Here is a 288,358-nt window from a genome sequence, read left to right on the forward strand (position 1 = left end):
ATGCACAGTGAGTCTGATCCTTTGCTGTGAGAGTCTGACAAGCATGTTTCTGGTCAGTTTGGAACAAATAATATCACAATGTTGATCTTTTTTTCAATATTCCTTCTCTTTTACGACATAAACTGTGATCAAAGCTACTTATGTTCACAGCATGTAATAATACTGACAGTCCAGGGCATTGTGGTCTGTTGAGCTAGGGTTAGGGTTAGGGTTAGCAATTCAGACATATGTAATCAATATTAAACGTCTCTGACGTGGGCCACTGTCCGCAGTGTTGGGAAATCCATACCAGGCTGGAACGAGTCAAGGTAGGTGAGCATCCACGAGAAGACACAGCAGATGCATCCTACTGACAGGACCAGGAGACTCCAGAAGCCGAGCATCTTCTCTTCAGTGCCATCCTCTCCTGTCACCCTCTCTGCCCGCAGCTCTTTGAGTATGGGGTAGATAAGGGCGCAGAGAAACCCTTATTACTAATTTGTATTATAATTCAATTTTCATGAAATATTCATATTCAGTATCGGTCCTTTTATATTATAACCACGTATCCACCCAGGCTCATGGTGGGGCAGGGCTCTGTCCTGGGATGCTTGAGTACAAGGTAATGTACACCCTGACCAGGTATCCAGTCTGTCAGAATTGTTTTCAATATTTGGTTCAAAAACACGAGTGACAACAAAAATCCAACTAGGATTCTTGCATATGATGAATGAAGTCTGTCTTTGACTGTATTGTCCAGCTGATCCATCAAACCCCCAGCAGGTAAACCTTATTCATGACATAACACGGCAACAATGTAAAAAATGAAACAGCAACAGTCTAAATGTAAAGTGCATTCTAAACTGCTCTTCAATAAATCATATGCAAAGAGTCATTCAGGTCTGTAAAACGTGAACTACAGAACCCAGAGTCTTCATCATTAAATCTCTGGTTGCTTCATTTTTCTATCCTATATCAGATACTTTAAGGTTAGGTTAGGTAAACTTGCATTCTCATGGTGAGGCAAAGTGCTTTATGTGTGTGTGTGCGTGTCATGAACGGCTATAAAAGGCCTATAATTAAAGAACAAAGCGGGGTTTGAGTTCGAGTTGCGGCAGACTGTCACTACTTGTAAATGGAACGCAGCCTCCCTACGGCGGACAGCTAATAACAGGAATCGGACGCGGTCCACCCAAGTCCACAGCAACCACCATAGCAACCGCCTAGCATGACCTTAAAAACATGTTCTGTCTTCATAACTATCAAAAACGTGAAATGATTTGCAAAGTGTTTAAGTGTTACAGCTGCAGAGAGCTATGGCGGTATCTTTGGAAGCTGTTAACATAGCTAATAATATACGATGTAACCATGGAGACAGTCAGTCACGTGAGCTAGCGGTGCACGTTTACTACAGTGAATAAGGTGATTGCGTCCACACGCTGCAGAGGGTAAAGACATTACTTCAATATTGTTTTATATTGATATATATTTGCCTTCTGTTGACCATCACCTCAGGTTCACCATCACAGTTTCAGCAGACAGATGCACACTGTCTAAATATGAACACATTCAAAAACTCATGTCTCAGAAATAAGCACAGCTGTTCATGTTTGTCATTAGAGTTTTATTTGTAAGAAAATTATGAGCTTCATATTGTGTATCAAATAAAAGAACATTTCACAACTCTGAGTCAACAGAAACAGGTAACAGAAATGTCTCTAATGTAGACGTGTACAGTGTAGTGTAAGCATTAAAAGATCATAAAGGAAACACTAACATTTATGTGAAACTAATTGTAATAAAAAAATGAACAGGTGCTTTATAGATGTAAAAGAAAGAATCTGAAAACAACACTTTTTTGGTCTAAGTGATCAAAGTAGAAAACAGAACTGATGTTCAAGAACAAACCGTAGCTGCACTAATATTACACATCTCCATTGTTGTGGTGAACAGACATGTTGCTTTTAAAACCACATGCAGTGTGTGACCGTGACTGTTCACTGAGACCATGAACGCCACTTTGCTGAAGCCTTCGCCTTCTTCTTCTTCTTCTTCTAAATTGGAAGCAGAAGGAGCATGAGCTGCTTTGATCTACTGAAATGAAAAAGCAGAACATCTGAGCTGAAACCAGTCAGCTGAAATCATTAAGACAGGAACAAATTCAATGCAGTGTCTCAGGTGGCTTAGCCTGTTACAACTGTTGATACAAGCTAAATACGGTTAACACACAGTGTCAGGGAGCTCCAGTGTGGGAACTAGTGGCTTTAGGGCTTTAGGTTTGTAGTCATTTAACTTTCATCCATTCATTCATTTAATTCAGGAGGAAGAAATGTCAGGTTGATGCAGGCTGGTTACATGCATTTGGTCCCATGCTGTCTTTAACTAAATGACTTGGTTCACTTTATGGCTGGACTGTATGTGGGGTTATATCATGTTATTTGGGCAGGAGTACCTGTCCCCTGTTAGACTTAGAAAGCTTCTCCATAAGTAGAGTTTCTAACTCTTCTAGCACATCTGTGGCTGACAGCTTTTTGGTGGCTCTTTTTACCCCACACTGGTTGTGAGTGTGTAAATAGCCCCACTAGTTCTTTTGGGTTGCAGTTAACTTGGGAGGAAGGGGTGGGTCTGCCATGACTAGATGAATAACAATTATCTGGGATACATAAATTTCATAATGCATGCATATATCTCTATAAACCTGCCTGAGGGCTGCCATTTTTACATTCAGTTATTTCTCTGCTGGATCTAAATAATGAATGTGTTACAGTTAAACTGACACTGGTCAGTGTAAATGGCTCATTGGGACACAGAAACCTTTAAATTAAACCTGATATTGAGTGTCAAACAATATCAAAGCTGTAAAAGCTGTTTACAGTCAGAATTTATAAAAACTATGATTGTAAATAAATTCAAACAAGTGAGCTTTTCTCTTTGTGCTGAACATCAACACTGTGACTTCTTAGACTGTAAGCTTTACTTTAGCACAACCAGTTGTAGAAGCCGTCACTCCAAATGTCTTTGATAACAAGAAAAAAATACCTTTTCAGTCCACGGCCTGAAGTTCTTCTCCGACATCTTCTGCCATCGGCTTTGTCTGCTGGTTTGAAGACAATAAACCACAACAAGATGATTTAGTCACTTTGTCTGCATCATGCAGCTCGAATGTGTCGTGTAACGATGTTGAATAGCCGTCGTTATCCCTCTGCTGCGTCAGTAGGATTGTACTGTACAGCATCTCATTGATATGTGAGGAATGCTAATGTAACACGATAACAGACTTACATCATTAAAACATAAAGGGCAGGAGATATTTAGATATTTTTATATTTATATTACATTTTATAGCTGACGGATATTACTAAATAGATAGAATTTACTAAATAGCTGGATGAACATGAAAAATATGTCTATAATAACAAATGACCATGAGAGCCAGTAGAATTAATTCAACTGGACACTCGAAAGACGTCCTTAAATGCTCTTTAAGTGGCAGAACAGATGAACAAACAGTTAATTGCTTACTTGAGATGAAATCTGCTCAGCTACTTTGAAAACAGCTTCTAACTGGTTCATCCTTTAACAGGATGACTGCTCAGGGGTAAGGCCATCATGCAGTCCAGCAACCTTTATGGTTCTGCTTTGATTCACCAGGAACTATTAGGGAAACCTTCCAGCGCCACCTGTGAAAGACACAGGCATAAACATACAAACATTTATTAACATGTTCCACAGTCTTCCAGTTTGATTTTCTCATCCTGTGGACAACAACGTACATGGATGCAGGTTTATTGTTAACTTTTGTAAGGTTTATTTAGTGAACATATCCAGCTGCAGCTCCACTGTGATCCTGAGCTGGATAAGCACTTAAGAAAATGTGTCAATAAATGGACATACATCAACTTACTATATTTATCCAAACAGACGGGACCAATAATGCTTCACTGAGTCAGAGACTTTAATGTCTCTTCTATGTAAGAATGTCTCGTGCTGATATACCAGCAAACTTGACAACAAAGGTTTTTCAGACTGCATGTAGCTGTCCTCTATGTCAGCTAACACATTTACATTTATGTCACACTTATTTCTGCTTTCCCATTTTATAATTATTACTTACATTTTGATTAGATACCTTGAGTTTGTAAATGATCAGATTACATAATTGGAATACAATGTATCCAATTCAGGGTTGCGGGAGGATGAAGCCTATCCCAGCTGATACAGGACAAAGACAGGCTGCCAGTTTATCGCAGGGCTAACACAATATGTGTAACAGAAAATCCACTTAAATGTTTGATATTTCTTATAATAATCATAATTATGACCATTATTTAAAGGTTTCTTTAAATAATACATTTTGATTTTTTATAACCTCTAAAATATAAACCTGAGCTGTTTCAGATTCTGACCTCTGACCTCACTGCAGCTCCCTCTTGGAAGTATGTCTGCTTCTTGTCTACCCCCAGTGTTGACCGCCTGCCCTTGATATCACGTACTGTACCTGAGGAACAAAAAAGGACAAACACTTGCCTTCATTTAAGAAGTACATTCATACAGAGGTAATCTATGGAAACACACTAGTTCACCCTTTGGGAGAAATCAGTTCCTGTGAAACATTTCTGTAAATGAACATCATGTGGAGAATGAATGAAATGAGTTCTTCAGGTGACTCAGCAGTCCCACACTGACAAATGAAATCTAGTTAAACTATTAAGCATATTTGCTCTTCTGAAATCTGTGTTAAACAACAACAAACATAAATTAGTAACAAAAATACAGCTGAGTAGAGGCTTTACAAACCACCAGCAGCCATAATGCTAAATTTTAATCTTCAAATGTTTCTGAGCCGTCTTCAACCTGCTTTTAACACATTAAAGTCCCACAGTCAATGCAGCCTGACTCAATCCTAAATGTTCAGCACACAGAGACACAGAGGTGCCGTTTAAAGTTTAGTGTTAACCTGAGTCACTGATCATTTGCAGTATTACAGAGTCTGGCAGTCTTTGCATGATGTCCACGTCACTGTAAGTTTCTAGCTGACTCTCAGGTGTGACAGGTGTGCCAGCAGGAAAGAGTAATAATAACCTGCATCCTGAGGTTTGTCATGCAGGATTAAAGGAGCCAGGCTTTGTTCACACAGCTAGGATTGTATTTTACACTGACCCTGGGTCAGTATAAGTATCATACAGTTTAAACGAAGCACTGAAACTTGCACATATTTATTATAGATGCACTGAAGCTAATCGAGATATTTGCTGTCAGTCTGTGGCTGCGATTAATCACTTTACTGAAAACTTTATTAACTAGTAACTTCATCAGTCATGACAGAAGCTAATATTTCTGTGCTAACATCGTTTAAACAGGAACAGCTTTACTCCAATATAGGCTAACGTTTACACCGTAACTTTAAGCTAGCACCATAAAGACGGTAAAACACGTAATAACATCTACAAATGCATATTAAAGCTGTTATATTAGCACTCGGTGTATTACTAACATAACCACATTAACATTACTGACACTCGCTGACTTTTAATAGTCATTCTATAAATGCTGTCCGTTTAAATGGTCTTACCTGTAAACACTGCATATCCACCGGATAGTAGCCAGAGTGGATTCTGGAGTCTTCCACGCTCCTGTTAGTGATCCTCCATCTGGATGGATGAGAACAACCTTCTGAACAATCTAGCAGGAGATGGCCCATATCTATGGGACTGGTTTGTGCTAATAACGCCCATTGTATGGACTGATAACAGCCGAAGCGGGTGAATAAAGTCACCCAGTAGCTAGCTGTGCCATTACCCAGCATACATCACTCCCTCCGTAAATGCAATAAACCATACAAAAGTATTGTTCTACCTGTTTTTCAGGTAGTTGTTTACATTATATAATTTATTGTGTTCTGTATACGTCACTACAATGTGATTTGGAAAATGTCTAAATATACCGACAAAAGGCACTTCCGCGGACCCTTCACGTCAATTCCCGACGCGAGAGGGGTACCCTGTGCGTCCATAAGTGCAGCAGAGGGAGCCTGACCATGCGTCACACGTTTGACGAGTTGGGAGTGAGAACGTGTTCGGAAAATAAGTATTTGGTCACCTCAAACAAGGAAAATCTCTGGCTCTCACAGACCTGTAACGTCTTCCGTAAGAAGCTTTTCTGTCCCCCACTCGTTACCTGTATGAATGGCACCTGTTTGAACTCATCATCTGTATAAAAGACACCTGTCCACAGCCGCAAACAGTCAGACTCCAAACTCCGCCATGGCCAAGACCAAAGAGCTTTCGAAGGACACCAGGAAAAGTATTGTAGACCTGCACCAGACTGGGAAGAGTGAATCTACAATAGGCAAGCAGCTTGGTGTGAAAAAAATCAACTGTGGGAGCAATCATCAGAAAATGGAAGACATACAAGACCACTGATAGTCTCCCTCGATCTGGGGCTCCACGCAAGATCTCATCCCGTGGGGTCAAAATGATCATGAGAACGGTGAGCAAAGGTCCCAGAACCACACGGGGGGACCTGGTGAATGACCTGCAGAGAGCTGGGACCAAAGTAACAAAGGTCACCATCAGTAACACACTACAACGGCAGGGAATCAAATCCCGCAGTGCCAGACGTGTTCCGCTGCTGAAGCCAGCGCATGTCCAGGCCCGTCTGAAGTTTGCCAGAGAGCACATGGATGATACAGCAGAGGATTGGGAGAATGTCATGTGGTCAGATGAAACCAAAGTAGAACTTTTTGGTATAAACTCAACTCGTCGTGTTTGGAGGAAGAAGAATACTGAGTTGCATCCCAACAACACCATACCTACTGTGAAGCATGGGGGTGGAAACATCATGCTATGGGGCTGTTTTTCTGCCAAGGGGACAGGACGACTGATCCGTGTTAAGGACAGAATGAATGGGGCCATGTATCGTGAGATTTTGAGCCAAAACCTCCTTCCATCAGTGAGAACTTTGAAGATGAAACGAGGCTGGGTCTTCCAACATGACAATGATCCAAAACACACCGCTCGGGCAACAAAGGAGTGGCTCCGTAAGAAGCATTTGAAAGTCCTGGAGTGGCCTAGCCAGTCTCCAGACCTCAACCCCATAGAAAATCTGTGGCGGGAGTTGAAAGTCCGTGTTGCTCGGCGACAGCCCCAAAACATCACTGCTCTCGAGAAGATCTGCATGGAGGAATGGGCCAAAATACCAGCTACTGTGTGTGCAAACCTGGTAAAGACCTATAGTAAACGTTTGACCTCTGTTATTGCCAACAAAGGTTATGTTACAAAGTATTGAGTTGTATTTTTGTTATTGACCAAATACTTATTTTCCACCCTGATTTACGAATAAATTCTTTACAAATCCTACCATGTGGATTCATGGATTTTTCTTTTTCACATTCTGTCTCTCACAGTTGAAGTGTACCTCTGGTGCAAATTACTGACCTCTGTCATCATTTTAGGTGGGGGAACTTGCACAATCGGTGGCTGACTAAATACTTTTTTGCCCCACTGTATAAAGTCAAGCACCTATGTGTGCAGACTGCTTCTACAAACATTTATTAAAGATGGGTTGCTCTCAGGAGATCGATGAGCTTCAGCTCAGCGTGGTACTGTCACAGGTCCAGCCATTAAATTTCTTCACTGCTAAATATTCCATGGTCAGCTATTAGTGGTATTACAACAAAGTGGAAGCAATTGGCGATGACAGTAACTCAGCCACAAAGTGGTAGGTCACATAAAAAGGTCAGCATACACTGAAGCACAGAACGCACAGAGGCCAGAGGCTTTCTGAGTCAAGTGTGACATACTGACAAACTTCATGTGGCCTTCAGATTAGCTGAAGACCAGTGTGTAGAGAGCTTCATGGAATGGGTTTCTATGGCCGAGCAGATGCATCCAAGCACAATTCAAAGCATCGGATGCAGTTTTGTAAAGCACGCCACCACTGGACTCTAGAGACGTGTTCTCTGGAGCTACAAATAATGCTTCATTGTCTGCCAATCTGATGGACAAGTCTGGATTTGGTTATTGCCAGGGGAATGGCACTTGTGTAACTGCATTGTGCCAAGTATAAAGTTTGGTGGAGTGGGGATTATGGTGTGGGGCTGTCTGTCAAGGCTGGGCTCCTTAGTTCCAGTGAAACTTTATGTAAACACCAGTGCACAAAGCAAGTTCCATAAGAACATGGATGAGTGGGTTTGCTGTGGAAGAACTTGACTGGCCTGCCCAGACTCTTGATCTCAGCCTGATATAACACACAGTCTGCGATGAGTTAGCGCGTTGACTGCGAACCACTCCTTCTCATCCAACATCAGCGTCTGATCTCACAAATATGCTTCTGGAAAAACACTCAGAAATTTCCATAATCACAAGGGAGGGCCGACATCATATTAACCCTATGGGTTGAGAACGGGATGTGACTCAAGTTCGTATGCGTGTGAAGGCTGATGAGCGAATGCTTTTTGGCAATACAATGAATGTCACATTGGAGACAGAGACGCACATGATTCACTGAGCATTTCTTCTTCACTCATCTCTTTTCACTCTGTTTATACACCTGTTACTGAGTAGAAGCAGTTTTAATGTTTTATTCTGTCTTTTATTGGTTTGGTTTTATAAACATGGTTTATCCATGTTTGTATGTATTTTAATTTAATTGATTTTATTTAAAGTTTTTATTTTACTTCCTACCCACATCATAATCAAAGCACACTGCATAAAAAGAGGTAAGTCAACAGAAGTCACAGAGCCCAGGCAGTCAGCAGAGGAGTCGCAGAGCATGCACAGAAGTGGCACAAGCATGAAGACCGCAGAGCTTCAGCAGAGCAGCAGGCTGGAGAAGCCAGACAGATGCCAAGGAGATTGGCCCTGGAAGTGTCTGCAGAACTGGTGTTGGATATGGTGGAGGAGTTGTATGGAGTAAGGCCTTTCTCAGTGAGATGCAACCAATGAAAATGAGGGATTTCTGTGATAGTTGGTGCTAGAACATCTATTTCAAGACTGTTGCACGTGTCATACATTTTATATACGTGTGGGACTTTTAGCTTGGTTTTGGTTTTAGTTTTTTTATTGTAAATAAATGTTATCTGCTACTCTTGACTTTTGTACTCCTTGGCCATGACCGCTATTTATTTTATTTATTTGTTTTTAGCTGCTCTCCACCTGATCAAAAAGGACCTCCCTCTTCCTTCTCCTTTTCCCCCATTGCCCACCACTATTGTATTTAATCATTAGCAATTAAATCAGTTAGACTCCAGCTCTATTGTGTGTCCTTTGTCCCTTCGTTCTGATTGCCGGGGCTTCTTTCTATTATTGGAGGGTATTTCTTTACCCTAAAATGTAAAGTGCCTTAAGATGACTATTGTTGTGAATTGGCGCTATATAGATAAAACTGAATTGAGCACAACAATAGTCTCAATTGAACATTTCTATAAGACCCTTGTGCTTTTAATTAGAAGGCATGATAATCATCGAATAAATAACCTTAATCAGCAAATCACTGTGCGGGTCTGAGGAAGATCATTTCTAGTCCAACAAGTCTTTGCTGATACTTCAAATCAGACATTTTAGACCTCTCTATTGTTACGAACTGAAAATATAAGTTCATTTGACCATTTATCAAAATATATTTAATTTATAGTTGAATGATGAATATTATTGAAGGTCTAGCCTCTCAGCTTTGATGTGAAGAGAAACAGCAGGGAAATTTCAAGCCTCAGTGTTTGAAGGAAACTGGATATATAAACATGAATAAGATATCAATTTGTCAAGAATACTTTGCAGGCAGTGGCCATCCTGAGTCCTGACTTAACATCCAATCCCAAAAGACTGTGCTTCCCACCTGGCTACTCTTTTCCAGGGCTTTTCCTGAAGATGTGTTTCAGTCTTCAGCCCCATTGGGTTTGAGATCTGGTGAGTTGCTCACCCAGGTAAAAATAATAAACCTGCTTTCCAATTTGGGTCATTGTCCTTCTGTGCTGTGCCATCCAGAGAACTTTTCAGAATCTGAGCAAACAGTAAAATTTTTTCAGAGTTCATGTGGCTGTTTCTGTCTTTTGTCCCATTCTCCGAAACACTGGTGACTCAGCCCATGCATCAAGCATCACACCAATGCACTGGGTTTTACAGGCTCTGTCCTGGGCTTTTCATCATTTATCACATTATTTTAAAATACATGACTGTGTACAAAAATAGTTTTAATTCTTCAAGGGCTAATGTAATATATTTTGTTCAGTGCCTTAAATGAAAAAGTGAAAGTCTTCCCTCTAATCCCATATAAAACAACTGTGACTTGAATACACTTTGGTACAAAACTTAAAATGAAAGTTGCATCCAAGAATATATGGAGCTGTCTATATTTAATCTCAGCTCGCTGCCAAGATTCAGATATAGTGAATTCCCTCAGACCCACATGATCAATTTCAGAGTAACATTAAACATTAAAAGACAGAGAAGCAAGAAGCCACTTACCAGAAGAACACTTGGCTTAATGCTCCTCTGGGAAATCAGGGTTATGGTCACTGCAATTGTTTCATCATGATCGTGATTGAATGATTATGTCTTTTTTTTCATCTGCGTGGGTCCAGTATTTTATAAATGTTAAAACACCTCGTTGATTACACTCACAGTTTGCCTAGAGGTGAGTAATATTTTCCTCATTCTCTGTGGTCTGGTTCTTGTTCATCATTACACGGCCAGCATTTATGTATTTCATTCATTATTATCAGTATACTGAATATATAAGACTTGACCTCATTGTACTAGGAAAATGGGAAGAAGTGCATATTGAAACATGTGCAAACATAGATGGAAATAAGGCATAATATACAGTAAGGCCGTATATGAGGCAAAACAGAGTTTGTACAGTTCTAATAAGCTCAAACATTAATGTTTCATATGACAACATTTTTTTTCTTCAGCACAGCCTGAACTGTATTAGGTGAGCTTTCATTAAATAGTCTTCAGGAAAAGTTAAAAACAAAACATGAACCTACTTTTCTGTGTGCATAATTTTAAATTGGACAGCACCACTGACTGAAATGCAGACCCAAACCGTGACAGAGCCCCACCGTGTTTTACAGATGGCTGCAGACGCTCGCTGTTGTACCGCTCTTCTGATGTCTGCCTTGCATAATTAAAAAGACTTAAACTAAAATTTTCAACTTTGGGTTTGTCTCCTTATCAGACCCGTTGCTACAGATTTACAGTGCTGTTGTTGAAAAATCTGGCATAATTCAAACTCTGCTCCTTATTTCCCTTCCCTTAAAAAAGCTTCTAGGTCAATGTGAGGCTGTGTCAGGCAGGAGGTGGACTCAAATGCAGGACTCAGACACAAAAGGTGAACTCAAGGCAGCAGCTTTATTGCTGGGAAAAATAACTAAAACATAAGCACAAAAACAAACTAAAATCCTCAACGTGAAAAACAGGAAAAGAACATTGTGAAAGTAGAAACATGGAACGCAAAGAGACTTCTACACATAAGGAAGCACAACGCAACACAGAGCAAGGAAAACACAGGGCTTAAATACACACTGGAGCAATCAGGGAATGGGAGACAGGAGGGAAACACAGCTGGGAGAAATCAGAGCTAACAAGACAAGGGGAAGCAAAACCAGATACACTGCACACAGGAGTGGGATTACCAACATAAAACAGGAAGCACACAACAGGCACAGAGACAGACTAGACACTGAACATAGAGACCTGACTGACTGGGGAGACAGAGGGAACAAGGAGACGAGACATGACACAACAAAGAACATGAGAAAGGCAAAAATAAGAGAAACCAAAATCCTAGCACTAAATATATAAACTAAACCATTACAAAACACTGGGTCACACATCCAGTACCATGACATTCTTGACAGCCACAGATGCTTTTTTATGACTCCCACTTCTTCTTTTGTCCCCCATGTGTCCAGTATCCTCAAATTTATTAAGCACATGTAACCACTGACTCATTTTAAATAGTTTAGGACAGCCAAACTACGGACCAGTTGCTAGGTTCGGCAGGGCTACAATAGAAAGCGAGGCGAATGCAGAATGAAATGGCTGGAGACAGGAATTTGAGCAGCAACAGTTATTATTTTGCACAAAAATGAAATAAACAAGACACAAATTCCACATTGACAGTAGTAGTGATAATAACCATAACAATAATAAGAAGAAGCCGGCAAAACAAAAATAACCCCAAAAATAGTCGTTTGAGCTCAATATTCAATTGTCTTTTTGTCTTTGGTCATTTGTCAAGTCAAAAATTCTTAGTCTAGTTCTTGTTCTCTTTCGTTTGTGGTTTGTGTGTTACCACTTGGGAGTCTCCGTCGAGGAAGAAGAGTAAGTTCCTCTGCAAAGTTCAGTCTGGGCTCAGGCTCGCCATCTCCATCCGGAGAGAATCCATTGGAATCCAAAATCTTAGTTCCTTCCACACGGACAAGGGAAAAAAACCTAGCCTGCACAACAATATTAACATTATTGTACACAGCCAGCTCCGTTTCTTCTCTTGTATCACAGCTATAGCTTTAGTTCTTTATCTCTTTTCACATTTCTTTCACATTACCACAGTAATACATTACATGCATGCTTTGAATATATCTCTCGTTATACATGAAATTATTTTAACCATGTAAAACAACAAATGAATTTCTTGTTCTCTTTTTAACCATGAAATTATGATTAATAGGTATTACCAGCAAGATAATACATTTTTCCAATCATCCTTCGAGTATGCTAAACAAATCCTACCACAACAGCATTTCAACCGTTTTTAAACAGCAAATTACCACTCGCGAATCGGTATGAACAGAAGAAACAACTTTTAGCAACAGACTAACACATTATTAACTTTTCAAACCCATGGGCTAAACTCACCAAAATGTTAGAAAATTCCGCACGAGCTATCCGTGACCTGTCTCATCTATTTCCACGTGCGAAAAGATCTAGCTCATGTGAAATGATGGTCTGGTGTTTCGGAAGACGGGGCTAAAACCACCTTCAACCAATGAAAAAGGCATTTATCCCTTGTGATCCAGCAACAGAAAAATAAAGTTTGCTAGAGGATCACACTTCCTTTTTTCAAAATAAATGTTTCTTTTCAAAATAAAATAATGGTAAATGGTAAATGGCCTGTATTTATATAGCGCTTTACTAGTCCCTAAGGACCCCAAAGCGCTTTACATATCCAGTCATCCACCCATTCACGCACACATTCACACACAAAATAATGAAAATACATTTATACAATCAAAACGAAAACAAGAAAAAAAATAACAAAAGGTAGTTTTCTCTACTGGGTTACACTCTCCCCAGCTAAATGTCATGCACGTCTCGTTGCATGTGTAGCCAGTACTGTCCCTCTGTACTGTTTAGGGACTCAGAAAAGGCTATGCTCAAACCCTGGAAAAGTGATTTCACAACAGTAACTAGAGGGTTTCCTAAATCAGGATAATCAAGTCTGATTCTTGTTGACTGTCTTACTGGTTGAGTTGTAATGGGATCACAACTGTCCATCTCATCAGGTGAGTTAACAGGCTGGTTTCCTGGTTCTTTAACCAAATCCTCAGGTGATTCATCCAATACGGTTCCCGTTCCATTGTCCACAGGATCGTCAATTCCAATCTCATCTCCATCTGGTAAGTTTTCAACAAGCACATGATTGGTAAGTTCGTCTTTGCTTGCATCTTTATCCATATTCAGCTCCTTGTTGCTAGCAATTTCAGAAAGGTCACAATCAGGTAAGTTTGTAATGTCTGGTTCATGAGAAGGTTTTGGATATTCATGTACAGTAGTAAATCTGGTTATTTCTTCACATGGGGAATCATCAACCCATTGAATGAAAAGTTCATTGTCAAGTTCCATTGATTCTTCATCCTCATTGCTTTCTGTGACAACAGTTTGACGCGTTTTAGGACGGTGAACCTGCTGTGGCTCAGATGTGTCTGCGGTGGCAACCAGGAGGAAACTGCAGGGAAGCAACAGGTCTCTGTGTAAAGTTCGGGAGGGACCTTGCTTGGACTCGGGTTTAACAGTATAAACGGGTAGGTCGCCTGCACGTTTGACTACCACATGGATGTCTGCCTCCCATTTATCAGCAAGTTTATGCTTGCCACGCAGCCGCACGTTTCTAACTAAAACCCGGTCCCCAGGTTCAAGTTCTGAAACAGTTATTTTGCGATCAAATCTGGCCTAATTCTTGTCTGCCACTTTTTGTGCGGTTTGAGAAGCTAACCTATAGCTTTCCTCTAGCCGTTTCTTGAGACTTTCAGCATATTGCTGAGAGGAAGTCCATATGCAAGATCAACAGCTAATCTGGGTTTTCTGCCAAACATCAACTCGTAGGGTGTAAACCCTGTTGCATCACTACGGGTGCAATTGTACGCATGTACTAATGGCATAACATAGTCTTTCCAGTGAGACTTTTGTTTGGATTCCAGTGTTCCTAACATACTAAGTAGTGTTCTATTAAATCGTTCAGTAGGGTTACCACGTGGGTGGTACGGGGTAGTTCTTATTTTCTTTATCCCAGAGATCTCACACAGATCTTTTATCAGTTTTGCCTCGAAATCAGGACCCTGATCGCTGTGCAGGCGCTCAGGTATGCCGTAGTGGACAATGAACTGGTCCCACAGGCACCTGGCGACCGTTCGTGACTTTTGATTAGAGGTGGGCAACGCGAGGGCAAACTTAGTGAAATGATCGGTTATCACAAGGATATCCCGTGTGTTGCTACTGTCTGGTTCTAGACTGAGAAAATCCATACAGACGAGTTCTAAAGGTCTGGTTGTTGTTATGTTGACCAGTCTAGCTGCTTTTTCAGGGGGACTCTTTCTCCGTATACAACGATCACATGTTTTCACTTTCTGCTCAACCTGTGTCGCCATGCGTGGCCAATAGAATCGGGTTCTGACCAGATCAAGGGTTCTGTCGATACCTAAGTGGCCCATGTCATCATGCAAACTTTGGAGCACTGAAGCTCTGAGCTCCTCAGGAAGAACAAGCTGGTGGGTCACCTGGTCTCCATCTTGTCTTTTTCTGTATAACACCTCATTGTGCATTTCCAACCAATTGAGTTCCCTAAGCGAAAGAGGGAGATCTGGGAGTTCTTTTCTAACAGTCGGTGGAGGTGTCTGACCATGTTCGATTTGTTTGATAACTTGGCTGATTGTCGAGTCTGCTCTCTGCTTATCCTTAATTTCTGATTGGGACAAGGCAGGGATGGTTGGTAAGCCATGATGTTCTTCTGAAACATAGATGTCTGGAATCGCGTCAGCTGAGAGGGTAAGCGATTCTACAAGTGTAACACCACTATCCTGACAATCATCACTGACTTTTACAAGGTGATTTTGACAGATTGCTTGGACAACATCACTATCTACAAGCTTTATGGTGTCAGTGGTGTCAGTGTCAGCTAGGTGACGCTCTACAAATTGGCTTACACGCTCCTGCTCTTTCCTGGACTGGACATCATTTACGAGTTCTCCATGAGGACGTCTAGACAACCCATCTGCGTCTAGGTTGTGCTTGCCCGCTCTATACTGTAACTTAAAGTTGTAGTTAGATAAAGCGGCAAGCCACCTATAGCCAGTGGCATCTAACTTAGCAGAGGTCAATATGTATGTGAGTGGGTTACTATCTGTAACCACAGTGAACTGACCACCATACAAATAATCGTGAAACTTTTCAGTCACTGCCCATTTGAGTGCTAAAAATTCCAACTTGTGGGCTGGATATCGTGCTTCACTTCTTGATAACCCACGACTGGCAAAAGCTATGGCTCTGAGCTGACCCTCCTGCTCCTGGTAGAGTGCTGCACCTAAGCCAGTAGTACTGGTATCGGTATGGAGCACATAAGGCAGCTTCGAGTCTGCAAAGCCTAAGACGGGGGCTGATGTTAGCTTTTCAATGATGGAGTCAAAAGCTTTTTGACACTCTGCGGTCCATCGGTCCTCAAATGGCAGTTTGGGATCAAAGTAGGTCTGGTTGGGTTCTTTGGACTTTGATTTCTTACGTAGTGGTGGGTAACCACGAGTGAGGTCATTGAGTGGGCGTACTATGGACGAGTACCCTTTTACAAAACGTCTGTAGTACCCCGAGAACCCCAGGAAAGATCTTAGTTCTTTGAGATTCTTGGGCCGTGGCCAGGTCTTTAGGGCCTGAATCTTTTCGGGATCCGTCTCAACTCCGCTTTCAGAGATTACATGCCCAAGATACCGAACTGTGGTTTGGAAAAATTTACATTTTTCCTGCGATAACTTCAGGCCATACTCTTTAAGGCGATGGAGTACCCGCATAAATCGGCGTTCGTGTTCTTCCAAACTATCTGAGAAGATGATGAGATCATCTAAAAAGACGAGCACTTCATGTAAGTTCATATCACCAACACAGCGCTCCATCAGCCGCTGGAAGGTGCTTGGGGCGTTGGTTATGCCCTGCGGCATGCGGTTAAACTCCCAGAACCCAAGCGGTGTCACAAACGCGGTCTTTTCTTTGTCTGCCTACTCAACTTCTATCTGGTAATACCCAGATTTCAGATCGAGGACCGTGAACCACCTGGATCCTGAAAGGGCAGAGAATGTCTCTTCCAGATTTGGAAGTGCGTAAGAGTCTTTTATTGTTTGCAAGTTCAGCTTGCGAAAGTCTATACATAGACGCACATCATTGTTCCGCTTTCTCACCACAACAATGGGAGACGAGAAAGGTGATTGAGACTCTCTTATCACACCTGCAGCAAGCAGCTCCTGCAGGTGTTTCCGGACAGCCTCAAGATCTTGAGGGTGTATAGGGCGTGCACGGTGCTTGAAGGGAGTCGGATCATTAAGCTTGATGGAATGTTTCACCTTGTTCGTACACCCAAAGTCAAGATCATGAAAAGCGAATACTTCCGGAATGTCATTGAGTTGCTTGGTTATCCTCTCTTTCCATTCATGTGGAATCGGAGAGTCACCAAAATTGAAATTCAGCGGTGTCTTACTTGTGGCTGACTCATTAACACTGGTGACATTATGCTGGGACATGATACAATGGAAAGCTCCCAGCTCTGCAATGACACAAGTAGACGGGATAGTAACATCTTGTTCTGTTTCATTTGTAATCATAACAGGCACTTTGTGTGGAGCTCGGGAAGGAAGTGTTATCAAGCAAGTTTTAACACAAAGGCCACCAGGCAAGGAAGACTGAGAGGGGTGTTCAACTATGGCACACGTGTCTGCTGCAGTACAATGAACGTTAGCAGATCCCTCTAAAACTACTGTTTGGCCTGCTGGAACTACAACTGTAGCCTTGCCTGACAGGGTAACTAACCCAATGCTCCCATCTTTGTTCTGTGTATGTCTTAGTTCTAGAGTTTTCAACAGGGCTCTAAACCCGCAAGGACTAGGTAAGTAGTCAGAAGTCTTAAGGTCCAAAAATTTTTCATAAAGGACATCAAGCGTGTTTGTTCCCACCAACACTGGGGTCTGACTGTTTGGATGAGTGTCTGGAACAACAAGAGCTAAGGTTGGTATGTCCATCTCTGCATCTAAGAAGTCGTTTGGAAAAGTAATGCATGTCTCTATATAACCCAAATAGGGGATGGGCTGACCTGCAGCACCCTCCACTTCCAAAAGATCATAGAGTGGGTTAAGGTTTTGATCTGGAAAGTTCTGTTTGTAGAACGACTCAGCGACTGTGGTCACTTGTGACCCTGAGTCCAGGAGACAATTTACATTAACGCCAGAAATGCTAACTACTGCTGTGCATTTAGAGCCAACCAACCCTTTTGGCAGACTATACTTCTGTGGCTTAGTGACAGATTGCTTACAGTTAGCATGTTGCATGTACTTAGTGGGACATGATCGCCTGGCTGCAGTCTCCATTTGCCCCGCAATAGAGACTGTTTTCAGTTTAACTGTTCCTTAGTGGCTGGAGGGTTCTCAACCTCCCATTTCTTCTGTTTCTCTTTAAACAGTTTGCGCTTTTCAGCAACTAGGGCTGGGTTTGGTTCATTTTCGCAGTTTGGCTTGATGTGGCCATCTTCTCCACATTGGAAACAGTACCACGGTTTGGGTGGGGTACTTTGAGTTTTAACTGTTCGTTCTGAGGGCTCCTTGCTCACTTTGTCTGGCTTTCGGTTTTCTTTAGACTTGGTATGGGAGGCATATCTGGAATTCTGCGCTTTTGATTTCGCGGTCAGCTGCACCAGTTGGGCCTGGAACTCTGCAACTTGCTTTGAGAGTTCTTTAATTGAGCTTAAGGTGGTTGTGTCTTCATTTTCGTCTAAGCAGCCTTTGACTGTTTGGAGGTGGTATGTCGCTTTTTGTTTCGTGATGTTCAAATGTTGCTTCATTCGCATTGTTTTGGTAGCATTTTGGTCTTCTTCTGTGCGTAATAAGAGAAGCAACTCAGGAAAAGATGGGGGGTTTATCCGTTTTTGTTTTAGTTGAAGTGCGTTTAAAAGGGAATCATCCCAGCAACCACGACAGAACTGCGTGACAAGGAGTCTGTCAACATCATTGCTTAAAGCACCACCCCGTTTTACAGTGTGAGTTAAAGCTACCTGAAGGCGTTGTACGTATGACGACGGTTTCTCACCTGGATTTTGGAAGGTGTCAAGAAATTTGGCGTAAAGCTCTCCACCATCTTGAACTGTCCCATAGGCAGAATCCAACATTTGAAGGTAGTCTGCAGGTGAGCTGTCTGGGTTCAAGTGCTTAACTACGTCAGCTGCCGGGGGTAAGAGAGACTCAAGAATCTTTCGCGATTGTTGCAGTTGCGACATGGAAGTGTCACTCAAGATTAGTTCAGCACTGGAACGCCAAGTATCATAATCTGGCTCATAGGTTGGCCGGGGGTCCTTGCCAGAAAAAGCTCTGAGTTTTTGTGAAAAATGTTGCACTGAATGATCATCTCTTCTCACAATGTGCTCAACTACTACACGCTGCACCTCAGGAGGGTTTAAATCAGGTGCAGGTATGGTGGGTACACTATGAGCTGGGTTTCTTGCAGTATGATTTGACTGGTTCGATTGCTGTGCACCATCAACACTGGGTTCAACAGCTGAAGGCTGAAACTCAGCCAAGGGAGATTCAGGTAAGTCAATTTGCTCTGATTGATCATGTTCAGGCTCTTTGATTGATTCAGCTATCTGTGACATCATGTCTTTCAGAACATCTGCAAACCCTCGGCCGCTCATTTTGGCTAGGTTTTTTAACTCAGTGAGATATGACTTGGTTGTATCATTCCCCACACATCGCGTGTATACGCTTGCAAGAGACTGTATTCCAGAGGTGGGACCAAGTCATTGTTTTGCAAGTCTCAAGTAAGTCTCAAGTCTTTATCCTCAAGTCTCAAGTCAAGTCTCAAGTAATGTCAGGCAAGTCAGAGTCGAGTCTCAAGTCACTGGTGTAAAAGTCCGAGTCAAGTCACAAGTCTGAAACTTTGAATTTCAAGTCCTTTCGAGTCTTTAAAAAAAAAAAAAACGAAAAAATAATGTTGCAGTTATGCTAAATGTAAATATTAGACCATGTAATTTTAAAATCTGTGTTTTTCTCAACACATGACAAAATAGTGAACTTAGAAAATATACACAAATTGTGAAATTGCACCTCTTTAAAATGCAGCTCAATTAAACCTAGCTCCAAGAATAATTTTCACCGACAGTTCTGAGATAAGCTGCATGTTATTCTTGGATGCGGTTGTAGGACCAGCTTTAAAATCGCATGACAAAAATATCATACACATTAAAAAAAAACTGTATCACCAACGTAGCCTGGACAACATTTGCTAGTTAGATGAAGTCAGCTATCTCATCGTAGCATATTTATATGCATATTTATAATCATACGGTTCTTGGAGTGAGTGCATACACTCATGAAGTTTAGTAACTTCAGGTCACTGCAACAAGCCCAGGTACAGTTTACCGACGGATGGGTGCAGGACCTTGAAATGCACCGTGTAGAAAGTAAAGACCATCGTACGTATCATAAGTTTACCAGTCTCACAAATCGTCGTCATAAATACACATTCCTTAACCGTTTATTAATAGGACCTTTGAGCTCAACGGTAATTAATTAGTAGTGGAAATAATTTCTGGTAGCATCACAGAAATGTAGCAGTGACAATAATACTGTATGCTGTAATCGTACTGGGCAATTAGTGATACAAAAAACCTGTTTTATCCTGTGAATAAAAGCATATGTTTTTGTCAATGTACCATAATAACAGAAGCGAAACGCAATATTGTGTCAGGACAATTTACTATTTATGCACAATAAATAAAGGAGCATAGCACGACAATTTCTGTTCAGCGCCAGACTTGCTTGTAACCTATATCACCAATTATGTTATGAAAGTGACGTATTAACTACTAAAAAACACTGACCTTCGTGTAAATGCTTGGAGCAGACTAACCTGTGAGCTGGAGGGTTCTGGGACGTTATATTTGATCTTTGAATGGCTGCAATCCAGGCCATCCGTCGCGTCTTTGTTACTTCGGAAACATGGCTCGAACAATTTCTCTTCAACGACGTAATCCGATAACAACCGATCTCTTTACCCGTCGGCTTCCCGTGGCTGTCATGCGACCGGCTATTGCAATTAATAATACAACGGCTTCTTGACATTTTTGTGTTTCTTTTTATCGCTGTGTGACTGATTTTAATTGAAAGCCTGTGTGCGCTAGTACCGCTTGCCACGAGTTCCCAGAATCCTTTGCGGTTCTACCCGTGAATGACGTCACATTTTAAATCCCCATATAATATGCATGTAAAATTTTATATTTGGGGTAAAATATCAAGTCTTTTCAAGTAAACCGGTTCAAGTCCAATTCAAGTCCCAAGTCATTGGTGTAAAAGTCCAAGTCAAGTCACAAGTCTTAGAACATTTTTTCAAGTCAAGTCTAAAGTCATAAAATTAATGACTCGAGTCTGACTCGAGTCCAAGTCATGTGACTCGAGTCCACACCTCTGCTGTATTCTATACTTAACCCCGCTATCGGATATGTGGTTGTAAGGTAACGGCTAGGGCTGGGCGATATATCGAGTTTTTAAAAAATATCGATATATTTTCATACGAGATATAAGATGTGACAATATCGTTTATATCGATATAGTCTATGTTACGTTATAATTATACTTGTGGAGCCGCAGGTTTGCCTCTCTTTCGTCCACTTTTGTCTCTACGCAACGTTACTCGGCCTCGCCTCTCCTGCACTGAACACAACTCCCCCATAGCTTCACCTGCAGGCAATGACAAGATGAAAGCGGAAAATCTCCGTTAGCGAGTTACCGTGCGTGGGGCTGGATGGCGTCAACGTGTTAGCGAGCTAACCGCGCTAACGACATGCAGCCCAGAGGGGCTGCACGGCCTAAAATCCTTTCCTTTTCTCAAAAATCGACAGTGCGCCTTATGTATGAATTCTGGTTGTGCTTACTGACCGCGAACCGATTTTATGTGGTACACAGCGCTCAGCAATCTGTCAAAAAATGTTTTAATATGACTTTGCTAAGCTACGGAGCTGCACCGCTTGATGGATTGTCGGAGAATTACGGCTACAGAGGAGGAGCCTCGCGGAGTGATACGTACTGTGTGTGTATAAGGACCACAAATGGCACCTGTTCAGAGACGTGGTGCAGCTGTGAAATCTGTCTCTTTGTTATTATGCTCAGCGTCTATTAGTTTACATTTTGACTGCACAATTGTGAGCTTTTTGTTATGCACAAAAACAACATTGTTTTCTTTTATTTATGGACCATGATTATTTAATATATGCTGATAATTTATTTTTGAGTAATATCTACGCTGTATGTAAATAAAAGTGCCCGTGTGACATCTGGGACACAGTGTGACTAAGAACTCTCTTTTTGTTCTTAACTTATGGCTTAAAAAAAAAAATAAAAAAAAAATAATCGAGATATATATCTTATATCGCCATCCAGCTAAAAAATATCGAGATATGAATTTTGGGTCATATCGCCCAGCCCTAGTAACGGCTCAAGAGCATCAACAGCAGTACCTGAATTGTACTCAACAACAACACGAGATAAACTCAGATTTACCATCATCTACCTTTAAGACTCTTGAGATTGACCCATACTGTTTTAGGAATTCAGTCACCTCATCAATTTGCTCATCTCCAGCTATTTCGCTCACGATCACCGAATTTGGGACTTTAACAGATTCACGTTCAACAAGACGGTCCATTTGGGGTGCGTTATATACTTGTAATCACATGAGAAAAAGCCTCCTGGCTGGCTCGCCAAGACTTACTGTAACCACTGACTCATTTTAAATAGTTTAGGACAGCCAAACTACGGACCAGTTGCTAGGTTCGGCAGGGCTACAATAGAAAGCGAGGCGAATGCAGAATGAAATGGCTGGAGACAGGAATTTGAGCAGCAACAGTTATTATTTTGCACAAAAATGAAATAAACAAGACACAAATTCCACATTGACAGTAGTAGTGATAATAACCATAACAATAAGAAGAAGAAGCCGGCAAAACAAAAATAACCCCAAAAATAGTCGTTTGAGCTCAATATTCAATTGTCTTTTTGTCTTTGGTCATTTGTCAAGTCAAAAATTCTTAGTCTAGTTCTTGTTCTCTTTCGTTTGTGGTTTGTGTGTTACCACTTGGGAGTCTCCGTCGAGGAAGAAGAGTAAGTTCCTCTGCAAAGTTCAGTCTGGGCTCAGGCTCGCCATCTCCATCCGGAGAGAATCCATTGGAATCCAAAATCTTAGTTCCTTCCACACGGAAAAGGGAAAAAAACCTAGCCTGCACAACAATATTAACATTATTGTACACAGCCAGCTCCGTTTCTTCTCTTGTATCACAGCTATAGCTTTAGTTCTTTATCTCTTTTCACATTTCTTTCACATTACCACAGTAATACATTACATGCATGCTTTGAATATATCTCTCGTTATACATGAAATTATTTTAACCATGTAAAACAACAAATGAATTTCTTGTTCTCTTTTTAACCATGAAATTATGATTAATAGGTATAACCAGCAAGATAATACATTTTTCCAATCATCCTTCGAGTATGCTAAACAAATCCTACCACAACAGCATTTCAACCGTTTTTAAACAGCAAATTACCACTCGCGAATCGGTATGAACAGAAGAAACAACTTTTAGCAACAGACTAACACATTATTAACTTTTCAAACCCATGGGCTAAACTCACCAAAATGTTAGAAAATTCCGCACGAGCTATCCGTGACCTGTCTCATCTATTTCCACGTGCGAAAAGATCTAGCTCATGTGAAATGATGGTCTGGTGTTTCGGAAGACGGGGCTAAAACCACCTTCAACCAATGAAAAAGGCATTTATCCCTTGTGATCCAGCAACAGAAAATAAAGTTTGCTAGAGGATCACACTTCCTTTTTTCAAAATGAATGTTTCTTTTCAAAATAAACTAATGAAAATACATTTATACAATCAAAACGAAAACAAGAAAAAAATAACAAAAGGTAGTTTTCTCTACTGGGTTACACACACACTGCACATCATGCTAAGATTTGTCACATTTTCAGCTAACAGCTCTTTGGGAATTCCCCTGTCAATGAAAAAAAATCCTATTTTTGTCTGTCAAACTGTTTTAATCTATAGATTCAACTAAAGAAATTAAAAGAAATAAGGTGTTCTTGTGAGAGGCTGCTAGTAACAAAGTGCCTAGAGATGCAATTTAAAATAGCTTCTTTGCTAAGATGTCTGTTATATGTAGATGCAACACTAGTTCATCCCTTGAGTTAGGTGCTTTTTTATGCTTCAATGATTCATAGGTCACTGTTAAGCCCTAAAAGTGCTTACATGTACTTCTACAACTTTGCCTCATTTAGTTTATGCAGCTCTATGAATATGCAAATCCCTGCCTCGCCTGACTCTCCCCCTGTATCTGTGAGTCCCACTCATTTGGTTGTCTTGCTTCACAGAGGGAGACAACAACTCCAAAGTTTGTGTTTTCTTAAGGAGAGGAAGACCTCTCTTTACTCCCAGGACTGCTTCGAAACACAAAAAAGCCGTTGTCGCTTGTTCATCATTACATATAACAAAAAGTCCTTAGTGCCTAGAGCATAGCAGTGAAAAACTTGAAAACTAAAACTGTCATTACAAATAAAGCAATTGGGCATCAACACTTGTGAAGCGTCTGTCTACTGAAGCAAACATGGTGAAACAGAGAGCAGAGCACAGCAGCGGATTAACTTTCTTTTTACCTCTCATACTGAACTGAAATGAAACTGGCCCCACTCTTCCAGATGATCAGATTAGTATCTCAGGTTTATTTGAAATCTTGATGATTAGTTGATGGTTGATTAGTATGATTAGTCTGGTAAGACTTTAAGAGTGCGGATTTCTAAATTTGATTATACATAGAGCCCCTCCTGTATAAAGTGATAAGACAGCTTTGGCCTGATGATATCATTTTGTCTGTAAGACATCTAGAGGTTGGTGAGAGTAAAAGACCCTTTATCTGAAAGGAACATCAAATGTTATAACAGTTATATAGGATATGTACGCCATCTGAAAAGATAAGCTTAATGCATGGCTCTCCATGTTGTAAGCATTGTGCTTATCTCTTTTTTTTAATTATATAAATGTATCTGTTTTTAAATTTTCATCTGCATATCCTGCATAAATATTATTTTTGCATGAGGAAAACCTGGCCTCTCCTGCATTTCCATAAAGGCTGTTAATATTAGAATCTTTTCTTAATAAGGCTGAGAGCTACACATAAACTAAACCTACAGTAGTTCATATTATGCGTGATGCTTTAATGGTCCAATGGCAAGAAATTCCATTGCAATGAGGTAAAAACACAACAAAACTTTGGCCTTGGTGCCAAAGAGAGGCTCTATGAGCTCCACATGTTCAGAGATCACCGAATAGTGGGGCGAAAGAAAAGAGGCAAGATGTGTGGTATTTCACAATGCAACCAGTGGAAAGGTAACAATTAAGGATGAAGTCATGCTGCTCAGGAAAGTGGAATAATTTCTGATCTCATCACCTTATCCCATTGGTAGCTAATGAGGCTTAAAGATACTTTGTCAGGAAATGCTGAGGAAATGGTGTAGGCTGATGCCGCTGAATACCTGATGCCTCGTATTACCGAATGCCACACAAAATAAGAATAACAGAAGTTTCACTCCAGTAAGTGCGTGACAATGAGATTTCAAATGAACTCCAAGTGGCTGCAAATTATAGTTTTCAAACTCAATTTTTAGAAGTTCATTTCTAAAGTCTGGATATCATTCCAGGAGGACATTAGGTTAATTTAACGTTTCACAATGTGAAAGTCGTGTCGACCATCTGCATTGTTTTGATTTCTTTTATTTTAATGTGGTGCTATCATTTATTTATAAGACGAGTTTTTGTTTCTTTATGAGTGGAATAGGTTTTTCCAAAGAGAATCAAATGAATGGAAAAGGAGAATAATGAACATCTGTTGTTAGATTAAAAAAAAAGAAGAGAAAAAACTCTTTGCTTCAATCAAAAGGTAAAGTTTTCTGTTTCTGTCTTTCTTACATTGTAATAATTGTTTCGCAAAAGGTTTTCCCCCCCTTTATTCTATCATTTCCCTGTCTTCTTATGAATTCTGGTCATTTGTGTTGCTCACTATTATTCTGTGTTGTGCATGCTCCTTTTTTCCTCTGTGTTTTCTGTGCCTGCTCCCGTTTCCTCCCACAGTTTAATTGGTCATTCTAAATTGGTCCTGTGACTGACTGGCAACCTGTCCGGCACGTACCCCGCCTCTTGCATAGTGACAGCTAGGATGGGCACCCGCCCCCTTGTGACCCTGCTGGATAAGTGATTAAGAAACTGGATGGATGGACGAATGGATGGATTTGTCCAAGGCAGGAACAATATTTCTTGCAACACTGACAGGTTGTATATGTGATACATTTAAAAGTGCCACTTTCTGAGTTTAACAGGATTTAAGAGCAGATTGACATAATCGGGGATTTTCTAAACAAATTGCATGAAGTATAAAGACTTCATAAACACTGTGGTAAAGATATCATATCGTCATAATGTACCCCAGTAGCCCCAAGTCTTTTTGGTCTCTTCCCAAATACTAAACTAGTATACAGTGCTTTTCCTCTGTTGCTCTCTCTCTCTCTCTCTCTCTCTCTCTCTCTCACACACACACACACACACATGGATTTGTCTTCAGCACCTGTGTTACTTTGAAACTGTATTGCATATTTAACTTCTGGGATGTATGGATTTATGCTTTAGGAGGAAATATATGCCATAGCTATGTTGTAACATAACTATGGCATACATAGTTACTTTACAATGACGATGAAAAAGAGCGCTTTGTCTCGGTAGGAGCAGCCAAATGAAGGAGTAAATCCCTCGGACAGCCCCTGATGCCCACTGTCACAGACCATTCAAAGAAGCAAAGGATATCCTGGTAGCTCATAAAGTGGTGAAATTAATGTTTCCATCATTGTGTTGGTTCTTCAGCATTACACTCAGGTGTTATTGGTCATTACAGCTGTTACTGATAACGGATAAACTATATTCAGACATTTAAATAATATATTCAGTGGATGAGTGATCTTTTTTTCGATTTTTGGAAATGAAACAACACATACCTCAAACATAAATTATGAAAAAATGTCTAGATGTAACACACTAACCTTTTTGTGTGGACTGTCAAGTCTTAATACAGCCCATTAAAACAGCAGAATTTGACCCAAAGTGCTTTAGTACGGAGCCCCGCAGGGGACATGGGAGAAAAAAAAATTAAGATGGACTTTTGCGAGATCTTGCAAAACTTTTGCGAGATCCCGAAAGTAAGGACACGCAAAAGTTTTGCATCTCCGTACTTTAGAGACGCGAAACTTTTGCGAGATCTCGCAAAACAAACTCGGGATCTCGCAAAAGTCGAATTCCAACAATGGTGGCAGCTACTTAGTTGTAATATTACTCTTTCTGGGTCACAAAATACACTTTTAAGATATTTTGAGTCGTGAATGTAGTTGTGTAAATGTCAGATATCTGCTCGGTTTACAAGACATCACATATTTGCAAAAGTGCTCCGACATTTTTGGAGATCTGACACCCACCATCTCGAAGCTAACGGGAGGTCAAGACCTACTACAGCCGGGAGGAACACCGCTTTCCCGGCACATCGTGCCTCGACCTCCCGGTCGGCTTCGAGCTGGCGGCCTCCGAAGAATGCGGCTAAAACTTTTGCGAGATCTTGCAAAAGTTTTGCGAGATCCCGAGTTAGTTTTGCGAGATCTCGCAAAAGTCTGTCTTAATTTTTTTTCCCTCCCATGTCCTCTGCAGGGCTCCGTATTTTAGAGACACATTTATATTCCAGAGCTTCAAAAAAACTCTAAATGCAAGGCAGTTGGAAAGTTTGTTTTGTTGTCTTAACTCAGTGATTCCCAAACTTTTTTTGCTGGGCCCCCCTTTGTTTTACAAGAAAAATGTTCACGCCCCCCCCCCCCCCCCCCCCCACCTAAACACTTTTTAAAACTCCTTTTTTGCGTTTACGTGTGGACGAGTTATACAGAGTTCGTCACGCAACGTCAAAGGTATGTGCCTTTTTTCACGTCACGCTGTGCGCCACGTTATTGTTTACATGCGATGAATTGCAGAATGGCAGATAGAGACGAAATACGGTTAATCTGACTATCTGCAGATAGCTTACATACACATGCAGCTACTGTCCCTCCATTTAGAAAGGCAGAGGCGTCATGGTGTGATTATTTTACGTGTCGTTGTTTTTTTTTTCCTGTGTAATAATATTCAACATTGCTATCAATACATTTTTCAAAAAATGTCTCTCTGTGCAAAATGGTTTTAAAAACATAAACAACTGTAGGATCCTGTTTGTCCGTGATTTGAACAAATTACAGCAGGATCAGCCTGATGTTATTTGTATCCCACTGTAACTTTACTGTATAAAGAGCTAGCATCTCCAAAATGTCAGGAGTAGTTAGTCATTACAAGAAGTGTTTGTGAACTAAAAATCAAGAATGTGGGATACTGTTTGTCCGTGATTTGGAGAGCCCAACGCAAGGGAAAGCCAAAGCTTCTTCATATTTTCTAGTCTTTGGCTTGGAAGGAAGTTGGTTTGGAAACATATTTGGCGATGCTTCATCTCCTGCTTTGCCAAATATGTGTGGGAACCCCATCCAAAACCTGTCAATTATGCTAGCAGTGTCCAAGCTTTCTTTTTTTTTTTTCATACCTTGTCCCCCCTGCAATGACTCTGGGGGGCGGGCCCCACACTTTGGGAACCTCTGTCATAACTGATTATTCTGGAAAGCAAAACTCATGGTGATTTAGTGGTCATCAAACTGTGTTCAGATTTGGCAAATTGATGGTGTTTACAGTTTTTTTCAATCGCTAACAAGCGCCTACCCATACTTCAGATACTTTTTCTAAACTCTTAACACAGACTCACACCTACAAAACACAATTGGCCAAATGGATAATTTTCTTCTCAAAAATACATTTTGTTAAATATATATTAACTCTTCATTTCAAAATAGAACACATCTTTCTCTGCACACACTAACTGTACAAAAACACTATAAATCTGACTCAAAATGAAATTAGTCTGTCAAAGAATAACACTTGTTTTCACCTCACAAGGTACATGCAGTCAATCAAAGTACACCTTGTTTCAAAATACTGGCTATTATTGACATTACAAAAACTGCATAGACTTTTATGTTTCAGTTTTACAGGTATTTGCATGCGAAACATGCAATCCACCATTTTGACACCAGAAATGTCTTGGTTGGTAACTGTATGTCCACATGTACAGTAATGTTCACATTCAAAAGCATTCCAGTAAAAAGCAAACAAGTTTTTGTTTCTTTACTGTTTACTACAGGAGGTACAGTAGAAACACGGTATGATAGGACAGAGAAAGTTTTACAGTATTGCTTACAGTGAACAAAATATCCATGAAACACACAAGAGCATTCTGAACAAAAAAACAACAGCAAAAAGCCAAGATAAAAAGGGGGGAGGGGGAGGGGGGCTAAAAAAAGGCAAAAAATTTGCATCTAATCTCTGCGATCTTCAGGGTTAGGCCACATGTTTTCATCAACATCACATCTGATGTTATCCAAGTCGATGCACCTGGGATAAAACCGCCCGGTATGTTGGATCCACCCTTGGCAATCGTCAATTGTGATGTCCCTGGAGCCAGCATCCATGGCTTCAAGGAGGGACATCTGGTCATGTGGCTGATGGTCATAAACCTTCCACCGCCATGCAGAAAAAAACTCCTCTATGGGGTTGAGGAAAGGTGAATAGGGTGGACGGAAGAGACTTACCAGTCTTGGGTGGACTTCAAACCATGTTGTTATTGCTTGCGAGTGATGGAAAGCCACATTGTCCCAGGTAATTACAAAGGTCCTCATGTTTTCACCCTCCTGACCCTGCTCTGGAACCAGGCGCTGGTGGAGATCATTGAGAAAGGCAAGCAAGCGCTCTGTATTATAGGGTCCAACCTGACATCTGTGAAGGAGTAATCCTGCATTTGCAATTGCTGCACACATGGTAATGTTTGCCCCTCTCTGTCCTGGCACATCAACTGTGGCCCTTTTTCCAATTACATTTCGTCCACGTCGACGCCTTTTGGCCAGATTGAATCCTGCCTCATCGATGTCTATGAATTCATGAGGGGCCTGGTTGGCCTCCAATTCCATAACTCTCTGAAACAAAGTTTATGTAAGTCATGTTATTACTGTATACCATACTGTACTGTAACCTAGTATTGTGTAGGTTACCTACTTGCAAAGTGCAAAGCTTATAGAACTGGACATTGGATTGAATATACACTGTACCTGGACATATTGTCGTCGTAGCTCCTTGACCCTCTCACTGTTCCTCTCAAAGGGAACAGTGTAGAGCTGCTTCATCCGCACTCTATGTTTGGACAATGTCCGCGTAATGGTTGTGAGGCTGATTCTATCGATATTGTCAAATATCTCATGGTCCGCCACAATTCTAGTTTGAATTTCACGCAGTTTTATTGCATTATTTGCAGTAACCATTTCTACAATGGCAAGCTCCTGATCATTACTGAGGAGCTTTCATCTTCCCCCAGAGGGTGGAAGACGTTGCATTCTTTAGAAAGACAAAAAATTCAACATATGCATTACTGTATGACCATATTGACATGTCAAGTGAGAATAGAAACAATCCATGTAAAATGCAATACTTACCTGTTGGTTTGTTGAAAGATGCGTATAATGGAGGCAACCGTTGACCGCCTCAAATTGGGCTGCACTCTTTCACCAGCCTCTCTTAGTGAAAGACCATGGTTGATTACATGGTCAATGATAGTGGCATGAATTTCATCACTGACTACTGTTCTTGCAGCCCTTGGAATGCCACCACCACGCATTCTTACACCTCTACCTTGCCCTCTCCTTGGGCCTGCTCTTCTCCCTGGGCCCCTTGCTCTTACTCTTCCTCGACCAGAAATTACAGTATTTGTCTTTTTTTTGTTTCCAAAAACATCACTCCTCAAGGTCTTGCCTTATAAACCCCACTGAGTCTAAGCCAGAATGGAAGAAGCTGTGGTTGGCCCAATTTACCCAACATAAATCAGCTGTGTGTCAATTATTCAATTGTTTGTTTGTTTACAGCTGAGATATATTTTTGATATTGATATTGTTTTTGTACTGATATCATTGCAGAAGCAGAGGTTTTTATACTGTATCTAAGGTTTGGAATATTGTTTTTGCTATTGTGGGATGTTGTTTGTTAACATTCGTAGATACTACAAAAACAGTCCATAATTTTGTTGGGAGGTATAGCTTGACTGTTAAGAAAATGTAAGCATCGTGGAAATGTGTTCACTGACTGCATATTGGGTGAACACGACATGAAATGTGTGAATGGTATGGCCACAACAGACCGATGCTGTGCTAATTGTGTTTAGAGTTTTGCAAATGTGACAACTGTTTGGACAAACGCTTGTTAGCGACTGCAAAAAACTGTAATCTCTTAACTCGTGACCCATCCAAGTGCCTTTATTAGTTGAAAGCACTGGTGTTGGACTGGTTCTGATTATGACCTGGGTATCTGCAATACTGGCTCTGTATTTATCAGATCGATACCAAAAGTTGCAGTATTGCAGTGCTAGTGGAAGGAACAGGTGAAGTCGATCGAGTAAACAAAAACACGACAGGTGAGGAAAGTACAGCAGCGACAATCATTTCATTTAGGACAAACACATGTGCACCTTGGGTGTTCACATTTGTGTGTCTGTGCATTCGTGTAATATATGTGTGCTATAATTGAATAGATGTGTGTGTGTGTGTGTGTGTGTGTGTGTGTGTGTCTGTGTGAGAGAGAGAGACAGCGAGAGAGAGAGAAAACGGGAGATACAGAGAAATGAGAAATTGATTTTTATTATCGGGCCGCTGCATCTAGAAAACCAGTGGAAACACTGAATTATATTCTCAATAAAAAGATCAAGAACCATAAGGGAAACTAACTGATCTCCATACAGTATGTTATGTTGCAGTGGCGTGTGTATTTGTGTGTATGGGGAGAGCGAGATCCTGTAATGTCTGTTTTCCAGTATGTCTGTCTCATATTTGTGGTTGCGTTACCGTCCGTGTGTGTGCGCGCATGCACGTGTGTGTTGTACACCCCTTGAGGCCATTCTGTCTCCCAGACAGCTTTTTGGTGACCTGGTAACACCCCTCCTCTCCCTCCCTCAGCATGTCACACAGACACCCTTCCACACACACACACACACACAGACACCCTCCCACCCACACGGCAGCGCAGCATGTCTGCCACCACTGGTATCCCCGAGCCATCGCACACATAGACACTCAAACGCAGTCACAGTCAGACACCTTCAGTCCCACACACAGTACACTTCCAGATCATCCAGCATTCTTCATTTGCCTCTAAAAGTAGACGCTAAACCTTCTCAGTTGATGATTTTTGATCATTAGCACTAAAAAGTAAAGGATAGTTTAAAAATCAAACATTATGTTAATGGCATCTAGCATCCAGGCGTGAATGTGGTGGTCAATGCCAGACTGCTGCTTTCTGCATGTCACAGAAATTATTAAACAGCTTCTAAAATTCCCAGTCCGACATCAGAAAGGTGTGAGGATAAAGAAGCTTTTTAAACAGCCACTAAGCGCTCACAACAGAATATGTGTATATGCAACACTTTCTGCCACCAAAGGTACAGGGACCTTTACAAAAAAAACAATCTTTTGAGCTATCCTAAGATAGAGCGTCATTTTGATAAATAATGGATGCATGGAGATTTGTCAGTCTTGTGTTTTGTGAATATTCTCCAAAAGCTTGTTACAATATTGCGCGTGCAGTCCAGAGGGCTCTGCTGCGGAAATAATGAAAGCTAAATTAGCATTTTTGGCAATTAGCTAACCTTACTTCTGGACTCCAATCAGGATGTTCCTGCCTCTGATTCCTGACTGTTATATTCAAGTACAAGAAGGTGCAGCCAGACTTTCTGGATGTGATCCAAAGTGAAGGCATCGGGGTGCCATCTGACATTGTGCTTCTGGCTTCAGTGGACCATGGTTACTGACTGGCACTGGAGCAGCTTGCAGTAGAGTGTTACACAGTCAAACTGGTAAAGCAGCGTCACGTAAGGCATAAAACATCAGCATGTCCGGTTCCACCTATGAAGGGCTTAACTGAGTTTTTAGGGCTTCTTTTGTTATAGCCGTGCACTTCAGGTTTTTTTGTAATGTTCCTGCTCTTTTATTTGTAGATCAAAATCTAACTTGTGATTTTATAACTTTATTTTGAAGCTAATCTTTTTCTGAAGATCCGATTGAAAACTTTTTTTCCCCCAACTTCTGCTAACCAGAAGAAGCAGCAGTTTTTTGTTTCTTTTAACACAGCTTAGCCAAACATCCTGGTTTTATTTTAGACGATTACATTATTTTACTTTGCACACGTAAATAAGATTATTTCATAACCCCCAGAATCAAAATTGTTATTTTATGTGAATAGTCAGTTGTGTTGTTTTTTTTTGTACTGGATAATAGCCTGCAGACACATCTCGTGAATGATCCCAGCTCCTTCTTCTTTGCTGGTTCTCTCAAGCGCCTCCAGATTTGATGCTCGTCTGGCACAGACCTTCAGTTCAGCCCACAGATTTTAATAGGATTCCATCAGTCAACAACAGCTTCTGGAAGTAGAAGTGTGTTTTGGGTCATCATCGTGTTGATCATGATTCCTGACGAAATTCCCAGTTCCAGATGCACTGAAGCACCCCCACAGCATAATATGCCAGCCACCGTGTTTCATTGTGGGGACAGTGTTTTTTGAGTTGTACGTCTCTCCCTTCTTTCTCCAAACATAAGCAGCATCTCTGTGGACAAAAAGTTCTAGTTTTGTCTCGTCTGACCAAAACATGTGCTTCCAGCATGCATAATCTTTCTCCAGTATGTTCCTAGAATACTTCAGTTTGGCTTTAAGGCGTCTCTTTTGCAGAAGTAGAGTTTTTCTTGGTCCACAACCCTACAGTCCATTCCTGTGAATGGTTCTACTGACTTCTTTAAGACCAAAATTCCTGACTTGGCTAAGTCATTCATTAATGTCTCAGCAGTTGTTCTTTGCAGAGTCTTTGAAATTTTTTGCTTCTTACCTCTGCCAGGCATGTTCGGTGTTGCATGGCTCTCTTTGAATTTCTTGATAATCCTTCTCACTCTAGTTTTCGGCACTGTGATAGCTTTGTATATCCATCTACTGCTCTGTGAGCATCAACAGGTCTAAACTGGTTCTTTTGTTTTTGGCACGATGCTTTCTCGAGCGACAGCTCAAACCCTTGCTGAAGATTTTATATTGTGTGTAAATTGAAACATAACCCACAGTTTTAACTTGATTTTACAAGCACTGAGCATTACAAAGGCAAAGCCCATCATTTCACAGCAGTGGTTTGTGCTATGGCTCAATATAAAGGTCAATTTTTCAGGGGGGTAATAATATTGACCCCGGTCAAAATACACTGAACAAAAATATAAACGCAACACTTTTGTTTTTGCTCCCATTCCCCATGGGATGGACGTAGAGACCTAAAATTCATTCCAGATACACAATATAACCATGCCTCCCAAACAGTGGTCACAAATCAGTCCAAATGTGTGGTAGTGGGCACATCTGCTATATTGAGATAATCCATCCCACCTCACAGGTGTGCCACATCAGGATGCTGATCTGACATCATGAGTAGTGCACAGGTGTACCTCAGACTGCCCACAACAAAAGGCCACCCTGGAATGTGCAGTTTTGTCTCACAGCAAAATGCCACAGATGCCACAAGCAATGAGGGAGCGTGCAATTGGCATGCTGACAGCAGGAATGTCAACCAGATCTGTCGCCCGTGCATTGAATGTTCATTTCTCAACCATAAGCCGTCTCCACAGGCGTTTCAGAGAATATGGCAGCACATCCAACCGGCCTCACAACCGCAGACCTCGTGTAACCACACCAGCCCAGGACCTCCACATCCAGCAGGTTCACCTCCAAGATCGTCTGAGACCAGCCACCCAGACAGCTGCTGGAACAATTGGTTTGCACAACCAAACAATTTCTGCACAAACTGTCAGAAACCGTCTGAGGGACGCTCAACTGCATGCCCGTCGTCCTCATCGGGGTCTTGACCTGACTCCAGCTCGTCGCCGTAACAGACTTGTGTGGGCAAATGCTCACATTCGATGGCGTCTGGCACGTTGGAGAGGTGTGCGCTTCACGGATGAATCATGGTTCACATTGTTCAGGGCAGATGGCAGCTGAGAATGTCCCAGTTCTTGCATGGCCAGCATACTCACCGGACATGTCACCCATTGAGCATGTTCGGGATGTGCTTGACCGGCGTATACGACAGCGTGTACCAGTTCCCACGAATATCCAACAACCTCGCACAGCCATTGAAGTGGAGTGGACCAACATTCCACAGGCCACAATTGACAATCTGATAGACTCCATGCGACGATGTGTTGCACTGCATGAGGCAAATGGTGGTCACACCAGATACTGACCGGTTCTGGGTCCCCAGACCCCCAATAGCGCAAAAAACTGCACATTCCAGGGTGGCCTTTTGTTGTGGGCAGTCTGAGGTACATCTGTGCACTACTCATGATGTCAGATCAGCATCCTGATGTGGCACACCTGTGAGGTGGGATGGATTATCTCAATATAGCAGATGTGCCCACTACCACACATTTGGACTGATTTGTGACCACTGTTTGGGAGGGATGGTTATATTGTGTATCTGGAAAGAATTTTAGGTCTCTACGTCCATCCCATGGGGAATGGGAGCAGTAACAAAGGTGTTGCGTTTATATTTTTGTTCAGTGTAATTCCTTCAAATAATTCCTTTCTAAAGATAACTAGTATTTTTTTTTTTAGAAATGCAATGTTGAACATCCCTTACTGTGTTAAAAAAAGAAAATATTGAAAGTGAATTAAATTTAAAATTTAATTAAACTAAACAGAAACCCTGGTTATCCATGTGTTCTTATATATTCTACTGTCCATTGGACTGACAAAGTCTACATTGTGTATCGCCCTCAGCAAATAACTGTAAATTACGAACAGGTCACTTGTCAGATGTAGGCTATTGGATCTCCATTTATGTGTCAAATCAATTCTGAAAGAGGATAAAGTTGATTATCTGATGAGGCAGTCACGAGTGTATAAACTAGTACACTTCAAAGATCTGGTATCGTCGATAATAAATAGGAGGTCATGCTACAAAAATTGGTTTTATTTTTATTCCTGCGGCGAGGGAATGTACAGATGGGTGGAAAAACTGTAACGTGCTGCCAACAGCTTAAATGTACCTTAGCACTGATTCTCCAAGTCTCTGGGACTCAACTGGAGGGAAGAAAACTGCTTTAATAATGTATGCTCAACAGGGGTTTTATCCTGAACCAACCTGTGTTTTTATCCGAGCTTTGAGCATGTTTTCCACTCACTGTGAAGTTGTTTGCTTTAGACTCCTCCCACTTGCTTCTCTTTTTACCAATGTGAGATACATCATTGCTTCAGTATTTTGAGCTTAGAAGATTTTTATTTTATTTTATTTTTTACCAAAGTATAATCACAAGGTCCATTTGAAAGACTGAGGAAATCCAAATTATGCTCGAGGACTTGTGTTTGTTGCTGATATCATTGACTTTGTATATTTTAATAAGCGGTCATCACTGGTTGTTCCTGCATATTTTTATCTGTTGCCCCTAAGTACTCCCAATTGCTTTCATTTATTGGTATCTTACTGGTACTATAAACCTAGTTGTAATATAATTATAGCTATAATTAAGTGCTGATAATCTCACTACACTCTTCAAAGACTTTATTAAGCACACCTTGCAAGTACCACATTGGACCACCCTTTGCCTTCAGAACTGCATTAATTCTTCGTGGCACATATTCAACAAGGTGCTGGAAACATTTCTCAGGGAATTTGGTCGATATTTGGCATGACAGCATCACACAGTTGCTGCAGATTTGTCGGCTGCTCATCCATGGGGAAAATCTTCTGTTCCGCCACATCCAAAAAGGTGCTCTACTGGATTGAAATCTGGTGACTGTAAACCAGTTTGAAAAGGTTTGAGCTCTGTGACATGGTGTTTTATTCTGCTGCAAGGAAGTATCAGAAGATAGGTGCACCGTTTCCACCGAAGGACTGACATGGTCAACAACAATACGCAGCTAGACTGTGGTATTTTAACAATGCTCAGTTTGGTTTAAAGTTTGAAATGAGAGAACTGATGAAGACTTACACCAAAGGTTTGTGACCCTTGTTTCCAAGTCAGAAACAGTCCTAGTTAAGCTACTACACAACATCAGTGACTTTGTTAAACGCAGATCAGTCCAAATATTGATAGTATCACTACGAACGCTGGTATTAGTATTGGATCGCGTGATAGGGTCGATATCTTGTTTCTATCCTTGTTTCTAAGTTCAATATGTAGATCTTAGAGGATAACCCGTTTGTGTTGACTGTCACATTTATTTTATTTATTAATTTATTTATAGTGCATTTAAACAACAGAAGCTGACCCACAGTGCTTTCAAGACAGGCACATTTACATTGTATGTCTCCAAAACACCCAGTTTCAAAATATATGAAAAGCTGAAAGTTGTATTTTATTGTATTAACTAAGTATTACGGAAACTAAAAATCACAGTGATTTAGTGGTCATTAAAATGTGTTCAGAATTTTCAAACGGTGATGATTTAGCTCATAAATCATAACACACTGCTCTTCCCTAGTAAGTTGCCTTTACAGGTTAAAAGTATCAATAGTGGTATATATAACACTGGGACTCTATTTAGTTGGTATTGGATGGATGCTAAAATTTGTAGTATGGCACAGCACTACAAGAAACCAGCAGGTGGGCTCTAATCTGAGCAATGAGCCAATGAGAACATCAGCAAGAACCAAGGCATCATACCTAGGTAGGTTAATTAGTGCAAAAATAATTCATGTTCAGTAAAAGATCACCAGCGAAGATTTCAGGCCAAGCCTTTTGTTTTTGTCTGCATTAAAAAGCAAGAAAAGCGAAAAAATCCACTCCATGTAGTTTATTGTACAATAATAACATTATATTAACATTATATTTTTCTTTTTCACTGTAGGACCTATGGTGTGCTCTACTGTAGTTTTCCGGAAGGATTGATTGTGTTGGGGGAAAAAATGAATGGAGGGGGCCGCTGCTGTCAAAAAGAAGATTAGTCTTGACAAAAATAAGAATTGAAATGGTGTAACGTTTCGGGAGTGGAGGGTAAAATGTGCTCTCTCGCTCATTTGTGATATAGCCCAACTGTGTGGGGTTTTTTTTTTTTTTTTGACTGAGCCGCTGCCTGATGGAGCTTTAGCGCAGAGAGCAGGGGAGAGAGAGGGAGAGCGACAGACCGACGGACCGCCAGTCCGTCCATCTATCCAGCTGCCCCTGCCTCTGCAGAAGCGCGCAGGCACACACGCTGACTAAACGCCAGCACGCTCTCTCTCTCCCCCCCCCCTCTCTCTCTCTCTCTCACACACACATGCTCGCGCGCGCGTACGCGTGAACGACAAGAATCGTTGGGAGAGGGTCCCATGCACGGCTCGCAGGCTGCCGGAGCCTCTGCTGTACTGGTCAATGTGCGTGTGCGTCTATGTGCGCGTCCGGCGTCTGCATCTTCCCCCTATGCGCTCCTCTCCTCCCGGGACAGGAATAACGGGATACGGGGAGCTCCAATCGCACCGAGGCAGGTTGAACCCCCCCACCCCCCACCCCCCCACAATGCGCGGGGCCAGTGGAGATTGCAGTGGAGAATCAGCAGCACAGGCGCACACACAATGAAGATTGGATTACAATGTTTTTTATTCGGAGCGGCGCGCTTGTGAAGTGCTAAAACGGGGGATTTCATTCATTCTTTTATTTTTCTTTCTTTCTTTTTCTTTTCTTTTCTTTTTTGTTGGACACGCTGGAATAATTCATTGCGAGAGAGTCGTTGAATTTTTGTTCACCCCCCCTCGCTCTCCTGTTGTGCAGTGTTTGTGAGACCATCAGTGGCTACATGGTTTCTCGGAGGATAGAGGGGACTGTTGCAATGCCATCTCGCACCACTGTTTTGGAGCTCTGTGGAAGGGAGATGCTGTAAGTACTTTGCCGTATCTCTTATTGCTCTCCGAAAATGGGTTTTGATGATCATAACCCCCCACCCACCCCATCTCCCTTGATCGGCGCGTGCCACTGGCGCCTTTTTGTTTTACCCACAAGCGTCCCTCATCCAAAAAGTGCGGCACCACACCGCAGGGACACGGCGCTCTAAATAATAATTAGAATAATAATAAAACAAGATCAACGTGGATGAAGACGATTAAAGGGAGTCGGTACGCAAACAAAAAAGCAAACTCTGCAGTCCAGCCTCTCGCGTCAAGCGCTATAATTTCCTATTAATTTACACTGGCGCAGTGAGCGGAGCGCAGGCGGCTTCACGCAACACACACACACACACACACACACACACACACACACACACACACACACACACACACACACACACACACACACACACCAGTTTATTCCCTTAACTTAAATTCATTGGCACACCTAGAGCTATAATCTGTCAGCTCGGCTATGAGGAAAAAAAGAGAGAAAAAAAAAACAGCTTCTTCGGCTGATCTTTGGGGGCTCGTGCACTCCTCTTCTCCAGTTTCTCAAAGTATAACCACCGACACAAGAAACCGAGCGTGTTTTAGCCGATAAAAACAAAGATGGATGATTGAGCGATGAGTATTATTTTATTCAGAGGTTGGACAACACGTTTTTTTTTTTCTTTTAGTCATCCCAATTGTTGGCACAACTTCTAGCTCCTCTCATCCCGCATCAGGATGAACAGTCATCATACATCAAGGAGGCCTGTAGTTAATTTCTTTTTAAAGTTGTAATTTAAAGAAGGGAGATGCACATCGTGCCTGTTCCAACCTTAAACTGTGACACGAAGTGAGAACGAGCTCAAAAAAAGAGAGAAAAGAAAGCTCTTTCACTGTGCGAGGAGCGTCTCAGCCAAGAGTGGGGGATTCAGGCCCACTTTCGCTTTCACCAGTAGGGGTCGCACTTGTATTGTATTGGCTTCACTGAACCAAACGGGGAGATCCAAATGAATTTACATCTACCCCTTCCCAGCACCAACGCACACACATTCTCTCTCTTCCTCCTGCTCCCCCAGTCACGTTGTTAAAGCGCAGTTCTATCACGGAAAAGCTCTCTCTCTCTTTCCCTCTCTCTCCCTGCATCCAGAGGCTGCTGCCCATGGAAGGACAAGCCAGTTTTTTTTTCATGACATCAAAAGGATCAAATGTATTAAAACCCACTACTTCCATCCAGGTAGAGTCAGGCCTTACAGTGCACGGTTGAAGGGTTTTCCCCTCTCGTGCAGGAGTGAAAAACGTGAACGTTTGCTTGCATGTGTGTGCCCAAACAGCTTCAAAGTATTGTTGCATGCCAAACAGGAGCAACAGCAGACACAGGGGAGAAGGGAGTCAAGAGAAAATGGGGAGTCTGAGAAGATAAAAGAGCGGGAGAGCGAGATCTTCTCTATGTGTTTGAGGGAGAGAGACAGGGAGATAGCGGTGATTGATTTTTAATGGCCCTTTATTTACATATAGATGAAGACAGAATTAGCAGAAGACAGCAAGAGAGTGATTCAGTTAGAGGATACCCTCTGACAACTTTAAAGTCGAGCACAGAGCAGATTTCTCCTGCACAGCAGTGTCCGTGTGCTTCGGATTCATCAGTGCTTTTCACGGGTGAATAACACCTGAAATCACCTCTGACTCTGGCCTTCGGGGATGGTTTAGGAGAAAAGATTGCTTACTTATTGGGCGAAACCAGAAACACCACGAGATCTGGATCTCTTTGTGATGCCACAAGGCAAGATCAAGTAGCACGTGAACCTACTCATGGATCTAAATAGCATTCTTCTGCAGATGTTTTACCCATCGTGCCGATCACAGCACGTTGAAATTGCAAGTGAGAAAGAGAGACGCTGCACTAACATGGGATTACTACAGGCTCCAGAGCAGGAAGCAGAAAGTGACTGATGCAATTAGCACTAAAAGAGCCAAAAGTAAATGAGTGAGGTGTCAAACTATAATGTGAATTCTGGTATAATGAGGGGGACAGGGGGGCGGCTAGGTGTATATTGGGGCATCAGGTGCATGGATGGAGAACAAAGAAGCAGAGAGAGCGCACAATTGTGTTCACATCCATTATAAGAGAGAACACAAGCAATCTCATGTCTTCCTTTGTCTCTCTCTCTCTACCTCTCTTGTGCCCATACACTCAGTGGGTTTGCAGGGAGCTAAAGAGGTATGCGCAGTGGGCACACAACACGGTGAAGCCTGAGTGGTAACAGACGATTACTTCCACTGGGCTTCTCACGGGCGCTCATGCACATGTCAGGGCACACAGAGCAGATGGCTGGGGCCTGAGAGAGACTGGATGAGAGAATGACTGGAAAAAAAATGGACAGAGGAATGAGGTGACAAAGGAGAGGAATATGAGGGGAATATGGGGAATTGTGTAGCAAAGTTTGAGGAACTGTGTCTAACAAAAGGCACATTATGTCAGCAAGCTTGTCAGCTAATTTGCCGCGCCTCAGCTCAAACAAAAAATTGGCCCTGATTACATTGTTATGGTTATTTGGCAGGTATTAGAGCAGCCCCCAGAATCATTAAAGATATTATACAACTGTTAGTCTCCATCGAGAGAGAACTGATTTGGCAGTGTAAACTGAAATCTTGTCAGCTAATTTGCAAACACTATACTTCCACAGGTTTTGGTGAACTGGGTTTAGCAGCATTTTAATGAGCATTTTTAAAAAACAATGTAGACCTTATATGTAACCACCGTGACTTTTTCAGCTTCTGCAATTTAAAGGAGCCGCTTGTTTTGTTGGAGCCTGAAGTGACTATATGTAGATAAGAGGGTGGGGTGCTAAGCTATCAGATAATGCTAATGCTAATGTAGCACAGATATTTCCACGAAAAACAGTCAAAAGGGAATCAACAGCAGAGACACAGCGGAGAGGTCCTGTTCAGTGACTCTGATTATTCAAAGTCAGGCTTCAGGTGCCTCTGTTGAGACACCTGTTGATCAAAGCGGTCATGCCCCTTACTCCTGCAAATAATAACAATAAATGACCCCCCCTCCCCCACAGAGTTGTTATGACTAATTTAGGGTTGTGAGGCTGGGGCCTTTCCCAGATGTCATAAGGTACATCCAGTCTGTCATGCAGAAAGGACCCAGGCTGGATTTTTTAAATCCAAAGCACTTTACTATAAGGCAGGAGTGCTAACCACTACATCACTGCCTTGGTACACTGACAATGGGGATCAAAATGGTTAATTGTACCAGGCTGTAAACATGCTTTTTAATGCTATAAAGTTTGGCATTTTAACATCTGTGCATCTGTGGAGAACAATTCACTTCTGAAGCGGTCACTAGAGTTAATACAGTTTGGGGATTCCTTTGTTAGCTTCAGTTTCCAAATTGGAAGGTTGGCCCTTGGTCTCTTAAGGTAGCACATTTTTGACTCCTCTCCTTACACACTCATGCTAATTATTAGTTCTTATAAACATGAGAATTTAAAACTCTTTGTGTGTTTAGCAGAGGCTTCTTTTTGATACGGGTGTTAGATGACAGAAGGTGAAATCCATTGGCCGGTGAAAGAAAAATAGCTTTACTACAGTCTTATTTTTGGAAAAAATAGTATCCAATCTTCCTTCGCATGCTTAGTTCATATGCAAAGGAAAGTAGACCTATAAGTTCAGCAGCACATTGGTATTCATACAGTTTCCTTCTCCTGGTGTCTGTTTTTTTCAAATGGAAGAATCTCATTTTAGAAGGAAACTCTTCAAATAGAAAAGGACAGAGGGATAGAGAACCTGGGGAATGAATGAAATTAGTTGCAAAATAATAGGAGAAAAATTGTGCAGGGGGAGAGAAAGGGAAAACGAAGCAGAATTATTTTAGTATTTAGCTATTGTTGAATTATTCTTTGTGTAATTGGGCACAGTGTTACAAGTATGGGGTGGGGGCAGGAAGAGAAACAATACAGAAGGGGGGGGGGGGACATCCAAATGCAACCATGTTATTTACTGAGTTTAAAAAGCCAATAAATAAGCTGTAGCATTGTAAAATGGTTAGATTCTGGTGCAAAGAAACAGCTTTCCCCTCATTAAAAACTGCTTTGACAGCAAATAAGTGTTAAGTGTCTTATACTGCAACAAATGAAAGTTCCTCTTTGTTTGATTCCAGCAGGGTAGGCCATCTTAGCACCCAGACTTTCACTGTGAAACCTCTATGGAGCAATACCTGCAAAATTGTAAATTGTGTTGCATTATCTTGCTGAAATAAGCAAAGCCTACCCCCAAAAAGGCTAGTCTGGACTGTAAAATATGCATCCGTCCATTTGCTTCTGCTTATCCAATTCAGTGTCTTTGGGGGGCTGGAGCCTGTTCCAGCGACTGTACCATAGGGTCGACTATGAGTATAAAATATGTTGCACCAAAACATGAATAAATTGTTTAGTTTCAGATCTTGACAGAGGAAAGTGGAGAATATGTGCTGGGAAACAAAAAGGAAAAGGAAAACCAATACTGATACAATATTTTTTTCCTTGAGACACCCAAAATGATTTCTCTAACATTTAAGTGCATTTATTTGTGAGGCCATAAAAAGGTAATATGACAGCAAAGTCGTGGATTGTTTGTTTATGCTCTTTCTCACTCTGCTTGTTGCGGTTGTGGTGTTCCAACAACATGCGCCAAGAGAGAGAATCTCGTAGTTCCCTCTGGTGGACAAACTCAAACATTTTTGCCTTAGAAATGCAGATACCATATTTCAACAAACTGCTAATATCGGCTCATATATCCACCCTCATATATCGGTCAGACTCTAAAGAAAAATGACAAATGGAGAATAATGGTTTTGAGAATACACACAGTGCCTCAAGTTAGCTCAGTTTGGTAGCAAATGGTCGAGATGGCATAAAGATGCAGTATGAAAGATGAAAGTGAGGACAGATGGATAAGTGAAGGTATGAAGTGATGAACGAAGTCACAGATGAGCTAGTGAGGGATGGAATGAAAAGCATGCAGTATTTGGGACACTCTTGTAACGCATACATACCCACACATCCATGCCCTGGGTTGTGGCATAGCAAGAATCACACTTATCACCCTCAGTATCAACCACTCTGACCGTGTAAATAAATCATAGAGTGTGTAAACTATGTTAATCTAATTTTTATACCACGTAGAAGATAGCAGAAAGAACAAATGTGGCCACGGCGGCACATGCAATTATATTAACCGTTACATAAAGATAATGCAGCTTGAATTATTGATGCATGTGAAACCTAGTTGCGTGCGGATCGGAAATGTGGGGTTTGTGACCGTGAAGCACGAGGGAATTGCGGCCGTGGCTTAGCGAGAGAGATTTTTTATTGCCGAAGTGTCTGCGTGGAGAGCGTTCTGTGATTGAATATGTAGAACAAGAAATGAAATGATACCTATAAAAGCGCCTCACTTTCTTATTGACGGATCACCAAGAGTGAAGAATTGAAATGAATGCGCGCACGCACAGGGAGGATCTGTTTTGTGCCTCATGCTCGTGAGGAAATAGCAGTCTGTGTGTGTGTATGTGTGCATGTGTGAACACTAGCCAGTAGTATGGATGCGCCTGCCAAACATCATTTACGGTTGTGGTGCCAAGAAACGGTAGCCTTTGTGTGACGACAAACTGCCCAATACGATTTGGCTGGGGGTGCTCTCTCTCTCTCTCCCTTTCTTTCTGTATTTCTCGCCCTCTTTTATTATACCACTTTTTTTCTGCCTGCCTTGCTTTACTTCCTCTATTTTTTTTATCCTCTACTGCTTTTCTCATCGCCCCAAAATATCCCTGTACTGCTGCAGAGTTGTGACAAGGAAACGAAAAAACCAAAAAGACCACAACACTCTTTTGTTTGTCAGATTTCCACGGCACCAATTGGAACTGAAACATAATCTTGTCATCCTCGACTCGCCTGTTTCTATAAATACCATATTACACCGAATTGGTGCCATTTTGACCCTTTTTTATGAAACTGGTTTGTGCTGAGTCCCGTCGCTGTGGCTACTCAGAGCAAAGGCTGCGTGTGCGCACTTTCCCTAAATCATTTTCCACGACAGATGCTGCATCTCATGAAATTGTCTAACAGCTTGCTATCTGTTTTGTTTTATGTGTGTGTGCATCATCTAAAGAGAACACGAGAAACAAATACTAACAAACAAATACTAATATTCATGCCTGCATAGTGCACATTTATAGAACAGTGTTGTTTTAGTTAAGAGCATGTCCACCAAAGCTCCGTGGAGACTTTCCAGACTGTGTGGGCTTCATAAGGCCTCTAAATGGTGAAACTTAAGACTGGAATGCTGTTCTTTAACAGATTCTGCTCAAGTTCTCTTCTGAAAAACTGTATATGTAATCTGCTCCACAGGTAATGTTACACAAACAAAATTCAGTTCAGTTCAATTCAATACTGAATTGAAAGAAATACTTTTAATAATCACAAAAACACTTGCCTCATGGTGTTTTATATTATAAAGACCCTACAATAGTACAGAGAAAACAGAAAAAATCCAATAATCAGATGAGTTCTATGAGCAAGCACTTATTGACAGTGGGAAGGAAAAACTCCCCTTTAACAGGAAGAAACCCTGGCAGAACCAGGCGAGCGGAGGAAGGAGAAAAGAGAGCAAAAATGAATAATAATAACAAACAACTAAATGATGGAATAGAAGCTTTTGCTAATTGGATCAAACTGTGACTATCGAGCAACACGGTGGCATGGTGGTACGGTGGTTAGCACTGTTGCTGCACAGGAAGAAGGTCCTGAGTTCAATTCCACCATCAGGTCTTCTGTGTGGAGTTTGCATGTTCTCCCCGTGTTTGCATGGGTTCCCTCCCACCGTGCAAAGACATCTAGCTTGTGGGGATAGGTTAATTGATTAATCCCAATTGCCCAAAGGAGTGAATGTGGGTGCGAATGGTGGTCTGTCTCTGTGTCTTAACCCTGCGACAGACTGGCGACCTGTCCAGGGTGTATCCTGCCTCTCGCCCTATGACAGCTGGGATAGGCTCCAGCACCCCCTGCGACCCTGAAAAGGATAAGCGGAAGCGAATGGATGGATGGATGGATGTGACTATTGAGTGGAATGTGTGCTTGGAAGTGGCAAACATTAAAAAGGACTTTGCGATTATGTTGTCTCTCGGCTAGTGAAGCAGGATGGAGATGATCGCTCCAAGTAATGTATGATGCATTTAAAGCCTGAATTCAAACAAAAGCCAGTCCCATAGAATTCAATTACTTCACAAGCTGCCAGGGCAAGCCTGCATGTAATCCTGAGGCTTTTTGACAAAGGAATATGACGACTTCTTGACAGAGACACTAGGAATCCATTAGGCATCAGCGCGCTCTCTGCAGTGAATGGACTGAGATTTTGGATGATTCATTCTCCGGTCTCTTCTCTCAGTGTTTCTGCTTAGTTGGGCAAGAGATGGGTGGGTGGGTGGGGGGGCAAGCATTCCTCTGCTTGTTTTAAAAACACAGGATGACACAGTTGAGCCCGCATGCATTATTCAGCTCACATTAGAGCCTGTCCTTTGGAGTCTCAATTTCATTACAAAATCACAAGGTATGACAAATTCTAGCCTACAGAAAGTAATCTGAAACTATCATTATACTTTGAAATAGACAGTGGAGAACAATCTTTCTCTGTGTTTCAAGCAGTATGTGTTGAGCGGTCATAAACAACAACAAAAAAGTCAGAAAATAAAAAGCATTTCATTGCACTTCTTAGGCTGAAAGGCACGATGATTAGGCCACAATGATTATGACAAAAACAACAGAAAGGGCCACTGAAGGCACTTGAGAAAGAAACTGCACGCCACACGGCTGGTGAATAGAGAGCTGTGCTCGCTCCTGCAGCCTTCAGAGGGATTCAAGCATGCGATGTAAGTATGTGCACTAGTTGATGGGGAGGATCGGATGTTTGAGGTTCCCAAACTCTTTACAGTCTGAACAAAAAGCAGATTGCTTCTTCCTTGGCCTGTGGCCCAGGCCTTTCAGCTTCTTTCATTAAAATCTTTTAATATTTTCTGAAACAACTTGTTAAGTAAGAAAAGTGACAAAGAGACATGAGTCACTCTGTTCTGCTGTCTGTCCATGGAAGCTTTTGCCACCCTGTTGATTGCTTTCTATGCTATTTTGTCTTTAATGTTAATGGTAAGAGTGTGACCTCACGAAGCTGTGCTGCCTCTGACAACAGCACGCTGAACAACAGCTCCTGTGAATCAGTTATGCACCAGCGGTCTCCGCACCCATGCAAAAACGTAAGGGCCTGTCAGTGAATCCATAAATCGTCAACAATACACATGGACGCATTATGTGACCATATGTTTCATGCCTTTCTGAGCTCGCTCACGCTCTACTGTTCAGCACACCTGCTCATAAGTCTTAGAATGCCTGATGATGTTTTATGTTCGCTGAGCACTGGCTTTTCAAGTAGGCCGTGAGTGCTCTCTCCACGGGGGAGGGGTTGCGTAGAAGCGATGATGTCGCTTCGCTTTTCTGTTCGATTTGTGCAGAGTAGCTGTGATCACCGTCTAACCTGTTAGTCACGTTGGCACACACAAACATTTGTTTTCAGCGAGGTGCCCTCGATCGCCGTACTTCTGCCCCTCCGTCAGAGGCATGCGCTGTGTAGCGTCCCATGCTATTTGCAAGACTCGCCCTTTTGTATTGGTCTGCTTTTTTTTTCTTAGCTTTATTTAGTTTGCTTCATATTTACCTATGGGGTACAAACTAATCTCTTTGTGAGCAACATTAGGTTTTTTGATGGGTTTCCATACAACTTGAGTATTTTGGAAAAGCGTGTCGGTTCAGTGAGGCATTTAATGAAAACCTGGGTGTGACCTTTGCACCCAATAGTTTCATACACTGTTTAACTTTTATAGATTTTTTTCAGTGTCTTCTAGAAAGAAGTAGAAAGAAAATGCCCAAAAAGTTTTTGGGATTTACCTACCTGGATGATTGAGCATGCATCAAAACGTTTGTGTATGTTTATTAAAATAAGATATTTTAATATTTACCATAAAATTAATCAAACTTGTAATGCAAAAAAGTTGACTTGATATAAGGTTTCAATGCTTATTGATCTATAGGATTTCAAAAGAGCACTTAGCAGTTGGATTAATGGAATGATAAAAAACAATGTGGGCAGGGATGGAGCGTCATGTCTTCTTAGGAGCCGAGGCCTATTGCAGGATAACTAAGAGATGGTTCAGGGTAACCTGATCCAGGCCAAACTGAGGAACGTTTTAAGTCTAATCTTAAGAGTAGAGAGAGTGTGTGCGTCTTGAATCCAAACTGGGAGCTGGTTTTACAGGAGATTTAAATTTAGAAAAGTCAATTTTGGATTAAACAGGGAGTCAGTGAAGAGAAGCTAATATGGGAGACATGTGCTCACTTTTTCTAGTTCCAGTTATTGCTTTCGCTGTAGAATTTTGGATCCAGTGAAGGCTTCTTATGGTAATTTAAGAACAACCTGATTATAATGGATTATGGCAGTCCACGTAAAAAAATCACAAACTAGTTTTTCAGCATCACGTAGTGTTGGGCATGGTGGCGTCTAGGGTGGACCTAGCGTCTCACCAAATAATAGCTGGGTTTGATAAGCAGAAGAAAATGGATGGATGATTTGAGGTAAAAACAAATTGCAGAAACATTGTTGGCTTCTTTGTAATGATGTCAGTAAATCTGGAACCCACTGTGAGAAAAAGCTAAGTAAGCAGAAGGTACTTTCAGCTGCTGTCTCATTTTCCAGCACTTGATTTGGCACAAACTTTACATCGAATGCCTATCTTGATACGACCCTCCCATTAATCCATGCTTGGGACTGGAGTTAGGGTCACACTAGGTGGATTAGTGTCCTCCCAGATATGAACCAGAGATCTTTACTGAATAAGGCAAATGTGTTAACTGCTATACCACAAGTTAAGCTAATGTAAGCATAGGTGGGTCCAGTATTTTGGCAACACCTGGTTGCTGAGTGATAGCCTGTTCCTCTAGCTGCCAAAAGTATTGAATTTATCCTAAAAGGCTATTGATGTAGTGCTTTTCTACACAAGAAATTGTCCACGTAGTAAAAATTTGGTCAGCTCTTGACAACACAATTGACCAGAACGGTCAACTCTAAGACTAAACATTGATACTTTTGTTTAGCAATTATAATGTTTCCCATCTAAGTAGCACTGAACTAAAAGTTATACTGACTATGTTGGTAAAAAGAAGTCCAAATGGAAGACTGTTATCATTTGTTCTCGAGCCATGATGTTTATGTGACAAAGAGCACTTTTGGCTGCCACTTCTCATATTTTATGGTAGATAAAGTTGAACTGAATGATCCTCAGTCTGCCCACTGTTACGTCAGCCTCTTACGCACATGTACATGCACACATTTTTATTTGTCTGCTCTGCAAAACACTGCAAATAATGGCATAGCTGAAAGTATCTATCTGACAGTTTGTCTATTATTGTCATAGAAATCCTTTTGTACTGTAAGCTGAGTAGCGTTCTTTGCCGATTGGCAAATGTTGGTTTATTACACTATAAAAATGTCTTGTTGCCTTTTCTGAATACTGAACAGCTTGCTCCTGAATCATCTGATTCTTGCAGTCGTGACCATAAAGTTTATACTTGTTAGTCATCTTCTTTTTCTTTCACCCCTCCACAACTTCCTCACAAGGCCATCTCCCACCTCGCAGGGTTTGTGTTTAACAAAGTTACTAAGGAGAAATGAAGACGAAAAAGAAAGTTCCTACCTGAACGTGTGGGTTTTAAGAGCTGTGCATTAACAACTTATCTGTGCTTTTTCTCTCCCTCTTTCTCTCTCCAATCTCATTCACGCTTTGATCTGTCTTCATCCGTCTCTTTCACCCCTCAACTTCCTTTCATGTAGGGGATGAAGTGGTTTGGCAGTATGTCCCTCAGCAGCAAAAGAAGTAAGAGGAGGAGTAGAAGGGGCAGCAATCGCAGCTGTAACGGCGGAAGTAATAGCACGCTGCTCTCCCTGGCTCTCCTGGTGGCGTTGACCATGAAAGCCGATCCCGTGGCGGCTCAAAAGCAGCGAACTGGTGGCTCAGAAAAAGTGCCGGTCCTGAACATTGCAGTGATCCTGGGACGCACGCGCTACATCTCAGACCGGGACATCCGAGCGCTGTGGAGCAAAGAAGACCCCATCGATGTCAACGTGGTCACACTGCTGGTCAATGAGACTGATCCAAAAAGCATCATCACCCACATGTGTGACCTGATGTCAGGAACCAAGATCCACGGCGTGGTGTTCGGGGACGGCACTGACCAAGAGGCCATCGCCCAGATTTTGGATTTTATTTCCTCGCAGACGCTCATACCAATCTTGGGCATTCATGGAGGGTCGTCCATGATCATGGCTGACAAGGTATGGAGAAGTAAACTGATGAATGAAAGCCAGGATGTAGAGTGAACGGAAAGATGTTGTTGTTGATGGGTGGACGCAATAGTGAGCAAAGTATATGAGAAAAGACTGATGGTTAAATTGCTTGGCTTTATGTGATTTGCCAAAAGTTGCGGCTTTTGGGTATTTTACTGTTATAACCATCAACAACTCGTGAAATCAAACTCTTGCCGAGTGAAGGGAGTTCTCACCAAATAGCTGCACCTCACAAAATATCATCAGTTGGTATCTCGAAAAAGAAGCTGCAGAGCCAGGGTGTAGATGGTAGAAAGACGTGTGGAGGAGCGAAAACAAGGTAGGAGGATGAGGTAAGTATCTGCAGGAAAGTGTTGGAGGACTGGTTTGGAAGGAGAAAGTATTTAAAAAGAGCAGGAGAAAGGACAGAATGAGGGATGTAGTGACTAAACAAGAGAAAGGCGAGGAGAGAGAGCGAGAGAAGGAAATGTGAAAGGAGTGGGTGTTGCCGTAGCCTGGCTAACACTGACTGCGTGGTGCGGTGTGCTCTAATCTGGGAAATCTCCATTCATTGTGCAGGATTCCCTCAGACATGGTGCTGGAGTCTTGATTGGTCCCCTCATTTGAATAAGCAAAGCCAGTCTCATCGAACCCTGAATAGGAGCAGATGAACAGCGCATGATTGTGTGGTTTCATGTGTCAGTGCTTAGCTCCTGGAATTTGTCATATTTGCCAGATTGTAACAGAGGGAGCGGGGCAAGATGAGAATTGTTATGTGGAGATAATAATTTCATCATATTAAACTGTTAAGGGACACCTTTAAGAAAGCAATGCTTTATGATACAAGTGAAAACCTATATCACATCATCCAGGTGAGCAACAACGGTTTTGTCCAAAACAAATTCTTCCCTGTACTGTAGCTCAGTAATTGGGAGCTTGTTGAGTAGAACTGAATGTCATTTATAAATATATATTACCACCTTCATTAGTTTAGAAGAATCAGAACCAGAAAAGAGGACAGAAATGCACATGTGCGTAGTAATAAACAAAACGTACGTAGTGATGTTGAGCAACATTGATACAATAACCTGCCACAATCATAGAAATTAAGGTTCATCACTGCAGATAATGGAGGAAAACTGCTCCTCTGTTCAGTGTGTTACAATAATGATGCCATTCTGTGTTTTAATGCACTGGTTGTCCATGCACTGATGTCACTGGGTATTACAGCAGTCCTCGCTCCTTCTTGATCACCGAATAAACACAACATATCCAGAGAAAACATGTCTAAATATGTACATTTGGTCATGCACAGATGTTGGCTGAGGAAGGCAGAGAGTGATCTGTCTCTGGACGTATCTGGAGCGGTGGCTCTGAGAGGTGAAGCATACTGTTACTCAAGGAGACAGGAACTAGAAAAAAAAGCTGCAAAAAGCACACAAACACAATGAAAGTGTCATAAAACACAACGGAAACAGAAAAAATGCCATCATAACTCACAAAAAAAACTTTTACAAAACATGTCAGAAGTGTTTTGGGGAGACAATAACGTGACGGAACAGCTGCGGACATGACAAGCTTCCAGTAAGTGTCCAATACCAAACAAGTACCTACAGTATTATATGAATCATGCATTTAAAACACACGACCTGCATCTTTTTCTACCTGACAACACTGATGAATCCACTGCTTATTTTAAGTGTGTCACTTCTGTCACTTTAGTTGTTGTTAGATCACATTATTGTCTCCCCAAAGATACTTACATTGTGTTTTCTGAGGTTTCAACTTCCATTTTTTTTTTATATAACTTCCACTGTGTTTGTTGTGTTTTTTATGGTTTTGACATTTTCTGTTTGCTGGTGTTTCCTTAAGTCTGAGTGTGTTTGACCTCTCATACTGCTGTCAGTGACTTCGATGAAAGCCTGACCAGCTTTATGGTGTTAGATATATTTTTGAACATCCGCATGCCACTGTTAGCTAATCTGTGATGCAGTGCCTTGGTATAATTGCTGTAAACCAATGAAACTGTTATGCTTGTGTCATTAGTGCTAATGTTACTCAAGATTACAGCTACACTTCCTCTGAATTCTTTCATTTCCTTCCCCATCCTAATGGCTGTAGTGTGTCTTAAGTCTTTTCTACCACTTTTCTGTAAACATTTCTCTCTTTTCAAGATCCTCTTGTTCAAGAAAATCTTAAATCTTTTGGTCCATTTGCCCTTAAAGGAAAAGCGTCAATCTTCATGTTTTATACCATTAAGCTATCTTCCTCTAAAGTAGTTCAACAGATTTTCCACCAAATCTGACCCTGTGGTCCACAATAAAACATGCAGTTTGGTTAAGACTGTAGAACCTCTCAAAGATTATCTTGTTTATTTACAGTAAATATACAAATGTCTTAAAGGTACTGCGGTAACGGTTTATTGATCCTGTAATGCTAGATGTGGCACAGTTCTAAGAGATAGGAGGGATGGAGAGAAGCAGATAAGTGCTGCAGGAGAGGGCTGAGGAGGAGGGAGGAGGTGTGAGCTGGAATAGAGTAGGTGGAGAGGGGATGCGGAGAAATGAAGGGGTAAGAGATAATCCCTCTTTTTGACCAGAGGTGATGTTGAGTGGAAGGGAATTACTGAATGTCCTGATTGGCACCTGCCACACTCCACACACACACATGCACACGCACGCACGCACACACACACACACACACACACACACACACACACACACACACACACACACACACACACACACACACACACACACACACACACTTAGATGTGCTTCCTTTAGGGTCACAGGACATTACATTGACTTACATTTATTTTCTGTATTTTTACTCAAACCCAAACTGTAACTACTCCCTGCTTAAGGCCTCAGTCACACAGGTCTAGAGACACATTGGCAACCACCAGTTGCTAGGCCAACATTAATATTTCCATACAAACTATGAGTGACAAGCAGCAATGTGCAAGTGACTGATGAAATGACAAGGTTTTTGGTGCAGCACTGCAAACCTCTTTGCCACTGGTTTTTTAACAATTTTTAGCAACCTTCACAAACCATTTGGCAAACAGTTTGTGAATACACAAATTTTCCACACACCCACTGATCAGTCTATAGGCCTGTACGATGGGAACTTTAGCAAATGATTTCACAGTGACTGTCACCAACCTACAGCAAACCCTTCAACCGGTTGGGGAACACAACTTTTTCCTGGTAATCAGTGTTAGCAAGGCATATACCAAGTGGTATCTAGGCCTGCTAGTAACTCTAGCTTAAACTAGACTTAACCTTAGGCTAGACTTAAACCAACTCTTAACACCAAACTGCAATTATTTTTGCTACGGGGACAGTTCTCTACATTTTGATTGTGTAAATAGATTTGTGTCTCCACAACACTGCTAATAGAAGTATACACTAGACTTGTAGTCAAGATCGCTTAAACCAAGACCAAGACAATACCAAGACCAAGACAGACCGAGTCAAGACCAAGACAAAGTCGAGACGAGACCGAGTCCTAGACAAAAAAGTCTTTAAACTGCAGCTAGATGCTGCTTCGTTTACAGGTGTCAGCCATATTAATGTGTTTTTGCTTTCGCACAGCCCTCCTCACCGCTGTCTACTGTCTCACTCAATTACTGAGAGGACAGACGCACGCTCCACTTGACTGCCGCGTCTCTCACCCTCTCTGGTTTTCACATAATAATATTATCCTATATCCTCGCATGTGATTGGCCACAATATGGAGGGATTGGAGCATAGCTGGGCCACTGTGTGAGAGCTGAGCAGCGAAAGGAAATTAAGTGAAGAGCCGGCTCTCGCTCAATGGGAGTCGATTCTTCTGATTTACTACAAAGCACTCTGTAAGCACGGCTCTTAGAGCTGATGCTTTTGCGCATGACACATTATCGAACGTTACGTTGTGTGTCATGGATACTGTCGATCTGAGACAGCAAGACCAACACAACGAGACCAAGACAAGACCAAGACCGAAGTCCGCCGAGACCAAGTCAAAACCAAGACCACGTAAAAGTGGTCTCTACTATACACATCATATTAGGAGAAAAGATTCCACTTTAAAGTGCTCATCACAGCACTTTGTCTTCTCTTTGCTTTGCCTTGCACCTTTTGTGTAATTTAAACCTACATACTGCTCATTCAAGATGTAAATAGTCCTTATACATTAGATATGATGGACTGTATGCTCCTTTTGAGTTAAAACCTAGTGACTTAAATAATATAATACATTTTCAACTCAGTCACTACATTCCAAAAAAACATAGTTAAAATTCATAAAATTCTTTGTTACTCTCAATACTTTTTTATGTATATTTTTGGTGTGCAGAGCTATAAATTGTTATAGAAGTGGTTGGACTGGTTTAAAAACATTTTCTCATTGTGTTTAATAGGAAATTCAGGCTTGAAGTTTGACCAGAAATGGTTTTCTGTGCACTTTAACACATGTTAAGGGGCATAATTTAATATACGATGAAGACCCTTACAGACTTTGCCTCTGTGGTTTCCTCTCATTTCATTGCAAAGGTTATATAATGTCTCACCCTCTGTAGTTAAAGGTTTATTTGGCTACCTTAGTGAGTAGCCGAGCCTCCGTGCCACCTTCTTCCAAGCAGATTTCTGCTAATCCTCATGTGAAATATGAGGTGAAGCTCGCCTCCAATGATTATGCCTCGTAAGACCCTCAGTATGTTTGTCTGTTCACGATTACGCCTCCGCGCTTGTATGATGTGTGTGAAAATTCCCTGCGTATACGTTACATGCTTTAATGCCTTTGCGTGCACTTTACCTCGTGCGTGTATGTTTCGTTTGCCTCGAGGCTAAATCTCTTGGTGCTGTTGACTCCCAGTCAAAGACATTTCCACGTTAGCCTCTGGAGAATACCATCTAAGAGTTTCCCCCTGTAATACTCAGAGAGCAGGCAGGACTCAAAACGCAGACTCAGATTGTAGTTTGCTGAGTTTATTTTAAGTGATGCAAAAAAAGGGATCATTTACAGTCTCTATGCAAAGTATCCAAGCCGATGGTCCAGTGGATTCCACTCTGTCCTTAGGCTTAATAGCGAAATAGACTTCTCTCTCCAACTCACACTCACAAATCATCATCGAGGAAAACAGGACAGACTCCTGGACAGAAGAGAGAATGGTGAGAGGCGGGCATGTGATCAGACTTACAGAACCGAGATGAGTATCTACTGAGACTGATTTGTGGCTCAAGTGCTGATTAAGGAATGTCCTCCGTATCTGAAGGGAGCCGACTAATTACCAGACGAGAAGCAGGTGAGTTGATTGTCGCAGGTGTGCCAAGCTGGAGGGCGGGGACCAAGACATCCCCGCCTCTGAACAGTCACTGCGCTGTTACCACATAGACCCACACATAAACAAACAGAGAGACAGAGAGAGAAACAAAGACACAAAAGGAACCTAACAACAACAAACAAGACACCCTGACCCAGAAACTCAGAGACAGTTAAATAACTAAACTATGGAAGCCCGTTTCCGCCAATAAAAAAACAAAAACAAAAAACAAGTATCCATAACTCGAAATTTCGAGTTATTAACGAATTAGCTCTGCCAATCAGTAATCTACGTGAATGAGGTCACTTTCTTGTTACCCGGAAGCATATAACGCAGAGTAACATGCACTCAAAACCGGATCGCAACAAATTGGTGCTTTTGCGAGTACGTTTGCTGATAGTAACGCCATCTGATTCGGCTAATAACACAAGGATTTCATCATTTTTGAAGCCACACTGAAAACACTCAGCAATGTGTGCATTCATGACTGGATGTAATACCGGTAGCTTAGCATTTGTACCTGAGGGCTTCAGCTTCCGGGTAACAAGGAAATGACGTCATTCACGTAGATTACTGATTGGCAGCGCTAACTTTTCCCAAAATTTGAGTTAATAAGTCCAAATTTTGAGAAAATAAGTCAAAATTATGAGAAAATAAGTCGAAATTTCAAGTTATGGAGCCTTTTTTTTTTTTTTTTTTTTTAGTGGAGGAAATGGGCTTCCATACTAAACTGTACAAAGCTTAAGTTTAAATCATTTTCTTAACTTAAATCAAACAAACATCTTCGTATACATGTTTGTTTCGGGGCACGAAAGACCCAAAACAAACATGTATACGTTTCATTGCGCTCTCACTTTCCTTGTATTCATTGTTTCCATTTTCTGCTTTCTCCACGTGTTGTCCCTCGATCCTTTATCCCATCGCTCCATCCTGCTGTCTGTCTTTCTTGCTTGTTAATTAGATGAATGTTGCAGTATCTCCACGCCTTGTGGTACTCCCTCCCATACATTCCACAGCCTTTGTTGAATAATGCAGACTTGCCTGTATCGAAATGAATACATTATTGATTAAGGAAAGAAACGTCTTCCCCTGCTGCAATCTAAGCAACTAAGCTTGACTGTAGCACCCTAGCAAACTTAGATAAAAATGTCAGAGCCCAAGTTTTTTTTACTAAATTTGCGGCGTTTTAGTGTCACATACTTTGTCGTTCCTTTACCAGTTTTAAGTGTTTGACTAGATGTCTGACCTAACTCGTTGACTGGACTAAATAATAGCAGCTGGATTGTGTTGGTCACGAAGCCTTAATTATGTATTCCCGAGTCTTGTCTGTCCTGACTCTAAGCTGTCGCATCGAGTCTGAGCCGTCTGATGTCTTCTGTTGCTTCAGCTGCTTTCTTTGCTTTTTTCTTTCCTGTTTTTCATTTGTAGAGCATGCCACATGAATTAAACCATGGTCTGTATGCACCAGATGTGTTAGCAGTGATGGGAGATGTCCTTCCCTGTTTTGCTTCTTGAAGAAAAGACACTTTACTTCTTAATTAAACAGACAGTGTTCAAAGAGTCAGAAAATTTGTGTGTGTGTGCCGTCTATATTGTTCCTCATAAGTCATGGCCTTCCTCTGGACACAGAGGAAGGCCTTCCTTTACACACACACACACACACACGCACGCACGCATGCACACACACAGCTTTCACGTAAGCATTCATCCCTAGAGCAGCTGTCACTTCATTTACATGGGTTGATTAATTAATATTTAAGCAATTTAAACAAATGAATGAACATTGTGCTGCTGCGCAGTGAAGCACGTATTTCCTATTCTACATGCGTTCAGGAATAAGGCTGAGACTCTCAGATTAGCCTTCAATCACCCTCAGTTAAATAAAAAGCTGGTTTGAAAGCCCCCATTCAGACTGAAAAGAGGCAGCTGTTGGCTCTAGACTGACTGTACCTATGACCACCTGTGTGAACAAGAGGCCTGGTAATCAAATGAAATTAAATCTGGCATGGTGTCTTAAGGTTAGCGAAACTGGGCTGAGAGTTGTTTTCTCTTGTTTTTCTCGAGCCAATCAGTGGCGAGTTACGTATCCGGCTTCTGACATCACTGTCGGGTAGCGGTGGCTCTGGAGACAGACACATAATTGCAGTGTTTTTGGATCGATTCCTGGCCTCTCTTGTCCATATGACACTGAAGTACAAAAACAAAAGCATCCAAAAAAAACCAGAAACAACTGACTAGTTGCTGTAAAGAGCTTTGAATGGAAGTCATTTACAATTTTAGCTGCACAACAAAGCTGTTAGAGGTTCTTAGTCGGCTTCCAATTCATTATTGCCACATTATTAAAACAAAAACAAGTTTAACTGATTCTCTTTGGGATACTGAGTTAAAATCAGGTCTGCATTTTTCACTGAAAACACAACTTACACAAAAAGAGCGTGAATAAAGTGGCATAGCCCAGGCGAGTAAAATATAAAATGACGAGAGAAAAATCATTCAATGGGAAGAAAATTACACAAAAGAAAGGAGCATGATAAAATTGTGAAAGTTAAAATACATCAAAATAAAAACAGTGTTACCTAAAATAACAATGCCGTTTAAAAAGGTGCTTTAAAGTTAAGTTAAAATATATGAAAATCCAGAATAAATCCAAAAGGTCAAAGGTTTACAGCTTTTTGTTAACCACTATTTAACTCCATAAGTGACAAACAAATAAACAGATTATGTCCATAAATGTTTTGCTATATATTCAAATGCTGAAGGTAAACCTTAGTGTCCACCTGTTAATATTATTAATATTATTGTTTCTCTACAAAGGCTGTGTTACCTGTCTGAATAAGTGTAGTTTTAAATTGCAAATTGAATAGTTATTTGAGGCTTTAGGTTTTACGTTTCAGGACTTGAAAAGAAAAAATCAGGTCCTAATTTTAAAAGGTTTCAAAATAAGTTAAATGCAACAGCAACACATAACATATTACACTGTCGTTTATTCAAACAAGACGAAGCCAATATACAGAGGCAATTTGTGAAATATTAAGCACATCCTTACAGCTTCTATAGAAATTAATAAGGGAAGTAGCAGACAGCCGCTTCTACTCAAATTATTCTACTGAATAATTGATCATAAGGAAGTATGAACACCTATATGAAAGGCAGAAGTTTTGTCAGTTTGCTGGTTTGGAGCATTTATGTGTGTGACAACACAAAGCCAAGAAAAAGACCAAAACAAAAAAAAGACTGAACCAGTATAACTCGTTTGGACATCCTGCCTGGTGTAAGCCCCTTGCATGGCAGCACAGCTAAGCTGGACAAACCACAAGACTTCTGGAACAATCTCTTTCAGAAGGACAAAACTAAGGTGGAGATCATATGTCCATGATGTTGTGGTAACTTTGTGGATGTGTAGGGGTGATGGTTGGGGCACTTTGCAGTCACTCAGTTGACCATGATCTTCTCTGGTTATCAAAGTAATCTAGAGTCAAATATGAGGACATCTGTCCGACAGCTAAAACGTGGCTAAAACTCGGTCACAGAACAAGACAGTGATCCCCAGAGCAACAGCATTATCTCGGCCTTTTTTTCGTCATCGATCATCTTTAAGTCCAATCATATGTGTCTGAAAGAATGCCCTGCCCCTCCCAGTTCACATAGTTGGCTCTGACTGTGCAGCGTAGATGTTAAAAAGAAAAACCATCAGCAACTGTTACCCAATGTTTCCATTCAACTAATTAGGCAGTGACGCACGCACAGTATCCACTGCAGTATATGCTGCGAGTGTATTTTTGTAATTTATTGATCCATAATGATGAAATTTTGTCGATGGACCCGAGGACCCGAACAGTATTTTCTAATCATTAATTTACTAAAGTATTCTCCTCTACTACAGATGTACACAAGTGTACTCCTGGAAATTTGTCTTTTTTTTCTTCCTTTTTTAAATTTAGTTTTGTTTGTTTTAGTTTATTTATGCATTTTTTCAAACCAACTGGCCACACGCACACACCTGATGTAAATGCCAGCATTGTTGTAGTAGATTTGTGTGTGTGTGTGGTGTTGCTGTGATCAAAGGACATTATTCATCCATCCCTGTTGTTGTCTCCCCTCAGGCGGTATAATTGCACACATACGTGCGCACGCCCGGGGCGCGCGCAAACACACGCGCTGTCTGATGTTTGTTGCTGTCTGGTTGTGTCAAATAGCAAATAGAAGTGGGAGGGAAGGAAAGGAGAGGGAAAACAAGTGAATAAAAATAACATTTTATATCATTTATGAGTTTGTCCAATTACTGCGTGGAGCCATTTGTTTTTGTGTGCCTTAAATCACACTGCCATTTAACTAGAGCATCTTCAACCTGCTGAACCACATGCAGGCTCTGCTGCACAGTAGCACACCTCTGCGCAGATAGTGTGTGTGTGTCTTTATACGCTTGTACTTTATCAATATCATGCACACAAATTGATTAGCTTTTGTGTCTCTGTAATTGGTTATGCGCCTGTGTGTGTGTTTAGTAATGGCATCAAAAGGAACTTTTCTTATTGCCACACTAAGACCGTCCTCATTGAGTTTCCTGTAATAACAGCTTGCTTGTTAGCACTCTTAGTGTTGTGCTTGTGTCTGACTTTGATTGTTAATATAAAAACACTGAAGTGGATATGTATATATATATATATATATATATATATATATATATATGTGTGTGTGTGTGTGTGTGTGTGTGTGTGTGTGTGTGTGTGTGTGTGTGTGTGTGTGTGTAGGCGTGTTTTATTCTAATAGCCAGATTCAGCTGTCGTCCAGATGAGAAATGGCTTCTCACTGCTCAGAGGGGATCGATTTGGATGAATATGCGGGACTGGGGGAAATAGAGCTGTTCACTTATTCTATGACTTTATTTCTCTTTCTTTTTTTGCCTCTCTCTCTCATCTCCCTCTTCTTGCAGGCTCTCCCCAATGACATCTGTTCCAAAGTAGTGGAAGTTTTTGTTTGTGCCGCACAGTTTTCGGCTCGCCGTGCATATCAAGTTTTCTTCTGACTTGCCTCTCGCGCTATCCCCGTTTTCCGCTGTCTCCCTCGTGGAGCATCCCTCCTTTCACCCACCCTCTCTCTTTCTCCTCCTGTCTCCTCAGGTCTTGTCTCTCAGTAAACGTTCATGTCTCCTTCCCTCTGTCTCTCGGCAAAGCCTCAGCTTTAGCCTCGGGAACAGCGGAGGTTTATGCAAAGATTGCAGCAGACACACATACTCACGGGCACATTATCAAAGCATTTTAACATCATCAGCTGTAGCCAGGTAGACGAACTGGATCAGATTCCTGGGGTGGGGAGAGAGAAAAACTTATAGCCCACACTCTTCCTCCTTTAACTTAATTGACATTGGCACAGAATAGAAGGCCCAACGCTGTGTAATGTGACGCCTAAATGGGAATATAAATTGATTTTGATGTTATTCTCGTGTAGACATTTACTTTAGTCTTTAATCCCCTTACGTGCCTCATCTTCTCCATTTTATCCGCCTGCCGCTACTTACTCCTCGTTTCCACTGCTGCCTCCATCCGCTGAACAAATCAAAATCTTTGTCGAGCTCGCTCCCGCAGAGAGAGATGCTCTAATAACGTCGGCCTGCGCTCGGCATGATTTTGACGGATGATGATGTGCAGGAATTGATCATGCCCTGTCATGTGTATTCGCTTGCAGTGTGTAATGCTGCTACATTGACACCTCCTCAAACAATTTATTTGGAGCTAGTGCCATTATTACTAACTGCTTCCTTTCCCCCCTCTGTGTGTGTGTGTGTCTGTGTACACGGTTAAACTAACAACAGCCCGGCTAACATCAAACTAATCCCCTTGTCTCTTTGTCTTTGCATTTTTGGCTGTTTTTTTAAGTGCATGTGTATAAATGACTGAATAATATGTGTGAAAGTTTTTTTTTCTTGTTGATTAACCCAAATGTCTCAGCAGTAAATTGAATTTCTGATCTGCCTCTTGTCAGCCATCATAAGCTGACACAAAAACCCCACAATAAATATAACATAAGCTCAGCTACTGAGAGACTGAAGAGGCATGCGGAGAATAACACAGCCATCACGGCTCTGAAGGAAAGAATTTTTGTCATCTCAGCTTAATCCTGACTAATATACAGATAACGCATGCATGCAGTTGCTGGCTCTGGAAGTCTTTTTATTCCTCATCTTTGTGCCACAAGGCAGTCGCATCAGCACAAGTAAAAACTTTTAAACCCCCCCCCCAAAAAACCTTCAGTCGCCGAAGCTTCAAAGAAAAACATTTTATGAGTGTTGAAATTGTCAGATTAAATTGTCTACTCGGGTGTTTTAATACACCTAAAACCTAGATCCTCATTCTCTGTACGCACTACAAACCGGTTCATTACGAGCAGCAGCTGCTTATCAAGCCGAAGCATCTTTCAGGAGAACGTGTCAATCATAAATACAGTTTGGAGAGAGAGAGAGACTTGAGCGAAGGGTTGATTTTTCAGAGTGCATTATTACCATGCGCTGTCGCTCACACCTCCTCAGATACATACGGATGAGTAAATATCAAATATCTTTGCCCTCAGGGATGCTGACATGGCAGCAAATTTATGATGATGTGAATATGCGCTTTGTAACGGTAAACACATCACTCTATTGATTTCACCCACGCTGACAATGGCATGGGGATCCAGATTGACAGCTTGTTAAGGAGTTGACAAAGTTTTTCAGGTAGCAGTAGGAGTTACAAAGTTACCGCCCTTATAAGTCTGCAGCTACAGCCTCCTTGATATTTATGACTGCATTTATAGAGTCATAAATATCCCAGTCATGTGCTGTGGATGACAAGCCAATTGCCCTATTTATATGATTAATCAACACTGGTTTTTGATGCATTTTAAAGATAGAGTTGTTTAGTCACAGTATCATTAAATGAGTGTGGGCAGACAAGAGAATTGAGCTTGATCAATATCGGACTTTTAAGACTGATACTATATAAAATCCGATACTCCGACATTAACCGATATACAACGTATGAAACAAAAACTGATTTCTCAAAGAACTTTTATGTGTAATAGTTATTTATTTATTTGTTTACACTCTGCTTAGATCACCTGGTTGTTTGTGTTTAACATTGTTTGAAGGGTATTTCTATTATTTGTTATTTTAATTTTCATCAGCTGCTATACAGCTGATATGTAATATTGGGCTCTTCCAGAAAACTCAGACCAGCTAGGAAGCATGGTAATTAAAATGTTAGAGTTTGTGGCTGTATCACTGCCAGCTTGCAGTCACTGATGTAACTTTGAGTTTTGCATTTTATCACCGAGCACTTGAAGATGATTAAGGCTACGTCAAAGCTGAAGTTGGACTTAAAGTGGACTTTATCATTTCAGCAGGATAATGACTCCAACGCATGTTTCAAAATTGTTAAGTAAGCACAGAAACTGCAATATCAGCAGCGATGAAGAGCAATGAACTTAGAATTAATGCTGAGACACACTGGGTCCAAGTGGTGAAGTGGGGCTGAGCAGGTGGGAGAACCTGATGCAGCGATGCAATGGACTCATTTCAAACTAACTCATAAATATTTAATTTTTTCAGATATTTCATAGCAATAAAAAAACAAACAAAGCAAAAAAATAAAAAAAATCAGATTCCATCAGTAACGCAGCATGTACAGATAATTAGGATAACGCACACTTTAAATTTCCTCTTTATCGGCCGCCTCTTGCTGAGCAGTCCTTACCTTGAAAAACATGTTTGATCTCCAGCTCTTGAGCCTCTTTCTAACATGTTCAGAGTGTTTAATTAAAGATAAAGGGAAAAAAGACATTGTGTCTGTAACTACTGCACCAAATTGTGTGCCAAACTGCACAGAAAGAGTAAGTTTTATCATAATTGTTTTAACCTGTTTCAAACAGTGAACCTGAAATTACCTGCTGCTGCAAAAACACTCTGCTCATTTATCCTCGCTCCTCTGCTGCAGGGCTAGCTAGATGCTGAAGTATCACATTCACATTTTTATTGACATCTGCATGACAGGGATGAGATGAGAAGAAGGAAAATAAAGATATGTCGAACGTGCAGGTGGTGACTTGTGAGTATCTTAAAAGCATCATGTGGAAGAAACACATGAAAAATTAACTGACTTAATATTAATGTGCATTAAACTGCCTATGACATTTAAATGGCGCTATCATGGGTTCCTATCTATCTATCTATCTATCTATCTATCTATCTATCTATCTATCTATCTATCTATCTATCTATCTATCTATCTATCTATCTATCTATCTATCTATCTATCTATCTATCTATCTATCTATCTATCTATCTATCTATCTAATTGTGAAATTGAGTGTAGTGTTTTAGGTGCATACATGCTATATATGGGTCTTTTCGGCCTGTTAGTAGGTGGTTGCTTGGCAAAAATTTGATGTCATAATATCCGATGTAGACAAGAACCTTTAGAGGTCTAAGATGTACCTTAGGACCCTCAAGTGGTTAGGAAGATGGATGGATGTATTATTTAAAACACTTTATTTAGTTGTAAAAATCAAGGATGTGAACTGAGGATGAGCCTTTTACTAAAGTGTTAAATTACATAGCTTTCTTCACAACTTGTTAGGTTAACAAGTTGTGCACATCTTTATCTCAAATCCACGGTGAGTTTCTGTAGCTCTTTCTCTCATACAGTATATTCCCTTTTTTTCTCCATGGATTTTGGTATAGTCAGTTCTCTAGGCTTGTTTGTGCAGTTTTTTATGCCACACACTGTTATCTTCCCTTCTAGCTGCTTTGGGATTTGAGTTAAACTCCACCGTGCTGGGAGGTCAGACAACAGTCACTTACTTTAAGTTTGATCTAATTAGAAGAGCAGCGGAAAAACAGACCTCCCACTCCTCAGACCTCAGATGGAAGAAAATTGGGAAAAGGGCATTTAATGAATGGTATGGAAGACATTTTGTTGTTTTTTCTTTCTTTCTATTTGTTAAACAAAAGTAAAATCCACTTGTAACATGCTAAAGATCAAGCTACAGTATGAACAGGAATTTCATCATTTTCCAAACAAAAAAAGTTACTGGTTTATAATGTAGCGCTGGCCGTCCTGTTAAATCTTTTGAGACCAGAATATTTGTTGGCCTTGTGTTTTCTTCTATCAGTCCACTGTAGTCTCCTTCCTCCCGCATCCTCATCTCTTCTTTTCATCTGCATTTCTCATCTAATCTTGAAAGTCTGTCTGTCCTTCCCTCTCTCCTTCTTTCCCCATCATATCAGTTGTTAAGTGTTTGAAGATTATACAGAGAGATTTCTCCTTGTGTCGAAGCCATGCCGAAAGAAGTTGGCAACAACTTCACCCCACTCTGCCTGCCCTCTATATTGCGCTCATGCACACACACACACGCACACACACACACACACACACACACACAATGAACACACAGCACTTATCGTAGCTAAGTGTGTCCCATGCTTTTGAGAGTCCCTCTTCTTTAATGGAATTGCTTTTTCTGTCTCCCCCCCACCCACTTCTTTCCCATTTTTGCTTCACCTGTTTCTGACTTAAAGGAGCACATATGTACCCAAGTATACATGCAACACATGGACTGTCATGCAAAGTTGCTGTCGCTGCATTAATCTGCAGTGAATAAGGCTGGCTTGTTTCCCTCCCCTGCCCGCTTCGTTCTTAGCTCCTCCAGCATGGCAACACAAAATGGGCCATAGCCTCTGCCTTCGTGTTAGCATAGTGTATCCTTGCCCAGCACTGCACCATGTTGGGGGCAGTGAGCTGTGCTAAAAGACAGGGAATGTAGAGATGCAGGCAGTAAGAGTGACATGAATTAAATATCCCTTCGACGAGCCTCTCCCTTGTTTCATTCCTCTCTCCATTATGACCAAAAGCCCCTTGGAGCATGAAGTCAACCTTAATTGTTCTGAAGTTGCAGGCAAGACCGTCAGGAAGGACGGATGGATGGATGGGAGAGGGAAAAAGAACCACGACTTGTAAGAAGGTCCCTGTATGACAGGCGCTGAACAAGCTGTGAGCACCGTGGGGGGCTCTCAGGAAAATGGAATTATTCATGTTTTATTGGCATGCTCAGTTTATTTGTCTTTGCCTGCCTCTCTTCCTCGCTCTCGCGTTTTTCGTAATGTAGAGCCAGCACTTTGCTCTTAAAACTTCAGCTCTAAGAAAAAAAGAAAAGAAAGAAAAAGGATGCTGCATTGCATCCATTAACATGAAAGACAACTTAAGAGGTCTTGTAGAGGCTAAAAAGGAACCTGAGTGTCCTTGTGTCTGACAGTCTACTGAAAGCTACACAGGCTTCACATCAGCAACACAACAAATTTTTGACCCTCTGGAACTGAAGTAACAGAATAATACACTCAATAGTGTTATGCATGGGAGTCCAGACTGACATTTTATCTGTTCAGACATGAAGCATGTTATCTATGTCGTGCAGAACGGTTTGCTATAAGATAGAACGATAGCTACATGAGTTGCAGGGGGCTTCTGATGTAGGTTTCAGCGACTGCATTTTTGTCTTGCTAATTTTAAATGCTGCAGTGAAAGACGAGTTTTTTGGGAGGAACTATTTTTAGTTTTCAGGTCACTTGCAACTTGTCTCAGCGCTCTTGGTTCTTTTAACTGGAGAGTCCTTAATATGTAGTCCTTAAAGTGTCGCGTCGCATCATGTAATTGACACGGTGCAGTGGGCTCTGCGCTTCGACACCGCGGTGTTGCGGAATTCGGGTGACTTCAAAGATAGGGGGAAGACAATGGAGACGAGGAAAGAGTGACTCAACAGCTTTCACGTTGACAAAGCAGCAGCCAGAAAAAGACAAAATGGGCACAAATGAGAGCGTTAAAGATAGAATAAGAAGCACAGAGAAAAACCTGAGCAAGGCTGAGGGGCTTTTTAAAAAAGAAGTCTTTAATTAAGTTGATAGTGTGGTTATTAGAGATAAGGATTTTGCTGAGGAAGTCAGTGTGCGTCCTATTAACTTCCCCCTTGCATATTGTAATTACTGTACATGACCTCTGTGAATATTAGCTCTGTGTGACCTGTTAAGTTCATGCCTCGGGTACTCAAAATGAATCTGTTTTTTATTAACCTGTTAGTAGTCTGTTTTTTTGTGATGTACACATTCATGGATTACATTTTATTAGGAAAATGGGAAATAGGTGCAGAAATGTATTGACACATATGCAAACATACATGGAAAGTTTACACGTATAAGGCAAATACAGCTTGTAGAAATCTAACAAGTTCTGTTCTCTCATAAGATGATCCCACACTGCTTCAATAATGTTGAGGTTTGGGCTCTGGGGAGGCCAATCCATGACTGTTGTGTGTTTTTCTATGGTATGCTTTTACTGCAGTATGTTTGGGATTATTACCAAACTGGGAAATGAATGTTGCCAATCAGATGATGGCATTGCATGGTGGATCAAAATCTGATGGTACTTTAGTGCGTTCATCGTTCATCCATCAGTTTGGATTACGGTCCCAACACCACTGGCTGAAATGTAGCCCCAAACCCTGTCATGGTTTTCATGTTGTACAGATGAGCTGCTGTTGTACCTCTCTCTCGACCTCCTTTGCAGCAATTGTTGATGACCAAAGATTTCAAATTTGGATTCAACATTCACAAAAACTAGTTGCTGCTGATTTTCAGTCCAGTTCTTGTGTAATTCAATATACTTCTCCCTGTGTTGCTTCCTTAAGAATGGCTTTCTGACAGCAATAACAAGAGACAATAACAAGGCTTCAGTGAACAGTAGGAGTCCATCTCTTAGGTCCTGTGTCAAGTATTTGCTGGATGTTTTCCTTAAAGCCTCAGGTACTTTCCATCTGACCATTCTTCTTTTGTTTCTAACTTGTCTAGTTTCATTACATTTTCTAATGACACTGCACGGTGAGATATGCAGTGTGAGTATATATATATATATATATATATATATATATATATATATATATATATATATATGAATTTTTTGCCAGTACCTTTTTGTGAATGACCTTGTTGGTGGTAAAATACTATTTTATTCCCATCAAACTGTGTTATTTTTCGTAGATCAAATAAAATAGTATAAATTATGTGTTCTTGCAACAGGCTGCTGGTAAAAAAGTGCCTAAGAAAAAGGTTTGAAAGGCCTCCAGAAAGCCTGGAGAGCCATTGCTCAAAACCACTTTAAGAAATTACAGTAAAGCCTGGCTTCTTCTAAGCAAAATATATTGAAATGTGTGGTAGATCAAGACTTTTGCACCGTCCTGGAGCTGATAATGCTGTCTGCTCTCGGTGCTGTAAGTGTACAGTGGGTTTATTAGAACTTTTCAGCCGAGTGCATTTGCCTGTTGAAGCCGGAAATTAGGTTGATGGGAGTCGTGAGACTAAAGCAAAACAATGAAGTCTTTCGGCTTTGAAAGTGAAATAATGAGCTGCAAGACACTAAAATGCTCCATAAAGCTGAGGTTAACTGCAGAGTCAGTCGATGAGTCTTTGTGGGTTCTTGCTATGAGCGACACCTTTCACATTACACATCTGAGTCACTGTTAAGGATGAGCTCACAGTTTTGATGTACAGTATTTTAGCATCAGTGCCTAAAAGCTTCTCACTTCAGTAATATTTCTGCCTTTTTCTGTCCTTTCCTCTCATGCTCTCTTTTTCTGTCTTTCTTATCCAGCCTTTGATGTTTCTATAGCCTTTTTGGGAGGACAAGCGTACAGCGAGACATGTGGGGAAGACTTAAAAATAGCCGAAGAACCAGAAGAGGAGAAAATGGGTAGGGAGGGAAGACAGATATAGAGGGTATGAAAAGAGGGAGTGTTTCAGGGTCAACGTTGACAAATGGGTCTGCAGAGTTAGCTGGGGCTCCCGGGAGTACCGGCAGTTAGGTCAGCGCTCCCTAAGGGGAACAGGGAAATGGGGTTTTTACCTGCTGAAACACCTGAGAGAGAAAGGGAGGGAATGAAAGAGAGTGAAAGAGATATAAAGACAGGGAGAGTGAGGCCATTGTATTTGTGCTGAGAATGGGGTATTAGCCTCACTGTTATTTAAAGTTACGGGGCAGGGGGTTGCATTCACATATACAGAAGCTAGTGGCGGTGTAAAATCAACACAGTGGTTTTATAGTGTAATTTGCCTAACCACCACTATTTTTCCATTACCTTTAATGGACCACATGTAGCTCTAAACCAAGGCTGGGTGTACCAGCAAAGGCAGTTTTTTTTCTTTTTTAAAAATTGAGGTGATGTTTCTCTGTAGGTCTTTATACAATAAACTTCTTCTTAACACTATCTCCAGGTAAACCACCACTCTGTGATAGCTCAGGTAAGCTGTCCTTGAAAGAAGTGGTCCTTTATTCCCTTCACTGCAGTAAACCCACGCGCTGCCTGCCTGACCCTGTTTTTTTTGTGCCTGAATACTGAAGATCCCGAATGAATGGAGACTGAGGTTTGTTATTAATGGGCTGAATTGAATTGAAATCACTGACTTTTCAATAGCTCATTTCAGAGGTTTGATAAGAAGTCAGGATGAGGCGAGTTTTTGCGCATGTTTGCGTGCGCAGCTTTTTTTTTTTTTGAGCATGTTAGTTGCAATGCGAGAAAGCTTGTGTGTGTGTGTGTGTGTGTGTGTGTGTTTGAGATGTTAGCTTAGTTCAACCTTGACAAGGAGGAGAGGGCATTGTTAGTGCACACCCACTGAGAAATGTGCCGTGACAGTGAAGAGAAAAAGAACAGTGCACCCACACACACACACACACACACACACACACACACACACACACACACACACACACACACACACACACACACACACGGTTACACAGAACTGAAATATGCCTGTTAACAGAAACAGTAATTGAAGCTAGTCTCAAAAGATCTTTTACTTCTGTTTAGATAATTATTCTGGAAGGGAATTTAAGTAAATATAAGAAATCATATTTCACGGTCACGGTAATGTAAGGCTTAGGTTAAGGTTCAGAGTTATGCAGAGTTAGGTTTTAGGAAGTCTTGATGAATTTCAATCAATGTGAGCCAGTTTCCTCTTAAGTCATATTAGCTGCATGTGTTTATATATCTGCCTGTTACATTTGATCACGGGTCTTCATTGTTGAAATGCATCCGCGACGATAGCCTCATACACACGATTTTACACATCTAGCTACAGATAAAAACTAAGTGAGCCCTCATTTAACTGTGTATCCTTGCAGTATATTACCTGTAATTTATTGCCGTTTCCAGACACAAGCACGCAGCCATAAGTGATGGCTTTGCAGTGCTGTCACTTCACAGCAAGGCCAGCTAAAGCTGTTTTGTTTAGCATTTTTCTCCAACAGCCCAGAAGCGCTGCTTACAGTGTTCTCTTGTGTTTGTTTACTCTCTCTCAGTATATATATCACCAAAGGCGAGATTTGCCTCCAAAAATCAATATGTATTCAGTGGTTTAGAAAACTGATGTAGATGAAGAAGTAAAAGCAGCTAGGAACATTAATTTAAGTTTTAATTTCATCATCTAAAATTATGAATACTTAAATATGTTTATGTATTTTTAGAATATATATTGTTATGGTGGATAGGATGGGTTTCTCCACCTTTGCTAACCTTCAGAGCCGTCAAACATTAAAACTGAATTGTACCTTCAGTGCTCATGAGCCTGTAACAACAGATTCAGATTCAGTTCAAGTTTCAGGGTGAAAAACTACTGTTTTACTAAATGAAACAGGAATGAACTGGATGTTGGTAAAAGAGTCATCAACGCGGAGTGTTTTTCTAAGTGCACTATGTAGGAATCTACTGTAGTGGAATATTTAAGGAGACCATGCAGTGTTCTTACATTTCTGTAATCCACCAGTTTGCAGAAGCTCTTTAATCAAAATGATATTTTTAATCTTGAATATAAACAATGTTGTTATCCATGAATTTTCAAATTTGCTTTTTTATAAAAAAAAGGTGAAAAAAGTATAATAATATTTTTATTTCCTTATAAAGATGCCAAATTACAACGATTTAACCCTTTCATGCATGGATTATGAAAACCTCAATCCGGATTTTTTTCTTAAGTTTTTTATTCATCTTTAGGCATGAAACAAAGATTTCTGAACTTCATTTTTTTAAACATGTACTTTTCACTGAGTTTTTTTATATGTCTGCTTAGGTGGACAACATACGTGTTGACTTTGAATTTGGTATGGAGTGACACATCAGTGTCTAATGTAGTGGTTTATGTGCAAGTATACCATCAACACTGACACAAACACAAGAAAACAGCCTTTGAACAGCTGTGCACTGTAGTGATCACAATGCGTGAAACGGTTAAATATACTATGGAAAGATAAATTCATTTTTTTGGTTGAACGTCATGTTTAATTAATTTCTGACTTCTTTGAGGAGTCCAGTGTGCCGAGTGGAGTTTGGGTATACAAATGTGACTTCAGTTTGGTATATCTGTTGTATAACAACACAATTTCTAGTTTTCAACTAATTTTATAGAGATTTACAAAAAGTTGATGTTTTCTTGTTTTTATGACAGCTGGTCAAATACATTTGTTGAGCACTGTGTGCATTATTTATGTTTTCATTTAATTTGTGCTGCTGAAATTTGATCCCATTTCATTAAATATTAATATTAAATGCCACAGCTGGCTAAATATTGCTCTGTGGTGGGGATTTTGCATGTTGCATGTCATAAATAAACCAAAAAACAATAGAATAACCATTTAATTGTCCCACAAGGGGAAATTTGGTAAAAACAAACAAACAACCCCCCCCCCCCCCAAAAAAAAACCAAACAAACAAAAAAACAACATTACTGTGATTATATGTTTTAAGTTGTCACCTTGTTTAGCTGACATGCACAAATATTCTTCAAAGGTTACATTAATGGCTGTCTGAGTTGCAAAATCGAAATCCTTATGATGTTCAACTGGTTAACTATGATGTGATTAAAATGTGTTAGTAGGAAGCATCAGATTATCTGTCCCTGTGCTTGGTGCTTCCTTGCAAATCTTTCACTTTGATGCTGCCTTGGTAACACCCTCAGGCGTGTATTTTAGGCAGCTGTTTGTATTTCTCCTCAGGCGTTTGCATCAGAACAACACCACAGCCGGTTGGATGTGTTTCATGGTTCGGCTGTTAGGAAGAAGATTGGCTTTTTGGGGGTAGGAGTGAGATATATCATACACCTGCCATCCTTGGTGTTCTGAAATTTCCCTATAGATTTCTTGTCACGACTCCAGCAGGTCTTTGTTATGTGACAGTGGAAAGCGGCAGTGCCACGTGCTCGGGTATTATGTATGGGATTGCAACATCAGCATGGAAGCATAATCTGAAAATTACATTGATATAATTTTTTATGGTGTTTTATTCTCTTCCATCTCTTTTAGTGGATTTAGAGTGCATGACTGTCATTTCTTTTCACCGGAGACCATTTAAATAGCACGTTCTACCCAGGAAATGATTACAATAGAGATGCCTGAGGTCTGGACAAAAAGTCACGGCAATGAGGAAATTGGTCATTCATAAGCAGAATAATTCTGCACATGGCTTTACAGAAACACTCATTCCAGCTGGAGACTTTCCCAGCATTTAATTAGCAACTTTGTACCCGTCATAAACTGACAAATAATCCAGGTGCGATAACAACAACAGAAATTGTGTTCTCGGTTACCTCTTTATCTCATAAATGAGGAAAGATTGCAAATGAGAATTTAATGATTGAGCAGTTAGTGTAATAGTTCCCCTCCCACAATACTGGATATGTGTTTCTGGGCTGAAATTCAAAGATTTAAAGACGTGAAGTGATGGTATGGGACGGTCAGGCTCTCGGACTGCTTTTCTTTTTTTTTATCTAGCAGATGCACAACATGTATGAATCACAAAAAAATGCAAAAGATGGCCCAGAGCATTTATGATAGGATGACACCCGCTCCCCCTGCCCCTTTCAATTTCCCTGTTTCTGCTTACTACTGCGTTTCTCAGTGTGCGCGCGTGTCTTTGAGACAAAAACAAAGGGAAAACGTTTGTGTGTGGGTAATTCGTAGATGGGGTAAATTGCTTTCAAGTCACCTACTCAGCTTGTACTCATATAGTCTTTGGGTTGCTGTGTGTTTGTGTGTGTGTGTGTGTGTGTGTGTGTGTGGTATATGTGTTTGAGAGCTGTCAGGCTGTCTCTGACTCTGTGGCGAATCATCTGTCTGCTTCCCTGGGGTCATCGGCAGGTGCTTTCCAAGCAGATCTCCCCCCCGCACACCCTTTGTCCTCGTCTCTGGCTGAAAGTAGCCACATCTTTCTCCCTTAACTTTCAATTGTGTATGCATCTGCATGTGCGCTTACGCGGTGATTTGTGGCATCTTCAGAATTGAAATTGAAATTTTCAGCACAGCAACCCCACCTGAGATTGTAGGTTTGTTCAGTGAGGAGCCAACGTGCAGTTTCAAGTCAAACTCATGGATCTCCGTTAAGTAGAGACTTGGGTAATTGATTTGAATTCTCTGCAAAGGTTGTGCGTATATGCTGTCTTATCAGAATGTAGATGTCCTGCAGCCACTAACACCAGCCCTGCAGACCAAAACTTTGTAATTTTGCATTGTATGGATGGACCTCGGGGACTGAGATCAATTCCGCGGCATTGTAGGCAGCGGGGATAATGAGGCTTTTCCATTGATTAGAATTTAATTGAGTGGCATCAATGGGCTGAGGAAGGGAGGAAAGGCTATTGAAGTCACTCAGAGCTGCGAGGCTCCCACTTGCACTCCTCCAGTCTTCATTAAAAAACTTTCATCCCTTCACTCCTTTTCACCGTCTCCTGCCCTCCTGTGTCCCTCGGCCACTTGTGTCCCCCTGCTCCCCCTCCTCTTACCTTCTCACTCTTATTGAAGGTATATGGAAACAGTTGAATTAGGCCTGCCATTGTTTCCTGCGTTATCTCCGAGCGAGCACAGAGACCGCTGGCAGTGATGAGTCTGAAAGATAACCGAGTCTCACAGCAGCAGGCGCAATCACACCCTTCCAATTTACAACTTAATACAGATCAGTTCACTCTCAGACACTCAAAATCTCCTGTGATGTACACGCACACACATTGGAAACAAAGTAATAGACTTTTCTAACACATACAATACCGTCGCATTAGTAAACGCTATTAAAACTACATCTGTCTCTCACCTCTCCCATCTGTGTCTCTTCTTCTTTTCTCCCCATTCATCTTTTTCTCCTTCTGTTTTGCCTCCCCTCTCTCGCTCTCTCCTCTCAAAGCGCACAACTCTGGGCAACACTTTATCATTCTAATATGAAAACATCGCTCCGGTCTTGTACACCGAGTAATTGATCCTCTTCTCTGGGGTTTTTATTTTCTTCAATTACACTCTGTCAGAGGGCTGACAATAAGAGAGAGATACATGGATGGGGGTGGGGGGCATTTTAACTGGTTGCCTGTGCGAGAGTAGCAGATCTTCATCAGATCTGGTTACTTTGTTCTTACTTTATATCTGATGTATAAAAGGATGCTGTATAACTCTAAAAAAAATGTTCTTTTAAATATGTTGGTGGTATTTTTTTTGTCTTTTCTTCATGTTTAAGCACCACCTTCAAGTCACACAGTGTACGTCATGAATGTGATTTTCACATTTGTAATTTGTATGTCCTACAGCTTAATGTATGTTACTTTGTAATGTTCCCATAAGAATGTAATTGCAGCACAGAGCAGAAACACATACCCGCACTCATATTTTGCAGTTCATGTGTGATACTGCTGAATAGGTAATTTGCCTCAAGCGGACAGAGAGCGACTGAAATGTTCCCAAGGACAAATGTAATTGCATTTCATGTCCTGTTGTAGATAAACACGCACATGGGATATCAGTACCTTGGACATGTGCGTATGTGTCCATGCATACTGTTGGTGTGTGACAGCAACTCTTTGCACAAAAAGGTGACTTTCACTTTAAATTAGGTAGAGTTCAGTGCAGTGAGCAGGAAATGGATGGCAATGAAGGGAAAGACTAATGCGGGACACAAGGCAAGAGTGGAGGAAAAGCAGTGAGTGACAGAAGAGGTAATGTGGGTGGGGAGAGAGATCAGTACCTTTGGAGGGGTCTAAACATAGATATACGAAAAACAGACAATTCAATGCTGTGCAAAAGTCTTGAGCCGCCCCTCATTTTGTTTGTTTGAGGTTGTATGTCCATTTTTGCTGCTGTGAAGCACTTTGTGATTTTATCTTGAAAGGTGCAATATAAATAGAATTTTAGTTTACTTTTAGTTTGCTAGAAAAATTGGAAATAGGTGCAGCGATTTATTCAGACATCTGCAAACATCCAGAGTTTGTACAATTCTGACCATCTTACCTCCGTCTTCTTAGCCAGGGTTTGTTTTCATTTATTTAAGTAGTCTTCAGGAATAGTTGTCCAGCATCTTGAAGGACATTCAAAGCTCTTCTTTGGATGTTTCTAACTTTTGCTCTGTACTTTCTCAACATGATACCACACTACTTTAATTATATTGAGGTGTGGGCTCTGGGGAGGCCCATCCATGACTGTTGTGTGTCTTACTGGGGTATGCTTTCACTGCATTGGTAGTGTCTCTGGGATTATTATCACACTGGAAAATGAAGCTGTTGCCGGTCAGATGATGGAACTGCATGGTGAATCAAAATCTGATGGTGCTTTAAGGCATTCATAAGTAGGGGTGGGTATCGTTTAGGTTTTATCCGATACCAGTACCAAACCGGTACTTTTGAAACGGTGCCGGTGCTTAAACGGTGCTCTAACCGGTGCTTAAAGAATGAAGAACACACACTTTGTCCAAAAACCTCTCATGTTCAGCTGTGTTTTTGTAAAAAGATAACAATGTTAGCCTTTTCTGCAGCTATAGGGCATATATGGTATCACTCTTGGCTGGAAGCAGTGCTTAAACAATGGAAAAAAAACACCAACTTTGTCCAAAAACCTCTCATGTTTAGCTGTTTCCCTCTTTTTCTTTGGTCATTTTAGCCCTTTTGGCCAGGGTGAAGGGAGTATCTGCCATCAAACAAGAAGACAGCCGCATGTAACTACGACGGTGTTTGCTAGTTCACCTTACATGCATTAATGTAATAACGTGGTTAGCCTACTCGACATAAATTACACACGAACAACATTAAGTGACTCACCCAGAGAAGAATGGCTGCTGCTTCCATCATCATCCGTCATCATTTCTGCTACACTGACTCTCCTCTTTGGGTTCTTGGGGGATGTTGCTAACTCTGGGTCGATAACAGGCACCACACCCGCAGTAGATGTGCTCGGTGTGAGCTCTTGCAGCAAGCTATCAAATACGGTGCATTTCTCGGCTTTAAAAAAACACCGCTATGTGTTGCCAGGTGTTTCATCAGATTTGAGGAGTTACCACCTTTGCACAGTATCACAGTATCACCTTAAAGCACTTGTTGCAGGCTGCTGAGTTTGCATATTTTGCTGTGAAGTACAGCCAGACTTTGACCGCTTCGCTTTGGGCATTTTTAATCTGTAGCTCTGCTCTAAGAGAACGTACGTACCTGGGCCCACCTACTACGCTTGCAAAGGTAAAATGATTGGCTAGAATTCAAAGTGTGTGACATCTCAGGGAAAAAAAAGCACCGAAATAAAGCACCGAAATGTGCACTGCTTTTCGATCTGGTTACTACCGTTTATGCCATAATGGCACCAGATACCCATCCCCAACACCACTGGCTGAAGTGTAGCCCCAAACCATGACAGAGCCTCCACCGCTGTTTTACAGATGACTCATTGTTGTGCTCCTGTCCTGACCTCCTCTAATCATACTGATGACAACTTGAACCAAATATTTTACATTGCTCCTTCATCACCTGTTTCACTGATTTTCAGTCCAGTTCTTATGCAGTGCAAAATAGTGAAAAAGCAGCCAGTGTCTGGAGAACTGTTGCTTAAGACCACTTTAAAAAAGGAGGAGTGCTATCAGGCAGAATTTGGGAGCGAGGCAGCAACATCTGATGATAAAATACAAATTACACAGCGTTTCAGCTTGTCCTTCAGCTCTTGGCAGTTCTACTCATACCACAATCTATATTTTCCTCTTAGAGTGTGTGTATGTGTGTGTTTGTGTGAAACTGACCCCTTAGGGTCACACACCTTGAGGTAATGGCTCCATTAGGAAGACAAAGAGCAACCCTCTTGGCTCAAACACTATCACTCTCTTTTTTCGCTCTCTCTCTCGCTCTCTCCCCCCCTTGTAATGCTCTCCTCACCTCAATCTCACACGTCCTTTGTTTTATATTCCTTTTCCTTCTGCTCTCCACCTTTCTCACTTTGTGACATGCAGGCATGTATGACATAAATAGAAAGCGAAAAGACAAGAGGTGTATTGTCAGCGGGCCCATCAATCTATTGCGTGCGTTTTCATCAGGCTGACCCGTAAACGCGTTTGTGTGAGCGCGCGCGCGCTCGTGTGTTTGCACACGCACTAACAAGTGCGATCCCGCCCGTCTTGTTTTGAAGACAGTCATTAACTCTCTTACCCTCTTCTCGTTACCTCTCCCACCCTTAATCTCTTGTGTGTACGTGATTTCGATGCGTGCTTATTCATTTGTGGCCAGCATTCATCTTAATAAATCACAAGCCTGTCTCGATTTTAAAAGGATTGTTTGGGGACTCGGCCATTTCAAGTGGTGATTAATTCATATCTTTAACTATTTCAAATGCTGTGGCTTTCAGCTTTTTTTTTTTTTTTTTTGCAGTTTTTCGTAATTGTCCTTTAAATGCTCATTTTCAAATTTGTGTCACAGCACATTGTGTGTCAGGATAAAAGTGGGCCATTATGAGAACTTACTGAACAAAACCGAGGACATTATTGGATTCTGGTTGGCTAATTAATCCAGTTATACTGCTTCAAATAGACAAACTGCCAGCTCTACAAAATTACAGTACTTCAGTTATTTCTTGAGATTTTTGACTACATAAGCAATCAGCAGTGATCTAAACTTTTGTCATGTGAAAAAAATAATGCTACAAAGGTGCAAAACTGAATAATCCTACATTAAAATGTATTTGTCCATAAACATAGTTGATAAAGATGCAAGTGTGTTAAACGGTACTACAGAAATCTGTTGATGATTCCTGTAGCTTACTCATTTTTTGATGCAAATACACAACAAAAATAGTGTTGTCTTATCTGAGGTGATCTATGTCAGGGTAATATTGTAGGATACTTCCATCAATTGAAAAGATTCTCAAACCCTTATGATCATGCCACTTGATGTAGTTTTGCTCCTTTATTTGATGCGAATACCATCATCTTTTCACTTAAATGAAAAGCTTCTTTACCTTCTGTACTCTCCTTGATTTTCTACCATAGAAAAGAAGCCTTTAACTTTCCAAGCATCTGTGCTTCACTGACATGCTATACACACTAAAAAAAGCAATCAATCATTGCAACCTAGCCGACTAGGGCGTACCTCCACACAGCTGGGGATAGAAAGTTGTTTAATGGGGCAACATATTAGTTTTAATTGCAATGTGATTTTGGTGTAATTGTTTGCTATGTGTCATGCTGTAGCCCAAACAAAGTTTATCTTATGCAGGAATAGTTTGATTTACAGGATAAAAAAAAAGAAAACTGAACTGAGCACTTTCAGTGTAGGAAATAATTATTTGATCTCATGTTTAATTTGTAATTCTGATCATTTACAAAGAAATGGACACTTTTTTAAATGATAGTTTCATTTTTAATGAAGAGAGAAAATGTCAACCAGAAATCCAGAAAATGGATTGCATGTAACTGAGTGAAATAAGTGTTTGATCCCCTAGAACCCAGCCAGAACTCTGGCTCCCATAAGGTTTCTATATATCAGTCTATTAGAGACACTCTTGAACTCAGCTCATTATGTGTATAAAGCACATCTGTACACAGATTAAGTTTCTTCTATTCCAACCTCTCCACCACCATGAGCAAGATCAAACAGCTGTAAGAGGACATCCGGGACAAGACGGACTTGCATAAGACTGGAATGGGCTACAAGACCATCAGCAAGAAGCTTTGTAAGAAGGTGACACTGTTGATGCATTCACCCTCAATCTGGAGCTCCATAGAAGATCTTTCTTCATGGGTGATGATAAGCACAAGAAAGGTGATGGAGCAGCCCAGGCACTGAAAGGTAGCACCACCAACTTGAGCTGCTGTGTTTGGAGGAAGAGAAATGAGCCAAAGAACAGCACCCCACAGTCAAGCACGGAGGTTGAAACATTATGTTTTATGATTCTGTTCACCAATACAACTTTCTTCCTGAAGCTTCAAGTTGTCAAGCAGCAGCCAAACAACCAAAAATAATTTAGAGAGTTTCTGTAACTCTGTGGGCCCAAATCCCTCCTGAGATTTACACAAACCCGCTGACCAACTGCTGCTTGCCAACAAGGGTTTCCCCCTAGGTCATGATTTGCCTTGGAATCAAATATTATTCACTCACTGATGTGCAAATCATTTTTATGTAGTGTATTTTTCTGGATCTTGGGTAAATATTTAGTTTAAAATGAAACCACCATTCATTTCTTTGGATGTGAACAAACTTATAATCTCAGCAGGGGATCACATAATTATTTCTCCCATTGTAAATACATTGTCTATGAATGAATTAGTTATAAGGGCTTCACACCTCAAAAATGAATGCATTTCTTAAGCAGAACTGGGTCACCTTCTCTCACTACAATGTTTTCATACAATGAGCTCTTTCCTCAAGCCCAAACTAAAGAGCTGGGGGATGACCACACCTCTGTCTGAGGCAGGAGTTAGTCAGAGAAAGTGAATAAGATGACAAAAGAAGCCGCAGTGCTGGCCCGTAAGTGTGTATGTGTGTGTGCGTCAGCCTGTACATAACCCTGCATGCCAGCCTATTACTAACTGCTGACTCGTCATTGTAAATACAGTTGCTTAAAGGGGTGCAAAATGTTAGTCTGTGTGTGTGTGTGTGTGTGTGTGTGTGTGTGTGTGTGTGTGTGTGTGTGTGTGTGGGGATAGGTAAATGAATAAAAAAAAATCTCATAAATACTTGGGATTCCTAATCTCTCTCACTCCTCTCCACTTCGTGTGTGTGTGTGTCAGTGTGTACCTATTTGAATGTGTTTGGTTGTTTGTGAGACAGGATTTAGGTGGCTGCTTTCTCTGACTAAGCCTGTGTGACCAGGAGTGTTATGTCACACTGCATTTCAACTGGTGACTGGGGCTCATTTTGTCGCTAAGGGAGAGCGAGGGACAGCGATGAGTCTGCTCAGAGAAGTAAAAAAAATAAAACAAAAAAAGGAAGTTGGTAAAACAAGTAACACACACAAAAGGAAGCAGACATGAAAGCAAACATAGGCTAGTGTAACCGACCCAGAGTTTGGGCCGGTAAAACAGATTAAATGTCCCTGCAAAACAGGGAAATGATGAGACAGAGACGACTGGTGAAGTTTCTCTTTGCCTCGCTTCTGCCATATTTATTTATATAATCACATGTATTTTTAATTTGCAGCATCACCATTCTCTATATACAACAGAAATAACAGTAAAACCGTCTGTGTGTTCAAGCTCCAATACCACGATCTTTACATGGGAAACAAGAATACTTCTCGTGTAGTGACCTTCAAATCATTTACTCGGTTATTCTCTCTGAATGACAATTCAAAACAATATGAAATGCATGTTCAAATACATTTTACCTCTCTTTAACTCTTAACCCAAATACCTATGTATTCTGATTGTTTTAACCAACATACCAGTGCTTGGTCTTAAACCACTTTAGCTTAGTGGCTCACAAATACATGAAAGAGTCATGTGTATGTCGACAGGCTTAGCTTTAACATTCTCAAAATCACTTTTCAGAACCAGTAAACAGTCGTTTTTCACTGCCAACAGCAGGTTAACATTCATATTCACAATATCAGGACACAACAAGGAGCTTATTCAGCTAAACGACCCGAAATAAGTGAAGAAAGGAAACCAAAATGGCGCCCGCGGCTGGCTGGGTTTTTGGCATTTTTTTCAGTCCTTCTACTTCATAAAACGTAACCAATAACAGCGTTTACCCGCTGATTTATACCCCCACATTTAGCTATGTTTCTTATCAATATTTTAGAACCGTTTTAATATAGTTTTACCGGTTACAAACCTGCAAAACAGGGAAATGATGAGACAGAGACGACTGGTGAAGTTTCTCTTTGCCTCGCTTCTGCCATATTAGAGAGGAGGACCTATGACCTCGCTATTCTGTCTCACTGAACAATGCGCCACCCGGAGGCTGGGGGGTGCAACTACCTCATTACACATAGTTCTCTTCGGTGACAAATCTCTCTTTCTTTTAACAAGTACTACTCCTGATGTGGCCACACATTAGTGTGTCACACTAGGTTTGAAGAGTAAAGCGGTCAGAGTTTATCAGCAGGACGTCTCTTAAATACATTTTTCAGATTATTATTAAGGAAATGCCCACTGCAGCGTGGTGATAGCTTTGAAGCTCCAGTAGAAAAAGTGTGACAACTAGCTGATATATCACACTGAGGCAACATGTGCAATACACCTTTACTCCCTTTATATCTATACCTTTAAATACTGTCCGTTATAATACCTACAGTGTAAATTTTTGCGTAATATAAAAGTGTCATGTTGCAAATCCATGAGTTCTCGATCCATAGGGTGCATAACACCGAGACAAACTCACGCACGTCAGAGAGCAAGAGCACAGTCAGCCTCCGAAGACAATGCCTGAAAAAGAAGCTACTTCACCAACCCTTAACAAAGCACAAGAAAACTGTTAAAAGTGGAGGCAACAAACTTGCTTCACTAATTAGGTAAAAACACACCATCGAGATCAACCAGACTATGGAGACCTGCAAGGAAGAGATACCAGCAGCTTGCGATGTGCAGCCCGAAAGTAAAGAAATGACTCAACTGAGCATCGCTGCAGCGCTCGCCAGCTGCAGTCCAAATGACAGGAAGAGTAAACGGTGGGTAGAAATTACTGATGTGGTCACATGGTTGAAAAGCATGGTTTTAACTGGTTAAAAAAGCTGTACCCAAGATAGAACGTCCCAGGTAGTGAGAATATTACTCAGTTATGTTTTAAGACAGAACTGTGGAGCTCCTGGAGAGTTAAGGGTTAACACTTTATTGATTGTTAAACAGTCAAGTTATACCTTTAAAGTTTCCAAAAAAACACAAACTAGGCTAGGTTGTTTTGCTGATATCTGACTTGTGTTGTGGCAATGTGATGCAGCTGGTACGTTGCAGCAATAGATTGACACTTCAAAGGGAAGTGTGTCATCAGTGACAGTAGTTTATTGTAAAAGAAGGATGGAAAATTTTCCTCACACTTAAAAATGCTGCTGTCTGTAATCTGTAATCATTGATAACATGTTCAGCGTTTTGTTTTGTCATTAGTAAATAAAGTTAAATTCAATTCAGCTCTATTTATATAGCGCTAAATCACAACAACAGTCAACAGGACTTGGTGACAGTGGGAAGGAAAAACTCCCTTTTAACAGGAAGAAACCAGGTAAAGTTAGGCTCAGGGAGGGGCGGCCATCTGTCGCGAGTGGTTGGGGGTCAGGAGAGAGAGAAAGGACAAAGAGACACAAGTATTATTATCGCAAATGTTCTCAAAGTATCATATATAACATATAAGACGAAATCACCCACCCTTACTGTGAAGATAGCTTTAACTAAATTGTTATCTAAGATTAGGCCCCCAAACTGAAAATGGAGACATTCTGGGGACAAAAAGTAGAAAATAAACAACAACAAAAATGTGGAACATCTCAGCCTCTGCTGCTTTGACTTGAACTGCTCTTGTTTTAATAATCCTCAGACTTTATGTAAACATAACAGCACTTTGATAACAACTCCGTGTATTCTTGTCTAATTCTCAGCGATTCCTGGCGAGACGTTTAAGGGTGCGTTTAATAAGCTTGTGTATCACTCAACCGGTGCACACCAGCAAACCAAAACAATTAGCAGAAAGCTGCTTAGAGCTGCAGATACGGGCTGTGATTCTTATCTGTTAATATAGTAATAAAAGAACAGTGAAATATGCACAAAGAGAACTTATGTAAATTCCAGTTTAACGTAAAGAACGCGAGCAAGCGCGTGTGTAACATGCAGTCAGCTAGCAAAGCAGGTCATCGCCAGCCTGTGGCCTTACCTCAGGAAACACACACAAACACACACAAGCGCCTACTTCGAAACACAAGAGGAAAATGCGCACATTTACCACAGTGTTGTTTTTCCTCACTTCCAGAGAGAAAATACACACACATACCTACACACACAACTACTGTACATCCGCTTGAGTCATCCCGATGACACACTGCATAAGCTCTCGGAGGCTGTAAAACACACATACGCACAAATGCAGTCACAGGGAAAGGAAGGAAAATGTAGGCTGTATTACATCATCAGACACACACATACACACACACACACACACACCAAAACACACACAGAGACACACAGGACTTTCCAGAGAATGGGCGAGTTTTACAACAACAAATCCAATCAAGGGGAAGACGAGGAATTGGGTTTATTGTCACACTCACACCTACACGTACACACAAGCAGTTTTAATCTTCTCTTTTATTAACATCATACACAATGCATCAATAGTTACTGCGTGATTATTGGGTTGTTTTCACCGTCACAGAAGCAAATCACATGGTTCGTTTTCCCCAGACAAGCGCACGCACGGTACGCATCTGTGTGTGTGTGTGCGTGTTTGTGCACACTGATGTGTAATTCATGCAAACAGAACAGCATGAAGTCAGAGCCTGACTAGCTGAGGAAAAATGAGGGAAGGTTGAGGAAAACCAGAGAGATCCAATGAGAAAATACAGCAGAGAGGTAAAGAGATCTTGCGGGACATTGACAGAGGATGATGAATTGCGTGTTACACCACTCTTGCTTTCTCTCTTTTATGTGTCTGCTTGTTTTCTTTTTTCGTTCTTCTTCCTTTTTTTCCCCTCTTGCATTGAGACAGTGATTGTGAAGCTCAGACAGTTTCTGTGCCATTTTGGAGGCGGTTTCTATTTTTAGGGCTGTATTAAGGCTCATTGTGCTGAGATGAAAAGTGAGCTAAATGCACTGAATAGGATGATTCACATGAGTCCGATCTCTGTCGCGCAAATTGCAACGACTGCACGAAGAAGTGGAGCTGTCCATCTGAAGTGTTGGACCACTGCTTTTTTTTTTTTTCAGGCCGACAAACCAGTGGTCTGTCAGAAAGCCCCAGGGGAGCGGAGGTGACAGATGATATTTTCAAATGTGTTAGCTTCCAAAGCTTTCCTTTCACGTTCAGTTCAGAGGTCACGGCTTTAACATCTGCCTGGCAGTTCTGCAACAATTCGCGAGCATTTTTAAAATGGATTGTGTTTACAAGTACAGTACACTCTTTTTTCGTATATGTGTGTGTTTTTTTTCTTCATGTATGTGGTCAGCAAAGTAAAATCTTGTCCTTCTGTTTCTATATTCCAAACAAGGTGGGAAGGGTCTGAGAACAATTAGTTTAATGTATATTTAAATATGACAGCTGCAATATCTTTGGCAAGAAACAGCCAATTGCTGGGTGACAAATTCACATCTACTACATAACTCTTTCCCCCATAAAGATGCCATTTGACAACCTCACCTTAACAGTGAGTTTTGACACTTTAGTATATATCCTTAATATGTGGTTTGACAACCATTAGAATAGTTTTTGGGTTTTTCCAAGGGTAGCTGCATAGGCAGAGACCATTTGTCTGAAATATGGCAGAAACTGCTCAGAAAAGGGCTGCAAGAGTTCAAGAGATAAGGCAAGCACAATCCAATCTGAAAGAAGAACTCTGCACATTTTTTAACAGAACTTTAACAATTCAATGTTTTGATTTCATTTACAGACTTATTTGCACCTCTGGCTAGCTTCTACTCCATGAGAGTATCAGAAGCTGAATCTCACGGTGACTATAGCATGAACAGCGCAGATAACTGATATGGAACAGTTCCTTCTTATGTATGTATTTTAATCTTGATGATATACATATGATCATATTAAATACCCTGATCCTGTGGGATGCAGAGGGTTTTGTGCACGGGAATGACAGAAACAGTTTGCTTTGTGTGTACTCAGAAGCTGCTCTGTCCAGCCTCTCTGCAGTGCTTTATGCCAGCAGAAACTTCTAGCAAGTGCATAGCATGTCTAACCATTACTTTGACTTAATAAACTGATCCGTAAGGCCAGCAATGTTGTGGGGATGGAGCTGGACTCCCTCAAGGTGGTGTCGGAGAGGCGGATGCTGTCCAAGATAAAGACAATGTTGGATAACACCTCCCACCCACTCCATGACATGTTGGTCAGTCACAGGAGCTCGTTCAGTGAGAGACTGAGATTACCGAAAAGCACCACTGAACGACACAGGAAATCATTCCTGCCTGTGGCCATCTCCCTGTACAACGCATCCACTTAACACACTGTTTGCTGCTACAACTACACATGTTTCTTTTCCAAATATTTATTTATAAGTGACTTATGTATGTATGTATGTATATATATGTATATATTGTACTATTCTTAGTTAGCGTATTGTCTGTCTTGTCTTAATGTTGGTTTAAAATGGAGCACTGTAACAAAAAAAAAAAAAAAAAAAAAAAGTAACAAAAAATAATTTCCCCCAGGGATCAATAAAGTATTCTGATTCTGATTCTGATTCTGATACTTAACCATTTAATTATTTGGGGGGGGGGGGGGGGGGGGGGGCTCAATTCCCTTATGTGTCCATTTATCATAATGGAAAGCCAGCATTGCAAACTGGAGCAGCGGAGTTTGATAAATGTGAACATTTACAAGAGAGGGAGGGTGTACAAAATGCTGCTAAGTTACATTATGGGAAATGTGGGATGCAGCATTTTTGGGGCTTACCTCATCCATTACTAGAGACAGAAAGTGAGGAAAGTGCAGCATTTGCTGTATTGATTTTAGCTTTTTGGATTCTTTTGATTTAATTATGATTTTTTTTTTCTGCTTTTGAAGTCTGTCTCTTGCAAGTTCCCCAATTATACAGCAGTGCAGCATTAGATACTTAGGGAAGTTCCTTTGTGAGTTTTAGGACCGTTGGCTGGTTTGACCATTTTGAAAAGCCGGTCGTGTAAACTGAAAAAAAATTGTATGCCCATAATGCTAAATTTAAGCGATGTGATTTTGTTACATAAGGACATATAGAATGTTAAATTTGGGTGATTGGTAGGCATACGGTTTATGCCAAAAATATTTTCATTAACTAACAATTATTTTAATACATAAAAAATTGATTTTATATAATTCAGCTGAATTTCACTCAAAATGATTATTTTGTGTTTATGAGCTGACCTCATGAACATAGCAGCTGTTCTGCTGCTACTCCGAGTAATTTTGCTGGACAAATTTGTGACATGTATTTGTTAACATGAGGACAAACTCAGTATAGTTTGATGTAGACCTAATTTTTTTGCATTTTTTCTGCAAAAACACAACATGTTCAGTGTGTATATGTTATACAGCAAGCTCAAATCTGAAATTTTCTGGATTTCATGTTGGTTTTTTTTGTAAAAGTATTCGCTGTGTAATGGCCTTAAGTCATTTTGGAGAACGCTTTGTTGGCAAATTGAACATTGTAATGATAAACAATTGCTTGGAACAAATGAACATGATTATTGGGATAGAAAAATTGATGTATTTGGCAATTAGATGCCGATGACCCATCATGGCAGAACGGAATCACAGGTGACAGGATTTAGTACAGGACCCCTTGGAGTCTAGATGCTGGTGGAGGTGAAGATGAAGACTGAGGCTTGAAGAGATCTCTGACTGAGGTGTCTGAGGTGGAGATGGGGAGGAGGTGGGTTACACAAAAGAGAGTCTGAAAGGGATAATGACCGAGATCGCAGATTTAAACAGTGCGGAACTAAAAGAAAGCGGGCAAGAAGATGATTGGACAAGAGTAATGATGTCAGCATTCACACTAACAGCATGGGAAAGCAGTATTCATGTAAAGAACAGAAAGTAGCCGAACACCCAGGAAGGCAAGCAGATGAGTGATTACAGAACTTGTGCAGTTGAAGTTTATCTTATCATCATTTGGCCTTCACTTTCACCTCAGTACTAAGACAATTCCCAAAAACAGGTTTACATCCAAGTACGTGTTTCAGATTTTTTTTCCCAGTCATTTTTAAACACAGTTTAAGCTTGTGATGTGTTTTCTCTTAAAAGCTCTACAGGCTTATTTGTTTTCCATTCAACAAAAGGTATAAAGAGCCATCCTATGTGTTTTACTGTCATAATGATGCAGTCCTGCGGGAAGCTTTAAAAACTGCGTAATTTCCTTTATCCTTCAATACTTCTCTGTGCAGCGCCCGGGACACGCAGTGCATGCATTGTGTCTGAAAGTCCCACTAATCTAAAGTTAGTTGGACAAAAAAATTGCCCTGTGTGTAGGTGTATGTATACTGTATGACCTTCTGCGTGAAAGGCTAATAGCCTTAAAGATGCTATCACAGCTTCCATACCGGTATTGAACTGACGATCAATGGATGGAAAAATTGGCCTGGACGGAGAGGACACACACACACACACTTAAACTCACACTAAACACTAGCCTAAATCCCTCACCTTTCTGCAGGACAAGTCTTTCCAGCTTCCCACACTTACAGTCCACCTTGCCCATCGCTCTTCACTACACACATTATCGCGCAAACATGCTGCAGGTTTGTTTAGATCGATATAGAGATGAGAGCCACTTAATTTATTCATCAGATTGTCCCAGCTAGAGGTCCGGGTGCCATCCTATCTATTGGCATATGGTGGATTGAAAGTGTATTGGAGTCAGCACCGCTCCCCTCCTGGCCTCCTGCATTAAAACACTTAATGCTAAATCAACAGCTCTCTGAGAGCCAGCTAAGTCTTCTAACCCCGTAGAGATAGAGGGAGGGAAGAAAGAGAGAAAGTAAGAGAAACTGGCATGGGGTATGTATACATTTTGAAGTGTGAGATATTAAGGAAGGGCACAGTAGAGAATAAAACTCTTTATGTTTGAACAAGTGTTGGTTGGGGACCTGAGAGAGACAGGGAGGGAAAGTGCTTCCTCTCCTTGCTAATCCTTCTTTTTTCATGCTCTTCTTCTCATCTTTTTCTTCATTTTTATCCCCTGTTAAAATTAGTGCAGTGGAAACAGGGCCTCAACGGCATGTCATGGCACAGGAGCCTAATGGCTAATCATTATAGGCTGGAACAATGATGGCCAAAGACTGTCTGGGGACCCAACTCAGCAATCGGCTCTAAAGGCTCTGGAGCTTTGGGAATCTTTTCAGGCAACAAGGACAGGCCGTTCTGCCTAAGAAACAGGCAACGATATGCAGTGTACCTTCATTCTTCATACCTAAAATTAGCTTGGCCTTGCAGTTAAAGAGCTAGCCTGTGAGTCTTGTTAAAAGTTAGCATGCCATGTCATGAATGTGGTATTATTAGTCTACTGGTCTGATACAGGTGGTCTAAAAATATATTTGACCAGATCCTTCTAGCAGTGGGTTGGATGCTTTTTGCCTTCAGTAGTGCATTAATTCATCTTGAAATAGATTCAACAAGGTGTTGGAAACATGACATGATAGCATCACACAGTTGCTGCATATTTGTCAGTTGGACATCCATGGTCTGAATCTCCAGTTCCACCACATCCCAGTGCTCTGTTGCATTGAGATCTGTTGACTGAGGAGGCCATTTAAATACAGCAAGGTCACTGTCATGTTCAAGATGTTTGATCTTTGTAGCATGGTGTGTTATCCTGGCCGTCAGAAGGTGGGTACACTGGGGTCATAAAGGGATGGGTATGATCAGCAAAAATACGCAGGTAGTCTGTGGTGTTAGAATAATGTTCAACTGGTACTAAGGGGCCCAAGGTGTGCCACATCATAACACTAGCACCAACCGAAACTGTTGATACAAAGCAGGATCCATGCCTTCATGTTGTTTGTATCTGATCCTGCTATTCAAATGTCACAGCAAAAATCAAGAATCATGAGACCAGAAGGCACGGTTTGTTATTCAACTTATTGCATTCATAGATGCTCCTCTGCATACGCGGGTTGCATTTAGTGCTTCGTTGGTTTTCTGTTGCATCCATTCCTATCAGCCTGAAACAGTTTGGCTATTCTCCTCTGACCTCATTTATCAGCGAGAGAACTGCTGCTCAGTGGATAGTTTCTCTTTTTCTACAGTAGATGGTTGTGTGGGAAAATCCCAGTTGATCAGCAGCGTGTCTTACACCAACAACCGCTCCATGTTCAAAGTCACTTAAATCACTTTACGTACTCATTCTGACTCTCGGTTTGAACTTCAAAAATTGATCTTGACCATGTCTACATGCATAAATGCACTGAGTTACTGCCATCGCAAGGTGATGTAAGATAAGAGCTAAAAGAAAAAGACAGTTGAAGTTGCCTGTAATAGTTATGAACCAACTAAATCACATTTTCCACATCAAAGTTAAAATGCAGTTTGTAATTGTGATTGACATCTGGAGGAAAGAAACCAACCAGAGACAGTTTGCATCGTATCAAAATCAAAGAGCAGTTTAATGAACACTGAACACTTATTATCTCTTATGGAGTAATTTAAGAAACTATTATTTTGCATCTTTTAAAGGTCAAAATATGTTTTGGAGTTTTCTCCATAGCACAATGATCTATGAGGGAGAAATATAGATATGTAATCTCTACACATGATTGGAATTCAGTGTGTAAGGACAGAAAACAGTCAACGAACAAATCCAGGCTTAAACCAAAAGATGATGTACATTAATGGAAAAAAATTTAAAAACACCAGTGTTTCTGCCTATGTTTAGCTCGTGTCTCTTTTTTCAGCAGTGCCATGTTGCATGCTAATTTAGTTTTACCTTGCTCCTATATGTGTGATTCTCAAAGGTCCACCATAGCTGTAGGGGAGTATTTGGACACTGTGAAATGTGGGTGCTGTCTGGGCTTCTGTGTTTGTTGTTGTTGGATGTGTTTAAGCGTCTGGTTTTGTTCTGTGTTCACTGTAAATGTCTGTTCGTGCATGTGTGTGTGTGTGATGGCAGTGCTGCTGTTGGTGCTAATGGATTCACTGAGAAAAACACTGCTGGCCATGATGTCAGCAGGGGTGTGAAGGCAACGGTAGGATGATGTGTGTGTTTGTGTGTGCCTGCGTGTTAGGGTATGAATGCCGTTGAGGCTGGGGAATAACAATGTGAACACTTTCGTCAATTTAGATCAGCGGGAGTGAGAAAGAGACAAGGGCACAATTAAAAGGAGAGGGGTGGGGGGTGTGATCGAGACAAGAAATGAGGGAGAGGGGGAAAAGAAATGGATAGGAGGCAAGAGAACAGGAGATGCAGCCGTCTCTGTCAGAAGGAGAGAGAGAGAGAGAGAGAGAGGTAGGCAGAGATGCAGGGTGATTAAATCGAAAATAATGGTGTCAGACAGAATGAAATGAGAGCAGAAGAGAGAGGCGATGGCAGCGATGGAGGAATGGGATAAGAGAGGATTATTAAAAGGAGACAAAACAATGTCGTAAAGAGCCAGCAAAATGAAGGCTAAGAATTATGAGCAAATTATAAATGGGAACAGCGAATTTTCTGCTGCTTAACCTGTTCAACAGCACCCTTAAGTGGGGAGGACGAGGAGATGTGATGTTAATTTGCAATGAGAGGAAGGAGTCAACGAGGAACATCGCAGCCGGGACCGAAATTAGATCACATCAGATATGAGGTGCATGAAATTCTACATTAAAACAGACTTGACTTCACTGGACTTGACAAGAACAGTCATAATATATGATTGGCTTGACTTTAAACACTTTGGCACATTGCTGATTTAGCACACTAACCAATTTAAATCCCTTCATGGGCTGGCCGGGTGAAATATAACCCACTGCTCGAGCTCAAACCACAAAAAAGAAACAGACAGTGACAACATAGCACATGCACACATTATATTGCCATTTAAATCATTGAATTCAGGTGCTCCAATCGCTTCTGTGGACACAGGTGTGTAAAATCAAGCACCTAGGCATGCAGACTGCTTCGAACAAACACAGCAACATAGTTAAACCCTTTCCTAACCACCACAAACGACATTCACAGCATTTCAACTCTGAGATATTTTTGTGCAACATTACTAGCCTGCAACCCATTTGTCATTTTGATGTAATCTGTGTGCAGATATGTGCTTAATAAATTAACTGGAAAACTGTATATATTTAATGACTTTGATGCCACACTGAATAAATAAGTGAGATATATTATTACTTAGAGCACATCTATAAAAATAAACTGAACTTAAAGTGAATGTACTGTCCCCGATGCATATGCTCGTGACACATGACCAGCTGGTGATACAATATGTTCACATCGCGCATTACAGTACAATACTCTGGTAATTCACTGAGAGCTATTAATGCAACACTTTTGTAACACTAATAGCTTTTATAGTCAGTGTATTAATTTGTGTTCTATTTCACACAGAACGATCAGATTAACTTGAAATTAGATGTTCTTCCAATTTGCTTTCCCTAACAAAATTTGCCTGACTGGAGTATTTCTTGTTACCGGGTTTCGATCACATTTGGCTGGCATGCTGAACTGGAAAACATAAACAGGGTATGGTGCTGTAGTGAAAGCTATGACTCACTGGGTGCAGTTACACGGGCTTTCCCAAATGTAATCAGCCTGATCGACAATTCCCATGAAGGCGCTTATATGAGTTCTGAATAAAATGATACAGAAAACTACAGAAGGCAGTGCAACAGAATAGCTCTTACAGTTGCAATGAATTTGGCCTTACACCATATACAAGCATGACAGAAAAAAATGGACCTACTTTTACCAAAATATGTGCTTTATGTGGATACAACATACAGACTGGTGTTTTGCCGAAAAATCACAGAGGTCTGAGGTTAAATTTGTCAGTTTAATAGCATTTCTCGGAATACACCGAATGATTGTATGAGGTCAGCAGCTGTGGGAGCGGATGGGGATTTTTCCAATTTTCCAAAATAATATCTACAAATTGAATCAAAATGTGAGAGTGAGTTTGGAGTGATTTATCAAACAAAGGTCAACCCCCCCCACCCCTCAGTCACCCTTCTCTTCTTCCTCCTCCGTCTCCCCTCTCCATTCTTCAAGTTTATGGCGTCGACATGTCCACGCTCACAGCTATCAATTAGATAAACCACCAACCGCCAGACCCTCTCTTTCAGTCCTTCCTCCTCTCTTGTACATTTAACATTTACAAATTAAAGCTTTAGTATTCAATGTTGATTTTGGTAAATTAGCAGACACTCTGTTGTAAAGATTACAACAATACTGGTCAGTGCAATGTATTAAGCTACAGCCCCTCTAATTATCTGTTTATCTCATACTATATTTCCATTGCTGATCATATGAAAATATGGTATCAGAAAAAATGGTTCTGTCTGTTCGCTGATGGACTTTCCTCAGCTTCAATCTTGGACTTTAACACAACCATAACACTTTTTATATACAAATAACTGTATTATCGTGTGAAATTAACAGTGTCTATTAATGTTACAGACGCACAGGACTGAAAGCATTTGCTGCCTATTTCCCACATTGACGTTATCACTTTATAATTAGCCATAGCCGCTAGCTGTGTTCTTAATGATAACCTAACAGATGGTTAGTATGGTTAATTGCTAATAACTAAAGGGCTAAAGTTTCATTCATGATAACTGTTCTTCAATGGTGTTGAAACAGGAGCTTTACTGACCTCAGGAAAGTCTTGATAAAGACTGGGGTGATGGTCTTTAAGATCCTCCACTGTTCATGTGGTGAGCTGCTAGTGAGGGAAGGGGCTATGTGCCTACCTGCCTGCAGTGATGCTGTTTGAAGTTCTGTGTCAGCGTGTGGTAGGAGGCAAAGAGGGTAATGTTGGTATTAATACTCTTTGCTGTATCTAAACTGATGGTAATTTTTAGTATAAGTTGCTTTCCGAAAAACTATTTTTCCCTTTCTAAGGCGCATTGAAGTTACATTCTTTCAAATGGCTCTGATTTTACAGCGCATAGAAGTTTATGGTAAAACAACATTGCTTTCCATGGTCTCTGTGACCTCAGTAAACTATTTCCAGGTGAATTTATGGTCTCAGTTATTTTATAAATCATTATGTCTTTTAGATTAAATAGCATGCCTTAGGGAAGCCCTGCCTTCTGAATGATAAGTCACTACCATGTGGGCTCACAGCGTCGCCTCAGTTTCATAGTCAGAACCAGCCTTTTCTTGCCATGTGCGGTTTCAATAAAACAAGTTGTCAATGGCCAAACACTCAAGTTGAGGCTTTCAAACGACTACACAACCCAGTGATTCACTTCATGGTGGCTATGACCATCTTTTATATACATAGTAGACTTTATGAGTTGAACTGTGCTCCTGTTGGGGCCATTTACAGCTGCAATGCAAAAACCTCTGAGAAGCAGCTTATATAGGTTTAATGTGAGGTGTCAAACCAGGCAAAGCACTGTGCTGAAATAATAAAGAAAGCAGTTCACAGAGGCATGATGATTGTAACGAGTATTAAGAAAAGAACATAAGGGTTTGTGCTGTGGTTGCTAAAGCTTGTGCTCTCTTTGTTGCAATCAGTGTATAGAAAGCTGACAATCAAGAGACATTTCAGAGAAAAAGGTCACTAACTAGCGGTACTTAGAAGTTGTCATAGCAACTAGTGAAATGCAGCTAGTGTTTTGGGAGTTGTCAGCAAACTTGGATTGCTTCTTTGACCAATTGGATTGCCTACCCAATTTATAATTTACTATGATATCTTTTACTCTTGTACAGCTGTGCCGGTGTCTGGTTTACTTGGCTGAGGCTGAGTTGGGATGAGATGGTGTGTTACATTACAACTGCAGCCAATTTGAAGGAAAGGAGGGGGGGAATGAGCCTTCCTTTTTATTTATTCAGCTTTAATGTTGAGCAGGATAAGTTGGCTGCACCCATTTTGTCAGTGTGAGAGAGTTTGCCTGCCAGCAATAAAATGCCATCTTTAGCTGTGAACGAAGATCGTGGTTTGCACTGGAGAAGCTGTGCGGGAGGAAGGCACTGTGCAGGAACTGTTGCTGGTGTAGACCTATTAACACAAGGAGATACAAAGACAACAACAGCGGATAACAGGCACTTTGATAGGAGTCTGTCTATTTAAACTGCACCATTTACTCATTATGATACAGATACAGTTGGAACGGTTTCATAAGATAAGATAAGATAACCTTTATTAGTCCCACACGTGGGAAATTTGTTTTGTCACAGCAGGAAGTGGACAGTGCAAAAGTTATGACGCAAAAATTAGAATACAATAAGAATAAATACAGTACACAGCTGTACAGAATAGAATAAAATAATATACTATATACAGTAGAATAAAATAGAATAAAAATATACAATAAGATAAAAATAGAATACGAATGCTATATACATAAACCTCCCACTGCAATGAACGAGGCTGGGAGCTAACAACAAATATGCAATAGTCTAATTATTACTTGGGGAAGCATTGCCATGGAACAGGCAGCTTGCATATAGAGTGACTATAGCTTTATAAGTGTACCGTTTTACATATGAGCAACATGCTTGCTGTGCAGACTTGCAGTATGTTGCTGGCCTTCTCTTACATGTGCTGTGCTTTGCTCTGCCGCTCTGGTGTGATGTGTGCAGTGTGTGGCTATGAGTCTATAATTCATAGACATATGCACTCTTCCCTTTGAAATCTATCCATAATTGATTCTGCCAGTCCCACTGTAGAGATGGTTAGGGGGCTATCTATCTCTTTGACTCACTACTGAGCACGCGCCTGTGTATAAGTCTGTGCTTGCGAGCGTTTGGGTGTGTATGCTGGTGAAAAGAGACTTGAAAGAGGTTGGAGAAAGACTCCTAATGTGGGAAAGAGCATGGCGCAGTGCAGTGTAAAGCGCAGGCTCTCTCTCTCTCTTTTTCTGTCTCCCTCTCTCTTTTTCAAATACCTCCCTCTTGGGTTTCTGAGGGAAACAAAGGAGTTTTACTTACCTCTCTCCCCCGCTTGCTTTCTCCTCCATCCTCCATCCTCCCTTGTCTTTTCCCTCCCCTCGTCTTCCCTCTTTTCCCTGGCTACATTTCTGTCATTTTCTATTCTTTTACTCTCCATCTCTTCTCTGCCTCCCTGGCTGTTTTGCTCTATAGCTAAATGGGTCCTCCATCAGTGTCTTTGGAACCATTAGACTGCTCTGAATGGCCTTGCCAATAAGCTCATTTGATTTCCCTTTTTTAAATTTTTTTTATTTATTTATTTCACGTGGCACCTGTGAACAAAGCAGTGCTACTGTACTGCTGTCACGGTGCATTTGGTGAGTACCATTGCCGTCGGCCAGTGTCAGAAATCCTTCTCAGGCTATGATGCAACTTGTGGTAACCCCTATAGAATTTGGCCATACGATGAGTACAGTGTGAAAATACTTGCGATGTCACTGACCTACTTCCTGGTGGGTGGAAACATTCCAACCAGTGAGGCAAACGGAAGCTGCCTGAACTAACTTTTGATCTAAAAGACAGAAAATCAATTATCTGATGATAGTGGGGTCCCTCCTCAACCAAACTCATAAAACTAAATTCTTTGTCCTCTGCCCTACTGAGCTGTTTGAAACTCTGGGAGCGCTTCAGAAACTTTAGCACGTGCACATTGGTGTAAATTTGTGCTGAGCATTGGAGGGGTCAAGATCTCTGTCTAAATAAATAAATAAATATGGGTAAATTCCCAGATGATTAAACATGCAACTATTTTGTTGGTAATACCTGAAATGAGTAAAGAAAATCAACAGCCTATTTATGCAAGATAATTCATAATATTATTGGGGGTGGGGTTCATAACCCCCTTAACCCCCTGGAAATTACGCCCCTGCACGTGCAGATACGCTCCCATTGCTGCACTGGGTGGGTAGCAGTGTGTGTAGACAGGATTTTTATTGTAGTTTGAAATCAGAATATTGGAAAATGAGCTAAAGCTATTTTTTTAGATGCTGAAAAGTAATCAAAATAGCAGTCTTTAAGATTGCAATTTTATGTTAAGATTAGCTGAAATCCAGTTTTGGAGTTGTTGGGAAATGTAAGTATCATCCATTTGGAAACATCCTGAGGAGAAACGGGTTTGTCCCTTACTTTGACAGACAGAATTTAGAATACAGAAGTAGTATGAATATTTTTCATTGTTATAACCACCAGCCAATCAGAGTATTGTGGGTATTGCCCTTTTTATGAACTTTTTATGAACTTTGCTCCCAAAAAGGCCTCTTGAAAGACAGCCAGGAATCGAAGATAGATTTTGAGAAACCTAAATTTACCAAAAGTAGTTCAGGCTAAACTACTTTTGGTAAATAAAATCTGATAAGTATATCTCAGCCTGTAGTGTTACCAATTTTGGCATAGTTTCACTTTATGTATCTATTACGCTATTTATATATAATCAAAATCTTCTACTTCTTATTACCCCACATTTATTTATCTGCCAGCTACACTTGGTAGAGTCTGATTTTCCATGCGTTGTTATTAAACATAAACTATTTTAAGTGTGGCCAAAATATTTTATGAAACTAGTTCCAGCTCAACCAGCTGTCGCCAAATGTTGCTTTGAGTGTGAACGTACAACATGATCCTATCACAGGGAATCAAATACTGCAGCTCTGTCAGATGCTGCTGGCGTTTCGTGTCAGCACTGATGCCAAAGGACACATTGGATGCCAAGAGATAATGTTTAAAAAAGGTGATTCAAAAGTCCATACTGGCAGATTGGAGGGGTGGCTGTGGAAGACTCATTATGTCATCCAGGAGACATCGGATTGAGTCATGTTTTGAAGCTTTGTGTTAGTCACTTTTCACACCCTTTCAACTTTTGCTCTCACACCTCACAATATTATCCTTGCATGTTAAAAATGCTTATAGTACATTTCTGATGGTGGTGGTGAGTGGACGCATCTTACTAGTGGCAAAACCAAGTGACTCATGGCACCAACAGAAATCGTTCACCCAGTAGTGGCAAACTGCTGCAACAAACACGTCAAAACGTCACGTCACATTTGAGTCTCACCTTTTTCCAATTTCATTACCGCTTGGCAAGTAGTTGGCAAGTGTTTGCAGACAGGTCCGTGCTTTCCAGGCAACTACAGGTGACCATGGCAATCTGCTATCAAGAAGATATCACAAGAAAGTTTTTGGTTTAAGATTCTTTGGTGTAACTGATTTTCATTTGCAATGGCCAGCAGCCTCCTGCAATCATTCTCCAACTGGTTGGGGATTACACATTTTTTTGTTTTGACTGAAGGTCGGCTGGGCATCACCGACTAGTCCCTCGGCCTGAGGTATTTCCCTTCCACAGATAGCTTTAGTAGTCCAATCTGCAATGGATTTACAATTATTAATTTAATAATACCACAAGATAATGAGGAATTTTGAATGCCTACAGTGTAACATGTAACATGTGAATATCGACACACAAGGTGTAGAAGTCAGATCGGATTAATTTAGGGGCTGCATTAATTTACTGGACAAACTCATAATTTTGTTTAAAAACGCATAATGCTGCATTGTTATAATAATGATAATTTTCATTGTCATTAATATAATACTAGGAAAAGCATATTGACTAAAGGTTCACAACAATTCCTCAAAGATGTAATTGGTGGAGGTTAAGAAACACTGAGTTATGATTTAACAGTGTTTTGAACATACTGTTAAGAAAGGTAGAGGTAAATGCTAAGGTAAGTTTGGGGGTTTGTCAGTGTATGGTTGAGAAAGTGACTGGGCTAATGCCCAGGGAGCTAACGACTCCATCTGCTGCGCTCACACACGCCATTAAAACCACAGCTGGAGACACACCTCTGCTTGTCTGCTTTTCGCGCTGTCGTCTTCGCATCGAAACCTGAAATTGCTTCATTGGCATGAAAGACGAAAGCACAACAAACAGTTGATAATAATGGATGTTCAATACTAATTCTTAACTGATTACCAATTTACACAGTACCTGTTATGCATCTCTTGGTTTTAATTGTTAATGTCCCTTCTGCCTGGTGCTGGAACAGCTTGATACATATTTTCAGCTTCATTTGGCTCTCACTATCATTCTCCAGCTGTCTCTGCGTCTATTTTTTTTTCTGTTTCACTTGCATTATCAGTCTTGTTCTCCTCCTCTTTGTCAGTAGGTTTGTGTCTCTGTTTACGTTTTTCCCCTGCTTCCCATTTTATAAGCCCCCACCCTCTCTCTCATTCTCTGGCCTAATTTCTCAGTTTCTCTCTGCACTTCCATCTAAACGCAGCCATTGCAGAATTTCCTTATTGCCCTACCTGCTTGAAGCAGTGTTTCTGCAGCTCTGTTTAGAATCTGGAAAGGAAAAAATATGCCCAGGATGCTGTTTGAATGACTAAGATATTGCTGGTACATATTGTTACTTTACTTCACATTTTATGTAGCAATATATCCAATCAGTAGTGTTCACAGTGTTTTGTTCTTTCCTCTTTTATAATCTTTCCTCTTGTATAAACAGAATTACAGATTCGGAAAGGGGAGTACTTTTCTTGTATTTTTATATAGTATACAGTACATACTGATGAAGCATTATGAAAATATTTTGCACTTTACTTCATGTCTTCAGATTCCCATCCTTTAAGTAACACCAGCAGGGTGATTATGCAACAGATGTTATGAGTCATTGCATCCAGTCTGATAAGCTGACTTGTACATTTTAAAATAAAGAACCAGTTAAGAAGAGTTAATTTGAAAATAGAACAATATAAATAAGAAAGTTGACAGAAAATGGCTAAACAAAATTAAAGGAAAAGACATTTAACAAATAAAAAAATACATAAGACATTGCACAAATTGCCAGATCACAGTATAAACAGAACTAAGCAATAAAAACATGAAGTTCTAAACTAAAATAATCAGAGCCCAAGAATCTGTGGTTCATAAATTCAAAGCATTTCAAATAGTTAGTGTAGAGTAAAACCACAGGCATCAGACTAATAAAATACTTTTACAATCAATGCAAATTCTAGAAGATTTGTGTAAAGACTTTTTAACAGGCTTATTGTTTGATCTCTCACTAGTCTTGTATTCTTCAGTAGAACTGGCAGGACTGGGAATACATTGAGGGACAGAAACACGTGAGAGAGTCTAAATGTAGCGGGATCACTATTGCACATTCTCCAGGATATTTTCTGTTAACCTTGAAAATCTACCTGTTGGAGTGAGAGTTTAAGAGGCTACAATCACAACAACTGTCACTTCAAGGCACTTTATGGTGTAAGGTAAAGACTTTTCAAAAATACGGAGAAATCCCCAACAATCAGGCGACCCCCTCGGAGCAAACACTTTTTTGATTGTGAGAAGGACAGAATCCCTTTTAACAGGAAGAAACCTCCAGCGTAACCAGGCTCAGGGAACTGAGGAAACTCTCTCTGTTCTCTTCTTATTGGCGTGTAATATGAGTTAAAATAATAACACTACTCTAATAAATATGAACAAATTGCGTAGTTAAGATATAGAAAAAAGCAGTTTTTGTTAATGAATGTGCAAAATCAAAGCTGTTTTCATTCTACGTGTTCTCATTTTTTGTATAACTCTAACCTTCTTTTTTACACTATCAATTCTTCCTTCAGCAATCTCCACGTTATCTGTCATACACACTTATACACACATACACACACAAAGCTGGCAGACAGAGGCTCTGTAGTTTTCTGCTGACTCTGCCATTATTACCATATCTCTACTGTTGAATAATTCACCACAGACATCGTGATCTGATCACTCTCTCTCTCTCTCTCTCTCTCTCTCTCTCTCTCACACACACACACACACACGCGCGCACACACGCACAGTGCATTATCATTCACTTGCATGTGTTCCACATGCCCACACATAGCCTTACTGTCTGACACAAACAGACATGCACACTCCCACAACAACAACAGGGGGACGATACATGCGCTTAAATACATGCACACATGAACGCTGAGCTACCCTCCTTTCCATTTCCCTTTGGAAAATGGGACAATTGGGAGTTTTCATTACCTGGCATACAATGCATGACAGTTTACTAGTTTCTCAGTACATCAATCGTCCCATCCCCACCCCGCCTCCTTCATTCCCTGTTTATCTTCATTGCGAGTTAATTACCCCATGGAGTCATTTCTATGCATGAAACTCTCGTGTATGTGAAATTCAGTTCAGAGACACAATTTGTAGATTGTTTCGTTTCCATGCATACTCCAATTTTGACTTGTTTTTTTTTTTGCATTAGTATTCATCATATCTCCACGCTAATTATCATATGCATCCAGAGTTTTGTTAGCGTAACTTAGCATAAAAAATAGCGAAATCAGCAAGTCATGTTGAAAACCAAAACAAAAAGAAATCAGCCAATCAGCACGTCTGAAGCTCACTGATTAACATTTTATACTGTGTCCTGTTTCTTTAATTCACAAAAAGAAGGCAAAATTTAAACTTAAATAGTAATAGCTGATGGTGTTATGGAGAATTTCATCAGGCCCAGTAACTTTGTGAGGAGCTAAATACTTATTGGTGTACAGTTTACAAGTGATACTAAAATCCTTTGTGCTATGTCAATAACCATATGTAATACTGACAAACATCGACATCATATGTACTGCTGAGATGACACTTTTAGTGGGAAAAAATAATGTAGTTAGTTAACTTTTCAAATTAAGTAACACAATTATAGTTACTATAACCAAAACCAGCTCGTGTACTGCAATCTTTAAGGTAGAATTGCAAATGATATGCTTCTCTCTTTTGCACCATTCTCTGTAAACCCTACATGTTTGTGTGGGATAATCTCAGCAGATTAACAGTTTCTGAAATACTCAGGCTAGTCTGTCTGGGATGATGCCATGTTCAAAGTTACTTAAATCACCTTTCTTCCCCATTCTGATGCTCTTCTTGAATGCATCGAGTTGCTGCCATATGATTGGCTGACCACATATTTGCAGTTGAATATGTGCATCTAATTAGGGCACGTGTATGCATTCAATGTGAAGCAATAAAATCCCCTTTGAAAGAACTGGTATTGTAACTTAAACCTTCTTTTTAGTAACTTTTCTGACTCACTGAATTTCTCTGAGTTCCTCACGCTCTTCCTCACACCCTCCCACCTTAATGGTTGTTAAAACCACTGCAAGAACCTGAACAAGATCCAAATGAAATTGCCACAGCAGCAGCATAAGATATCTATCAAGGCTCACCAGCATCACAGGAGTAAAGAGAGCTTCTTATTAAATCACATTAGCTCCATCGATTTTTGCGCTTGCTCGCTTGACTTTTTGTCTCTTTCGCCAAATGAGCTTTTAACTCCTGCCTGGCCACAGCATTACTCAGTGTAATACTGTAAAGGGACAGCAATGGTACACTACAGTAAAGCGGAAAAGTCCAAGTACCACCCGGGTGCTTCATTCATGTATTTTTGGAGTAATTCTGGCTCAAATACTTCCACTTCGACTGTCTGTTAAAAACTGCAGTTATTAAAGTTGAAATGAATTTAATTATTTTAGCATAATTAACACCAGAGTCTTCACAACCCCAGAGGGGAGAACCAATCTAATAGCACTTTCTTAGTGGTGATACAGGCCTACACTGAAGCTGCCTCTAGGGGTGAGAGTGTCACTCATGGTATGATAGTTGAGTGGATTATGGATGGTGCAATGTTCATATCAGGGTGAAATAAGGTTTTGAGGATTAAGTACAGTTTATATGCTGAGCAGGGTGGTTTCAAAGGGTGTGTTTATCCATTCGGTCTCCAACCTCGTATCCTCGTGTGTGTGTGAGACATCTTGTTTATATGTATGCTAACACATACATTTGTCTGAACAGACTTTTACTATTTACTAGCGCTGCTCTATTATAGCAAAAATCATGTTCAGTGCCTTCATAAACCTATAACACACATACACATACAAACACACATTTACTGATATTCTTCATTTAATAGAAAGTAATCCCTTACAGATGCTATTAGCATCACTGTTTAATGAACCCTTATTTAAAGAAATGCATAAAACACAAAGTGACCACAAAGTGCCATTGCGCTTAAAATTGTTTAGCTATACTTATTTACAAAGTAATGTAGATGTGAGTGTAAAGTGAGCAATTTAAACGTAACATAATCATTTTGCAGATGCAGTGTTGCCTTTCTTTTGAGCTTAGCTTCTACACGTGATATGTGTCCTTTGTAAGGATTTGAATGTATTAAAAGTAATTGTCAAAACCTACAAAGATGTTGATAATCCTTGACAGCTTATGTAGTCCAAATTGTTTAATGTGTCCAGGAGAATTTAGAGAACAGACATAGATATATATGCTACGATCATGAAACTGTAGTATGATTATCTTGTCCTATTATTTGCCCAAACCTAACATTTAGAGCCTCTGATGATTTTGCTGGTGGGTAATTGTGGCACGTCACATGGGACACAATGAGTAAAAGATCAGCGAATGACAGATGTACAAGTGTTGTTGTATTGTCAGGCCCATCATTGAGCAACCTGACTGAGCCATTCCCAGTGAAGCAGAAATCAGTGAGAGTGTAATCAATAGGTGTTTGCATTGACAAACCAGCCACGCTGTCAGTCCCGGCCTGATCCTCTGACGCATACTAGCATACAGTAAGGCGAGGCTGTTATCGCATGTCGGGAGTACGGTACTTGGGAAGAGATATAAGAAGTGGAGTAGTAGCAGAAAGTAAGAGAAAGAATGTATAATGAAAGATAAGCAGGATATTTTATGAAAAGTACCATGTTCTTCCACAATTTCTCTCAGTTTAATATTGTTCCAACTTTGGTGTAATCATCTGGAATCGAATGCTATCTAATCAGGTCAATAATATAGTTCACAACAATTAAAAACAGCAGTTGTTCTTTGTGCCTTAAAGGCATTTTACATGAGCCTTGTCTGTTTTAATTATAAAGATCCCAAAGGACTTCTAGGGACTCAACTCTGCAACATGATGAGTGGATTTTATTGGTGGCTGTAAATCTTTTTGAGACCCTTCCAAAAGATATGTAGAAACCTTATCTTTCTAATGCATCAGTATTTGGAAAAATGCCTTCACCTTCACCAAAGCATGTGTTATACAAAGAAAGACAAAAAGCAGAGAGCAACTTGTGATAAATCTGCCATTTATTTCACACATGCATCGGGGGGGGGGGGGGGGGGGGGGGGGTTCATGCTTCATAATATTATGTTAGGGTCCGATGGTTTAAGTGTGGGCATTTGCACGGGAAGGCATGACATTCACATACCCGTGAATGAGTAAGTAGGCTGACAACCTATTTCACATGCATCAGTAGGTCCAGCCTATACCTTTACAGCACGTTGTGTCAAAGTGTGTTTGTGTGTGGATTGTTATATACAGAAAATATTTGCAAAGAAGTCATACTCACAGCAAAGATGTGCAACTGCTAAAATGTCTGCTTTGAGATTGTTAGCACCTTTATGCTTACACAGGGCATATAATCGAAGATACAACACAGTGGATCTAAGGTACACTTATTAGTACATAGCTCCGTGCATAGTCCCACACTTGCAATGAATTTCCCTCCCCACTCCCTGCTCTTCCTTTCACCTCCTTTCTAGCATCTTCCCCACATCATTGGATCATCTCTGCACTCAAAAGCTGTCTCACCTCTTTTCCATCAAGCAGTTTCCCCTAGCATATCGTAACCTCTTTCCTTACACCCCCCACCACATGTCTTTCTTCCACTTCTCTTCACCTTATTTACCTGATGGCCATCTGTCTCGCCCTCTTGGGGGGCTACAAATTGGGGGAGAGTGGGAGGGATGACAGCAGGGAAACAAGAAGAAGTAACCAAGGAGAAGGAGGTTGGTATTAGTGAGAATCGCCATAAAAGAAGGGAAAATGTAAGTCTTAGCACATGTCTTCATTATTATGTGCCTATCATACAACATGCCAGGGGAGTGAACCAGAATAATTGTGCTGATGGTTTGATTTTTTTCTTTCTTCCTGAAACATGTTAATGTCAATGCAAAAGTGGTTTAATATTTTGAATTTTACTTAGAGTTCCACTCACACATGACATATCATTTGACATGGTCCCCTGTGGCAAACATTATCCATCTTTATCACACGTAGGAAGAGAAATAAAATGAAAATTTGAAATCTCGTGGTCTCCCACTGTCCCTTATAAAGCTCTTATAAGGGCAGTGGTTCTTCTGGTTGAAAATAAAACTAACTTACACAGAAAACCAAGATATACATAAATGTACAGAAGCTACATGTTAGATTACTTTTTTCTTTAACATACTCGATTAGCTAAAATTCCATATTTGTTCACTTCTGGTTCTGCACAACTTTCACGGAGGTAGACACATTTTTCTACTATAATTCCCCTTCAAGATTCAGGTGTTAATTATGAATTATCAGTATGCACAGCCAAGTATTTATGCTCGATTTGGCATTTGTACACATACGGAGAGACTCAGGCTTCATGCTTTCCATATTCCTAATGTTTTTTGTTAGGCAATTATCTGCTTACATATGGCAGTGTATACATTATGTGTGCATCTGTGTTATTGCTAATTAAGTCTAAAAAGAGCTATAGTGGGTGCGGTTCTAAAGATGAGAACACAATTAAGTAGGTCATCATCTTTCTCCTTCCACAAATACACACAAAGTACCTTTAATACTGTCGGATAAAGTAGATTTAGACTGCCTCAGCCTTCTCCTCCCACATCCTTCTTTGGGCGCTCCTCTTCTCAGTTTTGCAGATGAAGGATCAACTATAGTGAAGCCTCATCTCCTCTAGAACATTGTTATTGAAAAACCCCCTTTTCATGAGTGGCAGTGACAAAAAAGTAGGCAAAATGGTCTTGTGCTGGGAAGGTCGCCAGTTGGACACCATGGACTGACTGGGAAAATCTGCACAAGGAATGTTAGCGTCTGTCACTGTCCCCTTGCCTCTGTGATGACTGTTGAGTTTGTGCTGAAAGATCTGCCATATGCGAACGTGTGAAACTGTTTGGCAAGTGGAGGAAAATAGTCATTCATGCATAACCAAGAGCTGTCCTTTAACCTCCTAAGACCCAAACTCTTGGTCTAAATAACCCAAAATGTGATGTCCACATATGTGGACGACAGGTCCTAGGAGGTTAAATGTTATAGTTGAGTTTTGAAGACATGACTGTTTTGTGTGCCAGATAGAAATAGATTGAAAAGGTTGTGTCATTGTACATGAACAAATGTCCAAGCTCTTGTGCATCGTGAAGGCTACTCAGTGAACAAGGTCGTAATGTTCTTACAAACTTGTCATAATCTTAAAATAATTTCTTACAATACCAACCCCTTCAAATGTCTGGAACAGTATAACATATGCAGTCATACCAGGAACTTTATTTATTAAGCTGATATTTGGCTCTGCTGAATGTGTTTATCTGAGAATTTGATGCTGCCACAAGGAATTTTAATAAGCTATGACATAAAATTATTATGTATTGGTATTTTAAAGGTCCAATAATTAAAATTCAGAACCACTGAATGTTAAAAAATTTAAATACAAGCACAAGTATCCCAAATCAAAACAAACCAGCCCATTGGTAGAGGGCATTACTGTAGACAAGGCCAGGTTTTCTCTGTGGTATAAAACCCTGGTCTTATGTAAAAGGTTGACTGTAAGATTGAATACAACTTTTTAGTACATAGTTTGATTCCTCTTTTCCTTAACTACTGCCTATATTCTTTTTGAAATATCGGTCCACGTTAACACAATAGCATCACATAGTTCCTGCACATTTGCTGGCAGCGCATCCATTATAGGAATCTCTAGTTTGACCACATCCCAAAGGTTGTCTGTTGGTGTTCTGTTGGATTTATTCGGGACTGTGGAGGCCAGTTGAGGATGATTTGAGCTTTTTGACAGTGTGTTATCCTCCTGAAAGCATCTATCCGAAGATGTACATACCATGATCATAACGGGGTGGACATGGTCAGAACCAATACTCAGGTAGGCTGTGACGGTGCTCAGTTGGCTCAGAATGTACCAAGAATACATCCCCACATCATTACACCATCACCAACACCCTGAACCATTGACACCAAGCAGGATGGTCTTCTGCCATGGTAGCCCCACTGCTTCAAGGTTTGCTATCTTGTGCATTCAAAGATGCTCTTTTGCATACCTCAGTTTTAACAAGTGGTTATTTGAGTTGCTGTTGTCTTCCTGAAGCAGTCTGGATATTCTCCTTTAATCCCTCACAAAACTGCAGTTTAATGGATATTTTCTCTTTTTCAGACCAAGAGGTGGTTGTGTGGGAAAATCCCATTAGATCAACAGCTCCTGAAAAAGTCAGACCAGACCATTTAGCACCCACAACCATAAGAAGTTCAGAGTCACCTAAATCACATTTCTTCAACATTCTGATGCTCGGCTTGAACTTCAGCAGGTCATCTTCACCCTAACTCAATGCATAAATTACATTAACTTGCTGCAATTGAACAATTAGACATTTGCATTAACGAGCAGCTGAACAGGTGTACTTAACAAAGTGGTGAGTGTGAAGCGGTAATCAGGCATCTAAGTAGTCCATCATTGTACAGGTACTATGATGAACTACAGCTGTGAACTACATGAGATTATAATAGAGTAAGATGTAAGGTGGCACAGATGTCTGCTGCTGTGGCACCGCCCTATTTCTTCTCTCTTTACAGTTTGGGATTGTTTCGTTAAAGTGCTAAAGTAACGCTCCCACTCATCCTGAAAAGAGAGTTGACTTCACCTCTGCCTTGCATCATAAGGTCAGGTACAATGGAGCAGCCTGCAGGTGGTGGAGATTCACAGCAGGACACTTCAGCAGGACAGATGCTAGACTTTCCACACAAACATACACTTATCAGCGTGCGGTCTGAATTTTTCCTGGACAATAATAAGATGATGCATACATTATGGATGGAATGATTCTGTGCATGTATGTGTGTGTTTGCGAGTGTGTTTACACATGCATACACATCAGTGTGTGCACATTTTTGCTGAAAGCAAAACAGCAAATGGTGAAAGTATGCTTTGTATGGAAGAATACAGCTGTGATAACCCATCACATTAAACTTTAAAAGTACTACTTTGGTTATAAGAAAGTTATTATAGATACAGGTGTACAATAATGGGTGTAGGCACCACTTTTGACCACTAGAGGCTCCCTATTACTCACATATAAACCACTGTTGGGGCTATTTCACTCTGGCGTGTGTTGCACACTGCTGAAGAGTAACGCAGTATAGGAAGCTCCTCTGAGCTTCTCAATGTTTAGCTTCACATTGACTCATGATGCAGAAGTTCAGCTGAACTGTACACAAATTGACTTTAAACCGGATATAAAAGGTGTGCAGACATATGATGAGGTAGGAGATGAAAAAAACCCTGATCTTTTCATCCAGTAATCTTTTTTTTCAGAGATTAAAACAGTTTTTCCAATATAATTCCTCACACCATGCTTTTTTAATATATTTTCTATAGATTACTGTGACATGAGTTTTTGTTAAAATATAAAATCCAACATTGACACTTATAGTGATGAAGTAAAAGTCCTAACTTCACTGTGGTTTCGACCTTATCGTGAGTTTTTCTGTGTTGCAAGGCCAGAAAGAAGTCACGTTGAGTTAAATCAGACTCCAATAGAAATCAATGGCATTCATTCACTAATGATTGAAGTTCCCAATTATTGTAATGGCTATATAGAAAAAAAGCCTCTCTCCTGCAAAAGGTTCACATTTGAGGTTTATATTACCTCCCTTAAGAGACTGGAATGGAATTAAAGGAAGAGCTCTGTTGTCTGCCAAACTTTTTCCCTAAGTACTCGAATGCAGCACGCACAGTAGCTCTCAGTGATCCTTCAGTCTTTGGAGTCAAATCATACGCAGCCCCTCTTTGATTCCTCGGGTTTAACTTAATCCATGTCTTTGAAACTTGGCTCTTTCATAGCGCGTTTGAAATTTTGTCAGTGAACAGAGATCTCAAGTGAATGTGGGGCGACCTTTACCCCACCTGTCTTGCTCTCAAGATGTGAATACTACCAGCGCTTACCTGAATCCACTCACCTGAATTACAAGTTTCATTTTTGCCTTGCAGAACCATTAAACCCCTGGGTCACGGATGTTGTCACATTTTCCGTACAGAAGCTCAGACGTGAAAGCATCTTTTTAAAAAGTGTTTTCTTTTTTTAAGGTGTAGATATTTGCTGCCCGGGTGAAGAAGAATGGACTTGTAGAATTGTATGACCTTCCAGGCTCGTCTGTTGCTTTTGCCATGTTTATCTCTGTGCCTCTGGGTTAGATCTGGGCAAGGAGAGGGGTGTGCTGTTATACATTTCTGTGCCCGTATTGTGCATCCATTCCTAACTCTTCTAATTTTCTGTGCTTTTTAAGCCTTTATTTATTTTTTTATTTTAATTTTATATACTTTACCAGACAGCAGTTATTTCCACCAGTTTCAATCAGGGCCTACTTATACTTTAAAAAAATGAAAGAAAAACACTCTTTACAATTTGTTTTCAATCAATCAGGCAAACTTCAGTCAGTCCTGCAATCAATATTAATCAAGCATCCACTTAATGAATCCTGAACAGCTCGTTTTGTAGAGTGAAGTGAGTGGATTCAACACTGAGCATGCTTTAGTCACAGCATCATCCTCTCGGTGTAGTCTGCCACTTCAGGGAACACCCAGGATCTGTAGCTCTGCAGTGGCTAAGGCAGTCTCAAATCAGCTGTCATCTGTTGTAGCGCGCATGTTTATAGTTGCGTTCGACTTACTGTATGTGTTTTAAGAGGAAATTATGCGACCTGGCAGTTTGCGCTTTTATCGGAGCATTCAGAAGCTTGTTTGTCTGCGCTTGTGTTTGATGCACGCTCTGCCTTTCAGTGCTGTACATGTTTGATGCTTGTGCGGGTGTGTTTTATACATGTCTGCAGTGTGTGTGTGTGTGTGTGTGTGTGTGTGTGTGTGTGTGTGTGTGTGAGAGAGAGAGAGAGAGAGAGAGAGAAGGACTGGGTGCGACTGCGTTTGTTGCGCTGCTCTCTGCCGCTGTGCTCAGAATGCTGATGTGTCACGCTGCAGCACTGCCCCACTTATCCAGCTAACCTCTCTTCCCTCCCTCCCTCTTTCCCTTCCTTCTTCTTCTTCCTCTTCTTCTCGTGCCTCCTTTCCTGGGTTCCTTTCTGTTTGCCCTGTTTTCCCACAGCTTTTTTTTCTTTTAAGTCTTTTCATCTCTTCTTAAATTTTTCCTTCACACCTCTCTTTTGCCTTTATTCTGCTGTCCATTCTCTGTGGCCGTGTGATGAAATCACCTTTTTTCGCCTGTCGTCTGCCTTGTCACTGTTTTTGAAAGCTTTTTCACAGTCTGTGCTGCCAGTGCCTGCGTGAGTTGAGAGTTCACCTCAGATATATTGGTTTACACTGTCTGTTTACAGATGTTTATAATTCAGCAATAAAAGCACGCCGGCCTGCGACCAGCCACCCAACCCATCATCTCTCTCTGTCTGTCTCTCTCTCTCACACACACACACACATACAAAATCGCTCTGTTCTTATCAACCAATCACATCGACCCCATCCACTCGCATCAGCTAGCTCGGAGAAGAGCTACAGCCTGTGACAGCCGCAGCCCCCGGCAACCCACATATGTCCATGCCAGAAAGCGAAGGCTAGCGCTGCAAAGCTGTCTCTGTGTTGGCAGCATCTGTCCCTCTGCTGAGCAGAGCCGGGTCCCTGATAATGAAATCTGACCACATTATTTGGTGATGTAAACACCGAAAATAACGCACTAATGAAGATTTTTGCCCTATGATAGCTGTGCTGAAGTATTGTCAGTGAACATCTGGCTGTGGTCACACGGAGCCATGGGTATGTGGTGATGATTTTATTAGATGGGATAATGAGCCCTGATTGAACAGAAGATAAGGTGTTCTGGGCGGAATTGTCAGGAATATGACATTTTGACTGGTGAGGGTATAAAAGGATCAGAGATGAATAAGACTGTAACATGGAGAACCATGCATAACATGCACGCAGCGAGGATCAAGATCAGAGACTACTTTAGTAGGTATTTCACACAAGGTTGCTAGAACTCAGCTTTTCAAGAGGATTTCCATAGATCAGCACAATCTTTAACCAAAGAGAGTTCTATTTGATCTATTTTTCTTTTTTTTTGTCAAACAGGTGGATGAACTAAAATTTGTGGCATCTGTGTGGAAAACCAAAACCCAAAGTACTGATTCTAATACTACTTATTTCACTGCTCAGTGAATTTGATTAAATAAGAACTTCTTTAAGACGCACTCCAATGCATTTCCATTTCATAATAAGTATACTGTGCTGGAGCCGTGCAACACTTGGGATCCACTGTGTTCATGACTGCTCAGATGGCAGAGACAGCACCGGGAGCTCTTCAGTATTCAGCATATACCTGGTAAAGTGATAGATGGGTCGGGTTAGCAGCCTTCTACGGACTCCCCAGGAAGATAAGATCAATGACCCTCTATCAAGCCTCTGCCTGCTTGTTTTCTTACTTTAAGGACAAACACATCTAGAATGTGTAGCAGACAAATTATAAAAAATAACAAGTAGCGATGCACTCATTTATTAATTTGTTTTCTAGTAAATACTCAGGGCTCGTAGCCTCAGCACCCTTCTCCTATCCCCTAAACCCTGTTTTCCAGCTCCTCTTAGCTCACCTGAAGGTGCTTCCAGATTACAAGGGACACGTAATCCCCTCAGTGAATTCCGGGTCTGCCCCGGGGTCTCCTTCCAGTTGTATGTGCCTGTAATACCTTCACAGGGAAGTGTCTCGATCAGATTCTGCCCCTACTCTATTTCATGGTGCTCACACAGAGATTCACCACCATCGCCGCAGTAGAATTACCTTTTCTTCACATCGCCTCGTCATCCACCCGAGGGACCTGCAATCCAGACAATAATTTTTCCAACCGTTCCTTTTAGTTCATATGTGTCTGATGGGCTTCTGTGCGTGTGGGATGCATCAACTGTGTCACTTGCGGGAAAAAAGAAGGAGCCCTCTGAGTATTGAGTCTTTATTGGATTATTAATTCAATCAGTTTACACCTATGGGACTTACTCAAGCAGGCTTTTTTTCTCTTTTGCATATTAAGCAGTGTACGTGTGGTTGTTTCTGCATTTGCGTACATGCTTATCACAAAACAAAAGGAAATTGTCCAGCAGTTGAGACAGCGTCATAGCAACACACCGCCAACAGTGACAGTCGCCTGCATCCCGCAAGCCAGCCTTACTGAGGATCACAGTCTGTGTGGTAGAGCCGCCTGCAAGCGTACATGTGCTGCATGTGTGTCAAAGTCGTATTTGAACATGGGGTGAATGGAGGAACACCTCAGTTGAAGCCGTAAAAAGAAAAGAACCTTTGCACACGCGCACACACACAGAGGCAGGTTTTTATCTTGGTAGCAAAAGCAGCATGACGGTGTTCGGTATCGACCAGAGAAGGATGTGTAATCCACTCCACGGGTGTTTGTTTAGACGGTTCCAGAGTGTGTTGTATTTTGCTGTGTGTCTTGTGGTTACTTTCAGAGTGAGCGTGGCGTGTAAAGTAATTATTCAGACAATAAAGCCTGCCTCTTTTGTTTCTCACACACAGCAGAGGCTATGTGTGTGTGTGTGCTTGTGTTCGGCAGCGCACTTTTCACTCTGACTGATATTCGCGTGCTAATGATGGGTGCGCGCTAATGATGGGTGCGCGCTAATGTAAATATTGATATTACAATACCTGCATCTTTTTGTGAACTATTGATTTTGAGGAGCGAGAAAAAAATCAATACTAAATATACACACTGATATCTCTCTCACCTCTCGTTCCTTTTTTTCTCTCAGATTTTTGCATTTTCATGTCAAGCGTAAGCTTAGCTGCTTTACATGCCCGCCGTATCCCACCTAACATACCTAACAATGACGCACTATCTTCTGGGAAAATGGAGACCTTTGAGGTAAAAGTAATGGGCTGATGTGAAAGTTCTGCACCTATTAAGGTGTCAAAATGAGACATGATTTAATTAAATTCTCCCGTGAGGACAGTTTTACTCATAGTTTTACAGCCTGTTGACTTTTTTTTATGGGGATATTTTAAAGCAGTCTGTCTCGAAAAATTACAAAATGAATTAGTAAATTTGATTGAACAAAGTCTTCGTTAATAAAAGTCGTCATTAATAAAACATTTAGATTCTCTGGAGTTAACACAACAGTTTTTTTTTGTTTTGTAGTTTCACTGTTTGGATCACTTGGGATAAATACAGTATACCTACCGGTATGACCTATTTCCAGCTCCATATTTTAGTTCTTCTACTAAAGTCAATGTATGTGTTTTGCAATTCAGACTTGTCATTTTTCATCTTACACTGAGTCTAGCCTTTCAATTTATTTACTAACTGAACCAAGTAGTTTTAGCCCCTTTGCAAACTGAAGGGTTGAAGAACAGGAAAAAAAATTCAAAATACTGCTCTCATGTGCACAGATATTTTATTTCATTTGAAAAAGATGTTTAATAGAATCATGCTTACATCGCCTTCATAAAGGTATTTTTCAGGAAACATTTCTCTGAGATCTGACATCAAATTCTGACCCAATATCACCACAGAAATTAGCATTCTTCTATATTTTTTGGTGAGCCGGTGTGAATTGTAACCTCCATGTATATATGTTTGCTTAAACATGAAAGCATGAGGAAATTATGGGCATCTCTTTGGCTTGGCTGCGGATGCACTTGAGAGATAGATGACTGAGGCTGATAGAGAAGCAGGTGGAGACAGAATAAGAAACCTTAAGTACAAAAGTGCTTGGCGAGATAGGAAAGAAAGGAATGAATCAAAGCAGATTGTTGGTATTGGGAGATTACTGTCTTCATAGAGCCCCTTTTGAGTGCCTGCAGTGAGAAAAAGAAAAGAAAGTGTGATGGGACAAAGAGAAGGGAAGGGACTCTAACAACGGAAAATTAGATTGAAATCTGTAAAGGGAGAAAAGGGGAATGAAACAAAGGGAGAAAAAGAACATTAGGAGAAGCAAAGAAAAAAGGCAATAGGGGAGTGCAGCATGATAGCAAAGCAGAGAAAAAGGAGGATTTTTCTGCAGCTGTGTTCAGCAGTGCCAACTAGAATGAACTGCCTACGGGCACCCTGACCTCGGTGATGAGGCACACACAAAGATTTAACCTATGGCACACACATATGCACAAATTTCACACACATACAGAAATCTGCATTATCACATCTCTCCCTCTCCTTTAAGTGGTTTCTGGGTCTGACGCTCATCTTTTTTTCCCCCTTTTTCTCCCACACCTCATTCTTTCCCTCCATATACCATCTCCATATACCATCTTCATCTTTTACATCACTCAGGGAGGGACGAAGCGGGGCATCAAGATTCGGTAACACTAACCTTTACGTCCGCCATGTGTATATTGATGGCCTCCTCTTCCTCCTCGCATCCTTACTCTCTCCCTATTCTCGTCCTCGTGCTCCAGGCTCCCCGAGCCCAATTAGCCTGTTGCAGCTAATGAACGGATGATAGTGTTTGTGTGTGTGTGTGTGTGTGTGTGTGTGTGTGTGTGTGTGTGTGTGTGTGTGTGTGTGTGTGTGTATGTGTGTAACAAGCATGAAATAAGATTTGGCCATTCATCCGATCAGTCCCAGTTGTGCCTTTGCCTCAAAAAACAGGGGATATAGATACACAAAGCTTTAACACTGAGGAAGAGATGGATAGACAGGCTGCTGAATGGGTTCTGCTGTGACAAGTATGGAGAACACTTCATATGAATATTAAAAGTAAAAAGTAAGCATTGCATTTAGCCACAGTTGATGTAAATAATAAAAAAAACAACAACTTTTAATTCTTACAACTTTAAATCTAATTTAAGATACTAACCTGAAATTAATGTACTACTCCTCTTTTAAATGTGAAGGTGATTTCTTATTGCAAGTGATGTCTTGAGGCTTCTTTGTAGGATTGTTGTTATTCAGACATGGTGGAGGGTATTTGAGCATGAACAACCTGTTTAAGGTTATTCCAAAGCATCTGAATCTGATTTAATTTCATACTTTGATAAGACCATGATAACTTTTGGAGTTGTTTTTGCAAAGCCTTTGAAATTACAGCAAGTTGTACATGAATAAAATGAAATGCTGTCTTAGTTTTATGCCAGATGTAACTGGACTCATACCTTCCAGAAAGTTCAGCTTTTGTCTTGTCAGTCCAAAGAATATTTTCCCAGAATCCTTGGGGATCATCGGGATGTTTTTTGGCGGTTGTGAAATGACCCTTTGGGGTTTTTTTGGTCAACGGTGGCTTCCTCCTTGAAGCTCTTCCACGGCTGCCATTTTTGCCTAGTCTCTTTTTATTGAATCATAAAAAACTGAGACAATTGAGACCTGCAGTTCTTTAAATGCTGTTCTGGGTTCTTTTGTGACTTCCTGGATGAGTCGTTGATGCGCTCTTAGAGGAATTTTGGTAGGCCGGCCACTCCTGGGAAAGTTCACCCCTGTTTTCTCCATTTGTGGATAATGGCTCTCACCATGGTTCACTGGATTCTCAAAGCATTAAAAATGGCTTTGTAAGCCTTTTCAGACTGATAATCAGTTTTTTTTATCAGCTATTACTTTAGATTGTATCATAATGTGTTGCATTTTGACGTCTTTAAGCCTACTTCACTTAGTCAGACGTTTCTATTTAAGTGATTTCTTGTTCCAACAGTTCTGGCAGTAATCAAGCCTGAGTGCACAAGATGAAATTGCACTCAGATTTCCAAAAAATGTGGTTAATCACAGTTAATTCATGTTAGTGGGATTTTTTTTCTGCCTTAATAAAAGAAGTCATCACTTCACAAAAGCATATTGTATGGTCTTCCAGCATAACCTGTTTGACTATTCCAAAGATTCAAGTGTGACAAAAATGCAAAAAACTAGGAAATCGGGAAGGGAGCAAGTACTATTTCACAGAAATGTAATTTTACTGAAAGTATAAATATAAAATATACCAAGACTTCTATAAGAAGATGTATAAAACATGGTACTGCTCTGTACTTCTTGTAGTTGCACGGAAGTGTTATTGGTGTCAGAAAGGAAGGTTGTTGTGCAACTATTACCCTTAACATAGAGACACACACATGGAGGGACTGCAGGGTCATTGGCCTTCTCTTGGCTGGAATGGCAAAGCGATGGGATGGGAACTAGAGATAAGGATGCAGAAAAGGCGAGTGAAGAAGGAATGGAAGGACAGGATGTGCTCCACTGTGTTCAATATGACTCAAACATGAATCTGGTCCTTTCTGGCTCAGCTTCGTGCGAGTGGATGTGAAACTCGTCTCCCCTGATGATTTTATCGCACAGCAACTGAAGTTCAGCATAACAAATTCTTCTTTTGCAAAGTCACTGCAAATTTTCCTTTGAATTTCTAAAACTATTTAAAGGCATCTGTAACTTGATTTTGCGAAAAAAGAAAAATGTAGCCAGAGGATCAAATATACAAGACACCAAAAAGTGACATGACCATATAAAGATATTGGACTTCAAAATTGCATTCAGGTTATGGTGAATTTTGGAAAGAAAGTGGCTCTCTCTTCTTGAGGCCACTATAACTCTGTCATCATAAATCAGGGAAGACAGCATTTCTGCAGTTTCCTCTTCAGTTCAGGAAAAGTAGGTAAGTGAGTAAAGTTTATTTATATAGACAAGGAACAGTCACCAAAGGTTTTGAAGAATGAGCACACCTGAAACAAGTTAGACAACACAAACACGTCTGAATAAGAGTCAAGTGTGAGAAGAAAGAAACAGTACAGCGGTCTACAAACTTTGAGGGGATACAAAAAATTACTTTTATTTTCATTGTATGGAAAGTCCAAAGCATGAAGGTGCAAACAGCGTGCAAACTGCATCAAGGAATCAAAAACTGCATTGTACTGCTAACACGACATCACCTCTTTGAAAGCATCTGTACATACAGCATGCTAACACAAAGCTAGCCAAGATCCCAGAGTGATGATGCAGCTCAGTGTGCAACCCAATCTCAAGACAAAGCGTGCAATAGACATGCCGGTCCACTGTGTCCTCTTCACACTTTGGAGAGGCAAAGCGTAAAATGGATACACATGCAGAAGTTGCAGTACCAGCAGGGTGAGATCACATATTTAAAGCCAAGAAGTCGCTAGCGAGCAAGGAAGGTATGAAGTACATTCGAAGGTCTTTTGATGCCGAAAATGATCAAGCTAGGTGGCTAATATGTATTTAATGTGAAAGTCTGTTCAACAGCTTTCCTGTGATTATTTTCATGGCTTCAAATAAAATATCTCCCTCTGTTGGTACCGCAGCTTATGCATGTGTGTCCATTTCACGCTTTAGCTCTCCAAACCTTGAAATGGACACAGTGGACCGGTGGTCTGTTATATGCTTTGCTCTGATACTGATTTGGAGTGTATGCTGACCCCAGCTCAGCAGCCAGAGCCTGATCTGCAGCAGCTGTTTAGGCAATGATGAGCAGTCAGGCTTGTAACAGTGTAGCTTTAGTTTCTACTTGCACCTCTTTCCCCAGTAGAATTGCAATGGAGATCGCCTGAAGACTCTTTGGGTTGGATTTAATCTGTTTGACTTTGTGTTCAAACTTAAACACTAACAGAAAGACCTTGTGTGTGTCCTCATTAGGATAGGCATTTGTGTGCAGCCTGTAACTTAAGTTTTACTATTGGTAGTTTTGTGACATAGACACAAACAATAGATTTAAGCCTATGTTACACATTATTGCAAAAGTAGTGTAAATTTCTCAATGGAGTTAAAAACTAGCGTACTGTATCTATCATTCAAAAATAGTAATATGTGTAACATATTTTTATTTTATTTTCCTTCTCTTTTTTGAATAATGAGTGTGTTTGACATCATCTCGTGCACACAGGCATTAGACTTGTTCTTATTTGGTGTTTGTGTTCTTATATATGTTTTTTTTTCTGAGAAAGACACATTTCATTTTTAGATGCTGACCATGATGTCCCCCTTTGAAAGAACTCACCTCATTAGTGTCTGCAAGTCTAGACTGATTATTCAGTTCAGCCCTTCTGCTCACCTCCCACCAAAAGTCAAACATTTAGTCATGAGCAGGAAATAATTGTCCACGACACAGATAGAATTAGTAACATACATATCTGCTGCAGTCTGTGTCTGTGACTTTTTTCCCCAGAAGAATATAATACTGAAACAAAAGGCAAAGGAAGTGGGTGCCGGGAAGGGAGGGGTGAAGACGGTGAAGAGGAAGAGGAGGAACTCATTAGTGAAAGAGTTTAAGTGGAATGATGAGAAGAAGCTGGAGGGAAGGACAGGATGAGATAAGAAAGGATTTAAAGTGGGAGAGAGAGCAAGAGAAAGAGAGTAAAAGGAGGGGAGAGGGGGAAGGATTTGGGAGGGAAGTGTCACTTTTAACATTCTTCACAGGGAGGGTTGGGGGTATCATCCAAGCCTTAATCCCGGTTTATATTTAGAATCTAAGATATATAAAGATGAAAATTCTGCTCAGTGCAGGTTTAAAATAATGTACTCTTAATCACTATATGGTGCTTAACTTCTAGAGTTAATGGAGATCCAGAGTTTGACTTTAGAGGCATCCCTTTTATGAGTAGGAATTGTAACATTGGGTAGAAGTCACTTTGAAGTCTGGAGCCACCAATAAAATATTAATCAATAAGCGATATTTTAATACTTTTGAGAGGCTGCTACTTACACAATTTAACAGTCGCCTGCACACACAACACTGGTCATCCCTTGACTTTTGTACATTTTTATGCGATATGATTCATAAGTCAGTAAGCAAACAAAAAGTATTCCTCTGAAAGGACTGGACTGACAAAACTGAGTGAAAAAGCAACCAATGAACAAAGAAACACTCTGAAAGACCTTGAAAAAAGAACTATTGCTCAAGATCAATAGTAAAAAGAATTACAGGAAAGTCTGGCTCCCTGGAAACAACATAAAAGACATGACTGTTGGCTCAAGAGTTTTGCATGCTGCTGCATCATGGGACACATGCCACTTGATGTATGCTCTTTGTGTTCTCTTGTCATTGCTGTAGACATAAGCTCTTTTCCCTGTTTCTACAGCTGTTAAATTGTGACTTTTATTACTTGGGGCTGTTATATCGTCTTTGAAGCAATGCCTTAGTTGCCAACCAAACAACACTAAATGTTTTATTAAGCTACAAAAGCTGCTTTATATTGGTAGAAGGACTCTTATTTATCCGTGAAGAATTAGCCATTTTCTTATCTTCCCGGCCTCTTGACTTTCTAGTAAAGTTTTGAATGTCATACTCTGGGTGCAAATAAAACTGGGAATGTGTTGGAGTTCAAAGATTTCCTGAGCCTGCACACCTTTTTGCTCTTTCTCCATCTCTCTGTCATACACATGCATATCAACACACACACACACACCTGGGTCCCCGGTGAGTACGCTTGTAAAAGACTTCCTGAAATACCCTGTGATTGTCATCCCATGGGACTTTGCAGCAGAATGACCTGATTTTCTCAGCTTCCCTTTTTTTGTCTCTTTAACACATGCACATAGATTCTCACATACACAAGCAAACACAAGGATGGGTGATCAAGATGGAAGCAGCTTCAGAATATCTCTTGCAGTTGAACAAGTGTGTGCGTCTGTCTGCGAGCGTGCATGTGCGTTCTGCGCATCGAGACTCAGATCTGCAGGCCTTCCCTGTACTATGGGAATCAGTCAGCAGTCTTTCAATGTAAGTACGTCACAGGGCAGTTTGACTGTGTGAATGCGCATGTCCGGTTGTATTTGTCTGTGGTTAGATTGGCCACATTCTACATATGAGTGTATTTGTCCCTCTCACTTATCTCACTAGTCACCTAATGTGAATTCACAGAGAGCGCGCGCTACCAGTTTTCTTTCATAAAACCCCCTTCTTACGCATCTGCCTTAAGCCAGCCACTTGACTTTGATGCTCCATCTAAAACACTCCTACGTCCTCAGAAAACATCATCATGCCTGTGATGTACTGCAGTCATATCACTGCTACTCTGTGCCTGAGGGCCTTGTCAAACACAGATGTAACTGTCATCAAAATCCCACTTCCAAACATGCGTGCCACATGCTGCTGCTGTGTGTTTGTTGCATTTATGCGGGGCTTTAATGCAGTAATTACTCCTCTACACATATTCCTTTTTATTGTGTGATAGGCTACACATTACCATAATTTTGACACCCAAAATTGATATTCATCATAGCAGTGAAAGGGCAGGTTAGTAATAATAAGAATGATTATCACTTATACTGTTTATAGATATTTCATTAAAAGTAAGCTTTATCAGTAGCCCAATAACCCACTTCTGCTTACTTGGCCTGTAATTCTTAATGTCTTTGACTTTTTTTCTATTTTTATTTCATTCCTCAGCTTTTTTCCAATCATTCCTTAGTCCTACATGAACTGCTAGGCCATAGTAACTCGTGCCACGATGCTGTTTTATGCTTTTGTTAATGCCAGAGGAGGTTTTGAACTCTGCAGTTATTGAGTCAGCAGAGCGTTGGTGACTTTTACGCACTGTGCGCCTCGGCTCTCGACTCGGCTTTGTAATATTACGTGGTCTGAAACTTACCGGCTGAGTTGCTGTGGCTCCTAAACATTTCCAGTTTGTAATGACACCACATACAGTGGAATATCTAGGAGGGAAGAAATTTATTGACTAACTGAAGATAGCGGCATCCTGGATTTTATCACCTGTGACTGAATGTGGCTGAAACGATCTGAATTCAGAGATATAGCCCAAGTAAAACCCAATATTGTTGTCTATATAGTGTATTCTGGATGACCTTTGAGAGAAAAGCTTGGAAAATAGGTTTACATGTGGTCAAAATTGCTTCTATGGCTTAGCATTGTGGAAATAAAAGTATACTACTGAGAAGTGAGAAGTGGCTGTATTTTTGTTGAAGCCAGCAACTGGCAGACTGGTGGTGGGAAATGAGGAGAGAGCTGGATTGAGGTAGCTGGACGTTAGCATGTCGAAGCTAGTGATTTGTATGCATAAGATAGCAACTTGGCTCCACACTGTGTAAAATATGGAGGTAGGTAGTCATACGTTGTTAGCCATTGACTTTGTGGTTTCACAATCAGAGCCTCTTCTCCTCCGCAAATCTGTTTTGTTTTGTTTTTTTGCAACCGAGATGGTGAAATGCTCAACGTGAGACTTCAAAACGACCCTATAGCGGACGTCATGGTAGCTGTGTCCACCTTTATACTGTCTACAGAGCTGGCTATTCTTGGCTTGTCAATAGCATGGAAAGGCTAATTACACTACCTAAAAAAGGTCAATTCAGTTTACAACATCCCAACAACAGTCACCTCAAGGTGCTTTATATTGTAATGTAAGGACCCCATAACAGAGAGTTTAATTTAAAAACATAATTCTTCTATTTCTCTCTTTCTTCTCTGTTTCAGCTAGCATAATTTCTTTCCTTCCCTGACTCTTTGGCTTATCTGCTAAAATTGTGAGGGTACAATTAAAAATTCAGAGATCTTTATTTGTTCTGGAAACACAAGTGATAGCTGCCGGCAGTAATATGCTGTCTTTGGCTTTAATGTGCCAGTGGAATGCAAACAAAGAACAGAAACAGTCACTTTTTAGCTAATTCAATTTAGCCTCTTCATGCTAATGATGAGTGAAGTCAATAGTTTGTCAGCTCCGGCTTCCTAGCCCATCAGTTACCAGTGCTTCTCATTGGTCAAAGTCTCCTCAGACTTCTCAGTAGTATCGTTTTTTGTCCATAATGCTGCACTGTACCTTTGTTAAGTTAATACAGCAGATATTTGAAGGTGTCATCATTTTTAGCATCTTATATCTATTAAGAACGAGTAGCTGAAAAAATACTCCTACAACCGTTATTCTCTAAAAATACATTTACATTGGAAACAAAACACTCACAGTGTCTTAAAGACAGTGCGCCAGTTAAATAAAATCACACCAAAACAATCAGGTGAATAAGGAGGAAAGTATGTTTGCACGTTGTGTAACAAATTGTGTCAGAATAGTTTAAGTTGCAGACCAAACTTGCCACAAGCAGGACAAGTTATACATAAGGAGAAAAGTTTTGTGTTCTAGTTACTACAGCCTGGCCATTTTCAGGTAGCTGTTATCCACACACACTCACACATTGTCCACCCAGGGCGAGTCTCAGTATCCCTCTATAATGATGTTGAGCTGTTGCCCAAATACTTATTGATTGCCACTGAGCGTCTAGTGAACCTGACAGCCCATGCACAGACACACAAAATGCACACACACACACACACACACACACACAGTCCTGTGTGCAGACATCACTGCAGTGGGTGGGAAGGACTGTGGAATGGACATAACGAAGGGGGCAAGAAAATAAAAAAGAAAGGAGGACAATGTAGAAATTAGTAAAGGAGGTTTATAATAATGATCAATGAGAGGTTTATTAAAAACTTTGATGCAAAGTAGACAGTAATCATTTCTCATCAATTTAATGTATTTCGAATTACAGGAAAAAACTTGTAACAACTGTTCTCATAGCTATCTTGTACTGAAAAGAATCAGCTGTATTGTAATTGGAATAATTGGAATATCAACCCTCACCAGTGAATAAATAACATTTAGAAATTCATTTAAAGTACAAAAAACAAAAAAACATTACTGAACAATTGTCTAGAATGGGATTCACACGTCTGTTGCTTTACTTTATTGTTTTAACATTATTAAAAGTTCAAGGCTGGGTCGCCTGAACAGATTACTGTGACAAAAGCAGAGGGAGTGTGTGAGGAAGTGCAATAGGGTGAAACAAGGGTAATGTACTGGAGATATTGGAGAGAGGAGAGGACGCGTTTGGTGGCAAAGCACTCTTTGGGGGTTATTCTGCAGTCATCCCGCTGTCTTTTCCACATACGAATGCACACACAAAACCATCGCAACACATATTCCCACAGTTACAGCCATAGCTGTAGCGATACTCCTGCAAAGCTGCTTAATAGCATAGTGACGAGGGCGAATTGGCTTATAGAGTGGAGGGAGGGAGAAAAGACATAATGGTGTCAATCTGGCTACTGCACACGCACATATAAAGGAACACTGATAGATATGCCGTTTAACTCTGTGTTATACATAAATAGGTTGAATCAAAGAACAATTTGGCAACAAAATGTGTCTTATGATTGCTTATCAGTTGGTGTGGGGAGACTATAGCATAGCACACATCAAAGAAATTTATGTTTTTACTATATATATAACAGGAAAACAAAAATCTATTGCTTTTTCTTTAGCAAGTCAGGACTGTCTCTGGGGTGGCTCGTGTTGTGTGTATGCGGTTTGCAGTTGGTTGTACCAGCGGGGTTGTTCAACAGTCATCGGTCTATCCCTCATCGATTCTTGGCAGGCAGTCCCGGGCAACAGCAACTGCCCTCGCCCCCACCCGCCTCGTTTCTCTCTCTCTGCCTCGCTCGCTTGCTCGCTCTGCTGCCACTGTGTTTTGGGTATCGCTTGTTTGATGGGGTCCGTGTGGTGCTTCAGAAATTGAACCCGGTGCTGCCTCAGCAGTTCTCTGGCCAGCAGTTGGTGCTTTGAAAACAAGTGGACAAAAAAAAAAGAGAAAAGAAAGACAGAAAGAAAGGGATTAAAGGGAAATGACAGAAGAATAGAGCTGAGAGAGAAAGCAAAAACAAAACTGCACTTTCTGGCAAAATTACAGTATCAGATATCTTAAATGAAATACAATTTGTTTCCTTGTACCAGAGAAATTGTTTTTTTTGTGACCTTCTGAATTATAACAGTTGTCTTCCAGAAGCAAAAGTGGGAAAGTGCTGCTGCCAAAGCACTGCAAAAGTTTCTGTTAGAGGAGGTAATAGGCGCCAGTTTGATGTACAAAGGGTGCAAGTCGGTGCTGGCATCATTTAGTCATGTAAGCAACAATTACGCAATCTTAACCAAGTAGCTTGGCATCAGTTTTGTAAAACCTATTTTAACAGTCGTACTTGACCATGCTACAAAATTGTCACATGAGTCATTTTGGAAAAAAATCACCCACGCCTCATTTTGTTGTTCACATAAGGAAAATCAGTTGTGTGAGAGACACTGACAAGCGGACATGGTGAGTGAAAATGTGTGGCAATGTGTGGAGGGGGGCAGCAACGGGGGGTGAAGAGGGGACAGAGACAGTAAGTAAGGTAAAGAGAGGGCTAGACGGAGTGTGCAGCTTAGTAAAAGCTGTTCTCATCCTTTGAATAGAGGGTGTGATGGGAGGTGATACTCTAATAGGATACAGGACGGACAGATAAAGAGATCAGCTCCGTCTCCCTGGGAGCATTCCAGTCGGCCATCAGGTCTCCATGCAGGGCTTGTCAAATAAAACCGCTGCTTCATTCAAAGCCCTTCCCATCAGCAGGGATCCCATCCTGCCAAGCTAGCGGGTTGGAATGCATTGATGATATAAATGTAGAAGCAGTATACATCTATCAGCTCCATTTTAGTTTATCGTCTGAAGCATAAAAGAAGGCGTGATCAGTAAAAAAAGACATCAAATATTTGTTTTATAAGTCTGGAAATTCTAATTGCCAAAACCACTGTTAGTTTATTTGAAAGAAACCGATATGTTTTGCTGACAGTCAGGAAACTTTTGCTTGTTTCACTGGAAAAAGTAAAAAAACCACACAGTTGAACATTATGTGATATAAATTGTTGTTCGTAAATGATGAAATTTAAAAAAAAAGAAACATGCTTTTTGCAGACTTATAAATGTATATATAATACATAAAGGTTCAAGTGTATAATGATCAGGCTGTCAGTTACATCAACACACAGAGTTAGCCTACAGAATGAGTGGTCTGCTAATTTATGTGACTACAGCGGCCTGGGGTGACATCAGACTGGATGAATTATTGTTTCAGGCCGCCCATGAGCATACCTACCTGCTATTAGAGCAACTTCAATACTCAGCTTTTGCAGTTGCTGACTATAAGCTTATATTACTGTAAGCACAGTGCATCCACCTGTGACCCTTTCATCTCTCTCAGATGTTAAAAGAGGCTAAAGAGCCACTTTTACTCATTCAGATGGAGTTTTGCTGTGCTTGAAAATCTTATCTCCAGCAATTCCACCTTTACAGCGCCTCTTCTTTGTTTCCATTTTTCTTAACTTGAGCTCATCAGTTACAATCCGACTGTGTTTTCCTCTGCAAAAGCATTTTTCTACGTGTCGAAGACAGAATAATGTCAAAAATGGTTTGTAATCTTCGGTTTTGGTAGCGAGAGAAAAGCATGACAGCAACAGCTCATTCATTAGCAGGGAGGTGCATGCTGTAGTACGAAAAGGAAGTGAAGCTGCACACAGAAAACTAAACAAATTGAAGCAAGATAAAATGAGAGAAATCCAAAGGAGGGGGGAAAATAACAGCATGATGAAAAAATGTATTCATTGTTGAAAGCTAGAGTGATGAAAAGGAGGTGAGGGGTGCTGGGGGTGGTGGTGATGGGTAGGAAGAGAGAACCACAAAGGGTGGGAGGAGTATGGTGCTAAGTAATGTATCCTGCCAGTTTTCATTGTGTCTACAAGTGAAACTGCTACACAGAAGCAGGAGGCTGTAATAGGATAAAGACTGTACTGCAGAGGGAGGACGAGAGGGGGGGCCAGTGTAGGAACACCGAAGGGGAGGGAGAAAGAGAAATTTAAAAAAAGAGGAAAAGGGAGAATGAGACAGTATAAACAAAATCAGTCAAGATTCAATTATTGGTTGTGTAACCAGATTTTAACACTTCAATGATCAGTGAATTTGCCACCTCAGTAGTTTGAGGATGCTCTGAGTTTTCCCTGTAGAGAAGATGCTGTAAGATTTCACTGGATTGTCAAGGTAGAGAGTCAGTGTGGAGAGTGCAGTATTTTTTTTTTTAAATGGAGAAAAATGAAGCACTGCTCGGTGAGTGTGTAACACTATGTCCCCAAATATTTGTGACGGGATGTTGAGTGACACTTTTGTTCGATGCACTGGATTCCACAGCACAACACGCTGTACACAAACCTCAGTTTTGGCACACATCTGAATTTTCTCGCTGCAGATTGGACAGTTTCTCTGTGTTACCTGCCAATCCTTTTAGCAATTCAGCGCAAGCTCCACCAGATTAGGTTTTCAACTTCCAGTGCTCGTCCATCTGAGCAGCTAGATATTGTGTACGCCGAGGTTAACAGCTCTTCCTCTGGGGCACTTTAGAAGTTCCTGCAACTGTCAGTCACTTGCAGGGTTCTGAAATATCACGACTCTCAAGAGCTCAAATGTCCCTTCCAAGTGTCGATTTTTCAGAATTACTGGCTGACTCTAGGACGCCATTATAATCTGAACTCTCCACAGTAGATAGTGTGGATAGAGCTGAAACAGCACGCTTTTTCTTTGGCTCCGTTTGCCCACAGATGATAACTCACTGTGCGCAAAAAGTACTTCCTTTCTTTGCAAAGCTTCAACACTTCCACATTTGAATTGGAAGATTTTACAAAACAAGAAATACACTATTGTTTACACAGTGTCATTTATCCTGTAAATAGTCTTTCTCTAGCATGTGAGCCTCATTCCTCATTACGATTGCATGCGCAGCCTCCAGACAAGAGGCTGAGTGGATGCTGTGCATGCATCCATACAAACAGAGATCTGGATGCAGTAATGCTAAAATTGAAGCCTTGTGTAATTGGCTAGAATAGGCACAATGGGATGAATGTACTGTATGTGTATCTGGGTGATGGCCTTAGGGAGGATGCAAAGGGTCTGTTGTTTCCATTTCACCTGTCTTTTCCCTCTGCCTTTTTTTTCTTTTTCTTTTTTACATGTGAGAGATCACACGGACCCACATGCAAACACCTCAGATGGTCTAACATTAACATACAAGCATTTATACACTGAACATAACTAATACTGCACGATTATATATGTTTTTCCTAACAAATGTATGATTTACCTCATGGAGACTTGATCTTTGCCTCCAATATAAAGGAAAATCCTCACACACACACACACACACACACACACACACACACACACACACACACACACACACACACACACAGACACACACACACACACACACACACACACACACACACACACACACACACACACACACAGTTTTTGGCTTTTAACCCTTGTGTGGTGTTCGTATTTTTGTTACTCAGCCAGTGTTCATGGGTCTGGTGGACCCGCTAGAGTTTTGGCTTTCCAAATTAACACTATCAAACAATTTTATGTTAAATTACTCAACAGATGTTTACTTCATCCCAATTACAAGACATATGAACAGCAAACATGGTTAATTTTTTCCCTTTACCTTTGTTAGATCACATTTATGAATTAATGTGCTTCTCGTTTTTCTTTTATATAACATGTTATAAATAAATCAGTTATAATCAAGTGGAGTGAGTGGAAAGACACAACACATTTACACGTGAAAAAATAATTAATTGTTTAATTTTTCTTTTGACAAAAACTGAACACGGGTCTCACAGACCCGAACACCATACAAGGGTTAATAGTACAGGTCAGAGATATATTGTTGGGGACAATGTTAGCTAAAATTAGGCAAACCATTATTAGCTATTTGATAACAGTCAGTAAGTGAACATTTTAAAACTAAAGAAGAGGCAGAAGAAACATCTGTCAACCACGTTATGAGTGTTGGCACTCTGCAACTTCCCTATTAGTTGTTGTGCTTGATCCGAGCAGAGTCTGGCAGAGCGCAAAGAGTAATCTGTGACTTTGACATTAAATCAATACAGTTTTTTTTAGCTCGTCTTAGTAAGCAATCATAAATAAATAGACATATCAATATATCAGATTTTTAAATCACATATACCGGTACCGATATCAGTCTTCAAAACTGGTCGGATTCCAGACCATGCTAGTCTTCTTTGAAATTAGTATGGCAATCAAAAGAAAGGAAACCTGATATGTCAGAAGTTAAGGTTTAAATTTGCTTTCCGTTTACTGATTTCAAATTTTCCAAACCTTTGAAGTTTCTTTTGTTTCTTTTCTCAATTCCTCTCCAAATTTGAAATAGATGGACGCTCAGAATAAAGACGGAGTTTTTTGTTTATTTTTTGAATAAAAACTGCTATAGAAGATGCATCAGTGAGCATTGAAAGATGGGATGAAAATAATTGGTGAGCTTAGCAAGAGATAACACTTCTTCATCTTTAGAAGAATCTTTTACAAACAAGCAAGTCAGGCATGAAAAGGGGGGAATGAAAGTGAAGCAAAAAAAAAGAGGAGGAAGAGGAGAGAAATATTTTCCCCTTTGGCTGATTTGGCTATAAATATGTGACTCATAATGATTTGCAAATTAGGGCAACTGTTTCCCCCCCCCCACCACTGTACCCCATCTATCTCCCTCTTTTTTTTCTTAGCTTTCTGTTTCTTTCTCTGATCTCTCTTACTCTAGATCTCTATTCCTCAATCTCTCCCACTGTATTCCCACATGTAAAGTGTGCGCCTGTGTGCATGTAGATGTGTGAATGTTCATTAATTTGACTGCAGTCGGCAGGGGTGTGATAGGAAGAGAAAAAGCTCCCTAAACAAATCACACTCTTATCTGTTATCTGGCCCAGCCAATCACATGCAGATCTTATCAGTGACATCAACAAAATGCTCTGAGAGAGAGAGAGAGAGAGAGAGAGAGAAAGAGAGAGAGAGGTGAACGGAGGAGATGTACCAACAGAGGCGTGAGGAGAGGGAGAGGAGGGACACGAAAAAGCACCGAAGAAGAAGAAAAAGCAAAGCGAAGATAAAAGAGAGAGACAATGGAAGGAGGATCAGAGAGAGGAGGAATGAGAAAGAGGGTTTTGCAAGACTAAAATAGACCAAGTCAAATGAGAAAACTAACAAACCGTATCGAGCACTACCAGAACTGTGTGCAAGTGTGTGTTAGTGTGGTTCAGTGCTGCCATTATTAGGTGATGTAAAGAGCTAATGCGCTGTCAAATAAAAGCAGCACTTCCTTCATTATTCAAGGTGTCTAAGGTCAAGGGCCTGACAATTATGTTTGTGTCTTTTCACGTTTGTGAGTGTGAATTAATGCATGATATATGATGCGTGCATGTGTGTGTGTGTCTTGCCAAATTCTTGGCCACAACTCAGTCTCTCTTTAAAGAGGATTTGAAACTTTGAGAGCTACAAAGTGGGTCAGCAACTTTGTCTCCTCTCCTCTCCTCTCATCTAATCTCCTCCCCCTCTCCTCTCTTCTCCTCCCCCCCCCCCCTCGTCTCCTCTACCTTCCACTCTTCTCTCCCACTGCAACTTCACATAAAACGCACATGACTTTCAGGGGTAAATTCAGGAGCATCTGCGTCGGTCAGAGTCCTGTTTTAAACACCGCACCAACCAGAAGAAAAGAAAAATCGAGAGAAATACCGAGTCCTTGTGTTTTTTGGGTGTGTGTGTGTGTTTGGGGAGTGGTTGCGGGAAGAGTTCGATGTCTGCTGCCTTTGAAAACGCGTGTTGCTCAAACCTTGCTGTACAAACGTGTTTGTGACCCAGTTGAGTCTCTCCCCCTCTGTTGTGCGAGCACTGATCCACAGATGCTCCCCTCCACTCACGACTCGAGTCGGATAGCATTACTGTCCTCAGTCCTCATACGAGAGATCACAGCGAGGCCGCGTGAGGACGACCCTGATGTTCTTCAAGATGTTCAGCCCCTAACCAGCATCACAGATGACTCATTTTTGTTTTCTATCACACGTGGCTTTTAACTAGCGCACACGGTCTTTGGCACTTCCCGTATGTTCTCTACAAATAAGTGAATGCTTCATATGTTTTAGTTTCATTATTTCTTGATCTGGAGAAAACTGTGTGGAAACAGATCTATAATATCTTTTTTTATGTTAGTTTGATACCACATCAATGTGTCAATCAACGTGGTTTAAATTGCTCACACAAATTTTGCAACATCTTTTGCAACAGCTATATGTACTGAAAGTATGTAAAGTTAGAGGTATGAAGCCATATGCACAAACTAAAACCTAACAAAAGCCTCTGAAAGATGACACCAGAGATGTCAAATTAATTTTACACTGAGAGCCACATGCAGCCCACTTTGATTTTAAATGGGCCTTATGAGAGAAACTTCTCTTTCTGTCAGTGTAAAGATGTTTAACCCCACATTTAATCCCTGAGGGGTCACAATATAAGACAAAGAAGTGCAATTTCATCAGTGCAGCTCAGTTTTTCTACATGATAAATGTGTAAAATTACAGAAAAAGTTCTGGTAGCTCGCTGCCTAGACTTCTCCGTATCTGTTGCTTAACTTCTTTGGTGTAGTATGAATGGGTTTGGGTAATAATAATGGATTGGATTTATATAGCGCTTTACAATGCCACTATTCATTCACTCTCACATTCACACACTGGTGGAGGCAAGCTACAGTTGTAGCCACAGCTGCCCTGGGGCAGACTGACAGAAGCGAGGCTGCCATATCGCGCCATCGGCCCCTCTGGCCAACACCAGCAGGCGGTAGGTAAAGTGTCTTACCCAAGGACACAACGACCAGGACAGAGAGCCCGGGGATCGAACCGGCGACCTTCCGGTTACAGATACGCTTCCCAACCCCCTGAGCCACGGTCGCCCAAAGGGTAAGGTCTGATCATTATGAAAAGCTGTAAAACTGTATAAAAAAAAATACTGTTAAAAGTCCAATTCCTATTCTGGCCCCCAGGCTTTATGTTTGACACCCCTAGATTGGGTTGACCAACAAAAAAAAAGATCATCACAATGCAACCTTAGCTCCTTAGATGCTTCACAACCTCCAAATATTTGGTTTGCTTTTATATGAGACAATTTTGAGGCAGTGGATCCTCAATTTTGAGAACATTAAAGCAAATATTTGGTGTTTTTTGCCCAAAATTCCAATCTGAACTTTTGTTGTTGTTTTCATGTTGATTAAAGATGTATAAATGACTAACTGACTAATTGGTGCAAAACTAATGATTATCAGAAAGACAAACATAATTAATTAGCCAGACATTTTCACACCATTGTAAGTTTAACTTTGTACAAAAGTGAAAACTGTTTAACGCTGTAATATTTATCTCTTCTGCTTATTGAAAAAAAACTGAAGTTAAAAGAAAATCACAAAATTGATATACTCTGTGCCTTTTCAGCTGACCCCTCCACTCCAATCTTTCACACTCCACTTTTTTTGTCCAGTCTCATTTCTCTTGTGCCCAGAAATGTAAGTGACCCATCTGTGATGGTAAAAGGTACATTAGGCATTAGGGAGTTCCCCTCTAGCCCTGTTCATGTGTATGTCTGTGTGTGTGTTTGTGTGAAACTCTGTGCATGTTGTTAACAGATATCGCCTGATGGAGTCCTCCCAGGAGTGCTGTCCATCTGCTTGGCCAATGAAATGAAGCCAATTACGCTGCAGGCCTCGCTGGCAGCCAATCAAACAGAAATAGGACAGCTTAGTGATGACAATAGGGTTCGGGGCATAGCGCTTATATAGTACTTTGCTAACATAAAAGGAAGTGTCTGAATGAAAATGCATGTATTTATTGGAGATAACGTACCCTACAGTCTCTCACTATTCTCTTTCCTACTTCTTTGATGGTGGACGCATTGTACTCATATATGGCTCCATGTTATTATTGTTGGATTTAAAGCTTATCAATTTGCCCCTGTCTGAGACAGGGTTTTGGCTACTGTTTGTCACGGCCAGCGGGGGCACACCGTGTGGAGAGTGTGTTTGGTGGACCCAGGCGCGAACACAGGCAAGGAGACGGGAGTGAACTTAAACTGAAAGCGAGCCTTTATTTGGGCTGATGCAGAGGGGAGTGGACAAAACATAACAGGGACAGAGACTGCAACTAACCAAAAACCTAAACTGGAAAAACACTAACCTGACTGAAAGGAATAACTATGATTACTGTGAACAGAATGCTGTGCAGATGCATGGAAACTATGAACCAAATGGCGTGACAAAACAGACATGAACATGATCTGCACCGAACCTCATCGTGCGGCTGCATGAAAAACAACATAAACCAAATGGCAAACATGAACTGCACAGAATCCTGAAAAACACTTAACTTGACCAGAGGGGAGGTACACAGACAACACGACGACGAACAAAGGAAGACTGAGGACTTAAATACACACATGAGGTGATCAGGGGAAGTGGAGACACATGAGAACACAGTTGACTAGAATGAAACATAATGACAATACAGGGGAGAGTAACACTAACTACAATGAACAAAGAACACCAGACTCTTCCAAAATAAAACAGGAAACACAGAGACATAGACATGGAGATAAAACATGACATGAACTTAACATAACTGCATAGATGCGAAACGTAGACGCAGGAAGGAACCAGGGAGACTGAGTACAGGGGGAGATGACAGAAACAACTAAGAAATAAGGACTAAACAGCAACCTAGAAATTAACTAGATCGAAAATGAATGCAAAAATACATAAAACTCAAACACTGGGTCACACGACCCAGTACCGTGACACGGTTGCTTTAAGACCTTCCTTCCTTTAAGCCAAGATCTGTCTATTTTCTCCCAAACAGAAGCACTGCCTCCTTCACTTGTCATTGTGGAGCTTCTAAAAACAAACCATAAACCTATCATTTCTCATTCTTAATTGGAAATGGCATATTCTGAAATCCAGTCCACACAGTATAAGAACAAACACCACACATGCTGGAGCACAAGGTTTATTTGGTAAACTGCCTGCTTATTGTGGGACGTACATGTAATCAGGGATTTAGCCTTACTAATACAAGCTGTGTGAAACACGCCTTGTTAACAAAGCTACAGGAAGTGAAGGAAAGGCTTTTGGTGTTCTGAAACCAGGTATGAAGAGCATGAGGCCTAAAAAGTGTGAATGAGCCCATAAATTTATCAGGAAGGCTTTTACTTAGATCTGTCTTTATTCAAAACGGGCCAGTGTCTGACAGTGTTTAATATAAGTAGAAGTCTTTTTGCAGCCAGCTATGTTGCATAAAAAATACATTAAAAAGTGCACATTTAAGGCACTTCTATGGAAACCCATTTCCGCCACAAAAAAACGATATCCATAACTCAAAATTTTGAGTTCTATTTCTTGAAATTTTGATGTAGATTACTCAAGATTTTGAGAAAAGTAAATTCTAAATTTTGAGTTAGCACTGCCAATCAGTAATCTTCGTGAATGACATCATTTCCTTGTTACCAGGAAGCTGAAGTCCTCAGCTACAAATGATACAGCTAAGCTACAGTTGTGAATGCACACATTGCTGAGTATTTTCAGCGTGGCTTCACAAATGATGAAATCCTTGTGTTATTAGCTGAATCATGGCGTTACTATCGGCAAACGCACTCTCGAAAGGGCCAATTTGTTGCTATACATTGGTAGCTTATGATACGGTTTTAAGTGAGCATTCCTCTGAGCCAAATCCTTCCGGATAACAAGAAAATCAAGTCATTCATGTAGATCACAGACTGGCAATGCTAAGAGTTACTTTTCTCAAAATTTTGAGTTAATAAGTCAAAATTCCGAGTTGTTTTTGTCAAAATTTTGAGTTAATAAGAATAACTGTGTGTGTTAAGAATATAACTCAAAATATTGTGAAAGATAACTCAAAATTTCAAGTTATAGATATTTTGTGGCGGAAATGGGCTTCCATACACTCCCATGTTGGCCATGTTAAAAAAAAATAATGTTGAAGATTTTACGACTGCCAAGTTTTCTGGACTGTTTCCCCTGTTTGTAAAATGGCTTGCAACAGTAGATAGAATGATAAAGAACATCTTAGCTACGTTGCCCGTTTTCTTCACCAAAACTAGTTAAAATCCATTTGGTGTTATTTGTGGGACAGGAAGCTGCATTTACTGTGTATTGTGCTGCTCAGAGTAGCGTTGGGTCCTACCTGAGATCATATTGATGGAAACCATATTAAAGTGCTCTTCTCTCTGTGACATCAAACATAGCCACGAGCTCATTATTCAAAACTTCGGTCACATGCACGATATGGATCCATATGTATATGTGAGAGAAAATAAGAAAAAACATATCTCTACTTTAAAGACAAATGTGTGGGTGGAAGAGGAGTTGAACAGTGCTCCTGTGAAAGATGAAAGAGAAACATTTCCTTCATTGCAAACCAAGTTTTTCCTGGCTGGTCAATGACAGGATGTGATTAAGGACGATGATCAACATTTCTGAAAAAGCTCTTTTTTTTTGTATTGGGATGAGGGGAGCAATATAACTTTAATGGCTGTCATAACAAATTATCATCTCTATTTCTCTTGGTATATGGTCTAGAAAACTTGTTGATTACTATATTTTAGATCTGATAGTAGCTGTTCCTGCTGCTTCCTTTCATTAGATCAAACACCGCTGTGTCATTAGAACACATACAAGTGACTGATGTAGATATTTCATCTCACTCGGAAGAAATAACAGAGAAAAACATTCAATGCCTAACTGTCACTGTACCACCTTCAACACTGTATATAGAACTATGTCTATATATATGTCTCCCTGCTTCATCCCATTATCTTTCTTACTTCATCATCACCTTTTAATTTTTCTGCTTGTTTTCTCTTTTTTCCCCCTCTTGCTCTCTGCCATTGTTGCTGCCTTCCCCTCATCTGTCTTTCTGCCACTCATTCCATCCATTCTTCCTGCCCTCCCTGCTCTGTGTCATCCTCTTCAAAGTAGGTCTCTTGGTGTCAGTAGCTGTCGGTGGCAGCGGTGATGAATCACTGATACTGCCAGCATAGTTAGCAGTGACCATGGCAGCTGACTGATGCATCTCTGTGGGGGAAACTATCAGCACATTATGCGGTATTGATTTGCCTCCATATAGTTGTATGTCAGAGTAGGAGGAGGTTATGTGATGGGGGATGAGGCATGCTCTTTTTCACTATCTTATGTTTTAGCATATAGGTTTTGTGATTAAAGTGTGAGAAAATCTTTTATAAATGATGATGACTTCGGGAGGTCTAGAGCAGGTCCACTGCCGGTTCAGATAGAGGGGGAGGAGGTGGAGGTGGTCAACAAGTACAAGTACCTCGGGCTGTGGGTGGACAATAAACTAGACTGGTCATGCAACACAGAGCACCTGTATAAAAAAGCCCAAAGCCGACTGTACTTCCTCAGGAGGCTGAGGTCTTTTAACATCTGCAGGAAGCTCCTGAGGATGTTTTACCAGTCGGTGGTTGCTGGAGTACTTTTCTATGCTGTGGTGTGCTGGGGGAGCAGCACAGCAAAGAAGGACTCATCCAGGCTGGAGAAACTGATCAGGAGGGCTAGCTCTGTGGTCGGCATGAAGCTGGACACTCTGGTGACAGTGGCAGAGAAAAGGACATTAAAGAAACTGATGGACATTATGGACAATGCCAGACATCCTCTGCACACGGCCATTAACAACCAGAAGAGTCTGTTCAGTGACAGGTTGCTTCTCCCAAAGACAAGAACTAACAGACTTAAAAACTCCTTTGTCCCACACGCCATCAGACTGTTTAACTCCTCCCTGGAGGGGAGAGGGAGGGGAGACAGGAGGACAAAGGAGGGGGGACCAACTAAGCTGTAGTGCCTCTTCACCTCACTGTACAATACCTTGTGCAATACTTTTTGTAAATAGTCAACGGTGCAATAGACTCAATACTTTAAATGTGCAATTCACTTGTATTTTTATTTTTATTCCTATTTATTCTATTTATCCCCTTCGTATATTTTATTTATATTGTCTCTGTATTTATATATATATGTGTGTGTGTGTGTGTGTGTGTGTGTGTATTATATATATATATATATATATATATATATATATATATATATATATATATATATATATATATATATATATATATATATAATATTCTATAACTCTGTAACTTCGGTCGTTGCTGTGCTTTTTTGGAAATCGAATTTCCCAGAGGAACCCACCCGAGGGATTAATAAAGTTCTATCTAATCTAATCTAATCTAATCTAATGATGATGATGGCGATTTTGTGTAGATCAATTTTTCACACATTAATTTTCTTTTAAGCACCATTTATACTTGTGTCGCTGTTGTAGCTACACACTGTGTCTCTAGTGTGTAGTTACAATATCTAGCAAGATGCACATCAGATTACAGCAGATGCTTTCAGAATGTGTGTGTTTTTTTTCTAACAACACAAATAACAATCCCATATAGATAGTCATTTAATTATTAGCAAGTACCCAATAGTCTCATTAGCCATCTTTTAAGTTATTTGGATAGTGGCTAGTGGCTAAGGCTAATGATGAAACGATAATGTTAATGTTGCTAGGCGGCAAATATTGTCACTACATTATCACTTTAACAGAATAACGCAAATATTTGTGTCTAAAATGTGTTATGATTCTCTTAAAATCCCAGATTTAAGCAGAGAAAATGCTAGCATTAACTAAACAGAAACAGTGGCAGACTGAAAAAACAATTCCATCTGATGGAATCAATGAAAATCAGATGGAGAAGCACAGAATGACCCCAGCCAGCATAAAAATATTATTGGCTTTTTTGGTTTTTAGCTTTTTTGCACTACATTAGAGAACCTAAAATTATGTTGTCATAAATATTACTTTTTGGACCGTTCTAATCTAATGTGGTATTGAAAGTAGTAATGAGTTTGAAATTCAAGTATCCTGAAAACAATAGTATAGATTAAAGTATGTCCAAAGTACCAAAACTTCAGCAACTAAGCCTTTATAGAACTTAAAAATGTGAATAATTTTTATAACACAGTTGTTATGAATGAACGTTTTTAAATTTCTGCTCTAATTTTGATCATTTCAGTATATGAATCTGTGAGGAGTGACATATTTTTGGAGTCAGTCCCAAGTGGCTGTGCAAGAAATTGCTGTTTGGGGCACATTTTCTTCATTTCTCAGCCCTGGAGGTGGCTGCTTTCATAAAACCCTCAACCAGAAAGCAAAAAACACGAGATTTAATCTGTGAGATTTACCACCAAATGTAAGTTACAGTATACAGAATGTGATCAGTTCCATTTAACAGCTGCACGACTATGCTCTTTATGACTTGCCTCACTTGAATGTAAAAAAAATATCTGCACACATTAAAACAAGTGTTGGAAGAGATGCAATTGGATTCAGCTACCAATGAACTGTGGGTAAAAAACATCCTAATCCAAATTTTTAGGTATTGGTTTAGACAGTCTTAGGCTATCCATTTTGAGCCGGCTATGCTAATTTGCACTGGCTGATTTGTCCCTATTTATCCGAGCTTGCATTTCTTCAACTCCAGCTGAAAGATCAAACTTTCTGTTATATACCTAAAGGTAAATCTGAGGTATCCTAATGCTGTTCCTGAAAACATGCCATTAAACTAAAAATGATTTCACACCAGTTACGTATTCATGCTCCCCCAAGTCATCTCAGCCTTTCTTCTGGGCTGTTTTACGACTCCATAAATGTAGGTCTAGGGTGTTTTGTTCCTGTGTAAATCTGGCCTTTGAGGCCTTTGATTTCCTTGTTTTTCCTGGGTAGTGGGTGTTCTTCCATTCTGTTTGAGCTGAGGTTTATATTATGTTGTTTGTGTCTTTGGAATAAACTCAGCATGATACACAGCCCTCTGGCACAGATACACGCACACACAAACAAGACTTATCTCCTTACCTTGAGTAGATGGTGTGCAAGACGCGCATGCTTGCGTGCACAAACATCGTAATGCGACCACATAATGTGTGCCATTTGTGAGTTATGTGTTTGCGTGCAGCTTTATTGTGCATTACAATTTCCTAATAAACAGCTCTTAAACTTTACAGTTTTATATCTCCCTCTTTTTTATTTTCTTTGCATTGTACCAAACTCTCGTGTTAAACGCTTCCCGTTCTTTAAAACTCTTTAAGGCGACTGCACACTAAGTGCTTCCACACAGGATTACTTTATTCAGTACTTGGAAAGAAAACATGTTTCAATAAGTAATCCTTACAAAGAGGTTTCTTGTCAAAATATTACTTATGTGTTCAATAAGGGCATGCAGCGACTTCCTAATTCAAAATTCCTATTTTATTGTGATTAGCACCACAGCTCATGTGGTGGGAATTTTTTGGTGTTATGTTTGTTTTCATTTAAAAGAACGAGGTAAGACGTAAGCCAAGAAACTAAGGATTTATTTAAAAAAAAGAAAAACATAACTGAAGGGTGCAAAACTAGGAAGGAGAAGAAGAAAACGAAAACCTAAAATAGTAAGAAAATAATGGAGGGAAAGACGGAAATTAGGCAACTAGGTACACAGCAAAAATACCGGGACTAATTATGATGGTTATGGCTGCTGATTTTGGCAATTTTCGATAGTGATGATAATTTTCATAATGATCTCCACATTTTCTGTCTGTGTGGCAGGTGTGAAAATGCACAGTCTGTCAAAGCAGAGTGAGAGCAGAGATGATAGTGCTGAGATAAATAACAAGCCGGGCTATGGTGGGGGAAGATGCCACTGTAATCAGATTACTACATTTTTGCGTGATTCCTCTCCCCACTTGCAAACATCTGTCACATCAGACTTTTTCTTTTATGCCTTATTTTAAGGACACTCAGCAAGGTCCAAAAAAAAGTTTACAGAAATAACAAGGCTTTTCTTTTTCAGTGACATCTTATGCGGCTGTTCATTTTTAATACGAGGATTTTTAAGGTAAAATGTTAAATTACCCTCCAAGAATTGAGGATGGCTGTTTCTGCTTAGGTGTAAGATTTGGTTCCCAGAGGAGGGTAGCAGCATATTGGCTTTATTAGAAGAGATAGGGAGTGAGTGGGAGAGGGCAAGATGGATAGAGGGAGGTGAGAACAGACAGGGCCTCTGGATGGAGCGCTAACGAAAAAGAAAGGAAGACATAGAGAGGAAGATATTGGACTTATTAGAGAAGAGAGTGAGTGGGAGAAGAGGGCAAGCACAGGGAGACAAATGGAAAGAGAAAGAGGAAGGGAGAGAGAGGATGGGGAGAGAGAGGATGGGAGGGATGATGTTATTTTGTCAGTGTTTCCCCGTGGGGACTCGATTGCTTGTTAAAAAGTCCTGACAGAGGAACCACAGCAATAATACACACGTACACAAACATACACGCGTGCACACGGGCAGTGTTCCTGTGTGTTAAACTTCCAGTAGGTCTCTGTTTCCCCTCTGTGTGCATGTCTGTGTGTGTGTGTGTGTGTGTGTGTGTGTGTGTGTGTGTGTGTGTGTGTGTGTGTGTGTGTGTGTGTTATCTGCTAAACCGGACTGCATTCAAGCCAAAAATATTCCTCTGTGACGTCAAATACAGCCTCGCTCTCTGTCTGTGTGTGTAGCCGCTATTGCAGTTGAAGGCTACTGTTTCCCTACAATTATTATCCAACACAAACAAAGGATGTATGCCTCCCCCCACTCGGTCACACCACAGCACATCAACAGCCTTTAAAAGTGTACTTTCTTATTCAGAGTGCCTCTCAGAGATCTGCTTATTGTTTTAAAATACTGTGATCGTGTAAATCCCAAAGAAACGTTTGCATATTTGTTAGCCAGTTTCGGTAGAACAATGTGCCGTGTGTAGAAAGACATTTCTAAAGTTCAATGTTCAATTTGAGACTATAAGGAAACCCTGAAGAGTCTTACTTTGTAGAATCTCATATAGGTTTATGTGCAGCTTTGATTCTACTAAAGAACTTTTTTAAAATATCATCTGTAATGGCTGTACATTCAGCAGCCACTTTGTTAGTTACACATTGCTAGTAACAGGTTGAACCCCTTTTGCCTTCAGAACGTATTTAATTCTTTTTGGCACAGATTCAACAAAGTGGTGGAAATATTTCTCAGAGATTTTGGTTTACATTGACATGACATAACCAGATCCCAAGAGTGATCTGTTGGAGAGATCTGGTGACTGGAGAGGACATTTGAGAGGACTTCAAACTGTTCAAGAAATCATTTCCAAGTGAGCTGAGCTTTTTTGACATGGAGGATTACCCAGCTGAAACCAGCGATTACTAGTGGGTACAATTGTCCAATTTTTGTGAACTCATGTGCATTAAACCCTCAGTTTTCTGTTTCAAATGACAGGAGTTGCACCTGGTCTCTTTCAAGGTTCGACTTGTTGTGCATTCAGCGACATTTTTCTCCATGCCTTGGTTGCAATAAGTGGTTATTTGATTTACTGTTGCTTTCTTACAAACTTGAAGCAGTCTAGCCATTCTTCTCTGACATCAACAAAGCATTTTCACCCATTGACTTGCTGCTCAATGGATATTTTTCTTTTTCAGACCGTTCTCTGTAAACCCTAGAGATGGATGTGTGTAAAAATTCCAGCAGATCAAACCAGGCCATCTGGCATCAACAACCACACGAGGTTCACGGTCACTTAAATCACCTTTCATCCCCATGTAGATGCTCAATTTGAACTTTATTACTTTGTTTTATCAGTGTCTACCTACATGCTTTGAGTTGCTGTCATTCTCTGATTAGATTTGAATTAACAAGCAGTTGAACAGGTGTAACTAACAAAGTGACTAGTGGGTGTAAGTTTAACCTTTGGCAATGCCTTAATATCAAAGAAAGAAAACAATTTAAAAACCATTAGCAGGTGGACAGACGGACCTTGATGATCTTGTTAGGGAAAAGCATCTGTAATTGGGTGAGATGTATTAAGCAGGTACTACAGTCTCCTAAATGGCTTAAATTCTATAACACTGGACTCCATATTACTTTTAAAGCATACAGTTAGACATTACTATAGCCCTGTGGCGTTATTGCTGTTGTTTACAGACAGGCTGGTAAAAGACTTACATTTACATTTATGCAATAATCAGATATACTCTGTTCTTAATAAAGTGATGGTATATACTGTTTGTGAATGTTCAAGCGGTCAGTGGTCAGCGCTGCCTGCTCAGTTTTTCCTCCTTTGTTTTTCGACAGCTATTTTTGTGCCTGTTTATATTTAGCAAGTGGCCACTGAGGAATTTTTGTCATATCAGTGTGTTTCTCCTCCCATGAACCCAGCAGATAGCTGGCTATCTATGGTGAATATGTGATATAAAGACAGGTATGACACCCCCTTTATGATAAATGCAGATTTTGGTGTGCTTGTTTTCTACGTTATCAGGCCTTTTGTCTAGGTGAGCCTCACAATCTCAACTCACAATACACACTTATCTCTGTGTGTGCACTTCTGAGCGTTATATGTATCTGTATGTGTGTATGTGTGTATGTCATAAGACTAGACAGTGCAAGATGCTATCAGCAGTAGAGGATATGAGGACTACTATTTATAACTCCCCTCTCAGTCTCAATAGACACACTGTCCTGCCCCGTGGGGTAGGTGCATGTTTGTTGTGTGCATCGCTGTTGTCGTGTTTGAGTGCATGCAACAGAGTGCGAAATTTAAGAGAGGATGGAGACCAGGAATGTGGCAGACAGGGGCGAAAGGGAACGAGCTGTGAGTGACAGCCTGTGCGTTAATTTGCGTGCACGCACGGGTGTTTTTGTGTGTGCGGACACCACAAGCTCAAGGTTTGAGTGGAAAGCAAAGACATGTCACACTTGACAAGGGTGAAATGAGAGGAAATGATTGGCTGTTTTCTGATGTCACGGATTGTGAGCTGTCCTAATTAGAAACAGTCATACACTGCTTATTCACTTCAACAGCCTTCTCTCCACTGCTCTGCCCATTCCCTCTGTAGTGTATTCTTCTCTCTGCCCTCTAGCTTTTCTTTCTGTTTGTGTCTGACTGATTTCATGTATGTGGGAGTTTTTCTGCCTGCAGTCTCCATTGGTGCTTTAAACATAAACTTTCTTTTTCTTCAAGATCTCTTTTATTAAAATACCAATTTTTAAGACTACCAAAGTCTGGTTCGCAATGTTCTCATTGCACTTGTTTCTGTTTATGCTCGTAAAATGATATGAAGCCCAGCCTAAACCCAGTCAGTTCCTATGTGCAGTTGGCTTCTGGGATTGTAAAATATCATTTCCCTGAATCTGCTATTATGAGATTCAGGGAAATTAAAGAGACACGATTTGGCTTACATGAATGAATACAGGCACAAGCCTCACTTGACACCAGCAAGGAGTAATTATTTTAGGGAAAAGGGAGATTTTTGGGTACTTTCCTCTCCTGGGAAGCCTTAAAGCTTGAATTCCTTCAGATGGGCAGAAACAAGCAAAAAAAAAAAGCACACTCTTAAAGTGCAGACACGCATGTATACACAACATATCAGTGGATCAGAGGTCTTGGGAGATTATTCATAACCAGTGTTAGCTTTTGCCAAATTAATTTTGCATAAATGTCGCCTTTGGCATCATTATACTTTTCCTGTCTAGAAAAAAAATGCATTTTGAAATTTGATGTTTTTCCAAGGAGTTAAATTGCTCCTTTATGGGTGAGAAAGTTCCTGGAAATCTATTATGCTGAAAAATGCATTGTCCTCAACAAAAGTTACTGTGGAACAAAAAGTATGAGAGCAGCATGATTACCATTAGCAGTGTATGGCACAGTAGCTCAAAAACACACTGCCGGCAAATATGTTGACAGATGGTTTCCACTAGTTGTATGTCTAAGCCAAAACAAGTCATAAAAGCAAAAACACTGTTCCTTATCTAATTTATCCATATTCACCAACACATAACTACCAGTATGTGTTTACATCCTTTTGTATAATGCAGGAAAGCGTGGGAGCATCGGCTGCTGCCGTGATGAAGACAGGGAGTGACAAGTCTTATAGCATGATCTCCCTCCTGTCCCACCATGCTCAAGCATCGCTTCAGTTTCTACCCCATTAGAACATACAATAGAGCGCCGAGCTGCACAGAGAGTCTCTGAAGAACACTCAAATCTGAGTATAGTGAGCCAGCCCCACATACAGATACAATACCATTAAAAAGCACTCAAGCGTCTCGATATAGGGAGAAGAGTCTCACTCGTTTTCTCATTCTCCAACACTGACCCAAATAATGCAAACAGTGAATTCCCGCATTATTTGGAGGCTATCAAGACAGTAGAAAAGAAAACGATAGATTGTGCAGAGGCGATGAAATTACATGCAGTGCTCGATATGGTTACAAAAGCCATCCAGTGCTTTCTGCTGGTGTCTCTTTTTATTCTCACAATGCGTTTTCAATATATTGTACAAAACCTACCCTGTAGAGAAATGCAACTTTACCTGCAGGAAATTGGTGATACGCCAATACCCTGTAACCTAATAGAAGAGAGGCTTATAGGAATAGAAAGTACTTGATATGTTTAATTGATGCAGCTGACTAGTTCCATACATTTAGTTATTAAAATCTCACATAATCAATCCGTGTTCCTGATAGGGGGGAAAAAACGTGAGTACTAATTACATCTAAACCTGCTGCAGCTTATCAGTCATTGTAGTTAAAGTGTCTGACTACTTGACCCTTTTAAATATTATTAAATGAAGCCAAATGTAGTATACTTATTCTTGGGAAAGTGTGATCAGAGCCTACAGGTGGATGCTATTTGTTAAAATAAATATTATAATGGTGAATATATGAATATGAATATGGCTGTGTAGTGTATATCTGAGCCAGAAAAGTGTACAGTAGTGTGTGAGTACTTTCCACAGCTGTGTATTTTCACTCATTGTAGCAAAACACAAAGTGAGTCGAGATCAGGTTGAACAAAGTGTAGATCTGACTGTGATGGATTTCTAGTAACAGCACAAAATGAAATTTGGACCTTTACATTACCCTTTCATACATGTCATGGCTGAAATACAGAATAAGATAAGTGGTGCGGTGCCACAGTAATCAGTGTCCCAACCTGAGAATATAGAGAAATTTTATGGTAAGCTAGTGAGTAGCATAAGCATCTAAGTGAGTTTTACGGTGGCCCTGAGGGGTCAAACTCACTCCAAAACTAAGGGGAAAAAAACCCAAAACGTACAAAATGCAACAGAAGTATTTTTGGGGGACAACAACATGTTGGAAGAGTTGCCAAAGTGACAAGCTAACAGCAAGTGGCTAATAGCAAACATATGTTTACAGTGTTATATGAATTATGCAATTAAAACACACATTACCTGCATTTTTTTCTCCCTAACAACACAGATGAATCCTCTGCTTCTATTAAGCCTGTCTCAGTGCAGTACTTATATTAATAGTTTGGTTTTCTGTCACTTCCACATCTTGTCCGTCACAATATTGTCTCCCCCGAAAACACGTTTTTTCAGATTTTTTTTCTACTTCCTTTGTGTTTTAATTAACTTTTTTTTTCATGTGCTTTTGCAGCATTTTTCTTTTGCTGGTGTTTTCTTATGTTGCGGTTCAGTTTGACTTCTCAGGGCCACCATAAGTTTTCCATTCACAATGCATTTGGGAGTAATGAAATGGAATAACAGTACAGCGTCTGAAGAAGTTACTCAACAGCTTCTGCTTGAGTATGGTAGAACCCGATTGAGCCATCATCACTACCAAAGGCCACCATAAACCCAGTAATAATAACAATAATGGCAGTTTGTTTAGTTAAAATGATAATTACATGTTGTAATGATAGTCACCTCTTTGGGCACAGCAAATTGCCCATCCGTATATAGTTTTTTATGGGTGCAGGGTTTGGAATGATTTTTGACCTTTTTTAGGTCTCTCTAAAGGTCTCTTCAAAACTGATTAGACTTGACTGTTGCAGCATATGGGATTGAGGCTAATGTTCGGCCCTATTACAATATGCAGTGACTCAGAGCATTATGGTTGCTGTTTCACTTTCTTTTTTTTTTCAACTTTAGCCACACTGTGGATAAATTACGGTAGAAGCAGGCCGCGGGCAGTGTGTACTAGCAAAGTGTGCCTTTATGTGTCAGTTTGTGTAACCGTGTGCAGCGCATTTATTAATTTTGAGGTGTGAGCCCAGTGTTTTGTTCTGTTTCTTAGCCTTTATGGTTTTTAGGTTGTTTTTTTTCCCCAAGCTGTCAGGTTGCAGCTTTACAAACACACACACAGACAGAGGAGACCTCCACACAACCCTGCCTCAATCATAATAAGAGAACCAAGTGACACAGAACAAGTGGTGTCAAGATAAGGTATGTGTGAACTCTCTGACATTTCAAGGTAACAGAAAAGCACGAAGATCGTGCAATACTCAGCCAAAGACAAGGTAACACATTTGCTCGTCCACACTTTTTGCAATGCTACACTCTTTTTAATTCTTCGCTGCTTTCTCTAATTTCACATCATTTAATAGTCCACTATAATGAGTCATAAATACAGCATAAATGAATAGAAGTAATTTGTCCATCTATAATTGTGCTTGTCTGCGCTGTCCAAGCTAATGTCTGAGTTTGGCTGAATTAAATGGCAAATGATTCTCAGTCAGGTTTAATGGAGTGAATATGAGCGACTTGGAGTGAATGCAACCCTTGTTCCTCAGAACCATGCCCACAGAGTTCTGCAGCCTGGTCTGTACCGCACCAATCCAATCTGGTCTTAATTGAATTGTTCTGAGGCCCTCATCCATATATTTCCTCTGCAAGAAACTTATTACTCTCAATCTCTGTATGCATGTTTGAGTGTGTATGTGTGTGGGTGAGCAACTGAGAGAGTCTGTCTACTCATATTGTGCCAAGATTTAAATGCCTTGTTGCTGATTGATGTTTCCGAGATGCATCACCTATTCCAAGTTCGAATAGGTGGTGGACTAATCTGAAAAGTGCAACCGCCCCCCCAAAATAACAAAACAAAAACCCCCAGTACAGATAGTCTAATGAATATTCAGCTAATCTTGTGTCTCTGTGTTTCTCTTTGTTCCTAGGATGTGAAGTCAACGTTCTTCCAGTTTGGTGCCTCCATCCAACAGGAGGCTCTGCTCATGCTGAACATCATGGAGGAGTATGACTGGCACATCTTTTCCATTGTCACATCAAAGTTCCCAGGCTACCAGGAATTCATCAACATCTTGAAAACTACTGTGGACAACAGGTTAGAACAATACTGTGGTGTGTTCTCAGTTCAATTCAATTCAATTCAATTTTATTTTATTTATACAGCGCCAAATCACATATTGTTAGATAGACCCCACAATTAATCAACAGAGAAAGCCCCAGCAATCATATGACCCCCTATGAGCAAGCGCTTTGGCGATAGTAGGAAAAACTCCCTTTTAACAGGAAGAAACCTCCAGCAAACCAGGCTCAGGTTGGGGCAGCCTACACCTATTGCAGTGTAACTAAGGGAGGATTCAGGGTCACGTGATCCAGCCCTATATGCTCTAGCAAAAATGATAGTTTTAAGCCTGATCTTAAAAGTAAAGAGCGTGTCAATCTCCTGAATCACAACTGGAAGCTGGTTCCACAGATGAGTGGCCTGTTCTTCGAGCTTGCATTGTTTTTCCCTATATGTTTTTAATCCTTTCACCATGAACTGGGGCTGTTAACTCCACTGCTGCTGCTGGGTATAGTACAGGAAATGCCTCCCACCCTCAGGGTTAGTTATCCCCCTACAACTGGCTGTGGGACCAGTCTGCCACTGCCACTCTGTATTTATGGTTATTGAAGGCTCACAGGATTAGTAGCCCACAGTGCACACATCCGACCTGGGTATTTTCTGGCTAGTCAGCTGCCTATTGGGCTACCTGGTTTATCATAACAGGACCATTTGCTTGTCTCAAAGATTAAAGAATGCAGGCAGTGCACTGAAACATCAAATGGCTCATTAAATCAGTTATGCTGTTTGTTTTGATATGTGGCAATTATCCAACCATTTAGTTTTTGTAACGCTGTTAAGTGTGTTACATAACACAAAATATTAAATGACATTAAGGTTTGCAGGTATTAATTAAATTAAAGTTTCAGAAGTGGAACTCACGATGATAATCATAGCGATAATTATGATTTCTAATTTTATGATAATAGTGGATGCAAACTTTCTCTCACGCATACACAATGTTTTTCTAAAAACATTTGTTAAAAGAAGTGATGCAGTTTCTGATTTTGATTGCATTTTAGATCAGTAACTTGATTAAATGTTTTTCGGGGGAGTTTCCGGAGGTGTTGAGTTGACCCAGAAGCCCCTCATTTGCAATAAAGTAGCCTAGACTTTAACTTTATGCTGTTTAGAAGCCAACCACTCAGTGTGCATTCCCTCAGAACACAACACACTGCAGTGCTACCAGAATGCAGGGCATTAAAAAAAAATACCTGACCGTTTTTTCAACCTGTTTCTCTCTAAAAGAGTGAGCAGGTGGGTTTCCACTGCTAATCATTTAAGTGTCCCCAATCCTCACACAGCATGTTACAGGATTATCAAAGCATTAACCAACCCTGCCAACTCAGTCTTTTAACTAGAAACACTTTCAATGTATTAAAATTAACAACATCAAAATTACATTACACCAGTAGAAGACTAGATGAATTGAAGTACATCCATTGTGCTCTTCAAAAATATCCAGCCTAAAAGAATTTCGTAAGCATCCTTTCAGTGAATGGGGATGATAAGTAGGTTTACTGCGCGTGCAGGTTGGCTGTTTGCCACACCTTTAGGTCATTCTGACTGATGGTGCTTGTTTCAGCGGAGAGAAAGAGGAAAGTACAGCACGCCATAATTTTGGGCAAAAATGGTCATATTAATGATACATGTTCAGCACTGTGGAGATGTAGGCAAGGACTGGTGCCTGTACCTGTGATATATTCAAGCTCACCTGAGGTCTTTCTCATCAGCAGTTACTCTTAATGTCAGACGCAGCAGGGATTCAACAGCTTCTCCTACTCTATGCTTTGTTGATGATAACTAAAGCAGTTTAATTACAGGCAGCAGGTGACAGACATGTTTAATACATTCATATGGAGAGAAAGGAAACTTAAAATCCCAGTGTCTGTATTTGTGCCTTTAAGAAGTGATCTTGACTTCAGTGCTACTTTTAGCTGCCCCCTTGTCACAAGGGGTCACCACAGCAAGTAGCTCTACACGTTTGATTTGGCAGAGTTTTATGCCAAATGCCCTTTTTTGACACCATCCCATGTCTACAGCTATATTACACAAAACCTGTCTGTTTGGTTGTCTCCAAATTCCTCCTACATGATCAGGAGTTAGGCAAGCTAACTTGGCATACAGGTACATTTCAGAGCTCAGAAGGTTTTTATCTTCAACAGAGATGATGATGTCATCGTGCTGCTTAGCAGCAACCTACCAACAGGTTAAATGAGGACACGTAACATATTACAAGAGCGTTGTATCATTTTAACTTCATGATAACAACATCTAATTTAGCAAATATTGACTGCTGAGATCACCAAATGTTTATACTATCAATATTACATTAAATCATTTGACACCTTAACTTATGACATCAGGTTTAATGTATTTAGGGTCTATATTAACAGTTTAATGTTGGATAAATGACTGGATAAGCATGCTTAAAGGCAAGGGGCTTTGAAGCCATTTGATTTAGTCCAGGCTATAAAATTCATTTTATGCACTTTTATCAGGTCCATTTTATTAAGATTAAACAATGAGACATATGAAGGTGTAATCAGAATGGAAGTTCAGTTATTAGGTGATCTTTTACTACGTAGATCTATATTCAGTTTTAAAAACATGTATATACCATTTTTTCATTATATGTTTGATGGAAGTGAACAGATGAGTGGTGTATCACAGTTATTTTGACCATGGATAGTAGACGTGGTCCCTTAATCATACACACAGAAGATATAAACACATTTTAATTTAAACAAACCCCATGTTTATCTTTAAAACAACCTCTTTTGCCTCTTTTTACTTTTTTCAAAGTGTTAAACAGTTGAAACCAGGGCGTGTATTTTCTCATCTCAGCTGAGTGCAGGTGGGCAGGTGGTCTCTCTGTGTAATCTGCAGATTAAAGGAGTTTGCATTGAGTTTTTGGATGGGAATGTAAATGAGCTGGACCAATAGAGACCGGTGTGTTCTCCATCATCTCAAACACAGAATATGGTGTTATCTATTTCAATTAAGGAGACCGATGCATAATTAAAGAGCATCCTGAAGAACCCCCCCCAACATTAGATGTGACTATCAACTTCTATTTACTGTTTACTTATAATATAGCATTCAGCAGCATGTACTGTGTCTTTTTCCTTGGGCGTGTATGTGTGTACTTGTCTGCATGTGGATCATTTTCTCTCTATTAGCTTTGTCATCTGGGACAAGTAACCTGTCATCACTTTGAAAAGCAAGAAGAGGCCAGGAAGTCCCAAATCACTCTCATGTTACACCACCTGTCCGCTGAAGGGTCCTACACAATGGTTAACTGCCATCTTTGCCCTATCGTGTGTCACACTTTGTATTCCTCACTCTCTCTTGTGTATCTGTGTGTTTTTGTGCATGTGTGTGTGTGTGTGAATGCGAGCATCACTCCCTAATCCTCACTCTGCCTGTTCATAACTGCTGTCAACTTGTGATACCGCAGAAAATCGCCAGTTTATCGCACAATTATGTTCTTTAATTGCGATCATAAGTGCCGTTTCCCTCTGTTTCTGCGGGTCTTTAGCCGCATGTACTGGGACCTTCTGATTATTATTACTCGTGACATTATGAAAAAGAGCAGCCAGTCCCACTGGATGAGAGAGATGCTCTATAAATTCATAATCTTTTTTAATGAGCACTTGCTATTTCTCACTCTGACCACTTTAGCTAACTGGCTACTGAATTACAAGGAAAAAAAAAATCTTTGGAAATTTTACATGATTGCTTTCCTTTGCTGCAGTTTCGACACTATAAAGTAGCAGCCCCATGATTGCGCTGTGGGAAATCAATACGTATTACCCTTTTTTGTGTAAAAGGTGACAGAAGCTGCATTATGTTTTGATCACTTCTCTGTTATGTTATCACCAGTGTCACCAATTAGCCCAATGGCCACAGGCGTTGCTTTGGATATTTATTATCAGGGCGGTGTTTTTTCACCTTGTCCTTTAACTGTGTGTAGGCTGGAACCAGCTGAGAATCATTACTGGACCAGCTTCATTCAATTTATTGTGCTTAATGTGCTCTCCCTTTGACAATAAGCACTTTACATCTATTAGAATTCACGTCGCACTTAACAGTGATATTAATTATAATGGATAATTGTAACTGCCCTTGCCAGCACCTGAGCAAAGTTAATAGTCTATTAGTTAAATATTAACATTTCACTCCTCTTCTTGTTATCCTTGCTTTAGTTTTGTGGGTTGGGACCTGCAGAATATCATCACTCTGGATGCCGTGGAGGAAGACAGCCGTTCTCAGATCATGCTGAAGAAAGTCCAGTCTCCAGTGGTCCTGCTGTACTGCTCCAAAGATGAGGCGGTGTACATCCTGGATGAGGCTCGCTCTCTGGGCCTCACCGGATTCGGATACATCTGGATTGTGCCATCCCTCACCACCGGCAACCCAGAAATAACGCCAGACGCGTTCCCGTCGGGAATGATCTCGGTGTCGTACGATGACTGGGACTACCCGCTGGAGGCCCGTGTTCGCGACGGTATAGGCATCATAACGTCAGCGGCGGCAGCCATGTTGGACGAGTACGGCGACATCCCTGAAGCCAAGACGTCCTGTTACGGCCAGATGGAGAAGACAACCAAGCTGCCTCCCAGTGCACTTCATAAGTAAGCAAAGAGTTTATTTCTTTGTTGTTGTTCTTTTGTCTCTAATGATTATTAACAAATAAAGTACGTGTGAGTCTGAGGAGCACTAATAGAACAGAAAGAGGAGCATAATAATATTGGTGTTTTTTTGATTTGTGTAATTTAAAAGCATCTGAAAAGTCCCCGAGTTAGCATGCGCGATTTTTTTATGGATGACTCTTTCCCTCCAACTTCTGTTTTCACCCTTATCCTCGCTAATTAGAGAGAAGCTTTCACCGAGTTGCTGCTGAAGATTTCCATTCGAGAAAAGATGCAATTATTGGATACGAGAGCAAGGGATGGAGAGATAGAGGAAGAAGCATGGAGGAAGTGTAGGAGTTAAAAACAGAGAGGAAAAACAGGTGAATGGAAGTCGAGAGGGGAGCTTGTGATGTAGGCAGTGAAAAAACAGGGGCAGGCAAGAAATCGAGACTGGGGGGAACAGCGGGAGGCCGCTACAAATGAGTGCTCTCCAAAATTGAAGAGCTCCTTGATGAGTCCTTCTGTTCTTTTCTCATTTATTCCACCATCTCTCATTCACTCTCTTCTACTCCCCCTTCTCATGAGCTCAACCCTGCAGCAGCCAGTGGGAGATGGTGCAGGTCTTGCCAGCTCTGTCTGGCTTTCCATCTGGCAGAGGAAGGAGGGACACACACAGTTGTGCAACCTGTGTTTACATCCCAATATTGTAAATTTTTTTTAAGATAATGATGTGTGAAATTAAAATTTGCATGTCTAAAGGGTAAAACTTGATTCTACGACGTATTTCCAGGGAGGAAAAATCTCGCCTCTCTGTGTCTACTGTTACTTATCTTGCAACTAAAACGGTTAGTCTGGGGAGCGATTTAGAAACAATTTAGCTACACATGAAGCCATATGGATGTGTTTGATATTTAGCAGTGTGCAGAACATTTTGCCAAACACAGTAAATCAATATAATATTTCATCTGATGTAAGTGATCCAGCGTTTGAGTCGACACAGAAATCACGCCGCTGCTCTTTATCTTGGATGAATTCTTAAAACCCAACAAGAATAAGAATTTTTTGAAACAGCTGATTTAACCATCATGTCCTTATGTGCTGATGATGGCATTGGAGCAAAAGTTTGAATATTTGGCTTTGACAGAATCTCAGAGAAGGTTGCATGGCTTAGTGCAAAAACAGAATGAGGAAAAGAGCCCAGCAGCTGCTCAGCTGTAACACGGTGATGGGTTTTTTCCCTTCGTGTAACATCAGCTTTTAGAATTAAAGTTCCAATTTTCTTTCTCTGCTGGGATAATACTGGTTTAGTGCTTTGAGTTTGAAGTCTGAGATTTTTTTTATTCCCTTTGGTCAGTTCACTCTGCCATATGATGCATTTTAATTGGCTCTTTGTGGCTAGGTCACAGCAGAGCTTTCTTCTCTGCGCACCTACATCTCTACCAGCTTTTCATCATTATTGATGATGTTTCTGTCTGAATCTTCCCACACCTTCCAAATGCCACCCCGAATTTCATCTGGAGCCATAACAACCCCAAAGTCACAGAGGTAACAGGGTAGTTACTGGTGCTGACTGGCACCAATTAGCGAGCTTCCGCTCAAAACAGCGGTCATTTGCAGAAGGAGTCATTAAAGTAGGACGGATTGCATCTTAACTTACAACCTGATCTATGTCTCATTTTGTCTGGAAACACAGACGCATCAAACAGAATCACCAAACATCAAGAGCCAGCTGACGTTGTTCCCAGCGTGCTCTGCTGCCTAAGGTTGTTACCCAGGTGATCAGTGTCCACAGATGGCACTGTAGTGGGTGAGAGAACTCAGCCAATAGGGCTCTGAGGCCAGAACAAGAGAAAACACGATTGGTTAAAGGTAGGTCAGGGCAATGGCAAGTGTGGGTTGTTGGACCATCATCAGCTGTCAGGGAAGACATGAAGACACGGTCAGCTCACAGACATGCAAGTACACAGATGCACGCACAGAGAGGTGAGCAGATGGGATGTAAGTGCAAATATACAGTATGTGGGACATATTGCAGTATTTTCCTTTAGGCACAGTATTTATCCCAGTCTTTCAGGAGGTGTGTTTTTGTAAGCAAGATGTCAATAATGGTATTATTATCTTATGAGCATCTGGCTAGTGTTCAACTTGAGATTTATTGTTTGTTTGCTTGAGCACCTCTCAGACTCCACTGTGGTTTGTCACAACAATTAGATTTAAAGCAGATGCTCCTTCCAGCCCTAAGTGTGCCAGAAACCATTTCATAATTGAAAGTAACTTGTTTTGATGGGAATATTATTAATAGTTATTGCTGAATTTACAAAAAAAAAAAAAATAAATAAATCCTTCACTCAATGGCTACTACTATAGCTACTATACTATACTACTATAGCTTCGGGCCTTTAGTGAAGTTTTACCTCAGTCACTTTGCTCGTGTCAGCTGTGATGATAAATCCACAGTGACATATCCAAGATGAATATGGTGTGCCAAGTAATAAAAAATAAAATTAAATAAAAACAGGAGACAAATGACCAACTAAGAGCGCTGGCCAGTGCAGCAATCAGACCGAGTGACAACCTGTACTCCATATAAAATGCAGCGCGTGGACCTGTGCTCGTGCGCGTGCGCGCGCATGTTAGAAACAAGAGAAATATCCCCCCTTAAGAGAATGTTCTGTCATGACAGATTTACAGTGTGCTGCTCACCTTCCTGTAGAGAACAGTGTGCCTTAAAAGACTTTAGCACTTATTTATCAGTGTGTTAGTGTGTGTGTGTGTGTGTGTGTGTGTGTGTGTGTGTGTGTGTGTGTGTGTGTGTGTGTGGAAAAGGCGTGGTGCCGGTAGTTTGTTCTGACAGGTAATTTCGGGCTCTAGCCGTGATATATGGGGGTCAAAATTCAGAAAACACTTTTTTTTTTTCGTAGATGCACATTACACACACAAACTTAGTCCTGGGGCAGCTGTCATTTCAGTGGTGCAAAGACAAACGCTTGCTCAACAGCGCTACACAATGCGATTTTTTGTAACCTGTCCTTTCTGGCATTTTTCTGCACGACACTTACAGACACATAAAATGAGGCATTTTTTCTTAAAATATGTACATTTTCATAATTATAAATCTGAGAACTGGATAAAAACTGGTTTAAAAGTTTAAAGTGTTTAAAAGGTTTTGAATATTGAATATTTCTTAATCACTCTATACATATTCCAAAATAAAACAAAAAAACAAACAAACAACATTTTTAAAAAACATTTTCCAGACATTTAAATTCAGGAACAAACAAATAAATTTATGTCCTTCAGATATTCTTGGGTTTTTCTTTTTTTTTTTTTACATGCAAAAAATGCAACATCACTGATTAACTTAAATCTATTTATTTAGATTTTTTAGGATTTAGCTTCATATTTGCACTAATTTTAATAAATGTCCACTAGGAGAACTATTTTAAAATAACGTCAGTGTGCATGGAACAAATGGCAACAGAAAAAATGGTTTTGCCTGTAGTTCTTCTTCATGCGTGCTGTACAAAACCGTTTAGTGTATTTATCATTTTAGAGCATTAGAGATCTGCCATGTTTTTTTGTCTTTTTAGAGAATGGAGACCGTCATGCCCCAGAGTCTCAACATGCCCGTCAATCCACAGCTCATACATAATACATTACCGCATAATCACTTGCTAACGACACCTATGGGCGTTTGTGTATTAATAAATGTAAATGTAAATGTTTGCAGGTCCCTTGTGGGATGTGAAATGCACCAAGTGATCTCAGAACTAATCATGTATTTAGGGGTAAGATTCCTAAACAATGAGTAAAACAGTACAGTGGATTTGATTCTATAATGAAACTGCTCTTATACTATTACTGTATAAGCAGGCAAAACATTAAAAAAAGAAACCTCTTTTATTTAGTCAGCTATTCTAGTGACTTCACACTATGTAAAAAAAATGAATGTAGTTGAATTTGTTCCTCAAAAAAGCTGTTGTTACTACATTTACATGTGGATGATTTATAGGTATAATTAAGCATTTTCACATTCACAAAAACGGCTGTTTTAGGCCTCGCACCACTGTTATCAGCTTTCAAATAGGCAAATAAACCTTCACACAAAGGTAGAAGATGTGTGTCTGTGTGTGAGTACAGTGGTTATGGCTTAAACATTGATGGTGTGAGGTGACTATGAAGCGTCTCTCCATTTCGATCTAAAACAACAGACTGATTGTAGGTCGAGTGCCTGATACTTCAAATGAAGTGTTCATTAAGCAGCGGTGGGTGTGCACTTCAAACGAGCTGTGAGAAAATCAGCTTTCCAACAGGCTGATCGTGGAGCTCAGATAGTTATCATCTTTTTCTGTTTTTGTTTTGGAGAATTAAAGCGAACAGTATAGTCGTCTCAACTTTCAACATTAAAGAAGTACTTAAAGCTGAGGACATAAAAGAGGTTTTAAGTTTAACTTTTAACTGAAAGGCTAATCGACTTAGCTTCAGCTAAACGACTGCCCTGTCGTTTGTTGCTCTAAGAAATATAAATGTTTCCTTGGCACTGAATTTTTAAAATGTTTTAGATGTTTTCACATATTTTAACAGGACATCTGGCTTCTTCTTTGTAGAGCAGAACAGTTGTTTGACACAAGGAACAAAATCAGTTTTACTTACTACCCATGTTTTTCCGTTGCTCATTCACACAACTCTCAGCCAATCACGTGGCAGCTTGTTGCATTTAAGCATGTAGACATTGTCAAGATGACCTGCTGAAGTTTAACCCGAGCATCAGAATGGGGAAGAAAGGTAATTTAAGGATCTGAATGTGGCTTGGTTGTTGACAGCAATGGGAAGAAACCAAGTACAAATACTTTATTTTCTACAGTTGACAGGCTAACAAACCCTCCTGTGTCAGTGGCAGCTGAACTTCATTTGACCATGGCCTGCAATGACTTTGCCAAATTCTTCACTGAAAAAATCCAAAAAATTAGACAAGCAGTTGGTACATCAACAGCAGATCCAGGATATGTACTGTGTCCACCAAAAAACTGTTTAAACACCATGAAACAGTTTCAACCTATTAACAGCAAAGACCTGGAGGACATCTTAGGTCAACTGAACTCCTCCTCCTGCTGTTTAGATGTCCTGCCAACAAGTTTTTTCAAAAAGGTCTCAAAGACTTTAGAGTCAGACCTGTTACAGATCGTCAACTTTTCTTTATTATCAGGTGTGTTTCCAGAATCACTAAAAACTGCTGTAATCAAACCTATACTGAAAAAGGACAATCTTGACAAGACACAAATGAACAACTACAGGCCGATCTCAAATCTCCCGTTTTTAAGTAAGATCATTGAAAAAGCAGTTTCTCAACAGCTCAGTTACTTCTTAAAACAGAATAATTGCTACGATGCCTTCCAGTCAGGTTTTAGACAGAACCACAGCACTGAAACTGCTCTGACCAAAGTGTTTAATGACATATGTCTGAATACAGACAGTGGAAAAATGTCAGTCCTAGTTTTACTGGATCTCAGTGCAGCATTTGATACAGTTGACCACAACATATTACTCAAACGACTGGAGAACTGGACAGGTCTTTCAGGAACTGTACTAAACTGGTTCAAAACATACTTAGAAAACAGGAAATACTTTGTATCAATAGGTAACTTCACATCTGAGCAGACAAGTATCACATGTGGAGTTCCCCAAGGTTCCATCTTGGGACCCCCTCTGTTTAACATTTACATGCTCCCACTGGCACAGATTATAAACAACAACAAAATAAACTATCACAGCTATGCAGATGACACACAAATATATATCACAATGTCACCAGGAGCCCGAGGCCCTGTACAGGCTCTTGGTAAATGCATTGAGGAAATCAATGACTGGTTGTGCCACAATTTTCTCCAGCTAAACAAAAACAAAACTGAGGTAATAGTCTTTGGCGCCAAAGAAAAACGATTACAGGTCACCAGAGAACTTCAATCTATACATCTAAAAACCACAAACCAGGCGAGAAATTTGGGTGTAGTGATGGATGCAGACCTAAACTTAGAAAAACACATTAAGACAATAACAAAGTCAGCTTACTATCACCTCAAGAATATATCAAGGATAAAAGATCTGATGTCTCAACAGGACCTGGAAAAACTAGTCCATGCATTCATCTTTAGTAGGCTTGATTACTGTAACAGCATCTTTACAGGTCTACCTAAAAAATCAGTCAGACAACTACAGCTCATTCAGAACTCTGCTGCTCGAGTCCTCACTAAGACCAAAAAAGTGGACCACATCAGTCCAGCTCTGAGGTCTTTACACTGGCTGCCTGTCCGTCAGAGGATAGACTTTAAAGTTCTGATGCTGGCCTATAAAGCTCTGAATGGTTTAGGACCAAAATACATCAATGACCTCCTGACCCAGTATGAACCATCCAGATCCCTCAGGTCATCTGGATCCGGTCTTTTATCAGTTCCCAGAGTCAGAACCAGACACGGAGAAGCTGCATTCAGCTTTTATGCTCCTTATATCTGGAACAAACTCCCAGAAAGCCTCAGATCAGCTGAAACACTCAGTTTATTTAAATCCAGGTTGAAGACTCACCTGTTCTCAGCTGCATTTGAATAAAGCACCAAATCCACACTTTAAGCTTAAATTTCAAAACTTACATTTAACTACTGATTTTATCTACTGTTCTGATTTTATCTGTTTTGATTTTATATACTGTTTTTTGTTTGTTTGTTTGTTTGTTAATTAGTTAGTTAGTTTATTTGCTTGTTTTAATCAATTTTAAATCATGCTTTTTATTTGTTCTTGTTTCTAATGTCTCTGTAAAGCACTTTGAATCACCTTGTTGTTGAATTGTGCTATACAAATAAACTTGCCTTGCCTTGCCTTACTGTATTCAGAGGTCAGAGGTGAGGAGCCTTGAGCTGACAAAGAGCAACTCACATAACAAAAAAGTAACTTAAATAATCACGTGTCACAACCAAGGATGCAGAAGAGCATCTCTAAATGCACAGCACACGAAACTTTGAAGCAGCAGCTACAGCGGATGTTGCTAGTATATGAACACGTATATTTTGTTTTGCGGAGCAAAAGAAACCATTTCATGATGCAGGTATTATTGTTTACATTATAATATTATTTTATGCCACCTAAACTCATGCAGCCGAAATTCACACACATACAAACCCATCTTGGCACAAGGGAGTGGATGCTAAATAGCATGTACTTCCCCTCCTGTAGCTATTCTTCATGTCAGACTTAACACCTGCCACCTGAGGCTGAGTGTGTGTTTTCAAATGACTACCCACCCTTGGGTCCTTTTAAAAGCCCTCAATCATCAGCCCTTATCTTTTTTTCAGATTTCCTCCGCTGTCTCTCACAGGGCATATCTCTTGTGTGTGCACTTCACAGGTCACAAGTACCCTGACAGTATACATCCTTGCTCTGACTGGTCCCTGTCTCTATCTTGAACACGTTCAGTGTTTTATAGTTCATCATACCATCTTTGTATAGCCTACTCGTTCCAGTATTAAAGCTAAAATAGATAAAAGTTAATGTCTTATCACACGGGAGACAATCCAGAACCACTCAAAAGACATTTGTTTTTGAGTGTTTTAGTCCTTGTCAAGAGAACTTTGGCAGTTCAGGGCACAGTGCTGTCATCGGAAAATCCAGACGACCTGGACGGTGGGCTTGGAACAATGTTACCATTTTACTTAGAACGTCGTCGTTGTTGTTGTTAATGGTGACACAATTAATGTTCTTTTTCTCCCTGATTAACCAAACGGTTAAGAAAAACAGCAGTAGGAGTGTTGAGAATATTAAACACTTGCAGCTTTAATGCAGTGTGTGCTCTTATTTTTCTCTTGCAGAGTACTTGTAGTCTTGTTAACTCTGCTGCAGTAACAGCAGAAAAAAAACACCCTCACCTCCACTCATGACAACACCCCTCCATTCCAAAAAAAGCTTAAAAGTAACTCTATACATTTTTCATGAGAGTCTATCAAGGGTTACTCCTCTTCCTCTCTCTTAGTTCTCTGATAATGATTTCCCTCAGTCTCATATTTAAAGTCTTCTTTGTTTTGAGGAGTGGGAGTTGGGGGGGATTGCATCATCCCTGCTGTTTCTCCACTTCCTCGCCCTATTCTGCCCCCTTTGGCCAGGTAATTGCCTGTGTTCCTGAGTGTCTGCAGGGATGTTTACTCTGGGGGAGGGGGGGTTGTTGAGGGTCATTTTGCAGCATACACAAGTCTGTGTCCGTATCCTAGCAACGCACTATCAGGTCCACCTGTTCGATGGCCGTCAGCCCAAATATACTTGCAAACATACACACACAATCCCATCCTTCCTTCTTTTCATCCTGTTTAGCATGTTCACATTTGTCTATATATAACATAACAGCTTGGCTAATTTTACATATGACTCTTACAGCAGAGCCACACACACAGCTGTTGTGTCTTGCTTTTTTAAATTGCTATCATTAGAGGTTCAGAGTTATGATGAAGTGCTGACACATCACGTTGAAAACAGCCTACAAGATTCCCAGTAAAAAGCTTTTGTGAGAATCACAAAAACGAGCTTCATTTTAGCTTCACCTTTAAGAGAAAGTTTAGCCGGGGTAGAGGAGCCATTCTTTAAACACGTGAGAGTGCTTCCTTTTTTCACACAGATGGTTTCAAAGTGTAGAATGGACTGGTATCTAAAAAAAGCAGCCTGGGCTCTGGTATTGCTCCCAGCACCTCATTCTCTCCTGGTAGTCGCGCATAATTGGGTCGAGCGCAGCGCTGTGTGTCCAATCAAATGGCTTAATACTACTCACCTGGTTGCTTGCAGGCCAATCAGATAATTTTAATCACAAAGCCCACTCAATCCCCTTATCTCTGGCTGATTTCATCTGGGCATTGAGTTGTGTTTGTGTGCGTGCGTGCATGCGTGTGTGTGTGTGTGTGTCATCAGCAGCAATTTAAGGGGGCATGTTGGTATCAGGAAATGTCACCACCAAAGCACAGATATTAAACTACCTCTTAACAATTACTTTTGTCATCCTTGTGACGTATTGATTTTTTTTCTTAGTTGCTAGCCTCTGAAATAGATTAGTATAGTAGTGAGTACATAAATAATAAAAATCTATTTAATTAACTAAAAGCTAAGCTGTAAATTGGCAGTCACAGTCATATCTGGCAGATTATGTGGTGGTTGCTGTTATCTGCAGCATGAAAGCTGCATGGTGGAGGCCTCCTGATACTACATGAGCTTAGATGTCTTGAGCAGCAAGTCCCTGGTTCAATTACTGGCTTGCTAAACCGTCTTCTTGCTTCTTCCCCACATATGTTACTCCCCTGATAGCTGATGTCTACTAGTCCATAAAGTAATAAATGCTTTTCTTTTTTCTTTTGTTTTTTTGTTTGTTTTTTGTTTTTTGTTTTACATAAAATAGGTATTGCACAACATTAATGACACAAGATTTTATGTAAATAAAGAAAGACATTGTTTAATACTAGAATTTTAAACTCAGAAAATAAGTGCCATTTTTGAGCTAATGGAAAAAAATTGAAATGTATTATTCTTTTTTATTTTTTATAAAGACAAAAAAAAGGACAATACTTTACCCTATATTTTGACAGGAGTTGGTAAGATAGATTCCCACTTCATCCTGGGACTTCCTGGGCAAACATACAGGCACTGTGTACTGGAAACAGTCTTTGGTGATTGTTTTGGTGGTTTCAGGTGTGTCTTAGTGAACTGGATGGATGAGATTAAAATTTGATAAACTGTGCATTTCGTTGCCCTGTACCTGTGACATGTGCAATGACAATAAAGTTGAATTCTATTCTATTCTATTCTATTCTATTCTATTCTACTCTAGCCGTCTACTAATGTTACAGATGAATAGGACTGATCATATTTGTTGCCTAGCAACAACATTAACTTAAATTATTTTATTATTAACATACCTCCTACATTATTGGTAACATAATAGACAGGTAATTTAGCTGTCAGATAATTGTTAACACCCATCCATTAACCTATCTTCCATTTATCCGAACAGATCTGAGATTGACAACAGTCAACACAACAATGCTAACCATTGCGCCGCCATGCTGCCTATATTTCAGTGGCTAATGTTAACATGCCCCTCAGACAATTTAATATTTGTTACAAATGCTGGTACTACAACCCAAAATTAGTGACCGAGCCCATAGGAAGTCTTTTTTGCAATGACACCTCATATCATCTTGGGGCCTTCAGAGGTTGTAATGCAGGTTTTTAGGCACTTCTGGATTGGCTTCATTTTTCTGATCCAGAAGCTGCATCTGTGTGTTACACTCCCTATCTGCAAAGGTGTTGTGTGGAGTTGTGTGTTAACCGGATGGAGCAAATATGTCACCGCTGGTGTCGATACTATTGCAAATCTGTAGCTAATCCAACAATTCAGTTGAACCTAAATAAATAAACAATCATTTTCCAATAAAAGATTGTAAAATAAACAGTTTTACACATGCAGGTTGTTAAAAAGATTTCTTCATTTATTTATTTTTTGGTCCAACTCACACAAATACTTGTTTTAATAGTTTTCTGGCCGTTTTTACCCTTCAGCACATCACTGCACAATGCCCTACACAGCTTGAAAGAGCTCACCTGCAGCAATCCACTGTGAGTTTTCAACGACACATCAAGTGGGTCCGTGCTCCATTTAGGAGTTCTTTCACCCGCCTGGCCCCCCAGAATGGAATAAAGGTGAAAGAAAAGAGCAGCCATCTCTGTCGTGTTGTACCAGAGCGCTGACAGAAGGAGTGAGGGAGACAGAGTGAGGAAGGACAGCCATGATTAATGTAGAGGCTGTGTGGACCCAAGAATATCTTCCCACTGCCCTCCATCTTAGCTAATGTGACCTGCCATATAGGTCACTCATTACAGTGTATGTGTACGTGTGTGGTGTGTTAGAATGGACCGACTATATATATATATATGTGTATATATGTATTAACTGAGCCAATCCTGGTAGAAGAGAGTAACTAAACTGTTTGTAGCTGAACTAAATAATGCCCAGCCATCTGCACTAATAGATGCATCTACTTAGCTGAGGAAGATGATTGTGGCCAAACTCAAGGCAGCCACACAACCGAGTGCACGACTTCTCTTTTCTCACCACAGGAAATGCTTGCAAATGTGAACACACCCGTACTCAACATCCCCACTACCAGTATCAATAAAAGCAATAATCTCGTATATGCCACTGCCACAGAAATACTTGGGTCCAAAAATGACAAATACATATAGAGAAAGCCCCCCCCCCCCGTGTGGAAAAGAAGGCTGTAACGGAAATTAGGGAGATCTGGAATGATGTTTGGGCACTAACAAAAGTCCAGAAGGTTTTGTGAGAGACAGACAAGAGCTCTCTAGGGTGTATTCTTAGCTGCAAAGGAACCATACTATGATGGCAGACACTGAGCAATCCTGGAAGACAATCTTAGAGAATGAGATGGCACAGAGCACCAACACCAAGTGGATGGTGCACCTAAGAGCAGACCACAGCAATCTCCCAGACACAGCCCCCTCTCTTACATGGATGATATTAAGGTATATGCTGGGAGAGAGCGAGACTTCATTGATGCACCTCACCAGGCTCTACAGTGAGGACATCAGGCTGTTAAATGAACTGGAATAACATCCCAATGTGGAGAAAGAGACTTTATTGGAGGCTTTGCAAAGATGCCTTGGAGACAGTCCAGTATATAGTACCAAGATGGAAGATGGAACAACATAAACCGAGAGACACTACCAAGTGGCTGGGATAGCATACAGGAACATCTGGGCCACATATGGATTAGAACTGCCCAATTCCCGATGGGAGACACCACTGAAGATAGTTGAGAACAACAAGGCTAAGGTCCCGTGGGATTTTGAGTTCCAGAAAGACAAGCAGCTGCTGGCCAACCAACCAGACATAGTGGTGGTTGAAAAGGAGCAGAAGATGTAGCAGCCCCGGCAGACAGCAACATCACAGAGAAGGAGCACAAGGAAATAGAGAAGGGCCAGGGGCTGAGGGAACAACTGGAGCAAAAGTGGAGGTCAAAAGTGGAGCTTTAGGAGCTGTAAACCAGAGAGTGGCTTCAGCAGATTCCAGGCACAACATCAGGGATCTCTATTTAAAAGAGTGCAGTCCTGGGAAAAGCACACAACCCTCAAATTCCCAGGACACCAAGTTTGAGGAACACGCACACATACCGTCCCGCCATACATATATGTATATATATATATATATATATATATATATATATATATATATATATATATATATATGTATATATATATATATATATATATATATATATATATATATATATATATGTGTGTGTGTGTGTGTGTGTGTGTGTGTGTGTGTGTGTGTGTGTGTGTATGACATATGGTTCTCATTTATGCTTCGACTGTTCAGTTTCTTTAGTTCTAAAATACAATCATAATCCAGTCCATAATGATCAAATGTGACTTTATAACTTTCACTACAAGAGCCTGAATATTGCAGAAAGGTAATAATAATAGTAGATTGCAAATGGAATATTTCACATGCTAATGTAATTCAATTTCCTTTTCTCTTTTTCTCACAAAATCACTCATTTCATTTCTTTTGTTATTCACTGGCTTTTCCCATAACCCCCCATCCCCCCCCCCCCACCCCCATCTCTTTGACCACCCTTTGCCCCACTATATCTCATCCTCTGCTCCTTTCATTCTCAGATACATGATGAATGTGACGTGGGATGGCAGAGACTTGTCCTTCACAGAAGACGGCTACCAGGAAAACCCAAAGCTGGTGGTCATTGTTCTTAACAAGGAGAGAGAGTGGGAGAAGGTAGGATCTATATCTTAAGAATCCTGCACTGAAAAGCTTTCACTTCTTTGAAAAAGAATATGAGTTTGGAGGGAAAAAAATGTCTCTAGGGACATTTTAGCGGTGCTCCAGATGCCAGGCAGCCAGCCCGATTCCTTATTTAATGACCACCATAGTTTTCAGCTTTGCTGAGCATTTCAATATGATAAACTTGCATTAGGTAAAACGGTGCGCCATCAGATTGTCATGGTTGCTGAAAACAGGTAGGCTTGATTTATAATGATTTGTTCCACATGTTCAATAAATATGCATTTCCAATTGTCCTTATTTTCTCCTTGACTAAAAGCTTAAAAGGTCATTATTAAAAGAAGAAAAAGCTTGTTTTTGTTGCTCCCCTGTTTGTGGGAGGGTCACAACAGTGGATGGATCTAAATATTGGATCAGAGTCCTTCTAAGAATTTGTACCTGTTTCGGGTCTCAAACTCGGGATCTTTGGCAAACATGTTAATTGCTTGACTAAAGTCACTCAGTAGGACTTAAATCAAAATGAAAGAAAATGACATTCAACCACCATCTTTGACTTAGAGGTCACCGCTGAGACATGCAACACAAAAACAAAACCAGGCACGAGCACAGTATTGAAAATGCCACCTATGTGTCATCATACAGCACTCAGTTGATCAATGAGCTCATTTACTGAGGAGGTTATGGATTGCTGTAACTGGTTAATGTTAGGTGGCTTCTATAAAGAATGGCCACTATGAAAGGGTGAGCATTCGTGCCATTTTAATGGACTTTAAATGGCAGTCATGTATCTTTATACCTACATCTGACTCCCTGGCACTTACTTAAATACCTCATATTTAATGCCCCCATAGCTCATACGTTAGAATGGGTGAGACTGAGAGGACAAGTTTGGGAGAAGGACGGGGAAACAAGAGAGGAATTGGAGGGAATTGTAAAGGGAAGATGGATAATTTTGAGTTTTATGGTCATTTTCTTTTCTTTGCATTGATTTGATTTTGTCACTCCCTGTGCATGTGTCTCCTCACACTCTTCATTCTCCTCTTTACGGCTGTTTGCCACCTTTGATCTTCTTTCCCTTCTTCTTTACCTCATCTGTCCTCTTCCATCTTCTCTTACCTCCCCTCCTTTCCTTTCATCACCAGTTCAGATCATTTGTAGACTCTGGTGTTGTTTTTCTCCCCTCTGATAGGGCCTCAAAACACAGCTGAGACCTCTGATACCGGAGGGTGGCGCGGGTTCACGTGCATGCACGTGTGTAATTTGACTCGTCAACACTGGCTACTGACAGAAACACTTTTCGGGAGACTTGTGCAGCAACGAATGCAATTGTTATTCAAGTCAGACCCATGCGTATATGTGTGTGTCTGTGACTTACAGTTTGCAGTTCAGTTTGCCGCAATCTGCAGAGTCTCCACCCGATCTTTGAGACTAGCTGTTTCATATTTCATATCTACACACACACAAACACAGAGGCATGCATGCAAAATACCTTTTGTTGATGTGCAGAGGAGAGGCAGAGTGTGGTGTTTTTAATACAGAGCCTGGGAAATTGATCAGGACCACATGGTACTGTGGTTCAGAGAAAGCAACAGAAAGCAAGAGACACACCGAGACCCAAAGTGGAAACATAATTGGGAGCTTCTCTCTTTCTTTCTCTTTCTGTCTCCCTCTCTTTCTCACACACACACACACACACACACACTTTCTCTCTCTGGTGCTGCTGTCCCACCCATGCGCCAGAAAGCAGCGGCACACAGAGAGAGACCTGCGATGATCAAGAGGTAAAAATTCAGTAACTGCACTAAAATATGGATATGCACTAAAAATATAAAATGTGTCCCCCTGAGGCACAGGAGAGACAGGGAGAGGAGTGCTGTATGGAACGGTATCAAGACGAACAAGAGACAGAGACAGATGGGAGGGAATATTGAGAGCAAATGATTGCAAGAAATGGAGACCCAAAGAGAGAGAAAGAGAAAAGGAAAGAAGCAAAAGGAGGAAAGGAAAGGTATAAATGAGCCACCAGCATGTGTATGAGTTCCCTTTTTTTGAGCACACCTGCTCCTCGCTGCAGCGCACAGCCACATTGGTTAGATGATGTGTCTTTTCCTTTTTTTTCTTTAAGTTTTGAGAAGAGCTACCTTTAAAGTCATTGCACTTGTGTGGTTAGATGTGCGTGTGGTGTTTGGGTTTATTTATTTACTAAGGGTTATGTAACTAATTCAAATGAAGCACATTTTGCAGGAAGTCATGGGGGTATATTTGCCTAGATAATGAGGATGGAGCTTATATGGAGTTTTTGGGGGGGATTTGCGTCAGAGCTTTAGACAAAGAAAAAACAAAGTCTTGGTTGACTAAAATGGTTCCAATTTTTCAACTAATCAGTTTGTCCTAAGGGGAAAAAAAATAATTAAAAAAGTGTACTCAGTGCAGTTTACCCACTAGCAATATTAGGCTAAATTAATTACAAGTAAAATATAAAAGCTAGTGTTTTCTGCATATTAAGTAATCTTAAACTGGTTCTTTTAGTTTGAAATTATATCAGCAAACTTGGGACCAACCAGAAAGGACTTGCCATATTCATATACAGTAGTACAGTTTGTGCAGTACTGTCTTGTGTCACCCCTCATTTTGCTTCCAAGGAGCCAGACTCGGATCATGTGATCTCGAACAATTCAGTTGTTAAGTGATGATGTATTAACCCTGCTTCAAGGTCCAAACTATGCTGCGTTAATTAATGCTGTTGTCATTTTAGCACGTTTTAATGCTTTGTATCTTTTTCTATTTAATCTAAACGAGCCCCTAAAAATAGTCAGTGATCACTTATTGCCTCTCTGGGTTTTTATTACGACTATTCAAAGCTCTTTAAGGTTTTTAAAACCCTACGATGTAACTACAGCCCATCAGCGAACAGTTTGCCAGGCGACAAATATTTGAATGGGACAGAAAAGAATCACTCTGAGGCTAAAAAAAGATTTGAATGGGTACATGGACATTATTTGGACATTTGCTGTTTCTTCTCTCATTTTCAGTCCAGTACCTGATCAATTTGAGAGGAGTTGTGTGTTAGTGTTTTTGTTGATTTATGAATAATTCAAGCATGAAAAGCCACCTAATTCAAGGGATGAATGAGAGCTGTGTTTAAAGAGCTTATATGTCATTATTTGGTATCAGCACATTTATTCTTCCTCATAGTTTGAACTCTTAGGCAACTGTCTTGTAATTTCTTTAAGTAGCCTTCAGGAATGGTCCTCCAGGCCTATTAAAGGACACTCAAAGCTCTTCTTTAGATGATCCCACACTGCTTCAATAATGTTGATGTCCTGTCTCTGAGGAGGTATTTTCTGCATATTCTTCTGCATATCCCAAACACCACTGGCTGAAATGAAGCCCCAAATGATGACACGACCTCCACTATGCTTTATAGATGGCTGTAGATACTCAGTGTTTTGTGCCTGTCACTGTTGTTCTCCACTTCTCCAGTTTCCTCCAATTTTATTTATTTATTGAATTTTTTAATTTTTATTTTTTAAGAACAAGTTACACTAATTGTTCTTTAAGAATCACCTTGTTGGTGTAAAAATACTACTTAATGCCCGTCAACCTGTGTTATCTTTGACATTCATGGACTCAACTAAATAAATGACAAATTATTTGCTTTCGTGACAGGCTACAAGTAACAAAGTGCTTAAAGCTAAAATGTAAAATTCTTAATGTAGACACAAAATTGGTTCATCCCTGGAGTTAGGTGCCTTTACTTGAATAATTCATAGGGCAAAAACAAAAGCACATTGTTCTGAAAATGGTCAAGTAAAAAGTCTGGACTGAAAATGAGTGGAAAAAGTCTGGAGAACTGTTGGTGTAGAGCACTTTAAAAATGTCCAGAATGTCTGGCCCCTTGAATACTAGTGTATAACTTTATAATTGCTTCATAACTAGTTTAACACATATAAGTAACGCGATTCATCACAGGGTGTTAAAATATTTATTTCACTTAATATGAATTTGAAAAAATGTCTAAAACACAACATCTATAAAGAGATATTTTACATTTCATTCTACAAATATGAATCTGAATTTATAACCTTATTACTCTTGCTAAGCAGGTTCTTTGTGAATGACTTTCACTTTTTCATGTTCTGCCTGATGCGATTTGATCAAATAAAACTAGGCATTCATCACAAATTAGCTAAAATCACAGTAAATAGAACATTTAAATAATTAAAGTTACCATTTACTAGTTACATTTTTTCCTAATTGTTTAATTTTGAAACAATCAAAGTCTAAAAATATTAACTGCTTCAAACTACTGTTTATTCAACAGATGCAACAAATGTACAAGGAAACATAATCCTTACTTACTACATATCCAAATCTAGATCCATGAACCTCTTATTTGATCAAAATATATTACATTTTCTGTTTGTATATTGCCCTTTTCTTATTTATGAAAGTCTACAGCATTGTAATTGTTTGCTGCATTAAAGCATGACTTCATCAACAGCACGAGAAAAGTGTATTTACCGATCAGAACCAGGATGTTATATTTTATTCCTGCTGAGTCGATGGAGTGCGTAAACTGCTTCAGGAACTGCTGTGGCGTTAGCAGCCAGTTCACAAAATAATTATTACAGACAGCATGGGATTTGTGCTTGGAGAATCACAATATGGAGAGCAGACGCACAGAAAAGCCCACGTGCATGCAAGTCGACACACAAACACGCACATGCGTCTTCGATTCAGGCGTCGCTATTCTCTGAGCCTTTGTGAAAGAGCTTCACTTTAAAGAAATATGTCTAAATTAATGGATTCCGTTTCTTTTCGATTTTCCACTCTTTCATCCTCTTTCTCTATGCCCTCATTTTTCGCGCACAAACGGCGGCGTGCACGTGCACCCGCACGCATGCACACATTCGGAGCAAGCGTAGGGTGTAGGAGAGGGAGAGCAGAATCCATTTTCCTGACATAATTTTGTCTGACAGGAGTGACAGATACTATTTTATGACTGAATGGGTTTCTCCATGCTATTAGGAACTCATTCTCCCATAATGCAACTTGCCACAACGATAACTCTCCCCGTGAGACTGGCACAGAGAATGTGCTTGGTGTAAAAGCCATGACCCCGGTTTTACTTTATTCTTTTATCATACTCTATCTGTTATTCATCCAGGTACTGGTTTATTATAGCCCTTGAATATGTGTGTGTGTGTGTGTGTGTGTGTGTGTGTGTAGGTTTGCGTGGGCAGAAAAAGTGTAATACAAAGAGACAAATATGAAATGAATGAAATGAAGAAAAAGACATGTTGGTACAAAGAGCAAGACCTTTAAAGAAACAAAGATAAAGAAAGATGATGATGGAATAGAAAGAACAACAAAGCGGAACAAGTGTGAAATGACAAAAGAAGGAGTGGTAGATGAAACAAGTGCTTTAAGAAAAAGTATACAAAGAAGTATACACCGCACTTCAGGGACAGAGTGTCATCCCGCCACCAAGTGGCTCTAAATCTATTTCAGAGTGATGATGCGATAGGATTGCCGGCGTGGATTGTTATAATGCTGTAATCCCACAGACTTTAAGATTGTAACCACACACATACACAAACATGTGCACTGCTTTCCATGAACAGCATGTGCACAATATTTGGTATTAGATGTGGGTAGATTCAGCATTTTGTTCTCTGACCAGTCGATAGAGAGTATCTTCCTACCTCTATGGGAATTAATTTATAGCCCCTCTTTCTTTAATTGGAAAGAAAGAGCGATTGGGAGGAAGAGGGAAGAGGAGAACAGCAGGACAGGAAATCAGAGGAGTTGCTGAAGTCAGCTTCTTCTTTCCCTCCTCCTCCTCCTTTCCCTCTTATTTTCTGAGCAGTGCATTTATCACGCTTCTTAGTTTATTGACTCATCCAACCAAATCAGGACTACTCTTCAAAGATGATATTAATGGCCGTACGGGTCAAACAGGATTTAGTTGTACAAACAGGAGAGAGGATAAGAAAATGAACTCGGTAGGAGGGATCTCCATCCATCCATCCAACCATCTATCCATCTGGGCCCATGTTCTAGTAATTCAATGCATTTCAATTTTATTTTTGTAGTGCCAAATCACAACAACAGTTGCCTCAAGACGTTAGCAGTAGGCAGTAGTCGAAGCAGAAATGCCTAAACCTCCCCTTTCAAATCAGGACCACCTACTTCAACTCTTCTGGCAGGACATGAAGGTGCTCCCAAACCCACCAAGAGATTTAATCCATCCAGGGTGTCCTGGGTCGGCCCCAAGGCCACTTCTTGGTGGGACATGCACAGAACACCCCACCTAGGAGGTGCCCAGGAGGCATCCTGGTCAAATGCTTGAACTACCTCAACTGACTCATTTGATGATGAGGAGCAGTGGCTCTACTCTAACATCCAACCGAATGACTGAGGTCGACAACCAGTCTTTATTGTCTGATCATAATTATGATACAGGAATTACATTTTTCCTTTCCCATTAAAATGTTCTATTATCTCCACCCCTTTAATGCATAAACACTCACACAGACACAAACGCACATATGTGGATGGGCGCATACACATGCACTCACTCGATTGAGAAATGCAAAACAGCTGGGCTAAGACAGACAGGAAAATGTGGCCGATCCCTTGAGACTAACGATTACACGCAAGAAGCATGGGTGCCACCTCAGCGTACCGTCCGGCTTTGCTTTCCTCAACACATATGCCTACGCAAACACAAACACACACACACATGCACACACACACGCACAGTTTGAGGAATGTAGCCGACAGCAGAGTGAGCTGTTGACAGCGGTGCCGACTAAGAGTGGAGAAGAGACTCTAATCCCTGTCAGAGGATAGAAAACCACTCAAAGCAAAACAATTAAAATGCTAATTTCACTTCCTCCTCTCTGCTCGGCTGTTAATGACTTAGCCAGGCGTGCAGGCGAACCAACAACATGTGTGTGTGTGCGTGTGGTTGTGTGCGGATAACAAACACTGTCTCATGACTTCGAGGTCAAGTGGCTGACATATTAGCATTGCTATGATATGTGTGTCGGGTGCAACTGCGTTAAGATATTAGGGTTTTTTTTCCCCCACACACCTAAAACAAAGAAACTATGTTTAGCTTAACCTTTTGCAACCCTGCTCGCAATCTTGTCACTAACGTCTACGAATGAAAATATATCAATACCTCTGTCTGCATGTGTGCAGTACTAGGATAGATGGAAACACACAAGATGTCAGAAAGATTTCTTAGATGGAGGAAAAGAGTTAGTGCAGTGTTTTGCCATTTTCTGCCCCGATGCCTGTTGCTGTTTATGATATTCCACTCTGCCTTCCCTGACATAAACATGCATATATATATATATATATATATATATATATATATATATATATGTATACTTTATGTACGAACACACACACACACACACACACATAGATCTACAGAGAGATGTCAGTAGGTAAAGATAAAAATAGCCCATAGGGGAAACTGTGACATCACAGCTCTGAAAACTTTTTGAATTATCAACAGAGTCCCAACTGTCATACTGTCACACTAAATCTCTGTTTCTGTATGGGTTTGCATGCATAGCAATATCACTGTGTGCATTTTGTGATCCAACCCTGCAGGCCATGCATTTAATATGCCGTGCTTTACCTTACATTCAAACAGGCATTTACTGTGGCCAAAGAGCAACATACAGTATATGCTGGCTGCAGCTTTTCCACAAAATCCTTTGTTTTATTTTGTTTTTTCTCATTTCTGCTGTATGTTATTAGGAAAGTTAAGTATATAATGGTCACTAAATCGCAACTGCAATTTCTTCACTGCTTTCACTTCATTTGTACTTATAACCATCTCCAACAGAACAGCGTGATAGTTTAGACTCCCGGGAGGTAAATGTGAGGCCATGAGTGTGACCCAAACAACAATCAGTCTATTGACTTCCAGCCTACTCAGTAATTGAAAAGCAATACATTGTAGCCCATTGGAAATGTGCCAGGTGTTCTATTTTTAGCCACCAGTTATTATATCTTGTTTCCTACTTTCCTCTTCTCTCACCAGATGGGGAAACTGGACAATCGTAGTCTGACACTGAAGTACCCCGTGTGGCCACGTTTCAACTCCTTTGGTGACGCTGAGCTTGATGACAACCACCTGTCCATCGTCACCTTAGAGGAGAAACCCTTTGTCATTGTGGAGGACGTGGAAAGACTCACTGGTACCTGCATGAGGAACTCTGTGCCGTGTAGGAAGCATATCAAAGAGTAAGTGGGATATCTGTCCATCTATCATGCTGCAGTGTTAGCTAGATAGCTAAGTAAGCAAATGCAGTAAAGCTGCTTCACTGCGAATCACCAAATATTACTGGTGTAAAAATGTTTGATTACATTTTGTTTTAACAGAATGAACAAACATCTGAAATGCAGTTATGTTCACAAATATCTGTACAAGGATACAGTTTGTGTAGTTTTTTGGATCTGTGACTTAGTTTGATTGTGTGTTTTTTTTAATTTGTTAAAGTTCAGATTTTATAACTAAAGAAAAACATTCTGCAGTCATTCACCTTAGTTGTCCTCCATAGTCGCCCAGGAGTATTGGTGTTGTTTCATTTTAAGAACTCTTATTAAGCATTCCAACAATCAGCTAACCAAAACGCAAGTTAAACACTTGGAATATCTACCTCAGCTGTCATGGAATAATGAGGGAACAGGCCTCACTTGGCAATGGAACTGCCTGTCAGTCAATTGTCCAATTATTTTTGAGCCTCTGGAAATAGGGCATTATGTATAAAAAATATCCCAAACAGTTAATGTACTGCTTTTGTTAAATCCCTTAAATCCCTTGAATGAAAGCAGAAAGTCTGCACTTCAGTCACGTCTTGATCTTTTGATTTAAAATCCACTATTTTGGTGCACAGAAGCAAAACTACACCAAAGAAATTAGTCATTGTCTTCAAATTTATGGTCCTAACTTACAAAATACAAAAAATTTGGGTCTCATCAACAAGTGGCCACTCTGAACATCTAGTTTTTGAGGTATGTTATACCTACAGTATATATCACACCTCAAAAAACTCGATACCTGCTCCTACTAGGGACACATCCATCATGCAAGTGTAAATGCAGCCGTAATAAGCAAAACAAGGAAATGAGAACGAGATACAGTATTACCGCCTATGTCAATGATATATATTCAAGTATATAAGAAAGTTAAAAGAAAATGCATCCATTAAAATCATCTAAACCTAAGGCACAAAAATGTAAGTGTGTGTTACAGCTAGTCTTAATCTAACAACGCGGTCCTGTAATGGCACACATGCTTATTATTGCAACACAATAAGCTGCACTTAAGTCATCTCACCCACTCTCTTCCTCCTTACCTTGTCTTGTGGAAAAGCACAACACAGTGAAATGGTCTGAAATACACTCTACTCGCAGTCTAACTGATTTACACGTAATGTTGTTGTATGAGAAGAAAAACTAAGGACCGCATAAAAGAAAGTTTCATAAGAGTGTATTGGATAATCAGAAGGTAATAAATTTACATCATCCGTATTTCATTTTCCACAGCGCCGTCTCTGCGCTCCTCTGTCAGTGCATGCTGTCTCGCTCTCCCCTTTCTCTCACGAACACGGAAAGCGATGCAGTGTGCAGGCTTTGCAGCAGCTTCTTTCCTCCTGAAAATGGAGGTGGCTGCTGAACTCAGCATTTTACTTCCTTCCATACCATTTCTTCCTTCTTCTTTTTTTTCACTAACGCCAAAATACCTCTAGCCCCTTGTTATATTATATTCCTGGAGCGCAAACACACACTGTGGGTGTATGTCACAGAGTGACTTGAGTGGTGCTGAATCAGCGTAATAATAAATGACGTCTGGATCACGTACATTTTCATGGATATTTATTATAGATATTCATTTTTTCCACATGGAAATACCAGAAAATGTTAGGAGATCAAGTCTGGGCATTTTTCAGAGTTGCCCTTTCTCACATGTAGCAATCAGCAATGTTCTTGTTGCTAAATACTGGATCAATTTGGGCAAAGGAAACAGATCTGCGATGTCACATGTCACACAGAGTCTAGAACAGTTCAGGGCTTTAATGTATGTGTGAAAAAAAAGGTCTACACACTTTATGTCACTCGTTCAATGCGTAACGCGTCTGTCTGCAGCTCTTTTTGCGTCACACAAACAGAGTTGATTAAGCGGCGATAGTTTTAGGGAAGTGGCTGACAGTGATTTACATCCAGAAAACACTGTGAAGTGGGGCAGAGAGCAAAGCATCTCCAAGGAGGAACACAAACACACATTTACGAGCTCGTACGCTCTCTGTGGCCACATGTCCACTCACTCACAGGCCAATGCTGCTTTTCAGCCTCCCACAGCGCAATTCCCACTCAAGCATCCGAAGCGCCCATTTGGAGAAAGTGGGATAGATGGAGGGAAGGAGAGAGGCAGACCAGGAGTGGTGAACGGGGGTTGGATTGGGGTTGAAGGAGTACCCATGCATGCAGAACCAGAAATTCACTCATCCAGGCCTGGCTTAAGAGCAAGCCATACTTACACTAACGCTCTCATAGTCATACACAGACCCACACTTTCCTCCCTGGAGACCCCTCGGGCCCTGTAGTGTTTCTATATCAAGTTGGCCTGCCAAGTTCACAAACAGCCTCCATAACATCACATGCTCTTACTGCCTGATCTGTACAGTGGCCTGCCTAAATGGGAACGCCGTGTTCGTGAATGCAGCTAAGTTCTGGCCTATATGCTTACTCTGTCAGCTCCCACCATTACCCACCAGCTGAATCTGCCAGAAACTTGGGTTATTTGTCCTTGTTTCGGCTAACATCAACCTGTTCCTTGTAGTTGCATTACATTTACCACAATTTCATTCTTACTTCAACATCACAAGAATATATTGCATATTGTGCTTAAAGCGGCCATGCTTGGAATAAAGACAAGAAATTTACATATCAAAGAGTACAGCGCAGCCGCTGCCTAGTGTGACCTCTTCTGTGGAGAAGACTAAGTTAATTAGCGCTTCTAAGCTCATACCACATTACCCACAGAACCTCAAGCCAGTATCTCTTTTTCTCCGTCCATCCACTCTGTGATTTTATTCCATTGCCACTGGTGTCCAAACTGTTGAGCTACTGTTGAAATGTGTGGATCAGGAAAGCAAAATAAAAAGTTACATTGCATTCGACAGAGCTGCAAATGCAATTAGGAAAAGACATTATTTTACACTAAAAAGGAGTCAAGCCCATTATTTTATTTCTTCTGTGATGGATTAAAGGTTGTTTAGTGTTTCAGTGTGGTGTTCAAAAGTTGCAGGTTTCATAGAATGACATTCATAACTGCTGACATATCGGCACTTGGCTCTTTTTTCCCCTTTCTTGTGTGAAACTGTTAGACTGTGAAAGTAAATGCCTTTCCAGTTCAAAGACAGGAAAGAATTCCACTTGGGGAGACATTTGTTTGACAGATTGATGGCGACTAGTGAGGGAGTTTGCGAAAAACTGGCAAATGTTATCTCTTTTTTCCTGGTGCTGCAGAATAACTTAAAAGTGACAAAGTTTCATCTCTGAAGGGTACTGCAGAGTCACAGCCTGATGCGCGGGGGTCCCCTCCTTACTTTCCATCAAGTTTTTGCCCAGGTTGTTGTTACGCTAAAGGACGAGGTTATCGTCTTCTAATTAGCACACATCTAAAAGTTAAATGAGACTCCCAGGTGGCTCAAAGTTGATGTGCTCTTGTGTGTGAACTCTTCTGCTCTCAAATTCATATACACAGATGGTACAAGGCTTGCAGATGCAGCGCCGTCAAAATTTCCTTCTCCAGAGAGGCGTTGGGAGAAAAGGGAGCATATTTTTCTAATCTTCAGTCATTCCTGAATAGATTGACCTGAACTTAAAGGTGAAAAAGACCCAGGGTGATATTTGTTCACTGGTGCAATCACAAATTTAACAAACATGATGGAAAAAATGAAGCAAACAATGTTCCTTTTGTTTTTTAATGAATGAATGAATGAGGGTTCCCTACCTAAACGTGGATGTAAAAATGGATTTGCAGGCTATGCAAAGAGCTGGTATTTGTTCTGTCAATGTTTACTTCAGTGTTCAATCATTGCGTTGATGCCATTTGTTTTTTTCCCACCGCTGACACCGAGCGAAAGACTAATCATCTGCTGATGGTCTTTGTGTTTTGTGCTTCTGCAGCAACACGACTGAGGCTGGTGGGACGTATATCAAGAAGTGCTGTAAAGGTTTCTGCATCGACATTCTGAAAAAGATAGCCAAGTATGTGAAGTTCACCTATGACCTGTACCTGGTTACCAATGGCAAGCATGGCAAGAAGATCAACAACGTCTGGAATGGGATGGTGGGAGAGGTAAAAAGAGCCTTTTTGTGTGTGTATATATAAGTGTGCCTGTGTTATTCAACTACCGTATTACTCATCTTGTTGGAAACTAAGATCATCACACATTGTGGAGATGTGCTTTGATGGAGCAGCACTTTGCTAATACAAAGTGATACATTTCAGATGAAAACATGTATTAAGGTTAAAGTTCATCCTCGTTCTTCTAAGTGGGGTACCTGCTGACCCCACAGGTATACCTTTTATGATATCATACAGGTGTTTCATTCTTTTATTCCAAATTTCCTTTCAGTTACTTGTTGCATGTTGGATGTTGCAGATCATCAAACAAATTTCAATTAGACAAAGATAACCCGAGTAAATCCAAAAGGCAGATTGATGATTAATGATGATTTGAATGAAGTGAAAACAGCTATCCAAACCTACCTGGCCCTGTGTGAAAACGTAACTGTGTGAAAACGTAATTGGATCGATCTCCAGTTGGCGTGTCAACTTATTCTTGGGCAAGATACTGAGCCATGAGTTGCCCTGATGCATCCGTTGGCGTGTAACTGGTGTAAATAAAGTTCTTGAATCTCACATTTGCAAAAAATATCTTGCTGATCAGATGAACTTTTTTGAGTTTGAGTCCCGTTAAATCTAACACAACATTTAAACATGCAAGCCCCTGAACTAGCGATTCGCCAACAATGACCCCTATATGTGATCAGGAGGTAAATATTGCAGGGCAACAAATGTGTGAGCAACCAAACCTCAGAACTGATGCCCACTGGAAAGTTTGATCTTAAGTAATCTGTAATCAAAGGCAGATTTAACTAAAAAAGGTGACCAACAATTTAAAATGTGCTTTTTTTTAAAGCAGACTGTTAGAATGATCATTTAGTTTTTCCAATTTTTTTACGTTTCAAAATAAATTTAAATATCGCCAGAGCAAATGTTCACAGAGTGTAAAAAACAAAAACAAAAAACAACTGTTACCATAGCAACTCAGACCTGAAGACCCAAGTTCCAGAGTTAATTTTAAGACTATAAACTTTGCATTTTTTAATGCTTAATTAATTCATTTTATGGGTTGAATGTTATTTGTATTTGTTTTAATCCTATTTTGCACTACTGCTTACATATTGGCTACATTGATTAAATTTCAGTATGAGATTAAAAACTTTATTTATGTGCAATCAGTAATCTTTACATTCTTGTGCACAGATTTGTCAACATTTACTTTGGGTGGAAGAGACAACATGTAGTTAGCCTAATGAAGACATTTGTTCTACTCTGTGATAGCTATCGAGGGTGTACTCCACCTTTTGACCCTGTGACAGCTGGGGTGGAAATGGATCCAGATGGATGAACGGATGAGTAGATTGTAACTTTCTCTTCCTTTCTCCCCAATCATTCCTCTTATGTCCCTGCTCTCCTCCCTCCTCCTCCCCCTACCCTGAAAAGGTGGTCTATAAGAAAGCCGTCATGGCCGTCGGATCTCTGACGATCAATGAGGAGCGTTCTGAGGTCATCGATTTCTCCGTCCCGTTCGTGGAAACTGGGATCAGTGTCATGGTGTCCCGTAGCAATGGAACTGTGTCCCCATCAGCCTTCCTTGGTAATTGTCACCAAATAGCTGCTCTTCTCTTGTTAGACTGAGGAGAGAACAAGAAGAAAACCTGTCTTGTTTGCTTCTCTGGTTTGTGTTAGTATAGAACAGTGTTTGTTTTGAGTGTGTGTGTGTGTTCCCTCAGATACAGCACTGACAACATAATTCACTTCTGTTACACAGCTGTCAATACTTGCTCTTTCATCTGAGGGATTTAGCTGAATGCCCGCTTCCTGCCACAGCGACTCTCACTTACCTGAGAGGCACTTAACCGCAGGATTTTAACCTAAGAGACCACGGATATCCCCGTTATGGTTCCTCAGTCACGTTCATTTGATGCAGAGTGCTTTAACATTGACATCCACAACAGTTCGCGATGCCACTGACCCAATGCACACACAAGCTTACATGCAAATTGGCTGCAGGAATTTCCACGAAAAAGACAAACTCTAACACACACAGCAAGGACGCACACGCAAGTACACATGCTGACATGCGTGGAAGCATGCAGTTAGTGGTGTGAAAATGGAAATTATAAGGGCTTAGCAGGAAAACCTCATAATGGCTGCTTGCCACTCTGCACATGCACACTCAAATGCACACATCCCGGTGTGCGGCCCTATGCCAGCAGTGCTCTCCCATACATTAGAGCAGAGTTTAATCTCTGCAGTAATGTTAAGGGCTCAGAGGGAGGACAGGAGTGCTGACACCAGGGCTTTCTATACTGTACCCCTTATTCCACAGCCAAATAGGAGGAACGCCAGTATATATGCAAGTGGTTTGGGGTAGGTGGGTGGGGTGAGATCTGTAGGGCTTCTGAACTTAGAACGGTCTGCTTGGACATGGAGTTCTTCCCTCAGTATGTGTGTGTGTGTGCATACGGTATTTCTGACCTGTTTATTCCTTCAGTTTGTGGAAAGACGAGGAGTGTGCAAATGATAAGAAAAAGTGACGGATAAGCTATAAAAAGTGCAGTATTAGCTAAGCATTAGCACGACCTCTGTTCTCTTGACTTTCTCTCTTTCTTTCACAGAGCCATTCAGTGCATCAGTGTGGGTGATGATGTTTGTGATGCTCCTGCTGGTGACTGCAATGGCTGTCTTCATGTTCGAATACATCAGTCCTCTTGGCTTCAACAGAAACTTGGCACAGGGAAAAGGTGAGTACGGACACTAAAGCTTAATTTAGACTTCTGCACTGATTCTAGCCTATGCCAACATTTATGCCTGTGTTGCTGTGGTGCTGCTGCGTCACATTTCTAAGGAGGTACACGTCAAGTTATGCCGTAGGGTTTCAGGAGGGTTACAATATACCTACGACATAAATTTAACACAGAAGCACAAGTCCACTGCTCTAATATTGGGTAGTTTAAATTGCATGTCACTTGTTCTACAAATAGATTTTGAAATATTTGTTTTCTTTCTTTCTAATTTTATACCATCCATCTCGCTTTCCCACACACACTCTCTTTCCTCGTTTTCAGACCCTCACGGCCCTTCCTTCACCATGGGCAAGGCAGTGTGGTTGCTGTGGGGTCTGGTCTTCAACAACTCTGTGCCGGTGCAAAACCCAAAAGGAACCACCAGCAAGTTCATAGTGTCAGTATGGGCCTTCTTTGCTGTCATCTTCTTGGCCTCCTACACTGCCAACTTGGCCGCCTTCATGATTCAGGAGGAGTTTGTCGACCAAGTCACCGGGCTTTCAGACAACAAGGTAACGAAGAACGAATGAGGTAATTTTATGATATGTTTTTTGCAGGCCTTCAGTTTTATATCATACAACAGGATTAGAAAATCATCATAGGATGAAGGGGAAAATGAAGCATAGTACTAGTTTTTGTTGCGTGTGGCACTACCGTTCCTCTCACAAAGTTCCAGTCACCTGAATTCAAATGTACAAGTTTTACCGTTTTAAATCCAGCTGGAAATTGTGTTCTGTTGCTCCAGAATGAATTAACATGGGCTCTGTTTTATGCACTCAGAATCAAAATGACATGCATATAGAAAAATGCAGCAACAAACAGAAAGACTGGGATATTAAAAGAAAAGGTCAAGCCAAATGTAGTGAAACAGATTGGAGGGTTGGAGAAGGCTAGACAAAAGAGCAGAGTGCTTCCAAGGACAGAAATACAGATGTATTAGAGGCGATACTATCAAGAGAAGGCTGACATAGAGGGTTTTGACAACAAACAGACGGAGAGAGGGAGGGAGGGATGGTGTAAGAGGTACATCAATTGGCAGGAGAGAGACTGAGGACTAGCAAAAGGCCAAGACACACAAGATGGTACAAGACAACAGGCAGACAGATATGGGCCAGTTTGAAGGCTGAGGTAAGGGAAGAAAGGCATTAGGAGGGAGAAAATAGAATATGTGGAAAGACAGGGAGGGTTGGGAACGAAAGGAAACAGACAAGAAGGGCAAATGGCCGTTTAGACAGTTATGCTGAGAGAGGCTGGCCATCGAGCCAAATGCGACCGACAAAATGATGAAAAGCATTCCTCGTGCGGGGCCATGTTTTGTGTAGTTTACTTAAGGTGGGTTTAGACTGTTAGCAGGCACAAACAGATGCACTCTACTGTACCTATCAACCTGAGGGAAGGATGTTACACCACTAGTGTAAATTCTTATACTTTGGTACAACCATTTCCTTTAATATGCAATTATAATCATTTTATATGATGAGGCAAACACATTTTTTTCTAAAAGTAACATTTTTTTCTTCCAAAAGTTGCAGGACCAAAATGCTTCACAAAAGTGCACACACATACACACAACACTCTGGTGCATCAGTGCTCAACGAGATGAAGTTTAAGATTGCATCACTGCCCTCAATGCATTTGGGAAATATAGGCATAGTTTCCAAAGCAGGCTTTTGCCGTTGTTAGTTACCATCCCTAAGTTTGGTGCTTTACCTTTAGCTTTCTGGCTAGCTTGCTGTAGCTGTGATAGCATACATTCCTGTTGAATATTAGTAATGGACAGCGGTGTGAATCAGATAGCTCCCCTTCGCTGTCTTGTTATATCAGTGCGTGTAGGTGTGGTTACAGCTAATATGTATTTAAGCTAATGATGATGACAGATCTTTAAAGGCAGCAAATAGTTTACTACCACTCAGTCTGAAATGTTAGTACTGATAGTAGTGATATATGTACAGGCTCATCTCTACCATATACTTATGGTGCTCACAAACTATGTGCAGTGGACAAGATTTTGCACTTTCTAATGAAAAGTGGCAGCAGTGTAGAATAGGCTGGGTATCGTCACTGATTTCTAGAATCGTTTTGATTTTTCTATCTATAAAAAGAAAGAAGATTTTCCTGGCCTGGGATTTTATAGCAGATGACCTTAAAAATATTCTGCAGTAGATCAAAAATGAAAGAAAACCATTAATCAACATATGAACATTACCTGATGCTGCTGAAGTGAAGCAGAGCAAAGTTACAGAGGTTTTATTAGAGACACAGCCAAGCATTTTGCAATTTTGCATAATTTTAAAAAGTGAAAAGTTTAAATTTGTTCAGTATTGAACAGCAGAAATGAGGCTTTCTTTTCGGAAGTAATTAAAAGGAAAAAAACAGCGCTGTAAACAACGGCAGTCTTGTGCGTAAAAAGCAAGTGAATAATGCAGAAAACAGAGATTTTTAGATTGGAAACTGTTCTTGAAGTACAGAGACAGAGAGGTCTGCATGAAGTGTGATTTTATCGTGGTGGAAGCAAAACAGGAAAGGTCAGAGGGAATTCATGACGATGTTTATGTGAAGCAAAGTTTGGATCTTCTTTTGCTGCTGGTTCGGTCAATATTTTTGGAGAGAGATAAAAACCTGCAGCTTCAGAATCAGCTCAAAAAGGGCGTAAACACAAAGCGCAGACCCACAGAAACATCAGAATCAGCGAGCTGTCGGCTTTCAGCCCCGCCTGTGTCCGTGCCGTCGGGTGAGAAAAGCGACATCTCACTGATTCTGATCCGTCGGCGGGTCCACGCTTTGCTTTTACGTCTTTGTGCAGAATCCGTGTACCTGCTCTCATTTACTGTTTTAGGTGTTTGGTGGTTGTTGAAAGTTTGTGAGGTTTAACCTGAGATTCTGGCGTTTCGTGCAAAATACATTCATATTTAAAAATCGATTCTGGATTTTATTGAGTCAATATCACGTTATCCAAGCTAGAATCGATTTTAATCGATAAATCGATAATCAAAACCCACCCCTAGTGTAGAAGCTAGTTTAACTAGTGATCGTTTTAGCATCGCTGTTGGCATTGCTCAAAGATCATACTAAGTTACACAGGCATTATTTTACAGACTTTGTAGATTACATTTGGTGGATGTTTGTGCCAAATCTAGGAATAGAGAGCTTTAAGAATTGTATGCAAGTATAAATTTAAGTTGATTACATTAGTTACTAACAGAATTCTTAGAATGGTCTGTGAGACACCTGTGGGGAAGTACAATAGAACAAATTACTGGTAAATAAGTGTTTCTCCTAAAATTATACATTAACTGCACGACTGGTCGATCGCTGTGTCACATTGTTTTAATTTTAAATTCCTACTAACTGAAGCCTTCAAAAAAACGTTTTGTTTTTGTTTTTAAAAAAGTGTATTTTACATGTAACTTTCTTAAAGCTGCAGTATTTGTGCATTGGGTCCATTTCAGTCAATGGTGACAGGAAGAGCTGTTTTTATTTGTTTTAATAATTGATGAAGAGAAAGCAATGGATGTTTACTGAGCTGTTAAACTTGTTCTCTAAGCAGCCTGCTTCATGCACAAGTGGAGAGCAGTCAGTTAACAGGTCTTTGGTGTTTTATGGTGCATGGGGATTTGTCTTTGCAAATCTGGCTGCTCTTTCTCTGCTTTTCGGTTTTGTTTCGGTTTCTCAGCATTATAAAATTGCTTTTTGTGAAGCCTACAGACTTCAAAGTTCAAATGTAAACAATCTGCTGCTGTTGTTGGAGCTGTAGTAGCTTTCAGCGGCATTATGATGAAAGAAATAACTAGGTTCTGGCACTTTCCACATGCATCTACTTAGAAGAGATTTAAAACATCTAAATAATGTTAAAAAAAAACAGTCACATATGAGCAAAACATGTAGATTTGTAGACATGCAGACAAATTCTGGGAAGCGATGGGACATGAAAATGTAGCGTGGAGACCCCCAATGACTCAGTCACTAAAAATAGGATGGCACAATACGACCACTTTTGATCGCATGGCAATTACAGAGGTCACCTGGTGGGAGGCAGCCTTCGTCCAAACATTGACTGTCTGACTGCAGTCACTTTCAGACAGACTAGTGAAGGTTTGCAAATAATTGCAGTCTAGTTCATAAATGAGTGCAACTCTTCTGCAATGTGCCTCACTCTACGTAAAAGCAAGGTTGCACAGTGCCTGCTATAATTCAAACATTTTGTTTCAAATCTACGAGGTTCTGAGTAGACAACAAATGTAAGTTGTTAATGTAAATTTTTGTTTGACATGAATTTCTGTGGACATTGCAACAGATTTGTGATTTTTGCCAGTTTATCTCAGTTAATTGAAGTCATTCCATTTATTGGCATTTTGATGCACCAAAGTCGCTTTGAAGACTGGTGTGATCGCAGATCTGCTCTTCAACCATTTTAAAGGCAGCGAGGTTGCAAGTTCATTGCAAATAGTCTGAATAATTTTGTTCATGTCGTGATCTCCACTGTTTTATAGCATAATATTTACACACACAGAGAATAAAAAAACATAGTAAGACATGTATCCGTCTGCATGCCAAATATCCTCGGGCAAGATACTAACCCCAAGTTGCTCTCCAATACATCCATCAGAGTGTGAATGTCTCCGACTGTTCGGCAGGAACCACTTAAGCATAGAAAATTGTGAATGAGTGAAGGAAGCATGTTGCATAAACTCCTTTGAGTGCTCAGGTAAAGTAACAAACCGTTATACAAGAACCAGTCAGTTTATAGTGATTAGGAGATGGACGGGAAAGCAGAAGCAGAACAGACCAAAGAAGACCTGCAGGACAAAATAGAAGAAAATAAAGGAGTAGGGTGAGTTAATAAACATGGCAAAAACAATGAGATCGATCAAGGTTTCATGATAACCACAGACATTTGTAAGCAATATATTTATATGTTGCACAGAGTTACTATAATTTTATTGTGTTTTATTTTATTTGTTTTTATTCCATTTAGCTTGCGTAGGTTTGTAGGTTTGCTCCTTTCTGTGGTTTGTGGAGTCAACTGATACTCACATTGCCATCCAGTGTCTGTAAACATGTAACCTGTGCCTTGTTTAAGGTGAAAGTTTTTACCTATTTAATAAAACATATTCCAATTATAGTTATGTAACGTACATGGACATAATGTGTAGACTCTCAGTTTTCATTTGAGAGTATCCACATTCAAATTGGATGAAGGGTTTAAGAGTTTTAGCTCATGTGACATCCTTTTTTTTAAATGAGCAAAAGTAATTGGACAATTGACTCGAAGGCTGTTTCATGGGCAGGTGTGGGCAATTCTTTCATTATGTCATTACCAATTCAACAGATAAAAGGAAGATTTTGCTGTGAACAGACAATATGTGGTTAAAGGAGGTCTCCATGCAGGTGAAACAAGCCATCACTAAGCTGCAAAAACAGAAAATAAAACATCTGAAATGAAGAGATTGTGTTAAAAAAATGCTTTACTTCCTTACATTTTTATACAGTCTTTTTGTTCAACCCACTGAATTAAAGCTTAAAGTTTGCACTTCAACTGCACCAGAGTTGTTTCTTTTAAAATTCATTGTGGAACAGAAAACAAATATTAGAAAAAAAAGGTCTCTGTCCAAAAATTTATGGACCTGACTGTATATGTTCACAGTTTTATTACAGATTATTTAAGGCTTTTGATGTTGGCGTTTGACATTGAGCTTAGTTAATAAGAATAATTTGTGTGATACCTTTACATATCACTTTGATTTTAATACCTATTATTAGCACCTATACACCCTACATGCACTTACAGTACATAAGGAGAAAAGTGTTCTCAGGCTACTGAGAGAAATTTCTCCTCTGGGTTTTGAGTCTTTTACCCAGGTAACTGGATTTTGTCCTGTGAGAAACCTTCATATTTTAATTAGATTAGTGATTATTACAGTCATTACACACATTACCAGATTTAGGCCAGATGACTCACTTCACTCAAAGCTCACCTCTTACTGATGCTCTCCTTTCCCCATGGCATTGTATTGAAATGCAGTTTAATGTGCAGGGTTTGCGCAACCCTGCATATATTTGATCCAAACTGTGATCTCTTTCTAAAGCTAATCAAACAGATTTTGGCAGCTAACCTGCAAGTAAAAGTATACTGCTGTATCAAGGAAAAGACGCTAAAGTACATCTTATGGATAATTTGGTAAGACCTGGAGGTTTCTGACAGCATGGCAGTATTTGAAAGTTGAGAATACGTGCTTTTTTAAAATAGTCTTTGGAAACCCTGCATCAGAAAATCGTCCGGAAATCTTGCCAGAAAGCCTTGACGGACAACAATCCCCACGATCTGGTTGTGGCTATGTTGCAGGACGGTGAGTTCTTTTATCTACACCTATCTTAGCCTCAAATCCTCTCCTGCCTCCGCTCCTTCATTTTGTCGTCAGCTCTGCATTAAGCTTTCGTTAGCAGCAGCTGGTGCAGTTCTTAAAAGCCCTTCACTGGTAATTATCAAGCAAGAGAAGAGTGCTTTTCAAGTCTGAATCCCAACCCGCCACTCCACCACACCCCAACCAGCCCCTGTCACCCCCCTCTCACTCCTCCTGGGACATTTACCCTCTCCTGACCTAAAAGCTTCTATTTAACCTTAAGAAAGGCACAAATGAAGAAAAGATGAAGAAGGAGAAGTAAACAATAGCAAGGACTGTGGGAGGAGAGAATGTCTCCTAAGGGCTGTTGCTTGTCATGCTGACAAACACACTGTGTGACATCTCCACTAACATATGAATGCGCACTCGTATGCACAGCGCAGTTTGACTTGTCGACACGCGCTCACACTCACCCTGACCTGATTACACAGCAGAGACACATATATGTGCCGTCAGATGCAGCATGTATAAACGCTTAGAAATATGCTCAAATATATTATGCAGATTCGTTTTTGATGCAAGCAAACAGTGCATCGTTTTTGCAAACAATCAAGCAGATGAGTTTTGTGTATGTTGAACAGACAGAGAAAACAACAGGAATGCTAATAATCTGCTAATGAAATCCTCCAGTAGCAGCCTACAAGTGGAGTCAATCATGTGTTGTATGAATACGTTAAAGCAAAGTAAAGTAAGCCTGTAAGCGTTTGAGATGACATGCAGTGTTATGTTTCTGAGAACCGCTTTAATAATATGGACTGAAACCGTCGGCGCACAAACTAGCACAGCATGTGGTTAGAGTGAGGCTCATAAATACACACTTGTAATTGATAGGGTTTGTCTGCTTCTGGCACCGAGGGCAGATTGTTACCACAGTGCTGGAGGGTTGGTTTTTACCTCAGCTACAAGCACGCTTGGACAAAACTCTTGACCTGTACTCTGATACACTGATTATACCTGAGAGGGGGTTTGTGGAGGAGGCAGAGAGAAATGATGGGAGAATTTAAAAAGAAAAGAAAATCAGCGAGTGGATGGGAAACTACGGCACCAGTGGTTCCTTCAGTAAGGGTTGCTCTTGAAGTGTTGTGGGGGTTTTTTTTTTAGAAATTCAAATGAAGATGTGTAACCTCAGCTTTTCCTTTTCCTTCTCCATTGTTCTTCTCATCACAGTTTCAGAACCCATATGCTTACTCGCCTCCGTTCCGCTTTGGGACCGTTCCAAATGGTTCCACTGAAAGAAACATCAGGAAGAACTATCCCGCCATGCACCAGTATATGGTGAAGTATCACCAAACTGGAGTCCAGGATGCACTCGTCAGCCTCAAAACGGGGTAAAGAGACACTTTGTGTGCATGGGTTTTTGTGAGTTTGTTGGTAAGTGCACTTTTACATCATTCATATGTGTGTAGTTTTTTGTGAAAACCTAGGCCTGTGAAGTGTACTTCTTTCATGCCTGAATGTATCCACGCTTGTGTGTGTGTGTCTGTGGTGACAGGTCCTGTGAGACTGTGGATGAATGGGCTTCCTCATTGGGAACAGCAAGGGTTATTTTTAGCGCTGGACTCTATAGTGGGACTGATAGTGTGTAAAGGGGGTGAGGAGTGGGGCGGTTATCAGTCTAACCAAGGAGAGATCTAAAGAGTGTGTGGATGAAAAAATAAAGGTAAAGATGGGGGGAAAGAAAAGTGAGGACCAGAGTCAAGAGGAAGAGGGTAAGAGTTGAAACCCAAGTGCCAAATGTTTAATTGCAGAAAATGAAGCACAAATGGGCCAAGAGACTAGAGAATAAGAACATAGAGAGTGCACTGGAAAAGAAAAGTGAGGCAAGGAGAGGATAAAGAAGGGCAGAGAAAAGGGACAGGAAAGGAAGTATGGAGCATCAAGGATAAGAGAGACGGGAGGGAAAATGAGAACGTTAAATGACAATCGGTCGTTGAGATGACAAGAGGATATTTTTAATTGGTCACTGGCAATGGGGTGGGATCCAATTAGAGGTTCTATAGCTCAGACAACAGGCTGCCCCCAGGGAGAAATTAAATAGAGAAACAATAGATCCTCTCAGCTCCTTATCTTCCATCCACAAGTTACAGTATAAGAAAGCTGGATGTAAACACAGCATCTATGGTACTGTTAGGCACTCTGGCTTCTGTTGTTTTATTCACATGCAACATATATACATGTGTTGAAGTAAACTAATGCTTTGTGCACAACAGCTTATAAGTATACAAAAAAACAAGCTTATCTGTGTATCTGTGGACTCCACCTGCTGAAGGTGTCTGCAGTCAGTAATGCAGTCATTGATATTTCGGCTCTGTGGCATAAGCAGTTGAGCAGCACTGCACCATTCAGCTATTTGGGGCTCGATGGCTGGATTAACTGTGATCACACATAATGCTGAGAGGCTTTACACACAAAGACACACACAAAATCTGTCACAGCCACAGGAACCAAGAATATTCACAGGGGAGCGAAATTGATTTGATTTAATTATTGTTACTCTTTAAAAATAAGCAAAGTTCAACTGTTTTAATGGTTATGGTTAATTTAAAGGGTATTAAAATGTTGTGTTAATACATGTGTTTCAGAGGAGTTTGGAAGTTTATAATGCTTGAACCACCGCATCAGCGTCGCACTGTAACACACTCGATTCTCCAGTATTGAAAACATCTTCAGTCTTAAGAAGTTGATGATTGCCAAATTCAAGTTAGCAACTTTTTCCCCACTTTTTTCAGAAAAAAACACCCATCTATTATGATGAATCATACAGTTTCTCTACATTGGTAACAAAGTCTGACAGTAACAGAGTGGACAATTAATTGCTAGAATAAATGCTAAAAGCACATGGCACAAATCAAATCATGGTTAAAATCCCTATCTGATCAATAATTATTGGTGTTTTCATCATGGTATAATGCTATTATAGTGACAAGTTTGGCATTAAATGCAAAAAACCCAGTAAACATATCTCCATGTGCTTAAGATTTTGTCAGTAACTGTATGTGACATCCTTTTCTGTAGCTTACATAGTTGTGGGAGCAATTCAAGCAATTTATATATTGATTGGTTTTCAGACACAAATTTTTTAGAGAATATATTTTTTAAATAATTTGAATATAATAGAATTATGAAAATCAACTATTTTGGGAGTTTTTAAATATTAAAAAATTAATGCAAAGATATTTTGATTGCAATAGTGCAGTGTTTCCCAACCTTTTGGAGCCACGGCACATATTTCACATTAGAAAAATTACACGGCACACCACCAAACAAAAATGTACAGAAGAGGATTAGGGCCACTGGGAAAAAAAAAAGTGGGAACATCTTTTTTTTTTTTTTATTCTGAGAAAAAAGTCAGAATTGCCTTTTTTTGTTCAGAATTCTGACTTTTTTCTCAGAATTAAAAAAAAAAAGATGTTCCCACTTTTTTTTCAGTGGCCCTAATCCTCTTCTGTAAAACTGTCACAAACAGCATATTGATAATTTTTCCCCTCGCAGCAGGCCTAGTGGAATTAGCTTGGTTTGTCCCCAGTATACCTTTTTTGCTTTCTTCTGACCTGTACTCATGCTGGGGCCTTCATCTGGGTTGGAATTTTCTCCAGGACCCAGGTCAGGGGTCCGTTCTTCGTACCTCGATAAGTAAGTTAGCTGGATTTGATTGTTGACGATTTCGCGTGATCCTGGATCGTTCGGTGCCCCGAAGCTCATCCAGGACTTGCTGTCATAGCAACAGGTCCGTAAGCGTAAACCTGCTCGGGAGCAGGCTTACTTTATGTAAACAGGATTAGATCGCGGCCACTCAGGTATGTCCGCTTCATTTATATGAAAGCAACAGCGATATTTTACCACTGTTTTACCATAAATAAATATTATCAATGTAACTAAAGATAATGCAGTATTTGATTATTTTATTGATTTCATACAGATACATGAAATACAGTACATTTCCTAAAAAAAGGTAAATGTACTATTATTAATCATTCTATTTCATGTATTTGATTATTTCAGATGTAATTCATATTTTAGAGTAGTAATAGTAAATTACTTCATGTAAGCAAGATGAGAGACCACGGCTATAAAAGCGAAGGTGGATTTGGGAAGTCTGTTGCAGCCATGTTCTGTCCGTATACGCGAGCCACCCATTGCGGAAGGTGCAAGATTGATAAGGAGAGTTTTCAGAATTCAGCGTATATTGCGGGACAGACAGGATCCTTTAGCTCAGCGCGACAGTGTGCTCATAGAGAGATATCGATATTCCCGTGAGGGTATTATTTACTTAACCAAATTGTTGACGAGGGGGTGCAGGACCACCACCTGTCTTTTTTTGCTTTGCCCTTTTCTTGGTTGCTGTTATGAACAAACAAACAGATTATTTCAGGCTCTCTTTTCAAGAGACTAAAAGCAATATAAGTGATAAATATTACCATTCTGTAGAATATTCTTATATTTCACTTTTACTTGTTCCCATGTTCTAGTGGGTCCTGTCGTGGCTCTAATGTGAAAGAGGATATAATGTAATATAATATAATATGATATAATGTAATATAATATAATAAATTTACCCTACTGCCTACTGGTGTTGGCCAGAGGGGCCGATGGCGCGATATGGCAGCCTCGCTTCTGTCAGTCTGCCCCAGGGCAGCTGTGGCTACAACCGTAGCTGCTTCCACCAGTGTGTGAATGTGAGAGTGAATGAATAGTGGCATTGTAAAGCGCTTTGGGTGCCTTGAAAAGCGCTATATAAATCCAATCCATTATTATTATTATTATTATTAAATTACTTACTAGTTTAATGTGTCAGCAACTTTCTGCCAGCCCTCTCTCCTTGCTTTTGCAGCCTTTGCAGTGTTCCCTTGCATTTTAATTAAACTCTGAAACTCCTGAAATCCCTCAATCAAGAGTTCTTGCTCTGCTGCCGTAAAATACTGAGCGCGCTCCTTCGACATTTTCGCCGACCAATCAAAGGGTTGCCGATCAATGTTTCTACTATCGATGCGTAGCCCCTTTTAGGACACCCAGTGATCTCACATTACTTCATCCAGCTATACTAATCGTCAACAACAGGTGTGTTCGGAGAACCGGAATAGCGAGCTCAAAGTTAGCGCGATGATTTGATCTTGGATGTAGTAAGCGAGGTACGAAGAACGGACCCCAGGTGGAACCAGATAGTCTTCCACAGCACACCTGGTTGGGAAATACTGCCATAGTGGACAAAAACAAATGAAGACAACAAGAAATAATATAAAGAACTCTAGGAAAACCAGGAGAGAATGCCAATAACAATATTTTATGTGACTCAAATACTCTTTAGACTTTTGACAAATGGAATTTTTTGGCAAATTATTACAGCTGATTATTCAAAGGTTAAAACCCCCCTTTGGGCCACAATAAAACAGCCACTTAGGTTTCACAGTGATGTTGTTAATCATTAACATTTCACGGTTTGCCAGATTCTTAGCATTTATGGTGTGAATTCAGCTAATGATACTTGTCTTTGTTGTTTTATGATAGTTTAAACACCTTATGTTATGTAGGCTACACTGCAGAGAGATGTCCTGCAATAGTAAAGGAAAACTCAGAGTGACACTCAGTGTTCATTTAAAGGTGTAGATGTAATCTGGCAAGAAAATGTTTTACAATCTTTCACCGTCATGAACGTGTGGCAGATAAGTGGTGGTTGAATTCCCGTCCAATTCACGTGAGCTACAGCGTGTCTGGCTAGCATCTGCAAACATGCACAAACAAATCCCTGCTTACAGAAATGCACCAGTGCACACTTTCATCTGTTCAATCGCACACACTTGCTGACACACACTCCTGGTTCCCCCACGTTTGGATACACAGCTTGCCTGTGGATGGAGCCAGTGCTGGGTTAAGCTAATTACACAGCTAAACTATCGGCTGTGAGTCTCCGTTAGAGGACTGCATGTGACATTCAGTAAATGCCAACCAGTCACTGCACTATTAGCGGGGCTCTATATGTGTGTGTGTGTGTGTGTGTGTGTGTGTGTGTGTGTGTGTGTGTGTGTGTGTGTGTGTGTGTGTGTGTGTGTGTGAGAGAGAGAGAGCATTTACAGGCAATGAGATGGTAACAGAGCAGTGGATACTAACGGCATCTGTTACATTGAAAATGTCAGTTGAAGTGCGGGAGCTTCAACTTTCCACTTTGCAGCCCACTTATTTATGAGTCCTTCTGTGTGCGAGTGTGAAAAGCGAGACAGTGTAAATGTTTGAGTCTGTCTAAAGTTTGTTTAGGTCGTCCAGGCGCCTCCAAGGTCCTATCATCAGTGAAGCGTGGTGTATTGAACCGCCACCACTCCCCACTGTGTCCTCTGTGTGTTTGGTTATGCTTGGGTTGCAGTCCTATTGGAGATGATTTAACACTTTAAAATTGATCTGCAAGCAACACGTTCTTTAAAAAAAACAAAAAAGCCCATCTTCTGTTTTCTTTTTCATCTCTTCACTTCTCACTGACTCGCTTTAAAAAAAGGCTAAACATCTTACCATTTCCCTTTATTTGTCTGTTTTTTGCCTGTTTTTTTGTTTTTGTTTTGTTTTGTTTTCTCTCTCTCGCCCCACAGCAAGCTGGATGCCTTCATCTATGACGCTGCAGTGCTGAACTACATGGCCGGTAGAGATGAGGGATGTAAGCTGGTGACCATTGGTAGCGGGTAACTATCCCTATAATTCAGTTATTTGTAGAGTAATCCTTCAATGAGTAATCATGATTACTCATTAAAAGCATGTTACTTACTAAACTGAAGCTTCGTATTAGCTTAAGCTAAACATTAGCGGTAGTGGCTGACTCTATCCTCTGTCTCTTAATTTAAAAAACTTTCTTTGTAGCTTAATAGAGTGGTATCACAATTAAACATGTACACAAATAATTGTCTTTAGAGGGGAGTGCAAAATTTTGTTGATCTTGTTGGAAAGTATGACCTCACTTTCCATGTTATGCAACGTGAGAATGATCCCAAAGACACTACCAATGCAGTAAAGCAGACGGGGAGGAGAAAACAGTGGAACATAATGTGGGATCATGCTGACAGAGAACAGAAGAAAAGAAAGTCAACATCCAAAGAGGAACTTTGACCTTCAAGAAGCCTGAAGAACTATTCCTGAAGACAACTTAAAGAAATAGCAAGAAAGTTGCCTAAGAGAGGTCAGGCTGTGTTGAAGAATAAAGGTGGTCGTACCAAATGTTGACTTTGAAGATTATTAGAATTGTACAAACTCTTTTTTGCCCTGTTTCAATAATTGCTGCACCCATTTCCCATTTTACTAGCAAAATGAGGGGTTGCACAGCACTGTATGTTATTGAAGACATTCGTAATTAGAGTTACGCTATATGCTATATTTGTGTATGTGTGCATGTGTATTTCAGGTACATCTTTGCTACCACCGGGTATGGGATTGCTCTACAAAAAGGTTCCTACTGGAAACGACAGGTGGACCTGGCTATCCTAGCAATTATCGGCGATGGTGAGAAACACATACACAGCACTCTCATACAAATTCAAAGTGCATGACACTACCCACAAAGGCAAAAGGTTACACTGCCAGTCCTGTAATTCACCCGCCACACACTCACATGCAAACATCTCTGCTGCCTTGTCTGTGCCTGACAACACAAAGGGAAGGCAGTGAAGTATAAATAGTCCTTTGATGTTATTCTGGAGACAAAGGCTGCTCTAAACAGAGGGCAGAGTGTGTAAGTTATTCTAATGTATTCCTCTCTGCAGCACCAGATGTGTGTGCGTGTATGTACTCTATCTGAATTACCAGATTCCTTTATTACAGTTGCCTCAAAAGTTTTTACTTAAACAAATTTCTTACTGCAAAACAGCGCGAACACGAGACAGCCAGAGCTCTTAGTGACAAGATTCATTTACATTTTACATCGAAAGCGTTTTGCTGATGCGAGCGTTCACAGCCACTCACAGTAAGTGCACTGAAGTTGATTAAATGAACATTGGTGTCACAATAATCCCCTCTAACTGAATCTTATCAGGGCTTCTGAGCATGCAGGCCACACTCCATCATGTTTCCATAGCTGGATAATTTTGATAGGAATCAGGCTCTGTGTTTTTGTTTTGCCTTATCTTCTCCTGATAATTAATACTTCTTTGCAGTCCAATCTCTTCATACTTCTTTGCACCATGTGTTATAGCTTCTGGTATAAACTAGTTGTCGTGCACCCCCACCCACCCACAAACACACACACAAAGAGAAAGACAAATGCCAAAAAGATAAAGATAAAGGTGAACAGAGCAAGTGAGAGGGATAAAAGGAAATGGCACGAGACAAAGACCTAAAAAGAAAGTTTGTGTAGCAAGAGGAAGGAGAAATGAATGAAATAGTGATGACAGCGTCAGAAAAGAGGCAGCGTGCACGGAGGTCAGAGAGAGGTAAAAAAAGAAAAGAGGATGAGGCACAGGGCATGGGACAAGAGCAAGACAAGGAAAGCAAGTGTGTCTGGTAGAGATGGGAAGTGACAGAAGGGCAGGTACTTGATAGATGACAGTGACTTGTTGTCTCGGCAGATGCTACATGATCAGATAGACAGAATGTGGGCGGAAAGCATATGGCATTTCATGGGCAAGGAAGAGACAAAGAGAAGATTAATCTGGAGAAAAGTAGAGAGGGAAGGGAGGTGAAGAAGGAAAAGAGACAAAAAAGGAGGTGGCCTGGAAGCCAGTGCCACACTTCGTGTAGTGGTTTTTAAAAACAACAACAAATGTTCACATAAAATACATATAATTAGAAAACTGTAACGTCCTGTTGTCTTAGCAGCACCTGTTTGGCAAGTTCTCCACACTTGTGCTCTTACCATTTTTTTTCCCATTCTACATAAAGCACAGTGCTGAACATATGCATTTCTCATTGCATTTCATATCATCAAGTCACGTTTGGGAATGGTTTAATTTTGATTTATGAGGTAGGCTTATTGTAAAACATAGATACAAATTTTGAAGGAATCTGCTGAACTGGACTGACACATAAAGTCTGAGCTGCTCCATGCTACATGTTTTTTAAACCCGACTTGTAGGGACTTGTGTTCCTGTGTTCCAACCGACTGAACACCAGACTATAGCTTGAGCCGTGTGACTACTGAAACGAGAACAAAATCTGAATTTCAGCAATAGTTTCCCCTCTGGAGAAAAAGCAACAGCATGAGCAGCAGCCTTTCCCTTGAATAGATTAAACAAAAAGTGGAGACAAAGTCACATGTTGATAACAATGTCATTCACCTTAATTTGCTTTTGAAGCCAGTTCTCGGCATGCCATAATTTCATTTAAAAGGTAGCATGGCTACGTCTAGTCATGTATTTGCAAGTCTGACATGAGATAAATGTTCTTCAATTGTACCAACAGGCTAATGATGTCTTATTGAGTCTGCACCCCAAAGACATCTAGCTGAACACCACCATGATATTTGTCTTTCCCACTAGCAGCCTTAGTTATCCGGCCCTGAATGACACCGATTGGATTAGCCACGCGCCAAATGTCACAGAGGAAGCCGGAAAAAGAGGGGGAACAGAGGGAAAGGAACATAGAGTAAGAAATGAGGAAAGATAAGGTCTTTATTCCTTTGTACCTTTTTTTATCCACATTTAAGAAACATATATTTGCCCTGTTGGCCAACATAGAGGAGACGGTAAGCCCAGTGACAAGTGACAGAATATAAAGGTGCTACCAGCCATTGAATTTATAGATTGCCTTTCTAGGGTAGAAATGCAGTATTTACATTCTTTATACTCAATTAGAGTTCATTCAGGACCACTAGTCAAAAGAAAATGATTATTTTTAACTGCAAGAATTTATATTTGGCTGTACTCTGTGACTCTGTTGAAGGAAAATTAGGAGTGTGGGCTACAGTGAGGTCCCAGCGCAGAACACCAAGTATGACATTGATTATGTGCAACACAGAATAGGAAAGTGCAGTTGTTGAAGTAGTGGGCTGCAAAGCGGTTTGCAGAGCATGGCAATACTGCACGCCGTACAATCCTCAGTTTCTGTCTGTATCAAGGATCTCACCATTGGCCTAAAATAAATTTGCAGCAGCTTTTAAGTTAACAGTAAATTTCTGACTTGTCTAAACATGGAAATCCTGTATGCCATTATGTTTTTGAGCTATTTGGTAAAGGATTTGTTGTTTTCCTTTCAGGTGAAATGGAGGAACTAGAAGCCCAGTGGCTCACAGGAATTTGCCACAATGAGAAGAATGAGGTGATGTCCAGTCAGCTGGATATTGACAACATGGCAGGGGTCTTCTACATGCTGGCCACAGCCATGGGGCTTTCCCTCATTACCTTTGTCTCTGAGCATCTCTTCTACTGGAGGCTTAGATACTGCTTCACTGGGGTCTGCTCCGGCAAGCCGGGTCTTCTTTTCAGCATCAGTCGGGTAAGCACCCATTTTTGTAAGTATTTAGGTTGCATAAAAATGAAATTCTCTATGAATCGTTGAGGAGCTTTTTGCATTTCCACTGCAGGAGTCAACTGGAAAGTAAATTTTTGGTTAAATCATTTTATCCCCCAAAAAGTCCCTCTACTGAAGCGATGATTTTGACTCTGATATATTACTGCTGCTGATTCACTAACCCTAATTGCAAAACAGCCATCCACTTTCAGCCGACGCACAACTTGAATGAACTTCATGATCACTACTGTTACTGTGTCGTCCATCTCTCACTTTACATACTTCTGCATTACAGCCATCTACTAGCATGGTGGTTTGTTCTATAGCTGCGCACCATAGGGTTAAAAACAGCTTTTGCTGTTTCATGTGATCTTTAGTTTAAGTTGCTTGAAAAACAAACAGACGAAAGAGATGCTTTTGGTGAAAAAGTAGCAGCTTAGAGGGTTAACAGCGGATGTGTCCAAGGCGATGAGCTGCAGTGAAGATTGCAGCTAGACTCGTGGGCTAATAATGTATTATTGGGGTTAGACAGCTCTCTCTTAGTTCTATTTTCTGTCAGCAGAATAAAAGAAAAGAGCAAACATGCACACATACGGGCAGGGAAAGAAAACTGCTGATAAGCTAAGAAACTGAGTTAAACAAGGGAAAGGCGGGACAGCAATACAAAGGAGGATGAGAGGCAGGAGCGCGGGGGGGAGGGATCACGAGGCGGACCTGAATATCGACAAGATAGATCCTAATAGATCCTAATTGCAACATGTTTTTTGGGGGGTAAAATGATGGCAGCTCATGCCAAATCAATGTATTTTCTCTCATTTTTCTAAAAGGTCAGCATTGTCCCGTATTGTGTATATGAACATACAATGGAGACGTGTGTCTCTAAAAGCAGCAAGTTTCTTTGCTCTCATTTTAAAGCTGTGTATGTGAAAGTTAAAAGTGATGTTCGTGCACTAGTTACTTCAAAGCCATTCTCAATAATAATTTAAAACAAAATACAACCTTAATTGCCCGTTTTGTCACGATAAGCTTTGCAAAGTTTGTATTGAACCAAAAGGTTGTTTGATTTCGGGACATGATAAATGTTTTCTGGGAATTAATTTGTGAACTAGTAAGTTGTCACAGTGGTGAAAGGATTTTTTGTTCTTTTATAAACAGCTCTTTGGCTGTTTTAGACATTTAACTGTCAGCTGTTGTTTACTCAATACTTGCTCATTCAATAGTTTGTCTTAAGGTTCAAAAGTCAAACTGATGGTAGTTTTTGTTGTTTACTGCTTTGCTTACTGCTTTGCTTACATGAGGCTTATGTCACATTGTGAATACTTCTAAGAGAGATTCTGGAGATATTAGAAATCTAACCTCATTAATAAATTTTCAGCATCTTGCTGATTTGAACTGCTGAGAGTTAAAGAATTTGTGAATGTGTGTTTCCCCTTATTGTTGACAGATGCTATTAGAGAATTTTTAATGTAATATTTCTAATTTTTTATTTTAGAGAAAACCCCAAATGTGTTTTATAATGAAAGAAAGATAAACGGAATATGCTTTCAAACTGTACTTGCATTACAATTACATGGTTACAGTGGGTGACTAATTTTGCATTGGATTCTGTGCATCTCATTCCATTGAATCTCTCCCGCCCTTTTCATTTCTCCTTCCTTTTTCACCTCTCCCTTCCTTCGTCTTCATCCATGTATGTAAATGCAGGGAATCTGGAGTTGCATCCATGGAGTTCACATTGACATGAAGAAAAAGTCAGACCTGGACTTTAGCCCCCAGGACAAAATGCTGAAGCTCATTAAGTCGGCCAAACAGATGACCAACATGTCTAACCTGGGTGGCTCCCGCATGAACTCGCCCAAACGAGAGTTCATGCACTCGGCTGGTCCTATGATCATGGACATGATGGCAGAGAAGGGGAACTTCATCTACGCTGACAACCGAAGCTATGCCCCCAAAGATATGATCTACGGGGATGCTGGCGACCTGCAGTCCTATCTCGCTAACCGCCACAAAGATCATCTTAACAACTATATCTTCCAGGGAGGTCAGCATCCTTTGACCCTGAATGATGCCAATCCCAACACAGTGGAGGTAGCAGTAAGTGCTGACGCAGTCCAGACTAACGCAAAACCGCAACGCACGCTGTGGAAGAAGTCGGTGGACACGGTTCGCTCAGTACCACCCGGGCCCTCGCCGATGCCTGACATGCTGATGCCAGACCCACGAATGTCAATGAAGACTCAGCGGTACCTCCCTGAAGATGCAGCCCATTCTGACATCTCAGACTGTTCTAGTAGAGCAGCCTCCTACAAGGACCCAGAAAACAACAAGCATCTGAAGCCCAAGGACAACTTAAAAAAAAGATCGGTGACTCCAAAATACCCAAGGGATTGCAGTGAGGTGGAGCTGTCCTACTTAAAGACTAAGCAGGTCAGCGGCGGAACCAACCAAACTGGGAGAGGAGGAGGAGGAGAGAAAATCTACACTATCGACTCAGACCGGGAGCTGAGCCTCCACTCAGACCCCATTCACTACCGTGAGAGCCACGGTCTTGCTGCGGACGATTTGGAATACCCCGAAATCTACTCCGACCACAGTGACAACTATAGGAAGTGTGAGCAGCCCATAATTCATCTGAACTCCTCGCCTTTGCATCATACAGACTCAGATCTTCTACCAGATCCAGCCTACTCAAAACACTACAACCTAAAAGAGAAAAACCTGTCCCCGCATGAATCCATTGATCGCTACAAACAGACACACTGCCGTTCCTGCTTATCCAAAGTGACTGCTAGCTACCCACCTGCAGGGCCGTACTCCTCTACTGGTTCTGCCTCAGCTTCGGGCACACGTTCACCTTATAATCGGTGTGAAGCGTGCCTCCACACGGCCAACCTGTATGACATTAGTGAGGACCAGCTCCTTGCAGACCCTTTGGTCAGCCCTACCATGCATCACCAACAGCAGCAGCAACCGGATGAAATGTTTGGTCTGTACTGGCCACAGACAGATGGCCCGCATGTCCAAAAAAGAAATCGCTTGAGGCTGAGTCGTCAGCACTCCTTTGACAACATCATGCTTGAAAAGCCCAAAGATGTAGATCTGGGCCGACCGGCACGCAGTGTCAGCCTCAAAGAGAAGGATCGCTTCTTGGACTCCACGTCTGACTCGCACTATGCGAACCTCTTTGGTATGCGTCCCTACTCTGGCAGACTCTTTGGCACTGGGTCCAAGTCTACGCTGTTTAACCACAACCTAGAGGAGAGCAAGAGGAGCAAGTCCCTGTACCCAGCCCATGGCTCGGAAAACCCTTTTCTCAGTCATTCGCTGAGGGATGACACCAGCAGCAGACTGGTCCATGGGCGTAGCTCCTCTGATATTTACCAACAGCTTTCAGTGGCTCCCATCAATACACGCAACGATGCGAACAATCTCCGCTCTTCTGTTAAATCCACCACTTCATTTTGCTCACGGGACGGGCGGATAGCTAATGACATGTACAATAAAGAGCATGCGATGCCTTACTCAGCCAATAAGACTAGTGCATACCCAGCCCCACGTGGCGTCCTAAACTCAGCCCAGTTCAGCAATAGACGGGTGTATAAAAAAATTCCCAGTCTGGAGTCAGATGTTTAGTTGATATAAGAAATAATGTGTTCTCTCCTTCTTACTCCTCTCTGGGTTTGTATTATAATTTATCAACTATGTTATCCAATAAGGGATGCCATAGCCACACTACGATTTCTTCTCTTCAACATTGTAATCCAAACGAACTTGTGCCCACTTGGGTATGACGGTATTACTACTACTCTCTTGATATCACCATTTCTATCCATTCTCTCCCATGTACCAGTGAGACAGCTATAGGGCCAGCACTCTGCCATAAGGTATCCTTGTGTAAAGAGGAGGGTAATCATTAATCCCTAGGTTTTTAGGAGTAGAAAACGACATAGCCCCATAAGTGGAACCAATATGGTACCGTATACGTTAGAGTAACACAGGGCTCCCTGCAATAGCTTTCAGAAAGGAATCAGTTGATTTGGCATTCAAATGTGCGAGGAGGTGGTGAGGAGGATGAGAGGAATTATATGACAGTGGAATTAAAGGAAGCGAGAGGAAGCTCTTTAGCCACTGTCCACCTTCCTTCTCACCGTGTTCCTTTCCACCTTCACTGTCAACCTTAGAGCTCACCAGCTGAAGAGAAAAGGCTTGACAGAAAGACCAGATGGGCAGGCCAGACATGGAGGCATCCCAGGAGGGCAGGGGCGTCACAGAGAGCTAGTCCAACGGTCTGCTGCTTGTTATGCTGACAAATATGGGCACTAAGACACCTGGCAGTGGAAGAGGAGAGAGAGAGTGAGGAAGGAAGTGATTGGCTAACTGGCACATAGTGGAGCATCAAATAGTTTGTGGCTGTTTGATAGCGTGTTCTTGTTCAGAATACAACTTTGTATGTTCAGCCCACGCTGAGGGACGCGACAGTGATGAGAAGCTGAGAGCGATGCAGGTGCTTTTAATGAATATTGTTTACAGACTGACAGATAAAAGGCATGCTGACAAAATGACTGATAGAAAAGGACAGACGAGCAGGGAAACCTAAGGCACTTGATGGGCATTTCATTTGTGGCTCTGCACAAAAAAACAAACAATAATTGCGAAGTATTGCTTTTATTCTCTTGAACTATAAGATTTCTTAGGGATTCTGGCATCCGGATCCCCCTATGTAGGATTTTAGTGTTTGCTTATTTGGTAGCACAATAGCCATTAGTTTAAACCTCCCACATTTGCTTTTGAAAAAAAAAAAAACCTAAAAGAAAAAACAACAAAGCTTACTGAAAAATACCTTCATGAGTAGCAGATTATTTTGCATGTGTTGATTTCATTTTGTGTCGGAGAAGAGAAAATACACATATACACTCTAAGACATATTTTACATTTTTCTAAAAGTAGCTGCGTCTTGCCGGATGTGGTGGGTGGCTGTGTGCACCATCACGTGGTGATCCTCTACCCTCTTAAATCTGTCATGATTGACGTAAAGGTGGAAGGGAAGAGAGCAAAGATGAGATAAACAAAATAAAAAAGGTTAAGCGCAGCTGTTTCCACCACCATCATTTTGTTTTTGGTGGGCAATAATGTGTGAGTTTTTTTTATTAATTATTATTTTATTATCCACGCCACTGAGAAACAGGGTATTAGCTATGAAAAACACCAATGATTCCTTCCTTCTTTCATCTTTCCTTCTTCCCTTTCTCCATCAATATGACATCGCTGGAGTGTTTGATGTCTATAGAGCTAATCTGAATCATTTTCTGTACTAAAAATTGAACTTTGGTTGGTTCGTCCAGCCTCTGCAGTTTAGCTTGGGATTACGTTCAGAATTTTCGATGATTTAACTTTGTGTGGAACTGTTGATCTACAACAAACCAGGGCTTTTGAGGATGTGAAGACTGCTTGGGATGGATCCCTTGTTTACCTTCGAAGCGTTGTTTGGGAGGGATGCGGGATGGGATGGGTGTTATGTGGTCATCAATTACGTATCCATCCATTGGCATGGAATAAGTCGTGTGTGCGCGCATGGCAGAACTTGGGTAAGCTTGAACTTTTTAACCAGAACATTTGGTTCTTAATCTGATTGTGTATTTTTTTTTTTTCGTTCATTCCTTTTTTTTCTTTGACAACACTAAACTGAAAAAGACTTGCACACGCATAGATTTTTTTTTCCTTGGTAGCATCATGCTTTATAAAATGTACTGTCTAAAGAAAAATGTCATGTAACGATCTTAACTGACTGATTTGCTTGATTGATTAGATTTACAAAAGCCAAAATTGCTTCAAATAATATACCTCAGGATGATTCTGTATGTTTTAGGGGGGCGTTAATAACAGTAGCAAGAGCTGTAGGATGTGCCGCAGAATTTCTTTTTGTTTTGTTTTTTTGTAGGAAAAAAAAAGAAGGGGAAAAAAAAAGACGAAGAAGAAGCGGCCATAAGGCAGAATCAAACTTTTCTCTTTTTGATGTTTACCAGTCCAAGGTCTTCCAGTTCAGCTCTCTGCCTGAGCTCATGCAACCCAAGCAAAGATAGAAGAGGAAACGAAGGAGGGAGTGAAGGGACAGCGGTAGGGGTGGGGTGAGAGGGGGGCTTAGATTGTTTTCCCAGTGTGTGGGATGTGCTGTATGCAGCTCCACTTCACACTAAGCTGAGCACCCTTCACAGAACGAAGGATGATTCTTAAACATCCAAAATCTGAAATGCTACCCTTATAGTTCCTCCTCTCCATGACTTTGAATGGCAGTTGACTGCATTAGCCACTGTGTTTCGATTGAAGCTCCATTTTTAACCACTGTCATATCGCCCTTTTTGTACTCTTGGAATACCGCAGTGAATCTCCCCCTAGCTTCCCAATCAGCTTACCCAGTGTTGACTGAAGAGCAAGATTTGTCCTTTTCTCTCTCTCTTTTTTTTTTGCATCTTATCTACATATTTATTACTATCATATTTATCTCCACATGCTGCTTGTGTGAGCTGACAAGTGAACAATATGCACATGTAAAAAAAAAAGAAAAATATCAAATGGCACCCTTGCGTTTTATGAACTCATCGCAATTTGTTCGTTTGTTCTACTTTTACAGAACTGTCATGTAAACTGATGATGTTTTCTGTTCAAACATACACAAAGAAACACGCACACACACACACGCACACACACACACACTCTCAGACACACTCTTGTGATGACAACCCTGCTATTTTTTAATGGCAAAAATGTATTTTAATTACATTTAATGATAACTAATGAGGTGATGGCATGCAACCCCAGATGTAACAACTTTAATGTTTTGTTTCTTTTCTTCGTTTGATATTTTTGTTATGATGTTATGATCACTAATGCGTTGTAACCAGGTGTGATGAGTATATACATATTTGAGAGGAAAAAAAAATTATCTGTGTTTAACACAATGAAGATGCTGCTGCTGTTTTGGGGGAGAGGTTAAAGACCTGATCCCAGTGCAACTTTCTCATTGGCTGGCTGGTCATTATCAGGCCATGTTTTTGGCTAGTAGAGTGGTTGGTCACCGGTCAGGGCTTGGCTTATTTTGGTGGGACATCTGTGCTCTTCCTCCAATGGCAGGTGAGAATTACTGTATCACCAGCTCTGCTTCTCTCTTCCCTCTCCTTCATGTGTAGTCAGGATTTCAACTGTAATGAAGATAGAAGAAGAAGAAAAAAAAAAAAGCAACCCTCAACTTTGAGTCTGCTATCCCTCCAAAGATACAAGACCTCTTTCTTTATGGTTTGCTGTAAGAATATAGCTTTTCTTTCTTTTCTTTCATTTTTTTTTAAAGAAAAAAAAACATACTTCCTCAAAGACTTTTAGGGAACTATTTTGAATATATTTAGAAATGACACCTGTATACATCGCTTGTAAATTCATACTGAAATACATCATCATGGAGAATTATAAATGATAAAGAGTAAAAACAATATTTTTTGTGTGAATTTCACAAGAGCTCTTCTGTACAGTGGCACTGTTTATCTCTCTCTTTCTTTCTCTCTCTCTCTCTCTCTCTCTCTCTCTCTCTCTCTGTAGAGCGGCTAGAATAAAATTTCACCATTCACAAGGTTTGTTGTCCTGTCAAAATTCCCGGTAAGCACAACAGGCTTTGCGTCTTCCTCACCTTATATGGAAGTAACCTCTTTTGTCAGTTGAAGATAACAGCTGATTCTACACGAAAGCCATTCCTTTCACAGCTAATGGTATTACCTCTACTTCTGTTAGATAAACAAAAGCGGTGCATGCTGGGTTACAAATATATGATTATTTTTATTTTTTTCATCAAGAATGTCAGGAATAAGGGTTGCTGCCTACAATATCCATCATTAATTACTTCCTCTGTGCACCTGCCACCTGTGTTTTTACATCTTTAGAAAGTCTCGTATTCATTTCGTAATTCTTGATTTTTAGCAGTAGTTTCACTTATCGGTTAATAAAGAATACCGGTAGCAATTTGCGCTAATACTAAAAGGCCTAAAATTTGAGTATACAAATGACAGCATGCTAATTTCTATGTAATCTCTGTAAGATGGTGTTTGCAAACAATTGTGCAAACATGAGATAAGAGTTTAGTACAGCTTCCAGTTACTACTGACCAGTCATGGTTAAGCAGACATTCATTGCATCCATATAAACATATAAACTGTTCTTAGGGTGAGTAAAACCATTGTATTTTCCAAAATCCAGTGTCAGAAGCACTGGCTACTGTCTGACAACAGCATCGTTTTATAATATCTGCATTCATTATCAATGACCAGTGGACAGAAGAGGAAGTTTTTGCCCAGATATCAATGCAAAAGTTATGCGCGTAAAAAATATTCTTTGGACTCCCCAAAACCAAGCTTTTCAGATTTTTACGGGAATAAATAGAGCTGACCATTTAGATGTCTGTTGGCAACAGATGAGCTCATAGCTGAGAAGCTGCACAGGTATTAAATACACAATGATATGAAAATAATAATACTATTTACCTCAGACCCGTAGCTAGATGCTGCTTCGGGTCAATCTGAAATGATTTCTCTGCCTCCTCAGATGATGTCCCAGCTCTGCCAATAAAAGCTCAAACTGCCTCATTGACATCCTGAAATATGCACGAAAGCAGACGTGATACAGCTTCAGCTCCTGGATCAAACCATGAAACTCTCCCCGCTGCTGTCTTCTTTGGATGAACCCAAAATCTCAGTTTCTTCCTTTTCTTGTTTAGAAAGATCAGGATAAGCTCATCAATGCTCGATGTTGACTTGATTTTTGTTAGGATGAAATTGACATGCTACGCTAAAAGTTTGCATCCAAAAAATTTGGAATTTCGTGTTTTTGTCACAAGTGTGAGTAAATGTCTTAAAACTGTAACCACAAAGTCACTGAAAGTCTGCAGATTCACCCAGATTGATTTCAATAAAATAGTTATACTAGTTATTTGTTTTCCATAAAAAGATTATCTTATCTGAATTGCTGCTTTACTAGTTAAACCAGACTAACAGTCTTTAAACATTTCCACTATTTTGTCAATTGTGTACATTTAATGACCAGGCAATTGTCATTAGTAACGGTAACAGTGTTGTAACGATAGAAATAGCAATTAGTTAGATTACTCGTTACTGAAAAAGTAACGCCGTTAGTAACACTGTTACTTGTAACGCCGTTATTCCCATCACTGACATGCAGATGATAAATAATACACAAAACTACACAGATCATATCATCTATATCCAGAACACAATCATTGCTCACATCTTAAATAAATCCTTGTGTATTCGCAAATTGCATAATGCTTTTAGATATCCCAAAGAGCTTCAGCAGATACTGTAGCCCTAAAATAAAAAATGTAAAGTAAATAACATCAGTTTATTTTGAAGCAAATCTCCAAAGTTGGAAACTCAAAGCAAGATAATTCAGTTGTGTTCTTACCACTAGGGAAATTCATGCTGAAAACCATCCCTTTACAGTGTACAGAATTTTTGTTGAACTGGAGTGTGTGTCTAATACACTTATACTTAGAATATAACCCTTTAACAGCTCACTTTGTATTAAGTTTTAAAATGATTACATTAAAAGATAACAAAAAAAACATACAAAGACTTATTAAAAAAAATCAACAAAAGTAAGTACATTTTATTTGTATAGGAGATTTAGAACCACAGTGCTTAAGAGAAAAGATAAATAAAAAAATAAAAGGATTCCTAAAAGTTCCTAAATAGGCTTCAACTGCTGGATGGACCTCTTATGAAGCAGATCTTAATAATCTGAGGGAGTGTATGGACACAGCATGTCTACCACAATTTCAGGCTGTCATTGGAACTGGTGCCACTCTATGCTAGAATCTCTATTGCATGGTGAGTCACAAGATCATAAAAATGATCTCAGTCATTCAGTATACATGGTACTACAGTAGTCCAGACCAGATGCTCTAAAAGCATGCATAGCCCTTTCAAAATAAGATGATTTTCGAATTTGTGTCAAAGATGATCCCAAAGACAGCTGCTCAAATATTCAATTACACAAGTCTGATATTGATATCAGTTATATTAAGTGATTAGTGAAGACCTAGAACTCACGTTTCTCTTTGCAGTCCTCATCTGACCTCGTCCATACGTTCTCTCTTGTAAGACTAAAAAGTAGAGCTCAGTCTTTGGCATTTTACTGAGGTTTTAGTGCAGCGACATTGCCTGCCTGTCACAAGCATGGACACTTCACTAGATTTGGTTCAAGAGGCTGGTTTGAAGATGAGGAACATGTGAGAGGCAGCCTCAAAGACAGCCAGAAGCACAGAGGAGGGGCAGTAATTGAAATGGGGGTGTCATTCATCAGATCGCACAGAGGCAGCCACAGTGTGGTCCAAAGAGTGCTGCAGAGGATGTCTGAGAGGGAGTATATGTGTGTGTGAGTGGTTGTGTCAGCCAGCACAACAAAAAGACCGTGGCGCATCATTCTTCTTTGGCGGAAGGGCAGATGAAAGAAAGAGAAGAGAGAGAAAAGTGCACTCGTTTATTTTGTCATTTTCTATTCTCCCCCTTGGTGCTCAGAAAATCACCTCCCGTTTGATTTAGGGAGACAAACAATTGGCGTGACGTGGAACTCTCATCCTCACCATGTGTGTGTCCACTGTTTTTTTTTTCAAAGCTCTTCTGTGCCATATACTGTACATCCAGTAGGAATCTGTCTTATTACCTCTACAAATATATGCATACTCTCCCATTAAAGTTCCCTCGCGGCAACAAAAGGGTGAAATAGCTCAGAGGTAAAAGGGATCCGAGTACTATGGTTTAAGTAACTATACCTTCCCATCACTCAGCCATTCACACAAAGGGATTCATGCTAAGGGCAGCCTTTGAAGAATGAATGATTCTTTAGATTTTTTTAATGGCATATTACTTCAGCATGTGAGAAATGCATACTTTGAAAGATGCTAAATTTTGCAGTACTCAGAGGATAGTCAAATAGGTGAAGGATTTTATTGAAATATGTGCAAACATACACTGAAAACAGACCACAACTCAAAAAGTCAATATTTGGTTCTCCAACACAGCCTGAGCTCTCTTATTCAAGCTGTCTTGTGATTTCTTTAAATAGGCTTCAGGAATAGTTCTCCAGGCTTGATGAAGGATATTCAAATCTCTTCTTTAGATGTTCGCTGCACTTTGTTTGCCTCTCTGTCGAGATAATGCTACGATATGCCTTTCCTTTATGATGGACAGATTTTCAGTCCAGCTCTTGTATGATTTGGCATACCTCAGCCTTTTCGCAGTGTTTCTCTTCCTTAAGCATGGCTGCCTGACAGCCACCCTTCCACTGAGACCTGTGTCAGGTTTTTCCTGAATTTTCTCCTATTTCTTAAGGACATGACTTCTAGATTCGTTTCATTTGCTGTAGATATTTTTAGGCCTTCTATCCATCTATCTATAATGATCTCTGCATACACGCGTATATACTATGTGGATAGTTAACAGCTACCAAAATGAAGTAGGTACCTCTAACAAGAAGCAAAACTATGTGCAAGGAATGCAGTTTGTTTTTTTCATTTTTTAGGAAAAATAAAATTGTTATCTTGCTAATGTTTACATTTTAACTGTCAGATGCAAACATTTATTGTTTTACTGTTGTATTACTTTTACATTTTACTAGTGCTACATTTTACTAGCACTATATTTTACTCGATAACGTGCATGGTTCTCATAGCTTCAAAGATAGAAGGAAAGAAAGGCAAATTCAATCTGGTACGTACTGGAGTGTAACTGTGTTTCTCAGCTGGTAGCAACTGCTGTCTGGTTGAAATGGGAAAAAAATGGGGCAAAAGAATTCAAGTTAAGCATATAATAATGTTGTAACATACTTATTAAGCCAATGCTGCCCTCCTTTAGGTGCACCTAGTGTCTGTGCAGCAAGATTAAGTTCTTTCATAGCTCAGTTTTAGGGTTATCTTAACCTTTTATGGCAAATATCATCGAAGTAAAACCCACAAGAATGATTTGGTACTGCATATTGCAGGGGTAGGCAACTCCAGGCCTCGAGTGCCAGTGTCCTGGAGGTTTTAGATGTGTCCATGATCCATCTCAGCTGATTTAAAGGGCTAAATGACTCCTCAGCATTTCTTGAAGTTCTCCAGAGGCCTGGTAATGAACTAATCATTTGATTCAGGTGTGTTAACCCAGGGTGCGATCTAAAACCTGCACTCGAGGCCTGGAGTTGCCTACCCCTGGCATATTGTATCATCAGGTTATTTTTAATGTGATTTTACTCACATGCACTTTACTCCAGAAAAATGCTTTAGAACATATGTTTGGACAAAAAAAAAAAAAAAAGAAAAAAGAAATGCCCCAACATGCTGTTTTCATGTGGGGATTTTCTCCAATTTCAATTATAATTTCTGGCATGTAAAGCTTCGCATACTAACATGACAGCCCTGGGAAATATTTGCACATATCATAAAAATGTTATTGAAATGATTATATAAAAAAGCTCTTTTCTAAAGTGTCAGAGTATCACTAACTATAAAGCCATTTTTAAGGTACTGCCACAGTTTGAGGTACTGCTGTAGTACGTAGATGGTATGGGGTCATTGAGTAGGGTGGGTGGTTATGATGACCACTGATTGCTTGGACTTTGTCAGTCCGAATCTGATTAAGAGCAACACAGACAATTAGAAGCAAGTCTGATTATAAAGTGAATATCAGCATGTACTTAATGCGTGGCTTGGGTGCTGCAACTGATGAAGAAATGCTTTTGTGTGAGCACGTCTGAGCTAATGTTTCATATTTGTAATGACCTCTGAAAATGTGCGTGTGTGTGTGTGTGTGTGTGTGTGTGTGTTGTGTAATATGTCTTCACGCTGTCTCGGGCTTTAAATTTAGTAATAAAGTTAATTGGACCTTTGGTCTCCACTGCACATAACAGTTTGACTTGTACTTTTGTGTGATGTCGGCTGGTTTGTTAATGCTGAGACTTGTATTCATCTCAGGGGGAATCTTGATTGAGAAGGAAAGAAAAAGCTTAGTTTGTGATTTATCTTTATTGGGACGGCGAATGTTTATGTGCAAATTCAATCAATCAATTTGAAATCTTCATATCTTTCTAGCCAAGATGTTGGATTTATGAAGCACCAACATCTAAGAGTTTTGAACTTTTCTTAAATATTAGACTAACTTAGCTGATAATATGGATGATGGAGACATGGAGAAATACGATTTTTAGGGTGGGTAGTGGGCAGTAGAGGCTTATTCCTTAAAAAAAATTTATCACTAAATGATTCTATTTGCTTTGTGTTGATTGCAAAGGCCACAATTCGCTGGATGTTTCTGGGTGAAATCAGTGGCAAAGTGTGTTGCACTACCTGAGCATAATTGCTGTAATGGTTGCATCGTGTGCCTCCAGTAAGTTCATTACATGGCCACTTTATGCTTACCATTAAGGTGCAGGTTGGTGCTGCAGTATTCTCCGGAACAATAGGTGTCGCCACTCAGACAAAACCTCCACATCAGCGCTAGTATAGGAAGAAAAGAAGTCAAAACCAAAATCAAAGAAAGAAATTGTTTTGTCAAAGATTTTTCAAAAATTTGAATTTTTAAAACTGTTGCAACATTTGACTTTGTTCATCTCTGAGCTTTTGTACCAATATATCATTAAAAAAGCGATAAAAACCAACACAACCCCACTTTATGTAACGTTAATTTGATGTTAACTTTGTGTCTAGAAAAAAAATGTTGTAAAGTAACGTCTCGTGCACTTTGAGAACATGATATGATGAGATTTGTTTGTTATGACTGCCTTGGAACCTTAGAAGGGTTAGAGTAGGGGCTTTAAATGTATGCAGTTTAGAATCAGGAACGATACACACACACACACACACACACACACATATATATATATATATATATATATATATATATATATATATATATATTAGGGCTGCACGATTAATCGTTAGAATATCGCGATCTCGATTCATACTTATGTGCGATCTCATTTCCAAATGACAACGATTTAAAAAAAAGAAAAAAAAAGACAACGACGATTGTACCGCATTTTGATCCGGGACGTAATCTGCATGAAAACAAGCGCTCACTCTTCCTGCTCAGCAAATGACAAGGGCGGAGCCTTATACCACGTGATACAGAAGCTGTGCCGTGTGATGCTAAAATTAGCAGGGAAAAAACAACGGAGAGCACGTCAGGGATGATGAGAAAGTGACAGGAGAAAATCCGTTCCGGTCAATCACCCAAACATCAATAATGGGAACCTTATACAGCGCTTCCCTATACACGTCGAACTCCCGCAGGCACAAATAAATTAAGGAGGCTATCACTTATCACCTGACCCATCAACACTGTTTTTGTTTTTATGTTCAGTCTCAACTGTTACGAAGTTGATGTGCAGTTAATAAGTGCAATAAATATTTATACTGGAAAAGAAAATCGTGAGAGAATCGTGATCTCAATTCTAAGCCAAAAAATCGTGATTCTCATTTTATGCAAAATCGTGCAGCCCTAATATATATTAGGGCTGCAACGATACTCGTATCGATATTGAACCGTTCGATACAGTGCTTTCGGTTCAGTATGCATATGTATCGAACAATACAAAATTTTTAATTTATTTGATCAACTTTTCTTCTGACGATGCTGTCTGTGTTGAGAGCTCAGTGGATCTGCGTTCGACTACTCCGCCTAGGCTGCACTGTCGAGCGCAGATCCACTGAGCACAGCGCAAGCTAGCAAGACAGAAGCTAAGCTCGTTGCAACATGGCAAATTGAACCTCATTCAGATCTGGGCCCTATTTCAGGAAGCCGGTTTAGAAAACTCAGAGTGAAAAATGATACTCAGGGTTGAGTAACCCCGAACTGTCCAACTCGGAATATTTGGTTTCAGAAAGGCTGATAACAATTAGTTCAGTCAACGCGGAGTTGCTTTGAATCACCTTGTTGTTGAATTGTGCTATACAAATAAACTTGCCTTGCCTTGCCTTGCCTTAACCCCAAGTTAAGCGCGCGCACGAGGATACATAAAGCCCTGATTAGTGGAGCACAGATTAAGCGAGTCACTATGGAGACGGAGGGAAAGAAGGCGCGGTCAATGTATTTTACAGCGCTTGAGGCCGAAATTCTGATGGCAGCATATGCCGACAACATGCAAATTCCGCGGAAAAAAAGTAACACAGCCTCAGCTGCAAAAGAAAGTGAGCATGCATGGCAAAACAAAGCCGACAGAGTCAATGCGTGAGTGTTAATTTAAACATTGATCTAGGGATTTCCACCCATTTAACACGTTATTTTATTATATTATATTTTCTTTTTTATTTTATACATTTTATTTTGTGACGTGATGTGAGCGCAGGTGCAACCCAACAGGCCCCAAACGTTCCTGGCAGCAAGTAAAAATGAAATATAAAAATATAGTCCAAACAGGTAAGGTGTAATTGTATTATGAGCCATAGTGCTTGGTCTGTTTGTCCGATGTAAATCAATTGCAGTTAGAGGCTACATTAATTTTCTTTCTGTAAGCACTTATTGAAATTATCTGAGCACATTACAAGTACATATTTGCTTACTCTGTATGCTCAAATGCGACCCGTTATAGCCAACAGAAAAAAAAGCGGAGGCCCGAAAAACAGGTGGGGGTCCTCCACCACCACCACTCACAGAGGCTGAGCAGTTGGCTTCCACATTTGTGATAATGTTGGCAGCATCACATATATATCACAGTGCAGAGAACATAAATTAGCATCCATTACTGTAATGAAATAATTTGTTAGTTTGAAATGCTACAGGGAACTATGTACCTGTGCATTAATGCTGTGGAAAGACTTCCTGTTCACATAGTCTCCTTCATTTACTGAAGGAGCAATGATTGGAATGTGAGTGCCATCTATACAGCCAATCATCTATGAAGCGCCTTGAGGCGACTTATGTTGTGATTTGGCGCTATATAAATAAAATTGAATTGAATTGAATCACGCCTGGGAACCCTGAAAATAAATGTAAAATTTAAGTAGTAGTTCAAGTATCACCACATCATGTATTAAGTTTTGTTCATCCTGATACCTGCAATTTTGTGGAATCCCTCTTTGATAAATCTTGTGGGTCTGTGACCGGGGAACACCACAAACGAGTACAGGAGACGTTTCAGTGCAACTGTAACATTCCCGACTGCCCGACGGACGGTAGCCTTGGAAACGTGCTCAGCGTCACCAATATTATACAGAAAGCTCCCGTTTGCAAAAAACCGAAGTGCGATACAAATAATATGTACAGAACTGAGAGGATGTCCGCGATGTGTCACATGAGCAATATTAGGCCTGAGGATGTTATTCAAATAACTTATAGATTGTGCTGAAAAACGGTAACGTTCACACAGGAAATCATCAGGAAATGATAAAATGTCCGAACGCGCTCTAATCACTCTCTCCCGGCGGAGAGCTCTGCGGAGAATTTGGGCTTCAACATCTACTGGCTCTTCAAGGAAGGGGCACGCCATGTCTGACACTTCCTACAGTCAGGTTTCCGACAAAGAGGCGGAGAACATCAGGGTTAGTTGAAGTAAACCTGCTAGGGGGCAGGTTAGCTTCACGGAGTGTGTCGTCATAGTAACTCACTCAGAATTAATCTAAACTCGCTTTGTGAAACCGAAAACCCAGAGTTTTCGTTAACTAAGGGTATACTTACTCAGAGTTTGCACTAAACCGGCTTTCTGAAACAGGGCCCTGGCCTTTGGAACTATTTTGGTTTTCATGTGACGTATGACCCTGATGGTAAGCGCGTCATGGACAAAAGTAAAACAGTATGTTGGATGTGCCACGCAATGCTCAATTACAAGGGTGGGAACTACTGCGTTAGTGCAGTTTGCTTGTTAACGTGTTGACGCTGTCCAGCCCCACGCGCGGGGCAATCTGCGGTAGCTCGTTAACGGAAATTTGCCGTGTTGTTGCATTAACGTCATTTCAGATTAACGCTGACAGCACTAGTGGGAACACAATGAATATGACTGCACATTTACGCTGACATCATCCTAGTGCAAAGACAAGTGGAAGCAGACAAAAACAACAAGCACGCATGCTACAAACTTTACCTGAGTCATTTAGACAGCCGTTAGCACATGATTCTCCTTATGGGGACCTGATATGTTTAATATGCTGCTGAGAATATAGCCCAGAAGAAGCGTATAGTATAGCTTTTATTTTGGAAAGAGCCATTTCTCTGTAATAAACTCTCTTTTCCAAAGATGAGTGATTTCTTGATCAGATAGATTTATTATTTTATCCCTTTGTTGTTTCAGTAACATTAAATTTAAAAACTGTAAGTTTGAGTTAAAATATATATTTATAATTTTAATAAATGACAAATTAAAAAAGCATGAAAAATTTTTTGTATCGAAAAAATATCGAACTGTGACACCAAAGTATCGAACCGAACCGAACCGTGAATTTTGTGTATCGTTGCACCCTTAATATATATATATATATATATATATATATATATATATATAATTGAAACAGTTTAGCCTTATAAAAACCTGAAACCAAGAGATTTATTTTGTGCAATTTTGTGCAATTTTCTTTTTAAAGCTGGAAACACACAGTGTATATTTATATCATATTGAATTTATGTAATTCAAGCACTTTCCTTAGATAAAAAAAATGGAACACATTGGTACAAATCCTTAATTTTCAAGATTGTAAGCTTATATAATTCTCTTATATAAGCCTGGAACAGTTTGCCTTGTGCTCAGATTTCAACTTTTTTATTTTTATTAAACTTACATCAACTAAAACCTAAAAGCTGAAATGTTGTTATATGGACCACAATTTTTTTTTCAAGTAGTCAATAAATTTTATATGGACTACATGAGAAATACTCCCTAATATCATGGCTGGCAGGATGATATCAGCCCAGGGAAGCGTGTATTGGCTGACAGAAGAAAGCTTGTACTCCAGGATCCTCTGTTTTCACAAGCAGCCCGCTGTCCCACTTTATGTGTCCTTCAGCAGCACATAGAAGCAACGATGCTTGCTCCAGTTTTCTTGTACAAGCCAAATGAATACATGTATTTGAACTTTTTTTTTTTTGCACTTACACTGTTTGACAGATGAAATCTCTCACGCAGGCATAATAGATAAAGTGACATTCTGTGCAACATGAAAATAATGAAGATGAGTTTTTTCCTCTCTTTCTCTCTGATGAAAAGAACAGAGGGAGAAAAGAGCCCATGGGCACAAGCAACAAAACATGCAAATACAGCCCAATGTAGGCTAGCATCTGTGTGTGTGTGAGTACTTTTAATGCAGATTTTGTGGGAGATGAACTGCAGCTGTGTCTAACGCTAAGTAAAAATGTCCTTATTTCTTTTAAGTGAGCTGTCTTTAGTGTTGATGCATGATTTTGCCCTGTTCCTCCTTTATATTCCTAATGTGACTTATCAGTGCTGTGCATCACCATGAAAGACTTCATAAATCAGGGGTCTGTAGGCCTGCAGGTAATTAATTGCTTTGGTTTGTCAGCCAGGCTTGAGCTGAGTGGCCAGGGATGAGAGAGTAAAAACTTGCATTGGTTTTTGTTTTGTCTTTCTATTCTATTGCTGTTTTTGTCTCTTTTATCTGGTATCTCTTTAATTAGTTTGTTTCTGAAAGCAATTAAAAAATCTTACATTTATAATTCATCTTTAAGGATTCTGGTCAAATATCACAAATAAAAAAAGCAGGATGAGGTTCAAACTTGTCTGAAATCACAGTAATAAAGAGCACGCCGTTCTCATTACAATATAGTGCTTTAAGATGACAGAATTAACTTAGCCCCGTTTGGCCAGCTGTGCCACATAACTGCAATATTTGATATGAAATGTCAAAATGCTTTCAGTTCAAGATGCTCTACAGTAACAGTTAAAAAAATCTACCACTTGACAATATTCCTAAGAAAACAGTTTGCTTTGATGAGAGCCTTTTTCTGCTTTCCTGCTGTGTGTCATATGCAGGGTGACACCCTCTTTTTCCCCACATTGATAAATCTCTGTACAGAAAAGAGGGAAACCCTGTTTCTTTACTAAGATCGACAGCAGACGTTCGCATTTTGAGAGTCAATGACCACAGATTCTAACTGTGAATGAAGCAGTAAATGCTGATAAGCTACAGCTGCTGCTCTGTCAGGTGAAAACCCAAAATACCGTGTGTGCAACATTTCTTCAGAGATGCCCTTTGCAGCAAAAGTTTGCAACTGCAAGCTGTTGCAGAAAGCAGCTCTGCCTCATAACTTCAGTCCCACAAGTTAAAATAAGAAGTAGGGATTCTGATGTGAATGATCAGACAAGTGGTTGGCATTCAGTACAAAAATGCATATGATTTGCTTTTTGTGAGCCTCCTGGAAAATCTGATGTTCTGAATCCTTTTTATTTCTCTTTTATTTAGTAAGGAGTAGTTTTCACTTTGAAACAGTAGTGATGTAACATTTGCATGAAGAAAAGATTATCATGTTTGCATTGTTGAGCGCTTGAAGATGCTGTACTAAAAGTCAGAGGAGGGGATACGTTATCATCCCCACAGGACATAAAATGTAGAGTAGGAAAAAGCTCTCCATTCTCTCCTGCAAAATTCCTATTCCTCTCTGGGTAATTGGGAATATTTTCAGGGCGCAGGGTTAACGTTGTTACTCTTGTACAGGACTAAAATCAAAATCAAACTTTTCTTTAGTAACAGTTTTATTTTCTTACTTTGTAACTAATGAAAATGAAGGTAAAATGTTATTAATAACCATCCAAATCAGTGATCAATTCTCCCAACTGAGACACTCGCTGCAGTGTCATGTTTTCACAGGAGTCATAGTTACACTGTACAAGTGCAGTCCTAGACTATACTGAAAGTAAGCTAATCAAATTGACTTTTTTCTTGTTGAATGAAATGCTAAATGAGAGGCTGCAGTGAGTTACAGAAGCCATAATGGAACAGCTGGAGACTTTATCTCTCTGTCGGCATCAAAATGCACAAGTTGTTACTGTGCATTTGACTGCCAAGCATAAGTTTCATCTGTATCTTTAAGCGACTCAGTTAGACTCTAAAATGCAATTAACAGAGAGCAGGTGTCCTTGTCTAAATTCACCCATAATTATACCTAACTTAGTGCTCCTATCGCATCACACTGCCCTTTCAAATGGTGATAAACAAGCATGCTATTGCTGGAAGCTAATTGTGTATCAGGCTAATCACTAACACAGGCTAATTACTTATTGTTAAACTAGCTCATATGACTTAGGAACCCTGAAACTCTCTCTCGCTCTCTCTCTGTGTGTGTGTGTGTGTGTGTGTGTGTGTGTGTGTGTGTGTGTGTGTGTGTGTGTGTGTGTGTGCGCGTGCGTCCTTCAGTTTTAAATGGGTACAGGTGTGCAGCTATGTGAGCACTCGTGTTTGATTAAAAATATGAAGCTTGATTGTAGAATACCAGAGGGAGACTGAGGTGTTAATTGCCTGTGTCTACATGTGTGCATGTTTACGTGTGTAATGTGTGTGTGTTTGAAATGTTTGTACATCAAGAATTGCAGCAGTTAAATAATACAATAAAAGAACGCCTGTTGTGACTCAATTTACCCTGACAGCATAAGCGATGCCAGCACACACAAATAACACAAACATAAAACAAAAATCTGGAAATCTTATTAAATACTGTGATCTTTAACTTCCTAATGTGTGGATGGATTCAGATAGTTATCTTTCTTTGGTAGTGTGTGTGTGTGTGTGTGTGTGTCAATATGAAAGTGGCAGATGAGGAAGCTGAGATTATCAGGCCCGTGTATGTGCACCTCATCCCTGCTCCCTAAAGCGATTGTAATGTAGAATTATGTGATGGGACTTATTTGGGTATGTGGGACAGCAATTCAGATGTCTTACTTTGCACACAAACGCACATACTCATTTTTCAACTATTGTGGGGCCCAATTTATTTTTGTACTGTTGTGGGGTCCACCCTTTCCAGTGGTACCATAGCTGTGCAAAAAAAAAAAAAAGAATGCAGTGTGATCAGCGGACATCTTTAAGACGACGCGGGCTGTTGTGCTAAATCATGTTTGTTTATACATAGTCCATATTCATATGTATGTATGTTGATAAAAACAATATTAATATGTGTAAAGTAAAAAATATTACCTTTGTAATGTCCACATGATGTCCCAAAGAGCTATCCAGTCCAAGGTCATATTGACGTCCAAATCGTGGAACGAGTTTGGACATTGTTTAGATCTCCAGAATTTGTCATTGACCCAAAAAAAGGCATGATAGGCACATCTATCCTATGTCCAATGTTTAGTAGGTAGTGAAAACTCTTTTTATTTTTGGGCTTTTTCAGCCTTACTTTTTTTTTTTTTTTTACTTTTTATTTTCATTTTTTAAATTGAAAACGAACAACAAACAAACAGAAACAAAAAATAAAAGACATTTACAGTTATGGGACAGAGTAGGTATCATCAACTAGCCAAAGCTTGACTGGCCATTATGACCAAAAAAAAAAAAAAAAAATTCTCAGGAACACACTCTAGTATCTTTATCTTTCAAACATAGCCTCCACCCTCTGAGGACCGAACACAGAAAATACGGGCGTATTAATAATAATAATGAAAAATAATAATTATAATAGTAACAGTATTGGTAATTACAGAAAAAAGAAAACAAAAAAAAACAAAAAAACAAAAAAAAAACAAAGGAAACAAAGAAAAGAAAAAAAAAGAAAAAAAAAAAAAAGAAAAACATATCGTGTGAACCCCTCCCACCATCCCCCCACCCCTTTACCCCTGTATGGCTCTCAACTTCATCACATTCGTGTATACAAACAGCCCATATTTACACCCGTCTATACACAAGAATCAGCACAACATTCAAGAATTCTAATCAGAAGGGCCTAACCAAGGATCAATTCAGGGTAAACCCAGAGGAATTTACATCATCTCTATATTCTGTCAAGTCCAAAGACGGTAATACTGAAAGAAATGGTCCCCAAATTTTTTTAAAGGTTCCGTATTTCCCTTTTACACTATGCGATATCTTCTCAGGTGTACAGTAGGATGCTAACTCATTAATCCAATATCTCAATATTGGAGAATTTTCAGATTTCCAACGTGTCAGAATACATTTTTTAACTGCAGTACTCGCAAGTAAAATAAAATATTTCTTGTGGTAATCCACATTTATAGAATCTATATCACCTAAAATCCATAGTTTTGGGTCCATTTCGACTTGGATCCCAATTACCCTTGAAATTATTTCAGTAGTCCGTCTCCAGAACTCCTCTATTACTGGGCAATTCCACAGCATATGAAGAAGATCACCATCTATCACCTTACATCTCAAACATTTGGGAGAGTAATTAATATCAATTTTATGTAATCTGTAAGGTGTATAATATGTCCTGTGGAATATATTAAATTGCATTTGTCTATGATTTGTAGAAATTAACATGGTCTGTGCCTGTTCCATTAGATGGTACCATTCTACCTCTTCATAAACATAGCCCAGATCTGCCTCCCATTTTCTTTTCAGTGACGTTTTGTTGTAGTCAGGTAATTTTTCATTAATAATAGTGTATATTGAAGATACTATTCCTTTTATTGACTTCCATGGTTTGGTGCAAAGATGCGTTTCAAAAGGACTTTCTTTAGGAATCTCAGGGAATGTTCCTTTAGTTTTTTCTTTGATCCAGTCTCTTATTTGTAGAAATTTAAAAAAATTTTGGTCTGGAAGTTTAAATTTTTCCTTTAGTTGTTGGAAGTCAATAAATGTATCATTATTATATAGATCGGCAACAGTTCGAATATTTCTATCCTTCCATCCCCGCAATATGGAGTCGGAAATATGATGGGAGAGATCAGGATTGCCCCATAGGGGTGTCCTTCTAAGAAAAGAAATATTTATTTTTAGAAGTGAGTGGGATTCCTGCCAGGCACGGAAGGTGTTTAATATTATCGAATTATTTGTGAGCTTAGATAAACATTTTTTCGTACCTAGAAATGGGACGTCTTTTAATGATATGGGATTCACCTCATATTGTTCTATTGGAACCCATCGAACCTCACTCCTCTCTGCATATAACCAGATCAATATTGATCGATATTGGGAGGCCAGATAATAATTCCTAAAGTTTGGTAGGTTGAGTCCTCCCCTTGAATAAGGGGCCTGTAATGAGGAGAGTTTAACTCTTGGGTTTTTCTTTTGCCATATGAAGGAGGTTATAAGTTTATTTAATTCTTTGAAGAAACTTTTTGGAACATTTATAGGGAGACATTGAAATAAATAGGTAAACTTAGGCAAAATGTTCATTTTAACAATTTTTCAGCCTTACTTGACTGGCACAGTGAAGAAAGGACAGGAGAACAGCGGCAGAGAGAGAAGGGGCCGACATGCGGCAAAGGGCTGTGGGCCAGACTCGAACCGGCCGCTCTCAGCAGTATGGCATGTGGTTGCCCACTCAATGCACTGAGCTAAACCAGCGCCCCCAAAACCGCTCAGTATTTTGAGGACACATATGTACATTTAATTAGAAGAATCATTGAACTATGCTAAGCGTTCAAACACAGCATGACTACACACATTTGAAAAAGTAGCATTATCACAATAAAGTGACATTGTAGCTTGCTACCTCTAAAAACAGCAAAGAGACCCAGTGTCCAATAGCACAGTGTGTCAGCTTGTATAACCCCTGCAGAATTTTACAGTACCAGTCAACTCTTTGGAGTCTGTCCAAAATGGTACTGTACAATTTTGATTTGATACAAGCAGTATGCCATTTGGAGCACTTCAGCCAATTTCTGATGTCTGTTAACATACAAACCAAACATAACTGTATTGGATTTTTGCTATCAGGAAACTGTTCCTGACATATTTGACGTATTGATTTATTTTTATGTGTATGTAAATGACTAGTACTGTGAAATCCACTGGTGTGACATGCTGCCCCTGAAATGACCCCACATCCCCATACCATTTCAGTCTTCAGTATAATTTTCCAACAAAGCGTGGCTTATCCTTCATGACAGAATGAATGATATTGCATCACCAACAGGCCATAAGCTTGACTTCCATTTAAACATTATAGCTCTGTGAATTTTTTTTAAAATCAATTATGTATTATGGAGCATGGGAAAACTACACTGTCGATATCTAGACTTGATTTTTATAATATCCCTCAAGAAATTATACATTTATACATTATACAGCCAGTATCATCATCCCACAGTACTGCGAGTTGGGCTCCATATTGACCACTCCACCTCAAAACTCTTCTTTCTTATCATCTCTACTCCATCCTTTCTCCTCTTATCTTCTCATCTGTGTTTTTTACTCTTCTCCAATATCTCTGCAATGTTACATGATAAACAAGGACCATCTGGGTAGAGTCAAATCTCCAGTGGTACTACCAGACATATCTCCTGCCTGTTTTCTGTATAAATAATTAATCAGCTCTGACCATTTTGTAGCTTTCTGACAGAAGAGACAGTCAAATACCCAAATGTCACAGATTTTCCAATGAGCTAAAACTCAAATTTTGTTGACATGTAAAGGCTGTTAGCCTTACGAGACACTGGCGACCTGTCCAGCGTGTACCCCGCCTCTCGCCCTAAGACAGCTGGGATAGGCTCCACCCCTGCCCCATTCAGAAGAAAGATGGATATGTATGCTGTAGTTTGAAATGAGAAGGTTGATGCATTTCATCCCTTATCTAAGTGATCACAGTTCAGCATATTGAAATTTGATTTCAAAGTGTCTTCTGCATTGCTCACAAAGTAACAGCCAGTAACAACTACAAATCCAGACAAACAGAGGTGTTGCATCCTGCAGAGGAACCCATGCTGAAAAAACTAAACTGCTTTGGAGGACAACACTCCATGGACAGACGCTGAAAGCACGGAAAGGCAGTAAGTCATGTACAGCGGTGCACTTGTTCCACATTTTGTTATGTTACAGCATTATTCCAAAATGAATTAAAATAAATGTTCAAGTCAGAATTCAGTTTAGGAGCACCCTGTATTGGAACCACATGTAGCACATAAGACCTGCTGCTCACAGAATTTTGCAGTTGAGGAAATTGAGGATGTCTAGAAACACAAATCTGATCTCATCACTTGCAGATGCTAATGCACACGATCTCTCCTAATGATCTGAATTGAACAGCAAATCTGATTTGCCTGCATGCTGAACAAACCCAGAATCACTTTGCTGTGTAATACAGTTCAGATGGATGTGAATTTATTTACTCATTATGTTAAAAGTTTACTCAGTACTGTTTTATACTAAAAACAACATACCACATACATGCCTAACAAACTATTTTAAAACGCAATTGATTCGAGTGCAGACAGACATGAACCTTTGCCATCCAGCCTTTATAGCAGCAGAGTATTTTACATGCACACGCTAAATGTTCTGGTGCAGCACTGTTTTTGGTTTTCTCTCAGCCTGTGTCATCTTCCTTCGTGCTCATGTTTCGCTTAACTAAAAATTCCAGTTTTTCCCCCATGTAGCTAATTTCATAACACCCCCTTCTCTTCTTCTTTTTCACACACACATACACATATTGCACTCCAAATAGAGTTGTTGTTAGCCCACATAGAAAAATGCTTAGCCGTGCCTGGTCAGCCTGTTATATAACACCAGTGCATTGCCCTAACTCAGGCTTGCCTCACAGTGATAGCACCCCTAGATGTGGATTTGTCTGTGTATGTACAAACATGCCTCTGTGTCTGTGTGTTTGTAGGTTTGTGTGTGTCCACGCAGTGATATTGCCAACTGTGTAACTTTGCTCCCTGTGTGTAACAGCCAGTTTTTGTGTGACTACTCTTGCTGCATTTGTTTCTCGTGTGTTTTGCTATTGTCCTTCTTGTATACAGTATATACATATCTGTTAGCAAAAACTACATTTTCCATTTTGCAAACACTTTAGGTGAAGCTGGGCTACACATCCAAAGACCAAGCATCTGGTGATACTGAATATTACTTAAAGAAAGCTATAGTGGAAACAACATCCATCCAGCTGAAGTGACCCTTATCAAAATACTCTTCTTTATTACAGCTCGAGGCAGCGTTCTGTAACTTATGCTGACCTCTCACTTCCACTACGAACGAGAAAGTAAACATACAAATTCCCTCTGAGCGTCAACAGAGAGTCCCATCATCAAGCAAATTGCCAAGTTGTACATATGCTTTTCAGAACTACTGCACTGCGTAAAATATGCATGTTTCACAATACAAAAACATTTTCTCACTTAATTCCTAAAAGCCTGTTTTTAGAGAAAGTGGATTTGAGTGAGGAGGATGAACCAGTTATGCCACACACAATATCTGCAAAACTCTTAAAAATGCACAAAAGCATGAACTTGCATGACAATGTGAGTATGTGCGTGTGGTTGCACGCTACATGTGTGTAGGTCTATCTGTTTTTTAAACAGGGTCCCCGCCTGCAGGATGTGTCTAAGTGCATAAATAGATCAGGTACAGGAATTCCATCTGACACACAGTAAGAAAGGGACACAGAGGGAGAGAATGAGAGAGCAAAACAAGTTGTGAAAGTGAAATGAGTTTCATGTAGCCACCTTTGTCTTCTTTTATGTCTTCTTCGTCTCAGTGGAGCTTTGGAAAATCATTAAAGAGCACTACAAGAGTGATGGAGGGACATCGGCAGCTGTTATAAGTATATAAGGAGTTAATACAGAATAAATGGGAATCCTCTGTAATGACTACGAAGGTAGGCAGGAATGAATCTTCACTACCTGTTAAAAATCTAATTTGTTGCCTCATCGTCTTTACAGGGGGATTTAAAAGGAACCCAATCTGATTTCTCACTGTTTAAATAGCAATGAAGAGATAAGGTCTGTGTCATGCAAGTGGAAAAATCTGATTTGAGCAGTCACTGCAAATCCTGCCAGTGAGATGAGTTTCATTACAGATTCCCTTCGGCGTTTTTACCATGGATGACACATCTGTTTTTTGACCGTCCCATACTTCCGCCTCTATTTTTTTTAAATGCAGAAGCACGAGGGAAAGAACGGGACTCTGGCGGGGAGAAATCGAATCATCTATTATGTTGTGTGCACCCTTAATTTTGCTCTCCATGTGTTTGCTTTTCAAGAAGCCTTTTGTGTGCTCAGTAAAGTTGTTTATGTCATTGTGTGAGTGGTGGATCTTAATAATCACTTTCTCTCATTGTGTCTCCACAGATTGATGTTACATATGTATCATCACACATCTTCCAACCTTTTTTCACTGTTTCTGTTTACAGTGTTTGTCAGCCTCTGATCTGGAATGATTTAAAAAGCAGTTTTTAAGAATGTCATTAGTAATACATTTCTAAATTCTTCTAGCTAATGGCGTTCATGGGCGCTTAATTTTTATCATCTTACAAAGATGGGGCAATGATGCAATGACAAGATACACAAAGACATTATCTGCCTGGAAGAAGATTTCCTGGGCTCTGCTACAAGATTTCTTTTGGAAAAACTGTCCAAAAAACATATAATATAATATCTCATGACACTGATTTCCTTGACATACTAGTAAAAACTATGTGTTGTTGGCATTTTAGAGTGTCAGACTGTTCACTTTGTGACATTTACAGGTGTCTTCATTCAAAACTCAAAAGTTTTGAATGAAATTCATAGCCAATGACCCTGATGGATGAATGGATGGATGGCTGGCTGGCTGGATGGATGGATGGACGGACGGACGGACGGACGGATGGACGGACAGATGGATGGATGGATGGATGTATTGGGACATATTCATTGGCCAGTAGGAATGTTTGAGGAGATGCCAAATTTCAGGCCCCCCATCACACAGACCTAGTCTGACCAGTTGATGAATCCCTGGCATCCAACCAGTTGGTGATTGATTCCTAGAAACTGCCATGACTGCATTCGATTGCTACAGCCCCAGTCAGGCCTAGAGACTGGTCAGTGAACTCATGCAATATGTCCTCCCCAGCTGTGTGGCAGGTGGTTTCTAGAGGTCACAAAGAGGTATACCATGCTGCACTGAAAATCCTTTTGGTTTGGTTGCTTGCAGACTCCATCGCTCACCTGTAGTTTGAATGGAAGTCTGTGACTTCTCTGCAAACACAATCTAACAGCGGGTCAAATAGTAGTGAAGCTGTGACAAAGTTTCTAACTTGTGTCACACTTTTTCAAGTTTCACAATCCCTTGGTGAGTAGTCAGCAAGTCAGCATCTTCCATGCAAAATCCAGGCAACAGCATCATAATAAATATAACATAATAAAACCCTTGAACCGAAGTTATCATTGATATCCTTCCAAATGTCACATGGGTCATTCATACTGACAGACTGTTCCTTCATTACATTACGTAAATTGAGCAAAATGTGTGTTCATCCGCATTTTTTTAAAACAATAAACCATCTAAAGAATACATGAAACAAGTGTAGCAGATGCTTCCACTAAAAAAGAGGTAACACACAGACTCCAGGTCTGGTCTCAGCGATGTAAAAGAGAGGGAACAGTCTTGGTTTCAGTGCAATAAATTGTTCCAAGGGGCTAGGAGAGGTCCTCTTAGACCCACCATGGAAACCCATGCCCAGAAGTTGCATACAGCTTTTGTTCTGATGTTAATGACAGGAGGTTTGGAGCCATTGAATCAGCAGAGAATTGGCGACTTTTACAGACTATGCACGTTTTATATTTTTTATTCAGGAATTCAGTGAATATACCCCTTTATTGATGCTTAATAGTGTGACATTGCTGACATTGTATCATTGCTCCTTAGTATGTCATTTATTAATACAGATAATACAGTAATTCATCAATTCAGAGGAATGGCTTATTTGGGGCATTTCAGTCAGGTTTCAGAGCTCATCACAGCACAGAAACAGCTTTAGTGAAGGTCACAAATGATCTTCTTATGGCCTCTGACAGTGGACTCATCTCTGTGCTTGTCCTGCTAGACCTTAGTGCAGCATTTGATACTGTCGACCATAATATCCTATTAGAGCGATTAGAACATGCTGTAGGTATTACAGGTACTGCACTGCAGTGGTTTGTATCATATCTATCTAATAGACTCCAATTTGTACATGTAAATGGAGAGTCCTCTTCATACTAAGGTCAATTATGGACTTCCACAGGGTTCGGTGCAGGACCAATTCTGTTTACATTATACATGCTTCCCTTAGGCATGTATAAGACATAACATAAATTTTCACTGCTATGCAGATGAAACCCAGCTCTATCTGTCCATGAAGCCAGATAACACACACCAATTAGTTAAACTGCAGGAATGTGTTAAAGACATAAAGACCTGGATGGCCGCTAATTTTCTGCTTCTTAATTCAGATAAAACAGAGGTTATTGTACTCGGCCCTGAAAAGTTTAGAAATATGGTATCTAACCAGATTCTTACTCTGGATGGCATTACCTTGGCCTCCAGTAACGCTGTGAGTCATTTTTGACCAGGACATGTCCTTCAACGCACATATTCAGAATCAGAATCAGAATCAGAATCAGAATACTTTATTGATCCCTGGGGGAAATTATTTTTTGTTACAGTGCTCCATTTTAAACCAACATTAAGACAAGACAGACAATACGCTAACTAAGAATAGTACAATATATACATATATATACATACATACATACATAAGTCACTTATAAATAAATATTTGGAAAAGAAACATGTGTAGTTGTAGCAGCAAACAGTGTGTTAAGTGGATGCATTGTACAGGGAGATGGCCACAGGCAGGAATGATTTCCTGTGTCGTTCAGTGGTGCTTTTCGGTAATCTCAGTCTCTCACTGAACGAGCTCCTGTGACTGACCAACATGTCATGGAGTGGGTGGGAGGTGTTATCCAACATTGTCTTTATCTTGGACAGCATATTAAACAAATATGTAAGACTGCGTTCTTCCATTTGCGCAACATCTCTAAAATTAGAAATATCCTGTCTCAGAGTGACGCTGAAAAACTAGTTCATGCATTTATTACTTCCAGGCTGGACTACTGTAATTCATTATTATCAGGATGTCCTAAAAACTCACTGAAAAGCCTTCAGCTAATCCAAAATGCTGCAGCAAGAGTCCTGACAGGGACTAGAAAGAGAGAGCATATTTCTCCTGTTTTGGCTTCCCTTCATTGGCTTCCTGTTAAATCCAGAATTGAATTCAAAATCCTGCTCCTCACATATAAGGTCTTAAATAACCAGGCCCCATCTTATCTTAATGACCTTGTAGTACCATATCACCCTATTAGAGCACTTCGCTCTCGCTCTGCAGGCCTACTTGTTGTTCCTAGAGTATTTAAAAGTAGAATGGGAGGCAGAGCCTTCCGTTTTCAGGCCCCTCTTCTGTGGAACCAGCTTCCAGTTTGGATTCAGGAGACAGACACTATCTCTACTTTCAAGATTAGGCTTAAAACTTTCCTTTTTGCTAAAGCATATAGTTAGAACTGGACCAGGTGACCCTGAATCCTCCCTTAGTTATGCTGCAATAGACGTAGGCTTCCTGGGATTCCCATGATGCATTAAGTTTTTCCTTTCCAGTCACCTTTCTCCCTCACTATGTGTTAATAGACCTCTCTGCATTGAATCATATCTGTTATTAACCTCTGTCTCTCTTCCACAGCATGTCTTTTATCCTGTCTTCCTTCTCTCACCCCAACCGGTCGCAGCAGATGGCCCCGCCCCTCCCTGAGCCTGGTTCTGCCGAGGTTTCTTCCTGTTAAAAGGGAGTTTTTCCTTCCCACTGTCGCCAAAGTGCTTGCTCATAGGAATCATATGATTGTTGGGTTTTTTTCTGTACCTATGAAGCGCCTTGAGGCGACTTTTGTTGTGATTTGGTGCTATATAAATAAAATTGAATTGAATTATTACTGTTACACCACGTACAGCTATTACTGCTACTACATCACTGCTAATAATAATCATAATCATAGTCACAGTAATGTATCTGTATTTATAAATGGAATGCTAAGGAGGAGTATTAATATATAAATGATGAATTAACCACTTGCTAATGTTGAACAGTGTGTATCTCACTACTGTCAAGTATGGTCAGATAAACTTACAAATACTTTTCAAGTGAGTATTTAAAATCTGGTGGGAAAAAAGTAAAAGAAATCACCTCAAAACTCCCAAAATAGTCCTTGGTAAAAATATATAAAATGGAAGGATGGTTTGTCTCATTTTAGTGCTAAAAAAGTGTGATTTTCAGGGTCTGCTGAAAGACTTTTCAACTGACTGAATAACTGGAACCACATGGGACTATCTTTCATGAAGTCTTAGCTTTCTCAGCTAGAATCTGTTCCACTTTAGCACATCCTTCTCTCTGTCCCTCTCTTCTCATAAGTGACTTTCAGACATACAGAAAAAAGGCCCCTCTGCTCCTCCACGTGAGAGCAATTTGTTGAAAGAAGAAACAGGGTAATTAGAAGTGGATTGGGCTCTCTGCTGGGACAGTCCTACCAACTTTTACTTCTGTCATCGCAACCGAGTAACAAAAGTTTTGAGCAGCGTAAGCAGCATGGAGACCATCAATAAAACCTTCAGTGATATTACTTTTTTATAAGACTGTAATGCACTCAAACTGTTACCATGCACTTGGCAATATTTTATATATTAGATGCAGTTGATCATATTGTATTCAGAAATGGAGTCCAGTAAAAAAGGCAGGAGATGTAAAAAATAAATAAATAAAGAAAGAAAGAAAGAAGATGAGAGAAGGAAAATGCATTAATCAAGCACAGTCATTGCATTTGACTGGAGCCGTGTGCAGGACTTACTTCAGTGAAAGGCGTTCTCTAAAATGTAGAGCTACTTTTTTAATATGTGCACTCTCATTTGAGTGTTTTTAAATAAATTGCTGTAAAAGAAAGCTTGAGATGTAATCTGGGAAAAACACCTATAACTTGTTAGATGCTAAACAAGTAAACCTTATAAATCTTCTTTAATTTTATCCTTTTTCTTTTATAGCATACAGCTCAAAATACTAAGTTGATGCAGACAGACTTTGTTACAAACCCTGTTATTTACCCTAAAGAACAAGCAAGCTGCACATGCTCATGCTCCAGAAACCAAAAGCTTAGCTGAAGCAGACTTGCTCCAGTGCATTCACAGTAAATACCATTTGCATGTGAAACAATCTCTATTCAAAGATATTTTGCCGTTAACCTTGCTCTTGGGACAGATATGTTTAATATTGGTTATGCATGTGTGTGTGTGCGTGTGTTTGTTAGTAGTGTCTGTGATCTGCCTTAAGAGTTGGAAAGAGGACAGGGTAAGCACATAGCCAGGAGCTACAGCATGTCAGCATTAATAACACCATACGGGAAGACAGAGAGGGAAACATACATACATACACGGAGGAAGACTCTGCAGGCACGACCCATGTGTGTGGGTGAGGGCTGCAGATAATCATCTCTCATAAGGTTCAGTGGAAGATGAGCACTGACCCTATTTTACCTGGCCTTCTCTCTTCTCTGCTGCGCTTCCTCCCTCCTCTCTCTGTCTCGGAAGAGCTTACGAAGGTCTTTTGTAACACTTGAGGGATACTTGCGCCAACTGAATCTTGTTTCCCTGTCACTTAGCCAACACTCTGCTCCTGTGCTGAATTCTTTATCAGCAACAAATTTTCTCTGGAAACAGAAAATGCTGGCTCACACTTTCTGCTAATGTTTGGCATGCTGGATATACACTTAACATAAGCCAAAGCAATATGTGCTCACACGCATGCTTGTCAAGTATGAGTGTGTATTATCTTTAATTCTTGACATTCTGTGTCTGTATAAGAAAATCTCATGATGTCAGCGCTAAAGGGATTGCTTTATTATTGTATGCTAAAAACAACAGTAGCACTTCTTACTTAGCAAAGTCAAAACCGAACTTAGAGGATGATATGGGGCACTGCCATGCCTTTCTGAAATTTGTTAAGTCTTCATTTTAGTTGGACAGTGGGGAGAACACAAGAAAGCGGGGACTTCAGGGTAGATTCGACCCCAGGGCCTCTGCATTAGCCTCGTGGCTTGCAAGCTAAACCAGCACCCAGAGCTTAAAGCTATTGCTAACACCATACTTGACTACATGAGCTGCTTATTCACATGAAAGAAACGTGATTTTATGTGCTCCAAATATATTCTGTATGTATGTAGTTTTACTTGAAGCTACCACTTAACATTAGACTTTTTCACATAAAAATGAACCCTAGCCTCAAAGTTAAGTGGGGTTTACGCTTCCACACTGGTGGGTTAGGTAGGGTAACTGGAATGAGGAGTATGGTGGAAAAATCAAGGAAATGCCCAAGAAAAACCCCTCACCCCATGAAATTCTGTCAGCGGCAGTGGCAGCCAGCAGCATCATAACCATCGAGTGGGTAAGTGGGTAACGCTGCAAAAGAATGAGGAAAGCTGACAGCTTAAGTACACCGGCATGATTAAAAGGGTATACTTCATATTTGTTACAGTGAGGGAAGCATGTCATGCAGCAGCAGAAGTGGACTTCTGAGCTGCAGGACATTTTAGGTTGAGAACAGAAAATTTCCTGCTGCTGCTGCTTCGTGGCATTTAGATGGCAGTGTGTGTGGGGTGTAAAGAGACCACAAGGGAGCAGCCACAGTGAGCTGTTAGATGAAGAGCGACAGGCTGCACACCTCTCACTTCGCAGCAGGATAATCAGCTTTAGTGTGCTGTTGCAGCATGAAATCAGATGGGAGTAGCATGTCACATGAATGAGATTTTTAACAGTGGTGGTTCAAAAGAATACAAGTTTGAGTGCATTGTTACAATATGCACTAATTTCACCTCTTGATAAATTGGCTTTTTGATAAAGTAACCTTTACTCTTAAACTGTACACTCAAAGCTTTGTATGACATTTTCCTCACTTCTCCTGCTTCATCTGCTTTTGTTTTTATCTTCATATCCCTCCACCACTTTCTTTTCTCTTGTTCTCACTCTGCTCTTTGGACCTCGGGCTCCTCACAAAGACTCTGTGGTTCCTGCGTACACCACCTCCTCCTCCTGAACCCCTGACATACCCTTGCTCCACATTGCATTGTTGTATTTAGATCCATTTCGTTCCTTTCCTTTCCCTTGTTTACACTCCCCTTTGCCTTATTTCTTTCTCCCAGTGTTGGTTTTTTTCCTTTCAGGTGTATGATTCATGGTTGTAGCGTTATAACAGAGACATAAATTTTTCAGAAGACCCAAATGTAATTTTTCTGAAGAAAAAAAAACGGTGGGGAAATAAACCAAGGCAGCAAATAAAACAGGGATATGAGTATTCAAAATAAAAGCGTGAGAGTAAAACTGAGTGATAATTAAACACAATCACATCTTGTTATTGCAGAATCGTATGTGCTGCCACATAGCTTAGCTTGTAAATCTAACAGATTTACAGAGCTGTGAAGATGGACAATAAGTTATGAATAATACAGTTATGAACAACTGTAGGCTGTTATTGTTTTGTCCAAAATTGCACTCAAAAGTGACAATCTAAAATAACTGTGCCGCCAGTCTCTTGGAAACATCAGTGTGTTGTTTGTATTTCCCGTAAAGCTGATTTTCTTCAGGGTTCAGAGTGAACAGTAAGAGAACAGCTTTTAAGCAAAGATGCCGCAAGGGAGCTTTATTGCTGACTGACATGGCGCTCTTATAAATGCCTCTGCAGTCATTTAAAATGCTCAAGGTGTGACGCGTTTCCTTGTTGCACGTACAACGGTTTGCATGCTGCTCCTCAAGTCATGAAATCTTCTAATTTTTTGGCATTTGCGAAATGTGTGTTTTATTATACTTTTGTATAATAAAACACACACACATGCAGACATTATACATGCTACAGGTATTCAATATTTTAACCACCCACATCTACACTCACCCAGACGGTGCAGTGATGTAGCTTTGCAGCTCAGATAGTGAGATGTCAACAGGGAACAGAATGACTGGCAGTTAATAGGGAATAGATGATCATCAGCCAGTAGAGACAGATGGTAATAGCAGGGGAAAAGTACACACACACACACACACACACACACACACACACACACACACACACACAACGATGATACAAAATGATCACTCTATCAAGGGCACCTTGTGTAACTGAAAAATATGAAAATGTGTGTGCATACACGCACACACACACCTGATGTTGACTCAGGAATTGTTAGTCAAGCAGGTGACAAAATTTCTATGTGCTGTAACTAATTTTGTGTCATAGTTAGTGGAAAATGTGGACCCAAATTGCAGGCCCACAGGCAAACTTAACAAAAAAGCTAACAGCAAAATCCGATCCACATGTGGCATATTCAGCTCACTCATTGGCCAGATACGTCTGGGGCGGGAGCAACAAAAGTAAATACATGAAGATGGTGGTGTGATCTAGACTATAGGAGGACATGGAGAATTTACTATTATTTCACAGCTAGTTGCTAATCTGTACAGACCTTTGCACATCTATAGTATAGTACCTTCTTCCACTGAGATTACAAAGCATGTGTGGCTAGAGGAGGTTTTTTTTATTTATTTTTTTAGCTCAAACTTGTAACATACACCTGGTAGTTGGTTTGAATCAGGTCAGATCCTGTTCACACCATAAATGAACTGTTCTGGAGTTTGTTTAGAGACCACCTCCTACAAAGGGTCTCGGTGGGGTTGTTTCGGTCCAGACCCAAGTGTGATTACTCTGTTCACAACTGTACAAATGAACCGCACCAAGTGGGAAAACGAACCAGAATTTTATTTCAATGGACTGAACACCGCAGGAGTGAAAACACCCTTAGGCTATAAACCAATGTTTGTCGGCGTGTGAAGGATAAATCTCATAACTTGTGTCTGTTCTACAAATCTTTTTACTTGTCTGGCCTCTGCAGTGCATTCTCTTCATATTCTGCCGTCTTCCTGTCATCACAATTGTGATTCATATTACATTTTTTTTTTTTAAATTTAGGTACTGGTGTGTTTTGGTGCAGTGCTTCAGACTTCATTGTAGAGACTGCTGTTCTTCTTTGCCCACCTGTGGTGTCATTTCATCTTCTTCTCTTACTCTTACAATAGTGTCCTGTGGAAATAAGAGCAGTAATAAATAGGCTGGGTTAAAAGTTTTAGAGGTAGCAAAGACATATTATAAAACATTAAAAAATGATGCCGTGTAAAATGTGATAAAAAAAAAGACTGATGCAATCTGAAAATCAATAATAACAAAAATAAATACAACACCTTGTAAAACATCTCAGCTAATTATATTTATCGGCATCAATTTAGTTCCATTTTTTCATATGCACTGATTCACAACAACAGTCAGCTCCTGGTGCTTTATATTGTAACATAAAGATCCTGCAATATTAGAGGGAAAGCCCAACTGTCAGAAATTCCCACGATGACAGTAGGAAGAAACAGGAAGAAACCTCAGGTAGAGCTAGACTCAGGTGAGGCCGCCACCTGCTGCAACATATATGGGTAGCTGACGGGAAAAGGAAAACAAGGGGGAGCAGAGAAGAAGTGATCACTCAGCAGGAAGCCAGAAAGAGACGGTGAATAGTTCTTCAGCATCACTCTGTTATGTTACCTGCTCTCTGATTCACTGTGAGCAAAGGAAAAGCAGCCTGAGAAATGTATCGTATCCAGAGTAATCTTCATTTTCAAGGAGGTTTCAATGTCGCAAACAATAATTCTCTATAAATTTATATTGTACAAGTGCAGGTGAATAGTTGTGGCTTTTATTATTTTTTGGCACTTCAGGAGATAGTGTTTTTGGTTATATAACAAATCTGAACATGAGGAGTGGATAAGAGAGGAGATTTGGCTGACAGTCCTGTTTGTTTTGGTAGGAGAGGTTGATGTTACAGTGCAGCATCCAGTACTTATGAATGTTCAGTATTACACCTTTTAAATGTAACTGAGCAACTTGGCGTCAAAGGAAAAAGGTTTAAACAGCAGCCACTGATTACAGCTTAAAGAACTGACTTGCATCAGCAGAGTCCGTAAATTCCACATACAAATTCACATGAGCAGATTACGCTCCTTTAACAAACAACCATCTGCATTTAGTTTTAACCAATTTCAACAGGACCAGATGGGAATCTGCCCGCCTGTATTTTTCTCTTCCAATTATACGCTCTACCTCATGCTCTCTGACTACCACGAACAAACACAGATATGAATGCATTAACAAGCCCTCGTCATGTGTCCGTCCATATTTTCCGTAACGCTGTCTGACCTCAGTGTAAGAAGCACATACACGACTGCGCAAAGGTCTTAAGCCATTTCATTTCTTATATTTTTATGTTCAGCATCCTCAGCACCACATGATCCAAATCATCCAAAGTGTCCATAAGTGCACCCTTGTCCTCGAACAGGGTGTTTGTTCTGTACAAACTGTGGTTATCACAGAAGTCCAATGACAAAAAAATCACTCAGATCGGGGAGGTTCTGAATCCTTTCGGTCAGTGTTTTTGCCCACATGAGTGGAACGCTGGATTCTCTAACATGGGCACCTTCAACCACGCTAGCTGGGGACTCCAAGAAGGTTGGGTACACTGAGCTATCATTTGACACATAAGCACAATCTCTCTCGTACTCCCCTCTGTGGCCCACATGTATTGTTTTTGGGTTGTTCTTTGCCTCATGGGCTAAGGCCCAGCCTCTCAAGGTTCCTGGTTCACTGGTTCCTGTTTATGTGCTCCAGGTCAGCGGTCCCCAACCCCCGGGCCTTGGACAGGTACCAGTCCGTGAGTCGTTTGGTACCGGGCCACGAGAGTTGAGGCTCAGGTGTCAAATGTATGGTTTTCAGGGTTTTTATCGGTTTTCAGCGTTATTTTGTTATCGTTTTTATCGTTTTTATCGTTAACTCGGTTTTCCTGGGTATTTTCACGTGTGTTATGAATAAATCTTCTTTTTTTCGGTACCGGTACTAGTTTTATGTTGTTGTATTTATCCTCGACACCTTAAAGGCCGGTCCGTGAAAATATTGTCGGGCATAAACCGGTCCGTGGCGCAAAAAAGGTTGGGGACCGCTGCTCCAGGTAACCATGTGCCTTGATTTCTCCATCATCACAGGGTATTTTTTTTCTAATTTACTATAAATCTGGCCCCTCAGTCAGGACCAATATCCCTTGGGAAACCCTACCAAGGGCAGCATAGCCCCAAACACACAGTTCCTGGGGTCATGTGTTTGCTTCATTACCTCCATTACAATAAGGTTTTCGAATCGGTCCAACAAGTTAATTTTTTATTTCAATCAATATTTAGCTAACACCTTTCCTCCCCCCTTCTTTTACCCTCTTAGAAATTACGTTTATATTGTATAAAAATAATTATCATTTCAAATTTTTTTCAACCCTCTCAGGCTCAAATTTAACCTTTTGTTGCTAATGCACAACCAAGTCCTTCAGTGGTACTTCTGAGTAAAAAAAACTCATAAAATATGGATGTGGGGTAATCAGGTTGTTAGTTTTTAACTGTTGCAAATCGGCAACGCCTGCCTTGAGAGGGTTAATATCTTTTTTAAATTAAACTTTTTTAAATTATTGACATCACGAGGAAACACTAGACACATTGCCTGAGAGATCGGGGGCTAAGGAGGTACATGCAGGGAGAAAGCCAGAGAGAATGAGCAACAGAGCCTAGATTTATGCTCAGGGAGCAACAGGCCCCTGTCACCAGAAGGCGCTGATTATCAAACCATCTTACAATTAACTACTCATTAACACACAGGCATGGCTGAGTAACACCAGAGATTGCCATAGATTGTAGACAGCATTGGTATAGTGGGAATTGTCTTCTATTTACTGATGGGGGGGAGAGAAAGGCAAAAAACACTCCAGCAGTTCTTAAAAGATAAGATATGATTCCCCGAAGTCCTGGAATGGTCCATCGAGAGCTCAAACCTGAACCAAATAAAAGAATACTTCTGAGAAACCTGCATGTGGCTGTGTGTATATTTGAACATACACTTGTATGTTTGCTTTTTTTTTTCATCAAGCCTGCCTGTTTGAGACTGACCAACTGCAAAGAGGGATAGAAGGAACTTAAGGGTCATTCTCAAGTGGAGGATAAGCAGAGAGATGAAGAGAAAGAAATCCCATCAAGGCAGCAATGTTGAACATTGAATCAAGGTCTTCCAGCAGCAGTGATAATTTGTTTTCGTGTCAAATGAATTATGTCAAAGGATTCCATTGCACCACCTCTAATCTATCTCCAACCAAATAATAAACAGTCTGCCAGTACGTGTTTACATTTGCAGTTTCTAGCACTGGCTCATCGCAGATAAGTCCCCACAAGACAATTGACAGATGAGATTTAAAGAAAAATCTCATCCACAAATTTACTGCAAGAGAAACACTTTTACATAAACTGGTTCAGATTATGTCTCAGTGACAGCAGCAACTATAAAACAAATGGACAAAGGGACAGATGAAAGTGTGAGGCGTGTATGTGTGCGTGTCTGTCTGTGCGGCGGTGTGCTTCACTGTCTAGGATGCAGTGTGCGGATGGATGATCTGCATGCACATGACATGATCTCTGGTTAACACAGAGATTACACAGCGACTTAGCCTGCTTTGCCACTGTGACCCTGCTAAGCCATGCTAACTCTAATAGCTAATACACAGTAGCTTCCTGCCTGCCTCAAACTGTGCAAGTCTGAATTTATGTGTCTTCACTCCCTAGAAAGCACTTCTTGCCACCCTAAATCTTCCCACCACATGTTTTCTTTCATCCCTCTCTCATCCCTCCTATCTTGTTTCCCTAATTTCCCCCCCTCCTATAATCATATCTCGCTTTACCCCTTATTTACATCTCTCTCTTTTCATTTTCTCTGCATTGCTCCCATCTTATTCTCCCTCCCCCCCAGAAGGGGTGTCATGCCTTCTCTGGCATGTGAGCCAAAGCCCAGATGTCTGTACTGGCTGCGGCTATAGAAATTAGGTCAAATTGAGACGGAGAGAGAAAAAGAGAGAGAGAGTAGGAGGCAAGGGGGAAGGGCACTAAAAGGAAAGAGACAGGAAAAACTTGCATAGGGTAAAAAGGATAGGAAAGGAGAGGTGTAAGAGGAAAATGGAAGAAACGATTGAAAGCACTCAAGAGGTGGAGCAGATGGTAAGTAGAGGGACGCAGGAGACGATTCCATCGTTACTAAGAAAAGAAATGTTGAGAGTGACCGATGGAGATGCTAAAATCATAAGACAGCTGTTTTTCTTAGCTAAAGTGTCCATAAATACAGTATGTGTATAGTTTACATACAGAAACAGCACAGTCTAAACAGCATATATAGCAATGTTTAGGTGAGTGATACGTGTTAAAGTTGGATCTGCCTGAATTCAAGGCAGAATGAGATGATCGGTGCTTTTTAATCCTTTCAGTGTTAAGTCCGGTTCAAAGTTCAGTGGCCCAGCAAATTCTAATCTTTATTTTAAACTTATTTTATAATTTAATCTTTGCACTATTGTGAAAGCTTCTGTTCTGAGCTCCCATTGCTAAATCAGCAATTATGTTTGTCCTCACATGAATCAGACTTCACTCTGATATTAGCCCCAGAAGACTGTGAGTATTGACTGCGTTATACATTTACAAGCACACAGGCGTCTGCGCACACATGACTGAATAAATGGAATGGATTTTTAGCTTAGCGAATGACCCCAAAGCTCACTGATCTTTGGCAGTTAACAGAATTTGTAGGAAACAAATCTCCAGTGACTGCTACAACAGCGGTCTGGCAGAGGTGCGCATAGCTAATACAGTTGAAATGGAGACACTGGAAGAAACCACCAAGAAAAACAGGCTTTGATACTGTAAAAATGACAAGAAACACAGTACTGTACTGTGTTTCTTGTTATTTTTACAGTTGCCTTGAACAACAGTTCTCCAGGCTTTCTGAAGTTTTTCTTTGGAGTTTTGCTTCGTTTCAGTCCCTGTATCATTTTCAGATGAATGTTTTTTTTTCTTTACTTAGTACTGACCCGTGACTCTCTCAAGCAACATAAAATACTATTTGATTGGTAATTTTTTTATTGTTTAAGAATGACGTGATCCTAAACACACTGCCAGTGGTCATTTTAGCCCCTTTCCCATTAGTACCTTTTCAGTTCCACTCACCATGGCTCACCACGACTTGACTCAAATTGACTGCTTTTCCTTTACAATCGAGTACCACCTAATGTGCATGCTTGTCATTATAGCAACGTGGCTGAACATCCTGGGATATAATTTGTATGAAACATGAATGCTACGACAAAGGTGACGAGGTGACGATATACCTGCTGCTCGGTCTGTGGCTTTTCTTAAGACACCAGGACCAGCACCAGGTTTTTTGTAGCCATTTCCCTCCTTGCTGGGCATCAAAAAGGGTTGTGTTGATTTTCATGAATGACCAGACAATTGGTGGCATACAGCCTGATGACGTTATATTTTAGTACCTGCTCAGAATGTGTTGGAACCCCAAGCAGGTACTATTTTAGTACCTGGTACCAGGATTGACTGTGGCATGTCAATCTGAGTAGGTACTAATGGAAAAGTGGCTTTTGACCCCAATACACACACACACCTCAGCTATGAGGTGTCAAGGAGACATCCTGGTCAGCTGTTCATATCACCTCGACTGGCCATTCTCTCTGTGAAGGAGTTATGGCTCTACTTTCAGACCATCCCGAATGACTGAACTCCTCACTCTTCTAGAGAGTCTCATTTCTTCTGGTTGCTGTCTTAGCCTTTTAGTCTTTCAGTGGTCACTACCTAGAGCTCTTGACCATAGGTGAGGATGGGAATGTAGATCTTCCGTAAATCAACCCCCATAATTTAAACTCTTCCATTACAAGCTCCAACTCATTCCCAACCCAGAGTGGGCACTCCACCCTTTTCCAGCTGAGGTGGTAATTGGAGGTGTTAATTTTAGTTGAAAACCAACCTAGTGCAAGCTGGAGGTCACTAATGAAACTGAAAAAACTACATCATGTGTAAAATCCAGAGAGGTGACCCTGAGACCTTCAAACCAGATACCTGCTAAACCTGCACCCACAAATTCACTCCATAAAAATGCTAATGCCCTAAGCTGTCTGAGGTACATCTGACAACATAGCCAACATTCTGATAACATGTAGTTTGGGAAGTTGTCCTCCAGATGATTAATGCAGCAACAGTATTGGCGTTCCTACCAAACTTAGTATAATGTGATACGAAAATTCAGGAACCATGAAAAACACTGACTGAATAAATAGTTCTACTTAACAAAACTCCTTAGAGGAGATTTGTATTTTTAAATAGAAATGGTCAAAGTAGAAAGCGAAAACAATGAGGCTTTTCTTTTCTCTCTTTTTTTAAATCAAACAAAAAACATGAGAAATTACAACAATGCACCTCTGGAGTCTGCAAGAACAGGGATACCACACTAAAGGTTATTTAATTTAATTAGATTTCCCCAAAAGTGGAACATTGATATCAGTAGGGTGGTAAATGTGGGTATACAGTTAGTTGGTGGTCTGTGCAAGAAACAAACAAAAAGCAAACTAAACCAAACTCAAGCACATATCAGCTCAGAGAAGAGAGAAAAGGGTTAGCACCGAGCCCTTTTAAAAAACAACTAACAAATTTGTTGCCTCCTGGCACCTACTTCTCACACTCAAAGATGGGGCATCACAATCATCAAACATCAGTCACAATGACCAAGACCATTTCATCTTCTGCTACAATCTGCCTCACAGTTGTAAACATTAAAACAAATAGTGTGGCACAATGAAGTGAGGGTTCACTGTGGTGCCTCCAAATTCCTGTGAAAAGTAGTTAACCTGCACTTTCACAACAATGTACAATGCTGTTGACTGACAATAAGTCACATGCTTCACATGCTCGTATACAAAGAAAGAAATCTGCACTGCACACATTTAAACAGCCAACAGGGTTTTCTCACCAAGGACGTCTAAATGCATCCTTAGGCATTATTCAGAGCTGCGCTGAAGAGCTACTTCAGATCAACAATGTTTTCCAATTTTTACATGCAGATAAACCCACAAATACACACAGGTGCATGCTAGGTGGTCTTATTTTTCTACTTTGACATCATGGCTATCAAACACATGGTTTGTGTTTGCGGGGTGATGCAGGCAAATTCTTTTCTTATTTTCCTCAGCTCATCTGCAACAATGTGGTTATCCAATAATGCTGCAGGTTGTTTAGTGCAGATGGAATATTAACAGCTTATTTATTATATAGTTATTGTCATGACCATTGATCATTGGCCATGAGTACGAACCACTGAGAGTTAGAGAATGGCTGCAATCACAGCATTGTGAGATGGTGAAAGATGTACCCCTAAGCCCCCTGCTCGAATGCATATTGATCTTGAAACTGAGCTCACTTCCCATTGTTAGTCAGTGGTGCTAGTTTCAGTCATTATGAAAATGAACTATTTATCAGGTTGGTGAACCTGCAGTCAGCTCAGAATGAAGAATGACATTGCACCTACAGGAGCTGCTCAGCCATGGAAGCCCATGCCATGAAGCTCCTCGCACATTTCTTTTGTAGTGATGTTAGTGCCAGAGGAGGTTTGGAATTTAGAAACAAGACAAGTAGTAGTAAGTAAATGATTAAATCTCTTGCTCTCAGATTGTGTTTTAAGGCATAGGGTGATCATTTAGCATGCAAAATAATAGAAATCAGGTACATCAGGGACAGATGCACATAGAAGTGTAGTTAGAAACTTGATTTACAATGATCATTCAAATGATGTAAAATGTGTTTTTTAATACATATTAACACTCAACTGGTTTCTCAACTGGTTTGTGCTGCATTAAGTCTCCCTTCAGCTTTCTCCCCATCTCGCATGGCTATTTTCATTTACTGCCATGCTTCGCAGTTTCTTCGCAGTCACTGCCATGCTTCTCTGTCTTCCTGTTTCACGCTTCATAATTTACATTCACAGCCTTTTAGCTAATCCAGAGTGACTTACAATTAATGCAGCAGCAGAATAGTCACCATAGTCGGCAACAATATAGTTACAAGTTGCCAGTCACTGTTTTTGTTTCTCCTTAGCTTCTTCCTTCCTCCTCTATCAATCATGCTATCTGTCTATTTTCCTATTCTTTATTACTCTTCTCAAGCATTCATCCATGCTTTACACACCCTTCCCATTTCCTTTATCTGTTCCCCCACCTTATTATTTTTCCTCTATTTTCTTCCCTCCAACCTCTCTTTTCACCTCTTTTTAATCTACCCTCTTTCATCATGTTCTCATCTGTTTTCACTTGTTATGCTTGCAATGTTTGCGTACAAACCCAGCATTGCAAAATCACAATCTTTGACACAGATCCATCAATCTACGCTATCTGCTGATAAAATACACTTCACAAGAAAGGGTAAGATAAAAAAGGTGAATTAATCATAAAATGTTCGTATCTGGAGTGTCACGGTTCTGGGTCCGTTGGACCCAGTATTTTGAGTTTATTATGTTTTGGTTTATTTCTGCTTCATGGATTGTTTTCTTCTCGTAGTGATGATGATGATGATTATTATTTCTTGTTTCTGTTTATCCGTGCTTAAGGATTTGTTCTCAGTTATATCTCACGTTTAGTTTAGTTCAGATTCCATGTGTCATTCTGTCTGTCTCTCAGTGTAAAGTCTGCATGCTTGTTTAGTAATTCATGTTTCCTGTTTTATTGTGAAAGTCTTTGTCTTATGTTAGTGTGTGCAGCTTAGCTCCCCCGTCTCGTTAGCCCTGATCTCTCCCAGCTGTGTCTCCCTCCTGTTGCCGATTCCCCGTTACTACCCTGTGTAATTAAGCCCTGTGTTTTCCCATGCTCAGTGTCGCGTCGTACCCTCAGAATTATGCCTGTGTGTCCTTGGTCTCAGTGTTCCATCCTCACTCCATGTTTGTTTTTCTGCCAGCAATAAAGCTGAGGTTTTATTGAGTTTCAATTCTGTGTTCGAGTCCTGCATTTGGATCCTCATCTCTGCCTGCCCGCACACAGAGCCCTGACATGGAGGAAAAGACGGGGGGTAAATTGTAGGTTGCACAACTGGTATTTCATCATTTACAAATTACATTTAAGGTGAAAAGCGCTGCAAAAAGGCAAAACGAGGGATTAAGACATCACAAAAGAGAAGGAGACACTGAAATGTACATACGAGGAACTGACTGAGTCATTAATAAAGACTGAGAGAAAGGGAAGAAAGATTTGAAAAAGTAAATAATGATCCATCAGCAGAGACAGAAGGAGAAGAGAATCAGAGTAATAATTCATAAAGGAAGAAGAAAGAGAGAAGAAAGAAAAATGGAGCCGATAAATCATAATAAGGAAACAAAGGAAGAAAAGGAGTGAATGAGAGCAGCATCAACTAAGAACTTGCAATGTGTGCACAATCTAAATGACTGTCAAATGTAAAGAACACTAAAAAAATAAATAAATAAATAAATAAATTTAAAAAAAAATAAATAAATAAATATATATATATATATATATATATATATATATATATATATATACACACACACACATACACACACACACACACGTGTGTGTGTGAGATACCTATATTTCATAAATCTGAACAGAATTAGTAGCAGAGGGCATGCTTGGTGAAGACCAGCGCCAACCAGGCACGACGGATGGGAGCCAAGCTCTTGCTACAGTTTTGCAGTAGTTTGAGAAGTCGTCCATCCAAATCCATTGGAGTACAGTTCACCCATTCTGATACTGTGCATTAGAAAATCCAATACTGCAATATATTTGCCAATTTCTTTTCCTTCCACACCCATGAAAAATAAACAGATTTTCTCTTATATTTATTGTATGTTGTCATTTATTCACTTGTTTATGATCTGCTCAGAGCAGCTGGACGTTGTTTGTGGTGTTCTGAACATGTGTTGCCAACAGGTAATTATCACAGGGTCCTCTGGCAGTCACATTATCAATATCAGCATTAACAACATGGTTGAAGTGTGTTTCTCCTCCCTCTTGTTTACTTTTTACATTTGAATACATTTTAATTATCTGCTGTTATAAATGCCGATACAGAAAGGTTGGCAAATACCTGATATCTGCTAAAATCAAACACTTTGTGGAGTATTTATTGCAAATATTTACAGTGTAAAGTCAAAATATTTAGAAGGAGTTAAATGCAGTACATATGGTAAACATTATAGTAAAACTTCAGTTCATTAGGCACTAATTAATCATGTGATTTTAAAACGCTTACACAATGGCAACAGTTGTCTAGCTAATTTCTTGAGCTGGTGAGCAGAAGTCCTAATCACAGGCATAAGGATGGGTATCGAAACCCGGTTCTTGTTGAGAACCGGTTCCCACTGTTTCAATTCCTTGGAATTGTCTGCCATTTTTGCAAACGATTCCCTTATCGATTCCAGTCGCCCCGAATGACGTCACCACGTTGCGGAGCGTCATTTACCTGGCAGGTAAACCTGGCAGGCTCAAACGCTCAAAAGTTTGGTTATACTTTACGAGAACGGATGATAACTTGCAATACTAGCAAAGTAGATATTTTATTTAAGGGAGGAAACACTACGAATATGCAAAAGCATTTGCTCACAAAACACGCGATGACCTTAAATGAATGTCGTGTTTTTAATTCCGCTCCGGACTCGTGAATCTCAACCCAGCAGCAGCGGTAACGTTTGCACGTCCTCTCCCGTTAATGCGGCAGGTAAATCATCAACTAACATTACATATTATGTTAGCGCGATCTGCCTTATTACAAAATCTGCCTTTACTGTGCATTTAGGTGACCATGATGAGAGAGACAGTCTGGCTGGCTCAGATGCTGGCAGTTCTCACTGCAGTCTACCGGCAGTGTTGGTCAAGTTACTTGAAAAAAGTAATCAGTAAATAATTACTGATTACTTCCCCAAAAAAGTAATCCCGTTACTTTACTGATTACTTATTTTCAAAAGTAATTAATTACTTAGTTACTTAGTTACTTTTTAAAAGCACGATTTGCAACCTGAATAGGTGATAAAGCGATAGATCTTTCAGCCCAATTCTACTTTTTCTACATAATCCATCATACAAAATGTAATCAAATGGAAAAGTCTCTTTTTTTAACTTGTTTTATCAGTTTTGATCTTTTAACTTTATGCATCAAGCTGCATCAAGCAAAAATTTAATTATATGCACCATTCTCTGACTTGAATAAATTAGTTTAACATTTAAACCTATTTTCTACACATTCCAGCACATAAAATAAAATATTTTTTGTGTTTACACTCACTCTTTCAAATAGATGCAAGTAAAACACAGCAGAAAATAAATAAAGTCAAAGACTCAGTGGTCCTGTTGCTCTATTTTCACCTGTAAAGCAGGAGCAGGGTAGGCGGAGGTTTACCCTGGTGCAGGTGTGCCGCGGTCAGTTAACCCTTTAAGACCTACCATAGAACCAAGTCCACCAGAGCTTATATTATATTTTTACATGGTGTGGTGCCATTTTTGGGAGCATTTCAAGTTGCTATACATCAATACAACAATTATCGCCCAGATTTTAATAATATGTGTTCATTAAGTGCATAGTAATTACATAAATTGCAAAAAAGTGCAATAAACTACAAAAAAATTGAAAATCGTTTTTGCTTTTTTAACATATATTTCTAGTTAGAGAAATTCAAGAGGCTTATCCCTCAAAACTGTAAATACAAAAAAGTTGCACAAAATAGTTTCCTACCACAGGAAATTTATTTTGAGTGTCTTCATAGTTTTATTTTTGAAATACACCAATTTTTATACACTGCAGGAAAAACGAAAAATAAATATTATACTGCAAATGTGCAAAAAAGCAGCATCTGCATCAAAATAAACTATTTCCAGCAGTGCAATATGAGCCCTAAGCATCCCAGAAACGACACAGAAAGTCATAAAGTCAAACATAACTTTTAAAAAGACCAGTATAGGCCCTGAGGCCCTGATGGTAAAAAAGACTACATTTCCGCGAAAATGACGTCACAGTGACTAAGTTTGTGGTAAAAGGCTTGAACCCATTTTCCACAGCAGATGCCCCGATTTTCGGTAAATGAATGTGTTTACTGGATATTCTTGTGTAATTGCTACAGAATAATTTATGTTATACTTTGTTATTGCTACAGAAGAATATTTATTTTATTATTTTACATTTACAATTTTTTTTCCTGGGGACCCTGTGACACCCCATTGAAGAGCCGTAGGCTGGATCTCTTAAGATCTCACTGCTGGGTTTGTAAGGCCATGTTACTCCTAAATTTCTATCTTGTTCAAAGAGAAGATATAAAACAAAGTTCTAAGCTAATCGACCTTAGTGTTCTCCTTTTTTTAAAAAGAATCGATAAGAGAATCGATAAAGAATCGAATCGTTAAACAGAATCAAAAATGGATTCGGAATCGTGAAAATCTTATCAATACCCATCCCTACACAGGCATCAGGGTTACCCCTAACATCACCACTGTGAACAGGACAACTTGATCTAGAACTGAGGAAACGTCAAGGACTTTAAATACCCTCCACACTATGAGGTGATCTTGTACAGGTGTGGAAAAGGTGAACCAGCCCGGGGACTCCGCCCACACGCTGATCAGACACCTGATGCTAACCTCCTCTCCCCACCTGTGACTAAATAACAGGGAAGTTAAACAAACACAGATCCTCACCCAAATTTAAAAATGTATAAACAGATGATACATTTTTATTCAACACACCGCAGTGTATGTGGATGTGACACAATAAACATGTCTCTCTACAGAATGGTGATAATACACACTACAAGAAGGATATCCAGGAAAAATGATTTCATGTTGAATAATATTCATCAAAGTTAGCAGCCGATGTCTACAAGAAGTGAAGAGCAGTCGGCTAGAGGGACAAGATGAAAGAGATCATTTTCAGAAGATGGCTGAGCCTCTAACTATGGCTGGCTGCGTCTTAATTTTTTTGCAGGATGAAAATGACATGTTTCGTGTAGTACTAGGCAAACTTGATGACTATAACAAGGAAAAATGAAGCATAAGTGTCTATGAATTCAGGAGCAGAGTCATAAATGCAGAAAAAGAATGGAGAGCTGAGACTGCGCATCAATCTGACACATTCAAACAAACAGATCAAAAGAGAGAACTTCAAACTGCAAACAAACTCAGACATTACAAGCTCAATGGCAGCCAGATCCTTTTTTTTTTCAAACTGGATGCATACTTAGGGCTTCACCAAATTGAGCTGGATGAGAAAAGCTCAGAACTGAGCCATTCTATATATCCCCTTTGCAATGCCTTCACTTTTTCATAGGGCAGTACAGTAACTGTTCTAAAGTATGAAAAGATCTTCGTCTGAGTGATAGACAGAGCATGATGAAAGACCGAGGGTGACAAAAGCAGAAAAATCTAAGCTGAGGCTGAACAAACTGAAGTATTGATTCAGGGTCAAAGAGATTACTTATCTGGGTGACAAATTGTCTGCAGCCAGACCTTGAAACGATAAAGACAATAACAGACATGACATCACCCAAAGACAAGAGCCAAATCAAGCACAGGGTAGATGGAAATTTAAAGTCTCTAATGACTGAGTGTCCTAACTTTAAACAAAGATCTGAGGGACACCCTTGAAATGCTGATTCACTGACACACTCTTACAGCAACAAATGATCCCAGATTCTTCCTTGTGGAGGATGTTACTGCTGCAGACAGAAGTCCCACAAGTTAGTAAATTGAAGAGCTCATTTTGTTTTTTCAGTCTTTACTGTCGGTGACAATTTCTGTATATTATAAAGACACGAAACTTCATTCATCTTCACCAAACTTCATCATTTTAGTCAGGTTGTGTTTATATATACATTACACTAAAGAAGTATTCAGCCACACCTCTCAATCGTTAATATTTTTGGCTTTGTTTTAAAAATTATATTGAAAAAGTATAATATTTCTCTACATTTGATGTGCTGAAACAGATGCAGCAAAAAATACAGTGAGTCCATGGAAGTGTTTGTGGGGAGACGTTAATGTGATGGAAGAGCTGCAGAAGCACCAGAAAACCAAAACATGCAAAGGACTGCACATAAAGAAGAGAAAGATATTAGAGGTCAAAAAAGATGCAAGCTAATATGTATTTTGACTCATGTATTTATATTCATATCTGTATTATTGTATATTATCGTCTTAACTTAAAATATAAAGTGCTTTAAAACAACTATTATTTGGTGCTGAATCGTACTGAATTCACTGAATTGATCTGAATTGAATTGTAGATACATATAACTGGTATTAGCAGTTTACTGTTAGCTTGTGACTTTGGCAGCTGTCCTGTGATATTATTATCTCCTCAGAAGTTTTTTTTAAAATTCTGAGTTTGTGCTGTTTTTCCTTTTTCCATTGTGTTTTATTCCACTGTTTTGTATCCTTTTTGCAGCATTTTTCTATGTGCAGGTGTTTTTGTAAGATGCATTGTGTTTGACCACTCAGGGCTACCGTACCATTGCCCCGAGTGTATAAAATCAAGCACCTAGCCATGCATTCTCCCTTTACAAACGTTTGTGAAAGGGCTCACTGAATTCAACTGTGGTACTGTAACAGCATGCCACTGTTGCAACTAACCAGTCTGTGAAACATCTTTGTATTATTGCAAAGTGGAAGCATTTAGGAAAACAAAAACTGAGATACAATCCAACAGACATCAGAAAGTCACAGAAAAAGAAAGGCTGGTGCATGCTCAGTACCTTCAGAGATCCAAACATCTTGTTGCATCAACATCAGCACAAAAACTGCACTGAGAGATTAATGGCATGGCTTCTACATGTGCAATATTTAGGTGGCCCTATGTCTTGCATTAAATAAAGACAAGACCACATTTTATGAATAATCACAACAGAACTCCAGGTTATTCCAAGAGCTCTTAAACTACTTCATACAGTTTTTAGATTAGCTGTGGTGAGTTAAGTGTAATTCCTTTTATAAAGAGGAAGTGATATTGTTAGACCTTCAAAGGAAGGTCTAACAATAAACTACCCTACAGTGAGTGTAAGGAATTTTTTTTTACTGTGTTATAATGTTTATCCTGTCTAATGCACATGGACAGCTAATTAAACAAAGGAGGGAATTTGTGCTCATAAAGTCAATATACAGGTGCTGTTGTACAAGTGTGGGCTGTAATTAAATGTCACTAACAGGTCTGGAGGTGCAGTAGTCCCTCCTACTTCCTAGTTTCTAATTTGTTTGGATTGACATAAGCTGTGCCAGCTAGCACTTGGCACAATGCTCTATTTTTCTGGCATCTGGTGTAACATTTTGTGGACTTTATGTGGATCTGGTCCTGTGATTTACCCCATTTCTGTGTTATTTCTTGTAATACATTGTTGTCTGCATGTGGCAAGATGGCTTCAGTATGTTCAGCCTCTAAGTATGCAAATAGAAGGACTGAGACAAAATTTTCACTACATGTTTCCCACATACAGAACAACATGCATCTAGGAGACTATTACAGTGAGGAGAGAGAGACATGCACTGGCAAATCGAGAGAAAGAAGCCAATTTCTTCCCTCCATGAGCATGTTTTACACATGACAAGTACAAAGAAACCTACGGCTTACATCCATCAATAGAGCTTGTGATAAGATTACCCTGTGATGTACACTTCTGCCATTCTACACTCACCAAAACTGGCACAGATGATGCTTATGCCAATCCTCCTGAAAGTTATCAGAAACATTTTAGTCTTTTAAAGCTTTTTGTCCAGGACTGGGAATCAAAATCAGTGACGGCAGCACGCGGCCCTCTGTGGTGGTAGAAAAGCTGGAAATTGGGGGACACAATAAACAAAAATACTTTGTCCAATCACTTCTTATAGCCAGGTTTAAAAAAAAGATGAAATTAAGTTGGCATGGCAACTGTGTGCTGTTTGGCACCCTCATGGCTGCTTCCAGCTCTGTTTTATACACGTTTTGTATGAAAACACTTCTCCGACGCTGTCCCTGAAATGTAGGACACTTGAGCACAGGGTGTAAATGCACAATCACAACAACCTCTACATTGTCACATAAGCTGTGATTGTGTGTTAACATCTCTGTGTTTGATCATGCATTTGCAGCGACTGTCCTTTCTTTTCATAAATTGGCTGAAGTTTTATGTGTGTATCTCTGCCTGTCTGTCTGTCTGTCTGTATTTGGATGGCTATAAAGACAATTACACCACTGAGAGCTCTTCTTGGCAGACTGACAGAAACCCTGATGACAAGTGATTGGATAAACCGTGCCTACAGGAGACACACTCTCATGCATACACAGTGCCACAGTTTATTTTTTCTTTTCTTTTGTGTTGTTTATCTTTTTTAACTGACCCTGATTTTTTTCTTTCTTCACTGTGATTTCAGTGAGACGAGAACAAGCCTGCTTCTCCTCTATTTTTATTGGTTCTCTCCATGGGTTATTTGCTGTGCTGTGGGACAAAGGGTCAGATTTAAAGACTGAAACTGATGTGTGTTAAGGCTCATATAGGATGTGGGCCTGGATTATAAGTCTCCATGACTGGCATTAGTTATGGCTCCATGGCTGGCCACACACTCGTATACAGTTGGAGTAAAAATAAATGAATACCTTTTACAGAAAATTTATTTAGTGGACCTATCCCCACCCTTCTATTTAAAGGGTATGTAGTCACATACACATCATATACACATCTGAGCATTATATTATGTGTGTGCGTTTGTGTGTGTACAGGCTGCTTTGAATTGATAGGAGACCATGTAAGTATCGCACTGTCAATGAATGAGTTGTCCATCTTGATCCTTATCAGTCATCAGTAGATCTGGACTTTATCAGTCACATCGAGATGTTTGCATAAAATTCATCTAGCATTAAAAAAATACTGCTGTACTAATAATGATATCAGTTATGCAGAAACATGCAAAATTGAGAACACAGTTCTTAAGAAGAACCTTAAAATTGAGATTATTTTTCATTTTGAAACCTAAATATTTTCCCCGTTCTTTCTTTATAAACAATTAAGGGCTGCAGTTGTATTTTTTAGTTTCATAATGTGCCAGATGCTTTCAGTCCAGACTGCAGGTAGGTCAATTTGGAACTACTGTAATATGTGCAGATTGTGGGTTGGCATGAAAATAGATGTCTGAATGGCAGCTTATGTTGCTCCAAAACCTGTATGCATCCCTCAGTATTAACTGTCCCTGCACAGGTGGGCACCAACCCGTGTGGACTAACTGCTCAATACCATCAATGATGCTGGGGTTTGATTTCTGTGCCCTTCTCATCTAAAAATATTCGTTAGCCCAGGTTAAGACGATGTGAATTCTGAAAATAACTTAAAAAAAACCCCTAACAACAACAAGTCTTAGGTCTTTTTTTTACTGACTTAAATTGTATTTTTATAGATTTTTTTAAAAATAGAGCATTTGTTTGTCATTTCAACATTTGATAAGATGAGTTTGTGAAACACTAAGTGGACAAAAGTATGCCCACATGGCCGCCCCTCCCTGAGCCTGATTCTGCCTGAGGTTTTTTCCTGTTAATAAAAGGGAGTTTTTCCTTCCCACTGTGGCCAAAGTGCTTGCTCATTGAGTCACTGAGTGAGTGAAAGTCGCCAACGCTCTGCTGAATCTGTAACTACACAATTCCAATTCTCCTCTGGCATTAACATCAGCACAAAAACTCCACCGGTAACAAGTAAATATTTTCATTCTACTCTTATTTTACAAAGCATCCTAAAATTTAAAAGACAAGGTTTTAAACATTCTGGGAAAATGACTGTGGTTGCGCACCTATAAGAATAAAATGCCTGGCCATTAGTCCGCCTTATCAACCTCCACAACCTAATGCACTCATAAAAGACAAACAAAGTCATTAATAAATCATTACAGCATGTGCAGGTACACGAACATCTACAAACAGCACGACTCATGCCCACTACATTTTCAGTGATGTAAATAATCACTGACACAACCACACATACAGCTTTTATCAAGCTTAGCATGCCTGATGACTGACTGCTTTAGGCACTGACAGCTCACACACTCGCTCTCATAAGCACACGCGTTATTGACTTAATAATCAAATCAAGTCCAATCCTTTTATTGAGCATGTAAAACATCACAGAGTGAGGCCTGAGGGTGCATGTGTATGAGCAGGTTTTGGGCGTGTGCCCGTTTTATTAATATGATGTCACCTGTATCTTCGCCAAAATGTTATGCTTCTTTTTAAATTTCTGGTGTTTAAATGTTATAGTAAAGTAAGTTTTCTTTTCCTTTTCTGTAGCAAAACCAACATATTTTGTGTTTCTGTCAGTAATTTCAATTTTTTTCAGGTAATTTATTATAAAAAATGTGATATTGTATTATTATAAATATTAATTGGTGTGTACTTACATCTTCCTACAAAATGACACATTCTAAAAACAGAAGTAATCTGCAAAAAATATGCATGTTTGTGGAAGTCTACACTCATTAGAGATGTTTGACGGCCAGAGTTCTTTGTCCCAGAGTGGCCACTGTAACTAGAATTATGCACTTCTGTGCATTGGGAGGAAAACAGAACTCTGTTGAATGCAATCAGCAATTTACTGACACCCAGTAACACTGTGGCACTAAAGCAGCCATTCATAATAAATGGTTATTTGACTATTCATTTTTTTTTTTACCAAAACAAAATGAATAGTTGCCAAGCAATGAAATGATAATGGTAAATGGTAAATGGCCTGTATTTATATAGCGCTTTACTAGTCCCTAAGGACCCCAAAGCGCTTTACATATCCAGTCATCCACCCATTCACACACACATTCACACACATAATGATATGTTAACCAGTTGGTGATAATTTATCATGGTCCTGGGTCGCTGGGTCTGTTTTTGTATTGGTTCTTAAGGTTTGTGTTTTGAGTTTACTGTTTCTGTTAACCCTACCTGTGTCCTCTCCCGGTGTTCTGTTCGTGTCTCTGAGTTTGTGTTTGTAAAACAGTCTGTGAATTTCCTGTTTTACTTTGAAGGTCTGTGTGTCGTTATGCCCATTAGTTTCAGCTGTGTTCCCCTCAGGTGTGTCATTCCCTCGTTACCTTGTGTGTATCTATAGTGTGTGCCTGCCTGTGTTCCTCGTTGGTTTGTCTGTGTTATTTTGTGTTTTTCCATGTCTCTCTGCTCCTCGCCTCGTATCCCCCCTTTGTGTTATGTTTCAGGTCAGCTTACTAGCTTTCCCAGTGCAGTTTACTTTGTAGTTTTCATCGCCGCTTTGTGTCACTGTCACCCGTCATCAATAAACATCACTCGCATCACTGCCGTTGTCTGCAACTTGGGTTCTTCCTCTCCAAACGCTGCATATTAGATTGCCTTATTGGATATTATAGTATAGCATGTTAATTACCCTCAGAGAAGAGAAGAAAAAATAACATTATAGTAAGTCTTTTTTTTAGGAAAAAAGACTTACTTGAGAGCAACTTGGTTTGGTACAGATAAATATGAAGTATATTGTCCAGAGATGATATTTAGTTATTTATTAATATTTTTTCTACCATTTGTTGTGGGTGAGTGTATGTTTAGTAAGAGTGAATGTCAGCATGTTTTCTGTTTGTGTGCTTATGTTTCTTTAGTTGAGCTCTCTCGTGAGCTTGTAAATTGCAAGCAGGGTTTGGTAATCCCGTTCTCCCAGATTCCCTTTTCCTCTTCTCTCTGTTTTCCCATTCTGTTCTCTAACCTTCATCCTTCCCTCTTCTTAACCCTTCACCCTTTTTTCTTCTTTGTTTTTTCCCCTTAAGCTCTCCATCCTCTCTCCAGTTTTCACTCTAGACTCCTTGTAGCCTGATTGTCATTGCCTCTCTCTCTCTCATCAAATCTCACATCTGCACTCAGCTGCTTTCTTACGCTTGCTACATTTTTTTTTTTTTTTTTTGCTTACAGAAAGTGCCCAAATGCTCTGGACGATAGGCATTATCATTTGAAAGAGGGGCTTTTTTTTTTAAACCAGTTGCAGCAATTCTATTTCACAGGCTGTTTCGTGTTCACGTTGCAGTGCCAGTAAGAGAGGCAGTAGCAAAAATAAAAGTTGGTATGGTTATTTAAGGGCAGCATGTATAAAGTTGTTGTTGGTTTTGTGTGTGTTTTTTCACCTGTCTCAGAGAAACTATGAATTTTGGTTGCTTGTGATCCATATTCTGCTCCGGCAGCTTTATTTAAATCCCTGAATGTGGTGACATCTCTCCCAGAGCCCCAGCTCAGTGACATCTGTGTGTATCATGTAGAGAATCACTCTAGTTTTACTGCTGGCAGTACAGATCATGTGTTCATTGCAGGAGTGCTGACAGACATATTCAACCTGTCCTTGGCCCACGCTGTGGTACTAGCCTGCTTCAAATCCACCTCCATCGTCCCGATACCCAAAATTTCCAACCCATCAAGCCTCAGCGACTACCGCCCAGTAGCACTCACCCCCATCATCACAAAATGCTTAGAGCAGCTGGTCCTAGCACACTTCAAATCCTGTCTCCCCCCCCCCCCCCCCCCCCCGGACCCCCACCAATTCGCATACCGTCAGAACAGGAGCACAGAGGATGCAGTCTCCATCGCACTGCACTCTGTCCTCTCACACCTGGACAATAACAACACCTACGCCAGAATGCTGTTTATAGACTTCAGTTCAGCGTTCAATACAATCCTCCCCTCTCAACTCATCAGGAAACTGACAGACCTGGGCATCAGTTCCCGCATCTGCAAATGGTTACTGGACTTCCTGACCAACCGCCCCCAACATGTCCGGCTGGATAACCACTGCTCATCTACCATCACAATGAACACCGGTGTACCACAAGGCTGTGTGATGAGCCCTTTCCTCTACTCCCTCTTCACCCACGACTGCAGACCTGCTGATGGTTCCAACACCAGCATTAAGTTTGCCGATGACACCACGGTGATTGGCCTCATCAATGACAACGATGAGGCCGCCTACAGGGAGGAGGTGGATCGTCTGGCTGAGTGGTGCGACACAAACAACCTGCTGAAGAAGACCAAGGAGCTCATCGTGGACTACAGGAGGAATGCTGACCCACATCCACCCATCCACATTAAGGGGACGGCTGTGGAGCGTGTGAGCAGCTTCAAGTTCCTGGGAGTCCACATCTCCGAGGATCTCATCTGGACAACCAACTGCTCCAAGCTGGTCAAGAAGGCTCACCAGCGCCTCTTCTTCTTGAGGACTCTGAGGAAGAACCACCTGTCCTCAGACATCCTGGTGAACTTCTATCGCTGCACCATCGAGAGCATCCTGACCAACTGTATAACAGTCTGGTACGGGAACTGTTCTGCCTCGGACCAGAAGGCATTGTCGTGAAAACTGCCCAACGCATCGCCGGAGCACCACTTCCTGGTATAAATGACATCTACAGGAAGCGGTGTCTGAAAAGGGCTGGGAAAATCATCAAAGACCCCAGTCACCCCTCACATGGACTCTTCACCCTCCTGCCCTCTGGGAGGCGCTACAGGAGCCTCCGGACTAAGACCACCAGGTACCGGAACAGCTTCTTCCCTACAGCTGTCAGGCTCCTGAACTCTGCCTCCTGACATCTGACCCACGTTAAAATAATGGACTGAACATACACACACCCACAACCACTAGCACTTTATACAGCCTCTGTAGAAAGTAGCCACGTATTTCACTTATCTTAACTGCACTACTGTATGATTCTGTATAAACAATCATTCTGTACAATATGATAATTATAATTATACAACTGTTTACAACTGTTTATAACTGTTTATAACTTGCAAATTTCTGTATAGCTTTATATTTATATCCTGTTCATAGCCTGTACATAGCTTGTATACCCACTACAGCCTGTACATACATATAGCATATTCATAACATACCTGCATACCGTGTACATTGTGACATACCCAGAATAGACCCATTTTTGTAATATATCAATATACCTATATTATTGCTAATATATATTTTGTAATATATCTATATCATGGCTAAAGCACTTCTGGATGGATGCAAACTGCATTTCGTTGCCTTGTACTTGTGACATGTGCAATGACAATAAAGTTGAATTCTATTCTATTCATGTTGTTGTTTTATTTAATCATGTTAGTGCAGATAAGTTGTTAAAAACAAATTAAAAGCAAAAGTAATGTCTTTAAGCGCTATTCTTTTCTTCCCGACATCTCGACAGCTCTTTGTAACCCCATGTCATTGATGATCTCAGACATAGTCAAGTGACCCATCTCAGAACTGACTCGGTTCACCTTTGCAGAAGTATGCATTCTTCAGCCTCTCTCTCATTGAGCTGCACGCTCTTATCAGCATGCTCCAGTTGCCGTAGCTTGAGCGTGCTTTGAACCAGTTCACCTCCTTGTGTGCCGTCTGTATGGGAAAGCAGCGGCGACAGAGGGACGCAGTCATCTTCATGCGTGTGTGTTAGCATTCACATTTTCTTGTGTTTTTTTTTCCTCAATGACATTCAAGCTTCACAAGATGGTTGAAATGGTGTGACTGCCAGATTTTCACACATAATTTTCTCATTTTGCCCTTGCCTACATTCCTCTAATCCTACAGGGGTGGTCTATGGCTCTGTTTGGCAGGGAAAAAAAACAGTTTTCAAGAGGGAAGGAGAGGGATTACCTGCATTTCACTTTCTCTTCTTCCTGTGATGATAATTGAACACATCCTAAATGGTTTTTATATGCGTACAGAGGATTGTGAATATTCAGTGAGTCGGGGCACATGAATTCAGGGATTATTTTAGGGTGTAACTGACAGTAAAAAACAACATAAGTTTTGGAAAAGTCTTTATGTTCTGCAGTAACTGTCTTTTTGTTTTTGTTGATGTTTGCAAAATGGAAGCAATTCGAAAGCATTGTGCAAATGTATGACATTTTCACTTTTTTTGAATAGTCATAGAGAAGAGCTGGAGAACACTGAGTTTCTAAGAGAAATATGAAAGAAAGCTGTTTAAGTTGCCCTCTAATAGCATATCCTCAAATTGCTGAAATTATTCGCTAAGATGAAAAGGAAAAATAAAGTAGTGGGCTGAAATTGTAGCAAGACAGAGAGAACAAAGCAACAACTGAATAGGTTAAAATCAGAAAATTGCAGAAAAGATAAAGGAGAAGAAACCACATTAAAAAAACAGCCATGAAAATTGCAGGACACACTGTATAGTACGTTTAATAAGAAAATTGAGGCCAAAAAAGAGACTTTATTTATGTTCGTGAGATCAATAAACATGTTATTGATTACATGATACATAATTACATAATGTGCATATTCATGACTCATCCTGTATAAATGTGTCATCATGCTCAAAGACAAATGACCATGCATACACTAATAGAGTCAGAAGATCCAGCAAATAATATGCACACTTCAGCGTGTGTTTTTAATTCTGCATTTAAGTCCCTGAAAGAGTGCTCACTAAATTACAATAAACCATAGAGGCAGAGATCCTGCCTCTATGGTTCAGCCTTAAGATCCTAAACATTGTTAACTCTTTTAAAAATGGCATCGCAAGGCATTAACTTTATTGCTATTTCAGGAGTCCACAATCCCACGCATGATGCGTCCTGAATTGCTACTCTATAATAAGGCGATAAATTACTGGATCAAAGACTTATGGTAATGTGAAATATGAAAAAAAAACAAAAACAAAACAAAGAAATGTGAGAACTGACAGTCCCGCTGAAAATCAACACCATGCCCCACAGCTCGATAAAGTTTTTAGCTTATTGTTTTGCCAAACAAACCATGACAGTGCCAGCTCATTTTAAATTACAGCAGCTCAAAAAGGCCTAGCAGAACTCGACTACACACCTGCACAGTACAGAGTGGCAGAGAAGGAAAATGAACAAAGAGGCTGGAGAGGAGAACCGTGCATCTTGCCATCCAAATAGGCCAAGCTGTTTTTCTTACGAGCTGGCACACAGAACTTACCACTAGTAAATACTCAGCTTTTTTAGCATTTGATATACAGGCTGTAACAAAAGGAATCATCTGATTTCAAAGTGCTTTAATTCCACAGCCATTCACAGGTAATGTTTAAAACATGTAGTGTTAGAAAGAGCGGAGTTTCATGTGCCCGCTCTGCAGCCACATCAGCAGTGCTGCAGTGACTCCATACATGGTCGCAAAAGTATTCACTGAAAAAAAAGGGATTGGCCAGCTCTTGGATTTACATAAGCATCTTGCATGTATTTAACACAATTGCCTTATGCTTTAAAGTTAAGTGTAACTATATAGTGTAGAAACTACATGATATGCAGAGAGGGTAGATTAAATTGTTCATATCATGTTCAAGTGAAGTAAGTCAATAATATATCAATGTTAAATCCCGCGACACTGCACGGGTTTCAGACTCACGCTCTTTAGATCGTGGTTTCAGGAAGGCATCCATCTCAGTCAAGTCGAGCAGCCACCTCTACTTTTTTTGGTATACCAAAAAAAGTAAATTGGGTGGTTGTTACATTAAAAAAGTCTAACTTGTAATTTGAACACAATAATTTCATGTTTCTATGAACGTAATTAAATCATGTAGGATTTGCATGGAATTCAAAAACTTAATTTGTTCTTGTTGAGACGACCTGATACAATCTAGTAAGAGTGGTTAGTTGCTGAACTCATGAAATTCACAAGATCGCACAAGATTTCAAACTGCAGGAAAATCAGTGGAGTTATAAGAGGCAGAGAACTACACACACACCACGTGCATGCTATTCCTATTTATTGTGGATTATTACAAAAACAAAAAAATTCTGCATCAAATACAGGAAATCATAGCTTTCCTTCATTTCCTGGATTGTAGGCATGGTGGTTAGCGCTGTTGCTTCACAATAAGAAGGTCCTGTGTTCAAATCCACATTCTGGCTAGTTTACAGGTTTCTCTCTGGGTATTCTGGTTTCCTCCCGCAGTTAAAAGTCATGCAGTTATTAGAGTTAGGGTTAACTGGTGATTCTAAATTACCTGTGAATGTAAGTGTAAATGGTTATTTGTTTCTATGTGATAGACTGGTTAGCTGTCCAGGGTGTACCCTGTCTCGTAACCTATCACTTCAGGGTTATTTCACAGCCCTCCTGCAACCAGGATAAAGAAGGATGGTAGTTGTTGAAGACCTATTCAATTTTTATGGTAACCAGGATCTAGACTTTGTTGAACATTATGTAATATGAAGACAGCATGTAGTATTTAAGTGACCAAGTAGTATTGGGATAAAAGTTATTGAATAGTGTTTAAATAAAATGACAAAATTGTGAAGGATTAAAATATTCCAAGAGCTCAACTTACTTCATCTGAACATGTTTCAATCACGTTTTATGAACACAAAATGCACAGGTTTACTGAATATGAAAAAGTTGTGTTGATTTAACTCAGTTGTTTAAGTTTCTGCCAAAGCAAAACATTTGTGTGCAATCAGTGTCCACTATTGAATCGAATAAATCCAACATGGCCTTTTTTTCAGTGTACATATAGCGAGATTTAACATTGCTATATTATTGACTTACTTCACTCGAACATGAACAATTTAATATACCCTCTCTGCATATCATGTAGGTTCTACACTATATAGTTACACTTAACTTTAAACAAGATCCTTACATAAATCCAAGAGATGACCAATCCCTTCAGTGTATGTATCTGCGAAGTATCTCAAATTTAATCATTTTATTTAGCATGTATCATTTTATAAGCGAAACATAGGCTGTGTGTCAAATTCAGAAACAGCAAGCTGTTAAGGTAGCCTGGAAGTGCAAATCTACAGAGAAAATGTAATAAAAAATGATGTACGTCAACACTCAGTACATCAGTGCGTAATGATTAAATTAGTGCGATGATATTGCGAGCACTGCGAGTACTGAGTCACAACCAACTGATTAAGTATTATTTGAGTAGCTGAGAAAGGTTCCCTAAAAGTGACAGCCTAAAAGGTTTGATGTTTTATTTTTCTTCTCTTTTTTTTCTTGTTTTTGGAGGAAATAATGAACTCGCACACGCGTTCAAAAGTGTGCACGGCGAAATGCAGTGACGACCTTTTTTGTTTCCCTCTCCTTTTACTGTGTCTATGCCTTCAATTCGCTTGCTCTCTCTAATGGAGGTACTTAGCATGTGTAGCGTGTAAGCAGTGCGGAGAAGTGTTGATTCTGAATTCAATTAGCCATGTCTGCCTGGGAACAACTGAACCACCACAGCCTCTATCTGTCTGCTCAGCAAGAGAGAAACCTGAGGAAAGGATGGGTGTAAATTAGCAAATATTAGGTGTTACAGATTTATATCATCATTTTAAACTGTCTCTCTTTAACCTGTAAAGAATTATGTGAGCTGGGGGTGGGTTGGGTGTGTGTGTGTGTGTGTGTGTGTGTGTGGGGGGGGGGGGGGTTAAAACTAGAACATGTTCTCTGTTTGTTTGTGTCTGTAACAAGAACAAGAACAGACAGATGACCTGACTACTGGTATCTGCGATTGTGCTAGCTGCAGCCCTGCTCTGCGCCACCTGTTTTATGCATATCCCCCTTTCTTTCTACCCATATGTTCTCTTTTAGTCTTCTTTTCCCCTTCTTTAATTTACACTTCCACACTCTTCTTTAGTTTCTAACTCTGTGTCACTGCCCCATCTTCGCACGTGCCCCCTGCCGCCTCCCTCTCCGCTTCGCCCTGCGCTGCCTTCTCTCTTGCAGCCTCTTTCCTCTCTGATGGTTCGCTCTCTGATGATTCATTATAGATTTCTGTGCACTTAGTGTTTCACATATTTCACCCTCCATCACACAGAATGCTGAATCACATTTTGCAGTGTTAAACTACTGTTTGGGTTCAGAATGAAAGGGCAATAATATCTGAAAACAATATTAGAATTACGTATAATGTAACAAAGATGACAGCGTCGCTCAGGGTGTGCTTGCTCAGGCCTAGAAGTTAAAGCAGCCTGTGTTTTTATTACATCCTCTTTGGTTCAGTCACACATTCACCTTACTTGGATTAATGTGCACATATTTATTGTTTCTTCATGGCCATGGTTGTCTAGGCAACATATCCTTAAATTTACTTGTGTGCATGTTTTTGTAACGCAAACAAGGTTAGATGACTGGCTTTAACAACATAGTTCCAGGACATAAGTCCAGCCTCAGCTGCTCTTGACTTGAGGTCGTGTGAGTTTTAACTGTTTGATTGATAAGATCCTTTCAAATGGAAATAATTACTATAGTCTATTACTTAAACAGGCACCTCTTTAGCTAAAATCCTAATTCACATAATGCATTTGCGTCACACATACCCACATAAATAATGGAATGACATTAGGGTCTGTGACAGAACGCACACAACTGGAATGTCCAACAAATTTACTTTACCTAAAATAAAGTCACAAAGGTTGCACCTTGCCTGTCCTCCCCCCAGGAGATCCCCCCTTTATCACTCTCTAAAATGTCATGATTAATATTTTCAATGGATTTGGGTGTCAGGGTGTTTCTTTTGTCTGTTTTGTATTCTGCCCTTTTTCTCTTTGGTTTAAAAGAACAGAAAGAGAACATTAAGGTCTGGTTTATAATAGGATTGAAGTAAATCCTCCATAATGGACTGAAAACAGCTTTCTGTTCTTGTTCTCATGTCCTTGGTGTCCACTGTTTGGCACCTCTCCTTTCTTGGTTCTGCTGCTTGTTAACTTTACCACTTGTTAAAACAAATATCTAATGAGCCAATCATATGGCCACGGCCCAAAGCATTTAGGCATGGAGACATGATTAAGACAGCTTACTAAAGTTCAAACTGAGATAACTTACTGTAAATGACTTTGAACTTGGCCTGGTTGTTGGTGTGAGAGGCACTTGTCTGCGTATTTTACAAACTGTGGATCTACTCAGACTTCATAACTTTACAGCATATGAGAAGAAAAAATATCCACTCAGGAGCAGTGGGAACAAAAATGTCTTGTTGAAAAGCAGATATCAGAGAAACATTTCCAAATTGCTTTGAGCAGATAGGAAGCCAACGATAACTCAAATAACTGATCATAACAACCACAGTATGCAGAAGAGCATCTTTGAACATATAATATCTCTGACAGAGATGTTGCTCTGTCAGAGATATTGCTCTATCTCGTCTGAAAAAGATGGGATAGAGCAGCATAAGACCGCATCAGGTACTCCTACTATCAGCTAAGAACGGGAAACTGAGGCTACAATTCACAGTTCATGATCCCTTGTTTGAAGATCTTCAATTTATGCTGTAACACTTACATTCCAAAGCATTGTGGTGATGTGGGGTATGTTTTCTTGGCATCTTTCTGGTCCCTTATTATTATATACCACAGCCTACCTAAGTAGATTTGCTGACTCTGTCCATCCCTTTATGACCACAGTGTGCCCATCTGGAATAATGCTCAGTTTCACAAAGCTCAAATCATCTCTAACTGGTTTCTTGAACATGACAGTGAGTACTCTACTACACACTGTAGTCAAACGGCCTCCACGGTCTCCAGATAGAGCACCTTTGGGATGTGGTAGAACAGGAGATTCAAATCATGAATGTGCAGCCGATGAATCTGCAGCAACTGTGTGATACTATCATGTGAATACGGATCAAGACAGTCCAAGACAGTGCTGGGAAACTATAAATAATAAATTGGATGGTGAGTGTATTTCTATGAGAATGTGCCATTTGTCATCTTGGATGCCTGTATCTAGATTGCCTCATCAAGAATAAACCAAACCACATGAGCGTAATTGGGACCAACTGATCCTGAGTCAACGAGCTGATCTTTGATCAACTTATGGAGAACAGACACAAGCTCAGCTCAAAACTTAATCTTTTCATTGAGATTAAAAAACAAAGAAACAAAGACAAATCGTCGTCATGCATTTGAAAGTCAAAGACGCACAATGAGAAAATAATGGTGCTAGCAAGTTTTATTTTAGGAGTCACAGGACTGTATTTTTTATGAACTCATGCAATTAAGTAGTCAAATGGGACTAAACTTTGACAGATGGATGGTTTTGCTCTGCATCACCGTCATTTATTTTTGTAAATCTGTGTCTTGTCGGGTCCCTTAACTTCACAGAAGTGCAAAACTAACTACCTAGTTAATGTTTTAGCAGCATAAATTTGTGATGTCCACTTCACTCCGGCAGTTATTTTCCAATGAAGTTCTGTCTTCCCAGTGGCTGACAACTAGTGAACATTACATTTTTCAAAGAGTACTATGTTTTGGATAATGACCCTTCTTAAGAGATTTACCTTTTTTCTAAAATATTTTTATTTATTTATTTATTTTTTGTGTGCTAGGCAGAGAGATGACTAAAATGCAGATTTTCCATTTTTGATTTGTAAATATAAGGGCGTTTATGTTTATTGAAATTAAATTATCATTGTTACACACACATACACACAAACAATGCTGGATTTTCCTTCCTTTTAATGTTTTTAAATTGTTTTTATTACCTTGATGCTTATATAATGTATGCAGTCTAAAAATGATCTAAATTATCTTTATAGCGCTCTTGAGAGGCCAATTAAGAAGGGATTCTGCAAAACACACCTGTACCAAAAAGGTAAATAAAGAATTGTTTTTCATATGGCTTCTGTGAATTGTGAGGATATGACTCAAAAGACGAGCAGCGTATAAGATTCTCACATCAGCTGTGTAAATGCCAGGTTGTCTTTAAACAGAACTGAAATGGGGCAATTTAATGTAACTACTGAATCAATAGTGATTTGGTTCCAAACTTTTTAAAAATCTTCTGAGACCCACACCCCCTCACACACACATACTTGTCCAAAAAAGTCCAATTTATATTCCGTGCTGTCAGCTTTACAATATTTATGCCTCTTTACCAGGTGGTTTAGAAGATAGCCAGGCCATGTTGTATCTCATGGTCACATACCTACTGAACCCTCTCTCTTTCATCCCTTCATTGCTCTCTCCATACTGCTCCTCTGTTAATCTCTTTGGCTACAGATATTGCCACTTCCGCCTGCTCCGCTTGCTTGTTCCCTCTTTTCATTATTCTTTATCTTTCCATATTTCCCACCTGGGAAATTGCATTATCATGGTGTACCTCACTTTTGGAAACAGTGCAAGGGTCCCTCCAACTGGTTGAAACAACATTGCAGAAAATTTTGCCGCATCACCTTGTTAATTTTCAAAATCGTAGACAAAGTAGCATGTGAAAGTTTTTTTCCATAACAAACAAGGGACCTTTTCTCACAGACATCTTTTTTTTAGATGTAACCACTAAAAAATGAAGTGAACTGAAACAAAGTTTTACATTTTTCTAAATATCACGTTAAACAGCTTTAAAACAATATTTTAATTACAATACATACACACATAGATAATATGATTCATATAACAACCAATTTTACAGACAAGCAAACAATAGGCTTAATCAGGGGTTCAGTATTACTTAAAGTGATTATTCAAAAGAGTTTTCTGTACTTTTTTATATCACCTTTTAAATATTATGTATAATGTCAAATCAATTTAGCAACTTAGCTATTTTTTAAATTAATGCAATAATTTTATTGAATACAAATCAGGCTTCAGTCTTGGTACCATAGACTCTCTCTTTTGCCTTCTTCCTCTCTAACCCTAACCAGGTATTTTAAGAGATACTTCTGCTCCCCTGTCTTGCTTTCCATTTTTCCCGCCCTCACTCTTATGTCTCTCTATCATCACCTTCCTTCCTTGCATACCTCCAGGCCTCCCTGCCTTCTGTACTTCCCTGCTCTCTTTGCTACTCTCTCTTACCCTGTCAAGTTTTATTTTCCTCTTCACCATACTTCCTGCCCTTCCCTGCTTGGCTGTCTCCTGTGTTTTGCCTGTAATGGTGGTGTGCGTTTCATCTGACAAAGCTGGGCTTTTGTAGTGGTGGCCTGCTTACCATATCAAAGTCAGTGATGGCATGATAAGGCTGCTTAAATTAAGGAAGGCGTCTTTCAGAGAACAAAAGCCAGCTAGTGTGTGTGTATATTGTAAGCATGTGTGCAGAAATAGATGTAAATCGTCCCCATGTTTGCATACATGTACACATGCATTTGAATGTGTTGCTTTCTGTTTTTGGGTCAAGTCAGAATAATTGTCCTTATGTCTTACTTGCTGTCCTGGAGGTGTAGTTTTCTAGTCCTTAAGGACCCCAAAGCGCTTCACACTACATTCAGTCATTCATCCATTCACACACTGGCAATGGCAAGCTACATTGTAGCCACAGCTGCCCTGGGGCGCACTGACAGAGGCGAGGCTGCCGGACACTGGCGCCACCGGGCCCCCTGACCACCACCAGTAGGCAAACATGGAGTTAGTATCTTGCCCAAGGATATTTGGCATGCAGCTAGGAGGCAGCCTGGGATCGAACCACCGACCTTCTGATTAGTGGCTAACCTGCTCTGCCACCTGAGCTACAGCCACCCCTACTAAATGTAAGATCATGTGGTAAACGCTCGTCATGCTTGCTCTGCATGAGGAGCCGAAACATTGAATATCTTCGAGACTACAGTATCGATCGAGATAAAAAAAAAATAGCACAGACATTCATGTTTTAACTACTTTTATTTAACACCTGGCCAGTTAACTCTACCTGCTAATACAGTTGCAGTCCTATTAGTCACTGTTGTATTGGTGTTAGAACTAATGATTTTGCATCTTCCCTCAGCCAGTGCTATATACGACTTCACAGAATCTAAACAATCTTGTGGAATACTGACCTGATTTTGAAAAACAGTAAAATCAATGTGGAGCATCTATTTCTTTTATGCTTATAATGTATTAAAGTAGTTTAATATGCATGCTGAGACCACCGCCACTGGTAAAATTAGGCTTTGGGCCACAACTTTTTAACTATCTCTGTCTCACAGAGCTTCGTCTAGTCAGTGTTTTAGGTGAGTACCAGACTGTGATAACAAAGCAATAAGCTCTCATCACCTAAAGTGTTCCCAAAGCACTTGTGTGAAACAACACCTTGAAGAACCAACAGCAAATAAACTTCTGGCTTTGAAACATTTTAAACATTATAAGAAAACAGACTGGAACGAAACCAGTCAAACTATTTTGTCACCATAAGGTTGTCACTGTGAATTTATTTGTATTCATGATATCCTGTATCACCGTGCTTTTACTGGTGGTAGTGATTTTTCTTTATGCTAATTAAAGTTAGGAACTACAGATGTGTACACATCACTGGCAGTTGTTTAATGTTTTCATGATAGAGTTTTTTCCTGTATCTGCACTAGAGTGGCAACGAGAGAAAAAATTGTTCTGAGAGACAGATTTGCTCTTGCAAGAAGACAGAGCTGAAAATGGAAATGGTAGTGTAATTCTCATCTTATGGTACATGCTGAGTGGAAGGGAAAAGAAAGCCATAACTGACACCAGGTCCTCACCTGAACCTTGAGCATGGTGTAGCTCTCCTCCAAGCACTGCTGGTACTTCTAGGGCTTTCACTTCTCCATTTTCCTCTTGATGGGTGCATTTGTCACAAGAGCATCCATTTCTCTTCCTTCTCTCCTTCAGTTCCCTGCCTGCAAGATTCCTTGGGGATTGGCTCTTTCAAATTCCCTAGCAAATGCTATGGGTGATATAATACAGCCAGTTTAAAAGACAGTTCATTAGAAAAACTCACTAACCCCATCAATGCATTTGCTTATGAAACCCCGGTTAACATAGCTGTCAATAAATAAAAGCCTGTTAGTAAAAACAGTCATAAGAAATATATTACAAGTGACAAACAGTCAATAAATAAATCATAATGGTTAAAACATTCATTAAAAAACATCAGCAATGATATAATTCATGGTATAGGATTTCCATCCATCCATCCATTTGCTTCTGCTTATCCTTTTCAGGGTCACGGGGGGCGCTGGAGCCTATCCCAGCTGTCATAGGGCGAGAGGCGGGGTACACCCTGGACAGGTCGCCAGTCTGTCGCAGGGCCAACACACAGGGACAGACAACCATTCGCACTCACATTCACTCGCACATTCACACCTAGTGGCAATTTGGATTATCCAATTAACCTATCCCCACAAGCTGCATGTCTTTGGACGGTGGGAGGAAGCCGGAGTACCCGGAGGGAACCCACACAAACACGGGGAGAACATGCAAACTCCACACAGAAAGACCCCGGCCTGATGGTGGAATTGAACTCAGGACCTTCTTGCTGTGCGGCAACAGTGCTAACCACCGTGCCCGGTATAGGATTTCATTTGTTTAAAAACATGTTAAAAGGTTAAAAAACTTGCTTCATGGTGTTTTTATATTAATTCAGGTAAAATGGCTAAAATATGTGTTCAGACTCTTACTGTGAAAGGGCACACTGCAGCGTGACTCCTGTGACCAGCCACACCCAATCGGATTGTTCCTAGTGATGTGCGATACCACTGATTTCCTTTCCGATCCGATACCAATATTCAGGGTGGTATCGACGATACTGATCCGATACAATACTTTGTACAAGAACTTATTTTAGTTATTGTATCTCAAATTATAATAATAATAATGGATTGGATTTATATAGCATTTTTCAGGGCACCCAAAGCGCTTTACAATGCCACTATTCATTCACTCTCGCATTCACACAGTGGCGGAGGCAAGCTACGGTTGTAGCAACAGCTGCAACCTGAGGCAGACTGACAGAAGCGAGGCTGCCATATCGCGCGGACATCAGATTACTTGTTCTTATCACTTCATAATGCAGAGTTCATCATATAGAAATAAAAAAACTGAAGTTGTGCGCTTTTTGAACACCTTGCCTGCCTGCAGCACTAAAGGACTCCGTGAGAGACGTCTGTCTCGCCCTAGCAGCACCTGTCCCTCTCCTCCTCCTCAGTTCGCCTCAACATACGCTCGTCATATTCTGTGATATGATTTACTCTGAGGTGTTTGACAAGGTTAGTGATGTTGCCACAACCATACATGCCAACCCTGCTGATTTTTCCGGGAGAATCCCAAATTTCATTGCCCCTCCCGAAAATCTCCCGGAGCCACCATTCTCTCGAATTTCTCCCGATTTTCCACCCGGACAACAAAATTGAAAAACCATGTTGCAGAATTCATAGCGCGGCCCAGCCAATTCCAGTTTCCAACAATGGCGGCAGCTACTTAGTTTTAATATCACTCTTATTTCTCTTTCTGGGTTGCAAAAAAACTTTTAACATATTTTCAGGTGAGAATGTAGCTGTGTGAACTTCAAATATCTGAGCCGATCCACACATCGTTTTCAATCCCCCCCGGTCTTTCACTACTCGGGTTAAACATGATATATTAGTCACTTTGATAACTTAAAAATGTTATTGTTTGGCTTTTTCAGTGTTTTATTTGTTCGTGAGTAAATCGGTTTGGCTGAGATTAAAGTTATTAGATTAGATTAAATTAAATTTGGAGGTGGGGTGCCCCCGGCCTCTCGGCCTGGGGCTCGGTCACTCAGGCACAGCTGGGGGCCGGCGGAGCTCACGGGCGCGTCACTGCAACTCCCCCTGACTTCTGCTCCGCGGCTGCTGAGTGAGCCCTCATCTGGGACTCTCCTCAGCTCTTACTGGAACAGTGGCGCGGCTGCCCCTCTGTTGGTCTTCCATGGTCTCTTGTGTTCTGGGGGCCTCTGGATGTCTGGAGTTTTGATCTCCTCCATACCCGCTTCACACCCTGGAGGACGGGGCTGTGGCCCCCCCACACTCCCTAGCAGATCATTACATGGAGAAACCTTTGGAATGCAAGCATGCTGATCCACACAGGTATGCACACATGGGTATTCACAGACGCGGACTAAAGCTTTCTTGGCTGCTGCCTCAAAGCACACTGTGCGCTGTCTATCTTGCGTGCTGCACAATATCGTTTATTATTTAGTAAATATTGATATCTATGACTAGCTAGTTTATTGTGATGGTGCTTTGTTTTCTCTATTATTATGTTGCTCTTTGTTGTTTGCTGTCTCCTCTGTTTGTTTTTTTTTTGTTTGTTTTTTTTTTCTCCATACAGGTGACCCAGGAGTTCTTTTTTTTTTTCTCTCTCTTCCCCCCCCTTCTCACCGTCTCTTCTCCCCTTTGGTTTTCTTTCTTTCTCTCCCCCTCTTTCTCTCATTCATTCCCCCTGTCCTATTTATTAAAAAAAAAAAAAAAAAAAAAAAATGACAAAGGATGAACTGAAGCTCTGCCATCACGTAATGTCGCATACTGCTGTTTCTGATGTCATTTAAAAAAAAAAAAAAAAAAGATTAAATTAAATTTAACTTTATTAATCCCTCGGGAGGGTTCCTCCGGGGTTTTCACACAGCTGAATAAACGTCAAACAGAAAACTAATTAAACAAAGTGTGAGACGGTCGAGAGTTTACGCCAGCGCCCGGTTATATTTTAGTTAGCAAAGAGCAGACGGCAGAGTTTCACTCCACCAAGGGAGCTCATGACGTACTACCCGGTGGAAGCAGCCTCTGAATTTGGACACCCCCGCTGTTTCCAGGCCGGCCAATAATAACGGTGACATTTAACGTATTTTACCCGATAAATAAACACTGTAAAATGTATTTTGAATGTCTCCCTAATTCTGAGGTCTCAAGGTTGGCAAGTATGGCCACAACACCTCACTTTTTTGCCACATGTATCGCAAACCACGTCTCGGGTGTTTGTGGAGGTAGAATACGTCCGCACGTGACTCCAATTACGCTCAGCCATTGTTGTGAGTGCGCACGCCAAGGGGCTGCGAGACTTTTATACAGCCGTATTTCGCACATGACTATGAAAGGCGGAAGAGGAAGTAGTTCCTTTGAATGTAGACAATCCAAAGGTTATAGTTTCTTTCCACTGTGTTCCTGTTAACCCTTTACAGCCGATCGGAGCGGGCACGCTCCATTTTGCGTAACTATTTTTAAATCCCGGTAGCTCTGCAACCACGTAAGCTAGCGCAATAATTTTTTTTGCATATGAAACCGGAGGAGTTGTACTTACATCTTATGCCATCAGCTTGTCCTAGGTCACAGTTTCCTTCCACATATAGCTTTGCAAAAACTGCATAAAAATCACTTGCAGCAACAAAAACATGATATTCCAGAAACACGCTTCGCCGATCCGATCAGCTGTTTGTAACACTTCCTACGTCCATCAGCGCGAACTATCACATGACCGCATGACCTGCCCGAAACCGGAAGTGACGTCATTTTGCGGAAATGTAGTTTTTTTACGATCGGGGCCTTATGAGCCTATACTTGTGTTTTAAAAAGTTATGTTTGAGTTTATGACTTTCTGTGTCGTTTCTGGGATGCTTAGGACTCATATTGCACTGCTGGAAATAGTTTATTTTGATGCATATGCTGTTATTTTGCAAATTTGTACTATAATATTTATTTTCGTTTTTCCTGCAGTGTATAAAAATTGGTGTATTTCAAAAATAAAACTATGAAGACACTCAAAATAAATTTCCTGTGGTGGGAAACTAGTTTGTGCAACTTTTTTGTATTTACAGTTTTGAGGGATGAGCCTCTTAAATTTCTCTAACTAGAAATATATGTTAAAAAAACAAAAACGATTTTCAATTTTTTTGTAGTTTATTGCACTTTTTTGCAATTTATGTAATTACTATGCACCTAATGCAGACATATTATTAAAGTTTGGGCTATAATGGTTGTATTGATGTATAGCAACTTGAAATGCTCCCAAAAATGGCTCCACAGCATGTAAAAATATAATATAAGCTCTGGCGGACTTGGTTCTATGGTAGGTCTTAAAGGGTTAATGATAAACTACAAATTTACCCTAAATTACTAAAATATCGATATTTTAATGTGAGAATCGATTCTAGAACATAAATGATTGGTATCGGAGGAATTGATATTTCAGGATCGATCCGCACATCACTAATCGTTCCTTCTTTTTGATGCTGGAGGGGGAGAAATGCAGACAGTCCTTGCAGAGCTGCTGCCTAAACAAGTGAAAAAAAATACATTAAAGAACAAGCCAGAAGTCTACATAAAGCCATTTTTGTACTCTGGAGAATATATTTTTCTTTTTCCGAACTGTCCTTGCCTTGGTGACGTTGTGAACATAACTGAACGGGACTTGGTGAGTTCAGAAATTGTATTTTATTTCATGCAAGAAATGTTTTGTTGTATTATATTGTTAATTTCATGCAAATGGAAAGTCTAGGTAACAGATTAATGTTGTTTTATGTTAAAAACGGTGGATTGGTGCTTAACCGGCACACAGGCTGTAGTTCAAAGGCCTTTGACGTTGTGTTCAGCGCGCCATATTGGCATCACCTCATTTAGGACTAAATAAGCTGGAAAAAACAGACTTTTACTGTTATTTAAGGGCTACCCGTGTGTTATTTTCAAATGTTTATGCATATTATTTTGTTGTTATGGTAGGCCATTAAGGTTTGGTTCAGAAAATGCTGAGCTAGAATCAGAGTTTGATTAGCTGAGCGAGAAACAAGAAGGCGAGCCACCCACGGACCCATTGAACTGTACTGAGCAGGAAAAGGGGAAAAACGCCCCCTGCTGGATGTTGAGCTGTTTCGCTGAAAAAAATGGTAGGAATAATCCATACTAGGGCTGGGCCATATTATACCGTTCACGGTAAATACCGGTACAATGTTAGGCAACGATAAGAAAATGAAATATCGCGATAGAATATGGGTAAAACGCGCCTTTGTTTTCATACGCACATGGCCAAAAAGCATGGCGGCAACGGAGAATGAGAAGGGAGAAAGCGGATCGTTGAGTGAAGGGGATGAACCAGAATTAGTTTGTAAAAATGGTGCCACTTCAGTGATGTGGAACTGGTTTGGTGTTTGTCCGTCAGATACACCACAAAGCACATTTTTTTCTAGAACATGCAAGCGGCCGTTGTTATTGCCGTATTTGTCAGACTAAGGCGCTCATAAATCTGGGAGTAATCTGGGTCCTAAACTCCGTCCGCTCCAGGTCCCAAAGTCAAACAAACACTGCAGCATCACTGAGAGTTAAAAAACTGTCTAAATTCTTTCATCTTTAATAAAACGATCAGCATTGCTGCTTTACCCGCTGTAACTATGAAGTTTAACATCCAGGCACCCATAACAGAATTTATTACACTTAACGGAGTTAGAAGCGGAAGTTAGCTCGCTAGTTTCGCTAGTTACCTAAGTATGATATTGCATGTTCTGACTGAGAGATTTCTGAAAAAGTTCAAACATACAGCTCTGCTATCACTTCCAACATAAATGAAGACAGGAAACTAAACAGCAGTGATATTTGTAAGGTTACTGAAGTTGGGCTAGCTGGTTTATAATGATGTGCTACGTGATCGCTAGCGACACAGCTATGCAATCGCATGGCAGGATGGTGTAAACGAACCAAACTTCAGTCAGAAGAACAACTGAGACAATCCATCCACAATACAAGGTTAGTCAATAATATACTGCAACAACAAGGGAATAGAGCAGCTGTGATAGAATACAGCATTAATGAATCAAAGGTACAGAAGTGGAAGAAGCAAGAAGTATGAGTTGAATAAAGTTTGATTTATCTGACTGCTTTGTTTCGCTTAATGTGCCTTATAATCCCATGCACCTTATGGTCTGAAAAATACGTATTTGACTTTTTTATTTGGCACACTGTGGTTTCATGTTGCAAAGCACCTCTTTTTAATTTCAGTGGATATTATACATGGTTATGCTCAGGATATGTCAGCCCATTTCTACTGGAAATACCTTTTGGTTAAACTTTCAGCAAGGAATTTGCATTTGCACTGTTAAATTTTTATACAGCTTTAATGCACATAAAAACAGCTGCTTGTTTAAGTGAAAATACATGAATGGGTTTTATTTTGCGCTAGTAAAGTTGTGGAGTTGTATTTTGTCTCGCATCAATTATATCATCAGTTATATCGTTATCGCAAATTTTCAAATATATATCGTGATAAATATTTTTGGCCACATCGCCCTGCTCTAATCCATACACCTCTACAAAAGAACAGTGGACTCTCAAAGCACTGGATAGGCTTTCAGAGCAATTCCAGGGTTAAAAGTTAAAGGACACAGAGACAACTTTTCTTTTGTTTGTTTGTTTGTTTAAGGGATTATTCAGCCTTTAGCTGAATTGTTTTCAGTTTTTACATTTTTTTGTTTTTTGTAATTTATTTTGGTCAGCCTTACATTTTAATGCTGTAATGGTGTTAGTGGAAATGTAAATAATTTTGTTGGGTTAAAACAAAATAAGAACTGGTTGAAATTTAAAGGTGAACCTAGACCAAGATTAAATTAAATCTTTGGCCTAAAAGAACTAAACTTGATTTACAATAACACAGTGTTACTCAAATAGATTACAGGATGAACTCGAACTTAGAACTTGAAATCAATAAAACAATAACCTAGGTTGAAAATAACATCCTTTTAAAGCCAAATAAAAGGTTTTGAAATAAATAGGATAAATTAACAGAAATTACTGAACTAAAAAGGGAAAGAAAATATCTTGTTTTCCTTAAATGTGTGTGGAATGTTCTATGTAATGTGTGTCAACTGTCTATTCTCTGTTTTTACAAAATAACAAGCTGGCAATTTAAACTTATTTTCTGGTCTGTGGTCTTTATTACACGCTACACGCATTACTACTCTAGTAGTTGAACCTAACTGGCCCTAGTGTACTGTAACGACTCCAGACGTGCTACACTTACACTTATTCATAAGTTGGGTGGTACTGGCAACAGGCTAGTACCATCATCATGAATGTGCAATCTGTGAAACTACTTGAATTTGAATTATTACACTAATTTAGTTTTATTGTAGTTCACTTTTATTATGTTTCTCTCACATTTCTCTGCCTCACTTGTAACCAATAATCCATTCCTTTTACTCTCTGCAGTCAACATTTGCAACAATGTCCTAGTTTGTTACCCTGCAATTTTTATGTTTGAACACTTTTTTGTCTATTTTGACCCATGTTTTAAATTTTGGGCTCACAAGTAGTGGTGCAACGGATCACAGTTGAGCCGTAATCCGAACCGATCCCACTCCACGGTTTGGCACGCACATGATCCGAAGATTCGAAAAAGAAGAAAAAAAAGTATGTGTATGGTGCGCGTGGTGGGTCTGTCAAGCGATAGTTATGGCTAGTGGAGGAGCAGAGTGGAGGAGCAGAGGGGTTTGTGGTATTTAAGCAGCCTTTTGCTGGCCAGTCCGACTGGGCTAAAGCTATTACAAAAGCTATTGGGGTGTTTAGCTGCAGACGGGAGGCCGTATTCCGTTGTGCAAAACAAGGGGTTTAAACTATGATGAACATGCTTGAGCCACGCTATGATATCCCATTGCGCGTCCACTTTAGTGGCAAGATCGTTCCAAGCATGTATGAGCAGGAAAAGTTTAAAGTTATGGCTGAACTGTCCCAGGCATCTTCTGTTGCCCTAACTACTACAAATGTGTGGACCTCCAGGGCAACGGAAAGCTACGTGACAGCTCATTATATCACAGCGAAGAGCGATATAATGAGCTGTGTGTATTATTGTAGGGTCTACCTTACAATATAAAGCGCATTGAGGCGACTGTTGTTGTGATTTGGCGCTTTATAAATAAAATTGAATTGAATTGAGTGGTACAAAGCCCTATACTGCCCTATATTGAACCATAATTTCTTTTTTTTAATAATTGTGTGGAATAAGTCTTGAGTTGAATGTTTTTAACAGGCAAAAAAATACTTCAATAAGTGAATATGTAAATGTTTTTGTCTTTTTTCTTTTTTTGCTGATCCGAAAATTGATCCAATCCGTGACTTAAAACCGTGATCCGATCCGAACCGTGAGATTTTTGATCTGTTGCACCACTACTCACAAGTGTCAGTTCATTATTTTTATTTTAAACAATCACAACATAACTTAAAATGCCATTACTACTAAATTAAACCTTACATACAAACACATAAACACACACACACAACTTCAATAATACCAGTGTGTTTTCGAAATATTAATCGGGTTACATCCTCTGCCGTCCTGTTGGTTGCCCATCTCCTCCAGGAGGCGCCGTAGGGGTCAGTTGTACCATATGCTGGGCGGCGGCCAGAGGCAGAGACCTTTTGGACCTAACCCCACCTTCCGAGACTAGTGATTGGGACATGGAAAGTCACCTCTCTGGCGGGGAAGGAGCCTGAGCCAGTGCGCAAGCTTGCGAGGTACCAAGCCTCTTGTCTCCTGGGAAGAGGCTGGAGTTGTCTTTGGTGAGTATCTTAGTATCCCCCCTGCTTGCTGTCTGTACGTTGGAGTTTATCCCAGTGGACTACAGGGTTTGGACCCTGCACCTTCTGGTCAGGGAATGGGTCCTGACTGTCATCTGTGCCTAGGCGTCCAATGACAGTTTCGAGTGTCCAGTCTTCTTGGAGTCCCTGGGTGGGGTGCATGAGGGTGCTCCACCTGGGGACTCTGTCATCTTACTGAGAGACTTCAACGCTCATGTAGGCAGCGACAGTGATCCCTGGAGGGGTGTGATTGGGAGGATGGCCTGCCAAATCTGAACCCGAGCAGTGTTCTGTTACTTGTGTGCAAACCACAGATTGTCCATAACAAACACTATGTCCATAAGTGCACATGGCACGAGGACAGCTTAGGGTGCAGGTCGATCACTGCAGGGGGTTGCAGTGATGCAGACGCTGTACAGGCCTGTGATGGTGAAGATAGAGCTGAGCATAAAAGCGAAGCTCTCGATTTACTGGTCAGTCTACGTCCCTACCCTCACCTATGGTCATTAGCTGTGGGTAGTGACTGAAAGAAAGATTGCAGATACAAGCGCTGAAAATGAGCTTTCTCTAAAGGGTGGCTGGCCTCGCAGAGATAGGGTGAGGAGTTGGGCCATCTGGAAGGGGCTACTCCTCCACATCAAAAGGAGCCTACTGAGGTGGTTTGGGCATCTACAAATGGATGCCTCCTGGGCAACTTCTGGGTGAGGTGTTCTGGGCATGTCACACTGGGAGGAGGCCCCGGGGCAGACCCAAGACATGCTGGAGAAGATTATATCTCTCGGCTGGCCTGGGAACGCATTGGTGTTCCCCGGACAAGTTGGAGGAGGTTTCTCTGTTTAGGCTGCTGCCCCATGACCTGGATAATTGGAAGAAAATAGATGCATGGACAGATGGATGGATGTACATTCCCTTCTTCCCCTATGCTTTTGACATCATTTACATCTCTTCTGCAGGCAAACCATACTGAATAATAATTGGTTAGACCTGAGTGACCTTTGCAAATGCATCAAACAGCTTTCAGACTCTTTCACAGTCCTCTCCTTCTACATCTCTTTTCTTTTCTATCACTTACTTATTGTCTCTTGTTTCCTTTCAAGCTGTGCTTAGCTCCCTTTCAATACCAAGTCCGCTGAGACCTTGGCAAGGACGCTCATGCACAGCCTGAGTAATCCTCTGCTGCCACAAGATCAAACATTTTGTCCATGTTTTATCCTGTGAAAACAAATTAATGTAAGTTACAGACAGGTTAAAAGTCAGATGTTTAAAACAAACAAACAAAAAACAACACGCCCTTTTGCATGAGATGCCTTTGTGGTGTGTTCATGAATAAATCTGCAAACACACATATATAGTAAATCCTCTGTGGGAAGGCAGAGGAACGGAGCAGAGCCCTCGCTTTTTAATCCACAGACACTAAGATCCTTTACTTGTAACAGCAGCAATAATCAGTGCAATTACTGGACTACACAAGGGATATATAGAGTGGAAATGAGAGGTGGGGGAAAGGAGGGAAGTAAGAGAGCAAAGAAGTGGAGAAATTGAGAAAGTGACAGAGAACATTGACAAGAGGTCAGCCATGCCCTAAAGGTTTTGCCTATTTGAAATGTGACTAATGATGTACTTTTTATTCTTTCACTGAGATTTTGAACTCCACAAAATCCTGTAAGGTTTAAACGATGAAGCTAATGATGCTGTGTTTATTTTATTTTTTAACTGTAAAAGCTGCCAAAGCCAAAACCAAGAATGAAAACAACGGATATTTTCTGATGGTGTTCAATTGCTGTCTAAAAAAACATTAGCGTGCTGCAGTGTTGCAGTGGGAGACATGTTCCTTAATTACAATGAGCATGGGTCCTTTTGTTTATTCTAAGTCAATTCCACACACACTGTGCCTCTGCTGTAGAAGCTCACCAGTGTGCAGAAAGAGCATTAATCAGCAGAGGAAAATAATTTAAAACAAATAAACCATTTACATCAGTCTGAATAAGATTTGCTACCAGCTGGTGTAAGAATTAATGTTTTTTTAACTGTATTTTTTTTTTATTCACTTCAGTTTTATTTATATAATGCCAAATCACAACAACAGTCACCTGAAGGTGTTTTTTAATATGAGGTGGAGACATAATAGAGGAAAAACACTGATAATTAGATCACTCCTTATGAGCAAGCACTTGAGAAAAGTGGGAAAGGAAAACTCCCTTTTAACAGGAGGAACCACCAGCAGAACCAGGTTCAAGGGCGTGAAGAGAGGGATACAGGTCCAAAAACACACTGTGGAAGAAAGCCAGACATGAATAATAAGCAATAAAAAAATGCAGAGTGGTGTATAAACACAGTAAGTGCAAAGAGGTGATACTCAGTGTGTTGTGAGGAGGCCCAGCAGTTGGTGGAGTGTAACTAAGGGAAGATTTAGGATCACCTAATGCAGCCCTAACTCTGAGCTTTATCAAAAAGGAAAGTTTTAAGCCTAATATTGAAAGTAGAGAGGGTGTCTGTTTCCTGAATCCAAACTGGGAGCTGGTTCCACAGAAGAGGGGCCTGAAAACTGAAGGCTGTACTTCACATACATAAGAACCAAAAGTAAGCCTGCAGACTGAGAGTGAAGTGCCTTATTGGTGATAGGGTACTATGAGGTCTATATGGTAAGATGGGACCCAATTATTCAAGACTGTGTGTGTGATGACAAGGATTTTAAATTCAATTCTGGATTTAAAGAGAGCCAATGAAGAGAAGCCAAATGTATTCTCTCTTTCTAGTCCCCGCGAGCACTTTCACAGCAGCAGTCTGGATAAACTGAAGGCTTTTAGAGTCATTATCATTTCAGAGGTAAATGGTAGGTATTAGGATCAACATTCACTCATGCTGTTGAAAAAAAGGATGCATTTAGTGCACATATGTGTTATCCAGATTTTGTCTCCACAAAATTAGAAAAAGTTAATTAAAATAGGTTGTGAGTAACAAGATTTCATTGGGTGAAATGGCTCAAACACAGGACACAGTCAGGATGAATGTCAAACAATGTTCACAGGTAAGTAATTCAAGCTGGGATTCTGATCAGGTCAGCGTCTGGAGGAAGTCTTTCAGGTGGGAAACGACTACCTCAGTAAGTAACCACACATAAATAAACAGTCCCCTCTCTTTCTGTAGAGCTTGGGTTCCAGTACCCAAGCAGGTAAGCTGCTTCACCAAGGGAGGGGGATGATCAGGCAGATGCAGGATTGTATGAGTGAAGCCTTCCAACAGGTTTCTTTTGAAGGAGAAGACAGGCAGGTATGCACAAGGTTATCTATGCTCAAACAAGCAGTGAGATGAGTTTTACTATCACATAAGCAGAATGACAAGGTAATTTTAACACACAATACTTTTAATCAATTACATGATCACTGAAATTCATATTTTTTTCCTAGTCTCAGCTAAATGACTTCTAATACCCAAAACATTTATTATATCATGTGCTCTCCCACTCTGGAAATGAATTGTTCTATTGCCCCTGCTATGCCAGCTTTTGGTTTGCCATTTTTAAAAAGCTTATTGACAAGTGATCTATTAGAAATGCAGCACATAAACACAACAAAAGACCCAAAAGTGTCACTAAAAACATGGCATTGCATACATTAGCAAGTGAACTGAGAACAGAACAATCAATGATAAGACAGCAGGAGAGCTTAAAAAGTAATTTTTGGATCTTTCATATTCTGGTGTTAGTTTTGCAGATGAATAATGCAGTGCATTTTTCTAATGTTACTGACCTTATTCTATGCACTCTAGGCTCATCCTGTTCTGTGTGATACGCAGCTCAGTTTATTGCCCAGAGTCACTTGCAGGGATCAAACCCCTCCAATGCTCAAATTTGGCAGTCTACCTCCTGAGTCACAGCCATAAGGACATTTCTGAACAATTAAACAATCTGGGGAATTCCCTGACGCAGACTATTTGAAAGGTTGTTTAAGAGTTAAAACTTAATTTTAACTGGGTTTGGCATTTAGATAAGTTGGTGAAGGTGAATTGCATTACATCACAGAAGCAGCTAACAAAGAAAAAAAGGGTGTGTATAATTGATAGAGTGTTAGGGATAGAAAAAAAAGAAGGTGGGATAAAGTGAGTGTGCCAGAATCTGACAGTTTGATTTCTAATGGCTTAATTATTGCTCGGGCTTTGTTATTGCCTTCTCTGAAAAAAAAGAAAAGAAAAAAAAAAAAAAACAGCAAACTGATAAGCTGCATAATCATCACCGGTATTGGTATGTGTCTTAGTGTGTATCTGCTTGCGAAGGTGTGTGACAGCAGTTGTGCACATCATTATGTTTGATATCACTCTTTTGTCTCCCAGCGATAAAAAGCCAACATTTTCCTACACCGATGTCGCCTAACTGTATTCGCCTCAGTGCCTTTTACTTTCTTCTCAATTGTTTCCAATTATCTTTCTTCTTCACTTGCACAGATTAAAAAGACTGTAACGGCATCCAGCAGACTGATTGGAGTCCAGCTCACGGACAAGCAAGTTTAAAGTGTTAGTGTAAGCGTTCATGGAGGAAAGACGAAAGGACTTGAAAGCAATAATGATGCAGAATGTAACCTTGATAGTTGGGTAACACATGCAAGCACATACAAGATGCTCTTGGTTGAACTATAATCTCAGTTCAACCAAGAGCATCTTGGTTATTATTTGTTAACATTATTTACATACAGCATTTAATTATATGCAAAACAAAGGAATTTATCAATTTTTGTAGAATTACCTAACTGAGTCTACCTGCAGACGTCACCTCTCACATCCTCCACAGTCTAAAGACTTTGTGGAAAACAATCAACAGGATCTAAATATAGAGATTCACTCAATGGCGAAGCAGTGCTGGAGATGCACATCTAAGCAGGATATTATGACAATCTTCTGACACATTGTAGTGTGGGCATCTATATGTGTGTGTCTTTTGTGTGTGTGTGTGTGTGTGTGTGTGTGTGTGTGGCATGGTGTTTATGCACTGAGATCTGTCACATCACCTCCATATTAAATGAGGTTGCACATCATGACTCTGCCAGTTCCCCACAGCCTAATGTGTCACTGGCAATTACATCACACACTCTGCATATAATAAAAACAGAGAAGGGTATAGATGTTCACGCACATTTAAAGCATAAATTAAAAATCGCACAGATACACACATACAGTTAATTTTGCATGACTCGGTTATTTTTTTTATGAATTAAGGGAACAACTCAAGATCTCAAATGAAATAAAGGTCATCACTCCTAAACATGTCTTTTAAGAGGGATGAGCCGCTTCGAGGTCCTCCTTCAACTGTACAGAGCGACAGGCAAGCATTTTCACTCACATTCACACCGGCAGCCAGTTTAGAATCACAGGTTAACCTAACATACATGTTTTTGGACTGTGGGAGTAAACAGGAGCACCCAGAGAGAACTTATACAGGCACAGGGAGAACATGCAACCTCCACAGAAAGGAACAGGAAGACCCTGGCCGACTGGTGGATATAAACCGAGTGTCTTCTTGCTGTGAGGCAACCACTGTGCAGCCCGTGTATGAACTGAGAAACATTTTTTTTAAAGTGCTTTATTTTGGCAGTGCATTGACCTGTGTTTTATATGAAGAGAATTTGAATGTTTTATTGATGCGTCTAAAGGCACAGACAGTGCAGAACACTCTCACATGCTGCGCTCTACTGCAACTGTGGAGACATGCACACGCTTAAATATTCTCATACAACAGTAAAACACGATCATATTAATGCTTTCTGACATGAGTGAGTTTTGTCACATATGCTGGTCCAACATTTTGAACTAAGCAGCAGTTTTACAGTTTGTTGGGATATGCAGTGTAATCACAAGACTCTTAGTGCAGAGGTACTTCTTACTACTTCTTATTTGAGTAAGAATCCCATTATAACAACAGTGTAACCATTTTCTGACGGCAGGAAAATGCATCGTGTCCCAAACCTGAACATCTTGGCATGACAATGAGCTCCCTGTATTTAAAAGGTCTATACAGTCACAGATTTCAAGATAATCACATTCTGGATGTGCAAATGTGCAGATGTGCTAAAGTGTCTTTATTGAACATGACAATATGGACCAAAATAGCTTCTGAATGTTTCCAGCACCTGCCACAAAGAACTAAAGTTAAATCCTTCCCAAATCAAAAACCCTGGATTAACGGAGATGTTCGCGCGGCACGGAGCACCGCCTTTGCCTCCGCGAACACATCGGACTACAAACACGCACATTACCAACTCCGGAAGACAATCAAAGCAGCCAAACGTGAGTACAGGGACAGGGTGGAGCAACAGTTTGACAACCCGCGGAGTATGTGGCAGGGACTAAACACGATCACAGACTTTAGAGGGAAAACCAGCACACCGCAGACCACGGCCTCTCTGTGTGAGGATCTAAACGTATTCTACGCTAGATTCGACACAGCGAACACCATGAGACCGGACAGTGTGCGCACCGCGGATGACGTCAGTGCGCACACTGTGTCTGTGGAGGATGTGCGGAGGTGCTTCAGGAAGGTGAACGCACGCAAAGCTACTGGTCCGGACGGGATTCCCGGCCGCGTCCTCAAGTCATGCGCGGCTCAGCTGGCTGGAGTGTTCACACACATCTTCAACCTTTCCCTCTCTCTGTCTGTAGTCCCAGCCTGCTTCAAAATGGCTACCATCGTCCCTGTACCCAAATCCTCCACCACCTCCTCATTGAACGACTGGCGACCTGTAGCCCTGACCCCCATCGTAAGCAAATGCTTCGAGAAGCTGGTCAGGGACTTCATCTGCTCTGCACTACCCGACTCACTGGACCCTCTACAGTTCGCATACCGCCACAACAGGTCCACTGATGATGCCATAGCCCTGACACTACACACTGCCCTGTCACACCTGGAGAAGAGAGACACGTATGTGAGAATGCTGTTTGTAGATTACAGCTCAGCATTCAATACCATAGTTCCCTCGAAGCTGGACAGGAAACTGCAGGATCTAGGACTGAGCAGCTCCCTCTGCAGCTGGATCCTTAGCTTCCTGTCTGACAGACGCCAAGTGGTCAGACTGGGCAGCATCACCTCATCCCCCGTCACACTGAACACTGGTGCTCCACAGGGGTGTGTACTGAGCCCTCTCCTATACTCACTCTACACCTACGACTGCACGGCCACTAACAACTGCAACATCATTGTGAAGTTTGCGGACGACACTACAGTGGTGGGTCTTATCACCAACAGTGATGAGACGGCCTACAGGGAGGAGGTCAGCGCCCTGACCCACTGGTGTCAAGACAACCATCTCACCCTCAACGTCGCAAAGACAAAGGAGTTGATAGTGGACTTCCGGAGGTGCAGAGAAGTACACACCCCCATCACCATCAACGGCGCTGCTGTGGAGAGAGTGAGCAGCTTCCGGTTCCTTGGTGTACATCTGGCTGAGGATCTTACGTGGTCAGTACACACAAACAAAACAGTGAAGAAGGCGCAGCAGTGCCTCTTCTTTCTCAGGAGACTGAAAAGATTCGGCATGAGCCCCCGCATCCTCAGGACCTTCTATCACTGTGCCATTGAGAGCATCCTCACTGGATGCATCACCACCTGGTATGGCAACAGCACCGCCTACAACTGCAAAGCTCTCCAGCGAGTAGTGCGGTGCTCTGAACGGATAATTGGAGGTGAGCTTCCCTCCCTCCAAGACATCTACAGGAAGCGGTGCCTGAGGAAAGCGGGGAGGATCATCAAGGACTCCAGTCACCCCAGCCATAAACTGTTCAGACTGCTTCCATCAGGAAGGAGGTTCTGCAGCATCCGGTCCCGTACCAGCAGACTGAGAGACAGCTTTTTCCATCAGGCCATCAGACTGCTGAACACTTCATAGACACCTCAGCTTCACTACTGGAACTTTAACATTATGCACTCCATACTGTACAGTAATGCCACTGTTTTGCACATGTCTCACTCTGTATATTTTATTTTATATATTTTATTTATTGTTTACTCTATTTAATTTGTAAAATATGTGTACACACACACACACACACACACGTAGAAAAATATTTAGTATACACATCCAGAAATGCATATACTATTATATATTGTACATATATTTATTAGTTTCAGATGTAGCCATTCTTGTATTTTGCTTGTTTACATTATTGTATTTTGCACAACTCTGTTGCTTGTGAAGCTCGCACACAATAATTTCACTCACATGTGCTGTACCAATGTACCTGCACATGTGATGTGACAATAAAAGTGATTTGATTTTGATTTGATAAAGCAGTTCTGAAGGCAAAAGGAGGTCCAGCCTGGTACTATATGAGATCATTTGAATCTAATGAAGTGGCCAGTGAGTGTAGTTTGGATGGATAATTTGCTGTCTGTCAAAATATGGTTCTGTTATGGCTCTTGTATCGTATTATATACATTATATACAAAATGTAAAGAAAAAAGCCATTTTCAACGGTATGAACACGATTTTGTTACATCACAATTTGTGACTTTGATTTTATTTTTAACATAATTTTATACATCTGGAGATCCATTTCAGCACCTGCTCCAGTAACATACATATGTTGAAGGCACTGAAACAGAACTTTGTTTCCAGTATTTACGGTTTGAACATAGAATTGAAGAGTGCGCACATAACACATTTCTAGTTTATAAAACTCTATCTTAAATCCACGATGGCAGGATTTTAAAGTTATAGTTTTGTCTTCATCTGCTCCCTCCCGGAGCTCAGTGGTGGTGAACGAGGGAAACTTTAACAGCCAGGTCATTTACCAGATTGCAGAGTAGCACTGGCCATTTTACTACCCTCTAAATCTATCTAGCTAGTGTGTGTGTGTGTGTGTGTGTCTACATGGGCGGTACGGGTCGGCATAATGCCCAGTCAGACTGCATCTTTGAAGGATAGATAGTAGCAATTCATTCTCCTCACTGTCCTAAATCAGAGGCAATGAACTATCCCCCCCCCCCCCCTCTCTCTCTCTCAGCTCTCAGTTTCTGTCTATGAAGTGTACCCTAAATAGCAACTTGAAAGCATGCTTCCACAAAAAAGGAGCAGAAATCAGGAATCAGCAACTAGAAGGAGAAAATCAGGGAGATATATAAAAAAAAAAACAATGTGGAGCTTGCTATAAACAGAACCTTAGAGAAAGAATAAGAATATGCATGAATGTGTATGGTTAAAATAAAAAAAGGAAAGGCAGTGGAGTTCTCTTTAGTTCTGATATAACAAATTTCACAGCTAGCTAGCAATAGGCACATGGTGACACATTTTCTTTCCTACCCATGCATAGCTAGAGGAAAATGCAGGTAACACATCACAGTCATTTCAGCAGTAAAAGGATCTTCTCATTCATATTGGGCAGTGGTCTCCTGTATCTCAGTCGAGTAAAAAAGCAATTTATAAAAGATCTGCACCGTTTAATGTGCTTCTTCTACATTTAGTGTAGCAATTTGGTGGCAAGAGCTCACTGTTCTTTATTGTTTTTCAAGCAATTTCTGAATTGTTAAGGTGTGTACGTGTCTTTCTTGTGCACACCGACATGTCTGGTAGATTTTTCTTTTGACATTTAGAATACTTCCTAATCTCTTCAACGGAGGAAGAAAAAACATAATAGAGAGTGAGAGAAATGAATTACCCATGTTAGTGCAACCCCAACTCCAAACAAGATGTGAAGCTGTGTAAAATGTAAACTAAAAACAGAATGAAATGATTAGCATAAACACGAATTTATATAGATTTATAAACACCAATTGTATTCAGAATAGAATGAAGTAAACATATTAAATGTTTAAACTGAGACATTTTAGTCTTTCTTGAAAAATGTTTGCTTATTTTGAATGTTGACGGTGGCAACAACAGGAGAAGTAAGTGGTACTAAAATGAAACAGCGAGAGGAACATTTGGTAACAGTTCACTAGCATGATACAAAAAAAACATCCTAGAAAGGCAGATTTTCTCAAAAGGTTCACCAATCTGGAAAACACTGTCAACAAATTGTGGAACAATTTCAGATTAATGTTCCTCAATGTACATTTGTCAATGTACATTTGTGAATGTATCATCATCTACAGGACATGATACCATCAGAAGATTCAGAACATCTGGAGAAATCTCTGTGCACAAGTGACAAGGTTGAAAATCAATATGGGATACCTCATACACAAATACAGATTGTTCTATCATGCCAAGAAGAAGAAGATGATCCAGAAACTCTGCTGTTGCCTCTGATCCTAAGCATTTAACCCTTTCATGCATGAATTATGACAACCTCAATCTGCATTTTTTTTTCTTAACATCTTTAGGTATGAAAAAAAAAAAGAACTTCAAGAGTTTTTTTACATGTCCACTTAGGTGGACAATGTTTTGACTGGGTGGCAGTGTATGGGGTGACACATCAGTGTCCAATGTAGTGGTTTATGTGCAAGTATACTATCAACACTGACACAAATACAAGAAAACAGCCTTTGAATAGCTGTCCACTGTAGTGACCACTATGCGTGGAAGGGTTAAAATGGGCAGCGGCAAAGTTAAAAAATTTCAATATTAAGTTATTTTTGGAAAACATGGACACCGCATTCCTTGTGCTAAAAATAAGGACTATCTGGCTTTCTATTAGAGCTAAGTTTAAAAGGCTACATCTCTGATAGGTTCAAGGTTCAAGGTTCTTTATTTGTCACATGCATAGTTATACAAGTATAACACACAGTGAAATGTAGCCTGACACTATATATGTGCTATATATATATATATATATATATATATATATATATAGCACAAGTCACCATCAAGTGCGGGATCTACCAAGGAGATGCTCTGTCACCACTGCTGTTCTGCATAGGCCTGAACCCCCTCAGTGAGATCATTAACAAGACTGGATACGGATACCGACTACGGAACGGAGCAGTTGTCAGCCACCAAGAGTGAACGAGACATCGATTCACTGATCCACACTACCAGGCTATACAGCAATGAGATTGGAATGTTGTTCGGACTGGAGAAGTGTAGTCGGATGGTAACAAAGAGAGGGAAGGTAGTCAGAACTGAGGGGATTGAACTACCAGAAGGCAACATTGCAGACATAGAGGACAGTTACAAGTACCTGGGGATCCCGCAGGCAAATGGGAACCATGAAGAGGCCGCTAGAAAGGCTGCAACCACCAAGTACCTGCAGAGGGTCAGGCAAGTCCTGAGGAGTCAGCTGAATGGTAAGAACAAGATCCGGGCCATCAACACGTACGCCCTGCCCGTGATCAGGTACCCTGCTGGGGTAATAGGCTGGCCAAAGGAGGAGATAGAAGCCACTGACATAAAGACAAGAAAGCTCCTTACCATGCATGGAGGGTTTCACCCCAAGTCCTGCACCCTGAGGCTGTACGCTAAGCGGAAGGAAGGGGGCCGGGGACTGGTGAGTGTCAGCACCACAGTCCAGGATGAGACAACGAACATCCAAGAATACATTGGGAAGATGGCCCCAACTGACCGAGTGCTCAGTGAATACCTCAGGCAGCAGAAACCCAAGAAAGAGGAGGGAGACGAGGAACCATCATGGAAGGACAGGCCCCTGCACGGTATGTACCACCGGCAGATAGAGGAGGTGGCTGATATCCAGAAATCCTACCAGTGGCTGGACAAAGCTGGACTGAAAGACAGCACAGAGGCACTAATCATGGCAGCACAAGAACAAGCTCTGAGTACAAGATCCATAGAGGCTGGGGTCTATCACACCAGGCAAGACCCCAGGTGCAGGGTGTGTAAAGATGCCCCAGAGACAATCCAGCACATAACAGCAGGGTGCAAGATGCTAGCAGGCAAGGCATACATGGAACGCCATAACCAAGTGGCCGGCGTAGTGTACAGGAACATCTGTGCCGAGTATAACCTGGAAGTCCCGAGGTCAAAATGGGAGATGCCCCCAAGGGTGGTGGAGAATGACCGAGCTAAGATCCTGTGGGACTTCCAGATACAGACGGACAAAATGGTGGTGGCTAACCAACCGGACATAGTGGTGGTAGACAAACAGAAGAAGACGGCCGTAGTGATCGATGTAGCGGTTCCGAATGACAGCAACATCAGGAAGAAGGAACACGAGAAGCTCGTGTGCCATGCCGCACCGTGACAGAATGATCCCGCCACTTATGGACCCAGCGGTCTCCGAGGAGAGGCTCAGGAGGGAAATTATGGACAAAGTGTACCGCATGTGTGAATTATGGTGGGAGAAGCCTGCGGAAGGTTTGCGTCACGCCGTGGAGAGGCGGCTGCAGGAGATGCTTTTTAGATTCCCCTGGCTGGTGGACTCCCTTAATGCGGTGGTCCTGGACTTCCTACTTTCCACCCTCCACCTCCACTCTCCTCCTCAGGCTGCCCACCAGCTCGGACAGCTGGTGGATTCACTGCCTGAGATGCCGGCCCCGACGCCAACACGGAAACGACGTTCGCGCCGCCAGCGTTCCTCACCGCAGCTAAATCCACAGACATCTCAACAGCCGGCTGTGGTGAGTCATATGGACAATTCATCGTCACTCACCTCAACTGTTTACTCTGGGGCTATGTTTATACGGTCAGCTGCCCAGCCGGTCGCCAAAGCGCAGCCCGCGGCCCAGCTGGTCGCTGTACCTCAGCCAATCGCCCGGCTAGTGATCCAGCCGTCACCTGCTGAATCATCCCCCGCGACATCTACCTCACCGCTTACCGTTTCATCCTGTTCACCATCCACATCACATGCTCAGCCATCTTCTCCACCGGCAGCAGCCTCCGTTTCACTACCCACTCCAGCCGCCTTGTCCGGAGAGAGCGACCTCACACGCGTCCAACGTCTGATGGACTGGGTAACTCACACCACCGACGCAAGGGCAAGAGTGGAGGGGTTAAATGCCATCGAGGCAATCCTGGAGGGAAATCCTTACCTCGGCCAGCTTAAGGGAGTTTCCGCCTTCCTTTGCACCCTGCGTAAAGCCCGGGGGGTAGTGCAAGCTCGGGAAGCCACAGACTTCGTCCAGCAGCAGGAGGAGCTCAGCGAGCCCGAGCGGGAGCTCAGCGAGCCGGAGGAGCCCGCACCGCCAGCTGAGGAGCTCAGCGAGCCGGAGGAGCTCAGCATGCCCGAGCAGGAGCTCAGCGAGCCGGAGGAGCCCGCACCGCCAGCTGAGGAGCTCAGCGAGCCGGAGGAGCTCAGCATGCCCGAGCAGGAGCTCAGCGAGCCGGAGGAGCCCGCACCGCCAGCTGAGGAGCTCAGCGAGCCGGAGGAGGGGCTCTCGCTGCCGGCCGAGGAGGAGCTCTCGCTGCCGGCCGAGGAGGGTCCCGCTCAGCCGGAGGTCAGCGGACCCGAGGGACCTCCACGTCTAGCGCGGCCTCCACGCCGTCCACGTCCGGTGCGTCCACGTCAGAGATCGGCGCGTCATGGACCTGGTGCCACGCCTCGCTGTTGCTCAACGGAGCAGCGACGTTGCCATCGGACCCGTGGCAGGCCACCAGAACCGTTCCGCCGCCACCGGACCCGTGGCAGGCCGCCGGTGGAGCAGCGCCGCCGCCACCGGACCCGTGGCAGGCCACCAGAACCGTTCTGCCGCCGCCGGACCCGTGGCAGGCCGCCAGAGGAGCAGCGCCGCCGCCACCGGACCCGTGGCAGGCCACCAGAACCGTTCCTCCACGGCTGCCGGACCCGTGGCCGCCCGCCGGAGCTGCTACGTCGCCGCCGTTGGACTCGAGGTAGGCCCCCTGAACTCTCTTGTTGTGTTGATGGGCCGCCTGTGACTGTTTGTGGCGTCTTTTCGTTTTCTTTTTGCACCGCTGCGGGATGCGCGGTCTGACTCTGAGACTGTGGACTGGGTCGGTTTGTTGTTTTGTTGTTTTTGCTTGTTTTGGTTCTGGCCCTCCGTCCTGGTTCCCCCAGCCGCCCGCCCTGGGTTGGTTGTGCTGTTTTTTGTTTTGGTTTTGGGGTCGTCGGGAGCCGACCCTTAGAGGGGGGGTACTGTCAGGGTCCTGGGACTGGGCGACCCAGGATCCCTGAGCAGTTATGTATTATATTATTATTATTATTATTATATGTATTTTGGTATTGCTGCTGCTCTCCTCCATGATTGTAGATGTGAGTGTGTGTGTTTATGTCTGCGGGGATGCTTGGAGGATGGAGCTCAGCCACCTGCAGGCCTGAGGGGTGTGGCCCTGCGGAAGGACTGGCCACACCCGAAGCCACACACCTGCCGCTGATCAGGGCTCGTCGGGGGAGCTACTTAGGAGAGTCTTGGAGCTCCCACCGACGCGGGATCATTGCATGAGACTCCACGTTAGTCACCCTGTCTAAGCTAAGTCTGAAAGTGTATGCCTGCCATTCTGAGTGTCCTGACAGCTGCCGTTATTGTTTCCCGCAGGAAGAGCGTGGAGGGCACGGAGAGCAGCGAGCACCGGGGGGTGCTGACACGGGAGCAGAGAGCACACGGACTATTCACGGGAGACACGACACGGGAGTCTGGGAGAATACGGGGAGTTATTGTTACGTTGTTTTTCACCTTGTAAATAAACACTGCCTATACATAGAGCACCGCGCCTGGGTCCTCCTTCCCCACTCCTTCCACGGTGTGCCATGCCGCACCGTGACATGGTCCTTCAGTATCTGCGCTGCTCTAGTCCGGCATCTCCTGGTGTAGGTGTCCTGAAGCGGGGGGAGAGCAATCCTGCTCTCATAGTGTGGGGTTCATTAGTGCGTATAGAATTGGCGCTGCACATCTGGAAAACCACCACCAGTGCTGAACAGAATGTACACTTTGTAGAGCAACATATGTTCCCATCCAGATATAATTTTCAAGGACGGCCTTGTAATCCTATATTACAGCTATTACAACAACATAGCCTCACAGTAGAAGAGTCCAGGTGGGGAAATGGTCTGTCTGCAGTCCAGACCGTTCACATTGTTACATCTTGTGCAGCTACATCAGCACCAACTAAGGTCCTCCATCACAGTAATTTCATTTTTAAAGAAGTGACTTGCACAAGCAGTAAAGAAAAGTTGAAAACAAATGCAGTATTCATGCAAATGTGTCATTCTATAGATTTTAGAGGTCCCTGCCCTGCATTTGTATACTTTAATCTTTCAGTTGTTTAAGTCTTTATGTAAGGAAAATCTGTCCTCTCACATCTGCTTTCATTTATGAAATTTGGCTGAGTCCTCCACTTTTATCCTGTTTGTCATATCTGCTTTTCCACCCCGTCAAACTCAGTTTTGTCATCATTGTGATCCAAGAATCTTCTTGCCTGCTTTATCTGAACCAATCAGTGTATGTTTCACATTCTTTGAAGCTCATTGCTGTTCTATCGTTTTGTCTTTGAAACCATCACTCCCGCAACTTGCTTTCTTCTCAAGCCTCCAAAAGCTCCACAAGCACATGTAGACTTCAGGTATTCTTGGACACCACAGTGCCCAAGAATACCTGTTTGGTACACTGGACTACGGTGCTGCTGGATGAGATAAGTAATAAAATGTTAAAATCAGGAGCCTGAGCTGATGAAAGTTTCAGATATGATCCATCAAAATATAACACCGTATTTAAAGTCTAATTTGGGCCTTTTTGTATTTAGAATAAATATTAGAAAGATGCCTGACCTCAGGCATAATCTTGATGACAGTTAATACGCCCAAATGATTTTATTATTTTGTGATTTGAGATTGCCTTCTATTCAAGCGAAAACAAGTTGAGCAGAAGAAAATGGATGGATGGAAATAGCTTTCTAGTGTAGAATTAAGAAAAAACAGAGCATTGTTTCTTGTTAGTTTCCAACATGTCTTGTTGCCATGTCAGCTGATTTAAAAAAATTCATAAAGTTCCTCTTGAGCAATCCTTACAAAGGGTGGTCTGGGCAGGATTAAGTCCAAACACTTAATTAAGAACCACTCAGAATAAACAGCGACTCAGATATAACTTCCCTCAAATCTTGGCACAAATATGCTGGTTTGGTGCCGGGACATTACCAAACACGAGCAGACACATAAAGACAGATTTGTGCATGGGGAAAACTGAAATTGCTCACTCCTGCCTTTGTGAATACAGGAAAAGAACCTCAAGTCTCTAAAGAACATCAGAGACTTCATGCAAGTTTGAATGAACAAGCTCCATAGACCTGCACTGAAAACATGATTTCTCTGTCAGTAGAATATACCCCTCTTGCTTACTTTCCTTCCTTTCTCTTTTCATTGACTCAATTGGTTTCCTCTTTTTTTTCACCCCCACCCTGGAGTCTTTAATTAAGTTATCAACTCTGCTATTCTGTCTGAATTTAAATGTGTTTAGTGAAATTAACTGGTAATAGACCTCTTAAATTCTGAATTGAAGTATGTTAATCTGTGTTAATATTATTACTTCTTTCTACTTATTATTACTTAATTCACATTTTCCTCTTTTTCTTTTGCTTCATCCTTTTTCCTCCACTCTATTCTTTGTTTTGCCAGTTTTGGCATTTTGAATTACAGGAAGCATTATTACTCTCTGGGTACTCCGGCTTCCTCCCACAGTCCAAATACTTGCAGTTAGTGGAGATAGGTTAATTGGTGATTCCAGTTTACAAAAATAGTCATTTAAAGGCACTTTATATTGTAAGGTAAAGACCCTGCGCTATTCAAAGGAAGCCCTAACAACCACCCATGGCCCTTTGAGGAAGCGCTTGGTGACAGTGGGGAGGAAAAACTCCCTTTAAACATTAAGAAAACGCTAGCAGAACCAGGTTTATATGAGCTAGCTAGTTTTTTTAAAGCGCTGTGTAGAACTTTCTGAGAGGAGTCACTAATTTGCTTTACTGGCTGAGATTGAAGGAGGGTTGACAAGCAGAAGTGGTTGCAAGTTGAATATCAAGACAGAAACCTACCTGCTCGACAGTAGTTAGGGGCTGGTAATGGATCCACTCTTTTGCCACATAGGACAACACTGTAAACAGGGAGACAAGGACATTAACATCAAAGTTCTAAAGGAATGTAGAAGAGCGATAAGAGCCCCTGATTATCGTTCAAATACTGCAGACAATCTGGTGGACACTGGTTGGCAAAGTACAGGCAGCTGATGAGACTAATGAGAAACTGATCGTCTGGACAAAGAGTGGAAGACTCCAGCCTGAGGCGGGTTCACACCTGCCCGAGCCAACCTGGATTTAAAAGGTGTTTAAAGCAAAGCGGTGGTGCTGATGGTGAAAATACTGGAATTATTCTTATTTAAAGAATTATTTCCTTATAATTTTGAGTCTTTCCTTAATTTGCAAGTGAGGAAGGGAACCAAGGTAAATCCAGAGATCTGGGGTGGTGGAGAGTTAGGAAGCAGGTAAGTTGTATTTTATTTTGCTTGTGCTCGTTGCTAGTTCTGTTTTTTTAATCGATTCCCCAGGTTTTTTAAAAATATATTTATTAATTTTTTCAGTTTTTAGTGTTCTGATATCCAAACCACATAGTGTAATAGAATTCTGTTTAAATGTTGCAGATTATCATTGTT

At 40.5% G+C, this 288,358-nt stretch overlaps 1 protein-coding gene and 1 long non-coding RNA gene across 3 annotated transcripts; one reads left to right on the forward strand and one right to left on the reverse strand.

Annotated features, from left to right (window-relative positions):
* Window positions 1–1,582: 1,582 nt before the first annotated feature.
* LOC113024586 (uncharacterized) lies at window positions 1,583–8,198 on the reverse strand. Of its 2 annotated transcripts, XR_013908864.1 has the most exons (5): window positions 5,552–8,198; window positions 4,386–4,477; window positions 3,502–3,659; window positions 3,019–3,076; window positions 1,583–2,073 (listed from the first exon to the last, which is right to left on the reverse strand). It is a non-coding gene; the product is annotated as an uncharacterized LOC113024586 (long non-coding RNA). The 2 variants fall into 2 exon arrangements; XR_013908865.1 differs by lacking the exons at window positions 4,386–4,477; window positions 5,552–8,198 and adding an exon at window positions 3,884–4,292.
* Window positions 8,199–38,253: 30,055 nt separating this feature from the next.
* grin2aa (glutamate receptor, ionotropic, N-methyl D-aspartate 2A, a) lies at window positions 38,254–197,575 on the forward strand. Its single transcript, XM_080300951.1, has 15 exons — window positions 38,254–38,583; window positions 49,497–49,997; window positions 144,147–144,313; window positions 148,525–148,953; window positions 161,677–161,791; window positions 169,866–170,068; window positions 174,020–174,191; window positions 175,626–175,779; window positions 176,804–176,929; window positions 177,254–177,483; window positions 184,540–184,700; window positions 189,948–190,037; window positions 190,751–190,848; window positions 193,535–193,773; window positions 195,493–197,575. The coding sequence occupies exons 2-15, from the start codon at window positions 49,500–49,502 to the stop codon at window positions 197,422–197,424; spliced, it is 4,614 nt and encodes a 1,537-aa protein (XP_080157077.1). The 5' UTR covers window positions 38,254–38,583; window positions 49,497–49,499; the 3' UTR covers window positions 197,425–197,575.
* The last annotated feature ends 90,783 nt before the right edge of the window (window positions 197,576–288,358 follow it).

Source organism: Astatotilapia calliptera, chromosome 4 (genome assembly GCF_964374335.1).
Source record: "Astatotilapia calliptera chromosome 4, fAstCal68.1, whole genome shotgun sequence".
NCBI classification, from domain to species: Eukaryota; Metazoa; Chordata; class Actinopteri; order Cichliformes; family Cichlidae; genus Astatotilapia; species Astatotilapia calliptera.

Coding starts and splice junctions, on each gene's coding strand:
- grin2aa (XM_080300951.1), top strand. CDS start 49,500: ATGAAGTGGTTTGGCAGTATGTCCCTCAGCAGCAAAAGAAGTAAGAGG. Junction 161,792..169,865: donor AGGAGAGAGAGTGGGAGAAG/GTAGGATCTATA, acceptor TTCTCTCACCAG/ATGGGGAAACTGGACAATCG. Junction 177,484..184,539: donor CCGGGCTTTCAGACAACAAG/GTAACGAAGAAC, acceptor TTCTCATCACAG/TTTCAGAACCCATATGCTTA.